At 36.3% G+C, this 288358-nt stretch overlaps 1 protein-coding gene across 2 annotated transcripts; it reads left to right on the top strand.

Moving 5' to 3' along the window:
• The first annotated feature begins 83370 nt into the window (after positions 1-83370).
• LOC121325229 (protocadherin-15-like) lies at positions 83371-253998 on the top strand. 2 transcript variants are annotated; one of them, XM_041267608.1, is made up of 37 exons: positions 83371-83479; positions 98569-98583; positions 98923-98988; positions 134364-134524; positions 135689-135844; positions 141067-141186; positions 141520-141630; positions 144930-145100; positions 151089-151197; positions 151901-152013; positions 155570-155776; positions 159679-159813; positions 164049-164198; positions 165875-166068; positions 166848-166980; positions 170947-171026; positions 173026-173119; positions 177916-178044; positions 186957-187262; positions 187451-187675; positions 191521-191637; positions 200715-200855; positions 201220-201332; positions 213889-213998; positions 214553-214693; positions 220462-220589; positions 224309-224524; positions 225039-225127; positions 226580-226756; positions 233138-233356; positions 234148-234156; positions 234905-235018; positions 244879-244900; positions 245218-245256; positions 245375-245448; positions 246684-246819; positions 253106-253998. In XM_041267608.1, exons 1-37 carry the CDS (start codon positions 83386-83388, stop codon positions 253676-253678), a joined length of 5187 nt encoding a protein of 1728 aa, XP_041123542.1. In that variant the 5' UTR covers positions 83371-83385; the 3' UTR covers positions 253679-253998. The 2 variants fall into 2 exon arrangements, with proteins under 2 accessions (XP_041123542.1, XP_041123541.1); XM_041267607.1 differs by lacking the exons at positions 244879-244900; positions 245218-245256; positions 245375-245448; positions 246684-246819; positions 253106-253998 and adding exons at positions 236400-236424; positions 238448-239785.
• Positions 253999-288358: the final 34360 nt, after the last annotated feature.

The following is a 288358-nucleotide window of genomic DNA, read 5'->3' as shown; positions in this document are numbered from 1 at the left end:
TTGTTTCAATTTGACAAATTTGTCAACACTACTCTGTTTTAAAGATCACTCCTCTCCAGTACAATTATTCAGAGAAAGTGGATTTGTAACTAAATATACTGCGGTGTTTTCTTTGTCTGGTGAAATTAAAAAAAAATACAGAGCTAGAAAATTAAATTCTACATATTGAAATGTATTATTTTTCTCAATAACAGTCGGCGAAGGAATCTGGCTTGGTTGTGGGATCGGAGGACGCCCACTGAACCTTAAGTTCTCCTGAGCTGTGTGGGGAATTGCTATGGTGAAGGGAGAAAATAATTTGATATTATAAATCGTGGGAGAAAATAATTATATATAATATATATATATATATATATATCTATATATATATATATAATATATATATATATATATATATATATATATATATATATAAATAAAAGTCAACCAACAGAAGATCTTTATTTTCTCTGTGACAGTCCAATCATATGTGACCAGAGGCGGGACATAAATATTCTAAGGTAAATGGTAAGAATAGCTGAATTTAACATAATATTAGTAATATGATAGAGCTGTATTATTGAGAATTATATTGAGAACTTCAAAGTAATATTTAGAATTACTTTTTACAAATTTAAAAAAAAAAGTCATCAGACAATGGAGACATCATAGTTGATTTGGTTACGAATCAAGTTTCTCATTGCATGCTGTGCTTTTAATCTGTAACTCCTTTGGCACTATCTTTAGAGAAAGATTACCCCAGGATAACTGGTGTACAATGAAAGCTAAACAATAGGCCCTATGTTTACTTACTGGCATATTTCATGAGTGTACTGGCCTGCTGTTTGGAGTAACCTGTTTACAGGTGTTGGAAGAGTTAAACAAGTCATTGTCTTTAATAAAATTATAAAGTCAGTTCACTAAAATAAAAAGGCCCACATCCCTGGTTAAAACAATGAATATTAATCAATAAATAACACTGTTGTGGAGGAAGACAATGTCATATTATGACACGGTGACACTGAAGTACTTTTAAATGTACCAGATCAACCGTGAGGTTAGTACAATGTTTGCTGCTAACTAGTTAAGCATTCACTCCCTACTTTGACAAGTGACCTAAGCTGGCTGTCATATTGTGGTGATGTGAATTTTAGACATCAAATGTGATACACACTTGTATTCTTAATATATTAGTGTCAATTATTAGTGCAGTAAAGATTACCCATAACAGACAGAGGGCAAGTGAATGTAAAACATTATTAAGGTAATACCTTTTGCATTAGACACAGCAGAAGCCTTGCAAAGGGAAATTAAACCAGGATAGCACTGTAATTATATCAGAGATGACAGTGCCCTTATCCCAAGTATGCTTTTTTTTGTTCTTAAAACCACCCAATGAATAACCTTAAGATATGTTTTCACTTACTCTTAACGTCTGAAATTTCAACAATGGTTTACACTACTGTCTGGTCAGAGCTGGTTGTGCATTTTGTTTCTGAATGATCTCGCTGGTTCACTAAGCTGGTTGGAACTGGTTGTTGAAACTCCAGTTCATTCTTTGTGCAGTTTTAAAATCAATTGACTAATGCAGTTAAATATGTCGGTACTTTGGTCTACAGGGGATTTACAATAATGTGTGCTTCAGCCTCTGTCATAATGAGCATAACAGCTACCAGACTCTGAAGGGCTGATAGTAGGCTGTCGGTTGGTAGTGAGCTCTGTAGAGGCAGAAATCATTGAGGATTTGTCCAAAATAATGTCTTTGCTTGTATAATCCAAACAAGCCAATCCTCTCTACTGGAGATGGGCATGTACATAATATAGACAGTGCTATGCATGGTGTTTTTTAATTCCAACCCCTGTACTGTATTTGATGTTTGTTTTATTATTATTGAGGTTTTCTGTTTGTTTTTTGTTTTTTTGTTTTTTTTAATAAACCAGCTGGAAGAATATATTGGTGTGACACATCACGTAGGTAGTTAGTGTGGGTTTCAATACCCAGGTATCGCTTGTCACCAGCAAATTCCATTTGTAATTTTATGTAGGCGTGAGTGTGTAATAAGTGGGCTTGGTTCGCTGTGTGTTCAACATAGTGCTGTAGAGTATATAGGCCTTAATCATTTTCTTTTGGTTGGTGTGTGTCCAACCGAATTATTATTGTTGACTTCCATGACATTTGTATGATAGATTCACATGCCCAAGGCCGAACTGATTAAACTGAGTCAGATTGATTTATATCTAAGAAACATGGACTGCCTCAGAATAAGGAAAGGCATTATATTAGGTATTCATCCATATGTTCAAAACACTCAGTCATGGTTATTAAGGTAAGAGTAAGTCAGACAAACATTTAATGTAGTGCATGCTGTTAGGTGTGCTTGCAGGACCCACTGGCAAGAACAGTTTATGGTCAATATAACTATTTCCACCCACGATTAACACCAATGCTTAATTTCACTTTGATTCAAAAGTGATATGAATTGAAAGTGACAGTTTTAAATTACCATTAAAATACAGAAATAGTGAAAAGTAACGTGGTAGAGTTGAAAGGCTTAATTTACTGGCAAGTCTATTCTTTCCCATGTTCGTCACTTCAATCACCACTGTACGGTAGTTTAATACAGCTGATCAACTATAAAGAGCAAAATAAAAGTTATCACATTAAGTAGTAAAGCCTCTAAAAAGGAACTAATAATTTCTTCTAAAGATTTATGACAGAATTTGGGGTACTCAAAAATAAACACTGAAAAGAGCAAGCCTATTTATTTTATTTTTTTTACTGAACAAAAAACATGAAAAAAGGGAATTGTGCCTGTAGTTACTTTATTAAACTCAAATTATCTACAGGCTGGTACACTGGCATACATTTACTGTCGCAGGGTAAAAAAAAATTATTATACTGTTTTCTGATGTATTTTGCTCGGTGTATATCAGAAATAATGTAATGCAAGGAAATGCTGTTACTTGCACAATATTTAGCATTTTATTACTGATGTGTCACAGTCCCTGTACACCATGTACTGCACAGAATAAACAGCACACGTCCAAAAGTTAAAAAACAACTTTTTTTTTTATTTTACATCGCAGTACCTTGCTTTTGTTATTTATATATTTATGTCATGGGTACGGTGTATGGCTTATAGCCAGGTTTCCTGAAACACAGGCCCTGGCAAATCTTAAACCATTCTTTATATTACCATGTCCATAAATATAAAGCCAAAAGATTAGCTGTGTAATCTTTTAAGTTTTGTTTTTCTATCTGTCTGTATATTGACTTAAAATATTGACTGAACCAACTTAACTAAACAGCAGAGAAGTGCTGATAACTTTGTTTTATTATAAAGTCTAAGCATTAACAGGGAACAACCATAATCGATTGTCTGAAAGGGAGGGAATTACCCTACGGATACATTGTACTACAATAGGCCCTTATCCTATACATTACAATATTGCCTGTAGCCTGATACTGAACTGTGTTTTCTGCCTTATAATATGAAACTCTTTGAGGTCAATGCAGAGATTATATTATTTTAGCACAGGTTTTTTTTGTTTTGTTTTTTTTTAAAGAAAAAAACAAGCTCATTTCCTACAAGCAGGTAATTTGAATGTCCATGTGTCTCAGGTCAGCAGCTTTTACAGTCAGAGTCACATGCACCTTGGTATGCATTATACATGTCATGTTTTTTCTTGCCTCCTTTATGGATACAAATGGGTGACTGAAGGAAAGTTTTATTTATGTACCTTTCACATCCTGTAGAGAGGGCTTATTTGCTATGAGTGCTAACATAACAGTGGGTGGAAAGTCTGTTGAGCTAAAAGCTAAAAGTAAAGTGCAAATCACAAGGTGAAATGTTGGTAAATGTTACTGTCAAAATTACCATGATGTGATTTGGTACACCCCACCCCTGCACCTCCTGGGGCTACTGAGCCTATATATATATATACTTTGAAGAGGCAAGATCATTTTTTGTTTTTTTATTTGTGAAACATCAGTTAATGAAAATTAAAAAAAAAAAAAACGGAAATGTCTTGGTTAGATAAGTATTCACCTCTCTGAGTCAATACTTTGTAGAACCACCTTTTGCAGCAATTACAGCTGTGAGTCTATTAGGGTAAGTCTACCAGGTTTGCACATCTGGATCGTGCAATATTCTCCCAATCTTCTTGGCAAAATTGTTCAAGCTCTGTCAAGTTGGATAGGGATTGTTGGTGGACAGCAATCTTCAAGTCTTGCCACATATTCTCAATCAGATTCAAGTCTGGGCCTTGAGTGGGCCACTCAAGGACATTCACATTCTTGTTTTTAAACCACTCCAGTGTCGCTTTGGTTGTGTACTTGGGGTCATTGTCCTGCTGAAAAGTGAATCTCCATCCCAGTCTTAGGTCTTTTGCAGACTAAAGCAGGTTTTCCTCAAGGATTTGCCTGTATTTAGCTCCATCTATTTTGCCTTCTACCCTGACAAGCTTCACAGTCCTTATCGATGAAAAGCATCCCCATAGCATGATGCTGTCACCACCATGCTTCACAGTAGGGATGGTGTTACCTGGGTGATGTGCTGTGTTTGGTTTGTGCCAGACATAACGCTTTGCATTTAGGCCAAATAGTTCAATTTTTGTTGAGTCGGACCTCAGAATCTTTTTCCACTATGTGACAGGGTCTTATTCGGGTCACGCGTGTGGGTAGCCGCTGTTCAAGCATACAGAGAGACAGATGTGGTGTTGATGTTGAAAATGCCGGCACAGACACGCAGGTTTTATTCACAAACAAACAGAAAATGAAAGTAAAATAAAGGTGGTCATGTGATGTTACCAGCGATGGTAACGCACAGAGGACTAGTACATCACGCTGTACAAAAAGTGCAAAATAAAACACAGTACAACAAACTATAAATCAAAAGGTGCCGTGACAACGGCAGGCCTTGCAGCAGCCCCGATCACAGCGATCGCCATGCTTTTATAATGATGCTCCGCTGAGACACGCCCACCTGCCTGCAGGAACAGCTGATTGCTTTCAGCTGCTGCTCCACGCAGACGGGTAATCGTCCCCAGTGGAGCGCCACAGCAGCTAAACAATTAAATAAATATTAACAATTAACACAAAAACATACAATAAACTACATATTTCCATGTGCAAGTCTTACGCTTTGCCACACACATCTTTTCAGAGTCTCCCACGTGCCTTTTTGCAAATTCCAAGTGTGATTTTACATGAGCTTTCTTCAGAAATGGCTTCCTTCTTGCCACTCTTCCATACAGGCCAGCTTTGTGGAATACCTCAGCTATTGTTGACACATGAACAGTTTCTCCCATCTCAGCCATGGAATGCTGTAGGTATTTTAGAGTTGTCATTGGCCTATTGGTGGCTTCTCTGACCAATGCCCTTCTTACCCGGCTGCTCAGTTTGGGAGGACGGCCTGCTCTAAGCTGATTCTGGGTGGTGCCGTATACCTTCCGCTTCTTAATGATCAACTTGACTGTGCTCCAAGGGATATTCAATGCCTTTGAAATCTTTTTATACCCCTCCCCTGATCTGTGCCTTTCCACAACTTTATCCCAGAGTTGTTTTGAAAGCTCTTCGGTCTTCATGGTAATATCTTTGCTTTGAATGCACTACCCAACTGTGGGACCTTACAGAGGCAGGTGTATTTAATCTGAAATCATGTGAACCACTTTTATTGCACACAGATGGACTCCCTTTAACTTATTGTGTGAATTCTGAAGGCAATTAGTTGCACCTGAGCTTATTTAGGAGTGTCATAGCAAAGGGGGTGAATACTTATCTAATGAAGACTTTTCAGGTTTTGTTTTTAATTGATTTATTTTTTCAAAATAGCCACCCTTTGCCTTAATAACAGCCTCACAAACACGCGGCATTTGGTTAACAAGTTTCAGCAGGAAATCACCCGACATGTCTTCCCAGCTCTTCTGCAGCAATTCCCAGAGATGTAGGGCACTTGTGGGTAGCTTTGTTTGACTCTTCTGTACAGTTCGTCCCATACAAGTTCTATGGGATTGAGGTCTGGAGACTGGGCAGGTCATTAGACTGAGTTGTCCTTCACTTTCCTTCTTCGCCAGATAGTTCTTGCACAACTTTGAGGTGTGTTTTGGGTCATTATCTTGCTGAAGAATGAAGGACTGCCCAACTAGCAGCCTCTGACGTAAGCTATGATAGCCATGCTAGTTGAGCTTGCCATGGACTTGGTAAAGATCACCAACTCTGTCACCAGCAAGCAACCCCAGACCATGACACTGCCTCCTCCATGCTTGACAGTGGGAACCACACATGCAGAAGTCATGCGCTCACCCTCTCTGTGTCTTACAAATACTCGGCGGTTGGACCCAAATATTTCAAATTTTGACTCATCGGTCCATAAGACCGACTTCCACTCCTAAAACATCCAGTTTCTGTGTTTTTTTTGGCCTAGGCAAGTCTCTTCCTCTTATTCTGCACTCTTGGTTTATTATTATTCACAATGGTTTCTTTGCAGCAATTCTTCCAGTTAGGCCAGCTTCATGCAATCTCCTCTGAACAGTTGATGTTGAAACATCTGTACTTCTAGTAGCATTTAGCTGAGCTTGTATTTCAGGGGCAGTTAATCGCCAGTTTCGCAGACAAGTGACTTGAATGAACTTCTTCTCTGATTCTAAGGTCACCCTTGGCCTATCTGACCTTGTTTGGTCCTCATGAGTGCCAATTTCTTCAAATTGTTTGATGGTCTTGGCCACAGCAGTTACAGACACTTGCAAAGTTCTTGCGATTTGTCTTAAAGATTGAATTTCATTTCTTAAAGTAATTAAAGACTTTTTTCTTTGCTTAACTGAGCTTATTTTGCCATTTTCTGCTCCCTTACATTCAGGAATGACAAACTTGTGCCTGTGCTACCTATACTTCCTATATTTATGGACCCTCACCTGTTAACAATAATTGGTGACAAAAGGTTAATTAGGTAACATGCTAGTTAACTCAGAGAACATCTAACAAAGACACTTAGGCCAGTGTTCTAACACCGTGTTATACACATTTCAGACTTTTAACTGACTTGGGCGTCAGACTGAAATCCCCTTGCTTTGGGTGACCATTTCATTGAAATTGACAAGATTTACATTTTCATTTAAAAATTTTATTTTTGAATGCAATTCACTTATGATTATCAGCTTGTATAAGTACACGTATCATATAATGAAATATTAAGTGTTTATAGACAAGTTTATACAGTTAAAAGCATAGATAATCATGAAAAACCTGTTTTCAAGCAGGTGTACTCAAACTTTTGACTGGTACTATATATATATATATATATATATATATATATATATATATATATATATATATATATATATATATATATATAGTTTTATCCCTATTTATTTGGTTTGAGTATTTCGTCTTTTGCTTTATTTGCTATAATTTTAAAATGTTCTTTTCTTTTGCTGTTTTTATTGTTTATATTGTTTTAATTGTACTAAATGTACTTCTGAATGTTCTTTTCTTTTTGTTAAAAGTGCCTTGGGATGGCTTGCCATGAAAGGCGAGTTATAAATAAAGTTTGATTTGATTTGATTTATTGCTTGTGACTGAGTAGCTGTCTGCCATGTGAGTGCGTGCATTCACTGCTGAGTGACAGGCAGGAGATCAAGACAGAGGTTGAAGTTGATACGGCCCGCAGGCGAACATGATGTATTTACTGAACAGCTCACATAACTCTACCAGCAATGGCAGCGCACATTAATCTTCTAACGTTGCTGAAGAGGTTGATCAAGGCGGATAAAAGGTTAGGGTGGATACGCGACAGGTGGATATGTGACAGATTACTGTACTGTGTAAGATACTGTAGTATGCATTTGAATTTACTCTCTAATGTACTCTATATATTTATAGAGTTACATGACATAACAGCGAATCCAATACCGCGCCAACATCACCACTGGGGCCATTACAGCGCCAGACATTACAGTGACTGTCCATAACAGCGCTATGACATTACTGAGCCGAACTACAGTTCCCAGAAGACTCTACGAAGTTCACAAAAGTGTCCCTTACCAGGAATTCTGACACGCGACGTAGTCAGAGCAGGGTTCACCACAGAGTCAACTCACCAGCCTTGTGAAAGGACACAGCTATCATGCATTTGTATTAGAGAACTATTCATGGTAAGCGGCGATGAGTGCAGTTGGTCGCTGCGTTCGAGTTACTCCTAAAAAGTCTGCGTGGCAGTCAGGAGTCTGATAAAACAGCTTTGGGAGGTTTCCCAGCACAGCCAACTGAGCAAACATGGAGACCGACTTGATTGATTTTCTGATAATATATATATAGATATATATATATATATATATATATATATATATATATATATATTATATATATATATATATTAATTATTTTTTTTTTTTTACTTCACTGTTTCCACAAGCATTTTTTATGTAGTTGGGCTGCATATCGATTTTTTTGTTGTTTGTTTTTCACTTGTTGCAGAAGTGCTTACTATAAGTCACTGTTGCAAAAATGATATTCAGCACATATATATATATCACTATATATTATTAGCATATATATATATATATATATATATATATATATATATATATATATATATATATATAAAAGTATTCAGACCCCTGACCAATTCTCTCATATTACTGAATTACAAATGGTACATTGAAATTTCGTTCTGTTTGATATTTTATTTTTAAACACTGAAACTCAAAATCAATTATTGTAAGGTGACATTGGTTTTATGTTGGGAAATATTTTTAAGAAAAATAAAAAACTGAAATATCTTGCTTGCATAAGTATTCAACCCCTGTGCTGTGGAAGCTCCCAGTTTGCACTGATGAAAGAAATTGCCCTAACAAGGACACAATTACCTTACCATTGGCCTCCACCTGTGAACCATTAAAGTTGCTGTCACATTTTCTGGATAAAAACCCCACTGTTGAAGGATCATTGGTAAGGCTGTGAATCTGAAGGAAAATGAAGACCAAAGAGCATTCTACAGAGGTTAGAGATAAAGTAATACAAATGCATAGATTAGGGAAAGGGTACAAAATAATATCCAAGTGTTTGGATATCCCAGTGAGCACAGTTGGATCAATAATCAGGAAGTGGAAGCTGCATCACACCACCCAGGCACTGCCAAGAAAAGGCCGTCCCTCAAAACTCAGTGCTCAAACAAGAAGGAGACTTGTGAGAGAAGCCACAGAGAGGCCAACAATCACTTTGAAGGAGCTGCAGAGTTCAATGGCTGGGAGTGGAGTAATGGTGCAACAGTCAACCATATCAAGAGCTCTGTATAACACTGGCCTGTATGGGAGGGTGGCAAGAAAGAAGCCATTACTCAAAAAGTACCATCTGAAAGCACATCTGGAGTTTGCCAAAAAGCATGAGAGTGACCCAGCTGCGATGTGGGAAAAGGTTTTGTGTTCAGATGAGACCAAGCTAGAGCTTTTTGGCCAAAACTCAAAGCGCTATGTGTGGCACAAACCTAACACTGCCCATGCCTCAAGACACACCATCCCTACAGTGAAGTATGGTGGTGGCAGCATCATGCTGTGGGGATGCGTCTCATCAGCAGGGACTGGGCATCTTGTTACAATTGAAGGAAGAATGGATGGAGCAAAATACCGGAAAATACTGCAAGAGAATCTGCTTCAGTCCGCTAAAGAACTGAAGCTTGGGAGGAAATTCACCTTTCAGCAGGACAATGATCCCAAGCACAAGGCCAAAGCAACATTGCAGTGGCTCAAGAACAAAAAGGTGAATGTCCTACAGTGGCCCAGTCAAAGTCCTGATCTCAATCCCATTGAGAATCTGTGGCACTGTTTGAAAATTGCGGTCCACAAGTGTCGTCCAACCAACCTGAACAACCTGGAGAAAATTTGCCAAGAAGAATGGGCCAAAATCACTCCGACACTGTGTGCAAAGCTGGTACATACTTACCCCAAAAGACTTAAAGCTGTTATTGCAGCGAAAGGTGGCTCTATCAAATATTAATGTGTGGAGGTTGAATACTTATGCAAGCAAGATATTTCAGTTTTTTATTTTTCTTCAAAATATTTCCCAACATAAAACCAATGTCACCTTACAATAATTGATTTTGAGTTTAAGTGTTTTAAAATAAAATATCGAACAGAACAAAATTTCAATGTACCATTTGTAATTCAGTAATATGAGAGAATTGGTCAGGGGTCTGAATACTTTTGCAAGGCACTGTATATATATATATATATATATATATATATATATATATATATATATATATATATTTACCTCCACAGGAGGTGTCCTGTAGGCCTAACCCTTGGCAATGTTCCTGACTACTTTGGAACAAACCTTTAAAAAAAAATTTTGTATAAAACATGTTTCTAAACAAGAAAAGTTTAACTTTTCAAATTGAAATATAACTACATGAAACGAAGAGACTGGAAAAATCTTATTATTTATTTATTTATTTATTTATTTATTTATTAGCAGGCGCCCTTACCCAGGACGCTTACAGTTGTATGCAGTTTTGGGGCCAAAATAGTTGTAACAACAACCATTGTTTATTTCTTCCTTGATAAATGGATGCTCTTGCAAACACCTGGAATGCACATGCTATGGGCAGTCACTCTAATGGCTGGTGCAGCAATGGCCTCTGCGGTGATATCGTGGTACGTATTTACAGTAGCAGGGCAAATCGTAACTGGCCTGTAGTAATTGACTGACAAGTGTATCTATATGCCATATGACTTAAAAGGTACATGAAATAACTTTTGAAAGGAATATATAATCATTTTACCTGAATAGAGACTGACTGTGGGACGAATAATAGGGTAATAGGTACTGTATCATAGAACTGTTCATGCACTGGCCATGCTCGGACTGATGACTGAGTTATATATAAAGTATGGTGTTAAAAATCTGTGCACACTTACAACAGAGGAACGTCCTAGCATAGAGGATTTAAGGTCACTCTGAGGATAGCTTTTGCTTTCTTCAAAATGTGTACCTGACAGTGTTCATCTGTGGGGGATCAGTTGAACTATTGGCAGAGTGACAAGCTAACCATCTAGCTTAAGTTCTCATTGACGCAGTGGAGCTGAAAGATGTGTAAGCCCGATGCCAGTCAGGTCAGACAATCTTGTGCTTGTCTGTATGCAGGTGCTGGACAAGGTCAGTGTAATGATAGCTTGGTGCACATTTGAAGGATTTTCAGGTGGCTAATTTCCTCATCTTGATCCCAATCTTTGAAATATGCCCTATTATCTACCCACATGGCTCTATAGGAACACACAGACTCACCATAACCACTAGGTTGAGCTTTTTCTTAAAAAAAGGACTGCAAGCTGCAACGCAGACCTATCTGAGACAAAACATAGCTAATGGCTGACAAATTCAGTAGCTATAACTAGTTGCATATAGCACATAACAGCAGTCCAAATTCAAGCACCTGGTATCACCACCTGTTGAATACTCCTTGCCGCAGTATCATCTCCTCAGTATTTGATACATTCAAACAGCATGGCATTATACTGCCTACCAATAACCAACTGAACCATTATTCAACTGGGCAGGGGTGGATGGTAATTTGGGGATGGGGCCAAAACTCACAGATGTTATCATTGGATTTGCTTTAGACAAAAATGTTCAGTACTTGGAAGCCACCAGTCACTGGAGACATACACAGATTTACTATGTTTTTGTACAGTGCCAGGTTAAAATGTTTGATTTTTTTTTTTTTAAAGGAAATAATAAAATAAAAAATTTCTCTCACAAATAAATTAGTTCAATTGAAGGACTATACATTAATGAGTTTCTTTGTGTGTTGTTTGCCCATTTCACTTTTTATTTCCATTCTGTGTAAAAGTGGAGCAGATTCACATTGTAAATTTGCCCTAATATTGAGTAACGAACCACCTTTGTAGGTAAAGTCTCCCAACCTTCCCACACCACACAAATTGTTCAGATTGATCGTTTTTTATTAACACAATTATAGCTGTCTAAACCAAGAGAAACAACCCTTACACGACACCACAGTTAGATCGAGTCATGTTAGAATGATAATCAGTTATGAGTGAGACAGATGCATGTGAGAGCAGTATCAGTAGAATTAAACATGCTTAGATTTTTGTCAACAGTGCTCCCTGGAATTACATTCCAGTATTTTTTAATGAGACAGTGCATTTGATTTCTCTTTCTTATTATGTTAATTTGTTACTGAAATCCTTTTATAACCAAAATAACAGGAATGGTAAAATGAATAACGGACAGTCTTATGCTATGTAAGTGCCTGAGTGGCCCACCTAGTAAAAGGTATGGCTGGGCTGTGTATAGGGTAAGTCAGACAGACAGGGAAGGTTGGTTTCTGGCAGTGCCAAGATCTTGATCGGTTTGCTCACTGACATCTGTTATTTTATTATTATTTATTTATTAGCATGCGCCCTTACCCAGGGCCACTTACAGTTGTATACAAAAAAAATACATATCAAGAATTACTGTACAATTAAGAGTAAGATACAAAATACAATGACTTGTTGTTAAGCTCCAGGGTGTAACGAGGACTTGGAGGTGGGTATCTGTGGCACCCCGATGACCTTCAGTTATCCTTAGCTGATGTGGTGATTTTGTACAATGAGGGGATTGGTCATTCTACAATTGGGGAGAAAAATGGGTAAAATAATAATAATAAAAAAAAAAAGTAATGACAGGAACTTCCCTCTTACAGTTTTGCAGCCTTCACTGAGCAAAGCACATCTTTGAGAAGAGGTTAAAGTGGTAATTCATTCTACATTCCCTCCACCATGTACTAGATGGGTCTCAATTGCACTGTTTTGAAAGAAACATGTTTTTGCAAACATGTATTTTAATTGGCTACTACACTAGGTTCAAGAAATCTTTGTTTGCAAGACATGCTTTCAGATTATCTTGCACATCCTGGGTCACTTCATTTGGAGAGTGGCCCCACCCCTTCAGGGCCTTCTTTCCTGTCAATAACCAACCAGCCTTTTCCCCTAATTGAATTACATTCTGTGTAGCCAGTAAGATAATTTGACCCCTATTAACAGTGCTGAGGTGACATGACCTACAGTTTGAAGTAAAGCAGTAGCATCCTTTTTGGAAGGCAATGCAAGCCTGAGAACGTTATTTACCAAGTGTTTTAAAACATATGTTGATTAAAAGTGCAAGGCATCTAATATTTATGACATTGTTTTGTTAGATATAATAACTTTAATTATTGTAGTAAAACCCACTGGAAGTAACAAGTTTATATATTTAAAAAACCTGTAGGATTTTAATCCCACGGCCTATATTGCATCTGTTGTTTTAAGCACTTAAACATGCTTTAACTTGATATAACCAAGTTCCTTTTCAATTTTGTCAGTGCAAATAAAATCTACTTATTTAGGAACACAGCACAATAAACACTTGGCAGGCAACAGAAGTCCTACACACAATATTCATAAGAGCTTTGGGCTATTTCTTTCCCCGTCACTTGAGTTTTATGACTTTGGGGTTTTGTTTCCCAACAAACCTAATTGGAAAACATGTCTGATTTTTCACATGCCTATTATATTTTGTAGCTGTTACCAAAGCCTTGTAATTATTAATGTCTGCTGCTTTCACTAACCCGTCAAGTGCCCGATTATCATTGAATTCAGTTCTGTTGCCTTTTGAACAGACATCTGATTACACTTTTGATTTCTTATTAATCCATCCGTTTCCTTTAGTATGGTGGAACAGATATGAAAAAAAAAAAATGTAGGTCTGATAACACAACAATACCAGAAGCTACCATATTTTATATTTAATATGTCTAGGCTTAACATTGACACTAAATCAATACACTGTTAGATAAATGTGGGCATGCCTTTGTTAGCTGTCATGAACGTGCACTGCTGGAAATACTAATGCACCACATACTTCAAGCTACCAAACGTCCCAGTTTGTCTGGGTTTGTCTCAGTTTCAGAAACGCTGTCCCGAAGCATTTGGGAAAATTGTGACTTTTGTCTCGGTTTCAAATTTTCGTCTCTGACACTGGTTGGGCTGATAGAACTATATTCTGGACTGCCTTGTGTATACCACATGCTCCTATTATCGTAAGTATATTTCGGTGGTTCAACACCAGCCAACTGGCACAGCAGCAGTCATGTAGGCTATACGTGGAATGAGCAATGAAAATTGAGATGTCGAAACACAAGTATGTATTTTCTGAAGTCCAAACAGCCGGTCATGGACAAAGTTTCAACATACACTGATAAAGAGTAAAGCAGGAGCAGGAATGAGACAGTAATAATAATGTCTTGAGAATGTGCCATTCACATAGCACAGCATATGACCTTTCCTGGAAATTACAATAGTCCCCCGCTAATACTGAACCCCCAATAATACCAGACAAGACAAAAATAAACGGAAGAACAGATAGAAGTAACCTACTAAATTGCACTCTACGGAGTTTAAATTAACTGAGATCGATTGGATTGCAGTTTATTTAAGTTTGGCCTCCCTAACCCACTGGAGCTGCAGAGCCAATGCAACCTTCGGAATCCCCAGCGAAGATCGGCTACAGCGAACCTGCGGTTTAGGACTTACCCTGCACACCACACGGCTGTGCTCTTACCAGGAGAGCCACTCAGGGACCGCATAGAGATTCCAGTTTTATCCATTCCCATCCACCAACTGACCATGTGTCCTGGTTGAGCCTCCCAGAAATTTGGTAGCCTTAGACATACTAATATTGTATATGGTGCATTTTGGTTGTGCATGACAGGAACACCTGTTTTATGTCAGCCACTACTGTAGATGTATCCTAACTAAGTACCAGTAGAAGAAGATAATTCTTTCCTTCACCATAGAGACTGTTTTTAAGGCTGAAAAAATGCCAGCTGGGATGGGAGCCAACTCAAGTTCTTGGCTGCAGAAATTAATTCAAGAAGGCGAGACATGTTCAATGTCTCTTTCCTGTATTTTAGAATACTATATTCAGGTTTATTCATTTACGTGACCCATCATTACAAAATGAGCTTTCATTTCACAATTAGAAACACATTGGTGCTTTTCTTATTTTAGGGTGTTTTGTTGTGAGTTTGTATTGTACGAAGTGGTTTACTTGCATGTTTAGATTTATTACTCCCTGTATTGATCGGGTAAATCTTGTAAATGGCGTGTTTGAGTTGTGAAGATGTTCTTTGGTATAAATCTATCATGGTATGTCAGAGATCTGTGAGTCAGATCAGTCTTTCTGAAACCTTCTCTCTGTTACAAAGAACACAGTGTTTGTAGGTCAAAGAAGTGCAGTCTTGGAGTAAATCAATCTACTTGTATGTCTTCTTATAGAATTTACGTTTAAAAGAGATATGCTTTACTGTGTTATTATATGACAATTGTATTGTTTGGTTTTTAGTTATGCCTGGTTGAGAATTCTACGTACATCTGGATGAATACTGTAAGGTCACGTTATATGTTAGCCATCAATATACTGACTTACAGAACTGCACTGTAAAAGCGCCTTTAATTTCACCATAATACAGGTAACTAATGCAGACTATAAAGCATCTCTGTGTTCTGATTTAAATCCACTCATTAGTTGTGTTGCCAGGCTGATATTTCACACCCTTGGATGGTCTTTGTTTCTATGCACTGCTGTATAATGAGGTAACCTTTTTAAGGCATGTTCTCCGGAGCTCTGGGTTCATTCTGGTAAATTGCTCACTAAGCTTTATGATCACAGAGCTAGAGCCCCTTGACAAAAAAAAACAACAACCCCCCCCCCACCCCCCCCCCCCCCCCCAAAAAAAACACCTTTGCATTTTTTTTACAGTGTAAACAAATTGAATTATTTTTGATCTATGAATTGTTTAGGACCGTTTGGCAGCATGTTCACACATAATCTGGGTTGCTAATTAATTCACATTTGGTTATCAGAACTGCCAGGTATTTTATTAAGCAAAAGGGAGGGGAGGGCTCACATTTTTGTAAAATGTAAGAAATAATTTCAGTGACCACATGTGGCAGGGTGAAACGCCATGGCAGGCAATGGTGAAAGTAGCGATGGTGAGGGTGAAAGCCCTGGCAGTGCACGGGTGTGTGTTGTGTGGGGAATATTAGGTTGGCAGGGAAGGGGTTACATTTCTCCTTGTCAAAACACATGGTAATGTGGCTGGAGCTGGCAATTGAATAAATGATTAAATGATTAACTAGGCCAGAGGTGTATAAAACAGGTGTTCATGGGTGTTAGGAGAGGATTAGAATTGATGTTGGAGATGGAGATGGAGATGGAGATGGAGATGGAGATGGAGATGGAGATGGAGGTGGAGGTGGAGGTCTGTGTTTCGTGTTCAGTTCTATGCTGTCTGTCAGTTTATTTTTGTGAGTTTTTTAAAAAAACCTTTTGTTTTGGCCCTTGTGCTTTTTGTAAATATTTTGTCAAGTTTATTTGTTTTTTCGTCAAATTAAGACCTCACATTTGCGCATTTAACTTGCAGCTTTCTGTGTCTGAGTCTCTGCAAAGACCATTTGGGCTGTGATGCTACCGCGCCACACCATGGTTTAGAGAACAAAAAAATGAGGGGCCACATTCTTAGTTCCCACATTCGACTTAGCTTATAACCAATGAAGGGCGCATATTTTTCAAACAGTCTTTTAACAAACTTGCCCATTAATAAGATAGAGTAACTTCAATTGTTTAGCTTTCCAACAGGGTGCCTTAAATAAATGCATACAGTTACAACTCAGCTCTGACATAATGTATCTGATCAAGGGAGAAACATAACCCTCTTTTTTTTTTTAACAAAGCTAAGTTAATTTCATGCTAATTTTAGTCTAGATAACATCAAAGACTACTTATGAAAGAAATAGATATGAATATAAAAAGGTAATTTTCCCACCTACTGAAACAGAAGTAGGTGTAATAAATAAGTCTAATAGGCTTTTCATTATTCAATACATTTCACATCATTTACAATTAAGGCTATGTTTTTACAGTCCCAGCTTTAACCTGTTGACAGCAAAGGCACAATCACCTTCAGAAATCAGGTCAGCTAAGTTTTCTGTATCAAAGCCTCCATCTGTGTTCTCAAAGATGTGTTAAATCACCACTTGTTAATACCAATCTGCATGAAAGTGACCAGCTTTTTTTTTTTTTTTAAACTCATGATAGGAAGCAGTTGGAATGCATTCTTTGTAATTAACTAACTGGTAGGCCTACCTTTGCTAGGGATGCATATTTTCTATTGTATATCTGACATTATGTTTATAATTTGAAAGACTGTCTGAATTGCTGATTTTTTTTTCATTGTAAATTAACATTTGTTGGTGTCACTTAATGTGCATAAGTGTTCAGATGACAAGTGGTTATGTGGTTATACAGAACTCTCTAAGCATACAATATTACTAGTCAACAGTATTAAACAGACACTTGTACCTTGTACAGCACCCTGTTCTACTAAGGTAAGGTACTCACAATCTCATCCAAAAAATTCCAAAAGCTGCTGTTATAAATTGAAGTTGTTTGAAACACCAACAGTAGGGATGTGCAGCTGAAACTTAAGAAAATGGTTTTGTGTAGAGGTATTTGTCAGCGTTCTCTGACCAGAGGTCCATTCTAAAACTAACATATAAAAATGTTATGTTATGGGAAAAAAAAAAAAAAGTTTCTTTGAGTGCAAGGCCAGTGTCTTAGATCATGATTTACAGTATTAGCAGACCCTGCTGTGAATCACTGAACAGATGCAGCTGTTATGAAAGAATGATGACAAACACCACACATTTTTACAAACACCACACATTATGTATATATATATATATATATATTATATAATATATATATATATATATATATATATATATATATATATATATATATATATATTATATATATATATCTTATATATATGTATACACAACATACTATATATATATATATATATATATATATATATATATATATATATATATATATATATATATATATATATATTACCAATAGTAAATGAGTGCACAGTTTGGGACTTGCACACATATTTTTCACAGGTATTCATTTGTACAACCAAATTATAATGAGATATTAATATGGAAATCCTCTGAAATTAATCTAGTCTTTTGTTTATTGATTTGTATTATACAAATGCAACTCACGGTCTTGATAGATGGGTAAAAGCCTTTCTCACAATGTGCTTTTAATTATAATTCAGCTCATTTCCCCATAGATTTAAGAATGTACCTTCACCAAGGTCTTGCATTATTTTGTAGACTTCAGTTTATCTCTGTACGCAAAGCATATTTAAAATATTTCACAACATGATGTATATTTGTTCTTTTTTTTTTTTTTTTTTTTTTTTTAGGTTTGTTTGTTTGTTCTTTTAGCTTATGTTCTTATGCAAGAGTGCACACACGCAAACCCAGATGACATTTATGGGTAGATGTACTGAGATGGGCCAGTCACAGTGCAAACATACCGCAATTTGCATTTTCGTTGCGACTTTTCGCAAAGTATACATTTTGTCGTATGTACTAAGAGAAAATATGTTAATGAAAAGAGCCATAATATACTAATTTAAATATCTGTTGCGTCGTCTTAGCGTGATCTCTAGCATACATTGAGAGAGTTGTGCGACACTGTTCTCATAGACTGCGGGAGTTGAGTTGTGGTTTGCTGCAGCAGAGGGTGCCCGAAGGATAAGGTCTATACATGCAATGGTGCAAGAATCAAAATAGCACTGTTTTTGTTAAATGTAAACGTCATCTGTGCAATGCAAACCCCCAAAACACTTTTCATAATCATACAGTAGCCCCTTGCTAAACCGGACATGTCTGCCCGATCAGACACAAGGAGGTGTTGGGTTTAATCACACACACATACATTTATAGTGCTCAATGCATTTTAAATGTAAATCATTGTGCTGAAATAACACCAGTGTGTTTTGGGTAGGCTATACATTACATTATGTAAAAATCAACGCGAGTAAAAGATTATTTTAAATTGAAACTAAATGATTTAAGGTTTTTTTTTTTTTTAATTGTATTAATTATTATTATTTTTAACTTGGCTTACATAGTAGTCTAGACAATTAATACATTTTAGATCATGGTCCTGTACAGATGCTCGGAATAAGCTGGAGGGGTTAGTGGCACATGTATGCAGTCTATTGCTCCCAACACGCTAGGAAAACCAGAAATGTTCTAGAAATGTGTTTTCAGTACACCATGACTAGTGAAAATTAGGTACTCAAATGCGGTGAGCACAACTGGCAGCACACATGAAAAAGCGGGCTGGGGAAAAGCAAGCAACAATTGTTTAAAATGTGCTTTCAAAAGTTCTGAACAAATTGATGCAATTGTCAGCAGCTTTAGTACATCACATTACAATATTTGTAAACCCTCACTTGCACTATCTTCACCCCCTTTTTTGTGAATTTGTGGAAGAATTCCCATAATTACATATTCATCTATGGTTGAACTGCATAGAAGAAAGGAAAGCATTTCCTAAAAAGTCGCATGTTTAGTACATTTCACCCTAGACTTCCGACTCTTTTGCAGCTGGTTTGAGAATATTGCGACAGGCACAGCACTTTAGTACATCTACCCCTTAATTTTCTCTTCAATGGACTGATCCATTTCCTTTTATGACTTATGGGTTACAGCTGTAATATTCATTTCAAGGCTCATGCTTTGGTTAAAAATAAATACAACCAGTTCTCTGACTTGAAAGTATTTATAAGAAAAAGAATATAGTTGATACACTGCTGTATTCTATGATTCTCTAGATTATGTTTTGCTGCGGGTATTGTACAAGTAAATGTCATTACACAATCAAAGCCTCAAATCTCAGAGACCATTTGAGGTACCAACTGTATTTAAATGATTATATAAACACTGCTTGCTAAATTAAGTTGGTGATCACTACATTGACCTCTGTCCTGAAATGGATGCCACTGAGGTCGTGACTTTTTAAGTTTTGGCTGTTTAGGCACTGTAGCTTGAGATATTGTCTTCATTTGATACATAGTTAAAATAAACTCAAAATAAACTATTTAACTTGCGTCATTGTTTAAAGCCACCTGAATAACACATACGACACACTTTGAGAAATACAGAGCTATATTCCATGATTCTCTGAGTCAAGTTCCAGTACAGGTGCTACCTAGTAAAATTGTTTACTGCCACGTTGTTTTACAATCAGATCACATGCTTTTTCAGTTTTTACTTCATGCTTACAAGCCATTCTATTAGTGCTTTCATTCCTCCTATGTTACATCCCTGGAAAAAAATTAATCAATTATATATCTGTGGGTTTTACTTTACACTATTTCTTAAACAAACATTTTCCTTTTACAAGATGTTCAACAGTGAACAGACCAATATGTAAATACAGTATAATCGTAAATCTCGAAAAACTACTCACTTCTAAATCTTTTGTAGTCATTTTTGTATTGCTTTAGTATAAATACATGTTAATTTGGATTCATATGATGTTTTTTTCTGACTTTATGTGAACGAAAAGACACACATTTGCCTGTTTTCCCATTGGAAATAGTGATATTTTGAAATATCACTGTCCTGGTCACAAAAGCAAAGTTTGTGGGGAATAATAGCCATTTTCTATACTTTTGAGGCATAAGCAATTAGGAAATAACACTTACTACCCAGGAACAAAAAAAATTATAATAATTTGTTACATGGTGTAATAAGCAGGTAAAATTGAAAGTGGAGCAATTTCCTTTGCTATCATGGACATCTTTGTATGTAGTAATATCATTGGCTACACAATTATAAAAAGACCACAAGACCCGTTCCATTACCTGCAATGGAAACACACATATTGCATGTGGTATTGATGTGCACTGCATTTGATTACCACTGTATATCATATCATTTGGTCTGTCACTTTTAACACATCTGTACCAATAAACCAATACATAATATCATTCTACAGTTCCTGTGCTTTGTCTCTCAGTGCAGAACCATTGATTTCCCTTTGTAGGGCCACTAAATAGCCAACTCCTTTGATTTGGTAAAGGATTTTATTGTAGTTTTTTCTAAACAGGTTACTTTTAATTTAATTTAGAAATAACAGAAAGTGCTATAAGGGGTGGTCCAGAACTCATACGAAAGAATATTAAATTGGTGGGAAATGTAACCAATCCTTTTAACTTCTCTTTTCTATTTGCTCCAGAGCATAGTGCTTTCCTAGTATCCCTTTCTTTAAAGTTTTTATTATTTTTTTTTAATCCATTAGATCTGAGTCCATTTTAAGAGGATTGTCTGTTCCTGGAATCACGCCATTAGCTTCCATATTCTCTGTATACTTTTACTCTTCAAGCACAAACATCCGAGAACAGTGAAAGTATTTTAACGTATATACACTTGTATATTGATTGACTATGAAGTTCAATTGGAAATACATTGGAAATCTATTTGGGAACAGCATACACAACCACTTGCAGTATTTCCTGAAACTTGTATTTTGGGAAGATTAATTTCCTTGCTGTAATTTAAAGATCATGGTGCAACTGTGTTTACAGTTAGGACGAGCTGTTGGTCCTTTTCGTTAGGATTAGATATTTTAATTGTTTTCAGTCAAGTAAATGAAAAAATGTCCTCCAGAGCTTTCAAAAATGCTTTCAAAGGCCTCGCATTTATAATTTAAATTTGTTGCTCTAGAAACACTATTATTTACACCACAGTCATGTCTGCTGTCAATATGTGAGATAAATAAATAGCTTAGAAAGGATATTATGTATAATATCATATTAAACAGAAAATTTCCCTTCCCAGATGATTTTCAATTACAATGCAGTGACACTACAATGGTTCCACAGTTGTAACATTTTCATTTATTTAAACACACAAGGGTTGTGCTTTGCAGTATCTTTGTACCAGTGTGTTATTCTATCAGGACCACTGTGCAATGTTGGTTTCCAAAGCTTCTAATGATATGGTTTCTTGGTAACACACTGGTACTTTTAATGATATCCCAGTTAGATTTTTCAAACTGCTCAGTAAGATTTCCTGTGTAGTACTTTTAGAAAGAACAACAATTTCAGTTTCCTGGAACAATGTTGGACCTCATATGGTTGTACAAATGTGACTTCATTTTCACATTGTTTTATGTTACCTGTTATTATTATTATTATTATTAGTTTATTTACCGGGCGCATATTATCAGAGGCGACTACAGAGACTAGGGTGTGTGAACAGTGTGTGATCAGCTGCAGAGTCACTTACAACAACGTCTCACCCGAAATATGGAGCACAAGGAGGTTAAGTGACTTGCTCTGGGTCACACAATGAGTGAGCTGGGATTTGAACCGGAGACCTCCTGATTACAAGCCCTTTTCTTTAACCACTGCACCACACAACCTCCCATTGTTATGGTCTTATGATGAGTGAGGTCACATAACATATTAGTGCTTTGCACTGAAGCCCTTATTTGAAGCAAGTTGTTGAAGCCTAAATATCCTTCCCCACCCCAACTGCCAAGTCTTCTCAGAAGCAATTTTGGAGTTTTAAAACAGCTGACTACATTTTGAGCTCAAAGACCATGATAGCACTTGGTATTAAAGTTTTAACATCTACTCTCATGTAATGGAAACCCTGTAGATTTGGACATTTCCAAGGGGAAGACCTTCTGACAGCCTGGAGAGACAGCTGACAGCAAGAAAGAGACCCCGTTGGAGCTAGCAGGGGTTAGCTACCCTTGTCGGCAGAATCCTGCTCTACGTTTTCAAGGGGAACAGGATCCTGGAGAGACCCGCCCAAGGCTTCTAAGAAATTAAAAAGAAAAATATCCCTAGTCTGTGAGAGCAAAGGCGGAAGATGACTCAATGTTAGACAACATGGTTAATGACTTAGGAAAGGATGGAGAATACTTCACAAACTTGGCAAAGCCATGGAACTCCAGGTTTGTGTCTGTGGCTGGAGCAAGATGACAATAGTCAGGTATTTGAAGATTCATCAAGGGAGGATGAAATGCTTGTGGGAGAAGGGACAAGGGCCTCTCATTGCTCAGTACTTCTTACAAAGTCAGTCAAGTCAGTCGAATGAAATCCAGTGACAGGAAGCAAACCACAGTTCACAGGACATCAGCACCCTGCCTTCATAGACATGAGGAGGACTTGCATGAATACAACTAGTGATGAACCTAATGATCCTTGTGAACCTGGTCAGACAAACCAGCCTAAGAGAGAAAAGAGAACTGTGAGCTTGTGAGAACTGTGTGGGCCACAGTAAACACAGATCTCTGTTTTGTGTTGGAAAGGTTAAGTGGAACAGTTGAAAAGAAGCTGGACACATTTAGGGAAATCATCTACGCATATCGAAGCGAGAGGTTTGCAGTTGAAAAAAGGAAGGGAAAAGTACAAACTATTCCTGGAAAGTCTAGACGGGAGCAGGAGATTGATCGCTTAGTTAGAGAAAGGAGGCAGCTGAGGAAGCAGTGGTGAAGAGCAGAACAAAGTCAGAAAGAGGCATTCATATATATATAAAATATAATATAAAAGATAAGCTAGCAACATTGCAGAGAGCTGAGCTCCTATGGAAAAGCTGCAAAAAGGAGCATGCAAAAACTAACTTTTATAAAGACCCATTCAAATTTGTAAAGATGTTATTCAGCAGTGAGAAAAAATGGTACATTGAAAGCATCTAAGGTTGAGCTGGAGAGAGATTTTGAGGAAACACACACAGATTCCAAAAAGCAGAAGCCTATGTCGACTCCTTGAGAAATCCCACATATCAATCCATCAGAATACCGAATGGAGGACCTAAGTGGAAAGAAGTAGCGCAGGCTGTGAAAAAAGCAAAGGGGTCATCATCTCCAGGACCTAATGGAGTTCCGTATAGTGTACAAGAGTGCTTCTGGAGTTCTACAATTCTTGTGGAAATTGATGAAAGTGACATGGGAAAAACAGGTTGTATCAAGAGGATGGCACTGAGCAGGTGGAGTATTTATACCAAAAGGAAAAGATTCTACAAACATCAGTCAGGTTCGCCCTATTTCCCTGTTAAATGTGGAAGGCAATATTTTCTTCAGCATTATTGCTCAGAGATTGTCAACTTGCCTATTAAAAAAACTGCTTCATTGACACTTCAGTACAAAAGGCCAGCATTCCAGGTTCCCTGGGATGCTCAGAACACATCAGTGTGATTGGGCAACAAATTCAATCAGCAAAAAAGGAGAGGAAGAAGCTCCATGTGACATTCCTGGATTTGGCTAATGCATATGGTTTAGTGCCACATTAACTTTTTGGGCAGCATTTGACTTTCAGTGTACCGAGGACATTAACATATTTAGTGAAAGCCTACTTTGGAGATTTACAATTTTATTTTTCAACTTCAGAATTCAGCATTACATGGCAATGCCTAGAAGTTGGAATAATGGCAGGATGCTCCATTTCTCCACTGGCAGTGGAAGTAATTATTAGGGCATCATAATGGGTAGAGGGAGGAGAGCGCATTGCTTCTGGAATGCGACTACCACCAATTCAAGCAAACATGGATGAGCTGACAACCATGGCTACAACAGTAGACTGCACTAATCGATTTATTGGGCAAATGAACCAATAACACTGAATGGGCATGAATGAAATTCAAGCCCGCTAAATCAAGGAGTGTCTCTATAGTTAAAAGGTAAAGTAGTGGATAAAAGGTTCTACATTAATGGTGAGGCAATACCAACAGTGTCTGAGAAGCCAGTGAAAAGTCTTGGGAGATGGTATGACAGGGACTTAAAGGACACAGCTCATGTGGGAGAAGTAAACGCAAATGGATCACATTAGTTTATTGTAAAGCTACATCTTAGTTGGTGTTTATCTTGGTGAGAGCCGAGTTCAAATCAGCATGACGTTTTAACACCTACTCTCATGTAATGGAAATCCTGATGTTAGAACCTACCACAAGAGAAATGATGAATCCTGCATGGGAGATCTCAAAACCAAATGCAAGTGTCCCAGAGTAGATGCTATCATCCTTGTCATCTGTTTTAAGGATGGACAAACATTAATATATGAACTGATACCCAGCACAGAATGATTGCTTGCACCAGATTATCAAGTCATTCATAGTAATCAGAGAACAGGGGTCCCATGAGAGATATATATCTCTCGGTAAACAGATCAATAAGATTAGCTACCAGCAAGACACTTTACGACAGCTTATCCTTTTTCAGTTGTTTTTAGTTACCGTGTTATCCTCTTTACCAGATGTATGGCAGGTTGTTGTTTTTTGGATATGTTTATCTTTGAGCACTAATCACTAACTTTAAAACTAAACTAATCAAATAGTTTCACTGTCTTCTACTAAAAAAAAAAATCACATTAAGTATTCATCTTAGTATATTAAGTTTTGTTCTGTTTTGAGTGTGGTTCCTGCAGCTGTCTGCAGTTTTGAGTGGAGTTTTCTTTCTTAGACTTGTATGCAGATTTTAAAAGTAGTTAAATACATTTTTGCTTGAATAGATAGTAGGCATGTACAATGAGCTAATCAGAAAGAACAATAGAGACTGATATAAATCCCATATACTGTTACAGGATAATAAACAGGTATAAAATTATTTAAAAAAACGTAGGTGCTACATAATATAACTTTGACAGGTGGCTGCTTATTCAGGGTGCTTCTATTACATGTGTTCAGGAGTTAACTGGCTCAAAATCAGATGACTACTTAGTTTAGCTGACATGGAAGGCAGGTTTTACTGCATATTGTAACCAGCATTTATGGAGTAGCCACATCCTGAATACTGAATTCTTGCTTTTATTTTCACATGATAGCACAATATAAATATACTGTAACAACTGAACAGCCAGAGCAACTTAGGATACTGCTGGTGGGTACTTGGTTGTTCCAGATGTTATTCACTTGCCTTATATTGTTCTCAGTTTTGAGGACCATGGTAGCCATAAAAATCATCAAGCAGTTAAGATGTGTACTTCAACAAGACTAACACCTAAACTGTTGGGGGCAATAAACAAAAAGGTTGACAGCTTTTATTGTATAGAAAACTGGCTTATAGGCTTCTACAGAGAGAGACAACAGGATTACGTGGTATGTGGTTCATGATTGAACAGATATGTTTTAAGGAATGGCCGTGTAGATGGACAGCATCGCAAACACCTAAGCGTACCTCCATGAATATCAAGTGTTTGTAGAAAAAGTTTGGGAACTAATCCACATTTAAACAAGCTTGTTTCAAACCAGGAAGTGTCCACTAATAGAAGACATGGTTGACTAAAATAATCAATGTCTATAACATTAGGATGAAGCCTGAAAGAAAAGATTTTTCAATCAACTGTATTTCTCCTTCAACAGACATCCAAATGCAAATGGAAGAGATCCAAAAGATATGTGAAATTTAGCACAAAGGAAGACAAAGTAGAAGCAAGTGGAGACAATTATGTCACCTGGATCTCAGGTAGAAACTTCTTTACTATATCACACCTTTGAAGATAGTTTTCAAAATAATCAAAAATAATGGCAAGCAACAGTGCTGGGAAAGCACAAAGAAATGATTTTGTTTAGTCAGCCTTTGACAGAACTATGTTATTTTTTTCTGACAGCTTTAACATTTGAAGAAAAAAAAACACTCCAAAATATGTGCAAGCATCAACAAGAGATTTGCCATATAAGTTGCTTTGACATTTATACTGTGCTTTTTTCTCTCTCATTTCTTAAAAGTGCTTGGTCCATTTGGCTTGTTCTGTGTCTCCCAAGAAAACGTTTAAATCTAGCAAAAAAAATACAGAAGTGACAGCCTAAAACTAAAGTACATTACAGTACTCTAGTTCTAAAGCCAAATGTGTCCGGCTGTTATCCTGACCCATTCAAAGCGTTGCATAGCCTTTCAAATGAGTTGGAATAGGTGTTAGAATAAAATATCTTTGGACACAATTAAAACAGGAAATATAATTCAAAATAGTTAATTTTCTTTTGGAGGGGCTCTGCAAAAATGATTTGGCAGAGTAGAAAATTGGGAATATAAAATTGACATACCATGGGTTATTCTTGATGCACACACAAATATAAAGATTAAACCTGTAAAGGTCACTGTGGCAGTGTGCCATGTCCATCTGCGGATTTTGTGTTGTGTTGCGTGTGGTGTGTTAATGTTGGTGTCTAGGTATTGGTGCACGGGATATAAATGGGTCTGTGTAGCACGAGTGATTTAAATATATATATATAGTTGTATTTAGGCACGGGGATTGCATAATCACTTCACGTGCAGATAAAGTATGTGAGCGCTGGACTGCACAAATTAGTTCACCTGCTGGGATTCAAGTGAATAATTAATTGGTAATTGAATGCCGGCACAACAGTATACATAAGTGAACATTTTACTCACTCGCGGTTGTGTGTTCGTGAGTGGAGAACGGGTGTGGAGAGAAGAATAAAAAGTAAGAGAAAAATAATTGCTATGTGCTGGAAGCACCAGCACTGTTCTTGTTTACTGTTAGTCCACTGTTTTGTCATTTTTGTTTGTCTATTATTTTGGCCTAAAGTGCTGTGTGCTGTTTTGTATAAGTCTTTTATTTTTCTGTGTTTATTAAGCGCACTGAGTGCCACAGCATCTCATTTTTCACCTGCCAGTACTGCCTGTCTGTGTACTCCTTTCTGGCCTGACGTCACCCCTACAGCCAGCCTGTTCAGTCACCCAGAATAGGGAAGTACAATATATTGAAATTACTCCAGCTTCTTTGTTGTACAATGTCCAGCATTGTAAAGTAAATACAACTTCAGAGTAGGGAAATGTCTACCTTTACTGAAATTGGAATGCAAATGTCCATACAGAAGACAACAGCAGAATCCAGACAAGTAGCTGTCTGTGAAACACAAGGACATGAGTGAAAAATCTGCAGGGACTGTCTCTTTCAAACACAGATCACAGATCTCTTAGACAGGATGGTGCGGTTGTAGGGAAACAACATTATGTACCAAGGGTAATGGGTATGTTCTCAGACTGGGTGGCAGACACTTCCAACAGGATTGAATGACTGGGACTAAAATATCTCAGCACATTTTCGGACAGATACAATTGTTGCTGTGGATTTTCAAATGACTGCAGGGTTGTTTGTGCACTCCTAAGCAAATGCTGTACCTTTCAAAGCAATCTGAACAAGCAATCTACTGGAAACAAAAATGTCACAGCACATAACCTCAGTGGACTACATGTCTAGCTACAAACAACAATTATGGTTAATGGAAGCAAATTATTTTACAGTGTGTTTTTTCTAACCAGTGAGCAAATACTCACCCTATTAATAGTGTAAAGGGCAGAACACTATAGACTCTTTCCACTAAGTGGGATTTTTCTATTCACTTCTGTGGAACTACATTTAGTACAATACCAACGGAAAGCATGTGGTGTTGTAGTGTCTTGTCTGGGTAGCTTGTCTTAGAAGAAGTCAATTCCACTGGCTAAGTCTGTAGAGACACATTTTTACTACACTACCTTACAAGCATGCTTCCAAAAGCCAAGGTCAGGAACTTGGGGGGCTTGGTGACACCACTGAGGCATGCCATGATGTAAAACATTGACCTTGGGGATTAAAGCCAGCAGATCTGCCACAAAAGAGATAAATAAAATAATTGATTTCCCCTCACTGATCTTGTAGAGAACATGTTTCATCTCAATTTTGTCGCCCCCCCCCCCCCCCCCCCCCCCAAGTTAATATTCTAGACAGAAAACATTTTGCTGATTATCTGTCCTAATTTTTTTGCAAAGCTTGTACATGTTTGAATAGCAGTACATATAATATATTAGTACTGTGAAAGGTGGGTGTCATTAACATATTAAAAGCCTTTTTTGAAGTATCTGAGTTTGCTTTGATCTACTCCCATAGTATCACCGTGTTGAAATCATTTGTCACCCCTTCTGTAAAAGTCATTTTGAATAGTTTCAGTAACATTTCCCCTGTTACCCACACTAGGTGAAGACCTTATACAATCATATAAGTCAACTTCAATCGGAATGAAATACAAATACACCTTTGTGTAATAGGGATATAAAAGAAACCCATTTGGTTGCAAATAATACTTTGTCTTAATGTAACATAACGGTGAAAAGCTTTTGTTCCAGTGCAGTTTTTACCACTTTTTTGTTGGGTTTTAAAATTGCAGTAGATTCTCTTAAGTATCTTAAGCTTGAATATTTTGTATGAAAGGAAGGTAGTTGCTGTTCATTGTCTTTTGAGATTAAAGTCTAAACAGGAATGGACATGCAGCACTACATGAACTCCCCCTACAGCTGTATTTCTTGTTTCCATTGCAACTGCAAAAGCCTAACTAGGTTAAAGATGCAGTTCTGTGGTGTTTAATTTTAGTGTAGCCTCATCAGTTTCTGACTTCTACCTTACAGCCCAAGTGTCGAAAACCTTGCGTCCCTTACTCTAATCGTTTGTGCTGTGCCCCCCTCTGAATTTAGCAAATTTAAACCCACAAAAACAGGAGAATGTATCAGATTGGTAATACAACCAAAATGTAACAGTAATTCAAACACGCCAGAAGAAGTACTTAAAATGCATCTATGCATCTATCTTTAGAAATACATTGCACATTTGTTTCTCAAACTAACAGCAATGTAAGACATTAAGCGAGCAATTAGTTTTGCAACCATCCCTGTAATAGCTTCATGAATTAGGATCCATGGGTTTTAAGCATGTTAGAGACAGTTAAAACCAGCAACAGCATGGTTGTATGAGAAATCTTCTATGTGAATATATCTCATGGATAAATGTTCAGCTGAAGAGGTCTCTGGTACAAAGCTCCACTAAGCGATACAGGGGTATCCACTTGGTTTCATTTAATTTAATTTTTCAATTAAATGACCCAGGGTGCAGGAATAAATATCAAAGCAATTTTTATTGTTAAAGATATTGCGGGACAGTTCCATAGTATTTTAAACTATAGTGGCCCGATTTTGAGAAAAAACTGTAAAACGTAAAAGGGCAAAGTACTTTGTTTGTGCTGGATTGTGCTTGCCCCTTCACGTTGTGATTTTGAAGGGAGTTTGAGCTGAATATCATTAGTGCTGATCAATAAAGGAAGAGTGGGAGTCAGAAGCTGCAAGCAAATCAGAAGCAACTGACATGCCCTTTAAGAAAATGATAGCCCTAGCGATTGCCTTATCAAATTCAGGGGCAAATGCATTTTGCCCTAACATTAGAGGTTTTCCCCATCATCAAAATTGAGCCCTACAAGCCAATATCAAGTTCAAACAAATGACTGATTGGGTTTATACTGTAGTTTATACTTGGCTCAGCATTCTATGATAGCAGTTTATTTCTGAGCATATGATATCTATGATGCATTCCTCTAGACAGGGGGCTCAAGCGCCTTGGTTTTTTAAATTTCTTCAAATGATCTGCACTATTCAGGGAGTTTTAAATGCATTGCTTGATTTTAAAGAAAAACACAATACTGGCACTTTGTTGAAGCAGCAGACATTTTACTGTATGATATTTTATTCAAGGCTGTAAAGTTTATCTGAAAGTGTACTGGTTTATCAGGATTTTGCACTGATTTTTTTTTTTTTTTTTTTTTTTTTTTTTTTACAATGTATGGTTTATTGATAATTTATTAACCACTACAACTGAACACACAATAGTACTGTATGTGAAAATATATATTTTTGTTTTTATTGAACATGTAAGTGGCAGTTTAAATGGTAACCAGCCATTTATACAAAAGCTTAAACATTGAATGTATTAAACAGAGATTTACAACTATCATTTTTGATTTTTTATTATTTTTATGCATTGAAGGTAAATGCACTGTGATTGAAAGTGTTGAAACACTGTACAGTAAAACCTGTCTAATCCAGCCCCTCTACAAACTGGCATTCTTTCCTGTCCTACATGATTTGATCCCAACCAAATCCCTATTGAAATGATGTGATACCCTCTGAAATCCTGAACCTATCTATCCTGGAATTTGGCATTATTTTTAAATCGCTTCTGCCTAAATTAATTGTAAATCTGACTCTGGAATCTAGCAGTCAGGTGATTTTTCTTTGTAAGTATAAAACCAGTATAAAAAGCATTCTGAATTATGCAGCTGTTGAAAAAGCAAATAAATGCTAAGCGTCCACATAATAAGCTATCTCTACAAAGGAAAAATGTGCTTATCAAAAAATCTGAACATTTGCTAGAACAAAAACAGCTGAATGAAAAATTCTAAATCGCAAGACAAACAGTTTCAGGTATTCTGAAAAGAAATTATGCCTGCTTAAAACCCGAATGCTAGCAGAAAGTGCAAAAGTGACTGATCTTTAAATCTGTGTTACATTAAAAAAAAAAAAAAAAAGTATATTCAGTTACTTTTTTTTTTTTTTAAACAAATAAAAACAGACTACCTTTAATTTTCTCTGAGAGACATCCTCCCTCTTACATGTCGAGACGAGTTATACACACACGAAGGCTTCTGGCTATCTGTATTTTCTTCTGACTTTTCGCCTCATTAACAAATTAATTTCACAATTAATGTTAATTCAGAAACCAAAACACATTAACAGTGTTCAGTTACATTATAAAAGATGAGATGCAGTTAAACATGCCGAAAACAGATGCTGGCAAGTAAATAACTCCTGAGACTAATATTATGCTAATTTAAGGTAGGGCTAAGGAAAGGTCACGTGTGCGTGATGAACTATTACCATTTTGTGAATTTGCATATGTTTTGCATCGTGTTTTGTATCATTTACGGCAGTTCGTGTGAAGATGCCAGCGCACAGAATGAAATGAAAGTTTGCTTCCAGATGTTTTTTTAAACTTCATTCCGTTTAGAAAAAAACGTCCTCGATCACACATGTACCAGCAGAGGAAGTTGAATTGATCACAACAAGCGCTCGTATCCCTTATATGCAAAAAACAAAGAAAAACTAAACAAAAACATCACTCGCTACTGCAAGCAGTTTTCAGAAATCCTGCTATCATGCTTCTAAAACAGTAACTTTGAGGCACGCAGAGAACATTTCTTGTATGAAATCCATGTGCTGACTGACTCTTATTCACGAGTGCTTTTTACTACATATAATGAATTATATATCTTAATATTTAGGTTTGTTTCAAAGAATAGATGTAAATAATTGTATATTTTTTATATTTATTATAAATACATTTTTATAAAAAATTGATAGGTTACCATATTATGCCATAGAAGGCTTAGAAAGCACACAAATTTATATATTAAAGGGTTTTCTAAGATTTTTATGCAAAAATCAATTAGGTATGTCTTTGCTAAAGTTCACAAAACAAAATTCAATGTAGTCATCTTTATATTGGTCTTGTTTAAATGCATTACCCAGAAATTTGACCTTTGACCTTTTTTTGGTCTCAGAATGCATATAAAATGGCCCAATCTTAATTAATTGTCAGTAATTTACTTTACGCAATACTCAATAAATAGTGAGAAAACAAAACAAAAAAAATCTGTGTTATTTTTAAACCTTAACTCTCACAGTTAGTGGCATGCAGTAGTACAGAGGAGTCATCTATTCGGTTAATGATGTTTTTGAACGCTATAGCGGGCTCGACACTAACGGTTAACCAGTTGCCCGGCGCAACCAAATTTCAGCCTCGGACAACTTGAAAAATGGAGCCAGAAAGAATTAGTTGCCCGAGCCCGGCAACCACAATTTAGTTAATTATCCGATTAGAACCTGTCTAAATATAAAAACAGAAAATAAACTGATTTCTACTGCTCCTCTCTCGCTCCCCACATGGACTATCTAATCTGTTTGATTAAACGTGCATGACGTTGACGGAAACACAACATTCTCATCGTTATCTGTGTAAACTGTCCAGTTCACCACAGAATAACTGCGTATGTAAAAAAAATAAATAAATAAAAAAGTCAGAAGAGGCTTTTTCAATTTAGATTCATCCCTTCCAAAAAACAGAAGGAAAGCGGCGATCAACAAGAGGACTGTTGTATGCCCTCGACATCAGTCTCTGCTGTGCCACAGTCTGCCGGCAAGAGATGCGGCGATTTCGTAGGAGGAGTAAATAAATAATACATTAAGACAATAGCAATGTTTATTTTATTTTTTTTTCGGGCAATCTAAATTTCAGTAAGGGGCAACCTGGATTTTTTTCTGGAGCCCTGCAGGGCAACTAGAAAAAAAAGGTTAATGTAGAACCCTGACTGTAGGAACGCACAAGCTTATCACAACGATAACAAGCTTGGCTGTCCAGAAATTCTTGGGCAGGTCTTTTTTTTTTTTTTTTTTTTTTCTCGCCGGCAGGAAATAACTTGTGCATTCAGTGTGCAGACTACAGAGAGAGAAAGGCAGCGCAACGTTAAAAAACACACATTCAAACAACAAGGAGCGCAAAGAAACCCCGACCGTAAGGTACCTTATTACTAATTAAATTAAATAATTTTAGTGTCTATAGATAAGGGCATTGAATTTGCATTATGACTTATGCTATCCTGCCTGAACATGTTTCAAATCACCTTTATACATAGCATTCCGTGTAACATTGCCTTGTCCGACAAATGAATGGCAAGTTTTGAGGTTCTAGAACATGTGCTTCTGGCATCTGCTGCAAATAATTTTATATAAAATTCTCTTAAGAGTGAGATATGTTAGCAGGGGCGACCAACCCTGGTCACGGAGAGCCACAATCCAGTAGGTTTTATAGCTAAACCTTAAATAATCAGTTTGTTAAGAATGCAAGCTGTTGATCAATGTAGCAAGTTAATTTGTTCAGTTAAATCAGGAGTGGTCAGCTCTGGTATATGAGAGCTGCAGGGTGTTCATGTTTGTGTTTCAAATTATCTCTAAATTACTTAATTGAACAAATTACTACTTAAATTGAAAATATTACTGGTTAAAATTAAATGGTTCCAAGTCTTCAGAAATTGATGATAAAGGGTTACCCATAACCAGGGCTGGCCACCCCCATGTTAGTGCACGAAAAACTAGTAAGAAGCATTGTCTCTGTACAGGCTATCAAAGTACAACCTCAAGCATATATTCTGTGATAAAAGTAAGCTGTAAGGATAAGTAAAACTTTATTGGCCATTCTCTGTTTTATGCATACAGTTAGGTTTAAGTTACATCCGGCTGTTTAATGTAGTTTGTAACACAGCCTTGCTTGTGGCTGGGGTTCGTTTTCGTCTTTTGCGCTAGAATTGCAGGTTTTAGTACATTTATTTTTCACTAACTATCACCAGATAGCTAAGCTGTTTACAGGTTTCACCAAGCACTAAAAACAATATCAAACCAAAAAGTTCACACAGTACCGTCTGCCACATAATGATATTCATTTTATTTGAGTGAACAGCTTATTTATATTAAGTATCCTTGGTTTATTTATTTTGTGTGTGTGTGTTCATACATTTTTAAACTGCTTTGTTATGAAGATTAATGACATACTATCTGATACAACTGAAAACTTTTATTCATGAACTTCGTGTCTAACATTTGCATCACAGAAACACTATTTAAATGGAAAATGAAACATACAAGGTTTTATTATTAAAATAAGAGCACATACAGCACGACTACAAACAGTGAAAAAATATAATAAAATACACATTTAAAAAGAACGGGATATGTACATATATCTGTGTAAATGGGTATATGTACATACTATAAAACCGAAATCATTGTTTCTAATACTACATAAAAAGGAAATATAACACTACTTCTGGAATGATGGCTGAATTGTAAACACATGTAAACTGATAATAAAAAGAGCCATTTTTGACTGTCACTGAGTGGCCACGTCACTGGAGATAATATTTAGTACTTAGAATGTGTACTGTACGCCTAGGCAACCAATCTTCATGTCATCACACTGGGTAAAGAAACTGGATGGGTGTCGGGTTGATTCCAAATGTTTTAGTACTGTCCCTTTCTTTTAGGACAGAGAACATATTAAACACTACAGCAGTTCAGATACTCAAAGTAGTTACATGTAACAGAGCTTCTTCAAATAAGCATTATTGGTATAACCTTATAATATGGTATGATAAAGAGACTTGAAAGGTGTAAACACCTTCTGTGAAGTAACTAAGACATCTTATTATAAGGCAGGGCTTCCATTGTGTCCCTGAATTGTCAGAACTGCTGAATGTACTGGGCATAAATACCAGCCATATTCTCTGCATGGTCTATTCAAGTGGAATAGAAGATGACAGGATACATGTGCATAGTTTATGTAAAGATGGTCTAAAGGAAAATACAACCCTAGTATATTTGGGTAAGGAAGGATTGCTGATCTTGCTGATCTTGAAATCTTTGCTTCTAAGCTTTGCTTTCTTTTACCACAGCGGATCAACCTTCTTTGACATATGTTTCTCAAGAGAAAGTCTGCAGTCACTGACTGTCCTCAGAAGACACACTGAAGACAATCACTGGACAGATACAATTTGTATTTTTCAGTGCTTATTTTTAGATATTTTTGAGTTTTATGTAAATCGTTTTTTTCGAGGCTTTCGTGTTTGATATACTGTATGAAATATACTGCTTTAACAAGCCTCTAACCGCTAACAAACCTCCATCCTGATTGTAACCTTGTTTTAAATCTCATAAGCGGAGTCTCCAATAGGAATGTTAGAATGCGCTGTCACTCAGTAGTTTGGGCGGGTTTAAAGTATTCAGAACAAATCAATTATATATACAAATCAGGAGGGCGGGACATTGCCCAGCAGCACTGAGAAATGTATCTATTATTATTTTTGTAGTAGGTTTTATTTTTTTAATGGGAAAAGAGTAAAGTTAATGTGAATTGATTAACCATTTCCACAGTTTTTTCTGTGTTTTCCATTGTTTATTGGCTATCCACCAATTTAATTTTTACATCAAGGGTGTTTTATCAGGTTTTATCGGTTAAAACCAAAAATCAGAAGCTATATATATATATAAAACAGTACATTGAACCCTTGTAAATGTAAAAGTTCCTTGTTGTTCCTCACTTCTTTGAGAGAAGCTGTTACAAGCACTACAACAAATAAACACACACACACTTGGACTATTCCCTATACTAAATACTCGACATGAATACACAGTATACATAACTGATCTCATCAGTTAATTCTCTGTGACAATTGGGATTTGTTCGTGACTACTCTACTATAGGTTTACAACAGATTTAAATTCTAGCAAACAAACCACTAGAAATCTGTGTATAATAATAACTAATCAAGTCAATTTTGTATCGGGTAATGATGGTAATAGGTTTATGAGACTAAATGAGATTGTATGCGGCAAAAAAAAACCCAACAACAACAACTCTGAAATGATCTGGTTTATCTACAACATGCTAGTTTATTTGCTTTGCTGTATTTACAAGATTTCCCTTTTTTTGGCTGTTTTAAATCTGAGATATTACCAAGGCAAAATTGTCGTCTTTAATAACCATGGGAGCGAGTCTAATTCCTACGCCATTAAGAATGCTGTAGGTGTTTTTTTTGTTTGTTTTTTTTATAGTTACAGCTGACATAGCCCTTGACAGATAATTAACTACAAGGCAAACAGGGGTTTCAGGTTTACATACCCCATAATTCTTCATTATCTTACCAATACAGACATTCACCCTGAAGGATGAGAGTTTTTATGTATTTTTTTTTTTTTCCTACTAAGAAGATAATAGCTGGATACCAAAGGCAACAAAATGGGAAGTCACTATGGTAATGTGATGTTTTAAAAGACAATTTACAAAAACACAACACAAGTGACTTTTATGCTTGGTACCCCTAACCAGCATACTCATTGACGAATCTGGTTGTGACAGAACAGTTTAAAAAGCTTGTGTCTAATTATTTTACAGTATCACCAGTCACATGTCTTTTGCTGCTAATGTACATCCAAATACTACAAATAAATGGTGTGATCAATCCTTAAGACCTCAGATCCAGTCAGCTTGAGGTGGTCTGTATTGGTCTAAGAGTAGGTTGTTTTTATACAGATGATAGGGGGATTCAGCTTTAAATGCGCTGATGTCTATAGAATGTTACTGATGTTTACAAGCAATAGCAGCTGGATCAGTGCCAAGACAGAAATTGTATAGGAAAAGGCTGATGCCGGTTGATGGATCATTCCCGAAATGTCAAGTTGCATTGTCATCCCCTTTACACAACTTCTGACAAAATTCAGGTCTCTTTCTAACAGTCTCCTATTAAATATCTCAGAACACTGCCAAGTGCATCCCCATGGCTGTTCCAAAAAAAAAAAAAAACAATTAAAGGTAAATGATACTGAAAAAATGATATATTGAAAACATGATCTTTGTTTATTGAATGAACAATTAAAGTTTGTCATGGAGTGTAGTACGGCAGAGCCCTAAAATGTATGGTGAATCAAACTCTTAACATGGCAGACCTGCATACAGTTCCAGGAAAATAACTCCAATCAAAACTGGAGGACACTAAAGTAATCTAATATAATAAAATGCATATCTACAGGCATTTTTGTTTTTCCAGTACTAATTCGTTGCTTTGCTAGTGCAGTGTTTCTGTGAAGTTGCAAACCATGGTAAATTACTGTAAATGCTTAGCGTACCCTCCTACATAATGGGCTGGCCCACAATGACATGGGGGTGTGGAGTTGTTCTATAAAAAGGGTTTATTTTTATTATTTAAAAAAAATTAATAAATACCAAAATCTAACCTTAAATTATAATATATATATATATAACCTTAATATATATATATATATATATATATATATATATATATATATATATACACACACACACACATATACACACACACACACACACATATATATATATATATATATATATATATATATATATATATATATATATATATATATATATATATATATATATAGATGGATAGGACTTTGAAAGGTTCCAGCTTCACGTTGTACATGTATATGTTTAGGAACTATGTCCCTTTTAATGGAATTGCATTCCCTTGTGAGATCAGAAGCATTGAGAAGCTGCTGTGATTGAAGCAAGTTCTTAAAACATCGATATCTTATAATGCAGTTCATACTCCGTTGTAATCAGAGTATTTTCTGTTTCTGTACAGAGCTCTGGGGTATTATTTTACCACAGAAGTCAATTTTGAGGCTGCTATTGTTGTAATTGTGTGATCCCACTGCATTCCATGTATTGTCTCATCTAGTAGACAGTTCAACACATGTATTATTCCCTAATTGAAAAAAAAAAAGTTTCCTAACTTCCATTTTGAAATATTTTTACTTTACTTTAACTTTCATCTATGCCTCCTGGTCCAATCCTATGTGCCGTGTTTGATGTTCGATATAGGAGGATGTCTGTCCGTCAGTCTGTCAAACTGTCTGTCAATCTGTATGTCACAGCAATTCTTTGCATATATCTGGATAACCGCTCATCAAGTTATGGTTAAACATTTAATTGCTAGTTCTTATTCTCGACTGTTCTGTACATACTGTTGATTTATGCCACAGTATGGCAAAGTGCCCTGACCCTGGGCTATTTATTTGTGTTGTTTGTTGTATGTAGTTTGTTAATGTTGGTGTATTGTAGTTGGTACACGGGATAATATGGGTTATGAACATGAGTGATTTAAAATGTATATTTGTATTTAGGCACGAGGATTGCACAGCACTTCACGTGTAGGTAAAATGTAATATGTGAGCACGGGGAATTGCACTAAGTAAATTCACGTGCAGTTGTACCGAGACTCCAACTGAATGATTGATTAGCAATCGAGTCTCGGTACAGCTGCATAAAAGCTGCATGTTTTCAGTCACTCTGGGTTGTGTGTTTGGTGAGTGGAGAAAGGGTGCGGAGAGGAGGTAAAAACTAAGATTAACGATTGCTACGTGCTGGTTTACAACCAGCAGGATACCTGTTTGTTCGTCCACCGTTTGTCTGTCTGTTCGTTTTGGCTACTGTGCCATTTTATTTTACAAAATGTTTTTCGTTTGGTCAACCTTTTATTTTCTGTTTATTGATTAAACTGCACAACAGCGCAATTCACATTTGCCCTGGCAGTACTGAATGTTTCTTCCGGGTCTGACGTCACCACACACGCCATCCTGTTACATACAGTCAACAACTTTTTCAATATACAGACAGCTCTAATTTTTTTTTTAGAGCTGTGGCGGGGGTGTATGTTACTGACATAATTGTTTTTATAGTATTGGCTCTATTCACAGAACTTTAAAGACTGTTTAAAGGAATGTTTTGTCTTTGATCTAATACTTTAATCTGTCCCTCTATAGGATTTGCAAAACAAGAATTACCTATACAAGTGTAGTTTCCTACACAGTTCTGGCTAAAGTGAAGTATTTTGACGTACAGTTCCCAGAATTGTGTATCGGAAATTGGTTTGGGGCTTTGATATCTATCAGGTAACAAACATTTGGTAAACACAATAATGAGTTTCTTGTATTTGTTAAAAAGACTAATTATTGTTGACTTAATGCCACATAAATACTTAATAAGCACTCCTTGGGCTGCAGCCCATTAATTTCAAAGGCCTTTGTTATTTTTGGGCAGACTTGTCCTCTTATATTATTTTAACTGTGTTGTTCTGAAAGTTTCTGCGTTATTAACAGAGTACTGTACAAGAGCTGACTACGATACTCTCCAGAGCTAGCATTTTTTTAAAAATTAAAAATCAGAAAAAACAAACTATTTTTCTTACCTGAAGCCATTAGTGGCATTTACTATATACAGTGCTACCCTGTTATAATGCGGTTGTCAAGGTCTATAATTAGGAGACCGCATTACTTGTGTTTCACCTTATAACGAAAATTGGCATTTTTGTTCCCGAAATGAATTACAAAGCCACAAGCTAAATTAACATTGTAGCGTACGGTGGAAAATGAAGGAAGGAGGACTAGATTACTAGATTAATCGCAATAAATTTTTTAAAATCGCTTGACAGCCCTAATATATGATTGTTTATTTTGTTCAATGAACAGATGTTAAGTAGGACGCTGAGTTTTACCCATAACCAACTTTTGTGGTAGACACATTGTATTGAAGTGACAGCAGATGAGCCAGAGAAAAAAAGTGGATGCATGTTTAAAAAAAAAAAAAAAAAAAAGTGTAAGTCAACGCAGGTGTGAGTAACATAGCAATTCTTAAACTATTCAATTCTAGGAGTTCAATAGTAGACAAAATGTTATCTACTGTATATTTATTCTCACAGGGCACACAACAGCTAAATTCGCATTCATTCCTGTTGTCTTATAAAATAATTTTGTGATGTCAATTGTAATTTAAAATTCAATCTTTTTTTGAGAAGGGGTAAACTTCAAAAAAATGTACTGTATTTTTGGGTTTATGAAGATAGTTGAGACCACTTCTAGCTATTTCTTTTGACCATCACTGGTGTTTACAGGACAGCGGGGAGAAATCAAACAAATACAGAGCTATTCAGACTGGTATTTAAGGTGGAGCTGCATAGCTCTGCCACTGTTCATGGCATTACACAGCTGTATAATCAAACTCAATATCTTGATAGTTAGTACACAGCTGGATTTATAGATTCGCTCAATAAAGACCCGTTACAAGTGTTTACCAGGTGCAAAAAGGCATACAAGTTTCTTTTTACTGTATCTATTTGGATCACATGTCATTCACCACAACCAAAAGGAATAAAGAGTTGAGCAAGTTTAACTTGTAATGTGATTTTTCAGTATCATCAAGGTGTCATTACATAAATATTTCCAGCATTGTATAGATCCTTTACTTACAGTTATTCTTCCCATGCTACATAATAAAATAGCCACAGTTATTATTAAAATGGATTAGCATTCATGTCAGTTGTTATATTCTGTTTCTGAGTTTAGTTGATTTAGCATTATAATGTTTACAATTGTAATGTAATTAAAATGAATAATACATAGAGGCGCAGGGTGCAATGTGCATTGGAGATGTGTTGTCTGGCAAGGTGGAGAGTTTTATTTAATAATTATGAATTCTTCAGTTATCCCGATGTAAACAGGACTGAATTATTGAATGTGCTTATCAAAAATGTACAGGCATGTACAAGTCTTTTTCTGAAGTCATTTTTCATCAAAAGATTACAATCATTTATTTTGTATTCAAATGCTTCCGATGTGTGTTTCTGTTGACTTAAAAATAGGTGTGTTGTCATGTTCAAAATGATAAAATATGGAACTGGTTGTAATGGATACTGAGAGGATCATTACTGGTGTCTGTTCATTTTTTGAATCCCCCAAAGAGATGCAACTGTATCCACAGCAACAGGGATATTGATTCATTATTTACTGTATGTCAAGTATGTACACCTCTCTTACATGTTCATCTATTGAGAATGATGAAACATTGAATGGACATCCCATTGCACACAATATTGAAGGTGTGTTGACCAGTTGTTACCTGATTTTTTTATGTCTTTAAAAAAGAACACCGCAGGGGAGAGGGCCCTATGCATAATTTAAACAGTAGTTGTATTTAGATCCACTACCATTTAGTTCAATTGAAGTAACCATGTAATGTTAATTACAGCAGGTTATATTGCGGACTGTTTAAAGCAAGTTTCAAGGTTCCTTTTAACTTGTAGAGGGCAGCTACACTAGGATAATGACCTTTCTACTCAGAACCAGCTTGGCTCTTGTACAAACTACACAGAAAACATCCATCCTCAACATGAAGCCTGAGGCTGCAGGTTTGATAATTCTCAATAACCTATTTTCTTTTAACATTCTTTAGATTTGGATGTTTTTATGTTAATGATTTCCTCAGAATTAAAACAACAACAATGATGGAAATAACATTTAGATATACTATAATATTATTTACATCACCATTTTATGAAACAATCCCAATTATTGCTGTTAACACCACAAGCTAATTGAGTATTTGTATGGAAGAGGAAGCAAATGTTTAAAGATGTTGATATGGGTTGACTCATTCGTAATATAAAAACCAGATTCAACAAGGCTGTGGGGATTAGCACAGTGTCTTTCTGATTTCTATCATATGTTATGGGGTAGGTTTGCTGAGACGAGTCAAAATCTGTAAAAATCTGTGAACACGTTGTCACATCTGTAAAAATCTCTTCCAGTAAGCTATTTTGGATGGGTGGTGCTAAGCTACCTTTTATGCATACATCAATGGCCAAGAAAATGGCATCACAAACATTGCCAGGTTGAGAGAGCTTCTGCTCTTTCAATGGGCAACATTCTAGTGCTCAGGCTCAATTGGGATACAACATATACACACACTGGTGGTTAAGTGTCCTGTCTGGTATTGTTTTTTTTTTTGTGTTTTTTTTGTTTTGTTTTGGTTAGTTTTGCTTTATAAAAATTATGGCCATTGTTTACCCAAAAGAGTTCATACTTGGCGTTCAAATTTCTTGTTCAGTCCCAAATTATTGAAGTAAAAAGATGTCAACTGCTTTGATTACTGTACCACCAAACATGTGTTGGCTTTTCAGTGACGTTAGTTTTTTTTTTTCTCCAACAAGCAGGTCATTAGAGTTCAGAGCATGTGATTTGCTTTCAGGCTGATTTTGATCTTTATATCAATGTGTCTGCATTTAAAAAAAAGGCTCAGGTCTCATAGTAAGAGTTTGTCATGCTAAATTTGTACAGTATTTGCTTTTCCCATGATGTTATTCAATGGCCTGGACAAACCAAGAATTCTGATTCGCTGAAAATAAATTAAATCCATTTTTTTCAGGTTTCACAAGTCCGGATCTCATGAGCCTCATCATATTGTTAGTTTTTTATTGTGTTATTATCCGTTTTACAGTAAATCTAAGCACAACACACTTCAATGCATGTACTGAGAATGCTATTTACACCCACTATGTACTGAGAACACCCACTTCTGTGGTTAACATATGCTATTTTGCCATCCTTTACCATCCTATGTCAGACGTGGGTTAACCTGTATTTTATATGAACATTATGTACTGATTCACTCTTGTAATTCATTTGCTACGGAATACTGATCATTAACACACAGGAATAGCTAGCAAGCATTATGTTACCTTAGCAATCACAAAACAAAGAAAAGATTCTCAGAATGTTTCAGTTTTGGGAAAAAGTTTCCAACATTCAGAGTAACAGTGATCACCAGCCTTTCAAAATGACCATTATTAACTAAATTAGTAGGTGCTTATAGCTAACAAATAAGGAATGGAAATGTGACATCCTGAAAAGCTATGCCTATATATATATATATATATAGAGAGAGAGAGAGAGAGAGAGAGAGAGATTTATAAGTTATGTGAAGAGTGTCTCCTATTGTTATAAGCAATGTTATCTCATGTAGTTTGTGCAAAGATTAACTATTTTATTATTTATTTAAACAGTTAGAATATTTAGACAAATATACAACCCTGTATGTTTTGGTTAACCTAAAAACAAAATCTGTGCTCTTACAAACACCATGAATTGTCAGAATATACAACTGTTTAGATTATAATTATGTTTATGTCATTATGTGCTGCATTCTGTAGATGTTAGTGGTACTTTGATAATGGAAAGTTTTTTTTAACAAAAGTAAGTATTAAAACTAAGTGGGTTTGCTTGAGGTACCCTTACATGTAACATGACTTTGAGATGGGGGCAATTTCATTAAAGGCATAAGCCTACAATATAAGCTGAAAAATATCTGAAAAAGGAAATGTGTAATTAGAGCTCTGTAAGTTTTATCTCAGAAAAATACATATATCTCAATGTAATGAATCATTGGCTGTCTTCCACCACTGAGTTTTACATTAGAATGGTAATGTATGACTTTTATAATTTCTATAGAACAGAACAGTGTTATTTTGCTTGAGTAGCACTTGAGTTGCACTTGTTCATGAAGTAATAAGTACAAAATAAATCCATCAGAATTCCTGGTTTGTGTGCCAAGGTTCTGGCCATATGTACAAGTAAAATGTTAGCTATAATTTTCCTTTCCATTCACATTTTTGCAAAACCATCTAATTTATATTGTGTGCACAATGTTTGCTAAATGTCATCTTAAATGTAGCTCTTGTCAGTACTGTAGAAGGTACAGAGGGCATGAACAATGCATGTACTTGCTCCTTTGCTCTTGACTCTACATGTCCAATTGATGTTTCTCAAACATTAAATCCTAGAAAATGGAACATTTTGTACTTTAATACTTTGAATTATGCATAACAGTTTAAAACAATAATTACATTGTTAATCTAGTTTGAGATGTTGTAATATTCTTTTACTCATTTATATAATTTCAATGCAGGAATGGAACTCCTCGAGTGCACTCCGCTTGTCTCATGTTCATCACTCTGTAGATAATTGATAGATTACCTCCAACAGAATACCATTCTTGTCTTTTAACGCCCGCTTCACAACATTCACTTGAAAGTGTCTTTGAATATGTGCCCTTTGGGTTTCCTTACAATAATTCTAGCAAATGTGGTTAAAATCTTAATGTGCAAGGTCATTGTCTTTATGTCACTTGGGTGTATTGTTTGAGTGTGATTCTGACGGCTAACTTTGACATTTATGTCCTTACAAGTGACAAAGACACAAAGTGAGTTGGGAGAGGATTTGTTAAATTACTGTACTTGGCAGCATCAAGCACTAATGGGAATTTTTTTTTTTTATTCATGGTGGCTAAAATTTCAAGCATACTTGTTTCATGAATTCATTGCTCATTAATTCACTCAATATTGACATTTGTTTGGTTATTTAAAATTTTCTACCCAATGCCCAATTTAACTGTTGCATCATTGCTAGAATCCATTAAGAAATCACAAGGTGTGAATTTCAACAGCTGTTCATTCGCGTCTTTTCACCCGACAAACTTATGCAGTGAGCACTTTACAGAGCCAGGATGCGAACCTGCACTGTATGACTCACCATGCACACCATGTGGCTGTGCTTTTATCAGGTGAGCCACTCGGGGTCTCCTGATTTTTTTTTTTTTTTTATTAAATTAATTATATAAAGTAAACTATTTAAATATACAGTATGTGTCTGACCTTTCTATAACTTAACCCCCTTTTTTATTTTTGTGATATACCATACACATGTCATTCAGTACTGTGGATAGCTGTAGATTACTGGGTATTTTATTCCCAACTTAACTTTTACTTGACAGGTATGTTTGACACAGAACTGTGAGGCTTCCACAAATGTATTTGTACTTGAATGTTTGTAACCTTATTAGAACCGGGATCTGCTGGATATACCTTTATTGACATTGTAATGCCTGTCCAACACTGATCTTTGTCAGTTTGCCATCTGGGAATACCAAACCATCTGTAGCATTCTTGCTGACTAATAAAATCACATAATTTAAAGTCACAGCAACATACACGTGTGCTTTATAGGTAGACACTTTAATTAGAAGGATATGTTGGCTATTAAAAAACACTTATATAGAGGATTTCAGATGACCCACAGCTGTAGTTGTATAATAAGAGTACTTTAATTTGGTTTCATCAGGACAAAGTACACTTGGCGCACCCTGCACACCACATGGTCAAATCTTTACCAGGTGAGCCACTCAGTACATTGAAAAAAAAAAAAAAAAAAACAAGATACCAATATCTATATTTACTTTGACATCCACTGCAGCTGTACTGGCATGGACAATAGAGGATATCCTTCTCAGCTTCCTACTATACAATTTATATTTACATTGTTTATTAGCAGCTCGCATGTGCATGACACATATGGTATTGGGGATTGAGCACTAGTAGAATAAAACTTAATAAACTGATTAGTTTATACTTGTACAGTTATCTATACAGTAAAGCTTCCCATCAACCTTTGCTTGAAATACACATGTAATGCAAATAACCCTTAAAATGTTAATTAAATATGCTTGTTAAAGGTTAGGTCTTGAGTAAGCTGTATATTAATGCTTGTTGAGCCACCAGATAATGTCAGGTGTCTGTATGGGATGGCTGATAAGGGAGTGAATGATCATTGTATTTATTTGCTTTAACAGAGAGGGTTTACATAAAAAGAACTGGAACTGGCAGCGTTTTATCTAAGCAGCACATGAGGGATATGTGAGAGATTACTTTGGCTATATTTTACAACTGAGTTTAGTGGGGGTCAGAATTGAAATTCCCAGCACTAGGGTCAGAATTGAAATTGTAAACATGAAGTCTTTACAGTGACATTCTATTCTATTGGGTGTAACCTCACACCACTAAGTAGTATTTAGTCACAGGAGCAGTTATTAATTTTGAGAAGATTAAGAGAGACACACGTGCATTGCATGGTGTTATTTTAAATCGAATCCAGTTTTAGAATGGATATTTCGTTAAAGCATGAAGTCATCCTAGATTTACATGTTGGCTTTCAAAGCTGTTTGATTTCATTACTGATTCTTTTGCATATGTAAATGAATTATTTATGAGGATTTTGTCATTGCAAGTCCTTTTTTCTTTCTAGAGATAAGTGATAACACAGTCTAAAAGTTTTGTTTAGAACAAGGAACTATAAATAAATAGGACATCAATGTGAACAGCACAACAAATAGCTCACCGTTTACATGCCGCCTAACCTAATGTGTCAACTTTGTTTAATTTACATTTCAGTTTCATGCTACAGTACATATTCAGGGTTTCAAATGAATGATCATCAGGTCTTTACAAGGGCCAGTAAAGAAGGAAAAAATGACAACATAACTTAATTGTATTACTTACACTACTTTTAAATATATACAGTAAATGTACTGTGTATATCAATCAAATGTATGGTCATCTTAGACAACAATATTATAAAAGATGGTTAGGAACCTATACTTACCCTATATTACGCCTATTTATTTATTTATTTATATGTTTGTTTATTTATTTGGCAGACACCTTTTATCGAAGGCTTTGTATGCATCACGTTAACTCAATAAATGCTTATAGAAGTATGAAAGCACTCTGTGTAGCCTTGGACTCATGTCTGTGTGAATACATGCTGCTTGGTTGCTGAAAGCTGGGAGTTTGCCCTTTTAAAGATCCAAAAGATTCTCCAGAAGGCATACTACATTTAGATCAAACCCTGTCTGAGAACTGCTTTTTTTACATTTGAACAGTTCTACAATAAATGTATTTGGATACAGAAAACAAGTGCTAGAATTGCAAGTAAAAAGGGTTTTTGTATAAGTTAGCAATATACAGTTGGCGCCACCTAATCTGGATATACTAATAATTGGGATTTCTGCTTAAATGGAATACACCTCTGGGAGACAGTTCTTCCCAATGCTATTTATGTCATTTAATTGGGACGTCACTTTGTTAAATTGGGATATATTATGACAGGTTCACATGCACAGTGTAGTGAGTTCGTGATTACCAGTACGCTGTGACTTGCATACACTGCATAAACCACGTAGAACTGCTGAAGGAGCTGGAGTCTCCTGTGGTTTCTCAGGCTGCTGTTGCAAAGAAAGTTGGCGTGTCAACATTGCAGGTGCCTTGCCTTGTGATAAGATGTGATTTCATTATTTTCATTTCAAATAGGAATAAAAAACAGTGGTTCATTTTGTTTAGAAAAAAAAAAAATTCTCATTTTAAATTAGCATTTAATCATAATGTGATGGGATTGAATTATTTTTCTTTTCATTTAAAACAAAAAAGTGTCTCTCGTTTAATTGGGACAGCTGTGTATTCAGGATATTTTTACTTCTTGATAAACATGTGCTGACTTTATTGTGCTCTAATTCCTGAAGAGATGTGACCTGGCACAGAGCACCATGAAAGTTAATGTGCTTTCTAAATGTGCTTTTAGGTAAGACAGGGGGATGAGCATCATCTCGGTACAGCCAGCTACCGAGAACACACAACAGTGCTAAATAAATTGCCAAAGATTGATGACTATGTCATAATTACAGGATAAGATCAGCAAAATACATGATGTCGTGGACAAAAAAGTTACAAACAAGAATAGAACTCTGGCACTGTAGTTACTACAATTCTTTTTTTAAACTTGTAAAGTAGGCACTTTCAAAATATTAATAGATGAAACAGGTCATTTAAAAACTGTAATGAATAAAACAATCAACAAGAATGAATGTACTGAGACATTGTTGGAAGATTTCTGAATGTTGCACAAGAAGCCTATTTATTTATTTATTTAGCAGATTTATTTTTCAAAGATTTTGGACCAAAAAAAAATCTCTAACTCAACATATTCCTATTATTTGCCGGTTCATGCATCATACTGAATGGCAACAATCACCTCAGCATATGCAATACTGAATAGTTTGGTTCCAATGCATTTGTTTGCTTTTAGGAGAAACTGATTTGTTAGTTAATAAGTATAAAATGAATAACAACATCCATTTAACATGGTTTTCTCTAGATCGTACTATGGAATGTGTAGTATTGTTTATATGCAGTATGCATTCTTATGAAAGGGGCAGCAGTCAGATGGTCATTTCAAAACTTCTTTTTAGAATTATGCTGGTTTGTAGCTTTGTATTAGTGGAATATCTGAGTTAATGTATTTTTACTTGTATTGCTTCCCCTGAAGTTAAGTTTATCAAATATGGGCATATCAGAATATCAATTCATAAGTTAATAAACCTTCCTTTTCTTTGATCTTGTAACGTAGAACAGCAGATCATTCTAATATCCACAACACGCGAGTACTGTGGCATTCCTTAACCATTGTTATTATGTCTCATTTTGAAAACTGAAGCAACATTAATGTTAGACTTAAAGGGATAAAAATGACTGTCAGTTCAGTTAAGTGGCAGAGTAAAAGACAGTTTAGACCTCACACGAAAGAGGCTCAGGTCTGACATTTATAACAGATTGTCTATATGTATAGCCAGCTCTTCCGTGGTTGCCTCCAGGGTTTTCTTGCTTCTAGAAGAGCACAATTAGCATTGTCATACCAGGACAAAAATCTTGTTTGCAAATTCCAGGACTGGTGAATTCTGTGACCTCCGAAGGGTGCTTGTTTAGCTTTGCCCTTTCAGCATCCCAAATGTATTCATGCAGGAAGAGGGTCTTGGTGTAAGATGAATAATTATCATAAACGCTAAATACATAATACATTGTTCTAGGTTCCTATAATGGTCTACCTTATAAATGATAAGCGTATTACATTATTTTGTGCCCAGACTAGTCCTCAAGGTCACACATGGCTTGGAACTGCATTGCAAGGGGATCCTGCTGTCAGTTCAGTCATCCCATTGATATTATGGTTAGCAATCTCGCTTGAATGATTTTCAGTCAGTTGTGCATCAGATGGATTTGAAACCAGAAATCCAGCTCAGGAAGACAGCCGATGCTTAACAGCTAATGGACAGTCCCGCTGGCAGTTTGTTTAATTCCTTTGATAGTACATACAAATGGAAGCTTATTTATATCAAATCAATAGAATTAAGGCAAAATGCTACTTGTTATCCTCCTAATAAAGGTTACTTGAATCCAAAGTGTGACACAGTGTAAGGGAACTTAAACTGGCTTATTGGTATATGCTTTATGTTTGCCTTACAGGTTTGTTTGTTGTACAGCTATGGCCAAAAGTTTTGCGTCACCTAGAATTTTAGGAATGAGACTTTTAAAAATGTACATACTTTTAGATATTGTATTTAACATCAAGTAATCAAAGAAACTCCAAAAAGATATTGCAACAGTCTACTGGAAACCATAATAGTTGTACAGTATTACAGTATTAGATTTCGAAATGTCACATTTTTCAATTTGTCAGTTTTTTATTAAGTACATGGAAAACTACAAAGTGGAATGTAATGCAATATGTTAATGCAACATTATTCAGCAGGTTTCATTGGAAATTATTTGTTTCTACAGGGTGATGCAAAACTTTTGACCAGAGCTGTATAGGTGTACATGTACATTTTTAATTGATTCACGTATTCTCTCCCAAATAAATGTAACTTTTTCTATAAAGATTTTACGACTCAGAAACTCATAACAATCTGATTCTGAAAGTATCCCATTCCACCAACAGGGGGCTGCTGTGGTAATAACTCGTTTGTATACACAGATTTATTAGAGTTGTATATATAATTATATAGATATATATATATAATATATTATATAGCTATATATATATATAACTATATATATATATATATATATATATATATATTTAATACCAATAGTAAATGTGTGCACAATTTGGGACTTGCACACATATTTTTCACAGGTATTCATTTGTACAATCAAATTATAATGAGATATTAATATGGAAATCCTCTGAAATTAATCTAGTCTTTTGTTTATTGATTTGTATTATACAAATGCAACTCACGGTCTTGATAGATGGGTAAAAGCCTTTCTCACAATGTGCTTTTAATTATAATTCAGCTCATTTCCCCATAGATTTAAGAATGTACCTTCACCAAGGTCTTGCATTATTTTGTAGACTTCAGTTTATCTCTGTACGCAAAGCATATTTAAAATATTTCACAACATGATGTATATCTGTTCTTCTGTTTTTGTTTTTTGTTTTTTTTTAGGTTTGTTTGTTTGTTCTTTTAGCTTATGTTCTTGTATTTCAAATGCAAGAGTTTGCACACACGCAAACCTAGATGACATTTATGGGTAGATGTACTGAGATGGGCCAGTCACAGTGCAAACATACTGCAATTTGCATTTTCGTTGCGACTTTTTGCAAAGTATACATTTTGTCGTATGTACTAAGAGAAAATATGTTAATGAAAAGAGCCATAATATACTAATTTAAATATCTGTTGCGTCGTCTTAGCGTGACCTCTAGCATACATTGAGAGAGTTGTGCGACATTGTTCTCATAGACTGCGGGAGTTGAGTTGTGGTTTGCTGCAGCAGAGGGTGCCCGAAGGATAAGGTCTATACATGCAATGGTGCAAGAATCAAAATAGCACTGTTTTTGTTAAATGTAAACATCATTCTGTGCAATGCAAACCCCCAAAAAACTTTTCATAATCATACAGTAGCCCCTTGCTAAACCGGACATGTCTGCCCGATCAGACACAAGGAGGTGTTGGGTTTAATCACACACACATACATTTATAGTGCTCAATGCGTTTTAAATGTAAATCATTGTGCTGAAATAACACCAGTGTGTTTTGGGTAGGCTATACATTACATTATGTAAAAATCAACGCGAGTAAAAGATTATTTTAAATTGAAACTAAATGATTTTAGGTTTTTATTTATTTAATATATATATATATATATATATATATATATATAATCTCAGAAAAGGCAGTTTCTCAGTAAAGTGCAGCACTAGAGAGTTCTAGGGGAACTCCCTATGACTGTATTACGCTCATATGAACCGCCATGCCACTGTGTAAAATATAGAAAGTTTGTTAATTAATAAATGTAATAAAGAATTAATACTTGATTTGAATCGCTGTTGTATGCAAAGTAAAATATAAATAAACACAAAAGAAACTACATGTCCCATAAATCTATGCAAGCACAGATTGTACCTGGTAGGAATGCTGGGAAGATAAAAGCTGGCAGTACAGAGAGAGGGGGAGGTGGTCCTATGGAGAAAGGTGATCTTATGGGGAGGAGTGGTCCTGTAGAGTGAAGAATGGTACTATAGAGGTGTATTGTAGGGATTTAAAAGTATTGCGTACGGCTTAAACAGGTTTTGGTAAATGTACCCAGTTAGTGCAAGACTGGGGAGGTATAAAGTAAATAGTAGTAACAAGTTAAGACTACTAAATACTACCAAAGAGCAAGTGTGGTTAAGCTTAAGGCTAGCAGAAAAGAAAAGGATTGCACAAGCATGTAACCGAAACGAAGGAAAGAAGATTTGGCTGTTTTCACACAAGATCACTGCAGCTGTTTAAATGCAATGTGTCTCCACCTCAAAGTAATAACGCTTATTGTATTCAAAAATGAATATCATGCAATGTAACAACGAAAACCAAACCAAGATCAGTTCTTAAATGAAGAAGCCATAGGCGGCGTGTGAGTCTTTCATTCGGGGAGGCTATTCCATACCTTTCCCCTTGCATTCATTGAACCCAATGATGTAAAGTAAGATACACACACATTATATATATATATATATATATATATATATATATATATATATATATATATATATATATATTAAGACTTGCATTTTTTTTTTATTACTCTGTTACTAGTGAATCTGAATAATGTTTCATTCGTTATGTTGAGTTTGAAAAATAGTTGGACTGACAGACACATATAAAATGGTGGTGCGTGAAAACAGACAGTATGCTACGAAAACATTTTGCCACAAGTTCTGTAAAATCAGATTCGGATCAAGCTGTTTGTATAGATAGCAGCAATTCGAATAAATGTAGAAAATGTGAAGAGGATGTTCCAGGCAAGGGAATGAGCGAAAGGATTCAGAGTTGTCGTCGGCTGCCTCCTGCAGCAGTATGGGGCGCTCAGATCAGTGAGAAGAATGGTCATGTATCCTGTATCTGTACTACAATGTTGATTTTGAAATCCAGCTTCCCTAGTGGTCTGGTGGTGGCACAGGAGGAAATGGATAAATATATAATTTTGCGGGGAAATAAAATCTATCTCCCTCACAAATACTTTTTGTGTTGGTCAGAACAAGTTCTTTGAGGGTTTGGGCATTTTATTTTGGGGAGGCTTAGCCTCTTATACACGCTGCCTATGGAAGAATACAATACTGAAAGAGTGTTTAGTGTTCAACGTGACAAGTGTAAACGTTGGAAAGAAGGTTATAGGGAACAGTGTTTGTTAAAAGTAGAATGGCAATGTATTAATGTTTGAATAACAATCCTATTGTGAATACGGGACTTTGTTACTAACTCCTGTTCAAAAGCAAACCTGCCCATTCAGCCCAATTTGAAAGCAGGCCTAAGTACAGAACTGTGTTTTTAAAGGACAAGGCCTGCTAGGGAAAGCAGGTTCAAATAAAGACACAGATACTGGACATTGTTAAAGACTGTTTGATTTAATTGCATTTATAAAGACAATTGTAACTGGTTCACTGATACGCTAGCATCAAAGGAGTTCAGCAGGTGGAGCCACAACCTGTTAAAAAGAAAAACAATATATCAGTATCATCATTGCTTTTGGTGTACTTACCTGAAGTGACCACAGTGAGACCGTGGCAATCCCATCTGCAACCACAGGACTTTGTCCACTTTATATTTACCTGCACCTAATGGGTCTCCACACAGCGACAGCTGCAGGAAAAGAGAGTGTTGCAAAACAAAAGAAAAATCTAAGTCAGCACCTGCAATAAAACAAACCGGACTCTGTATGTATGTATGTATGTATATGTATGTATGTATATGTGTATATATATATATATAATCAGTGCCTTGCAAAAGTATTCAGACACCTGACCAATTCTCTCATATTACTGAATTACAAATGGTACATTGAAATTTCGTTCTGTTTGATATTTTATTTTAAAACACTTAAACTCAAAATCAGTTATTGTAAGGTGACATTGGTTTTATGTTGGGAAATATTTTGAAGAAAAATAAAAAACTGAAATATCTTGCTTGCATAAGTATTCAACCCCCACACATTAATTTTTGATAGAGCCACCTTTCGCTGCAATAACAGCTTTAAGTCTTTTGGAGTAAGTATGTACCAGCTTTGCACACAGTGTTGCAGTGATTTTGGCCCATTCTTCTTGGCAGATTTGCTCCATGTTGTTCAGGTTGGTTGGACGACGCTTGTGGACCGCAATTTTCAAATAGTGCCACAGATTCTCAATGGGATTGAGATCAGGACTTTGACTGGGCCACTGTAGGACATTCACCTTTTTGTTCTTGAGCCACTCCAGTGTTGCTTTGGCCTTGTGCTTGGGATCATTGTCCTGCTGAAAGGTGAATTTTCCCAAGCTTCAGTTTTTTAGCGGACTGAAGCAGATTCTCTTGCAGTATTTTCCTGTATTTTGCTCCATCCATTCTTCCTTCAATTGTAACAAGATGCCCAGTCCCTGCTGATGAGAAGCATCCCCACAGCATGATGCTGCCACCACCATACGTCACTGTAGGGATGGTGTGTCTTGAGGCATGGGCAGTGTTAGGTTTACACCACACATAGCACTTTGAGTTTTGGATAAAAAGCTCTATCTTGGTCTCATTTGACCACAAAACCTTTTCCCACATCACAGCTGGGTCACTCTCATGCTTTCTGGCAAACTCCAGACGTGCTTTCAGATGGTACTTTTTGAGTAATGGCTTCTGCTCTTGATATGGCTGACTGTTGCACCATTACTCCACTCCCAGCCACTGAACTCTGTAGCTCCTTCAGAGTGATTGTTGGCCTCTCTATGGCTTCTCTCACAAGTCTCCTGCTTGTTTGAGCGCTGAGTTTTGAGGGACGGCCTTTTCTTGGCAGTGCCTGGGTGTTGTGATGCAGCTTCCACTTCCTGATTATTGATTCAACTGTGCTCACTGGACTATCCAAACACTTGGATATTATTTTGTACCCTTTCCCTAATCTATGCATTTGTATTACTTTATCTCTAACTTTTGTAGAATGCTCTGTGGTCTTCATTTTCCTTCACATTCAAAGCCTTACCATTGATCCTTCAACAGTGGGGTTTTTATTCAGAAAATGTGACTGGAATTTTAATGGTTCACAGGTGGAGGCCAATGGTAAGGTAATTGTGTCCTCGTTAGGGCAATTTCTTTCATCGGTGCAAACTGGGAGCTTCCACAGCACAGGGGTTGAATACTTATGCAAGCAAGATATTTCAGTTTTTTTATTTTTCTTAAAAATATTTCCCAACATAAAATCAGTGTCACCTTACAATAATTGATTCTGAGTTTCAGTGTTTAAAAATAAAATATCAAACAGAACGAAATTTCAATGTACCATTTGTAATTCGGTAATATGAGAGAATTGGTCAGGTGTCTGAATACTTTTGCAAGGCACTGTATATATATATAAATATATATATATATATATATATATTATATATATATATATATATATATATATATAGATATATATATATATAAATATATATATAGTTATATTTTTTATTTTGCAGGTACACTCACTCACACACACACACACACACACACACACATTATATATATATATATATATATATATATATATATATATATATATATATATATATATAATTTTGATATATAATATATTTCACAAGGGTGTACCTTCACCACTTCAGAGGTCTCCCTGCAAACACACTGTGACGTGCAGAGTTTTTGTTTATTAACTGTTTATTTGTGTAGAAAACCATAAGCCTCGATATTTCTGTTTAATAAAAAAAAAATCAAGCTGCTTTCAGTACTACTGTGTCCAGAACATTCTTCATATTGCCTGCTAATAATTAGTTTTTTTGAAATACCATTGCTGTAGCTTTAAGAGTTCTTCAGTCACATTGCCTTTATTCTTTTTTAATGGCAAGTGTCAGTAAAATAGAGAATTACAAAGATTACCTAGAAATGATCTGTATTCTATTGTTCCCTACATTTTTTAAATCTTTCTCTATAACGTCAGTCTTGAAGTGAAATAATGTGCATTTCAACATATGATTTACTGTACATTTTTTTATGAAACAGTCATGTTTTGTAAACCATATCGATTTTGCACTGCATTGGAAGTTTTGGATGTTGTGGTATACCTTACAGTACTGTCGTAAAAGATATGTACTTCAACACTTCTCTAGTAGTAGTCTGATAAGATTATACGCTGATATAAGTTTTTGCATAGGTTATAGATCAGGAAATAGAGATGTTCATCATTTTCATGAGGATGTATTTTATCCATGCCTTTAGCTTGAAGAAATGGTTAATGGTGTTTATATTACTTATACTGTGTAGAGCTCTGAATAATTCACAGGGGGTTCACATGAGCTGACTAACCTGCAATTCAGTCCTGTATAACCAAATGTGCATGGGCTTCACACATTTTAAAAATAAATAAATACATGTATAAATAATAATAATAATAATAATAATAACAATACTTAACAAATACATTTTATTTTAATTTGAGTTGACTTATATTTTACTTTCTAAATTAATAACAATAGGAATAATAAGAAAATAAAAAACAAATTAGTATAGCAATAGTATTTATTCTAATCACTATTAGGAAATGAGAGATGGAGACTATAGATAGATACCAAGTTGAATCACTCTATTAACAAATCCGAAGTTTCACATTCAGCAACAGAGCACATTTAGGGGAACACAGTAATGGCGATCTGCTTCATTTTCTCTTGCTTACACAGGAAGTTACGTGTCATTCACTCTCACTCAACAAATCACGCGAGATTAACCAGCATGTTCCTGAATTTACGTTAGCGTATTGTCTGTAGCTGAACTAGATGGGAATAATCTATTAGATGTTTTACCTTGAATATATTTACTCATGTCAGATAGCTGATGGTCAAGTGACCATAGGCCTTATAATCCTGGTACTCAGCTCAGAAGTATGCTGCCAAGCATTTATTTTCTCCATGAGGGTGAGCAATTGAGATAGTTAGGAACAGGTTTGAAGGCTGTGAGGACTAAACAATTGCTGTATAAGCAACTATAAGAAAAGGCTACATTTACTCAATGCCTTCTCTCCCAGCCGGACAAACCTTCATTGCATGCTTGTGTTTTGTATAAGATAGCATTGTCTCCTGGGATTGAGGCAGATCTACTTACAGAACCAAGAAATGTAAGGACAATTTTGCAATGTAGACTTACAAAATGGAGGTCACCCATTTATTTTCTTCTAGCTGTCTGTGGAAAACAATTACCCATTTTGTTGACAAGCCCTTGGGTACATTTTAATTATAGCGCTGCTATCCAGTGTTTCTGATAAGATATCAAATAACAAAAACTACGATAGACATTTTTTATACTATTAAACATGACAGAAAGCATAGGTTATCTTTACGACAGATGTTTGTTTTATGATCCGATTCTTTTTAAAAGCAGCATTAAAACAAGGTAACCCTGGGTATTATTTTTGTTTGTGTTATTGTTAGGCAACTTAAAAGAGAAAAAGTAGAATAGTAGCCCTATAGAGATGTTTTGTACAGAACTCTAGTTCTGATTGCAAATTTCTGATAATCCACCATAAAAAGGTTAGGGTTTTTTTATATTAGTAGTAGTAATACTGTTTTCTAAATTGATTTCAAATAGGTTTTCAATTTGCACTTGACTTGAAATGATAAGTGAGTTTTAATGAAAATAGCAGGTAACAAGTGGTAAGGGTAACAGGTAAGGTGCCCATGTTAGTGACAATTTGTTGACAATTTGTTGCGCTTATGAAATGGCCCGTTACTGATCTGTAGTAGGAAAACTGAACCGTGTCTGTGATCGTGATCTGTTCAACCAAGGAAGTGTGTTGTATTATTACATGGTCTCTAAGATACATCTGTTCTGCGGATTGTATACACCTGACTGGTCAATCACGTTATTTATCTGAACTAGAACTGGGAATGGCTCTGTAAAAATGATTGTGCACTTGTTCTTTTTCCATGTATTCAGGGTCTCATGGGGTACTCATAGAAGTGCTTTCTGAGCTTGGTGTACTGTGTCAATCCATTTGTATTGACCAATGTTTTACTTTCTGATTTAACCAGAATGTTGCTGACAGTTTCTTTAACTGTATTTCTTAATATATGCTGTGTCATTGTTTTCTGGATTTTGTGCAGTTGCCATCCTGTTACACTTCTAACCTCCAGGTTTCCTAGATGTAGTTGTGGGTCATACCTTATTATAGTTGCAGAACATCACTATTCAGGATGTGCCGCTAATGTTTCCTGTACTAAAGATTTGCCTTTTTAAGCAAAGAGCATGTTACTGCATTCTTAAACTATTATGATTAGATTAAAACTGACTTGTGTATAATGTATATACCGTTTACTATGTACAGTTTTCCTGTATCAGAGGTAGATATTCTGTGCAAGTAAGGTACATTTGGGACAGTGAATGACAGTCACGGAAGGATTTGTGATGCCAGGCAGGATTTTATTTATTTATTTATTTATTGGAATAGACAATTGCTTTTTATTTCAACCTTGCTCACCGCTGCCACCCCTGCGCTGACTCAGGAGAGATGAAGATGGACACACGCGTCCTCAAAAACGTGTGCTGTCAGCTGTCTGCTTCTTTTCAGTCTGCAGGCCGGCCATGCAGCCATCTCAGAGCTACACGTCGAAGGACCACGCAGCTCCGGACAACTTGCATGTAGGCCCACAGGCGCCAGTCTACAGTGGTCGCTGGTGCACAGTGAGCCAAGGCCATCCTGGCAGATCTATCCCGTCCACGGTCGGGAGTGGAATAGCCTGGACTCGTACTGGCTGACATTTAGCAAAAATATAAATTTGTAAAATAGTAATACTTATTACATTGTATGGCCCACATGGGCGTGTTTTGTACAAATAATAAACTCCCGTTCTTTGGCAGTTAAGCTTTCTTGTATTGTTTATATTTAAGGTACTTATGTTCACAGTTATATAAAGCATTACAAATTGTGTTTGCTATGTACTCTGATTTACATTGTCCCTTGGAGTCTGTTATAAGTGCAGTACACCTGTAATACTGTCTTAAAAGTACTATATTTGGTTTTAGTATATTCTATTTTTGGGGGGGTTAAGTCTTGGTTTGCTAATTGTATTCTACTTCATAAACAAATAGAAAAAATACAAACATAAAATGAACAAAATGAGAGACCCAGTACCAGCCTTAACATTAGATCACTGAATGTGCAAAAATGCTAATATTAGTATCTGACATTTGAAAGATAATTGAGCAATGAATAACCTCCTTATTATTGCGTTGTAGCCTGCAAACAGAATGACTGCCACTGGCACACCTCCACACATTTCTGACTGTTTCATGAATACTCATTACTGGAAATAATATTGAGGTTAATGATCTTGCATCTAACAGTGGCTTCTTAAGGATGAGCTTCTAAGTGAGAAAAAACAGTACTGGGTAATGCCAGTAGTGTGGGACGCATTGCTGTTACATCATTTTGTCATGCAACTTGGTAATTATTATTATTTTTTTTTTTACAATTTCAGATTCTGGGGTTATAGAGGGCTTATGTCTGTCTGTACATCCATCCATCTTTATTTTGCACTTACATTTTTTGCACCCTAGCTCTAATTAAAAAAAAGTATAGCTGTGACGGTGGCTGTATGCTAGAGATAGACTTGTTTTTACTTTAAAAAAGACTGTGAAAGTGAGGTTGCAAAAAATATTGTGCTGTGCACTGATCCCTTGTGAACGGAAACCTGTGCAGCTTGCACACGTCACTCACAATGTCTTTTCAAAAATATTTGTTTAGTGTGATATACTATTCTATATTGTATTACTTTCAGAGCATCGATATTACATTGGTGCCTACTATCAACTTTGCCTACTTGATTAAGAGTACTTGATTATAAGTTTTTTCAACCCATGACACTCTGGGATAAGTCACAGTGGATTTTAGAGCATTTTACAAGCCCTGGATTGCATCAGCCACAACACATTACTTTTTTTTTTTTTACCTTTTATTTTGATTGAGTATTTAAGGTTAGGAATGCATTAATATTGCAAGTGGTGACTTGGTTCAAAACAAAATGAAAGGGTAATATTATAAACTGATATTTTTTTAAGTTCATTTCATGGTACTGCTATTTTCTTAAATGCTTAAACAGGTATTGTAAGTTGGCTGATTGGGTTCTGAACTCATATCTTGAGTGTCTGTTCTACTAAGAGAACCTTGATGTGAACTGAGGAAGTACATGTGTTTGTTTAGGGCTGTAAACCACAAAAGAATTGATCATAAGCAACTTCAATCTATAATTTACATAACATTGAGGTTCTGGAAATTATTTTGGTTTTATTTAGTTTATTTCATAAATAAATATACATTGTTATTGTGTTTTATATAGTTATAAGAAATGCTTTAGGCTTTAGTGAAAGTCCTTCGGTCTACTTTAGAAATCATGATTTGTGGAACCCAATTATATTACAGCTGGCTGGAATTGCATTCTCCCCAAAAGAATAAAACACACTTAATTTTATAGTTAATGGGCTGTGATAATTTAGCATGAGTGCTATATTACAAGGATCAGTTACTTTCACGGTATTGATTTTTTTTTCTTTTATGATGCTCTATCAGCGAAGCAAAATAGAGAATTATTGGGGTCATTGCGAGGCTGCTGGGAGTCTATCTCGATCACATCTTTCTGTATGACTTGGCTTCCTTTCCCATGGGTGGAATCTTTCAAAACAGTGCTAGGATTAATTGTAATCAACGTTAGATAGGCTTGCTGGCTTTTTTAATCTGAACGTGTAGTTTTCACCATATTGTTGTCTGTTAAAATGACAAAAATAGGTATACATGCTTTATATAAGTAATTATACATGAGAAGGTAAGGTTTTACTGAGGCAACACATGCTGCAGGTGCCTTGTTTAATCTCCAAGACGTACTGTAGAGCTCTACACAGTCAAACTAATAAAACGTAAGTGAATCCTATATTGTGGTGCAGACTCAGTTTGGACAGTTTGTCTTAAGTTGTTTCTTATTAGTTCCAATTGTAGATCATAGAGCACTATAATCCTGATTTGCAGCCAGCATTCAATAAAAGAAATTCAGTTATTTGCTCAAATGTATTGAATATCCCCATCCTAATACTGAATTCAACAACTTGTCAGTGGTTACATGAGGTACATTCATTTTTATTTTATTTTTCTGTTGTGTGGTTGTTTGACATGTCTGTAAATTTGACATAGACATCATTACCCCTGTTTGTTACATTTCTGAATACAGAGGCTCAATACGGGTTTATCTCTAATCCCTTTCAGTGAATAGATAGAGAGATAGCAGTCTTTTGTGTACTTCAATACAATGATCAGCACCTCCCTGCAAGAATCACAAAAGGTCTTGTTTTCCTCCTAATTAGCCTTTTTGACATAAGAACATAAGAAAGTTTACAAACGAGAGGAGGCCATTCGGCCCATCTTGCTCGTTTGGTTGTTAATAGCTTATTGATCCCAGAATCTCATCAAGCAGCTTCTTGAAGGATCCCAGGGTGTCAGCTTCAACAACATTACTGGAGAGTTGATTCCAGACCCTCACTATTCTCTGTGTAAAAAAGTGCCTCCTATTTTCTGTTCTGAATGCCCCTTTGTCTAATCTCCATTTGTGACCCCTGGTCCTTGTTTCTTTTTTCAGGTCGAAAAAGTCCCTTGGGTCGACATTGTCAAAACCTTTTAGAATTTTGAATGCTTGAATTAGGTCGCCACGTAGTCTTCTTTGTTCAAGACTGAACAGATTCAATTCTTTTCAATCCTTTTAAGCCCGGAATAATTCTGGTCGCTCTTCTTTGCACTCTTTCTAGAGCAGCAATATCTTTTTTATAGCGAGGTGACCAGAACTGAACACAATATTCAAGATGAGGTCTTACTAGTGCACGGTACAGTTTTAACATTACTTCCCTTGATTTAAATTCAACACTTTTCACAATGTATCTGAGCATCTCGTTGGCCTTTTTTATAGCTTCCCCACATTGTCTAGATGAAGACATTTTTGAGTCAACATAAATTCCTAAGTCTTTTTCATAGATTCCTTCTCCAATTTCAGTATCTCCCATATGATATTTATAATGTACATTTTTATTTCCTGCGTGCAGTACCTTACACTTTTCTCTATTAAATGTCATTTGCCATGTGTCTGCCCAGTTCTGAATCTTGTCTAGATCATTTTGAATGACCTTTGCTGCTGCAACAATGTTTGCCACTCCTCCTTTTTTTATGTCATCTGCAAATTTAACAAGTTTGCTTACTATACCAGAATCTAAATCATTAATGTAGATTAGGAATAGCAGAGGACCTAATACTGATCCCTGTGGTACACCACTGGTTACCACACTCCATTCTGAGGTTTTTCCTCTAATCAGTACTTTCTGTTTTCTACATGTTAACCACTCCCTAATCCATGTACATGTGTTTCCTTGAATCCCAACTGCGTTCAGTTTGAGAATTAATCTTTTGTGCAGGACTTTGTCAAAAGCTTTCTGGAAATCTAAATAAACCATGTCATATGCTTTGCAATTATCCATTATCGTTCAGTTTGAGAATTAATCTTTTGTGCAGGACTTTGTCAAAAGCTTTCTGGAAATCTAAATAAACCATGTCATATGCTTTGCAATTATCCATTATCGATGTTGCATCCTCAAAAAAATCAAGCAAGTTAGTTAGACACGATCTCCCTTTCCTAAAACCATGTTGACTGTCTCCCAGGACCCTGTTACCATATAGGTAATTTTCCATTTTGGATCTTATTATAGTTTCCATAAGTTTGCATATAATAGAAGTCAGGCTTACTGGTCTGTAGTTACCTGGTTCAGTTTTGTTTCCCTTTTTGTGGATCGGTATTACGTTTGCAATTTTCCAGTCTGTCGGTACCACCCCTGTGTCAAGAGACCGTTGCATGATCTTGGTTGACGTTGATCATGGATTGGTTGAAAAAAAGAAAAAGGAAAGACAAAAAATCTATTTGGGATTTCTCATTGTTGCCTTTTCCTGAATTTCTCATAAATGCATAAGCAGAGGTTTTTTTTGCATGCAATGTTTCTTTTAGCTTTAATATCAAGGGCAGGGTTGTTATTGCACAGTGGTGCAGGGCATTTCATTTTAAAGACAACTTTACTTTGCCCCCTGGGTTTTGCATCAGTATTTTTCACAACATAGAAAAATTGCAACATTGCTGGTTTGTTTGTTTGTTTGTTTGTTTATTTCCCAGCAGTGTCAATGTGCCTTCCTTACTGATTAATTTGATGTAGGACAATACAGATTTACCCAGCTTCACCTTTTATGTTCAGTATAATAAGATTACTTCTTCATTGTCATGTATCGTAATGGGGCACATGCTTGTAGTGTATGTGCATGTGGTTTCTTAGTCAAACAGCCCCTTGGAATTATAAATACTTCGGGACATATAGTTTAATGAATGGCAGATCTGACGGGTTTTTTTTCTTTATTAATAAGTACGGCTGCATTATGGAACATTTTAATAATATTGAAAGGGAAGACTTCTTGTCAACTGGATGTTTTTATGAATATGCTGAAAGGATATATAATTAATATTACTTCAGCGCACAACGCGGTGTCAAAATAAAAAGCTGGACCTAGAGGGCAGCAGAGCTCCTGACTGGACAGATTGCCTGGGATGCTCTTGCTACTTAGAAGCAGTTTCTGTGTAAGACTATCCAGATAGGATTTACACGGCTTTGCAGCTAATGTGGTAAGACTTGCCTTTTCAATGTTATTTTATTATCCGAGAAACTGAAAGCTTGTTGCTGACGGAATTGAATTTGGAATGCGCGTGGAGGTCTTGCAAGACTAGATTGCAGTTAAATAAACTACTGCAATTACATTAGTCACTGATTAAAACACTGATATATTATTTCTTCATAAGTAATTTCAGTAAATATATCCAAACATGTGAAAAATACTATGTTTCGTATAACACATATACATTTAAAAACATTTGGAACGTCCACAACGGGTTTTTGAAAGATTGTCATTGGTTCAAAATGCATGAAGCAGTCGACACGAAAACTTAGTAAGGGCCTTGGCTATGATGAATGTTGTTTTTTTTGGGGGGGGGGGTTGTTGTTTTGTTTTTGTTTTTTTACGTTATTGACCATATTTCTATATTCAATACCACTTTTATTTAGTGCTTTATTTGTCGCACCAAAATAATTTATTTGTGCGCACCTCCACAGGTTATTAAATGGGTTTATCCAATTAATGTATGTTTCCTCTTGCAATCTGTTAACAAGGTGAGTAAACTTATATAGCCGGTGTTTCTGTAACTGCTGTTGCTTGGTCTTGAAGACAGAAAACAGATGCTACTGTATCCCTTGCATTTTAGCTGGTATCAAGTTTCTGTAAAAGGCTATGTACCAGGTAGTCTACGTCGTAAAAAGGAGAAAAACAGCTTCTCAGAATAATGACATGACCCCATGTGTGGTTTACCTGCTGTGACCGAGTGCCTCCGACGTACCCACGGCGTTTTACTACTGGATCCAGTCCAGCATGGCAAAGAGCTAATTGATGCATTTATTACCGGTTCCTTCCGCTTGGGCTTTAGAAACACAATCCAACTGACTTTCATTCTGTAGAGACCTATAAAAAATAACTGCCTTTTATTAGAAGAAGGCATCTGCGTAAATAGAACATTTTACACCATAAGTTGCAAACTCCGTCCTTGTAGTGGTCACGCCGCCAGTTCTGTAATAGCCTGCATTATCCTCGTCTTTCTTCACCGGTATAATGCAAGGTAGCCTTGAACGGTAAGCATCTGTTCTGCTAAAATGTTTTTGCAGTGCACTCTGTTACTCAGTATTGTACTGTAGTTATTCACCTGGTCTTAAATCACTGGCTAGAATAATTGTAGTCCCGCGAGGTGTCATCTTTTCGCAGGTGTGATAAACTTTCCGTATACCCAGTGATCTGTGAAATGACAATGTCATGTTTTTTATTTTTTATTTTATTTTATTCGTTTGAAGCAACGATTATTTTTTAATGACCTCCTGCTTTTCAGATTGTCCAGTTGCACAGCTGAGAACACTAGACTGCTTGAAAGGCACTTGGAGTTGAATGTTTTAATTCAGTGTGTTGGGTTTCTATGTGTACTGTACTGTAGGTAACTGTATAATACAAAATTGAATAGCCTACAGTTTTTCTTTGTGCCTTTAGTGTGCAATTGTTGTCAGTTTTGTGGCAGGTGTTTTTGTTTTAATCATTTGCAAGGGTTCCTACCAATGAACCCGATGAAAGAAATGTTTTATTGAGCATATCTGAATTCGTTTGGTATATGACACAGGCAGCACAATACTTAATGAGGTGCATCAGTCTAATGGTGAGTCTGGCTAATGAATACATTCTCTCTACTACCTAGAAGTCTTGATGATCTGTGGCTGTTACTGTGGGTCAGTGGTTTCAAATGGAAGTGTAAATATCGTGATTGTTCAATGGTCATGTATGATACAAAAAATAAAAAATACTGCTGCATTGTGGAAACATACAATTGCATGTGATAGAATACAAATAATCACATTGGAAATAATGGCAGATCTAACAGTACTCCTGTTAGATATCCTAAATATATTCAGAATATAAAAGGTTGTAAACACAACAGTGCAATCACTAGTGATATGTAGTACACACAAATGTAAGTATAATATATCCCTCAAATAACGTGGTTTCAGTCATGATAGCAAAGTCAGCAGAACTGACAGACTCGTAGCAGGTGGTGGGTGCTTTTGTGTATTTAATTGCACTAATTCCTGGATCAGGACTACATCTGAATGTGTGATGAATCTGTTCTTATACTCTGTACCATGTTGTTAGTTACATTTCAATGTCAAGTAAGCAGAACTCAAGGACACAAACATACTGCATTATTCTACTTTTTTAAAATGTATTTATTTATTTTCCATAGTTAACCTATCCAAAATGCTTATTGACCAGATACAGTATATGTGTTGGTGGTTCTATATTTGTTTAGCTTTAATTAAAGCGCACCATGATATGATTTGAATATTTTCTTTTAGATAAGAACAATATATACTAATATTGTATGTGTTATACTTTTATGTGTTTTCAAAATAACATGAATTCTGCTTTTGGTATTCAATCAATCAAAATCAGGTTTATTGCTACCAATTCAGGCTGAAGTTTTAACAGGGTAAAAATAAAGAAATAAACAAATAAATATGCTAAAAACTCATCAGCTCTATTTAACATGAAGTTGCTTTGAAACTATTTACTCTGCAAATGTGTTGACAGATTCATTGTTTGCATACAACATGGAGGTGTGGGAGTAGCAGACCGCAAAATGGTTCAGATCACACAGAGACAGATGTATCTTGATTATTGTATATTTGTGTTTTATCTAAGGATAAATAATTAAAGATTATCCATGTTTGATTTAGTAAACATTCAGCCACCATATCATTATAGTTATGGATAATGTGATGCTGATTGAACATGTACTCTGATTTTCATACTTAGATCCGAGCTATATCAAATGTGTTACTGGTGAGCAATGTATGACTGCTGTTTGTTCAGAATGTCTTATTTGGCTGTAATCTTCAAAGTGAATGACTTTTATTGACTGATGGTAGGCTATTACATTACAAGATGTTTAGCTGCTTGGAGCTCTTTCTAACTTTTTAGTTTCCATTTATCACTTTGGTTATTGGATTGAATGCATTTCATCAGAGAATGCTTACAAGCAACTTTAATTGAAATGCATAAAGACTGTGATAGGGCAAGTCGCACATCATAGGAGTCACGTGGATGAGGCTGTGTATTTGACTTCCATATTTCACACTTTGTAGGTTCCCTTATCTTTATGATGTTTGCACTAATTAGAAGTGGTTCATATTGTAATTGCTGAAATACTGTTTTTAAAATATTTTTTGTATAAGTCTTCAGTCTGCTCCTCATACATACAATAGGCTAGATAAGTGTTTTTACTGAAGTAAAAGCTGCTGCCATCTAGTGACCTGCCACTGAAGGCCTTCGCCCTCTGGATCTGTCCATCATTTATCTGTCATCCGAAAAAGTTGTGCGTCAATCCATTGCACACTAGATGCGTTAATATAGTACTTCAGAGCGCTGATGTGCACTGAAGGCTTTGTATTAAATATACCTAATTTCAGTATTTTCATAACAAATATAATTATGTTGTTAATTCTTACATAACTTTGAACACAAAAAAATGTTAAATGCAGTATAAACTTTATTCTTTAGTGCACTAAGATGGAAGTTAAAACATGTGCTAATTATTACATTTCTACTAGATCTACAATAATGTTATGCAATACATTATAAAAAAAAAACACAAAACATGATATTACAGAACTGCATACAGTTGTCATAGTATCAGAAACCATTTGACCAATATTTTATTTCAAACACTTGCTCCTGTAATAAATACACCACTCCCTTGTTTTATCGGCGGCATCAGAGTCTGGTATAAATCCTCTATGCAACCCACTTTTTTTCATTTTTCGTATAAAAAGCAACACACAATTTTAATTCATACAGCGGAGGGTAATTGCTTCACATCAACTTCATTCACTTTTCACTTAATTTCATGAGTCTTCCTCTCCTTTCTCAAATGCCCAAACCCGCATCATTGAAAGAATCAATTCCCAACATAGGAGGCTTGTTGCTAGGGAACTGATGTCACTGCCTTGTGACTTTTGCTAGTGCATTGCTGCCACACATGAACACCTCATTGGCTAAAGTAAAAACCGCTTCAGCAAGTAGATCTTTAATTTGCTTTGTGTTATTGTGCAATACGTGTGATAACAGTGCAATATTAATGCTTTGTTTTTAGTTGTTTTGTATATTGTTGTTTGTAATGTGCAGTACGAAATAAAACAAACAATAATTCTAAGTGCCTATGTATATTACAGCTAAGGCATACGCAGTTAGACAGTAAAAATGGGAAGCCAACTCCAGGACCACGATATACCCCAGTCCGTAGTTTAGCGCGGGTAATATAATGAGGGGGTGGGTGTATATCTAAATGTTGGGAAGCTATCATTGAGCTACTGAAAATGCTTTACCATAATAACCGTCTACTATGAAGCCAGAAATTCCATCAGTTTCATGTACTGCCCCTCTTTTCTGACTGTTCAGCCCTGACCGCTCTTGCCCTGTCACGCTTTGTTCTCTGATCTGTGTCTCCAGGTTAGGCCATTGTTTCTTTAATTCCTCGACTACAATTGAAATAAACTGTATATGCTTGTAATAACCAACACTGCACAAAATCCATGTGTTTATGTATGCTATCAGTTCATAATTTCATGTTTTATGGCACATATCAGTCCACGCCAATGTCTTTTCATATGTTTTCTTTTTTTCCCAAAGTCTTTGTAATCTTTGTTGGATTTAACATAAAGTAATTTTTGTTTGGCGGCACACACAATTCGTTTTTCCATTTTGTTCAGGGAACTGCAAGAAACCACGTGTCTTCTCAGTTGTTTTTCATTGGTTAGTGTATTTTTAACGCACGTCAAATTGGATCAAATTAGACTTGTTTCGATTCTGAAACTGATGCATCACCAACGTATGACAATTACGGACTCAGTGTGCAAGGTGCAATAGGGAATGCACATGATCACCTTTTTCTTTTTAGACACACGTTAAAATCAGATGCATGATTGGATCCAGTGTGCAATGGACTTGAGAGTAAAGTTTCCCTTTGTCTGTAATGTAGTACACTTGGTGTGCACTAGTTGTTGCTGGCACTTCCTAATTAAATACACTTTGTCTGATCTAGCCAACATGTCTATGGCAGATAATTGAACCTGAAGAGTAGCTCCTGAACTCAAATATAGCACATAAAAAACATAATGTTTGAATGATTCCAGTCAGACCTATGTACACTCAGTGTAAATATACAAGATAAGAAAAAGCAATTTGAAGCTACTTTATTAAGTACTGTGTATCCCAAGCTGAAGAAAAACAACACATTTTTGACATATTATTAAAACCAACCAATTAGATTTTTTTTGTTTCCAATGTAACTACAACTAGTAGAAGGAACAGAGGAAAAATCTGTAATCTGAAGTGGTCTATAAACTAAAGAAATCACCAAAATGCATACACAAACAAACAAGTTCCCACATTAAATGTTGATAATAGAGCAAAATGACAACTTGATATTGGAGTTGTTTCTTGATTGTTGGCTGACTGTTCACAATTACTGGCTGAATAGGGAGCCTGCTGTGTAAGGGACTTTAAATTGGGTGAGCTCGTTTCCCCATTGTCCTCCAGTGGAATTGTCTATGTGCTCCGTACTGTATGCCCCTTTACATCTGCTTCTTTTTAAACTACTGATTTAATTTCACAAAATGTAATTAAGAAAACAGGATGTGCGGAGCACTTCCCCAAACATCCTCTTCAAGTGCCACAGACACTCAGAGAGATGGACTGCGTGCCATAAGAGGCTATTGATTTTACATAAATAACACAGTGAATTGTTGCTATATTTAGCACTTGTAATCAGCATTGCTCCTAGCTGTCAAAATAAGTATAAAAAGGTTTTAAATAAATATATATAATATTATAGTATTAAGATACAGTTTAGCTGATCAGTATTTTCATAATTTTAATTTTCAAGGATTGAGGATTGTATGACATTTTCTATTAATGAATTATGATGTGAGGTTATTTATTTATTTATTTTTAATACTGTATAAATCAACAGATTAGTCTTTATAGTTGATCAAATTCACTTTGAGTAAAGGTTATGTTTTATTTTAAAACCTTTGTGATTCAAAGGATTATCCTGTTAATCTGTTTTAATGCTAAATTGTAATTTTTCTGGTTTTCAGGGTTTTTTTGTCCAGTACCAAAATGGCTCTCTGAACTTGTTATGTAGTACTTTGCTGTATTGATGCTTACTGGTAAGACAGACAGCATCTGGGGTGGCAAAGAGCCTCCCTATTACAGTGCACTGATAATGCCTGTGACTGTTATGTAAGCAGTATTGTGCAGCCAGCTGTGGGGTTAGTGGTTAAAGATTGTCAATACTTTCCAGCTTTCCTCCCCTCTCCTTGTAATGAAAGCACTCAAGTTCTCAGGAAGAAGAACGACCTTCCTGATGTGTATGATTGAGATCTGTAAACCTGACAGCAGGTGATAGCATGGGAATCGGAAGCTGTTAATGCACAGGGTCAACATGCTAGGGTATTGATGCACTCTACAACTGTGCTGGCCTAAGAAGTTAACTGCAAGGCTTCAGTCTTCAAAAGTGTAAGAATCTGCTTTCAAACATAACCAAAAAAAGGAAGAATTCAATTTAAACTTCAAATTTAGAATGTTTTGATTCTGGATTACTGTTTAGAACAACTGGCAGTTTTGGAAAAATACATATTTTTAACTACTTGTGTTGGTATTACTTAGGGAGGTGTAATTTAATAGGACAGCAATCTAGTTTTTTTTTTTTTTAATGTCTCCAGTGTTTTAGAACCTACTATGTCATATGGTAAACTGTTCCATGCATTTCTAACTCTTTGTAAACTTCCTTTACTCAGCTTCCATTTATCCCCTCTTGCTCTACTCTCTGTGCTATTCTCCAAATTGAAACCAATCAAAGATAATATATATATATATGCTCTGAAAGTGCCAAACTGCAATCAAAGGGATTTGGTACGCAGTATGACCAAGAGGGCGATGTTACTGGACCATCCAGGGCAGAGGATACTCCAGCCCCTCTCAATACACCAGAGCAGTGGGCCTTGAGTGCAGACTTAGTGTGGGACCAAAGCATCGACCCCACACTGCTGTACGCTTGGGAACAGGTCCGGTCTATTGAAGGTAAGAATGTTGACGGTGCTGAGGCACTAGTATTTCCACACTTCATTACCAAGGGGCAATTGTTATATGGGGTAAACCTTGCCACGGGCACAGGACAGCCTGTAACACAATTAATGGTTCCCCTGTCTTGACCCTGCCCCTTTGGTCCCACTGCAGATTATGGCTAGAGTAAGGATCCCCAAGGAAATCTTGACTGATCATGGAACTAACTTTCTGTCTTATACGTCCCCATCAGGACATCTGTTTATTATCCACTGACAAATGGTTTGGTGGAATGTTTTAATCAGACCTTAAAGCAGATGCTGGGATGATTTGTGAAGCAAGAGCAATAGCATTGGGCATCACTTCCCAGGATACTGTTACCATATAGGTAATTTTCCATTTTGGATCTTATTATAGTTTCCATAAGTTTCCTTATAATAGAAGTCAGGCTTATTGGTCTGTAGTTACCTGGTTCGGTTTTGTTTCCCTTTTTGCGGATCAGTATTACATTTGCAATTCTCTTGGTACAATCCCTCTGTAATTAACTTCTTTCATTTCTTTGAGTACTATTGGGAGGATCTCCCCCTCCCAGGGGATTTGTTTATTTAAAGTTATTTAAAACTGGATAGTAACAGGTTGACGCTAAAGGCCAACACTTACCCGGACAACACTGCACCATTGTTCACGAGTAACTGTATTTGCACCATGAGCACTGTAGCACTCACTGTGATTGTGATGTGTTACGTGTGGGTGTATAACTATCGGGACTATTATTTCAGTACCAACCCATGGATTAAACAGAGTAATACACAAATCATTGTGTATTGTCTGTTATCATAATTTGTCCACTATTTTGTCATCAGACTTTGGATTACAAAAATAAACCTCCATTTCACTAGTACTTTGTTGTCTGTCGTTGTCTTGAACACTACATCAACCCTGCACCTGCACACTGTTAACCATTTTGCCATACCTCATCACATATCACTATATTATAAAGCCATTTCAAGCACAATAATAGATCACAAGGTGTGTGGTAGTACTGAGTGGTTGAAGGCACTTCTCCATTGTGCTCTATGCTTGTGCATGCTTTACTATGACTTATTTATGTTTCACAAAACTTGACCATGCTTAACCTTGTTGATACGCCACTGTACACTACTGGCATTGTAAGCATCATTACTGCAGTTGAAAGAATGGAAAAATCAGAGTTATTGTTATATCTTTTCAAACTGGAGATGGATTTCTTCAGTCCAGTGGCACTGATATTGAAATAATAATTAAGTAGCTATGTTTCTTGTGAACCAGTAGGTTAACATAGGTCCTCAGGCAGAAAAGAGTAGATTACAACATCATTTGGTGGTCACGGACAAAACGTGATGGAAAGCTTGTATTAATTATGTCAATACTGAGGAAATAAAGCGTACTGTAGTTCCCTAATTGTGCACATGAACATTACTAGTGGTCTTTATTAGCAATTTGATGAATCAGTTCTACTGCTACCTTAATTAATGTGTACTGTTCTGCCACATTTAGCATGATGCTGATGTCCACTCAAATTATTGTACAGTGCACTCCGTTTATAAGAATCACTGATATAAGAATCCACCACATATAGTGCTCAGAACCCTTCCTATACCAACCAATGTAAAATAATCCCCTTTGTAAGAATCAAACAATCTGCTTATAAGAATCAGTTCTGGGCAAACTGTAATACGGTACTTGATCAAATGAAATGACGTGTACAGCCAATAAAGCTCTTTTTGAATTTGAATTTGTTCACATCTCGCGTGATTAGGCACGTACGTAGCATTGATCAGGAAGCACTGCATTGTTTGTAATCAAACGGTGATTGCACCACTGCATTGTGCAGGTATGTTTTTTTGTGTTATCTGTTAGTGAAAATTAGTTTCAGTAAAGTGAATACACATTAATTGAAAACATACTGAGTACAGCAGTGTTATTGTGTGATATGCATGTAGAGGGAGTGGGATTGCATGGCGATGTGGTGGAAGGGGAGGAGGAGGAGGAAGGGGAGGATTTCAGAGCTTTGCATCTCCACTTAATGAAAAACTGAGATTTGCATTGCAACAGAAAACAAGTAAGCCACTGATGTTTAAATGCAGTTGTAGTCCTTACAGTAAAATACTGTACTGTAATGTCATTTTAGTTCAAAGGCCATACACGTAACACTGAACAGCAGTTAAACTAGGCACCCTCACAAGAAGATTGCTTCTGAAGTGTACCGTAGTAAAATAGGATTCCGCGTCCTTGAGTAAACATAATCGTGATCATATAACAAGCTGCTTACCCACGAGGACTTGTTTTGATGTATTGTCCTCAGTGATTGAGCACCATTGACATTTTTATACTGTAATTAAACTGCTCACATGCAGAGGCACTTTTGCTAATTGTAATGTGACGTGTCCGAGGGCAGTGTTAATGATCAGGCTGGAGTCTTGATTTACATTTTAAAACTAGTGTTGTTTTTATTTTTGTTACAGTGCGGTGGGGAAACAACTGCTATTGAAATAAACAAAAGAACTAAACCTAGCTTTCAGTTGGTGCACTAACTAAACAATACTTTGTGTGGTCCCTGTGTATACATGTGGGAACTCATGACATTGCGTGGTCAACCCATTACACTGCAGGGAACAAAGCTTTCACTCTCAAACTAACATACTGATTCTACAGCACTTCACCACAGTAATCATATTGGTTCGCTTTTAAGAATCAACTGCTTATAAGAATACAGATATGATTCTTATAAACAGAGTGCACTATATTATCCTGTTCAGTGGTCTGTTGCAGTGGAAAATGCCATTTTGAGCCAAAGTGCAACGGTGTCACTGCAAAATATTAATAGTTATTAACTGATGTATCTTCTTGCTGTTCAAAATACTTTTTTGAGAGGTAATAATAATAATAATAATAATAATAATAATAGTTATATACAAGCTCACCGTGTTTTGTCTGTGTAGTCCGTTTTGTTTGTCTCCTTATTTTGGTCGAAAGTGCCGTGTCCTGTGTTTTGTTTGTCTTGCAACCTTTTATTTTCTGCTTGTTTAATTATTAAATGCTGAGCGGTACCAATTGCTCAGCTTCACCAAACTCCACCTTTCTGTTGTTTATTTCCTGGTTCCTGGTTTCTGGTCTGACGTCACCCACTACAGCCGTCTTTGTGACAGTTGTTTATTTCTGGTTTGGTAACTTTGATGGCTGCTTATTACTTTGTAAATATATCATGCCAATGCCGTTTGAAAAAATAGCTTTGAGAATCTAGCCCATGGTGTTAAAGCCTCAGCATAGCTCTCAGAATCATGTCTAACTTCCAGGTACACCTGGAAAACTAGTGTAACCTTGCAACACTCCCTATAGTGAATATAAATATACATCTATAAGAAATATACCCCATACAGCATAGATTTGGTTGAAAAGAGTGTGCCCTAGCTAACTTGAATCAAATAATTACCATTACTAGGTCAATGATGGAGCTCAATTAGGACATGTTCTGTAGTAGATGTGTTTTTTTTTTTCATGTTTCCTAGAATTCATGCTATATGGAGAACAGCATTAAAAGAGAGAAGATTCTAGCATATATGTTTGGTCAGTGTGTCATCACCCATGAGGACTCGATCAGATCCCATATTTCCTTGAACACAGAAGCAATCGGAGGGACTGGCACTGATGCTGTGGGATGTGCCTCGTCTCCTATATATTTGATTTTACAGTTTTTGGATCTATACTTTCTTCTGGGCATTCACACAATAAATCAGGTTTTGTCACAGCTACTTTGTAGAATTACACCGGAAGCGAAAAGGGACATCCTGACCCAATTCTTTGCTGAAAGCCTTAATAAAATTGGTGTATTCTGGTTGTTGTCTCGGTGTAATGTGGTGTTTATCAAACAGCCTGGTTGCAGCTAAGGTCGTGGTATTCTTTCAGTTATGCCATCTAGTTAATCAAGGTCCTCTCTCCCAACCCCTGAATCATGTACCATAGCAACTTTAGAAGATCCCATATAGTCACATAGTTACATTTCTGTCAGGAAGTGACTTGTTTAAGAGCAGTGGCAGGAAATGGTGTTGCGGTGACGTCAGGCCAAAAGAAGGAAGAACAACAAAGGTAACTGCAGTTGCAAAAAAGACGCGGCGTGTGCCGTTTATTAAGCAACACAAAAATAAATAAAATATTTAAACAAAAATAAACACTTGCTCATAGAGCACAAATAAAATATTTAAACAAAATCATGAACACAAACCATAACAAATATAGGTCAGGTTGGCCGATCGCCTTCACTGTTCCTATATTGCTTTAAATGACTATCTTCTCTCTTCTCTTCTCGCTCTCCCGTACTCTCCTCTGTACACCCACTCCCAACATGGAGAGCTGCAGGCTTTTTATACATGTGACCATCTTCCGATTAGCAACAGATTAATCAGTTAATTAATTGGGGAGATGGCCACCTTGTGGACAAGGTTTTAAATCATTCTTGGCAGAGGACGAGTTTACTAACCTCACCTCTGCCAGAACACGTTTCAACAAAACAAACATGGACGGTGCTTCGCCATCCTGTATGTACCTGCCACGATATATATAATATATATATATATTATATATAATATATATATTCTATATAAAAATTAATATAGATATTGCTACCATATGTTCAGAGTTGCAAATTATTTAATTTGCTTTTTATCTAGTACTTGACCATGGGGGTTTTACTATTTATAGGTATGTGTTTGGGTAAAATGAACATTTTTGTTTTATTCTATAAACTACTGACAACATTTCTCCCAAATTCCAAATAAAAATATTGTCATTTAGAGCATTTATTTGCAGAAAATGACAACTGGTCAAAATAACAAAAAAGATGCAGTGTTGTCAGACCTCGAATAATGCAAAGAAAATAAGTTCAGATTCATTTTTAAACAACACAATACTAATGTTTTTAACTTAGGAAGAGTTCAGAAATCAATATTTGGTGGAATAACCCTGATTTTCAATCACAGCTTTCATGCGTCTTGGCATGCTCTCCACCAGTCTTTCACATTGATGTTGGGTGACTTTATGCCACTCCTGGCGCAAAAATTCAAGCAGCTCGGCTTTGTTTGATGGCTTGTGACCATCCATCTTCCTCTTGATCACATTCCAGAGGTTTTCAATGGGGTTCAGGTCTGGAGATTGGGCTTGCCATGACAGGGTCTTGATCTGGTGGTCCTCCATCCACACCTTGATTGACCTGGCTGTGTGGCATGGAGCATTGTCCTGCTGGAAAAACCAATCCTCAGAGTTGGGGAACATTGTCAGAGCAGAAGGAAGCAAGTTTTCTTCCAGGACAACCTTGTACTTGGCTTGATTCATGCGTCCTTCACAAAGACAAATCTGCCTGATTCCAGCCTTGCTGAAGCACCCCCAGATCATCACCGATCCTCCACCACATTTCACAGTGGGTGCGAGACACTGTGGCTTGTAGGCCTCTCCAGGTCTCTGTCTAACCATTAGTCGACCGGATGTTGGGCAAAGCTGCAAATTGGACTCATCAGAGAAGATGACCTTACTCCAGTCCTCTACGGTCCAATCCTTATGGTCTTTTGTAAACCTCAGCCTGGCTCTTCTTTTCTTCTCATTGATGAAGGGCTTTTTTCTAGCTTTGCACGACTTCAGCCCTGCCCCTAGGAGCCTGTTTCGAACAGTTCTCGCCGTGCACTTCACCCCAGCTGCCGTCTGCCATTATTTTTGTAGGTCACGTGATGTCATCCTACGGTTGCTGAGTGACATTCGAATGAGTTGGCGTTCATCCTGGTCAGTGGAGAGTCGTTTTCGCCCTCTGCCGGTCTGTAGCTTTGTTGTCCCCAGTGTGTGCTGCTTGACCTTGTTCTTATGAACCGCCGTCTTTTGAAATTAAGGATGGAAGCAACTCGACGCTCACTGTATCCCTCTGCCAGTAAAGTCAGAATTGAACCCTTCTTTTCCTCACTCAAAACTTTCCTTTTCAACTCTTTGGGCATGGTCAATAGTTATTTTTTGATTCCAGTTACTTTTGAGGTACTACTAGCACTGTTTTGCCATCCAGCTGGTCCTATTGCAAGAGGATAGTGATGATGACAGGAGTGGTTTTTATACATTTCCTCATTAAATAAGATTTGGTTCAGGTGATCCTCTAATCAGTACCTCATTCAATAGAATGAGGTGTGCCTGTGTTGGAATTCAACAGACACTGGAATGGAATGGCTGCCATACATGTAGAGGTGCTGATTTAAGAAAAAGTTACGGTGGTCTCTTTATTTTTTCCAGAGCTATATATATATATATATATATATATAATAAATCATGAAACAAACAAATACAAAACATGACTACAAATAGGCTTTGTAGATTGGATATCTCTTTGAATAGCAGTGCCAAATTTATCAAGGTCTTTATACTCCAGTGTTATTTACACCCTTTTTGTGAAATGTTGCAATGCTACAAAATCAGTTGTAAAAATGGACCCATTTTGTTGATTATTTTACATTTACTTTTTGTGTTGTCCTGTGAGTATTTTTGTATCATTAACACTTTGGTTTTCTTACCAGTACATTCATGCCATAGTGTCTTTTATGAAGCAAAGGCTATTGTATTTACAGCAGTGTCTTTTTGGACAGGGTTTTTATTATATTGCACATTTCAACCAATTATAAATCTATAGAAACAGCTTGTTCTTTTTACAGCCACAGCACGCAAACACTCACTGAACTTCAAGTGTTCCTCCTGTAGGCTATTCAGAGATAGGAAAATCCTTAGGCGAGAGTAGTCACTACAAGACTGGAAAGTAAGGAGATGATACATGCACTTTTTCTGATTTATTCACAAGTGGCTTCAAGCAAATATTCTGGGATAGCCTGTAAATGTGGGAACTAATTTATTTGAAGCACACACAGACAACCTGCTGTCAAACTTCAGCCTTGTGTATAACTGTTCCATCTGTTTTTAAAATAATAATAATAATAATAATAATAATAAAAATTATTATCATAATAATAATAATAATAATAATAATAATAATTTTATCAAATATTGTTTTGCTGGAGACCCAGATAATAAAATATTAATAATATCTGTATTATATATATATATATATATATATATATATATATATATATATATATATATATATATATATATTTCATAGTGGACCACCACCACATAGCGCTTTACAGAGGTAGGCTATGAGCACTGTATGCAGAGTCACTTACAATAGGACATTGATTTAACATCTCATCCACAGAATGGAGCACAAGGAGGTTAAGTGAATTGCTCAGGGTCACACAGTGAATCAATCAGTGGTAGAGGTGGGATTTGAACCAGTGACCTGGTTACAAGCCCTGGTTACAAGCTAAATTTTAGCTTGCATATGCTAGTGTCTTTTGTGCTGCTGTTCATACATTGATCCACAGATGTTTAGAAAGTTCTGTGGAATGTGAGCAAATGTCAGCTTTTATTAACAGGTTGTGCAGTAAAAGTAACAATTATGCATATGTTTGAAAACATTCTGTCAAGAAAAAAATAAATCCAAATGCAGTGCCAGTCTTACTATTAATTATTATGTTATAGTCTTTTAAAATAATATATTTTAGCCTATACTGTAATAGCTGGTGTCCAGTGAACATTTACTGTTTCAGAGCCACATTTACCATATCAAATATACAGTACAGATCTTAACAAACCATTTAACCTCATATGACAGACCCCTTAGATTATAATTTGTTTTCTTTTTCTTCACATTTTGAGTTGTATGAGGTTTTGGAAATAAATATTTTTATATCAACCAACTGTTTCCTTCTAAATAGTCTACATTATTCATTTATTTGAAGGGAATTGTAACTTCACATGTTTTTTTCGGATTACATGCTTTGTAATTGTGAGCTTTATTGATCCAGAAATATAAAAATAAAAAAAAAACTGCCTTTCACTGTGATTTAGTTTAAACTTGTGATATATCTGAACTGTTCAAACTTCAGTATTACTAATCTACTTGATTTTCTTTTAAGTTTAACTTTAAAATATTAAAAAATGCCCAAATATGACTGAAATAAATGTATAATGGTTTGACATCATAGTATTCTGAAAATGTATGTTAGTGGCGCATTTCAAAAACTAATTTGGGACTTTTTGCATAAACCAGTTTGCCATGCTCAAATGAAAACTGCAATAGAATAAATGCTTTAAGAATTGGTTCAGTTGAACTACAGCAAAAGTGTGATTTATCCTTGGACGTCTTAAATCATAGGACCATCTACTGAGGGGCTTGTGGCTTCCCAATGCAGCTTACATAATTTGCAGGGAAAAAATGAATTGTGAAATGCAATGTAAATGGATCACAAGCCGATAGTGGGAAATTAACATTTGAAATATTCTATTTTTTTTTGTATTTTATTTATGAACTGTTATTATAGCTGCATAGTCTGGGGGTGGCTGTTATCATTTTTATTTGCATAATCTTTGGAAAAGCAAGTTCAAATTGGAATAATTGTATTGGTGATTAAAATTTGATATTTTGTACACTTAACAAACATTGCATGTTCAAGAGCTCAAAACAGAATAATTTTCATGTCCCTGAAACATTTTCTATGTCCCCCAAGCAAAAGCTGTTTCCTTTTAAAAGTTGCCGCACGTTTTTTCCATGCACGAAACCTTGAATATTAACAATGTAAAATCTCTCCCATGCTCTTCTATTTTAAATTGCAAAAATTGTATTTATGGCACAAGATTGCAACGCTTAATTTAAGCCATAAGAGCAAGTACATTTATCAAAGAAAAGAAGTTTTGCTTTTCATGGAATCAAACCATTCCCTACAGTATTTATGATTTGAAACAATAACCTGTTCCCGGTAACTCCTTTAACAACCCCAGACCATCAGAAACTCCAAAAAAGATGTTACCACCTTCAAAAAAATGTAACTTCTCAATGACTTGCCATTTTACACATTACTGTTATAAATAATCCCCCTTTTCAGGATTGCCTGAAACATTGTTTTCTTTGTTCAGAACAGTGTGGGCAACTGAAATTGACAGGCACCTTTGTGATGGTGAAATCTGATTTAAAATTATTAAATCACAGAAACCACACATTACTAATTTAAAAAAAAAAAAAAGTAAAGAAAGTTGTGATTGCTTTTTTTCAGTTTTAATAATGGGACAGCATTTTGATTTTACCATTGTGGTACTTCTCCAAAGTAAGGCTGAGCAGCAGAATAGAGTAGCAGGTGTCTATAGAATTGTGAAGGAGTGGAAAACCCTGCATTCTGCTCTCCACCACAGTCATGTCAACTGGAGGCTGGAAACCATTGGAAACTCACCACATTGGTGTTCTACAGAGAGAAAATAGAACATTTATTTGTAGCAAAAGATACAAACAGTTCTAAGCACAGCTTCACAGAATACACATATTTGCAGGCAAACCACAGAGGTACAAACTACACATTCTCCTTCCTCTCCCCTAGCACCACTATTTGCCACCGTTATTTTCTGTGACTCGCTGGCTTCCCGAACATCCAAGCTTTCTAAATGATTTTGTTATGTATACAGAGCATTTAGAGAGCCTTGTTATTTTGAGTACACTTCCCCTTTAAAGAAGAAATTGGCTTGATTGTATTACATGGCTCATTTTGTTTGGAGCACAGAATACAAGTGGCAGCTGTCTTTCTATTCTGCAGTCCAGTAGGTTTTGATTCCAAACAGGAATTTTAGCATGCCAAACATATTCTTGTACTTATGGAAAAGATAGACAGGCAGCTTTTTCATGATACGTTGTGGATAAACTGTTTATCTTCAGATAGCTGGCTGGGTTTTTTGACTGATAGAGCCATTCGTAGCTAATGGTCCATGGTGGTACGTTTTTTAAACTGAAAAGTCATCTATCAGATTAATGGCAAGCCCAATATTTTTTGTGGTGATTGTTCTGTTATGATTAACAGAAGTATGATCACCAGAAAATCTAGTTTTTGCCAGTTGTCTAATGTAACAAATATTTAGTTTTTCTAAATTTCACCCTCTTACCATTGCGGTTAATAGTGGTACTAGAGTATGGATAAAACAGCAGCATACAGGTTATAATAGAATACAACAGAATAAGTTATATTTCACTTTCTGTAACGTTCCAGGTCATGCTATGCTCAGCTTGACTCCTGGGTAAGCCTATGAGAGGGACACCTGCCAGTAAGCAGGAAAGCTAGTTGCATGTAGGGGACTGCATGCGTTCCAGCATTCTTATAGGTTTCCCCCCCAGCAAGCTGAAAAGCAGCAGAAAAGTGGACAAACAACCACTCTAATAGCAGATATTTATAATATTCCCACATACTATAGAATTCAGGAAAGCCATATAGTGAGGCCAAAAGTTACTTTTTGGCTTACTCTTAAAATGAGAGACAGACAAGGTTTAAAGATACATTTCCTTATAGTATTAGTAGCAGTGATTGCATTATTTTGTTGGTTCTGTTGGTTCTTTGCTTGTGTTGTATAATTCAGTTTAGAACATAATGAATAATGTTAATAAACTGGTAAAAAAAAAAATTTAAAAAAGGCGGTTGGCACTCCTCTAGCAATTTTCTTTGAAACAGAGAATTGAGGCTAATAAAACACAGTAGTATAGTTTGTCTTGACAAGAATGGCAGTGCTCCAAGAGCAGAGAAAATGATTCAGATGTTTTTGGTGTATTATTAGATCTAGCATTGTATGCCAATTATATGGGATAGACTTTGCACTACAAAGGTAGTCAATGGCAGATATTTCAGAATAGCAGTAGTGGTAGTTTGCTGAACAATGATGCTGAATCCTGTGGGATTCATTAAGATTGAGATCTATTGAATTACCTTGGGATCTACAGTGGCTAACACAGTAAAGTAAATACTTGAACACTATGGACTTTATTCAGCTCTGAACTCACCAAGGCATTAGAAAGAATAATAACTTTGCACAACTGGCTGATTCTGCAGTTTTTTTTTTTCGTTTTTTTTTACTTGAAGTACAACAACTACAAAACACTAATTTTTGGTATACGACGCCATCGATGCAGAAGAATGTGACTTCAACCACACCTGAAAGTTCAGAAAACTGTTTATCACTAAAACTTGAAATGCTTGGTTTAGTACAGAGTCTAGAGAGGCATACTAGTAAATAGTCAATACTAATGCAAGCAAACATCTGAGAATCTGTATACTGAGGTATTTTTCACAATTGCACACCAATACTACTGAGTGTTCAGCAACATGTATACAATCTAGCAACATGCTTTCATAGCTACCAAGTGAATATCTGTTTCACAGACAGAGCACCCAGTTTTCTTTATCTAACACACGCTCTGAATAAGGTGGAACTAAAAGTGTTTTTTTTTTTTTTTTTTTAATATAAAATCAGTCAAATGAGTTTCAGCTAATTAAGGGAAAACCAGAATATTATTCAGAACACATATTTCACAGGGTGCTTATAAAGTAGACACACTTAGGCATGACATAGAAACTGTATGGATTACATGAGGACAACATGCAGGATACTACTGTAAAGTAACAACACGGGAAGGGACCATAACATCATCCATAGTCGCACCTGGAACAGCTTGTTGTTTTAAATGGCAACACACAACAACTGAATGAATGTTGTAGTATTAGGCAACAGCTCTGGAACTGCACACTAATTTAGCAGTCATGGGTTTATCCTTATGCAGAGAAGTCTGATTATCTAAAAGTCTTGACTTTGTCAGTGATGATATTAAGGAGTTATTCACAACCAATGGCAAGTTTTCCATGGGCGACCCTATTGATGAGTCATGCAGACCACATTGTCATTTTATGAATTTCTGCTGCCTTTTACACTGGTGCCATGTCAACAGAATTGTCTGCATCCAATTAACCTGACATATGTACTCTATGTGTGAAAGTGTATGGGCAGTGAACTGTAGGATAGGTTGAAGATAAAATATGAAGACCAATTTAGTGTTGTATAGCAGCAAATATGTTGATAATAGGAATGTTAGTAACAGTGAAATACCTCTAATACATCCCATGCCTTTAAGCATACATTCTATTGAATGTTTATGCTGTACAGAAAACATAATTTGGTAAGGGGATGTATGTATGATTTTCAATTCATATGAAAATAATATAAGTCTCCTTTCTTTCTGATATTGTTCTAAATCTAGGTCAGTTGGATTCAGAATATAAATAATTGAACCAAAAACGTTATTCTTGTCTTGGATGTAAGTTTTTTGTGTGTTAACCCTGTATTCCTAAAACCAGTAGCTTAAAAAAACAATAAAAGTCGACATGTTCGAGATGTTCTAATGCAATGCCACACTTAGAAAAAGATAAAGTGCTGATGGAAGTTCTATTCATTTTCAAGATAGGTGCTCTTAGGTCTAAACGTTTATGCTGTTAATTAGACCCTATCTTCCTTTGTTTTATAAAATAAAATAAAAAAAAACTTAAGCAAATTGTTTTTAAAATTTACACGAAGCTGTGTGTCATTATAAATCATTAATATTTCTGCTGTCAGATGTCTGGGCAGAAGTCAAATTTGTGTGTGTGTGTGTGTGTGTGTGTGTGTGTGTGTATGTATATATATATATATATATATATATATATATATATATATATATATATATATATATATATATATATATATATATATATTAAAGGAGAATCTGACAAATGTATGACATGCTGCTTTTAATTAATATAAAGCAAAAGCCATTTTATGAAGCCTTGTAAGATATATGGATTGTGCTACCACCTCTTCATTAAGAGCTTCACAGGACTGACCTGAAGTTCGCTATTACGAGCAGAGCCTCTGACATTCTTTATAGTCTCATTAGCAGCAGAACAGCAACATGATGACGTGGAAGATTGTTAGTGATTTATTTATAATCATTATTTCAATCTTTATAATCATTATAACAAAAGAATCAGAACTCCTTTGCTGGTTGTACTGAAGAGCTTTTAGAGACTGGAATAGAAGTATTAAAGGGGGTGGTAACTAACACAATTATGTCATACATATTCCATTTTGGTTCTCAATATGTGCAGTTTTGATAGAAATACATGTTACAGACAAAACATATTTATTATTTTGAAACACAGCTGTATATTTATATGCTTCGGCAGTAGACACTACTTCTTAAGCAATACTCACTGGGTGGAATATATTATATTTGACTAATAAATGCAAAGTGTCATGCTCCGCTGTATTTCTTCCAGGTGGGCACTCAGTAAAGCTTGACGGAAAATGCGAGAGAGGTCGTGGCTCTTCAAATGGCTGGGAATAGGGATAGGCATCTTTTCTTTCATCACCAACAGCTCGTCGCAAGATAGCACAGAAGGTATGGTACTTTTCCGGATTACTTCAAGATCTATAGAAATGTAAAGATTATAAAAAATATATAATTTGTGTTGATTTTGTATGTTTTTTTGGGTTTTTTTTTTTTTGTATGTTATAGAATGCCACTTTTTCCAGCATTAGATAATGTTAACAAGGGGGACAATTCATTGACCTTGAAGGAAAACAAGTGTGGGGTTAATATAGGGTTAATTTAGACCAGCCACTACTGGGAATATTATAATTGGCATAATATAAAATGTGTGTTCACTGAATGTGTTTGCACATAATGCTATGGATAAAATGAGCTTTGAGAAAAGCAGATGTATAGAAGGCACATTTGGCCTTTACTCTAAGTATTGTCTTCTAGTGACTTAGAATTTATTATGCAAGTTGAAGTTGACAGATGTCCTTGTATTCATTGCAGCTGGTGCATTTAGCAAAACCTCACTGTAATTTTTACACATATAAATAAAACATAAGGGTACAGTGTAAATGTATACGCATAAAGCCAATTGTAGCCTAACGGTGAAGTCCATTACCATATGTAATGTACATCATAACTTTAAAAACACCCATAAGATAAAACTTTTAAGAACCATAAAAACTTTATTTTTTACCATACAAAAAAAAATTCCACAGTACTATAACTTTACGCACTGTCGCTGTGTAAAAGAAAAGAAAGTTAAGCTGGATTAAAAATTCTACAAAGTGTCTTTAGCAATAGGTCCATAATCAGACCACTCTTACAGATGCATTTTTCAAAATGGAACTGCAAATTACAGAGTTTATATGCTGGATAAATTTGGGCTTGACAGAAAATTATAGCTTTTACAATACGCAATGCGAGGCATACTGACCAGCATAGCAATATAAAAGGAGCATCCCTCTAAAAGTTAAGAAAACGAAATACTGTATACAACAAATGTACCATATTTGATAAATTCTAACCCTACTGTGAATCATGTTTTCTTTCTTTTAGATGATTTTCTTGATTCACATGGTATGTAAAAGATCAGATAACTATACGACATATTCCTTTCACCTGTTACAGTGTCATTGTTCTTATAGCATTGTGTTGCATAGCTGATATAACTAAGAGGTGGACCTTGTATGCTAGTCTTTGTGTCTGTGATAGACTGTCCTTTTTTTAGAAAAAATAATGACTTGATTTTATTCAGAATGTTTGGTTTACTAGAGCATTCTGTACTTTAGGTTAGTGTCGTCAAGAGTACAGATGCCGTTGCGCATGAATGAAGTGAAAATTAATTTACTGCAGTTCAGTTTTAGAGCACTTAACCTATATTTTTATATTTTCCGTTTAGCATCTTTTAATTAATTTTAGCTCCATGGGCACCAAGGTGAGTGCATATGGTAAACAAAATCCTATGAAAAAGGGAAAGGAGGATTGGAATGTGGAGGATGCAATAAGCTTGGCCAGTTGTCTTGAAATATGGATGCATTTTTGATAAATAGGTATGTCAGAGCAAGTAAGCACTTTGTTAGGAAAACACACAGTATATTTGCTGTAGGTACAGAAGATGAAAAGCTGTGTTGCAAAGATTTTTGACAATGATGTCTGATTAAATAACAAATTATCATTTAATCTAATTTAGATATTCTAAAAAGTCACACATAGAACAAAAGTTACAATACCATTTATAGTTCTCTGTATTGAATGTACTTTCATTTGTTTTATACATTCAGTACTGTGCCACCATGGGCAGCCAGAACTGCACTGATTTATAATCTATACAGCGTTTAAATAGTCCTGGAAGTATACATTATTATTGCTCGATGACCACTGCCTCCAAGAATGTAGGGAAGGGAAGGAAACTTGTGGGAAAAGTCTTTTCACCAGAATAGCCCCTATAGTTTCTAGAGACTGTTCCATGTGAAACATCAGCACTTGGCCAGTCTTGGATCAGCACAGAAAGCACCTTACAACCAAGCTCTTCGTCCCAGCCCTCTATTACAGTCAGTCAGATCTACGGTGTTGTCAATCCTGACTGAAACTGACTTGCAATTGTGAGATGTACTTTTTATACAGTACAGAAAATATGTTGGGCGTGCTCAGCAAATCATTATTTTGTCTAGGGAGGGAATGTGTTTTACAATTTCTTTGTTTTTTTTTTAAATTGGTAAACCTCTGCTTTTTGTCATGGTTTTCATTTCTGTATTTGGATGACTTGTTGGGCCAAACTATTACGTTTCTTTTTCATTTTGGTTTGTTTATGTCATCTGGAAACATAGATCCTTCTAATGCATGTGTCATCCTTTTGATTTTTATTGGTGATATACAGCTTCTCCATAATTGCACTGCAGCCCGGGGTACCAACATATGTCTGATGTTAACCATATGACGAATTGGTCATAGGAGGCCTGGGTGGATCAGAGTCAAGTTGTGCTGCATTCTCATCATGCTTCCTCACTGCTCAATAATTAGATTCTGTGCAGTAAACATCTTCAGGTGATACCTAGGAGCTAGAACATGCTACAAAGGTGAATAGCACCAAAAATGCTGATTTAATTAAATAAATTAATTTATATGTTTCTTGGAAAAATTCTAAAATACCTCAGGGAGAGTTAAACACTTAACTATTGTGCTTACAGAAAACAGCACACCTTGAATTTAAATGTGGAAGACTGATGCTGGCAGCCAAAATTCATCAGTGTTCCATGCCTCATGTTAATTCAGTCATTGAAGTATGCAGTGCTGATTGGAGTACGGCAGTTTGGATTGAGTTTTTTCAGGTATTAAAAAAGTGAAGACAATTTATTGCGTCTAAATTCACTTCTTGTGCAGCAGGTATTTGTCCTGGTGTTGAGTGTGAGGCTCAGATGGTGTCCAAATGTAATACTTTACCTCATAATACCCGGATTTACTGTGTTGGCAAGATTAACTAGCATAATTGAAGCTGCAGAGTACATAAACTTTGTCCTTGGTTTTAAAACATGTAAGGCGCAAGAATCTATTACAGAATGTACCGTATCTCCGATGAACTCTGCTTTAGTCTAGACAATCAACAAACAATTACACACGTAGATGTACAATTGAAGGACTGTATCTACTTAGTGATCTGTACTGTATAACTTGACATGCAGCTATCAAAGGGGTAAAGACCAGCATTCTCATCCAGGCTGCACAGTCCAGGTTCACACTAGATGTTCTTGATTGTCTTATGCCATAATTCCATCTGCACCATAAAACCAGTCTGTCAAACTCAGTCTCATTTTGTTCCCACTATTAAACTGTGGCAGCTGTTGGTTCCCTCTGTAGACTACAGTCCAATCTGCAACCTGACATTACAGAAAAGTCAAAAATCACTTGCATGTAGAATTTTGTGTGTTGTTGCTATTAATTAATGTACCAACCTAAAATGTTCAGCCAACATATTTTTTTTCTCCTGTAAGAGATTTAAAATCAGCCACTTGTGTCCAGTGCATTGGGTGCTCATTAGGTAGCTTCCACTAGAGATTGAGTTCTGCCCGTCCGTAGTCTTAACTGGGGCTTCCAGACTCACAGTTGAAGTTTGATCTTGATCTGCTCCTGATGGAAATAAACAAGTCTGACTTCAAATCACTTTCAAGTCATTCTCAGTGAGAGATAGAAATGTGACATTAAACACAAACTGATATAGTGTCTGTGGGTTTGTTAAATTGCTGTTTGACAAAACATTATACCCTAAGAAAAGACAGCAATTTGTGAACCTCCTGCAGTTTCGGTCATGGAATGTGTCTCCATCTTCACTGTATATGTTATAACTTGCTGAAGGGTTTATAACTTGGCTTTTATATCTTGCTTTTATAACTGTGGAGCGTTAGTGTAGTGAAGAGCAATTCACAGAAGCGCAATCAAGAAGAAAATGTTTTATTGACAACATGTTTTGGTGTGGTTTTGTTTTGGATTAGATCATTAGTTTAAAAGTACCTGCGGTCTTCACACTGAACCCTTAATTCTTCATTCAGAGGTATATAAACTGCCTTACTGCATTCAATTGCGTGTTCTGAAAGTCATCTGTGAGTTCTCTAGTTTATTACTTGAAAAACATTAAGCAAGTCTATGGATGATGATTGATTTTTCTCAATTAGAGCTACAATGGTTTATTGCTTTCTTCACTACATTTAGTGCCCAATTTTCTTACTTTTGCTCCAGTTCAAAGTTTTCCCCATACCAAAAATAAAAATAAATAACTCTGAATGCCTGTCACTGTATGATGTTTTCTACTGTAAACTTGACTAAGAAATTTCTTAAGCTATACTTATTTTTAGTATAATGTACTACTGGATATTTTGATGAAACAATGTTTATAGTGAATACACAAATGATTCAGACAGTTACCCAAAATAACTAAACTTTCCATCTTAAGCTCTGTTATTCCACAATAAGTGTTACTGTCTTTCGCTTTGGTACTGTGATATATAATAATTTCTTGGCCATGATAACTAATACACCTCTTAATAGTGCCTTTAAAAATAGCTTCAATTACTGCTTTCTGAATAGTGTTAGCTGGGACTGTTCTGTATATCTGATAAACCTAGAAACCTACAGGTTTTCTGTATTGGTTGGCACAGGTAGAAAATCTGGATCTGAAAAGTACATTTTAAAACACATATATAAGAACATACAGTAAAGACCATCGGGGCTTGTTCTATCACAACATGTGCCCTTATTAGTGTGATCTAATCACCCATACCCCTCAAGATCTGTTCTAAGTTTTCCTGCTTTCACAGTAACTGAAACAATTAGAAAATTAATTTTACCAGAGATACTACAGTAGATTAAAAGCTAAAAGATGGTCATTATTGTATCACTGTTTTTAAAAGATAATTGATAACCTGGCTAGAAAAAGAAATTTGCAATTAGTTTGGCTACTTTTACAATGTACATGTTTCTGGGTTTCAGGGTGCCTGTGCCAGCCTCTTGTTTTAAGTTATTTTCAGTGATCTCAAGCTACATCTGTTGCTTATATAATCAGCAGCATATTTCACAGAAATAGATAACAGCTAACACCAAGGAAATATACATTTGCAGTATTGTTTTATCAATACATTTTACTATTTATACCACATTCATAAAATATGTTTTTAGAAACAAATAACAATGCTGACATGCTGCAAGTCTATGTTGATTGTTAAGGCTGACCTACCCTGTAGGCAGTAACTGTTTTATTTATTTTTTGTTCATGTACTTTAAACCGTAACTAGAAAAACCCAAGTAATCTGAGGGAATCTACTAATTAACACAACATAGTCTGATAAACCTGTGATGAAACAAAGCTGCTTTGTAGGAGATCCACTTAACACTGCACAGAAAATAAATTTTATTTACTGCTTTATTGAAGTTGACTGAGTGTTGACTATTTTCACATACAGCTTGGGAAGCTTCTAAATATATCTATTGTTTATGAATCATAACGCTGGAACATTTTATTTATATAATTGTATTTCATTTCTTCATAAAAATGTAAAATAATAAAAAAAAAAATGGGCTCAGATAGTTAGCATTTGCATCCATTATTTCTTTAAAATAATTAGATACCATCTGACTTGCTTGGCATAATTGTCTAGCGCTGATTGGTTTTCTGCTAATAATATTTGCATCCCAATCACGTTCTATCAGGGCACCAGCATCTTGATTAAAGAGGCGGATAATCTCAATTTGGAGAATGCAATTCAACACAAATTACAGAGATACAAATTTAAATGTTTAGATTGCCCACAGAGTGACCATTGATGTGGAAAACCTGGGTTGATTTTCATAATACTTATTTAACAACTGAAAAGTTCTTATTTTTTTCCTCCAAAGACAAAGGTATTCATTACGGCTAGATTTGTGTTACACAGCACTGCAGTAGCATATGTTATTTAATGGGCTTTAGTAGAATACACTTAAGGAACGGAATTGGCCCAATTGATGAAAGTTAATTAACAAAAAACATAATCTTACCTCCACGATCTTTATATAAATATTTACTGCTTTCTGTCTAGACTTATCTTTTTGCATTATAGGTGTACACAAGTCAGTAGTTTGGGACCAGTAATCTTGAAGCTGTGTCTGCAAGGGCAGCAAGATTTTAATATATACATACAAACAGGCACCAAACAAACACCCAAATAAGTAACATGTCATGATTTATGCAAATAGCAGTGAAGTTAATGAGATGTTTTAAAAAGCTGTTAGAGTGGCATGCAATATAACCACAAGGAAGACACGCACAACCTTGTACAGCATGTGCTTCTCAACTTTTCTGAAGACAGTAGGGCATACAAAATACACAATGCTGTATAGAAATACAACATAACTGTACAACTTTAAGCTACTTTTTTATGTAAACTACCCTACACAATATATGTATTTGTGAAGAAAAGTACTTCTCTCAGTTCTCACTAGATGTCAACATCCAGCAACATGGCATCTTCTAGTGGCCACAACCCGTGTTTCTGTCCCATTAGCTGGGAAATAAGTAACTGTTGTTATTTTCTCAATAGGTTTGAATCAGAGGTTGTAATCAAACAAGTTATGTGTAATTTGTAAACCTGCTAAAAGTGCAATTAAAGGGTTCAACGTTTTCATTACTGATACATTTCTAATTTTGAAATGTCATAATGTGGCAGTTGTTAAGAATTGTTTCTAATATACCTCATCTAAAGACCTGAATAATACAGTTAAATACTCCATTACAATTTTCTCTTCTGGTTTTTACCTTTTTTAATGGAGGTTAAAGTTGTTCCTTTCTAACCAATGCTTTAAAATGTAGCTTCCTACCTTTTATTATCTTTATTAATAGCATAGCCAGGCCTTTTATTGTGCTGAGATTGTTTTGGTTCATTGCTGTTTTTTTTTTTTTTTTTTTTTTTAAATCTGACTTCATGATATGCAAATATAACTTTATAGATTTAACTTCAACATCTCATTGCCTTTGCTCCAAATCACATAGTCTGAATGCAGCTTGATAATTGTAATGAGTTTCAACTTAAGCACACAGAGTGCTTGTGTCAGCAAACAGCAATAATGTTTCATCTAAAGCGTTGTCTTTAAAATATCTCCATACTGTATTCCAAACTATAAACTCCAAGGTATAAAATACTGTACAATAAAAAAGGGGAGTGATAAAACTGGTAGTGCAAATAAATAAAATAGAGCCGGTAATTCGAGGGATTTTAAATCCTTGGTTAGTACTCATTTAACACTTATCCAAATGAGATGAAAAGAAACAGCGATAATTTGGGCCAGGATCGTGTAGTGGTAAATGAAACTTCAATAGCTGCCTGTTGTGCAGGTTGCATCAAGTTTCAGTGTAACGTTAGAGACACTTCATTATCATAAATGCTCACATGAGAATGCCTAACAAGAACCATTCGTAATACAGCTCTTCCATTTACACTGCAGGTGTGCTCCATGAGTTACACTTTGAGGAACTTTTCAGCAGGCTGTAACACATTTTCACGCCAGGATAATCTACACTAATCTCCAGGACATGGGTTACTCTTGTATTCTGTTGTTTATACTGTGCTGTACTCATGCCTGTGTATTTACAGATTTCCTGGAACACTAACACAGTGCTTGAGAGTCAAGTTTATTCTGTTATGTCATCCATAACTATTAAACACGCAGTAGTGCTACATTTAGAAATACTTAAAGGTACTTAATAGATCTTTAGGTAATGACGTTTAGAAAGACTACTTCTAAAATTATTCTATTATGTGCAGGACCTCAAACAGCAAACCACAGGGTTTGGACAAAACATTAGAAACATCGGTCAAAACAGTCTCAGTATGGGGCCACCATGGGCAACCACGAATGCATAAATGGTTACTATTATTTAAGCAGAACTGGATACTATTATTTAAACATGGGTAAAATAACATGGGAATACTGCAATAAGAAGGGTTACACAAAAACTTGACTCTCTGTGGTGTAAATACACTGTGCTATCCCTGAAATGATTAATTGCTGGGGCAAATGGCACACAGACAAGAATTCTGTCATAACAAGATGCCACAGCCCCTTGATGTAAGTTCAGTTTCAATTGCAATGCTGTAGATCTGAAAGACTGATAACAAGATATAGGTTGACAGGTGCTTCCATAGCTAAGATTCTCTTGGTAATTCTGAAAAACATATTTTCAACCCAACATCCCTGAGTCGGTAATCATTGAGGAATGGTCATAAGTCCCTCCAGAACAATTAAAATGCCTGGCAGAGTCACGTCAAAGCAGAGTTGTCTTGGCAACTCACAATGTCTTACATGCTTTTGACAGTGTTAAGTAGTCTATATATCTTTTATTTTGAAGTAGATATGAGGAATGTTGTGCAGGCTGACATTTATTATATTTCCTTATGCCGAGAGCTTTTTTTGTATTTCTCAAATGCTTTATTATATTCATTTAGTATCCTTATTTGCCAAGATGTGTTTTTAATTCAGCCAATATCAGCCAATGTAATAAAACAAATTTTAAGTCACAAGAGGTGATTTTTTTTTTCCCCATTTAGCACATTAGGAGTGATACTTCCTTAGGGAAGTAGAATGAAAGGTTCCTGATACAAAAATTCACTAGGGAGTTTTTTTTGTTAATTGAGCGTACTTATACAGTATACAGAAGGCAAATCTCCCTGCTGATTTAAAATAAACAAATAAATAAAATACAAAAGGCTAACATCTCAGTGTGAATGTGTCCACTTCAAACATGCCTTGCGCCTTAAGAAAATGTTACTCAGGTTATGCCAGGCACCCAGAGCAAACATGAACTGGGGATCATTACCCCCACCTCCCAGTGATGAATCATGAGGTCCGTTGTGCATTTTATACAATGTTGTTAATAATGTCCACTGAGATTAAAAGCTAAGGAAGCAGTCTTATTCAGGCCAGGCACTATTGTTCCTAATTACAGTTGTATTTGTTGCTCTAATTGGAAAGCATAATCTCAACATAGGTGTGAAATAAAGCAAGACTGAGCTCACAAACCCAAAGATCCCAAAGGTACTCGCAGATTCATTAATTCTTACATCATGTCCCTAACAACATAGTCATTGTCATACATCAGCTTTCAATGCAGAGTACTGAAGGACAGGCTTTTAATAAATGACAGTTTCAATTCCTAAGAAAAATAACACTATTTACTTTTCTATTGTGTTTACGATCTGTTTCTCCCGACAGAGGTTTCCACTCTGCACTATTGTTAAATACTGTATTATATTTACATTCATTGTGATATTTTGTGACTTTCCATGGCTTCTTGCACTGATTATATATACAGACATTTGGCTATGCTTTCAACAAAACACTGATGTCAAAAAGCTTCACATTAACAATTTGGGAGGTTTAATGAGTTGGTCCTTGCTTGTACTGCTACTGTAATATAAAATGTGTTTGTTTGACAATGACTATAACTAAAGATTATATAGTATCCTGCAGACATGTTTGTTGTACATCATATTTTAACCCTGGCCTCCAGAGGGAAGAAAGTTAGAATATTAACTGTGCTCAGAACAATGTTTTAGTAGTTCGGGACAAACACCAACCACAAAATGTTTTAGTACAAATATGTATTGAGGAGAATGCAGAGTATGCAATTTTACAAATAAGTACTGTATGATATATATCACATTAATTTGGCATCAAACCTAACTTGGTTTGAGGGCTTGCTGCCTGGCTGTCTGGACGAGGTAGAGACCCCTATAGACAAAACCTAAAATAGTTTTTTAAAAAGGTGGAGATGGGGAGGTGGTGGGTTGCGATGAAATCGAAACATGAATGAGAGTTAAGTGAAGATGGTATTTACATTGCTAACAATCTTAATTAGTTAATGTGTAAATTGAATGATTCAATTTAGTGATGCAGAGATTAGTGTCTGACCCTCCTCCTGAACTTTAGTTATAAACTTCATTTCAGTAGTTTGGGACAAACACCAAAAACAAAATGTTTTAGTATAAATATTTATTGAGGAGAATGCGGAGTATGCAATTTCACAGAGGTATGTTAAATATACACATTCATTTGGCATCAAACCTAACTTGGTTTGAGGGCTCGCTGCCTGGCCGAGGTGGAGACCCCCAAAAAGAACTAACTGGTCTCAATGCCGCAAGTAGTACTGGATGTAGCCCACTTGAAGGTTTATCCAACCTTTAACAAGGATCGTCAGTGTGAAGGTGCCCATTTTTGAGAAATAAACCTCTGGGAATCCATGGCTAGTCTGATTGCCCTTCCTCCGGGCAGGCTACTAACACTTAAGAGCACATTTTAGTAAAAACATTTTTAAGCTCTGTAATATTTGTTCTAATGTAAACTTGGTAAGCACTGGAGTACCAACGACCTGACTGTTTGATGAGGGAGTCTGGAACTCCATGGTGAAAAGCTGAAGAAGCTGCTCCGATTGTGAAGGAATGACCGGAGAACTGCTCGGCTGCAAATCCGGACCTGGAAAGAATCTGACAAAGGTGAAAGAGGAACCAATGGTGGGGGACGATTGTTCCGTTTTCGTTAATAAACAGCGGGTCTGAGAGTGATGCGGTCTGAGAAAGACAGAGATGGAGATAAGAGAGAAGGGAGTCGGAGGGGCTAACATGGAAGTTTAATTTAAACAGATAGATTATGGAACCCTTTCCTTCCTGGTCAGTTTTACTTCTTTTGAGCAGGAAGGAAAGGGTATCAGATGAGGTGATTGATAGATAGGAGATACAGGGGTGAATTTGGGTATTGAATTTATTTCAGTGTGATGTAAACTCTGAGCACCTAAAGAACCCAAAAAAGGCTAAAAGAAAAAGGGCTTCTAAGGTTTTATCTAAAAGCTGGGAGGAGTAGCCGGAGTGGATGAATGACATGCACTGGGAGAGTATGTTGACGGTGATAGGTAGGCGAGCAGGGAAGAAGGAGATTCTGATCGTTGAAGCCCTTTCAGGATTAGTAAAATTTGTGAGCTGCTGAATGTAGAGCTGGGGGCGCCAAAATACATTTGTGAAAAAACTGGATGCCAGAAAATGTAACTTTGATGGAGAAAACGCTTGTAGCTCTATTCTTAAGGGACATTCAAGGGAATGTTGAATGCAATGTTAACATTTTTAAAGCAATTCCAGGATGACCAGTACGTTTGCAGTGAGCGGGGAGCGATGCTGAGAAGAGTTATTTCTTGAGCCTGCAGAACCAGGGAATGCAACGGGTGGTTCACAGAAATGTCAGGTCTGAAAAGAGAGGAATCTGAGTTGGCAAGAGGTCGGCTTCGGGAGCTAATGTTCTGAACCTCTGCATTTGGAAATGAGAAAGAGAATCGGCGATTACATTCAGGTGGTCCGGGAATGTGTTGAACTCTGAGAATGAACTGATGAGTAAGAGATGACCAGGTGATCCTTCTAAATATTCTCATTATATGATGGGGGGATGAACGACCTTTGTTAATGATTTGGTCTGTAGCTGAATTTTCTGAGTGGAGAAGAATGGATTTTTGGGCAGAGGAAGACCCCCCAAAAGGAATGCATCCCGTACAATGGAGAGGACTGAACGGGTATAGGAATGATGCTGAATTCTTTGGTCCATGGAGCAGAAAACCATTTTCCCTTTTAGTATCCTCCAAAGCCGAGAGAGGGAGCTGTGAACAGTTGAATGTCTTCATGCAGCAGGAGACAGTCGTCGTAAGAGAATGTAATGCCGTTCCGTTCTTTTAGTAGGATCTCCTCGAGGCAAAAAGGATCTAGGAGTATGACATCATTAAGAGAATCAACGGAAGGGATCAGGAGAAGAAGGTAGGAGATGAAAGCTCTTCCTTGAAGAATTATCCTCATTGCATAGTTTAAATGGCCTAGGAAGGATGGAAGATTGCATTTGGTAGGAGGGGGACTGGACAGAAAAGTGAAAATAATAGATATAATATGATCTATTTTTTCCCTGGGGAGCGAGGCTGAAAAAGATTGGGAATCCAGGGTGATGCCTAGAAACTCGATGGAAGTTGGAGGACACAAGATCTTTTCTTATGCTAGGGGGATGCTGAAATTTGAAAATAATGATTTGAGGATCATTATATTCTGGGCAGGGGGTGCGTGGGGAAAGTCAATGAGAAGAAAATCATCCAGGAGACGCAGCAGAAAAGGGATGCGGTAGTTATTAAAGAGGATCCAGCACAGCACTTCCAACAGGGTATTGAATATCTTGGGGTTGCTTCTGCAGCCGAATATCAGGCAAGCAGAAAAGTAAGATTTGGAGCACCACTGTACTCCAAAGAGGTGCCAGAGCGCAGGATCAGTGGGCATGATTTTAAATGCATTTGATATATCAGCTTTAGCCAGTCATGTATTTTTCCCAGGAATTTTGATTAAGGATATGGCGTGGTCAATTGTTGCATATTGCAGAGAGTAATTATCAAGAGGGATTAAACTATTGATGTTTGCCTGAGTATTTCCTTATTGCAGCCCTGATAGGGTTAATGCAAAAGGTGGGAAAAGGAGTAGATTCAAAGGGACCTATCATAAACTTTAATAAAATATCAACAGATTCGGGATCAAAGATGGAATATTGGAGGTTTTTGCAATAAGTGGAAGAGGTAGGGGCACACAAAAAACCAATAGAAAATCCTTTAGTGAGACCGTTAATTAGGAAAGAAACAAACAAAGCGTCACGGTGCTTGGTCTGAGCTGTCATGGAGTTGGTAGATCGGGCACGGGAGGAGCTGGTTGAATTGGTTGAAGAAACGGCAAACAAATTATCGTCCGATGAACTGGAGTAATCGAAGACTTTCTCCATGGTGCGTGTGGTATGATGAAATTGAAACACGAATGAGAGATAAGTTAAGAGGGTATTTATAGTGCTGACAATCTTAATTAGTTAATGTGTAAATTGAATGATTCAGTTTGGTGACACGGAGATTGGTGTCAAACTCTCCTCCTGAACTTTAGTTATAAACGTCATATTCTCATAGAGGGAACAGCGTTCATCGGATGATGATTTGTTTGCCTGTGTCCCTGGAGACTTTGTGCAGTACATGTAAGCATAGCATTCAGAAAAGCTAAAGTTCATTGTTATTTGATAGTAAATATATCATTTCGTATTGACAAGGCAAGAGTTGTCCGACTGTGTAAGAATGCCTAAGCAGCAGACTCTCAATAAGGACCACAAGAAAAAACAATCTTAAATATCATTGGTTCTACAGCACTGCCAGCATACTGAAAAAACACATAAGGGGACACTGCCATCAGTAATGAATTACTTATTCCTGGATACAGAGCAACACAGGGCCACTTCATAAATAATCTATGCAAATTGACTGAGCTTTATTTATGTATAGATTAGCAGCAGCAACACGTTGGAATTGGGACCTAGCCCAGACTGTGATAGGTGTTGCAAACCAGAGTCAGATGACACTGCAGCTGACTGTGCATTCCTCTTTAATTAAACATTTTAGCTTGGATTAAGTGTAATTGTAAAACTGTCCATCATTCTATTGAGAAAAGGGCCAAAGCAGACTTGAGTTAAACACTGTGAATTACTCAAATGAACTAGAAGATCCAAAGGCACTTAGGGAGCTGTAAAAAATGCAACATGGATTGCACCGTCCTTAATGCTAAAATGCGACATGGATTGCAGTCCTTAATGCTAAAATGTTTTAGGTTGAGGGAGCTTTGTGTTGGTCTGGTTGCCATTTCCTCTTTGAAAAAGTGTTCAGCACAATTAATGTATAACCTTAAAAGGACAAGTGAAGATATAGTCCTATTTTTGTTATGTTTATATCCTTCTTATGCTTTGAGAAAAACACTAGAAAATGAACAACCTGGATTGTGCCGTGCTATTGTAAGTTCATATTAATGTTAAGGCTGATTTTCGAAGGTTCTACAGATGATTATAGATAGATATACATATTTACAATTAATTTACAATATTTCACAATTATGAAGCCTATTTACTGCAAAATACCAAACAATGTATTCATTTATATAAAAAATGCCATATTAATAATGCATATATTTAAATAGCATTAAAATTGTGTTCTTTCTTCTGATCATCTAACCATTAACAAGCTAGAGAGAAAACAAAAAGTCAGCAGCAATAAAGAGCTAGTAAATATTTTAACACCAAGTGTCAGCAAAAAATATATACCGTAATAACAGTGCAAGGAAAACCTGTATAAAAGCTACAGAGATTTAGGTGAGAATGTGGGGTTATATTTAACAAAAGTGTGTTCTCTTTATTTAAACCCAAGGGTATGTCTTCTTTCTTTTAGTCTGCAAGGTTTGCACAGCTGCCTACCCTCCACCTCTTCTGGTCTCTGGAGGTGGAGGGTAATGCCCCTCTCCCCCACCCCCTTGGAGGCTCAAGCCTCCACAAGGGTGGCTCAGGTGGGACAGTGGTACCACAACACTGAAACCACTCATTGTCCCGTCTAGTGAGCAGTTGCTTTTAAACAATTATTTAATACAAGCAGACAACTGGTACACTTTGCTGTACCACATTGGATGTGTTAGTTGCTCAGGTTTCTTGTTTTTTCTGTCTTAAGCCCCTTTCACACTTGCATGATCTACCCAGGCAGGACCCATGTGGGTCGGATACGTGATTTCACACTGCTTTTGATAAAGCAGGGTTGACCTAGGTAACAGCTGCAAGTGAAAGCAGCTTGTTACTGACGCTTCCATCCAAGCGTCTCTGGATTGAACCGTCAGCCCAAATGTTGATTTGAGCAAATGTTTCTTCATCTCTGCCGCGATCCAACAAAAATATGGCTAAACAGAATAAACAGAAATGTTCCTTGTGGAAGTGAAACCTTCACGTAGGCGTGGCTGTTTGTTTTTGCATCAGCTCATGAATGACCATCAAGTATTATGTCTCGCTCAAACCGGTTCAAAGCATGTCGACCCACATCCTGAGGTGGGTCACTGGGACCTGGGTTAACCCGGGTTCGACCCAGGTACGTAGTTTTACACTACACAGGATTGTGACCCAGTTAGCTGTGTAGGAGTGCCAGTGAGAAAGGGGCTTTATTCATTCAGTTTAACTCTGTAATGCTAGTTCTTTTTTACATCTTTCAAGAGTTGAGACAAACAGTGTCATCCTTTTCTTTTCTTCCATCACTCCGTTCTGCTCTCTGCTGATGACATTAACTTTGACTCCAGATTGGCAATATGAGGGTAAGATGGTAAATCTTTCTTTTTTGACAGTTCCTTGTACATTTTTACTAATTGTAGTGCTCTACTAACACAGCCATTAATCCTGTCTTATATTTTGAATCTTTCATTAACTTATGTGTATGTATAACAATAAAAAAGCAGCTGGGGACAACATAACTGTGATTCTTATTCTTTTGTGGAAACCCATGATTTTAATTCTGAGCTTCCTATGTTAGTAGTTTATCTAATATGTGTAAGAATAAAATAATTACTTCAACTTGAAAATCCTTGTTGAGAAAATGTTTTGGATATGTAAAGTACTTTGAAACAATGTAATTATTATTTTTGGTTCATCCACAGAGTGCAAATTAGCCAGGTCAGGCCCTCCAGCTACAATAGTTGCCATTGATGAAGAAAGTCGAAATGGTATGTATTAAAATGTGTTCATACATTATGTACTGTGCATTGTTTTTTCAATGGTGGTTCATACCTTTTCCCGTAAATCATCAAAACTTTCAGATTCTATAACTTATTCTCGGGTTATCTGTCTGCAATTATACTCCCTGAATCAGCAGTGTCTTCAGTGTAAAAGCATGTTACATGTTAAAAGCATGTCAGTCAATAGGGGAAGCAGCTAATTGGTTATTGACGGGAAAGACACCAGTGAAAGGATGGGGACAATTTCATCTCCCTGTGAAACGACCCAAGAATTACAAAGCAGTCAAAAAGCATGCTTTGAAATAAAAATACAAGTTTTCTACAACATGTGTTTCTTTCAACACTGCACATTTGAGACCTATAAAATGATAGAGAAATTTTATGAAACAATTTTGTTAGCTAAAATTACTTTAATAGCACCCAATTAAACAAGTACTAATCTCTACCTAGTAATATGAATACTAAATTTAGATTCATACTGTAAACAGTACCGGATATTACTATTGCTGCCCTAAAATGTATAAATCTGTTTATAACATTTTTTTTTTTTTTATATGCACTAATTTTAATATGACTGTGTCAAAAAAATTACGCTTGGGGTGGGGAACACCAGTAGGATTAAAAAGGCTGGCTGAAATTAGTTTGTGGACTGACAGTATAATCTATGCATTGCATAACCAGAAGAAAAGGGATCACACTGTTCAACATAGTGCAGTGTATTTCATAGTAAAGGGTTATAATTAAATATATTTTTGTGACATCATCATAAACTACACAATTATTATAGTTATAAATAAGACAGAGGGAAGTGCTAATTGTTTTCTCAGTAGAAGGGGATGCTGCTAGACTGTTAGACTGCTGATTTATAAACCTTCTTAAGACCCAAGTAAAAAAGTACTAAACTATCAGTACTGGGTTATATAAATTCAATGGTGGCTGGGAGGAGGGTTCTTTTGAGAAACTGCTTCTGGTTCTGCATGCTCAGAGGCAGAGTGCCAATACAGATGGTGCTGAGTATAGGCCATCAGCAAGGGAGCCCATTATGAAATAGATACTTTGCCTTTGTGGATTGAAATAGTGATTCACTCAAAAGCAATAACAGCTTGTATCAACCAAACCTGTAATTGTGGTTGAATGTCTCTGATGCATTTGACAGGTAGTGGTAGTGGTTAGCACACACTTTTTTTTTCCCTGAACAAATAAACATTCTAATTTGCATCTATGTTGAATACTGTGGTTCTCGTGGGGCTTTACTTGTCTACAAACTTTGCTAGTTATGTTTTGTGTTACACCTGTGTTCTGAAAGGTTTTGTAATTAACAGATGCATAAGCTGTCCCTGCAGACATTTATGTTATAGGTTTAGAAGCTAGGTTCATTTTTGCAGAACCCAGATTTGTGCTTTGTTTCCTTTTTTCAATACGTTATTCTTTTGGGGCTAAATGGCAATTCAGAGTTCAGAAAAGCAACATATACACAAAGCATATATTTTTCCGTATTTCCACAATCTTCCAAGAAAATGCAGACTTCTTTCATTATCCCCATGGATTAACCGGTGCCCTAGTATTTTATAAGGCCGTTTTGGAGCATTTTTTTGATAGAATACATTATCTCATCACCAGTATAAAAAGGCCAGATGGAGACCTGTTATGTCTCCGGTATATATTACCATCTAGATAAATGTATGGATTTATTGAGTTATTTATAGTCCTGTCTTTGGAGAGACATTTGTGTTTAGAGTTACAGATGCGCCTTTTTTTTAAAGCTTTGCCTCCCAGCTTCTCATATCTCATGTGTCTTGAACATGATACTGAGAGTTAAAGACCAAGTCCTTGATCTTGCTATAGCTTAAAATAATTCTATATCCACGGTTCCAAGAAACAAACAACACGATGCCCTTAATATATTTATTGAATGAAATTGCACCTAAAAGAGTGAAATGATATTGGAAATGTAAAGGATTTGCATATGTGATTAGACAGATACATCTTAACTGTATACACTTGCCAAAGTCTGTTTATCAGTGCAGTTGTTGCTGGTTTTTTTTTGGTATTGTTTTGTGGGTTCAGTATTTGATTAACATCAATTTGTAAAAACGTCTTCCTTAATAAACACTTCTTCTTGACTTCTTCTAATATGCTTATGGATGCACACTGTTTCCTGTTGTGCTAATCCACGGCGTAATCCTGTTATTTAATTGGGATACTGGTCTCTCCTGACTGGTGTTACTTTTCTTTATTCCACTGCCTCAGCTTTGAGATTGTTATTGACCACCTCAGATAGCAGGCAACCCCATCCCACATTCCAAAGAAATTATTCTGACATTTATTCAGGTATTACTAGAATTACTAATGCTTACTAACATTTTCTTTTATATATGTCTGTTTCTTTGTGGCTGCAATTCAAAAGGAGCTATAAAAAAATCACCTCGCCTTATGAGATTTTGTGTTTACCCCCTCCGTTTGTTCATTACTCAATTAAAATATGGAAACACATTTGATATTGTTATTATCATTATTCTTATTAAACAGTAAATAAAAAATAAATGCTAATCACCATACTATACTCGTACTGTTTCTTAGAGACAATTGAAACTGACATCATATTTGCATGTACAGGTTTATGTACACTGCATACGAAATGCGTTGGTGACACTGACATTGACCACAGAGCCAATATGGCTGCCATTCAAATAATTTAAATCTATCTATCTATCTATATATCTATATATATATATATATATATATATATATATATATATATATATATATATATATATATATATATAATGCGCGAGAATAGGAAGTATTTACCCCAGCATTCACACATGGGTTTACCTCGGGTAGCACATCGTTATTTTCATTCAAGTGGTGCAGACTAAAGTCTAATTGTTTCGTTGTGTTTACACACCTGTCTCTGTAAGGTCTCACAGTTGGGTAGTGCATTCAAAGCAAAGATACTACCATGAAGACCAAGGAGCTTTCAAAACAACTCTGGGATAAAGTTGTGGAAAAGCACAGATCAGGGGAGGGGTATAAAAAGATTTCAAAGGCATTGAATATCCCTTGGAGCACAGTCAAGTTGATCATTAAGAAGTGGAAGGTATACGGCACCACCCAGAATCAAGCCCAGACTTGAATCCGATTGAAAATCTGTGGGAAGACTTGAAGATTACTGTCCACCAATGATTCATATCCAACTTGACAGAGCTTTAAAAGTGTTGCCAAGAATGGTCGAATATTGCACAATCCAGATGTGCAAACCTGGTAGAGACTTACCCCAAAAGACTTACAGCTGTAATTGCTGCCAAAGGTGGTTCTACCAAGTATTGACTCAGAGGTGAATACTTATCTAACCAGGACATTTCAGTTTTTTTAAATTTTTCATTAACTGTTGTTTCATAATAAAAATTCTCTTGCCTCTTCAAAGTGTTGAGTAGCTTGTGTAAATCAAAGGGAAAAAAATGCCATTTAAATGCATCAAGATTTCAGGTTGTACACATCAAACTGTGAAAACGTCCAAGGGGGGTGAATACTTACTATTGGTACTGTATTTGAAACAATTACTGCATCCATATTTTATTATTATTATTATTATTATTATTATTATTATTATTATTATTATTATTATTATATTATCCAAAAAACAACCCAGCATAAAAAGCCTGTTTTCCTATTTCTTGATTCTGGATCCTATTTGTTGATCCCTGTGACAGGGAGCTGGATTACTGATTGCTATGCAGTGTATGTTCCTTGGAGAAATCAGCTGTGACACGCAGCAGGAGACGCGTTGCTAAGCAGACCTGTGCGGATCGGGTGGTCCAGATTGGCTTGGGGTCTTTCCGAGGATGCTGCTCAGAGCTCAAAAACCGGCTGCACCACAGCTCGGGGCGATTGCAATGCCATTGACACACAGGCAGACTTTGTTGACATCAAGGAGGGGAGCGTCCGCTCAGCAGGAGCTACTACCACAGAATCCTTTAACTGCAAGACGGGGCCTGTGAAGGGGATTACCCATCCAGGACCGTCAGAACGGCCTGGAGTCACTGGGAGGACAGGACTTCAGAAATAACAGAACAGAAGTAGGTCAGCTTAGGGGGTGTGGATCCCAAAACAGTATAGAGGGGGTTACCGTAGAGTAGTAGGTTCTGGGAGCGGGAGCTTTCTTTTACTGGGACTAGCACTCGTCATTTTGTGTGGCAACCTTTTATTTTTTATCTATGTTTTGTCTTGTTTTCTTTATTAAATGTGACGCTAGGATTACCATTTTTGGTAACCTACTGTCAGTACTGTGTTGAAATTAAATCTGCGTGCCTGAGCAGTGCATCAACATCACTCTGTGTCTGTTTCAGTATTTTACAGTGACTACCCACACACGTAACACATCCCCTGTTACAGTACCTCTTGATAGTTTTATATGTATTTACAATCCAGCATTTGTTGTTAAATTGTTTGAACCAACTGCTAAATTACAATGGAGTGAGTTTATTACTCACCTTACTGCATTTAAAAATAATAATAATAATAATAATAATAATAATAATAATAATAATAATAATAATAATAATAATAATAATTTCCATTACATGAGACTAGATGTTAAAACATCATGCTGATTTGAAGCTCTCGCCAAGATAAGCTCCAACTAAGACGTAGCTTTACAGTAAACTAATGTGATCCATCTGCAACTCCATCCATTTGTGTTTCTTTCCATCTGATGATGTAGACATCATTCTGCCTGGTGTTGATGGCTGAAGTGTAATGCTGGCTCCAGGGATCAGCTTATTTTGCCTCCCCACAGCATCAGCACACACAACGGCTGTGATGCTGGCTCCAGGGGTCAACCACAGTGCGGTCTCCCCAGCATATCAGCATGACAACCGTCTAGATTGAGCTATGTAGGGTACATCTCTGGGGTCTTCAAGTGGGAACCTTCCGTCCTCAGTGTTTCATAGACTAACCCATGATACCTCAAGAGGGCTCGACAGTGATTCTGGATTCCCAGCATCACCCCCCTCCTTACCCCACTCAACTCAGCCCAGCTTACTTACCCGTACATCAGCGTTGCTTTCTTTCTATTGTGCTTGAGATTCCCAGCCAGAATCTGTCCGTCTCAACGACAGCCAGTTGCTACTCCTTTCTGCTGCTTCAGATAAGTTCTTCACTGTGCGATGCAACTCTTGGCCACTGAACCCGACATATCTGAGAAACCGGGTTGTAGAATGTGCCACAAATCCTCGACAACCCACCTCCACTGGGTAAACTCGGACTCTCCATCCTCGCTGTTCCACTTCAGCAGCTAGTTGAGCATACCAAAGTTTTTTTCTCTCATATGCCTCACCCACAGCATCCTCCCATGGCACTAACTCTACCAGATGAACAAGGCATGCTGATCCCGACCACAAGACAATGTCTGGTCGAAAGTTACTGGTGGCAATCTCAGGTAGAAAAATAAGCCATTGACCAACATCTGCCAGCATTTTCCAGTCTCTAGCATCTTCCAGCTGTCCTGGGCAAGGCTTGGTTTTAACACCTTTTCTTGGTGGTTGCTCTCCTGGATGAAGGAATATTGTTTTTTGTGTGTAATTGTTTGATGGAGCTGGTGCAACCTATTGGTCATGTTACGCTTGTCTAACAATGCTAAGGCCAAACATTGCAGCACCTTGGCATGGTGCCAAGTGAACCGTCCTTGGCTAAGACCCACCTTATATCCTGTCAAAATGTGCCTTAATGTTGCAGATGATGAACACAAAGAACATGAGGGATCGTCACCCACCCAGAGGTTTAGGATCTGTGGTGATGGGAGAACATCATATGTTGATCTGATGAGGAAACTGATCCTGCTCTGTTCGATTGTCCATAGGCCTTGCCAGTTGATCCTGCGTTATTCCACGCTCTCCCATCTCATCCGTTCTCCCTGCTTGGCCTGGGAAACGGCCTTTCACACCTTATCCTCTCCTCCTGCTTTTGCACCTTGTTGATTACCAGCTTCCTGTGTTGAGCTGGGGTTGCCTTGTCCCATGTAGGAGAAGCTGAACTGAGACCAAGATCCCCTCTTCCATGTTGAACTTGCCCCATAATATCACCAATTCGAAGGGTAGCCTTTGCATCTTCCACAGCTTTCTTTGCCGCCCACTTTTTTCCAGTATTCAGCACAGGTGCTGCCTCCCTTACGCATTTGTCACATGAATCTACTAATGTCATTTCAAGTCAGACTTTTGCGCATTTAAACTCCTTGGTTAGAGCAGAGACTTATAGCTGCAGTATTCCTTTACCATAAAGTCCCACTCTGCTGAGGCAGTGTGGAACTCCCAACCATTTCCTGACATATGAACTGATTAAAACTTCCAGCTTCTCAACTCTTGTCAAAGAAACCTAGTACACAGTCAGTGGCCACAGCAGCCTTGGCAGTAGACCAAACTGAAAGCACCAGAGTTTCAGTTTGCCCGGTAAAGTGCTGCTGTCTGTGCTCTTCAGTCCTTTTGCTGCTTGTTGTCTAACTGCTCCCACATGAATTGTGTCCTTTAGATCCCCGTCTTTCCACTCTCCCAAGACGTTTCACTGGCTTCTCAGACACTGTTAGTATTTCCTCACCATTAATGTAGAACCTTTCATCTACTTCTTTACCTTTAATTATAGATATGCTCCTTGATTTAGTGGGCTTAAATTGCATTCGTGCCCTTTTGATGTTATTGGTTAATTTGCCCAATAACCGATTAGCGCAGGCTACTGTTGTAATCATGGTTGTTATGTCATCCATGTATGCTGAAATTGGTGGTAGTCGCATTCCAGAAGCCAAACACTCTCCTCCCACTACCATTTTGATGCCCTAATAATTACTTCCATTGCCATGGTAAAAGCCAGTGGAGAAATAGTGCATCCTGCTATTATTCCAATTTCTAGGCTTTGCCATGTAGTGCTGAATTTTTAAATTGAAAAACAAAATTACAAATCTCCAAAGTAGGCTTTCTCTAAATTTGTTATTGTCATCGTTACACTGAAAAAAATCAAATGCTGTCCAAAGAAGTTCATGTGGCACTGAACCATATGCATTAGCCAAATCCAGGAATATTACATGGAGCTTCTTCCTCTCCTTTTTAGCTGATTGAATTTGTTGCCAGATTACGCTGATGTGTTCTAAGCATCCGGGGAAACCCGGAATGCCCATTTTTTGTACTGAAGTGTCAATGAAGCAGTTCTTTAATAGGTAAGTTGACAATCTCTGAGCAATAATGCTGAAGAAAACTTTGCCTTCTACTGACTGATGCTCGTAAATATTTTTCTTTTGGTATAAAGATTCCACCTGCTCAGCGCCATGCTTTTGGTACAACCTGTTTTGCCGATGCCGCTATCATCAATTTCCACAGGATTTGTAGAACTCCAGAAACACTCTTGTACACTTTGAACAGAACTACATTAGGCCCTGGAGATGATGACACCCTTGTTTTTTTTTCACAGCTTGCTCTACTTCTTTCCACTTTGGTGCACAGTCCTTCATTTGGTATTCTGGTGGATTGATAGGTGGCATGCCTGAATGAATTGACACGGGCTCCTGCCTTTTTGAATCTGTCTGTGTTTCTTCCAAATATCTCTCCAGCTCAAACTTAGATGATTTTAGTGTGCCATTTTTCTCAGTGGTGAATAACTTCTTTACAAATTGGAATGGAGTTAGTTCTCGCACGCTCCTTTCTGTAGTGTTTCCGTAGGTGCTCAGCTCTGCGCAATGTTGCAAGCTTATCTTTTATGACCCTTTGTAACAGATTGAGTCCCTCCTGACTTTGTTCTGCTATTCACCACTGCTTCCTCAGCTTCCTCCTTTCTCTAACATAGCATTCAATCTCCTTCTGCCATCTAGACTTTCCGGGAATAGTTTGTACTTTTTCCTTCCTTTTTTCAATTCCAAACCTCTCGCTTCCATTTGCGTAGTCCCCAAATTTATCCAGCTTATATTCAACTGTCCCACTTAACCTTTCCAATGCAAAACAGAGATCTCTGTTTACTGTGTCCCACGCAGTTTTCTCACAACAATAATAATAATAATAATAATAATAATAATAATAAATAATAATAATAATAATTTGAATAACTTGAAATCGTGTAAATAAAACAGAACATTCACTGAGTAACAGTTATATACTCCATAATTGTAAATAATATTATTTAAAATAAATGTGGTTATTGAAATAAAACAAAGCTACAATATTAACAGGTCTGCAGTCAGTAGCTATCCACTTTGCAACAGCACTGGTTATGGTATCGTACTGAGCTTGACTCCTGGGTTTGTAGTGATCCTGAATTTCTAAGAGTATTCTGTCGAAACTGACAGGTTTCATTTGTTGTTGTATTGTTGTTTTCTGTAGCAGAAGAACTACTAGAAAGTGTATTTTGAGGAGCGAAAGCATGTTTAGCACGCAGGTGGTTAAGCAGACTAGATGCACTTCTGTGATACTGGAACACACTTTGACAAGTAACCCTCTTTCTATCCAATGAACCGTCAAAGGTTTTTTTTTTTAAATAAACTTCCCATTCATAAGTCCTTCAGTTTGAGTGCTTTACTACATAATGGGATTCTGTGATGAATTTTATATTCAAACGATGACTTCACTCATTCAATCCTGGCATGAGTGTATGTGAACAGGATGACAGTAGTGGTGACGTCAGACCCGGAAGAACACAGAAACCAAAACAAGCTTTTGCTGGCGGGTGAAAACTGAGCCATGGTGCTCAGTATATTTATTAAATGAATAACATAAAATAAAAGGTGTAAACAAAACCAAACACACTCAAAACAAAGGGCACGTTGGTGAAACGAATAAACAAATAATAAACAAAACTGCAGTGAACGAAACAAACAAGTCTCATGCTGGGTTTTAGCCAGCACATATAGCAATTGTTTTTAGTTTAGTTTTAAATCCCCTCACACAGACTTATGTCTCTCCTCACTCTTACACTCCACTTCGAGGGCAAACAGCTGCCACCTTTTATATTCTAGCCGAGGGGTTAACTAACTATTAATTAAATTACCTTATTACCCCTCGGCCACAGTCTGCACTCGATTACATAAGGATGCGTGAATGTCAGCTAGTTAAATAATCAGTAGCTGATCAGTCACGCATCCTCACAAGGTTTTCAAAAATAAAAATCTCGCTCGTCCGGCCAAACAACACATAATAATTATAAATAATATCGTACAGCTTTCCCCATTGCATTAAAATATAAATCAAAACAATTAGTTGAGTGGAGCAGAGCGCGATTGGAAAAGAGCGCGATTGGAGCAGAGCGTGATTGGAGCAGAGCACAAGCCAAGCAAAGCGCGAGTGGAGCAGAGCACAAGCCATGCAGAGTGCAAGCTGAGCAGAACATGAGTGGAGCAGAGCACAAGCTGAGCGAGCCAATTGTATATGGAGCGGAGCGAGGTAGTTGATGGAGTGGCGCACAGAGTGGACATTCCTTTTTTTTCTTTTATATTCAATGTGATTGGCGGTGCACTTTATATTTCATTATGGCAGGAAACATATATATTCTCCCAATTGTGGAGCTGCATTTGTGCCATATAAATATGTGAGAAACGTCATCAATGTGTCCATCTCTCTGCGGTTATTACATAACCTTTATTGTTTTTATACAGTTCTACGATTATGCCCCAATACGTTGTTGTGAACAGTTTATATTTTCTGCACATAGTTCATACACTACAGGGTGGTCCGTTTGCCCTGTTGAGATTCATATGTGTTCGTGGGTTGCTTTGAACTCCCTATGAGATAGTCAGATGCAAACCAGCCTAGTATAAAGCTAGTTTGATATGAATCATATGCAACATTTGACGTAGGTGAGTAGACCATATATGAAATCATAGGGACCTGTTAAAATCCTGTTAATTGCAAGATTATATTCATATTTCATATTTAACTTTTACTTTATTTTCAATGTACACCTTGTTTCAGTACCAATCAATAATAATCAGAAAGTGTCTTTGAAATTGAATTAGATAACTTCTCTGAGCACTTTATGTTGTTTTTTTCTTTGCTGACCATAGCTGGGGATTTGTATTTTACTTTGGTCAAGCTATGCAATTATAATAAGGACAATTAAATAGTATTCCTGTCTGAATGTATATTACCTCTTTTCATCTGAAATTGGCAAAACAGTGGGGGAAAAATGGCTAGTTTATTTATTATTATATATTCTTTGAATACTATGTGAATGGAGCGGAGTGTGCTTATTTTGTCTGGAGCTGAGGAGTAGAGCAGGAATCGCAAGCAGTGGAGCGGAAGGAAAGACACATTTCGCATTGCGAAATGACAAATAATTATTTTTTTTTAATAATGTATTGGCATTATTGTGAACGAGTGGTTTGCAGTGCACATGTGTAGTGGTGATGCAAGTGCTCCAGATAACGACAGACACAAAGTTCATCGTTCAAACAAATCTTTTATTTTCTTTTTGGTCAGCTTGACCGTTGAAATAATAATACTGGCTCTACCCAGCTATGGGTATTGCCAGCATATAAACCAAGGGGTTTCAGTCCCAAAATAATAACACAAAACACAGACACACATCACAGATACAGACACGTCTCCGGACAGGGCATGCTGTAGGTGCAGGTGCAGTGAAGTCCAGGTTTTAGAGCTGGTTTGAAGTAGCCGCTCTATGGTTTCTATTAGTCGGATGACAAAAGACAAATACAGTTACAAAACAAACAAAACACTTCACTCACAAGTACTAATAGGTTGTTTCCTTTCTCAGTCCTAGCGCTAACCACACCAAAGGAACGGATTACATTGTCACATCCCCAGTTGTACCCTTAGTCACGCCCCCTGCGATAGTTAGTCCAGTCATGTCTCCTCCAATCCATGACTGACACATCGCGTACCTCTTTAGGGTGATTACTTTGGGCATTGTGACACCTCCACCTTCCTGGCTGGCTGGCTTCTGACTGACCCTGGAATGAACTGCCAGACCAACCAGTATGAGCCACTCTGTTGCTGTTATACAGCACCCTCAACGATCAGGAAGGAGATTATTGACTAGGATTCAACAAGGACTAGGCTATTTTAGACAAACGGCCAGTAAACATTGTGTTTATGAAGCTTGCTTTGTTTAATTCAAATGTATTTACAAGCTACAACAACAAGCTGCCAATATCTGCAAGTTGTGCGCTCCATCATATAAACACACTGCACAAAAAAAAAGCTTTCTCAACGGGTGTATTGAATCATCACTATTACACGCAGCTGACTGACACACGCACACAGTCCACCTCTCCTTAAAGGGGAACGCACCAAAAGGCTGATTGCTGTAACGCTTTCTTTCTGTTTCCGTCGCGGAAGCTGCATTTGCTGCCAGTGCCGTTACTCTCATAGCCTACTTTTAATATTTATTTATTTATTTAGCAAGGCGGTTAATTGATCAGGGCGATTATGTGATGGTAGGATATGCAAATTTCCAGTGTACTTAATAAAATATTGTTTTTGAAAAAATTTAATCTTGTAAACTCATTATCGTATCAGCAGAATGCATTTGAAAAGCGATATATGTCCTGGGTAGGCGACTCTTAAAATGTCAACAGTAAAAACGAAATAAATAAAAAAGCTACTATATTCTATGTTTCCATTGCTTATATACAGGTTTCATAACTTTACACCATCTATTGAGGTGGTGAAAATTTACTTAACTGTGTTTAAGTAAGGCAAATAGATAACAACTGTTAAATGTGTTACACCCAACTTACTTTAATGTAAACCCACTCGCCAAGTTTTCAAAACACATGTCTATGTGAACATAATTCACACTGCCTGGTTTTTTAATTCTCAGTTATCAGATGTGCCATTTCTTTTACAATATGTCCATTAGGATGCTTATTTTTTGTTAACATATTCTAATATTTCTAAACATATTAAGTAGGTTTGTTGCCTTCGCACAGCTTTGTTTATAAAACACAGGCAATGAAATGGTAATGCCATTAATCTTTTCAAATAATTAGCTTTGTTTGTCTCATTGTCTGGTGGTTTTAGCATCAGTGAGCCATGGGGTTTCAATGCATTGGCTCAATTGGGAATTCTGTTTGTGGCAAGTTTTGGGACCAGATGTGCTAAAAACTTTATTTACAGACTACAGGGTAATTCCTGTGAAGATGTACTGCGCTGCGGTGCTGGAAGTTGCTTAGTGCCACCCATTTGGTTCACAGGGAAAATTACGACAGATAGCTGTGGTTGTGCTTGTTTATTACAAACAGTTGCTGAGTGACAGCATGTCTCTTCTTCATTGCACATTTTACATATCTGTGTGAGACGTGACCCATTTTGGTCTGTTCATTAGTTTAGAGATAAGCTGGGGTAATAGCCATTCTGTTTTGCACACTGGAGTGACAGAAAGAAAGATTTACAGAGTATTCACAATAGCACAGCCAAAGAACATCCAAGACCTGGATTTGCATAAAAAGCCAAGAGGGCACAAATGTTTTCAATTTAATTCACAACACATTATGTTGATTTAAATAGTTTCTAGGTTGTTTTCATCATGACTGGGGAACTGCACATTTTCAAAGAAAAGCAATGCTTTCACTATTTGTTCAATAGTAGAGTTTGCAAGCTGCTTTGTATTCTTCAGCTTGTGTGTTAGATCACTTTCCATACATGGTAAGAGTAAGATTAATTCATACTTGGAAATAAAAAATAGACTTTTGAAAAATGAAAGTGTTTAAACATTACAACAACTTGAAAAGGTATCACTAAAGGTAGTGAAAACAGCGAGCAGCATAGGTAATACTAGGTCAAGCTTTAAAGCTATAGGTTTTGTGTTAATCTCAACATAATTCGTTTTTAGCATTGATTTCACTAGGGTTGTTTCACATTCACATTATTTGCGGCTCTCCCCTATTTTGAGAACACACTGCCCGATGCGGCCATTGCATCTCAGTAGAGGAGGTCGCGTCACAAAAAAATCTTTGAGAGCGGGCATCACACGCAACCGACTTTGAAATTGCAGGAAAGGATGCACAATTTGTGATTTTTTTCTGATGTTTGACCCGCCCTGGATGCATAAAGTACAGCGGCAATAGGGCAAATCAGTGACAATAGGTGAAAACTGTGTAGATTTACCAGCTCAGCAGTCAGTGTATAAAATAACTGAGGAGATGGTAGTAAACAATCTCTTTTACTTACATCCACGATCACTGTGGCAACAACAATTCACAATACAAAATAATGTTTTTTCTAGCAAAATGACGTAGCTTACTGTATGATTCTAACTGAAATGCAAAACAAGCATGCACTTAGGTTATGCTTTTTTTCTAAATGGGTTCAGCTTAATAATACTAAAACACACTAAGAGATGTCATTAGGCCCATGCCTAATGTTTGCCCTATGGTAAGTTTTGATTTAAATAAAAAAACTGAAGTTTTTAGTCATGTCTGTATAGAAGACAAAACATTAATACATGGTCTCTGCTAAATATGTATTATTATTATTATTATTATTATTATTATTATTATTATTATTATTATTAATAATAATAATAATATAATAATAATAATAATAATAATAATAATAATAATAATAATAATAATGCTTTTTAAGGCAGTAGTGAGGATTTGCTATCTGCCTGGAAAGTAGGTAACAAAATGGTCTTACTTGGTAATGGTTTATTCAACTAATATAAAAATTATAAATAAATACATTAAAAAAAAAAAAGAATATCCCAAACTGTCACATAGTAGATCCTCTTGTCTGAGATTACAGTAACTATCAAATCATACACACCTTAATGACAGTGATTTAAAAATAAATAAATAAAAAAAAATTAAAGAAAAGAATGTGTGCCACATTATCGTTGAATGCTGCATTGTATGACCTTATCAATTATAAGGTTACAATCACAACCAAGCTGTTTTGAAAATGAAAGCTAATTCCAGCATGGTACCGCTACATTTAAATGTTTCATGCAACGTGTTACACTCAGGGACAGATTAAGGTTATGAGGGGCCTAAGGCTAATAGGAGGGAATGGGCCTAAGTATATATTAAATATTGCAAAAAAAATTATGAAGTCATCATGTATCATGTACTGAAAACTGAAATGATCTCAATTAATACTCACTCCACAGTTTATTAATAAGGAAAGCTATCTCTATTTAATGATAGTAGGTATTGCTAGCAGTTTAAATAAAGAAGTTTAAATAATCCAGTTTTATCTATAGGGTGATACGGGTATTATACACACAACTATGAAAATTTAAATCACTATTTTCTTGAAAATGGTTAGTCCTACACAAACATTGTAAATATCATAAAATATTAAACTTTACAAGATCTACAACTTTTGTTCATAGCATTTTCCAGCGATTTAGTTGTTAGAAAATCATGTTGATTTAATTTTTTTAGATCATAAAAATAAAAATGATTACATGGTTTATTTTAGTAAATATTTAACTTTTAACATAAAGATTAGAAATTCTTAAAATAAACTTAATAAAAACATGGAAATTGACCTTGCTTTCAGAAGAATCGATTTGTCTGGCAACAAGGTTCCAAAATTATGATTACAAATACAGCTAAATAAACTCTTTAGAATATAAAATGTCTGTAAATAAATAAACTGTAAATAAATAGCACTATATACAACGAAGCAAGCAAACCCGACCACTAAAATACAGGAAATAAAAATGTAGGCAGACTCAAGATTGAAACGTCTTGAAAAATGGTGTTCAACTAGTGAAGGCTGAAGACTAAATGAGTAGTTTGCTAATTGACCACAAGGGTGCTACAATTCGTGTCGCTAATGTCGTCAGTTTGTACAAAGCAATATCTAATGAGACAAAGGTGGCCGTGCTACCGTCGCTCAACTGTTACTTCAATATGGAATGGAGGGCCAAAGGAGGGCCTACAAAATATAAGGGCCTAAGGCTATAGCCTTATTAGTCTATGGGTTAATCTGATCCTGATTACACTAACTATGTTTGTTCATAAATGTGAATGCTCCCACCCTGCCTTTTCACTGGATTTTTAAGGAATATTTTCTTCACGTGTGTGCAACGCTCAGGTGAGACGATAGAGCAATATGTAACAGAATTGAAGAATAAAAGTAAGAACTGAGTTTGGTAACCTGATGGAATCTCTGATAAGAGGTACAGTGTGGTCTGTGGGATAAGTGATCCAGTGTTGAAAGAAAGACTGTTAAGAGACCCTTATCTTACAAAAGGCAGTGGAAGTTTGTAAAGCAGCAGAAGTTACCAAAAGAAGAATAAAAATGCTCACAAATATTGAAACAGAGAACAGGGTCCCTGAGATGGATGAAATAAAAGGATACAAAGAAATGAAGAGAGTAGGAGCGGGGAAAAAGGAATGACTTGTAGGTGGCAACAATAGACGGGACATCATAGTAAATGCATACGGTGCAGCAAGGAACATTCGAGAAATAGCTGTCCAGCCATGGGAAAAGACTGCATGAACTGCAAAAAGGAAAATCATTTCACAAGGAGGTGTATAATGGGCAAAACACAGTCAGTGAAGTAGACAGAGAAAGATAGCAAAAATTTATGTAGAAAGTAGACAGCCCTGGAAAAGACTGGAAAGCACAAATAGAAGTAAATGGAGAATCTGTTATTCTTAAACTAGATGCTGGAGCACAAGCCAGCATTTTGCCAAAACACACCTACCAGAAAATTAGCTCAAAGCCAGCTTTGAAAAAGACAAAAGCGAAACTGACAACATACAGTGGAGAACTAATTCCAGTCATCGGAGTGACAAAAATGGAGTGCGCCCACAAAGGTACTGTCAAAACTTTTGAATTGATAATAGTTGATGTAAAAGCACAGCCTGTGTTAGGATTAAAAGCATGTGAAGAGCTCAATTTAGTAAAGCGAGTGATGCGTTTAAATATAGAACAAGAAGGAATTCGAGATATTGGCACTCACAGAATTAAACTTGACCTGGATGTTGCTCCAGCTGTGCATCCAACAAGGATAATATTGTTTGCTTTGAGACAAAGTTAAAAGAGTTAAAAAAGAAGAGAGTTAAAAACAAGAATTGGAAAGAATGACAGAACTGGGAGTAATTGTGAAAGAAAATGAACCGACCGAGTGGGTCAGCCCCATGGTAATAGTAGAAAAGCCTGACAGGTCCTTAAGAATATGTTTGGACCCTCAACAATTGAACAAAGCAATTCAAAGAGAACACTACCAGCTACCAATGATGGAAGAAATAAGTAGTAAATTGTCAACAGCAAAGTACTTTAGCGTTTTAGACATTTCTAGTGGATTCTGGCAGATACCTCTGCATGAGCAGAGTTCAAAGTGCACCACGTTCAATACACCATTCGGGAGGTACTGTTTTCTGAGACTGCCATTTGGAATTTCAAGTGCACCCAAAGTTTTTCACAACAAAATTGCAGAAATAGTGGAAGGAATTGAAGGTGTCACAACTTAAATTGATGACTTGGGCACTAGCAAAGCAGAGCATGATTCAAGACTGAAAAGAGTCTTAATGCGAGCAAAAGAAGTTGGATTACAATTAAAAAAGAAAAAGTGCCACATTGCAATGCCACAGTTGAAGTACCTGGGAAACATCCTTGCAGCAGATGGCATGAAACCTGATGATGCAAAGATAAAGGCAGTTGTGGCATGCCTGAGCTGACAAACAAAGTGGAGCTGCAAAGACTGTTATGTATGGCTAATTTTCTTGAAAAATTTCTACCACAAATGTCTGCAATAACAGCACCACTAAGGCACTTGTTGCAGAATGACATTGAATGGCACTGGACAAAAGAACATGGAAGGGCTGTGAAAGTGCTGAAAGCATGTTTAACAAAAGCTCCAGTTTTTAAATATTTTGACCAAAACATGCCAGTAAAGTTAACAGTAGATGTCTCACAGAGTGGCTTGGGAGCAGCTTTGCTACAAGACGGTGCAGCAATTGCATATGGATCCAGAGCACTGACCACCACAGAGCAAAGGTATGCTCAAATTGAGAAGGAGATGCTGGCAGTAGTATTTGTATGTGAGCAGTTCCACCAAAATGTGTATGGCAGAAGAATTGATGTTGAATCAGATCACAAGCCACTTGAAGCAATAGTGAAGAAACCACCACCAAGAATTCAGAGATTCCTATTGAGATTGCAGAAGTACCAATAGGATCTGAATCCAATAGGATCCAGACAGACCACAGCATTGAAGAGGAAGCTGAGACACAGGTTCATATGCTAACACAACATTTTCCCATCTCGTATGACAAACGCAAAGAGTTAAGTGTCGGGATTCAAAATGACAGCACAATGCAGGCTCTGAAAAAGGGTACAGAGAAAGGACGGCCTGAAACAAGCAAAGAAATACCAAAATAACTGAAACCGTACTGGAATATGAAAGAAGAACTCAGCTGACAATCTGATCCTAAAAGGGGAGAAAATAGTCGTACATGAGAGAATGTGGGGCGAAATGCTGAAAAGAATACATGAAGGACACCTCGGCATTGCAGCATGTAAAAGAAGAGCCAGATAGACCTTGTATCAGTAATCATTAATTACTGACATGCTGTATGCCAGAAACACAAACGACAACAGCATGAGGTGCCAAACAGACCATGGCAGAAGATTTCCACCAATATCTTCTACTTTGAAAACAAAGAATATCTACTGATGGTGGACTGGATTCATTCAAGTAGACCTTTAAAGAGAATCAACAAGTGAAACTGTGATCACTCTGATGAAGTCTGCATTTGCAAGACATGGAATACCAGAGAAAATAGTCTGTAACAATGGTCCACAATATGCAAGTAAAAAATGTAAAGAATTTGGAGAAACTTGGGGGATTTCAACATGTAACGTCAATCCCTCTGTACCCTCAGTCTAACAGCCTTGCTGAGAGAACTGTGTAAACTGTCAAGAACCTGCTTAAGAAGGCTAAAGCAGCTAACCAAAATTTTTATTTAGCATTATTGGCTTACAGATATACACCCAGAGGAACTGAGTTACAGTCATCTGCTCAGATGTTAATGGGCACAAGACTGAGAACAAGACTGCCCACAACACACAATTTACTGCAACCTGAAAACGACAAGACAGTACAACACGCACTGCAAAAAGTAAAAAGAAAACCAAAGCACTACTATGACAGAAACGCAAAAGAAATGGCAACTCTGCAAATGAAAGCTGAGAGTTAGGCAAGGCAGATACTCGGAACCAGCCAGAGTAGTAAGAAAAGCAGACGCACCCAGCAGATGCACCCAGGTCATACATTGTGGAAATCCCTACAAGAAGTTTTACATTACCGTCCGTTCGCTTTGTTTTTGCTGCATTTTCATCTTGAAATTGGAGGAAATGCTGTGTAACTGCACAATAAAGACAGACTGATTTGCCATTTGAAACAAAAAGCTGTAAGATTCTATAATCGAGTAAACAAAAAGCTATAAGATATTATAATTGAACTCATCTTGCTCTGGTTGTAGATGCTATGGTATGAGGAGATCTTTAACGTGACACAAAGTAGATAGAAGTGTTGTAAACCATCTTAAAGTCACCCCATACTTGCTGATGAAGTGGTTGTGAGAGGTAATCAGGTTTTAAAAGATTGCTGATACCCATCGGGAGGTGGTTAAGTGTAGTACAGATAGAGGAAACATCTTTGTAGTGGTGATGCTGTATTTATGAATATGTGTTGCTCTAGAATTCTCTAGTTGTTAATATAAGCAGGTTTACAACAACAAATTACATTCACAAAACACTTTTCAAACAGTGCAACCTCACACATTGTTTTACACTAGCCATTAATGGAAAGCAAAAAAAAAATCAATCAGTAAATAACTACCATTAACGTTGGTGGCCAGTAATGCATTGGTAGTCATTACATTTATTTCAACTTCTATTTTGAGGGTTAAATGTTGAAACAGGAATTCCATTGATTTGTATTTACTGGATATTGAGCTATAAGACAACCAGTAGTTGAAAAACTGACATTTTAATTGTTTTCAATCCTGTTAGTACAGAAAAATGTAGGTATAACAAAAGTAAATGGAACAAACAGTCCTGATAACAAACAAATCAACAAACCTCCCATTGTGGAGTGCAAGACACAGGTTGCTTTTATTAAACATCAGCAGTAAAAGGTAGAGTCACTGGCAAGCCTAGATCAATACCCACTCTTCTGAGCGGGATGGATTACAGAGCTCCAGTCTTATAACTCATCATCGCTGATCCTCCTGTTGTGTAATGTTTTACAAGCAATACCAGATTTAAAAAAAGTAATAAAAATAGTTAGTCTTTTTATAAACCATGTGACTGGAAATAAACATCCAATTTGTGAGCGAGAAACAAATCTGTTATTAAAGCTAATAAACTATAAGCGTGGAGGCACCAAACGGTGGATAGTAATAAAGGACCATGACCATAGGCTATAAAAGACCAATGAGTTGACAAATTTGCTTGTCTCGTCGAAGGTTTTAAAAGTAGAAGGGCACTTTTTCACAGGGACACACAACACCTCTTGACAGTGGCATAAAATAGCATTTCAAAATGGCCAATTAACTTTATAACCAAGCTGTATGTATATGTAGGCTGACTTCCATCCTTTCTTCATATACTCAAAGAATAAAATAAGTCTTTACAGATAACTGAAAAACGTTTGCTGATGGATAACAGACTGAAGGAATAAGGAATCTATCCTGAGGAGGATAATCTGAATCAAGTATCTGAAATAAAAAAGACGAAGAGAAACACTTGGATATGTCTGTTCAGGGAATTGAGGCACTGAATGCAGAAATAATTAAAAATGTATTAACAGACAAACTTTTAAATAAATGTTTGCCTTGGCACCCCCATTGTTGCCTGGGTCTGTTGGGAGTGGCAGATCATATGCAAATCGCATCTGAGTAGAACCACATTAAATTGAAATGATTTAATCCACATGTTGGAACCCAAAAATGAAGCATTTTAACACTTCTGCTGAGGAAATAACTACTTATTTAAATTGTCAACTAGATTTAGTTTTATCGTAGCCCATTACTATTCTACATGTGACTCTATTGATAAGGTCCTTACACTTGAATTCAATCAATATGCTGATAGAATGTAGCAAAAACTAATTTCAATAAATGCACAGAAAATGAAGCTACCTAAATAAAAAATAAACTGACCTGTGCACAGCAGCATCTAATTTAAAACATCTTCCAAATATTTTCACTAAAGCTCCAAGTGGTAGGCTACAATGCACCTTTTGAATCTAGCTGCTTAGTAAGCATGTCTTCCTCAGATTACTCTCAAACTGCTCCATGTCTGCAAATCCCTTTCACTTGTTTTGCAGCTTCACCTTGTGTTACTGCTTATTCCAGTTTCACAATGGTTCTGCACTTCAACTGGAATGTTATTTCCCTTCAAAACTTTTGCATTTGGCGGTTTTAGTCGGTTTAGCATTATTATTCAATTTTTTATTAGGTTGAAGTCTAAATTACTTCTACACTAGAGTAATTCAACAAACCTAACAGACAACTTATTATTTATTTATTTATTTTTTTTAACTCAAAAACTTCATTTCAGTTTTTCACCTAGGATGCCTTTTTATAACACATAGCTGAGACTGCCAACACTTTTTCATTGCACAAAAATGCAGGTTTCGGTTTCAGTTTGAGAAAATCAGAACTGCTGCATCCCTGATAGGAATAAACATCAGAAACGTGTCCTGTCTTATGGTCCATTAAGTATATTGAGTCGTTTCTATTGTTGATTCAGGGTTTATGATCATAGAGGGAAGGGCACCATCTATTTATATAAAAAAGGCATAAATACACAGTTTTACTTTGCATGACCCTTCTATATATAACCTGTGCCATTGTGTGATTTGGTAACATTCAGACACTGCATTTGGTTATAATATATAGAACCAGATGAATAATGGCGGTCACCCTCAGAGCTTTCTTGAGAAGAAAGTATCTCCCAGAAGTCAATTATTTATAAAGGTACATGTTTAATTTAAACACAACACTGCTGAGGTCAGTTTGACAGATGACAGTGCCAACTTATAAATCTACCACTTTAAGAAGATTTTATTGAAAAGCGAAAACTGTTGTTTTTATAAGAAAGCTAATGCATTTTATCCGAGCTCCAAATGCACTTAATCGGATTGAGGCGATTTCAATAAGGGATAAGGGATTGCGTCTGTCTTCAGGTAGTAATAGAAAACATAAGACAGCAGCGTTGAGTGTTTCTCTTGTTTCCAAAGCAAATTAAGTCCACAGTAAACTGGGTGGCCATTTTCTTAATCCTGTCCTAGTAAATTCATGATTTGTGTAATGTGTTGTCTTAAGAGATACTTACTTGTAACTAAACACTGACTTTAAAAGGAAAGCAAAGCAACTTGCCTGAAAGCTTCTGTTAAAAAATGTACGTGGACTTTTTGCGGTACATGATCACTGAGAAGAAATGGCTGTTCTGGATGGGCTCTCTAAAACACAGAGCACCTCTCATGACATTGCGATTATTGCTACTCTCCAAGTCTACATTACCTGTTCATTACATAGTTTATTGACACTCGCGTGTTCTTGTGTATTCATGTAATCCTGACAAGTGGCTGCTGTGCGACGTGGAATTTCACACATTTATATCAGACGATGCAGGGGGCAAGCAGGCACCAGCTTGAGTGCGCTACAGATTGCATGTAGAATATCATCAAGGAAATGTGCTGTATTAATGGTGCGTGAAGGCTAGAGTAGAGCTCAGCAGGTAAAGTAAGGGTTAAACTTGGGTGAAGCCCTTGCAATCTGAAATTCCCCTTTTCTATAGGTTGTTTTTATATAGGTCTAGCCAATGAGGAGATAGATAATCCAATACATAAACCAAAGTAACAGACAGAGTTTGAGGTCAGAACTGTAAGATTATGCAAAAAGAAGCAAGAACAAAGGCCTGGAATATGACAGCTTTTAACAAGAATTTAACAACCTTCAATCACCTCTAACCTAAACTACCCATTTTGGCACCCCTTTTCTTTTTTAATATGCTACTTTGTACTGGCACCTATTTCATCTTTGATGCCTCTGTACTTCATGCTAATTACTCTGATACTCTGCACCTTCATAGCAATCACCCTTTTCATCTACTCTATAACATTGATTTTCTTGTGTTTTATAGCAGCTAACCACACTTACTCACATTTCTGTGCTTAAGAAAGCCAAAACATTGTCTTCTGATCAGTTTCTTTCTATCTTTCTGTCAGCTTGAATGCTGATTGAGCACCCCACCTTTTTTTCTTCATTTAAGAGGTCACTCTTAAAATATATGGCCACAGGAGCATTAAGGAAAACAACAAATGTTCCTTTTTTATTCCAGAATGACAATTTTTCACATTATTCAAAATGTAAAGGTCAAAAAGCCAGCATAGTGGCCCCGGTGCTTTTTAAATGGAGACTGTTGCTAAATTGGAGCTAGTCATTTCACTCCAAAAAGGTCAGACACTCACTTCTGGCATTGGGAATGGTAGTGATGTATAGTTATTGTTCTGGCAACCTCACAGATAGTCATCACTCTGCCTTTGGCAGAGGTGCATTGTGAGCCTCTACTAGAAATCATTAAAAGACTGAACAAGTGCAATTAAAGAATGGGGATAAAAGCAATGGATTATTCTAGTGCACCTGTCATTCCCCAGGATCAAAATGGACAAAGTGATGTCAGCGATGCATGAGTGTTTTTTCAGAGGTGGCTGTACAATGTGTAAGCCTCCTGGTAGATGAAAGCATAAAGGGCACTAAATGGGGTCCCTGAATGGCTCACTTCTTAAAAGCAGTGCTGCGCGGCGTGCAGAGTGAGTCATACAACCAGTGATCGCAAGTTCGAATCCTTGTTGTGCAATGCGGATGGTCTTCGCTGGGGACAGGGACGGGGGGCGCTGTATTGGCTTTGACTGTCCTGGGGTTGGGGAGGTGGGATCCAGCTTAGACTGTTTCTCTTCACCATTCTACAGGCCAGACGCTGAGTGAGCTTGGGGGCTGAGAGTTGATGGGATAGTCATTGTCCCCCAGAGGCCGGTAGCCTGCAGACATCCGCTCTTGAGTTCCAGGGTGTAAAAAGACATCGATTGACCCATGGGATCAGAGAACACCCCTAAGCGTCTGGTCCCTGAGCTGTGTGGGGAATCACCGCAGTGAAGGAAGAATAATAATAATGATAGGGCATTCCAAATTGGGAGAAAATTGGGGGTAAACTAGTTGGAGATTCTATATTTTTAAAAAAGGCACTAAATGTAGCTGTAATGTGCACGTTAAGTAGTGAGCCTAACATGAACCATAAATCTAAATTTACTGTCCCATTTACTAACAGAGAACACATTAATTTACATGCACACTATTTGTCTAATTTACATACCATCGCATGCACACTATATGTATTGTGAGCGATAAGCTTACCGATGAGCTTACCCATGACCACAGTGATATAAAAAGCCCCAGCAGCAGGCTTTTGGTCATTGGCTTATTGTGAAAGGTGGAGGTGGCTTACATTGACTGAAAATGACCGCCCAACAAACACAGCCCTTTGCAGGCAGGGCTGGATTAACCTATACGCAAACTGTGCTAAAGTGTAGGGCCCCCAGCAGAACTGGGGCCTGCGCGAGGTTGCCGTTTGTTTGAGACATTTGACAAAAACTATATGCAGGTGGACGGACCCACACACACAGGAAGAGAGGCGCACAGAAGCTTGCTTTTGGTTAATTTTGTTATTTTATGATGGCTATGCATTTCTTTCTTGATTACAGCATACGTGGTCTCTGAGTCTCTCACGCAAGCATCTTCCTGCTAATGTACAATACCAAATGTAACACAGCCTCTAGTACCTCCTGGGAAAGATCCTTCTCTAGTCCTACTACATTCCTTTTTCATTTGGGGGTTGGAATTTTAGCAAAAAAGGCAGGTAAAGGTAAAAGTGTACAAAGCAGGAGACTAAAGGAAATTCAAATGTGGATGTCTGCAGCTGGCAATAACGGTTTAAGTCCATAGCATTTGTTTCTCGCTACAAAAGAAAACCCAAAAAGAAGTAAAGGACATAAGTTATTTCCTTTTTTTTTGGTTATACTACATTGTTTTTTTGCTTTACTGCCTGGAACTTGAGTTTTTTTTTTTAAATCTGTGATCCATATTGCATCATTTTGTGTTCTATGTTCCCACGAATGTTTGAATGTTAATTAAAAGGTTCTTAACAACAGTGAGACTTCATTATTATCAATCGCAAGTCATACGGTACAAGACAATAAAGGCATGCACAGTTTAACAAGCCTCATGCCCAGCTATGATCAACAAAGAACAAAGCCTACATAACGTGTTCAGATAAGTTATCTAATTCAATTCGAAGATTTCATTATTATTGATTGGTATTGAAAAAATGTGTAAATTGAGAATAAAGTAAAAGTTAGGAAATATCATCTTGCAATTAACAGGTTCCTACGATGTTGTGTATGATGTACTCATCTATTTCAAACTTTGCATATGATTTGTATAAAATTAGCTTTATGTTGGGCTTGTTTGTATCCGAATATCTCATAGGAAGCTCAAAGCAACCCACGAATACATATGAGTGAGTCTCAACGGGGCTGACGGACCACCCCGTTGTGCATGAACTACAGTATTCTTAAGAATGCAGAAAATATAAACCGTGTTCACAGTGCTGTATTGGTGCATAACCGTAGAACTGTATAAATACAATATAGGCTATATAATAACCATAGACAGATTGACACACGGATGATCCACACCCACACCCGGGGTATGTGGGCCCTTATATAATATATATATAATATATATAGATATATTATATATATAGAAATATATATAATATATTATATCTATAGGTATATGATATATAAGATTACATAATACTTATATTCACACATTGTGGGACCTCCAACATTTCGATCAAAAATTTTTTTTTTTAAAAAAAAAATGCAAAAGTCCTAATTTTGGTTTAAAACTGTAAAATGGTTACCATGCACAGGCATGACGGAAAATACTGTACAGTCACTACATCTGTATTTGTCACCTTCTTTTTTCGATTTTTTATGCAAACTCCATGGCCGAACATGTATTTAAGGAGGCTGTGTGGTCCAATGGTTAAAGAAACAGGCTTATAACCAGGAGGTCCCCGTTCCAAATCACTGACTCGCTGTGTCACCTTGAGCAAGTCACTTAACCTCCTTGTGCTCCGTCTTTCGGGAGAGACGTTGTTGTAAGTGACTCTGCAGCTGATGCATAGTTCACACACCCTAGTCTCATATCGTGTAAAGTGCTTTGTGATGGTGGTCCACTATGAAAGGTGCTATATAAAAATAAAAATTATTATCATTGTTATTTAAGAAAAATAAAACTGTGCTCAGTTTTTCTTAGTGCTGTGAAAGAGCAGGCTGGAAATGTCTGCTCTGTACACTGCTCAAGCAGCTACCCCGCTCCATATAAAATTGGCTCGCTCCGCTCCGCTCAAACTCGCTGTCCCCAGTGCAGGGCCAGATTAACCAATATGCTAATAACATCATTCGCCATAAGCAGTGTTGTTAGGACAGCCTTTTTTCACCTCCGCAATATTACCAGTTTATGTCCTTTTTTATCATCAGTAGGTGCAGAAAGCTTAGTTCATGCACTCTTCAGCTCGAGATTGGAAGGCTTTGTTCTGCACCCTACCAAATAATACTCTTAGAAGGCTCCAATATGTCCAGAATGCTGCTGCTCATATCCTAACAAGATAAAAATCTTGTGATCATATTTCACCTGTACTATGTCAACTCCATCGGTTGCCTGTTAACTTTAGGATTGATTTTAAAATTGCAGTGCTAACCTATAAAGCTCTAAACGGCAACTCTCCTTCATATATTGCTGACCTGGTTACTCCCTGTGTTCCTCTGAGGCTGGTCTGTTGGTTGTCCCCAACTCCGGACAGCACACTTAGGGTGACAGGGCATTTTTTTCTGTTTATGCACCCAGACATTGGAACTCCTTGCCAAATTATATTAAAAGTTCATACTCTGGAGTTTTTTTTTTAAACTTCTTCAAATACTTTTAAATTGGCTTTCAGTTGTATCTAACTGTACTTTTAACTGGCTTTTAACTGTACTTAAGTGTACTTTTTCTTTTTGTTTGTTTAAATCTTGTAAAATGCCTTGGGATACTTGCTACGAAAGGCGCTATATAAATAAAATGTTGTTGTTGTTAAATTACAATACCTTGTTTGGTCCAGTGTTTTGTTCAACCACTTTATTATTTGTACCAATGTAATGAACTGTAAAATAAAATATAAGAAGTTATATTAGGTTACTTACCGTAACCCTGGTTCCCTGAAAGAGAAGACAACCAACAACATACTTATGGGATATGCCTGCCTAGTGATAGGTATTACTGAGCTGTTTATATCAGAGCTGCCGATAGGCACCTTCCTGGGGTGACCTCGTCAGTCACACCTACAGAGAGATCAAAATAGTTATGGCAGCTATTCCACTTTTTGCACTGAACCTGTGAGGGCAACCAATGCGACCTTGCAAGGTTTGTAGTCATTATTCAGAGTGTGGTGCCTGATTTAAATATATTATCATGCACGAAGGCATGAAGTTAAGGTCACGAAGGGCAAGGCAATGTTGCCTTTGTTAGGCGTGAAGATTCAAGGGCACCAAGGCACTTCCAGGGGGCAAAAAGACAAAACAAATCGAGCCCAAGGGCACCAAGGTGATTTCATACACCTTCATAAAACAACAAAAAAGAAACACAGAGAGCCTGTTATGTTGATTACATTTTAATTCAAACAAATACATATCAATGTTTTTTGGATGATTCACACAAATTGTTACAAAAATAAAATACAAGTCACTTTTCCATTGTAAAAATAAAATGGTATAAAAAAATCAAATTTACTCAAAACTTTTTTTAGGAGGGGGGAGATATTGCCTATATGCACATTGAGATTTAATGAATTTACTATGTTAACTGAGTTGTACAGTATGTGGCTGTTAATTTAAAATAGTTGAGTAGGTGCTTGGAAGTGCAGGCTCTAGTTTCTCTGTGGGCAGATAGAACTGTGGAGTTTTATGTCAAAAATGAGAATGTTTATGCCAAAATTTCTGACGATTTGAAGCAAATGGACATAAACCACAGGTATGGTACACTAACTCAAACACTCAAAAACACAAAATTCTACTAAATTTCTCATTCTTTTTTTTTTTTTTATTTTAGTTGTTGCCGATTTATTTTTATTATTCTTCTCCCAATTTGAAATGCCCAATTATTATTTAGGCTCAGCTCACCACTGCCACCCCTGCGCTGACTTGGGAGTGGCGAAGATGAACACATGCTGCCCTCTGAAGCATGTGCCGTCAGCCGACCGCTTCTTTACACACTGCGGATTCACCACGCAGCCACCCAGGAGCTACAGTGTCGGAGGACAACGCAGCTCCCAAGCAGCTAATAGGCAGGCCTGCAGGCACCCGGCCAGACTACAGGGGTCCCTGGTGCGCGGTGAGCCGAGGATACCCTGGCAGCTTCAACAAAACTAATTAAACTATAAAGAAATTCTTGAATATATTAGCAAAATACAGCAATACAAGATACAGCTGTACTGTTGGTCTATTCATTTTTGAACACCATTTGTTTGCACATCTTTTGGCAAACTGAGTTAATTAATAAAAATAAGTAATAACAACTGTCTTTCGTTGTGTGTGACGTCAGTGGCATGGCTCGGCTCTGCAGTGGAAAAACAACCCAGTCTCTCTTTAACCTGGCTCAAGTTCCACACATGAAAAGCAGAATGTAGTTATTTGTTTTGTATCTCAGATGGTTTTAAGCACTTTTAATACTGAGTAGGTCTTCTGCCACATTTCGTCATATCTGTATGGTCGATAGGGTCACAACACTAAGAAGTACATCATTCTCCTAAAATCTCTCTTTAAAAACTTAGTCTTCAGATTCTTCTCTTACTGTCATGGCAGGAGCAGCCTTGTAAAGTCCCTGTCATGTGGCACCACAGTTTTTTCTGTGCTAACTAAAGCTGCAGCACTGACAAATCCATGCTTAAATCTAATTAAAACAATTTCATAGGCAAAAATAGCTAAAATGAGTACACAGTTACAACACACTCCTTGCTCTGCGGTTTGAACAAACCAGAGAAGAGTTTTGAAACTGATTTTATTTATGCCTGAATAATTAGTAGTTAGGTATTTGCAAAATATAAAACCTGACATTGTTCTAGTGTTTATTTATTCATTTATTCATGTATTTATGTATTTGTATTTCATTTTCCAACTCGAAGCTGACTCTTGTAAACATAATTGAAATGCAAATTCATTCCGTAAAATATGTTCAGATTCAAAGCACTTGTTTTAATGTTTGGACTAGTTTTCACATTCTAATATGGATTTATTCAACAAACATTTAAGTAGTATAACATTTATACAAGTGTACATCGCCTGTCTAAATAAAACTGGAGAAGATTTGTAGTGTAATGAATTATGCCAAGTTATATTTGGTAAGCTATTTATTCACTGTATAGGAAACATGTTCCCTAAACTAAAACAGTAGTGTTGTGGCATAGCAAAGTAAAAGTCATTTTTCAGAAAGGATCTGTTCTGACTAAGGCACATCTCTGCATTCTCACTTAGAATGATTCCAAGAACCCACTGATGACCTGAGAACTTTCTAAAAAACTTAAAGGTTGCACAGGCACCTGGATTATAGAATCCAGCTTCTCTGCTGCCCATGCACACCTTGTAAAGAATAGAGGATATACAGTTTAGGATCACAGGTGTTAATCCTTTAGTCTAGTTCATTCAGATTATGGGTCCTGCATGGCATATCTTCCTTTAACAAAAAAAATAACACCTGTAACAATCCTATTCATATTATTAATCCTGCAGTGCCAGCTCAAGGTGGCTTCAATATTAAACTGTATTACACCGTATGGCTTTTTAGAACTGTCAAGGCTGCATTACCCAGAAACAATCACACACTAGATTGAGTTTCATGGCTTTTGCGACTCCACATTACACTTCAGTTCCCACCCTATATTAGCTATGAAAAAAAAAAATACATTTGTCATTGCATTTTAGAAACACACATTTACAAGAATGCCATGACCCCCTGATGCAGCCACAAGACAAGTATTTAGCTCTAAATCTTTTGTTTATCTGGATCTAAAGCTGGATTTTTTGCACAGTAACCATTTTGTTCACCCTAATTTGTTACCCCTTGTAATCTGTTTATAATGCTTGTAGCTAATGTAGACTCTGAATACACCACCTTTTGCTTTTTACTGTAGAACTACACCAACGGTGTGGAGTTGTGATTGGTTTAAAGTACAGTCAGAGATCGAGAAACCTTGATATCATTTTTAACTACTCTGGAGCTGTATATGAGAGATATGAAAACAAAAGCAACGGGGAGCAATTGTAGGAAAGGAGACGGGTGGCAGTTTCAGTGTAAAATCCAGTAGGACATACGTTATAGCCAGGAGGTAAATATGTGTGCTTCCAAGCATCATAAGAAAATACAAAATGCACTTGCTTTCAGTCATTGAAGTTTAGAGATGGATACCGCTTTTAAATGTGCAGTTTATTTTGTGTTTAGTTGTGTTGAACTGTAACTTCTTATTATTTATTGATAGATTCTATTCAACAAACATGAAAGTATTACAGGACTGCATGCTATGAACAAGCTCATTACTTACCTGATACATGATCACCATTTTGTTGCTATCTACCCTGGGACTTTAATTAACATGAATACTTTAATTAACATGAATACAGCTGAAGAGACATCTGCATGTATACAGCTGAAGTAGACATCTATTTCCTTTATTTTATATAGATATGATATATATATATATATATATATATATATATATATATATATATATATATATATATATATATATATATACACACACACACACACACACACACACACACATACAGTGGCTTGCGAAAGTATTGACTCCCCTTGGCATTTTTCCTTTTTTGTTGCCTTACAACCTGCAATTAAAATTGATTTTCTGGGGGTTTGTATCATCTGATTTACACAACATGCCTACCACTTTGAAGATGCAAAATATTTTTTATTGTGAAACAAACAAGAAATAAGACAAAAAAACAGAAAACTTGAGCGTGCATAAGTATTCACCCCCCCCCAAAGTCAATACTTTGTAGAGCCACCTTTTGCAGCAATTACAGCTGCAAGTCTCTTGGGGTATGTATCTATAAGCTTGGCACATCTAGCCACTGGGATTTTTGCCCATTCTTCAAGGCAAAACTGCTCCAGCTCCTTCAAGTTGGATGGGTTCCGCTGGTGTACAGCAATCTTTAAGTCATACCACAGATTCTCAATTGGATTGAGGTCTGGGCTTTGACTAGGCCATTCCAAGACATTTAAATGTTTCCCTTTAAACCACTCGAGTGTTGCTTTAGCAGTATGCTTAGGGTCATTGTCCTGCTGGAAGGTGAACCTCCGTCCCAGTCTCAAATCTCTGGAAGACTGAAACAGGTTTCCCTCAAGAATTTCCCTGTATTTAGCGCCATCCATCATTCCTTCAATTCTGACCAGTTTCCCAGTCCCTGCCGATGAAAAACATCCCCACAGCATGATGCTGCCACCACCATGCTTCACTGTGGGGATGGTGTTCTCGGGGTGATGAGAGGTGTTGGGTTTGCGCCAGACATAGCGTTTTCCTTGATGGCCAAAAAGCTCAATTTTAGTCTCATCTGACCAGAGTACCTTCTTCCATATGTTTGGGGAGTCTCCCACATGCCTTTTGGCGAACACCAAACGTGTTTGCTTATTTTTTTCTTTAAGCAATGGCTTTTTTCTTCCATAAAGCCCAGCTCTGTGGAGTGTATGGCTTAAAGTGGTCCTATGGACAGATACTCCATTCTCCGCTGTGGAGCTTTGCAGCTCCTTCAGGGTTATCTTTGGTATCTTTGTTGCCTCTCTGATTAATGCCCTCCTTGCCTGGTCCGTGAGTTTTGGTGGGCGGCCCTCTCTTGCCAGGTTTGTTGTGGTGCCATATTCTTTCCATTTTTTAATAATGGCTTTAATGGTGCTCCGTGGGATGTTCAAAGTTTCTGATATTTTTTTATAACCCAACCCTGATCTGTACTTCTCCACAACTTTGTCCCTGACCTGTTTGGAGAGCTCCTTGGTCTTCATGGTGCCGCTTGCTTGGTGGTGCCCCTTGCTTAGTGGTGTTGCAGACTCTGGGGCCTTTCAGAACAGGTGTATATATACTGAGATCATGTGACACTTAGATTGCACACAGGTGGACTTTATTTAACTAATTATGTGACTTCTGAAGGTAATTGGTTGCACCAGATCTTATTTAGAGGCTTAATAGCAAAGGGGGTGAATACATATGCACGCACCACTTTTCCGTTATTTATTTTTTAGAATCTTTTTAAACAAGTTATTTTTTTCATTTCACTTCACCAATTTGGACTATTTTGTGTATGTCCATTACATGAAATCCAAATAAAAATCGATTTTAATTCCAGGTTGTAAGGCAACAAAATAGGAAAAATGTCAAGGGGGGACAATACTTTCGCAAGCCACTGTATATATATATATATATATATATATATATATATATATATATATATATATATATATATATATATATATATTTATTTTTTTTTTTTACCATTTTTAAAAATGATATTTTTCCTTGTTTAGCATTATGACCATGGTTGTAGTGGTGCAGTAATTATTTCTAATCCTCTGTAGCATACTGTGTTTGCAAGCTAGCCTTTACAAGGCAACGTAGAGCATACAGCAGGTCTTACAGTTTTGTTGCCAGCTGGATTTGTTATGTTTCATTTAGCATCTGGTTTAGAAAATTCCTCATGGAAAAGTACCACTGGGCATTAATCTCTGGGTTTAGCCGCTATTTAACTGGATGCATATGTATTTAGAAACATGGATACATATATATTTAGATAACATATATATATATATATATATATATATATATATATATATATATATATATATATATTATATCAAACAGCGGTGTCTCACTTGTGTTTCTGGTTATTCATTATAGGCTTATATTGAAAATCTGTATGCAGTATACAAATATAATCCTTTTAAATAGATTTTTTTTGCTGTCAAGGACTCCTTCCTGATATCATTCATAGCAATATACGAATTGCATCCTTGAGTCGATCAAACACTACTATATTTATATTATTATTTATTTATTAGCAGACGCCCTTATCCAGGGCGACTTGTTACAAAGTATCACATTACAGATAAGAGCAGTTATAAAATACAACCAAATCAGTAGTAAGAGCAAATTCAAATGAGAGAAAATAAAAAAAAAATATATAGTAAATAATTTCATTTGAGAGCGATTACGACTAGGAGCAGTAAAAATATTTGGTTATAAGAGTAAATTCCATTAAGAGCAAGTAGTAAAGTACAATAAATTGATAAGAATGATTTCAAATGAGCAATTACAAAAAACTTGAATATACAGAAAATATAATTATGATTGAGTGCAGTAGTAGAATACAGCAAAGTTCAAATACAAGATGATGCGAGTACTGATACAAATGGGTGCCATGTAGTCCGGTACAGTATAGTTGTAAGTACCCTGAAAGCCATTCTGAAACCTTATTGGGTTATCTACCTAGTGGTGACGGTGTATTGGGATTTGTAGATACATCTGTAGAAGCCATTGAAACATTTCATTTCTGGTAAACTGGCGCATCGAGAATGCAGTAGAATAGGCACAATGTTTGCTTCCAAACCTCAATCCCAGGTGAAAATGGAGTTGCATTTATGTGAGGTTCAAACCCGGCAATTCATTTATATTTGAAACAGATGGGTAGTTAAGAAGGCTTATGCACTCAGCAGTCTCATTCAGTTTGATTCACAAAGTGTGGAGTTTCACTCGAAAGGATTTTAAGCCTGGGGAGTCATGGAGTACAGTGAGTGTTGCCCTGATAAGGAATGCACTGTGCATCAATGTCATATTTGTACTCTGTGCTGCACAGCAGATACAGTGATCCTTAACTAAAGCAATTCACAGCCTTTTACTGTCTTTTTTTTGTTTGTTTTTCATTGTCTGTCTGTCTCACTCTTTATGGGCCCTATTTACAAATCTCGATACAATAAAAAAAAGTGATATTCATTAAACCGTTCCTTGACTTTTGTTAAAGGTGCCAGTCTAGAACAATATAATTAAGATTAGTATTCCAGAATACATTTGACAAGTCAAACAGTAACTATTTTTCTCAGTCAGTATATATAGTGGTGATAAAAATAATATTTAATAATACATCTAGCAAGATGTCTTTACCAATGTCTGTTATGTCTCTTTCTATATAATATCTCTTATGTCTCTTTTCTTGACCACAGTAGAAGACAAATTTACTGTGATTCACATTGCTAGGTAATTAAATTATTTTTGGTCCATTGTTTCACAGTACAACAGACAGTTACATTTTTGCTTTTTAAAGCAGCTGTAATTGCATTTAACTTGCATTGCATGGTGTCAGGTGAGTCCCATCCCAGCTGGTGTGCTGACTGGCACCACACCTGTGAGTGTCAGAAATTAGGCTTTCAGACAAATCCATGGTAGAATGGGAACCTCCAGCATTTTACTATTCTGACTTTTCATGTAATTTTTTTTTTTTTTGTAATTAAAGAAACTGAATGAACTAAGGGTAAATTTTAATCTTACTTTGTCCAAAACAAAAATGCCTTTTTTTTTATGTTAAAAATCAATATCACAATTTCACATAATAGGTTAGCGTTGTACTGATGAAGCATTACCAGCTGTATTAAGTGAATTATGATCTAATTCTTTAAAAAGGCCATGCTTCTGTTTAACATTTGAAGCACATTGGAGAGGTGGTATGAATATCAACAACATCATTCTATTTTAATGTAACCCCCCCAAAAAAAGATTTTATGATTTATTTATTTTTTTACACATTTGTCTTTCTGCCTACTCTTGTATATATTGATGGTTTAATCCCGGTTCAGTAAAATAGTTAGTTAGTTAGGGGAAGTATATCAACCCAAGGGCTGAATTTAAAAGTCCATTCAGTTCTAATCTAGGGAAAATGTGATATCTTATCAATGTACACATTGGCACAAATGCCAGCTCCATCAATTCCAATCCTTCATTACTGACCCTCCAGGCTTGCTTCAGTTGCAGTGGTCTGTGTGAAGTTTCTACTGTGCCTTGTCAATGTAGTTCCTTGTTTCAGGCCACCCAGGCAATTTCCAGGACACCTGCACAGTGAAATTTCCACCTATTGCACTCTGTGTAGGAAAGGGCAGGTGTGCATTGCTTAGAGCAGTGGTTTTCAATCCCAGTCCACAGAGACCCCTGTGTCTTCTGGGTTTCATTCCAACTGAGCGCTCAATTACTTAGCTAAGCCCTTAATTTAACTAATAATTAGCTTAATTAGACCTTTTAAATTGTTCTCAGCTCAAAACAAGTTTTTAAGTTATTTATTACATTTTATAGTTAAGTTGAAATCTCCAACTGTTTAAGAGCTGGAAACAATTAAAAAGGCCTATATTAGCTAATTATTAGTTCAATGAAGGGTTAAGTTAAGTAATTGAGAGCTCAGCTCAAATGACAACCAGAAGACACAGGGGTCCCCGAGGACCGGGGTTGAAAACCACTGGCTTAGATTAAAATACACAGTAAGAGTTGAATTCCTAGTTTCAGTGTTATACATTTCCTGTGTCAACCCAGATTGGATACCCAAGACATATTTAATTTTATGTCTCAACAGCGCACCAAAGGTACTGTAAATCGTAGTATTTATGACAGCCACCAGATTCAGTCTTTAAATGCTGTAAGATATTTGGTTTGAAATACAAAGCATTCTCAGACAGGCTACTGTGCGTATATATCTTGTGACTGGGGAAATGAACATTCAGGAAAATAATTGTTCATCAGCCTGTGCAGCTAGGGCTATGCTAAAAAAGAAAGTTCATTAAAAATGAAACGGCATAAGTAAAACAAACAAACTGTGCACTACAGAGGTAAAGTATGTGTCACTGTGACCTAAAAAATAATCCATTAAAACTCTACATGATTATAAATATGCCTGTGGGATGTTTTTTTTATTTATTAATTTTTTTATATAAAAATGGGGAAATGATATTTGAAACCATGTACTATATAGCATCCAGGCACATTCTGGTGCAACCCTATTGGTTTTATTAATTTAAGTATTATTTAATGACATTTGTTTTGTTTTCGAATTACTAATCATGAAAGTCAAAGGTCAAACTGCAGTCATGTAGTTTTGTGGCCTTTGGTAAACAGTAGTCCACATTAAAAAGAACCTTGCATTACACAATATTGGGTTGTTGGTTTAGTTTTGACAATTGATAGATATTGTTTTTCTTTTTCTAGGTACTCTCCTGGTGGAGAATATGCAGATAAAGGGAAGAGTACAAGGCCCCAATAAGACAATTTCATTATCTCTGAGGGACAACTATGATCAATGGGTGATCCTGGATCCTGTACATCAAAGGCTTTATCTCAACAGCACTGGCCGAGTCCTGGATAGAGATGTTAGTTTTTAAGGCATTTTTGGATATTCTTTGTCTATCACCTTCACACACTTTCAAGTTACAGCTTAATAAAACAGTTATTGCTGTTTTTATGACTGTAAATAGGTCTGAAATATGATCTGTTATTTATAAGATACATTTTAGATTTCCCCAAGGACAGAATGTTACTACTAACTATATATATAATATATATGAAAGATATATATCTTACATATGATATATAACTATATATATGTATATATATATATATATATATATATATATATATATATATATATATATATTTCATGTAAACGTGATATATATCTATAGATTATATATATATATATATAATATATATATATATATATATAATATATATATATAGATATAATATATATATATATATAGATATATATATATATATATATATATATATATATATATATAATATAGCATATATATATGGCATATATATATATATATATATATATACAAAACAACACCCAAGCACAGCTAGCATGGTACCTTTCTCACTTTTCACTGTTCTATTCCTTCCAGGCTCCACCATTTCAGACACAACCCACCCAATAAGGAAGGTCCTTTGTTCCTTTAAGTATGTGTGGCAGGGGTAATTGACAAATCAAACATTTAAAAATATCTCACACCGGCCACAACTTCCACCATTTTCCAGTCAATCACCGGCCGGTGTAAACCAAAAGGTCAGTAGTATATATATATATATATTTATATAATATCTTATATATATAGATAAATATATATATATATATATATATATATAAATTGTATACACACACACACACACACACACCACCTAGTGATTATTTTCTGTTCTGAGGAACTGAACAAATATTCTTAAGATGTGCAGTGTTTGGTGAGCCTATTTTCAGCTTGAGATCAGGCCATTACTTATGAACCTCCAAGTGAGTTATTTGCATCAAGCACTTAGCTTAACCTTTAAGGTTGCTATGTGCTACCTGGTAACATAAGTTTCTCATCAGGAAATCTCTTGGCCTTGATGAGTATTTTAAAAATGTATTACAAATGTATGTATTGTTTAAAGGACTTTAAATGTGTTTTTCTCAGTTTATGAACTTGACTACGTTTTTTATGTGGAATTTGTAATGTGTGCTGATGAATCATGCTGTTTGTCATTCCTTTTAGCCTCCCTCATCTATCCACTCCATTGTGGTGCAGGTCCAATGTACCAATGAGCTGGTAGGCACCGTCATTTTCCACGAAGTGCGTATTGTGGTGAGAGATCGAAATGACAATCCCCCTACCTTCCAGCAACCACGCTACTATGTAGCAATTAATGAGGTTAGTTTGGCATTACATTATTTGCTTCATTTTAATAAATGGAACCATTGCACGTGTCAAGAATTAATGGGGTGTCAATTTAAAGACATAAACAAATGTAAATTACTAATACCATGCATACAAATTGTAAAACTACAACATACAGTATATTGTATTTTGGTATCTCTAGGTTGCAACTGGGTTTATATTGAAATTTTTCTGTATTTTTAAAGAGGCAAACCACCACACAATTCAGCACAATTGGCACCAGGCAATATTGCAGACAGCTTTGAAAAAGCCAATGAAAGGTTCAGGCATGCTCCTGCACTCATTGGGCCCTGTTCATAAAAGTACTTGTCGACTGCCATAATAAAATGAATTTTGTTTAAAACTAATAAAATGATCTGAGCAAACTGGCGGCTATTGCAGAGCACATTATGAATGGCTGTACAGTCGTTTAAAAACGAAAATCTGCTTCTTTTTAATGACATCATCAGCATTATTAATGTTCCCTGATTGCCGTCGGTAGCTGTTGCAAAAAGAAAAACGAAATCCACCGACAGCATAATACCGAAACCTGAGTTTGCAGCTGCCAGTCACTGGCTGTTTGCAAAACCTGATTCCGGTGCCCCTATCATGTGACATGTCATAATTTTGAAAAAAAAAAATTACTTCTAAGATTTCCATTCTTAACTGCAGGACCAAATAAATAAATAAATAAATAAACAAAAAGCACTGTAGGAGGATGTTTGAATAATACTGTAATTCTAGTAATAATAATAATAATAATAATAATAATAATAATAATAATAATAAATAATAGTAATAATAATCATCATCATCATTTTTAAAACTTTAAATGTTAATCTTACAAATTATTAACCATTATTATTATTATTATTATTATTATTATTATTATTATTATTAAAACCCCGCTTAAAGCAGGGAATCAGTCAGTTTATGTTTATGAATCAGTGACAGTTTCACGCCATATTGCACACTGTACACAAAATGGATCGTTTTGTGGTTCAAGAAAAAAAAAACAAAGATGTACCCGTTTTTCAACCTAATATGAATGTCTGCACCTAACTAACCAATCAGGAGGACTATAGATCAATTTGTGCCCTCTGTTCCTGTCAGTCTCTCAGACTGACTAGTCACGGCTAGTCTCGTGGCTAGTATGGGTATCTGAAGATGCAATGAGCGAACCATACCCAGAAGGCAGCCAATGCAGTGCTCCCTGTGGACCCCAGCTAAGATCGGCATCTCTGCAAACAGGATTCAAACCACACTCCAAATGGCACTGCTTTGACTAGACAAGCTACTTTGAGACCCATGTACATTTTAATGATTTCGGAATGACTGAATACTAATTTATTTTTACAAATATCAGGGAATATTGTGGAGCTAGAAGTTGCACAAACTGCAGTATATTTAGTGCCAATTTTGTAATATAATCAGTTTATGTTAGGATAAAGAATAGAACTCAAGGAACATAGTAATAACTGGGTTTGCAACTATTAAATAACACAGTGAAGATTGTCATACCATAAACATACTAATGCTGTTCTATTTCAAACAACCTGTCTATGAATTCAGTGGGTGGCTGGGATTTTTTATATTTATGAAGCTGTAATGCAAATGTTTCAAATGCATAAAAACAATCTAAGCAAGAATGCTTCTTCAGGTTGGCTGGTGCATTTATGGGGTGTAATTATAAATTCTGCCCTCGTGTGGGTTGCTTTTTCATTTTTCATTTCTGATTTTAATCACGAGATCTGAAATAAGATAATAGATCTGACAGAGGAATAGGAATGAATGCTTGGCGAAGTGGCTTGCATACTGGCTTTGAAATAGATACAAAGTGATTGGAATGGGAGTTTTCTCTATTACTCTTGCAGAGTAACATGCAGGCCTCACATAGCGCACAAGAAGCCGTTTCAAAATTGCTATAAACCAATAGTTTTAATGACATTTTGAATAATATGGCAGTTACTGTGGATACAGGCATTGCAGTGCTATGTGAAATGTTTATGTTGTCAATTCATCTGCCTAATACTATACCATTTCCTATATCGTGTTTCCTTCTTTGAAGCCTGTTTGTTTTCACAACAGTATTATCACTGTGTATCTGTTTTATTTCACACTAACGTTCCAATAACACAGTAAAATGTTTTGATTGTTAATTGTGCTAGAAGGTGGTTAATAAATGTAAGTTCGGGGTCTAAGGATGGGACCAAATTAAAACTTTGACAACCCGCTAATCTCCCTTAACAAAACTGTATTTAATAGCCTTTTCTTTTTTATTCCTTCTACTCATAAAAATAAAACGCTATTAAATACAGTTTTGTTAAGAGCGATTAGCGGGTTGTCAAAGTTTTGATTTGGTCCCTGCCTAGGTCTTTATATCATATTTCTCTCATCCTACTCATTAGCCAGCCAAGAGCCCTTCCACCATTAGTAATGGCAATTATTTTTTAAAGATTTTTTTAAAAAAGGATGACGTTTAACCTACAGCTGTGTACTGGTACATTAACTTTATACATTAACTTTATACTTTTTTGTTTCTGTTCCACAATCCAGCAAACCAATTTGTATTACTCTCTTAGAGTTCAATGTTAATGTCTACTAGATATTTCATACCCTGATGTGGATGCCTTTATGTGTATATATGTGTGACGAAGTGCCCGCCCCTGTGTATATTATCTGTTATACGTTGTGTGTGGTGTGTTAAATGTTGGTGTATAGTCATTGGTACACGGGATATAAACGGGTCTGTGTAACACGAGTGTTTAAAATGTATATTTGTATTTAGGCACGAGGATTGCACAGCACTTCACGTGAAAGTAAAAAGCAATAATATGTGAGCACGGGGAATTGCACTTTATTAATTCACGTGCAGTTGTACCGAGACTCCAATTGAATGATTGATTAGCAATCGAGTCTTGGTACAACTGCATAAAAGCAGCATGTTTTCACCCACTCGGGGTTGGGTGTTCGGTGAGTGGAGAACGGGAGAGAGAGAGGAGGAGAAATTTAATAACAATTGCTATTGCGTGCTGGTGGGACCAGCACGATACTTGTGTATTTAAAACTCACTGTGTTTGTCAGTGTGTCTGTCCATGCACCGTGTTGTTAAGTATAGTCCGTTTTTTGTTTATCTATTTATTTTGGCGAATGTGCCATGTTCTGCCTTTTGTCTGTTTAAAACCCTTTTATTTACAATAAACCGGCGCAAGCAAGCGTCTCATCATTTCACTTCATCTGTTCTGTCTTTATGTTCATTCCTTTCCTGGTTCTGACACCGCCCAATTCGTCCGTCTTTGTGACAATATGTCAGACTTTTCTTAATATATCTAGAGAACCAGGTATCCAATTGTGATTAAACTGTGTTGGAACATTCTTTAACACAAACATTGTACACAGAGGAATGTATTCATGCAAAGATTTTGAAATGGGTCTGAGGGTTATAGTTAACTTGTCTTCAGCAGTATGTCGCCAATGTGGATGAGATATAAGGAAGTTATTTTAAGGCTATATAATGCTGTAGTTAGACTCCACATAGAATGCTGAGTTCAGTTCTGGTCACCTTACTACAAAAAAAACAAATAAATAAATATTTCACTTGAGAAAGTAATGGGAAGGGAAACTAAATAATCCCATGGCCAAATGGTATTAGTTGCTGTGTGAGGATAAGTTAAAAGAACTAAACCTCTTCAGCCGGGAAAAAAAGAGGGGTAATGGGGGATTTGAGTTAACTTTTTTTAAAATTGTAAATGGTACAGATACAGTTAACACAAGTCACTGGTTCAAATTTTGAAGGACAAGAGGGCACTAATGAAAGCTGACTAAAAGTAAGTTTAGAATGGAAGGTATTTTTTGTTCTTATGTTCTACAAGATTGGGAATGTTAGACTTGACAGTTTGGTTCACTGCTCACCTCCCTCTGCTAGTGATTTTCTTAGGTTTGCTTGGCATGTCCTTGCACTGTATCACATTCCACATGATTGATTAGCTCACTGGTCTCTGACAGCTCTCATATTAGACATGGCATCCAACTGGGTTGTATCTGCTGTGGCTGTTATACCTGCTACCAATGGCATTTTGCATGGTACAGTGACTTAAACGTGTTCCATATCGAGGTTGCTCCAACACTTTTTTCAGGACGCTGCATATACAGTATAGTGCATGTAGGTTAGAGAACAACGTCACTGGATTAAAATTTGACAGTTTTCTTCAATACTGTATTATTTGATTCACTTTGTATCGCGTGTAGGTTCAGTCATCACACCCCTGTGATACATCAGTGTTTGTCTTTAAAATAAGTGTTAAAAACACCCTTGCATCCTTAGTAGAGCTATTGTAGTGAAACCAATAACCTGTCCCCCTACAACACACCCACGTGGATGAGGGAAATACAGAACTATGTTTGCCTGTGTTATTTCTTAAGGATGTATTTCTCTAAAGGCAGAGTGTTGCAGAGAGACAGGTAATGGTTACACTGGTGTACTAGATGAAAGTTGGATGTGTTTCAGAGAGCTTTATTGAAAAGTGCTTTAAAACTCACCAGGATGTGATGACTGAATCAGAAAATGATATAAAGTGAACCTAAATAACAGTAAGTATATATTAGTGAAGATAATATTTCACGCCTATACCACAGCAGGCTAATACCTTCTTCAGTATGCACCAAAGTGTCAAGTCATGAAGGTGCTGAACACTTTTGAGAAAACTTTTTATCCAAAAAAATTACTACATTATTGGTTTACAGCATCCAGAAAGCTCTTTCTTACAGATTATGTAAATTACAAGTATTATATTTTAATTGAAGAATGACTCGGAATATTATTATTTTCTTTCAAAGCATATGGAAGCATTAACTGAAATTACCCTAATGAGTATAGATTTTCTTGAGTCATGATGTCATTTAACATACAGTAATTGTCTGAGACTCTACCAAGCATAATAACCGGTAATCAGTTTTGAGGCATTCATCACCAAAAGTAAAATAACTGAAAACAGGTACATGTTAATTTCTGTGTTTCTTAAGTTACTGGGTCATCCTTTTAAATATAGTCATAGCATTGGGGTTTGCAATGCTGCCAAAAACACCAAATGGTTGGTATTGGGAACTATGCCTTTAAATTTATGCCTCTTTTTTTCTCAGTCGAATTAGGCTGTTTACGCAATACTTTCCACTATGTTGTATCATAATACTCTTGTTCCATTCTGATTGTTTTTCAGTTGACACCAGTTGGAACCACCATCTTCACAGGATTTTCTGGAAATAATGGTGCGGCTGACATAGATGATGGACCTAATGGCCAAATTGAATATATAGTTCAGTATAACCCAAATGATCCAGTAAGTGAAGCACCATTTATAAAGAATGTGTACAACATCTTTAGTAATTGTGATTTTTTTTTTTTTGTAATGTGTATTTTTTATTGCATTTTATATGCTTTGATGATGATTGTGACCTAATTGTTAGCTTGCTCAATTGAAAGAATACAAACGAAGAGTTTTCTATAGGAGTGTGTGGAAGTTGTTTAATGATTTATTCATCTAAGTGACTTCTAAAAAAAAATGCCACTGTACAGAATGTGTAGCTAAAAGTGGTTCGAGTTTAAATGAAAGTGTTTGTATGACAACCAGATGTTTAATTTTTTACCTTTTATTTCTTTTCTTTCTTCACAGACATCTAACGCGACTTTTCACATTCTACTCACTTTGTCAGGAACAGTAATTCTCAGAGAGAGACTAAATTATGAAGAAAAAACACGCTACTTTGTAATTGTTCAAGCCAGCGTAAGTCACTAACAATCAGGCACTTGTCACCTTGCCCTTTAATGGTGTCCTTTACAATACATTTTTGTGTGATTTATAAAAGATTCCTTACTCATACATAAGCCTTATTCTAAGTGCTGTTGTTAGGCTTTTGATGTAAAATTATTGCCTTCTACCATTGAAATCAATGCTGGCTTTTATCAAATCCACTTGGACATGTGCTAACCAGCAAAAACAGATGTGTATTTCAAAACAATCGAATTTTCTCCATCATTTAAAAGGCTTCATTTTATGTGTTGATCACTGAGAAGAAGGAAAAACAAATGTTATGTCAAAGAAAGCACTTAGGGGGACCTTCCTACTGACAGTAATGTGCTGTAAAACAAGTTTAATGGACACATTTCTCTATATGCCCTAGTTTTGTTTGAAACAAGATTAATTGCCTGTCAATACACTGTTGTTGAGGATTGCAGACGATGCACTTGACAACAGTAAGCCAGCAACAAAGATAGTAATAAGGTATAACTAAAGTATCATGCATTATGGAAGGGTTTTTTGTCAACCCTAAAGCAACGAGAAAAACTAGATTTTTAAATCAATCTTTATTTGATATAGCGCCTTTCATAATCTGCTCAAAAGTCCAGTAGTTACTCCTACACTTTTCCACTGCAAGGAAAATGTGTGGTACACTATCTAATTTAGATGTGTTATGCAAAGATTATAAAATGTGAAAAACATAATAGATATCCAGCTTGTGTAAGCATACACAAAATGTAGTTATTAGAAGCTTCAATGTAAAGAGTTTGCTTCAGCTGTAAAACACATCCTCCTTTTTGGAGTGTGTATTTCTCAATGCCACTGTTGTAAAGAACAGTTTATAAGCTGGGCTTCAGTCGAATTAAAACCTGATGGAGTGTACTCGGTTAACAGAATAATTTTGGTTAATTTGTTGGGGACTTTATGTCTATATAGTATTGTACTCTCTACTGTGCTCTACTGCATGGCAGAGTCCATTTGGCTGTAAAGGACTTTTAATTGAATATCACATAATAAGTGCAATTGAAGGACAAGTACATGGCAATAAACTCCTCATTGGGTGACTGTAGGTGGTATATCATTATGTTTGCAATGGTCTGTTACAGTTGTATTAGCATCAGAGCTGTAGTGTATAAAGTAAGTGAAAATATATTGTATTGTATTGCATTTAATTTAATTCAGAGTTCGTAGTGTGTACTTGTGTTGTTTTGCCTAAACACACAGATAGCAATCCCTGTCTGCAACCTTTTATTTTTGAAATCAGACATTAAGGACTTTCAGTGCACTAGTTTTGTTCAGGAGTTAATTTTAATAAGTCCCATCATCTTATGCTTTAAAAAAACTCAGCTGCTTTGCATACTAGGAGGGAACGCTTTATAATAGCATTAAAGGCCTGCCATTTATAAAAAAAAAAAAAAAAAAAAAAATTAAAAAAAGCACAAATCCCAGAGATATTCTTCTCAAGTGCTTTTTAATGTTTGCTGCAACCAATACAGAGAACTATTTGACACCTACTATAGTCTTGTAGGCAGACTAAGCAGATTCAAGAAAAAAATGAATGTTACACTGCTTAGAGCAATGTGAATTAATCATTGACAGACTGATGTTTTGATGTTCATACAAATTAAATGTATATTGAATCTGTCTGTCTGCATTAATAAGTGTTTTGTGCCTGCTGTAAACACAATCTCAATGGGGTTTAACCTTTATCCTTTTCAGGTTCTGTGTTCTGTGGGTTTTATGTGCATTCTCCTTACAATATTTTGTTGTATAATGCTCATGTATGCACTCTTAATACAACATGGGGCAATCATAAAAGTGTGATGGAGCTGACACCAGTGTTACATTTACAATAGCTTGCACATTACAGCAGAGTTCATTTAAATACATTGATCAAGGTTATTTAGAAGATAATATATTTCTGTATTGCTGCCACCCCCCCTAAAATGATCTTGACATCCCCACCCCTGTCCCTCTATTATATAGAATTTTTTTTTTTTATAGTACACCTCTGTCACCTTTTGATCTTGTCAGAATTAAGATGAAAAACAGTTTATATACTGCATGATTTTACAAGGTGGACATACAGTATTAGAAAACTGATACAATAACAAAAATTGCAGCATCCCCACAGATCTAGAGAGATTTTTTTCTTTTCTCCTATCCATCTGACACCAAGGCTGCCTTATACTGTGCCTGTGCCAGAAGGTTCTTAAAAGGGGTCTTGTTTCAAAAAACGCTTTGAGCATCTGTCAGTTTAGCATTGAATGGATTAAAGGATCTTCTAGAAGAGGGAGTTTTTTTTTTTTTTTTTTTTTTTTTTTTTCAGATCATCTTCTTGTTCATTACAAAATATTTTTTTTGTAGCGGCATCAAACCTTGTCATCTTATAACTGTCTGCCATTCCTGGTTTTGTGATGTAAATAATGGAATGTTAGCTTAAGTCAAGAATATCATAAGTAAGATAAAATTATAGTTTTGAGATGTGACCATTTAAAGTTGTTCTCATAGAAAAAACATCGATCAGCCATTAGATGTTTTTGGAATTTTGCACTAATGGTTTTTTTGCCCTCAGCCAGCTGTATGTTTTAACAGTTTAGAAATTGTCTAAATCTAAAGTAATTTTCTTTTTATTTCATTACCGTTAACATTTATTAATACATTTCATCATTTGCATAAATGTCCTTTCCAACATATATTATAAATAATGTATCTATCAGTTACATAAATGGTACCTGTCATGTTTTTCAGAACATATTGGGAACATTTCTGAGTGGTATTTAAAGGTATGGTGCATCATATACAAAGTGCACAAGATGGGATACTAGTGTCCTGTTAGTACTGTATACATGTGCAAATGATACAAGGGATGGAACCCAAGGCCACTCAGTTATGCACATTATACAGAGTTATAAATTATGAGTTGTACTAGTTACCTTCATAATACTATGTAGTATACTGTGTATTGATAACAATGTGCTGTATGCTAGATGTATTAAGACATAACATTGAAACATTATTGTCATAGTAAAACTGTCATTACAGGATAAAGTAAGCTTATTAGACGGTTAATTGTTTTGTGAAAACTTGAAAGGTAAATGCTCACAGATTTTATCATTAATATCTGGCTTATAATAGTTTCATTTTGTGATAATATACAGTAAGCTGCCATTCATACAGACAGTCAAACTAATTACAAACATATCCTTCAGGGCTTTCAACAGTATACATTTGGAAGGTTACATAACTGCAGACAGATCACTCATGAGTTTCCAATTCCACAGGACCGTGCTCCGAATCCAAATGACAGAAGGACTAGCACTACCACGCTGACAGTTGATGTGCTGGATGGGGACGATCTGGGGCCCATGTTCCTGCCATGCAGACTTGTGAACAACACAAGGGACTGTCATCCCCTGGTTTACAGAGCTAGTATCCTGGAGCTCACTGACCCAGTAAGTCTGTGCGTAAACTACTTTTCTGCAGTAGCTTGATGTAGAAGAGCGGGGCTGGACAACTGACTGCTACAGTATGAACAAAAAAAGCCATCAAAAGGGTTGTACACTGCCTGGCCACTTTAATAAGCACCTTTACATAATATCCTGTTGGTCCACCATTTGCCCTGATGACAGCCTTGACATGACTTGTCTTGAGGGATGTTAATCCATTCAGTCATTAATAGTTCACGCAGTTGCTGCAGAGAGGTTGGCAAAGGGCCGTGATGATGAATGCATCATTCGACAATTCATGGGTACATAATAGTCTCGAAAGCAGCCACTGTGATCAGGGTTGAAGTTCAGCATTTTTTAGTGGACTTGATGTACAAAGATGCTCAGGTAAACTACAGCATTCCACAGTAAATAAGGGATATGCAGTATACCAAGAGAACAGGCCCCACACCAGGTCGATGTGAAATCCAGTTGAGTAGACAGGTCCTAATTAAGTGTTCTGTGTTGTATTTTTTTTTTTTTTAATCACTGTTGTATTGCCAGTGATTCACTGAAAACTAAATAAGTGATAAATCAATTATTTCTAATTTGCTTCCTAAAACATTTCTTTTTTTAAAATTAAAGTAATTTACAATGAAAAAATGTTAGTGAGATTTAAATAATTGATTAATCATAATCAATAAGAGATGCGTAATTAATTTACTTTCAATTAGAAAACAATTTGGGGGAGTATTTATTTGTTGATAGTTTACCGTGGTGCCTTCAACAAATCCACAGTTTTCATCTCCTACTTTAATTAACTTAACAATAAAAGAAGGGTACCATAGATTTTAATTAGAAAAATTGCAGCAATGAAGTAGTCATGCAAAATTGGTGTTTTGGGAATTAACTTTAAATTTGTAATAAAACTATTGAGGTAGAACATCTATACAGTGCCACAGAAATAAAGCGTGTTGGGTTTAATGCGGATGAAGTTTAATTTTCAAGTTCAGTTGCATTTGGTCCAGTATAAAATATTAAATCAAATCACAAGGATATTTGTTTAGAAGTAGACAGTGTCAGTAATTACTTGTTTTGACCAGGGAATACATTTCTTGTAATATTAACATGTCTCGCTGGATGTTTCTCATCTCATAGGTTTTGGATTTGTTTGCTAGGTAATAAATTATCTACAGTTCATTTGTTTTATATTGTCTATTACAGTAAACCACAATTGGATGCTCTATTTAAATAATTATTCTATTTAGTATGAGTAAGACAAAACCTTGCATAATAAGCAGAAAACTAACAGAGGGCCACTGCACTTGATATGATTCTGCTTCATAATTTAAAAAGTAAATACAATAAACCCAGGCGCTTTTTTTTTCCAATTTAAAGTCCCAAGCATTAGAAGCTTGGGGGTAGTGTATGCGTCTGTTACCAAGTTTAAAGCTGTCCCATGTAGGTTTAAAATAGTACTTCCCACTATTAACCCAGAAGACTACTGTCAAGTCCACCAGCCTGTCCATTGTCACATCTTTGTCGTAGTGGTCTTTTATTCAAACTAACCGTTTCAGTGCATTTGAAATGTTTTGGTCAGCTCATTCAATAGCACCGACCACCGAAGTGAACTAACTACAAGAGCGGATGTTTGCCAAAAATGCCTTTTCTGATTCCAAAATTCAGCAACATGTACAGTGACCAGATGCTTCTTAGGCCTATTAAATATTTTAATGAGCCTCATGTGTGCGCTGCAGGATTAAAGTGAATAACACTTTATTAAAGGGAAATTGACTTATGCATTTGTTTTTTTGGTTTTATTTATAATTCTGTCTAGTCTTGTAAGCTTACATTGTGGGTGTTTCTGTTTTATTTATTTTTTTAAAGTGCAAGCATTACAAGTCTATACAGCTATGGCCAAAAGTTTTGCGCCACTTAGAATTTTAGGATTGAGATATGAACATAACTATATGAACATAATTTAGATATTTTATTTTATATCATGTAATCAAAGAAACTGCACAACGATATTGCAAAAGTTTACCGGAAGCCATACTAGCAGTACAGTATTTCATGTTAGAGTTTGAAATGTCACAGTTTTTGTCAGTTTTATAATTAAGTATATGTAAAACTGCAAAGTGGTATGTAATTAAATATGTTAACATAACATTATTCAGCAGGTTTCAATCAACTTTTAGGTGATGCAAAACTTTTGGCCATTGCTGTAATGCTGTGTTTCCATTGATTTTGAATGGTTTTATAAACTGTCTGCCTAAAATGTGCAGCCTTCTGATAAGATTACCAGAAAGGTAAATGCTAGTACAAACAAGTGAAGCATGAAAAGGCAAAAATTACATGAACGTGAATTCACAGGTAATTAGTTTTACACATTCAGCTTCGGCTAGAGTGGTGACACTGATTAATATAAATTGTTACTAATTTAAATGTAAAATGTGTCGTTGCAGAGAGGAGAACCTTGAACGTATTCAGAGGACAGTCACATAAATTAAAAAGCCAGACAAAAGTGCATGTTACAGGCCTCTCGTGATGGAGCTTGTGAAGATGCTCCCTGAAATGCTGATCTGGTCTTGATTGACATTTTCCTTTGAGGCACAGTTTTGTAATCTTTATTCTCAAATGGCATATTTATGTACACTTGCTTTTATAAGCCTTTAAATAGTGCCGCACAAACAAGGTTTTTCTACTGTGGATGCTTATCAGTGAATTTTAGCTCCACAGCACTCCACAGCGCTCAACATCTTTGTCACAATGCTACTTATCTAATAGGCTGTTCATTCATACGCAGAGCCATCTTTTTAAATGATAAAATGACTGTTCCCAGTGGGGTCACAGGAAAATGACCGAATCACATTAGAATAATTGGCTAAGTGGGTTGATTGATACCTAGCAAACAGAATTAAATACTAATCTTCAGAATTATAAATTGACCCAATATTAATTTAAAATGTCTTGAATATGACTAAGTTGAAACTGTAAAGAAATTGGCAATTAGAAAACGTATTAGTGGTTCTAGCTTTTTTTAATTTAATTAACATTTTATATTTGTGTTTTTTGCTGCTGCTGTTGTGTATTGCTTTTTAAAGAACATTTATGATAAGGGCGATGTCACAGTGGGACAATCTTTTTTATTATTATTTTTTAACACAGTAGGCTGTATGTTATCTAGTTTTCCCTCAAATTGCATTTCTTTTTGTCAGCCTTTTTCTTCGTAGTGTTTCTTTGGGACAAAACAATAACAGAAAGAGTCACGCAATGAGCTTTTTGCATGTGGGTAGAGGGGTTGAAGCTATTTATACTGGGAGTGATCACTTCCACTACTCGTGCTATGAATACATAAACAGAAGTGATTGCTGTGACGACTGGAATAGCATTGGTTTCCAGAAAACAGGACACTGAAACAAAGAGTTGTACTCTGTTAACACTACCTGAAGAATGCTGGATCATGACATTAGAAAACATTCATAAAGGGAAGGGAATGGCAAGTGAATGGTTTCAAAGCAGGTCAATTCTGTATTACTTTTGATATTTTTGTATTGTTTTCATTGTATTTGTAGTGTGGAACCAAAATGTATCTATTGAGAACTGGGGATCCATTTTAGGTATTTACATTTAAAATAGTATGATAATGGAATATTATCTATCTTTCAAAAGAAAAATAGTTAAAATAACACAACCTACTGGTGACAGTATTTCCCAAACTGATTGACTGATTGATTGATTCTCCTCTGCTCAATTGCAACCCTGACATATGGACATACAGAGGTTCCTCCCATGTGTAGCATACAAAGGGATGGAACAGCCATACATTTAAAGACATGTACCGTATTTTTTGTTAAAGTTGCCGTTCACTTTATATCACTGTCTGCAACTCAGCGCTACTGAAATACTTGTTTTCCAGAATCAAAGCCTTCTTAGTGCAGTGCTAATGAAAAAGATTAAAAAGAACACTTATGTTCATTATAATCAAATCACTGTTTTTTTTTAAAATGTGATTTTGTTTATCTGTGACAGAACCTGCTTCAGGGGACCAAGTCATGAAGAATCCTTCCATGCAGTACATCACTGGTCTCTAAAGATTTTCCTGTAATTAATTGTAACAATAAAAACCTAGCTTCACTCACTATGAATATCTCTGTCAAGAAGAGCTAGTTGTTATTTGGGATTTTAGTCTCATGAGTATTAATCAAGAAAGCTTTTTTTCCCCCCCAAACTCTCCTAATCACCTAATTATTTGTATTTTTTATTTTATTTAAACAGTTGACAGAACTATATTAGAAGGACAGCATTTTACTTCTGATAAAAAGTTAAATCAAACAATTGTGCTGCACAGAAGGGTAATCCTGTTTAAACCGAAGAATGTGTATTCTTAAAGTGCTCCACTTTCATCTTTAATAACTTAAGATATGAAATGCACAGCACATGGGCTTGGACTATTCAGTTATTCACAATAGGTTCCTACACTCCCCAGCATTACTATTAATGATTAATCAGCCATTTAGCAGACACCTTTATCCAAATGTGACTTATAGAGGGGTGAACTACGTGTAGTGTGCATGGGCAGGGCTGGTAGGTGACGTAATCACATACAGGGATTGCAAAGCTGGCTCTTTCGTACAGCACTATGCTTTAGTGCGAGAGGTCTTGGGTTCGTGCCCACCCTCCACCTGTATCATGCACCTGCCACCAAACTTCTTTAAAAAGTAGGTCAACCTTTTTATTTCACAAACAACCAATTTGCAGTGGGAAAATAATGAGAAGGTAGGAAAAAAAGAAGAAAGTCTGTGGTGATGGACATGTTACTGGAGCATGCTCAGTTATTACTGTCTATATTAGGGTTATTTATACAACAAGCACTCATGCTTGCCAGTGTCAAGACAAGTGATTGAAGATTGACAGATTTTCTGACAGATTCACAGATTTTTTGTTTTTTAAAGTGAAAACTGTGTTTGCACTGCCCTGCATGAATGTTTTTAGCTATATCTTGTATAGACCTTGTGTTTGACCAAATCTTTTTGCTTCATGCCTCTCTAAGCGCTCACTGTTAACTTGACCTCCAAATAAGATTTTCACCACAATTAAATGACAATGATGGGGATAACAGCTTCATGCAGTGTCTACTAAATGGCCTTCAGAAACAGGTAGACTTTATATGCACCTTCATTTGACATATGCTCGTTAAGTAGCAGTTAACATTGACATTTTTGGAAGCCTATAATGTAATATGATCTTTGTAAATACATTAGCTTCTAACTAAATATGTAATGTTGCTGTTTATCTTAACTTATTTAAAACGGTCAAGCATAAAACGTTAAAATAATTGTAAAATCAAATGCCCCTGTATGCATAGGAATAGGACATTTCATGATAGTGTGCATTAGAAAAAGCACAGTATTACATGTCCAATGTGCTTTGTCTGAGCTGTCTCATTGACTAAACTTGTAACAATGTATTTTTCATAACTTTATTTTGCTTTAGCCATGCTCTCCAATTAAACTGATGTCGTGTTTGACCAAAATCATCAGCACATTTAAATTCTATCACTTCCAAAGCAAATTATAGGTGAATTGAATAGTTATTTGTGAAATAATAATGAAAATTTTAAAACGTGCTGTACCTCAGGTCAACCCAATGAGGTTCAAAGATTCACATCAGAGCCTAAATCCAGCACCTAAAGTAGTATTTCGGGAACTGCTTAATATGGCCTCAAATGTTTTCTCAAAGTCTTATGGTTGAAAAGGAAATCTTAAAGAGCAGAGTGTAGTATTTCAGTATTTAGCAGTATTTCAAATGGATCAACTGACTTTGTAAACATCCTCTATCAATGAGGTGAAATATATACAAATTCATTGTGCACCAACTGTTTATGGTTACAACTGTTACTGTGGATTTCTCAACCTCAAGATTCAAATTGTTGTTTTTTTCCTGCTGTTTAAAAATGCATCAGATGTATACGTCTGTGATGTCTATAACATAATATATAAAATCTCATTTCAGACCAGAATAAACCCAGTTAGTGTCACTCCGACTATTCAAGCTGTTGATCAAGACAGAAACATCCAGCCACCTTCTGATCGACCAGGCATTCTTTACTCCATCCTTGTCGGTGGGTACCTGTCAAACACGCTGCCATTTGCAATCATTCACACTTCTCTATTCAGTCAAGCTTTGTAGAGGAACAATTTACTGTGAAAGCAACATCAGATAATCAGTCATTTACATCGGCAGCAGAATTGCTAGGTTCGAATGCATTTACATGTTCCTCTGCCACTAGAGCATAACAGACCATGTTCAGTAGTTTTCAGCTAGTGGATCCGAACGTAGTGCACACTGTATAGTATTTAGTACAGTAGTGCAGATTGAGAAACAACAGACAACAGTCTCTAGACAACAGTCTTTTTAAAGAATACCCTCAGATTCTTGTTAATGTTTTTGCCATGTCATTTTTCTAGCTTTAGTATTGTTTTACCAAGCTGATGAATACATTAAAGTCTTACTTTTAGATAGGCTGTTTAGTCTGAAAAGTTTAGGAATACCAACATGTATTTATCAAAATGTGGACAACTAAAACTAAATAATATAACTTCATGCTATTGGGGAGTTTGTAAGAAAAACACAGTTTTAAATAACAGATCAAATCAAGCATAATCAAAAGTTGTGTTTCTCAGGCATTGTCTGTTCTGTGGGAGTGTGTTTACTTGTGCCTTTGTATATGGTTTCTTGTAAACAACTAGGCAATTGATACAAAATGTGTATTTAAAATTGAAACAACCATGCATACGTTTTTATTCAAATCTGCTTCTTCCTAGGAACCCCTGAGAATTACATAAACTATTTCAGTTTAAATCAGACAACCGCAGAACTTCGCCTCCTCAAGCCAGTCAGCAGGGATTTATACCAGAAATTTGATTTGGTTATTAAGGTAATTTCAGATGCATTTGCATTTTTATCTCTTGTCTTGTAGAGTTCATTGTAATAACCTGCAAAGGGTGCTTTGGTTCTGTATGTAAGGGACTGCTTTAATGCAATGCATACAGGCAGAAATGCTAAATCTGCATTAGGATGGTTGGATGACCTGTAACATTTTGAGGCAAAATTGCTGAGGCAGTAGAAGTTCTGATCTGTAAAGAAAAGGCCACTGAAATTGTGAAATCCGCTGACCAAAAAGTGTATAGAATTGTGTTTGAAGGGTAATAAACCATCATTTCTTGGCAGCAACATGTGAAAATGGTGTTCCAGAAAGTCTGGCTTGGTTTGAAAAGGAAATAGTATAGGTGTGAATAAAGTATATTAGCAGGGACTTACTGTGAATGTACTGTGAATACCCTGATTTATACTTGTTTAATCTAAGGAGAAAGAAGCAAGAAATGCAGGCCATGTGATAACATGAAGACATTTTCATTTGAAATATCAGATTCGATTTTTGAGAGTCACATTCAGGTGTATCTCTGGGGAGACAGAACCCCCCTTTTTTTTTTACAGTGACGGGGACAGACTTAATCTTCTTCAGGTTGACTGAGGAGTCAGAAAGCAGTTTTTCTTTCTCTCATGTCCATCCTAGATTAAATCGCCAAAAGAAACGCAAATGAGGACAATGACTTAATGACCTGGTGCATGTCTTTGAATCCCATTCAGATCCTCTCTGAATCAGTGAGAGTGTGTCAAGAAATGAAATCGCCATGCCATTTGGAAATTTAAAAACATGAAACTTGAAATAGATAGATGAATGCGTTAGCTGATACTTCATATTAGTAGTATGGCACTGTGGCAAAGTGCCCCGCCCCTGTGCTATTAATTTGTGTTTTATGTTGTATGTAGTGTGTTAATATTGGTGTATAGTCATTGGTACACAGGATATAAATGGGTCTGTGTAACACAAGTGGTTTAAAATGTATATTTGTATTTAGGCACGAGGATTGCACAGCACTTCACGTGCAGGTAAAATGTAGTAATATGTGAACGCGGGAAATTCACTAGATTGATTCATGTGCAGTTGTACCGAGACTCCAACTGAATGATTGATTAGCAATCGAGTCTGGGTACAGCTACATAAAAGCAGCATGTTTTCACTCACTCAGGGTTGTGTGTTCGGTGAGTGGAGAACGGGTGTGGAGAGGAGAATAAAAAGTAAGACAATAACAATTGCTACAACATGCTGGAAGCACTAGCACTGTACTTGTTTGTCTGTTCATCCCCTGTTTGTTTACTGTTTTGTCTGTCTGTTTTAATTGCCGTCAAGTTTTTAATAATAATGTATGGATTTGTGACGACGATGGTAAATATTATAACTCAGATTGTAACTGATTGCAGTTACTGTTTCTAATTAGTTCCAAAATATCATTGGCATGCAGCATGTTTATATAAACAAATCTCGTAACACATAAGTAACCCAAAACATAGGTCAGGCTGGACAGTCGCCTTCACTGATCCTGTCTAATCCAGGTTTTCCTTTTTCCTTTAGTTTTGCTCTCTGCTTGTTCTTGTTCTCTCTTCTGAACACCCACCCCAAACACACACACACAGAAACACATACACACACACACATGTTTATATACACGTGGCCATCTAGGAATTAACACTCAATTAATTAATACGGAGACGGCCACATTCTACACAGGTTTAGTGGGAAGGGGTTTTAACCCCATCCATGTTGCCAAACAATAACAAACGAAAACACTGCGTTTTTAATAAACACAAAACCATACATTTTTAATTATGCTAATGCAACAATACCCATTACTTTTAAATCATAATACATTGTGTTTTTAACTAAACACAAAATACATTTAAATCAACAAATCATATTAAAACACACCACCCAATATATTTACTTGTAGACAGGGCTTTGTCCCGCCCCCTCTAATTATGAGCAGGGCTTTGTCCCGCCCCCTCTAATTACGTGCAGGGCTTTGTCCGGCCCCCTCTAATTATGTGCAGGGCTTTGTCCCGCCCCCTCTAATTACGTGCAGGGCTTTGTCCCGCCCCCTCTAATTACGTGCAGGGCTTTGTCCCGCCCCCTCTAATTATGTGCAGGGCTTTGTCCCGCCCCCTCTAATTATGTGCAGGGCTTTTCTTATTTCTGTCTTTTATAAAAGTGTGCCATAAGCACTATGATATATTACTTTAATACCATAATCTCATATATTATCTCAGTAACTATATTTAGCTCAGAAAAAAAATAAATAAATCCATGGAACTACAATTCAAGCACTTTATTTTGGGGGCAATGGCAGCACAAGGGGAACTGCAAAAATATGAGCCATTGGTAGTATGGTATGCCAATACAGTGTCTACTGTACTGTACCAGGAACACTGTGAAATATTTCTAATAAATTGTTTTGCTATTTATTTTTAATGTTATGGTCTGTTAATGGACACTTTCGGATAATACACTTTTTTATTGGTAACCTAATATTAAAAAATAATAATAATAATAATTTAAGTGCAGCTCCATGTCAAAAGTTCCATTTCGTTTCATGAAAACATAGATTGCATCATTCCCATAATTACAGGTTTAAACAAAGCTACAGTATATCTTTTGTTTAAGCTTTGTAATCAACTTTGAAAAAAGATACATAGACTTATTAAACCAATATAAATAAGGAAGGATTTCAGGTCTCCGATCTCAGTTTTTTGAAAAGCTCATTAATTAGCATTGAGTATGGTGTGTAGTTTCTATCATACATATAGGGCACAGCAAAGCTGTCCTTTGAAGTGAGGTTCACATTCAGTACAGCATACAAACGTGGTCATCAATTAGCTAATGATACGGCTATCAAAACCAGTGTATTTAATTAACTTTCAACCTGCTGCTTTTTATATGCAAGGTTGGTCAACTGCTCAAAGAACCATTGTCCCAGAGAATCAATCATTTTTTAAGGCTTGTGGTATAATCAGCTATCTCCTCTCTGATCAATAATGCTTACAATCACTTCCTCTCTGATCATTATGGTCTTCGGTAGGTTTTTATAGTTTTCCATGCTGAATGGGCAGGACTTGCAGAGAATACTGTTTAGGAGATTAGGTCCCTGGTGCCTGCTTTGGTAATTCAGGGGTGTTCCCTCACCTCAACGAATTGATTAACCCTTTAATGATATTTCTTTTCAGATTTTTGTATCCAGTGATGGGTGCCACCTGGGGCTAGTTATTGTGAATTTGCTATCATGTTAAGATTCATTTCACTGTTGAGGAAAGTTAAGTATATTTTTGTCTGCATAGAATTGTCTTTATCAATGGAGCTGGGATTTATCCTTTTATGTGGTGTATTCACAAGGTATTTATTTTTAAATATGAATTAATTTGGCCCAAGTAAGCCATTGCAAAGGTGGAGGAGAAAGGAAATTATGACAAACTGTAGAGGCTCAACCACATGGTTTAAACAGGAGAGCTAATTTTGTTTGACCATCGATATGTGTCCCAAATTATGTCAAAGCTTCAGCTCATTCTGTTATATGTATATATGCATTTTATTTTTCTAGGCAGAACAAGACAATGGACATCCGCTCCCAGCATTTGCTAATCTACATGTAGAGGTCCTCGATGAAAATAATCAAGCCCCATACTTTGAATTTTCGACTTATCAAGGATACATAATTGAGTCAGCCCCGGTGGGCACAACAATCTCAAACAGTGGGAATCTTACAGCACCGCTTAACATAATCGCTTTCGATAACGACATAGAAGAGGTGAGAATTATTTGACTTAATGTGCATAATAAATGTATTATAACGTTTAACATTTAATAAATGTTCCACAGGAAGATGCAAATGTATTCATATGAATGTATCCTGTGGTACAATAGATGTTGAATTATCTAAGCTGTTTTTACAGTGGAATTAATATTACTTGGCTGCTCATAAAATCAGATCTTGAACATGTGCATTTTTTTAATGAGTATTCAAGTCGAATGAAAATTGGATATAAAGCAACATCCAACTTCTTGAAACCCATTACATAAAAATGTAAAACATAGTGTTTTCTGAGAAAAGAAAACAAAAATTAAGGTGTCTTTATTGAAAATGTGACATTGAAGATTTATTTTTTTCACTCCTGTGAGGATATATATGTTTGAGGTATATTTGAACCAAGTTACCAAATAACCTAATACATTATATTCTAAATTATCTAGATGCAATCAGAGGAACCAACATAGTTAAATGTTATTATCAGCATCTGTATTTAGGAGACGTAGCTTTAATTAAGTATTATACATTTACTGTAATCCCATTTAATCAGTACATAGGACCATTTACTAAGATTTTTTTTTCTTCTTTATTATATTGAGGTGAAGTAACCTTTACTCCAAACTAATAAGGGATAAAGTTCCCAATTAAATTTCTGTTTTACAAAGACATTTTACTGGTAACAGAGCAGAGTGTTCACTGGAGCCACCCTGGTTAGCTTGAGCATGATTTATTTATTTATTGCTAAACCCAGCTTTGTAAGTTTTCCTGACATCCACATACAGTACACTTTTACTACCAATTACTAAATACAGTATACACAGTGTGTGACCTTCTTTAAATATACATTAAAAAAAAAAGTTTCACTCAATTTCTTAACAATCTGTTTAACTGAATCTAACCAGTGAAAATACCTGTTAAACGTGTTATTTTGTCATTAGAGTTTACAGTAGGGAAGTTCAATTCATTCTGTGTGATCTTGTGAAAGCCAGTTTGAAAGTGTTTACAGAATGTTCAATCATACTATGCTTGTTCCTGTCTTTTGTTTTAGCTTGCACTAGGTGCCAGGCCTGTAGGTATTAGGGAGTACAGTAGTCCTATACAAACTAGAAATGTGAATTTTTTATTTTCCTTTGTTTTTTTGTGGTGTGTGCTTGTCTATTTTGTGGGGTTTTTTCCCATTGGTCTTGAATTGTAATTGTTTGCATGAAAGCTTCTAATTTCTTGACACATTCAACAACTTACTTGTTCTTGTGCATTCTTAACACCTCCTCTTACTAATCCTGAGTACATTTTAGAGCTTCTAATAATCATATGAATAAAACCATAGCCGACTACAGTAGTGAGGTTACTTTTTATTAAGTTCATGTTAAAGTTGTCTCTAGCTAAGAGAACAGCCCTCGGCAAGCAAGTGAAGTGTTCTCTTAGCCGAACTGTTCTTTAAGGCCACCAGACACAATGTGAATCAATAAATAAATAATTATCTATTACTTGTCATGATGCACGTGCATCAACTTATGAAATGAACAGAATAAATAAGTATGTTAATGAACTATAATAATACATAACAAACAAACTTTAATAAACTCACTGTCAAACTACATTAACACAGCACCACTACGCACGTTAAAAATGCAGCAGCAGCTCTAGATTAATTATGAATACCTGTACAGGAGCACTATTCAGGACATTCACAAACTTATTTAAAAGAATGGTGAAGCAGCTCACCAGTACTGAAAACACCAAATTGCGGCACGTTTCAACATTTATTTACATGCCATTTTGTAATGCTGAGGTGCACGTGTGGAAATCAGAATGTAAAACGAGGCAATGATATGACGGCAGTTCTGGAAAGATTTAAAAAAACAATCAATGTCCCCTAAGATGCTCTCGCGGTGAAGTCACATTTGAAAAGATTGAATAAACCATTTGAATTTAAGTTTGATTATGATGAGTTATCAGGTTACAAAACAGAACTGTATTAGTTGTGAACAAATTGCTAGAGGTGCCAAAAAGGTTTTCTTTTAAGAGAAGTTCTTTTAGGTGGAGCATTTACAATGAGAAAAATTAGTTTCACCACAAGGGTGTTCTCTTAGGTGAAGTGTTCTCTTAGGAGGTGTTCCTATATGCAAGACTGCTGTATTAGACAAAATAAAATAAATAAGTTTCAAAATAAAATGCAGTAGTCAGTTTGTTTAGGTTTTAAGCTGGTATTGACTCAAAAACTTTGTATAAAATGCGAAAAACATTGAGGGATCAAACAAAATCATATCCTGAAAAAAAAAGTATACTAATTCTCTGAATGGTGAACTGTCCTCCATCGTGTTACTTAGGGGTGCCCCATACAGTACAGAACCCAATGCATTTTACAGGGGGATGTCCAGATGTTTCTATTCACCTTGTACCTCAAATTGAACCCCTAAGCAGTTGTTGACCATCTAGCAAGCCCATTATTTGAGTTACTGTATTAGCCTATCAGTAACAAACAATGAAGTTGAATTAGTGAACTGATGTTAGATGTAATCTATGCATTAAAAATATAGATTTAAGGTGGCAGAGCTATATCATCTTTTAGAAAGGGTTGTGTTTTCTGACAAGAATATTTGAAATCTGGCACCTTTGATTTGCAGAAAAGGCAACAGAGAAAGCAAATCTATTGCAGCAAAAATAACAACTTCTCATTCTGTCTGTTTCTATCAAGGTTGTCTTTAGTTTATTCTCAGTTTTAGTTTAAATTTTGTTCACCTGTCTTGTGTGAAAGAAAGAAAAACCTCTGTTTCACCCAGGCTGTTACTGTAGAGGGATGTTATTTAGCCCAGTTGGAATGAGTTCTGCATTTCGATCAGCTTAATATATATGCATACAATTCCAAGCACTGCTGAGCTTGTGGAGAATTCCCTGTAAGAATGGTTAATTCACAATGGACTTCAAAAAACTGTCAGGGCTGAACAGCATACACAGACATTTTAAACAAATCTAGTCCAAGTTTTGTTTAGGCTGCCTGCTAGCATAATTGTGCTTCCAAATAAGGGATTGTACTCTCACATATTTTTAATTGGCAAAAAATATTCCCCAATATTCTCTGTTGGTGAACCACTACTGGTCACATAATTAATGTTAAGAATCTTTTTTTTTTTTTTTTTTTTTTTTTTTTTTTCTGTGTGCAAACATGCCTTCGATTTTTAGCTTTTTTTAATTATTGCTCCCCTGTAAAAAACAGATAATGCTTTTTTTTGCAAGAAACTGTTTGTACCTCTGATTAAGTGTTAACAAATTCAAATGCATTCATTATTTCACAAAGTGTTTTCTGTTGCGTTACTTGATAAAAACATCAACCCTTTGACAACAAAACGCAATCTGGTGCTCCTTTAATTTCATCAAACTCTTTCAAGCAATGTCTGTGCTCTTAAAAAACTCAATATCTAAACTTGCATGTGCATTGTTCTTTTGTTGTCCTCATTCAGATAGGTATAAATGTGCAGTACATGATTTTACAGTATGTCTTAGTGTTCAAGCCTGTAAATATATTTAATCACTGAGGACAATTATTTTCCTGGATATTTAGTTATTAATAAATTGTTGAAAAATGACTTGCCCTAAACAAATGAAAAAACAATATAACAACATACTTTCATAGATGTATTTTGGTTAAGAGGTTAAGCTGTAGTTGATTAAATTATAATCTAGCCTTCTAAATTGTAAACCCTACACCTACTTTCAATTACCTTACGGTCTACAGGATTGCCATGTGTTTGTAAATGCTATCAAAGTTATTTACGTATTGCAGTTTATGTCATGAAAAAACAAATGTTTGAGTAAATTTATGTTATAGTTGCATGTCTGTTAACTTCATTGCAAATATTGATTATGTTTGATTAATTCATTTTTTCTATGCTACTCTAAAGACAAAAGACCCCATGGTTCAAATTTCCTTAAATGACTACAACACAGTTTTTAGCGTGACTCAGTCTGGAATAGTCCGCTACTTGACATTGCTGCAGCCTGTGGATCGAGAACGTCAGCAGACCTACACTTTAACTGTGAGTATTGAGTTCATGCTTTATTAGTTGCAAGGAAAGCGTATCTCTTCAAACAATATTTAAACAATGTGATAAGCAAAAGTATTTTATATTTATTGCTCAAATAAGAAAAAAATGTATACACTCCAAAAATGTACTTTCTCTTGCATTTGACTCACTTTGCTCACAGGCCTGACAAAGCAAAAAGTGCAAGAGAAATACACTTAACTTGATTAGAGGCAGCCACTGATGAAAAACTTGAATGCTGTGTCATTGTCATTCTGAGTGTGAGATCTACACTGTCAGTGAAATTATGTGCTAATAGGTTCCAATGGGGACTTGTAATATAAATTATTTGGAAGTCACAGATAGTCCTGAGCATTTTCTCTTTTAAGATTCTACTGCTAAACTGACAGATAATTTCTGCATGTGAATGAGGACTTGATGTGTTTTTTTTAAGCTTTAATAAGTATAGCATAGTGGTTTATTCATGAGAGCAGCAGGTTCCTTGATTCCATTGAGACTGTTTGCACTTGTTGCTACCTGATGGCTAAATATTCCAATCAAGCTATTATTTTCCTTGGCTTCATTTACATGCAAAAGTTAAACTAAGTTACCTTTTTGGCACGCTGTTTTGGTCATATCTTTTGGGCAATTTGGGTTTACATGTAGTTTTCTTGTAGGGAGAGACATTTTCCTTTAAAATTCAAATGGCCAAATATTAAAATATGTGAGGGTATGTTTAAATGTTTCTGTCAGTGTTCCAATTTGGCCTTGTGTGACTATTGATATCGTGCATCTTTCTTAAACTGGGTTTACAAGAAGTTTTTAGGTTGTGTTAAAGAATCGCAAGTACAGCCTGCCTTATTTAGCCACCAAAAAAATAAATACAATTAAAATAGGGAGCGGAACGAAACAAAAACAAACATAGCGTTGCACAAATCCAAAAAATTCAAATATTCCAACAGAGAGCGCTTCGCACTATCCATGCATTATTTGCTGAATATGTTCCGGTTGCATGTATATTTATCTACATGCAATATACAAGGTTCCCTACAGAAGGGTAGCTTCATCAATTATGATCCTTAAGGTCATCTACGAATGGAACTAAAATCCAGCACTTTAGGTTAATGATATAAAAAAAAAATATCCAGTTAAAATGTTTAGTAGAGTACATTTTCAAAATACAGGTAATAAATCTACAATAGGCTACCCTACTCACCCACATTTCCCACTACATCATCATCATCATAATAATAATAATAATAATAATAGTAATACCTGAATCTGAATTCCAGAGGGACAGTGCAAGGCTTTTGCCAGTAAAACCAACAAGTTTTTTGTTTGTTTGTTTTGGTTTTCATGTTTTTATTATTGAGAAACAAATTTTGCTCTAGGTTTATGAGATTTTACTTCAACTCTAGACATGGTTGCTAAAGCCTGGTGCCGAGGTCAGTAGCCCACAGCAATAATAAAGGAGACCACTGGCATGAATTCACAGCTATGCTAATTTAATACATTTTGGAGTACAAACTTGACTTTTTGTTTTGTTCTTTCTTCATATCCATGATAGATGCTACATACGACTATGTGATTGTTATTATTATTTTGCAAAGGGCTGCCTTTTTTTTGGCTTCGTAGTAGCTTCAGTATTTTTTTTTATAACATATAGTGTGAAAAGGAGATTTTTGCCATGCACTTCCTATTGCATGAGGAATGTGTATGATATGTGTGTGCTACATCACAATCGCCCGACAATGGAGAGAGAATTTGGAGTTTCTAGCGTATGTAAACCAAGCCATTGTTTCCCTTTAAAGGAAAGCCAAACTACTGTCTTCTGAGGACCGCTATGAATGATCTATTTTTCATGAAACAATTGTGTAATCTCATGCTGTGGTTATAAATTCAGTGTTTCTCCTGTTTACTGTATCTGTTTACTGTACCTCCCTTTCTATGTAAGGCTGTGCTCTGGAGTTGTCTCAAATTCACTTTATGTGCAGCAGATAATTAGGAGCCCAACTAAGACTTGCACTCACATTAACTTGCAGTACAGGAATTAACTTATTCTCAGACTCCATCAGCTGGTTTCACAAAGAATAGTGGTAAATGCGGCCTGTGAAACCAACTTATAGTGTTGTGGCACAGCAATGGAGCTTCACTCGTCAAAGAGAAAATGAAGTTTAGAAAACAAAATATATCCATTGTGAAATGATAAGAGGCTTATGATACCACTGTGGGGTAAGATAATAGCTACAGTGCTGCCAAGCTCTGTATTAGTTTGTTAAATAACTTTATTAGAACTATAATCTGCATACAGACTGAGTTTCAGGAGAGGCACATTGTTACTAAGCTGCATTTTGTAAAATGCCCTACAGGTTACTTGACTTGACTTTTCTATAAGATTGTATTTCTTTATAATTTTAAGGGTACAGTAAACAAAAACTCTTGTTGAGCCCTTTAATTTAAAATACATATATCCACCTATATTATCACTTAGGAAATGTGAAAACTCTTCTAAACATCTGAATCTGTAATTATGAATAAAAATAATGTTAATATAACAACTCATTCCTTTCAGTACACAGCCTTACTTACTGCACTGTAAAATGGTATTGTTCTAAACAATACAATTAATTAAGAAAAGAAGATAAAACATTTTTTTGTATTTGTTTGATGTATTTTGCTTCATAATTGATAACTAGTAAGTGTTAAGAAGGATTTTCATACACATACATTTCCTAAATGGAGATAATATCAATATGAATTAGAGCATGTTGCATTAAAAAAGCAGGAGATTGTAACAATTTTCCATGACAGGCTTCAAAAAAACAATTACAACAAAATGTTACAATACAACAAAGTTAGCACTGTCAAGTCTTTGATATCCAGCTGGGGTTCACAGTCTCAAATACGAATTGTGGATATGGGCTGACTGCCTTGTAGGAGGGTAGGGAAATCGTGCTTCATTAGTAAACGCAGAAAAATACATGGTGTAATGCTATAAGCCAATGGTATAAGTACTGCATGTTCCATATAGAGTAAATGCGAATGAAGTGCATTTTAAAGTTTAGATGACTTGTGTTTTCGGGTAATTTTAACAGCTTTCATAAAAATGTTAATTTATCTTACAATTCCGATATCTTCGTGTGTGTCTAGGTAAAGCTTAAGAGTCAATCAAATACTGTATAGCTTTTTGACTCGTGTTATTTCTCAGATCTACGCTGCTATTCAAACAGAGTTACAGACTTACAGTCTCCAAACATGTCATTTACTGCCAAACGTGTCAGTTAGTCCATGATTTAAAAAATAAATGTTGTCAACGGGTTTAATGCATCAGGGGTTTGTTTTTGTCTTTTAACTGTTTTAGTCTTTACCATAACCATTATATTATCTGTGAGTGCCACCTGTACTGTTTATAAAGAGAATGTGTTTTTTTGGAAATGCTACTTGTAAGATTTGCTATTCTGGGAGGGAAGGGTTCAAACCCTTACATCTGTGGTAGTGCTAAAGGATGGAGTCCTGTACTTAAGGGATAGTGTTTTAAGCCAAAATAAATCAAGTCATATATATGCCTAAAGTACATTGCTCAATGAAGTGATAGTTAAGATGTAATTGCCTCCATATTTGATGCAAATGTAGTCTACTGGGGATAACTGTATGGGGAAGAATCATGCTATCACAACAGATCTGTCTCAGACAGAAGTCAATGATCTACATTTTTCTTTACAAGTGAAACAGATCACTGCCATCAACCTGGGTTGATAATCACTTTGGGGAATGTGGTTGAGTGAGCATAAGTGTTAGGTTAGGTAGATCAAGGAGGACTAACTAGGACATACTGGTATGAGTTTTTTATTGAGGCAACACATCATATACACCTAGCTTTAACTTGAAAGTTATTTGAAGAACATGTTTTAAATGTTGGCACACAATTTTCTAAACTGCCATAAAAAAAAGATATTGTACAAATTATACTATTTAAAAAAAGCATTAGAAAACGCTGTACATTCTTGTTACTTAATATTTTTCATATACAGTAGTTGACTTTATTCTTCAGTTTTAGGAGCGATTCTATTGAGAGTGCCTTTTTTGGTAATCATATTAGTTTTTCAATCAGAAAAAAAGGTTTGCTGAATAAGCCTCAAGCAATTTAACTATGATACAGTATTCTGTATGTATTGCCTTTGGGGGAGTGAGAGAGAGAGGGGCGGTACGGTCTGTTTGAACTAATGGGTTTCTTCATTTTCTCCCTAAAGATGATAGCCTCTGATGGAGTCCAGGAAAGTGCTCCAGTCACAGTTAATATCCTGGTGATCGATGCCAACGATAACACTCCAACCTTCTCCAACATCTCCTACAGTGTAAATGTTTACACAGACATGCAACCAGGAGAGACTGTCTTACGGGTAATCAATACCATAGCGCTTCTTTTTGCATACAATCCACTTAAAATAATAACAACTTTCCAATCCTGTGGTGTGGTTCCCTTTTAAAGACAACATTAGCCTTTCCTAATGTGTTAATCCTTAGTTGTTTTAGCCTTGGCTATTTTAATTCACCTCTTCTCAGGATATAAAACATTGAATTGGTATGTTTGTCAGGGATGAATGTTGGTACAGCCAGTTGCTCAGGCCTGCTCAGACAAAAAAAAAAGATAAGGTAAAAGGTTAAGGTTTAATCTGACTTCAAAAATTGCCATTCTGTCTCCTAAAAATGAGGTTAGGAACAAAGATCCATTCTACCATTGCTACCGTCATAAAATCTATAGTAGGGCAAAAATTTCACTTCTAAAGGTTGAGAAAAAAGAAAAGAGATATTATTGCTCAACCAAATTATCACAAAGTCAACTAAAGGTTTTCTTTCTTTGTTTTTATAAGCATATAAGAGATTTAATTCTATATTTTTAAATCTGGTTTTTAGTCATTATTTATTATTTAGATCTTGTTACATGTAGATTGGATTTTGATCACTTTGTACTCCAGACTGTAAAAGAAAAACTCAATCTAATCCATCCATCAAAATGTTTCATGTTTAAATGTTTTACATTTTTTATTGTTATTTAAGTACAACTTGAAAAATGAAATCACAAAAGTGCTCAATCCACTGGGATATGGAAGGTGAGCTTGCTAAACAGAGGCTTTGGTCCATATTCACAAGACTCATGAGCTATTTAACTATTTAAGATGACAAGCAAGTTTGTCCCAAATTTCAGAACAAGATGTTATCATATTTAGTTAACTCTTCTCTCAGAGTGGTAAAAAAATGGAGGTGGGTATATAATATTATGATTTTAATTACCTTGAAGTTTTACCACCAAGACCATAATCACTCTGGCTTTCAGGGTCCCCCAATGTGGTACTGATTTCAATCTGCCACAGCTAAAGCAAGCATGTTGTATTTCATGTAAACCCTAATTGATTGTGTTCTGGGATGATGCTGCACATTTTGAATTTCAGAGTGACTTTATCTTGCTTGGCCATGCATACTTTATTGTTTGTTTGCTTGCTTAGACAAAATTGTTTTATGTGCATAGTTGCAATTTGCTTCAAGTATTTGCACTTTATTACACACTGAAATTCCCCAATACAGCATCTTTTTGTGTCCTATAAAATGTATTTAATGTAAAATAGTGTGAAGCAGTAACATCTATTTTAATGAGCTTAACCATGGCAGATCTTAACCCCAGTGTCCTAAAACTTGCAAGCTTGCACTGGCTAGTTTTTGCTTTGTATTTAGCGGGATTAATTAGAATTACAGGGCAGTGGTGTTACTTCAGATCCACCACCTTTGTGATAATTAAAGTACAACCCACTTTTGGCCTGAATTTATTTTTTTTTTAAACTGATTTGCTTTTGTATTTAAGCTTCAATGTTATTCTCTGTTTTTATCAGTTGTGTTGCATTCTTGAAGTACATAAAAAAGTACATAATGTGATTTTTAAATATTTATTTTTTTCAGAGTTTTATTAATTGAGATTGTGCTCAGTGTAATTCACCAAGCTTCAAAATTTAGGCTCTGTTGTTTTTAGTGAAACAAACAAAAAAAAAGAATTTAAAGATCATTTTTGTTCTCTGAATTACAGCTCACAGCTTTGGATGCTGATGAAGGTCTGAATGGGCAAATCACCTATGAAATTCTTGCTGGAGCTCAGAGAGATTTCATCATTAATAACAGGACCGGCCTGATCACTGTGGCTCCTGGTGTCAATTTGATCATCGGACGCTCTTATGCCCTTACCGTCAAAGCATCAGACAACACACCTATTTCTCAGAGGAGGTAAATAAATTAACTACATGTGGAGCATTATAGGATGTGATGGGCTTTGTATTCAAGTAAGAGCCCCTGGAAACTTTGTTACCTTTCCTTTAGAATTGATCCAGGGCAGACCTGTTTTGGGTTTGAATCAGAAATTGACCCTAACCTAGCTTACTGTCACAACATTGATATTTACAGCTCTTCTATTTTTGCATCTGCAGGTGTTTGTTAATACTTATATCAATGGCATTCAGCAGAATGAGCTGGTGTTGTGTGGCAATTTCAATGTGATTGTCACTTAACACATGATTAGTGAACTATTAATCAAATCATCAAGCACCCTCTGAGTTGAATCATCCAGAGAGTGATGCCCACATTGAAAGTTCATTTTGTGTAAAGAAAAAAAAATAAATGTTGAAATAATTAAACTTTTGAAACATCTGACTGAACAAGGTTACATTTGCACCAAAATATGCAGATCACACATGGAGCTAAACTGCAAACAAGATGTTTTGTTGTTTTTTGTTTTGTTTTGACACACCTTGATAACAGGGAGAAACAGATGACAAGCAGTAGGTAAATAATTACTTGTTATTAAACTCTGATTCTACAGATAGGGACTCAGTGGTTCAGAGGATAGTGATAAAGTGTTTTTACTACAGCTGGGTAGGTTTATGTTGGCTTTACTGTGCACTCAAACATATCTAAACCCAGATAACACTCAGTTCAAATAAAGAAGAGTGTGCAGTCTTAAATCCACTTAAATTATCTTAATTTCTTTTGCATTCTTCTAATTACAGGAGCTCCATAACTACTGTCTATGTTGAGGTACTACCACCAAATAATCAGAGCCCCCCGAGATTCCCACAGTTTATGTACAGCCTTGAAGTCAGTGAGGCCATGAGAACTGGAGCCATTTTACTGAACTTGCAGGTAAAGGGTAGTAATGAACAAACAATATCCAAGATACAGGTGTTCACCACATACTGTAAAGCCTGCTGTGGGTTTAGTCTAAAGTGGCAGTACATTGCTTCTGTTTTGAACTTATATTTATGATTTGTTTATTTATGATTACTTGCTATACGATAGTTCCCAGCTCCCCACTGCTAAAGATGTTTTCATATTGCAGTTCCCCTTCCAAAATGTAACTTTAATGTCTGACTAGCCTCATTGTAAACTGTGAGACTACTGTTTATTATTTGTGTATTTAGAAGATGCCTTTATCCAAGGCAACATGCAGAGACTAGGGTGTGTGAACTATGTATCTAGTATTTAATATTAGGAGCCCAAATTCAGCCCTCACATATTTACAAAGCAAGAACTGTCAGAAGCTCGTGGACATTTATTTTTTATTTTTTTCACAACCCTTGAGGTGCTGTATTGTAGTAGCAGTAATAGGATCAGTTGTAGGTAGGTACACATAGCTGTTGTCTCTGCCAGGCACGTGTTTAATTGGCTGAACAGACTAATGATAGTATCATATGATAAACTCTAATTAGAAGCACAATATTATGTACTTTGTGAATTTGTGAAATGTAAGTATAATTATCCAGAGATTCCTTAGCTGTGCTGAACATATAGCCTGATAATAGCTAGTAGACCATAAGTCTCCCCACGTAAACCATTCCCACTCCTGACATCACCACAGGCACACACGTCTTCTGAGAACTCGGTTCATCACAGAGAATAAATAATTGGACATTGCTGAACACAAATTAATATAAGCACAAATGTAGTAGATTAAAATTATGTATACCTCATTTAGTAAAGCACTAAAGGGGTGTACTTAGTAATCTTTCAGACCATTTGTAATAAGAACATTCTGCTCCAAGATAAAGGGTTTTAATACAAATCAAGGCCTTTCAGGTGTGTGTGTGTGTGTGTGTGTGTGTGTGTGTGTGTTTGTGTGTGTGTGTGTGTGTGTGTGTGTGTGGAGCATCATTTTTAGCCTTTTTCATTCCTCTGCTGGAACAAAGCCTCCCCAAGATTCTTCCACAAAAGCCTGTCTGCTGCGTCTCTCATCCACATTGCTCCGGCATGTTTCCTAATTTTATCTTCCTGGAGGTCGTCTTCTTGCTCGCTTTCTATCTCTTGGGATCCAATCTAGTATCTCCTTGGTCCATCGATGGTCTGTTCTTTTTGCTACATGTCCGGCCCACTGCCATTTTAGTTTTTTTGCTCTTATAATAACATTGCATTTTTGTTTAAACACTTATCCATTCTTTCTTTTTCCTCTCTCTTCTTGTTATTCTTGTTATGCATCTTTCCATACTCCGTTGAGTCATTTGCAATTTTTGAGTCATTTTTGCACTGAGGGTCCAGGTTTCGCGTCCGTAATTTAGCACTGGTAGCACGCATTGGTCAACGATTTCCTCTTGAAGCGTAAGGGTAGTTTCCCTTTCAGACCCATGCTTAATCTTCCAAAGGCACTCCAGCCCATTTTTGCTCATCTGTTGATTTTTCACATTTGGTTCTATTGCCGAAACTAACGGTCCTAAGTATAAATAGTTATTGACTTCTTCAAGCTTGATCCCATTGACTTCAATTGCCTGTGGAGTGGTATATTTATTGAACATGAACTGAGTCTTCTTTACGTTCATTTTCAAACCTGCTTTGATGCTAGCCTTATGTAGTTTGTAATTCTTCTGGGCATGTTGTAAATATGAGGATGTTGTCAGCAAGTCATGAGGTCTTTTGCCTCTTGCGTGATCTTCTGGTCGCAATTTATACTCTGTGTTCCAGCAGTGTTTTTTCCTCTTTCTGCAATTACTTGCATCACTTCCTCATAGATTTTGTTTACCTCAATCTTTTTACAGATCTTGAAGAGCGCTGAATGTGTTCTTTAGTTCCAGTTGAAACACCAGGCTTTGTTTCTGGAGCATTTCTATGTTGATTGTGCTGGATTACATCATCACGAGTTTTGCTCTCTCCAGTGCCGTGTTTAGGTGTATTTTACATCTTACAAGTCTGTGGTCAGTTCCTGTGTTAAAATTGTTTAGTACTGAGATGTCTTCTACGGTTTGTTTCTTGTTAGTTTGTATGTAGTCAAATTCATTCTTCACTACATTGGGTCTTCTCAGTGTCCATTTCCTGATGGATTTCTTCTGGAAGAAGGTGTTCATATTGAGTAAGTTCTTGTTCTCTGCAAATTCGACTAGTATCCAAATTTGCTGACTGAATTCTCGTCTTCTTGCTGGGATTCTATTTTTGCGGTGAAGTCACTGATGATAAACTACTTCAAAAACATCTTCAACTTCTTCATCCGAATAGCTTGTTGTTGGTGCATATACTTGGATTACCTGAAGTTTGTACTTCCTTGAAACTTTCACTTTCAGTCTTGAGGACCTCTCTGACGCGCATCAATCTCTACTGCGTGATTCTTGATTCTCTTGTGGACAGTGAATCCAACGCCTCCTATTCGCCCGGTAGAAGATGCCCACTCTTCAGTTCTAGTAGTCCTGTCTTTTCACCATACTTCGCTTAGTCCTACGATGTCCCACCTGATTCTTCCAAGTTCTTCTTCCAACTCTTGAAGTCTTGCTTCACCTAAGAGATCTGTAGTTGTACATGGCCAGGGTCCAGGGGATGAGGGTCCTGTTTTTGTCTGTGCTTTCATCATGGAGGGGGGGTGTTTAGCCATAAATGATCACGCTGGCCAGGTGGGTTGGTGAGTGCCACATCCACTTTGGCCGAGTATGTTACTCAAGCTTTGACAGCATGGTTGAACCTGAGTCAGGGGACCCTGCTGTACTTCGTCTTGAGAACCCATTGTCACCCTCCTGCCACTTTGAGGCAATGGAAATATATATTGTGAAAGATTTTGTCAATTTTAACATCTGTAGCCCCTTTAAAATAGACCCAGACACAAGATTTAAAGTGTTTTAAAGCACTTGCGTGCCAATTTTAATATTTACAATAATTTGTAAACTGGCAAAAATCGCTCAGTGAGAAAGAAGTATTAGTAATAATATTGAATTCAGATTCTGATTTAAATTCAAATACATACAATTCTTCCACTGAATCAAATGTCAGCGAGTGTGTCATTGAAGATAATATTAATACAGAATAAGAATAATATTAATACACTGAAGCATTCGATACTCACTCCCTCCGCCCCCACAACCTGTTTACCCGAATATGATTTTTCATTCTCTCTCTGTCTCTCGGTCAGCGTTTTTTTTTTTTTTTTTTTTTTTTTTTTTTTTTTTTTTGTTAGGACGTGTTGTTGTGGTTGTTCCACCCCACTGTTTATTGTTTATTGCCTACATGTTGTTTTTTTTGTTAAAATCTTTCCTTATGACTAAATAAAAAAAAATATTCATTTTTATTTATTTATTGTAAAAATTATGTTTCTGTATTTCGTCAGTATTCATTATAAAATGGCTACGTTAGAATTCTATGCCAAACCCAGCCTTGTTTAAAAGCCCAACGGTTGTGTCAGCAGAGAGCAGGAGAGATTTTAATTTTGTTTTAAATCTGTTTCTGAAACCTGAGGGTAGTGGTGAGATGTATCTGTTGTGTCAAATTTAAAAATTGCATACTCGCTAGTCAGTTTTATAAGATGATGTTTAGTTTAATAAGTGATGCCGCTGCTGCATATACAGTATATTACATGCTGATTGAGACTTGCGTGGTGATTTATCAGATGGCTTTTGAATAGAGTTACTGCTACTGCTTGCCTCAGAGTTTTCTTTGTTCTGTTCCCTGACTAAATAAATACCACAGTATATTTAACAATTGTTCTATAATTCTCAGTGGCAGAGATGAAAAAAAACAGATTGAGTGGTCTAAGTGCTGTTTCAGTTGTATGTTGACATTTTTACCTACTAACTACATAGCAGAATTTTTTTAATGCAGTATTCATTCATTCATTCATTGATTATCTTTTTCTTCCTCAAGGCCACAGACCGTGAAGGTGATCATATAACTTATCGTATCCAAAATGGTGATCCTCAACACGTGTTTAACCTCACACACAAGTAAGATTATTTCTGCTGTACTTTCTCAATAATGATTCGTTTGAATGCACTGCCCTTGAATAAAATAAAAGGCAGATACTGTAATAAACCAGGTGATTAATCAATTATCAAAGCTGTCACAGATTCAATCTCTAAATCATTTCTATTTTTTAAACTGTAGAAATGTTTAGGTAGTGATAGCTGACAAATGTTATTCAGATTTGCATTTTTCACTTTAACTATTCTTGTCGTAGTTCGTCGTTCAGTAAAACGTAACAGTTTTTTGTAAGTAAAAGTAATGAAAGACTGGTAAAGCAAGAAGCTGATTCGAAAAGTCCAATGCTTATCTGTCAATTGTTTTTTAGGCATATCTTTTCAGGAAAGTCAATCTTCTTGCTAAACACAAACAACCTTATTAAAATGGACAGATGTTAGGAGACAAAGAAGGGGAATTGGCATTATAAATCAAGGGGTTTGCTAATTAAAAGATGTGAAGATTTTTTAAAAAGCAGGACAATTAGGACAACTGTGTGTTTAAATTGAGCCTTTGCTTTATTTATTTATTTTTAGTTTACTCCAACAAGGCTTGCTGCCAACCAAATAGTTGCTGTATCCATTTCCAAGTTGACACATAATTGTAAATCCTCTAATGGAATGCATGCCTGTATAAGAGACATCGATATCCTCAGCTGCTAGCATGAACTTAATTCCAGCCCAGATGGTTTTGATGCTAACTGTCTTGGTGGAGCCTGTTGTTCAGAGAAACAGTTTATATTACCTCTGATCTTGGATAATAGAGGTCAGAATCCGACTAGTAATTTAAGAGAACCAGAAACATTCAATTCGCGTGAATATTTTTCCACAGTACATAAACTCTTTGGTGGTCTGCTTAAACTGTGTTAATGAAATACCCACAAGTGGTAGTTGAGATACCCTGTCTGTCAGTGCTGACACTTACTAGCTTGATGATTGAGATTAAACTCTCCTTAGTGGATGTATTGCATTAAACAAACAACATTTTCTCATTGGTTTATTTTTTCACCAAACAGTTTAAAAAAAAAAAAAAAAAAAAACTTGTTCTGAGAAATGGTCAAAGTCAGCAATTAGCAACTGCAAATCACTTTATACATGTTCTTACAAGTACTGTACTGCTAACCACGCAGAGTTTGTAACTGATGGCTTTTGTTTTATGTTTGGCTTAAAGGGGTTTCTGACTGAAAATGTTTATCAGTTTGTTTTTCTATTATTGATCTGTGAAAAACAACTAAGTAAAAATACCTTTAATGAAAGGTAGTGTTGCTCAGCCCAAAATCTATCATTAGTTTAAAAGCATAGAGAAAAGGATAATATCTTAAAATGTCTGGTAATTACTGGTGTTTCTGGGGAAAAAAAAAATCTTATTTTAAAGTCTGTGGTCCGGAGCATTTGTCAGATAAAGGCTGGAAGAGATGCCATTGGTTCATTGTTCTGCAGCTGGGAAAATCATACAGTAGAGAGGCCTCAGATGGGTTTTAATCAAACAAATAATCATGAAAAATGGCTTGAGAGAAATGGGAAGTCAAAAAGCTGGCACTAAAGAGGAGCGACAGACGATGCCGTATGCTGTTTTTTAATCAACATTTGAGTCAATGCAGTCAAAATAGGATGGAAAGAGATTTGCCAGTAGCGGAATATAGTAATCTGTTTTGTCATGGAAACACGCTTTTATTATTTCAATTTTTTAAAGATGTGTGTGTCAGTTAACAATATGTAAATACAAATAAAGGGAATAAAGCTTGATGTCTGTAAATTAATGCACGGTTTTGAAGCCTAAAGATGCCATTTATTAGCTCAAAACTGTCTGATGTATTTGATTGATACAGCACCAAACAAAGTTAACACCGTTAAGCAGATATCTGGTGTTGTGACTGTCAGATGGAAATAAAAAATAATAATTATTAGTTCCTTATCAAGTGTTAATAAAATCTTAAGTTTCAGTATTGGTCTTCATTCATTTGTTTTGTTATGCTGTTCTTCATAGTGCTGGACTTCTAGTCCTAGGAAAGACCTTGGACAGAGAGAGTACAGATCGATACATTCTGATTGTCACAGCGTCAGATGGCAGACCTGACGGGGTGAGTCAGTATGCATGTACTATGTGTGTGTGTGTGTGTGTGTGTGTGTGTGTGTGTCTTTGCAGATATATAACACTATATAAATTGATGCTACCAGGTGTTCCAATGGCTGTAATTACTGTAGAGCTGAATCCAAACTTTCTGAGAACAAAGAATCTTGGGGAAACTTCATTGGTACTGAAGAATGATGTGACACCAGAAATAGAGATCTGATGAGCACACCTGGATCTAGTCCTTATTTCATAATTGTGGGTGGCATTTTGAACAGTGTGTTCATTCTAGTCTACTGATAGACTTTTAAGTTAACTTTTGCAAAGATGCCAAGTTATTTAATTTAAAAGACAACTTTTGTGTGGCATCATCTAGCTTCAGTTTGGAGTGAAGCCAAATGAAGCCCTGTGGCTTTATGTTTAAAACAAGAGATGAACGGCCCTTAATAATCTTATAATAGATCTCCAGCAGACCTTGTATTTCACATACTATCAGTCATTGCAATTGTCATATGCAAAGTCCATGTGTTGATGAACAGTTGATTATTGAAAAACCTGAATCATTTCACCAAGTCACTCTTGGGCATTCATTTTATAATGCATGATGTATATGTGTGCTGTATCTATTAACTGAAGTATAACATAAGGTTTTGTTTTTTTTGTTCCAGTGCCTCTGACCTCTCAAATATAGACACATTTTTTTCCCCTCTAACTGCACCCATTCCTCTCTCAGAAGATATGTTCTACATATGAGCACACATGGACCTTTCCAGAAAATTAGTACAACCTTTCAAACTGCTGCCACCAGCTTATCAGAACCAATACATCTTAAAGAATACACTGGATAAGTTCAGATGGGACGGTATAAAGAGCTATGTAGTGTACAGGGGCAATTTAGTATAGATGCTATCAATTCAAAGTATTTTAACCCAGAGAGAATTCTTGAGATATTTTCTAGAGTGTCCTGACAAAAAGTGGCTGTTAGACTTAAAAATATATATAATATGAATCATTAAAAATACAATATATAAATCAGTATTTTTATACAATAATATCATCCATAACTTTAAACAATCCATCATAATATACAGAAACTAGAAGTAAAAAGAAACTTAGAATCTTAGACAAAGGTTTCTGTTAGAGGTAGGTTCAATGTCTTCATTATAAAATACCTCTCGTAAGCACCTTTGTCAAAGATTTAACTTTTTAGAACGTTTATATTATTGATTAACAGATTGTCTCACATGTCCCAAGTCCAGTTGTGTAATTTTAAATACAGCTATGTTTTCTTGTTATCCAAACTGGCTAAAACATGAATATTAATGCTGTCCAGAGATGCAGCAGGTCTCAGAGACTTCTGGCTGTCCTTTGCTTTGTGGGTAGCAGTAGCATCATGGATATTGAACTGTGGCCAGCTGAGCCTGCTTGATGTGCTGCTGACCAATTAATAGGACTCATTAGGGGTTAGCACTGGGGAATCTCACACATCAATATTCCTTATCCTTTCCCAGCAGAAGCTGCTGTAGGAGAGGCGATCATAAGTGATGCGTAAAATGTAATTAATATAAAAATATACAAGCATACTTTTTATTTACGTCTGAATCTAATATTTTAAAGGAGTGCAAACCAAGATTTCATAATCCGTTTTTTTCAAGACGTTCTGGTTCATATATTTTAAACTTCAGTTTGGGATATGCAGATACTTTAAAAACGCAAATGAAACGCTGTTGCTGTTTTCCACTCTCTAGTCATTCGAATTGTCTAACTTCAATCAGACCATGTGACCTGCAGTATAGCATCAGAACCAGGATGGAGCAGGTGATAAATAGGTGAAAATAAATTTCCATATCCTTGTAAGATAATAATAATAATAATAATAATAATAATAATAATAATAATAATAATAATAATAATAATAATTGGGTCTCCCACAGGTTGATAGGTGGCACACTATCTTTTATCCCAGATACGATTTTCTGCAGAGCAGTGATGCTAATCCATCTGGATCATGGGATTGTCAACCGCAGTAGCATCATGGATTTTCTTGTGGAGAATGTAATTTCCACATGTCTTTTTCCTTCCATGATTCTTACTACTGTATATGCTCTAATTATGTGGTAAACTGCTGTGAGAGAGGCCCCCTATTAAGAAGGTACACTGTCAGTTTGGAGACAATACGAAGCTCAAGGACATTTCACTCATTCTGTAGAAATGTAACAGTATGAAATTGTAGCAAGCAACTATTTTTACATTTCATAAAAAAAAAAAGTTACTTCAAAATGTTATGCATTGCTAGAGGTTCTGCTGTTGGTTTATAGATCTCAGCAGTAAAAAAAAATACAGACTATACATTTTTATTTCAGTGTTTTGTCTCATTATGTTTAATGTTTTGAACTGCTCATTTATATTTTGCTGTTTGTTTTTGCTGACAATTGTATTAAGCTACAATGCACAGGATATGCACAATACACAGTGTTTGTGTTATATTAAAAAAAAAATTATTGTATGCATTTTATGTTGGTTCGATAAGCAAACAGATTACTGTTTGATTTGCATATAAACTTTGCTTCTCTCAGAGGTAACAATCACATCTGAAATGTGGGAGCAATGAAATGTACAGTGGCATCCTTGGCTGTGCATATCAACTAAAGCCCTGCTTGGCATACATGACACTTGTCCTCAAGGACTTAGTCTATGGGGGGGGGGGGGGGGGGGGGGGTGTCTGGTTATATGAGAACTGAAAACTTTGTTAGAGAATAATAGTATTGCAAAACTGTACAGTATTTGTGAAAAGATAAACACAACAAAAAAACAATGATCGCAATATATAAACTTAGTGAGATATCAGCTTCTTTATATCTCTGTTGCTAAAGCTCCTTTTTTACCTTAGTAACCATGAGAATTCATGACTTTGGGTAATGCATTACAATAACTAGTGCTTCTTCAAAAACATGCTATACACCTACTGAATAGTATGATGTAAAATAAGTTTGCCTATCAAATTCTAATTAAGTATTTAAGTCAAGATAAATTCTACATGCATGTTTATGAACAGCCTAATTCATATGCTCTTGTATTTATTATAATGGTCCCCAATATTAGGTTCAATTTAATGATTTACTTTAATGAGCAACATTAATTATTAGTTGGGGTCACCCCTCATGTGACTTATTTAACCCCTGATTAACATCACGACTAAAAAGACTATGTAGAGACCTCTGCATTTCACAAGGTTACAGGTTTTAGGGTAGTGGTATTAGGACCTGGTGCTGTTTAAAATATTACATATTGAGCTAAAGATTTTGAAAACTTTGCACACTTAAAAGTCCCAAATTATTGACATTTTCTGAAAGCGTACAAATTATGCGTTATAGGGGCGCATGGGGGTTTGATGGCAGTGTGCGTCTTTTGAGAAAAAAAAAAAAAAAAAAAAAGATTAAATTATTAGATAGCTTGAAATACTCACATGCCTTCTGCAAAAGTACCATAGCCACCAGAGGTGTCTTTTTTGTACCAGTTCCTGATATTTTATGCTCTTTTGTTTGCATAATTTTTTCTTTGCAGCGCTCCAGATAGTATAGAGGGCAATGGAGCGTCAGCAAGCAGGGATACTATTCTCAGTGCATATGTTTGGAATTTCCCTTGGGGCTATCCAGTTCCTTTCTGGTGAAATGTTTTATAAATAACAGTGTATATTAAGGATGATCATTTGAAAGGCAAATTGATACAGAAATACGAATATGCCTAAAATCTGTTTGAGGTGGGCTACTGAACAAATACCAGTGCGACATCTTCAAAAAGTCAATAGAACTTCACATAATACACCAATTTTCAGAGGGGGGCCATTTTCACCGATAAGACATCAGTGCATTTTTCACATTTGTGTATTGTCGGGGGCCACACGTCAAGTCAACTAAAGTCTACCAGGGGCCGTCAGTGGCCCGCAGGCCTTGCAATGAAGAACACTGCCTTAGAAGTATATTTTTTTTAACTATGTAGGTCTACAAGAATACAATCCCGTTTGACTCAAATGTGTATTTTTCAATATAAATAGTGTGCACGTCAATAAAGTAATAACATATCATTTAAGTTAAAATGACTTGAGCTGCCTCTCTCGGAAGAAGGAATCCTACGAAAAGCATTAGTAATTGGAAAACCGTGAGTCATTTAAACTACAGAGTATGATCCTCTTGAAAGCCATAGAGAGAAAAATAGTATTAATTCATTTTAAATTGGTAGTCAAGTTCTGATTTGTGCACAATATAGGATACAGTAAACCACTCCAACTTGTCTATTTTCACATTTCTAAATATTGTTTTTAAAATCTAGGGCTTGCTTTGAATGTCAGTATTTTCATGTACACTGGGGGCGGGAGGGCGGAGCACGAAAAAGTGCACTCTGTGTATGCTTGATGTCTTTGATGATAATTTTGGACAACCTCTTAACAAATTACTTAATTAAACGTCTGAGTTATTTCTGTTTTGATATCTTTAAATTCCTTTCAGAAATCAAAATGCAAGAATGACAATTTGGAGTAAAAGCTTTCATAGTCTTCTGTAGCACAGTGGTTCTTTTGTTATTTTACAATTCAGTAACCCAGAAGTTCGGTTAATTCACTATCAGCAAATGGTACATGTACTCTACTGCATAGGGTCCGGCTTTCAATATTTCACAGTTTTTTGTCTTGCAAGTCAGATAAAAAAAATAGCCATAGCATTTATAGTTCTAGAAACTGGAGTAATATCTAACATATGTTTTGGTGATGTACATATCTAACAGACCTGTTTTGTTTATCTTTAACGCTAGACCTCCACCACTACTGTGAATATCGTTGTCACTGATGTCAATGATAACGATCCAGTTTTTGATCCATTTCTGCCCAAAAACTTTACGGTCCAGGAAGAGGAGATGAATGCATTTGTCGGACAAGTAAAGGCAAGTACATGTTTAACTTCTTTAGAAATTCACTATCTTGGTATTCTGACACTGATGTCCCAAATCCTCTTAGTATTCTTAGACTGCATACAGGATACTAAAGTAAACAAATAGCCTTCTGTTTCCTAAAGCATTCCACATGCACGCAGAACAAATAGAAATCCATATTCTATAAATCAGACTGCAATTACTTCCCTGGTGGCAGAAGACACCTAAAAGAGCAACTTGGTGTGGTAGTGAAATATCAGAGGTATCTTAAGTAAGTTATTGTTCTTGTTTTTCAGATTCATTTTGAATCATTTTCTGTTTCAATCATTACATCCTAGTTACTTAGTAAAGAAGTTTAAATCACCTATCTCTGCCTTTAATATACAGTTTACACAGTTTATGCTCTCGTGTACCACTTAGAGGTTAGACATGAATCTGAGAGTTACTGTACTATCTCGAGACTACAAAGTGAATCTAATCACCAAGAATGATTTCCACTACATGAGAGTAGATGTTGAACTTCATGCTGATTTGAACTCAGCTCTCGCCAAGATAAGCACCAGCTAAGACGTAGATTTGCAGTAAACTAATGTGATCCATCTGCTTCGCCATCCATTTGCGTTGTTTTCCATCTGATGAGATAGATATCCTTCTGTCTGGTGTTGATTGCTGAAGTGTAATGCTGGCTCTAGGGATCAGCTCATTTTGCCTCCATTCGTTAAGATAGCTTTGATTTTTCATGCCCATACTGAGTTGCTCTTAAGATATGACAATGTACTGCATAAATATTAATGTTATAAGATTTAAAGTTTTCTTTTTTTTTCAATTCTGTTTGTTTTTTTGCAAATCCTTTTTATACAAGTTAAAATGACCACCCTAAAGGTGGAGGATATATCCAATACCATTATCATTTAAATTATGAAAATGTGTCTCTCCCTGCGTTTCTTCATATTGAGAAATAAAAATGCGCTAAAGACGCAAACTTGATTTTCAGAACCTGTGAACAAACCAAAGCACAACACAATCATTTACAGACACAACACATCATTGCAAGTAATATCAACACTGTTATTTGCATATCTGGATATTGCATATTGTGTGTTCCTGATAAGATAACACAATAGTACTGACATGTTTTAATGGCAAGGCAAAATACTGTTGTTGGTGTTGTTGTTGTTGTACCGATACATTTTGTAACACAATATTTTCAACATGGACTAATAAGGTAACAATCTATAGGCATTAAACCTCTTAATATGCTATTGAAGAAAACTGTATTTACCCTGTATTTATTACAGTCTTGCTGTAAATGATTTAGGAATCAAGAGACTTTGTAAGATATGCCCCACCAGAGTCTGCATTGCTTATTTTTTGCTTCAATTAAATAAATAAAAAACACTTAAATAATGTGTCGTCTCGAGAGGCGTCCCATAATGAGTAGCTTTGTTCGGCACTGTTAAACTGCATGCTGTTTTAATTAGTATTTTAGATTAATAGGGCTTTGTTGGAATAATCAGCATGGAAATATACGTTAAACAGGTGGGTTTTTTTTTTGGTATCTCTGTCTGTTTTAAGAAGCTGAGGAGAGTTGTGATTTCCATCTGTTTTGAACTTACATTTTTGGTTCAGAGAAGGCACAGTAGCATAGGTTTCTTGACAGTGGTGAGGGATATGCCAGAATATTAAGACAAGTGGTAACATGTTGTTTTTCAGTATCTATCAGTAGCGGGCAAATCTTGAAGTTGTTTTTCTGCAGAAAATTCAGTTTGCATGCTATATATATATTGGAGAATTGGCAGTTTTGCAGTTCAAAATATTTAGCCAAATGTTAACTCTTGTTAAGAGATTTATTATTTAGTTAAATACTTAGCTAAAAGTTAAATCTTGTAATTAGATTTATAAATTATATCTGAATGTACTTATTTTAAAAAAATATGTATTTATTTTCACAACATTTATAAATCTTGGAAAAAATACAAGATTTAAGTTAAATCTAGAAAAAAGTTAAAATATTAACACTTTTTGTTTACACGTGGCAGCTCATATGCTAACACTAGACCGTTCACGTGACAATGAGACAGAATTCTAAGCACTGTTTGTTGCCTTCATCGACATGTGTTTTAATATTTTTCTGCATTCCAATAACAGCAACCCCATCGTTGTGTCTTTTAAGCGAAGATTCTTGAAAAACTGTACATCCATGCGTATATGTTTTGTTTTGTTCTTACCCAGCAGCTCTTTCACACACTGTACATCTTGCTGTCTCGATAAGCCACGGATACTTCATCTCCCATTCAAAATGTTAAGAACATATTTTTGGTTTGCATTTTTGTGCATTACTACTGCTTGCAATTGCTACGGTCACTGTAGTACTTGTCATAGTTAGAAGTAGATGGCTGAGATGCAGAGGATCATCTCATCATCCGATTGACAACTGACTTGCTGTTAGTGTGCACTAGGTATTAATTTTTATGCTTAAAAAAACTGTAAGGGCATCCCTGTTAAACCAGTGTGGAAAATAACAAAAGCACAATGTTACATTAGGTGACTGCAGAAATGAGTTAAATGTAGGATTGGGGATGAACAATTCACATAATTTGTCAGCTCTGTTTGAAATCAAATTAAAGGGACCAGAATTAAGCTGAGGCAACATATGAAGGTAAACGCAAAGATTGTTTTGCAATTAACAGCTTTTTCTGAGTTTAATTATGAAACGGAATCAGCTAAATTTGTCACCTGATTAAAAACAAAACCTGAAAACTTCAAGCCCTACTTGTGTGTGTGTGTGTGTGTGTGTGTGTTTCTTTGCATTTACTTTTTCCAAAATATTTGTTTTATTTCTTAGCACTGTGGATCTCCTGTTAATATGGGGCATATCACATTATTTTAAAAGAAAATACAGTGCATGGTGGGATACTGTCGTATTCATTTCCAATGTTCATTGCACTCATAGGAACTGTAACCGAATTATTCTAATAGCATTAGTGTGTGTATGCTTTACGCCCAACTAAACATGAAACAGTACTTCTTTGTGGACGCTAAAGTTTGAGCTGGATTAATTAAAACATTTTTGAGTGTGGACAGGGCCTAAAAGTAAATATCCTTAATATTGCTGGAAAAGCCAAATATGAGGCTTATTGCTGCCACCTACAGGACTGGAGTGTACCTTAATCAATGCTGTTGTACTGCTGAACAAGCAAGTATTTTACCGTCATTGCTGCAGAGTAAAAGAGTACCATGAATATGTATATATGTCTTTCCCTTCTGTGTGTCCAGTGAATGCAAGACAAAATATTTTTTTCTTTTTTTATTTATTTTGCATCTAGGATGCAAAATGTTGCGTTAACACGACCGCTGAGTAAGTCACATATTTAAAGAATGTTGAAATCTGTGGTTTAGATTTGAATGTATAAACAGAACTCATTCTGCTCCTAAAGGAGTTTATATTTAACCAGATTTTCAAGAGCTTCTTCAGTGTTGTCAGCTTCAACTGACAACACTGACTTGCAGTTGTTACAAAATATCACATTACCGATAAGAGCAGTTATAAAATATGATAAAATCAGCAAACAAATAAGAGCAAATTCAAATAAGAGCAAAACAAAGAGTACAGTAAATAAGTTTAGGAGCGATTTCGACTAAGAGAAGTTAAGCTTATAGTAAAGGTATTTCCTTGTAAGAGTATAGTCCATTAAGAGCAAGTAGAAAATTCAATAAATGGATAAGAAGGATTTCAAATAAGAACAATTACAAAAAATGTGAATATGGTTACCTTTAAGAGTAAAGGTATCAAGTACAGGTTACAGAAAATATAGTTATAATTATATTCATGTGGGGCTTGTCATTGTGTTTTATACAGAGTCCAAATAAAAGTATACCTGGATTGTTGTCTGAAAGAAAAAAAAAAAAGCTTGGGATAAAATAAATGTAAAAGAAGCGAAGTGCAGTTAGTTTGCTAATTAGAGTTCGAACCTTGTAGTGCACTTTAAGGCTGCAGTGACAGAGATCATTTCAGTCTAAAGATTGTATTGTGCCTATACTGTAAGTGAATAGAAGAAAAGTACAGAACCTTGAGTTGACCATACTACTAAGCCACTTGTCTCCTATGATGTCCTTCACTTGTTGAAGGTTGTCTGGCAAATAATATCATTACTAAGCCCTGTAGCTCTTCATAAAGAAAACAATTAGTTTGTTACGGGCAACGGGAGCATTCCGTTTGTGACTTTGTCAAAATGTATTGTTATAAAATCATCATTAACCAATAACTTTAACCACAAAATCATACAATATAGTGATATTAAATTGAGACAAACAAAGCCTCCAGTGTGTTGTGTGTGGCACAGCTTCATATGAATTAGTCATATCGGTTTTCAGCACAATGACGATCGTACAGCTGAAGGCATAGCAGGCATACAATAAATCTCTTTATGGTCATGTCAGCAAAATAAAAATAATAATTATGGTAAACTCTATACAATCCATTGTCACCAGGGACTGGAGAAATATGCTGGATTAGACGGTGTGCTGGATTACAGAGTTACTGTAAAAAATCTAATACTGTATCTAAAAAAAATAAAGTAAAATGACAAAATTATTTGAATGCTTAAAAAAAAAAGAACCCATTGCCATATTGCACAGTCAGATTTACTTTGATTTTAGGCAGAAGAGATCTAGATCAAGCTGGATTCTAGAATAGACAGGTTTCAGATTGTAGAGGGTATCTCATTATTCATTTCAATAGCGGACTGTGGCAGGCTGGCGAGTGGATAGAGGCCCAGAGACAGACTGCAGTTCAAAAAAAATAACTATTTTATTATAAATAAACACAAAATGAAAGGGCACAAGGGCCAAAACAAAGCAATTTAAACACAAAAAAGATAAAAAGCAAAACTTACAAAAATAACAGTTTCCAGGCTGGGCGATGCCTTCACTGGATTCAAACTTTCTAAACAACCCAAAAAACCCCCAACCTGCTTCCTCAGCTCCCTCTCCCCAAATGAGAAGCAGAGGCCTCCTTTTATATCAGGTGGCTGGGCGCTGATTGATCGTTAATCAACCTAATCAACTAATCAACCCCAGCCACCTGAACATAATAAACCCAGGCAGGTAGGGGAAGTTAACCCCATCTCTGCCAATTTAAAGGGCAGAGCTTTGCTCTGCCACACGGACCCAAAACCAAACCTAATTATATAGTATGCCGGTTTGTAATTAATTCTAATTGTAAAATACCACATGCTTTTATTGTTTCTCAGATAAGTTAATCACAGCATCAAAAGTAGGCATTGTCTCTGAATCAGTGTTTCATTTGGTTTGTCACCTCGGAAATGCATAGTACTACTGTAAGACAGAAGCCACAAATCAGGGTCTGCTGATTGCGTAAGAGTGCCCTTCCAACACAAGATCATTATCTATCCAGAGACAGATATGTTTATTATTCATGTGTTTTCAGCACAATGATAATTGTACATAAGAAATGTGTGGCTTCCTTCGTAACAGTTTTAATTAACTTTTAATTGATTTCAGAAGATAAATGCCTTCATTACAATGTCTCCTGCTGCACACCTGCTCTGTTATTAAACACCCCCTGAAAACTCTCACGACAGGAATGCTGATAATCACAGTATTCTGTTTATTATTTTTACTTCATTCATATATCTTTATGATCCACTTAATGTTACTGAAACAGCATCAATAAATTTAAACTAATGAAGTAGTCTTTTCTTGCAGCTCATTTAAAAGAAGGTGTAGGTCTCCCTTATGTCTTTCCACATTTACTGAGTTCTACTTTAAGTGGTTTAGTTTATGAAATTTCACCCAAAAGACAACTCATTATCACCAAAAAAAATGGTTATGGTGGTGTAATTTCTTTCAGGTTAATATATAAAACAACGTCCTTTCATTCAGCATTAAAGTAATACTTTTAAATTACTTTTTACTAATGCAATACAATACAATTTGCTTTTATATAATGCTCTTCATGCAAAGTATCCCAGGGCGCTTTAAAACAAGACCCAAAATACAAATGGCTAACAACCCAGCCTAACAGTAAGCATGTGAAAACAAGTACGTCTTTAAACCTGACTTAAAAGATTCAGTTGTAGCTGCACCTCTGATAACACTTGGAATAGAGTTCCAGAGACAAGGTGTGCAACAACTAAAATCTCTTCCTCCTCCTGATTTTAAGTGTCCACGAGGGATGACAAAAAGATCAGCACTTGCTGACCGTAGATTGTGACTGGGAGTATAAGGTACAATCAGATACAAAGGCCCAGAATCATGAAGGGCTTTATAAGTAAGAAGCAGGATCTTAACATCAATCCTAAATTTAATTGGAAGCCAGTGCAGAGTCTTAAGAACAGGAGTGATGTGCTGTGAGTGACGTGTGCTAGCTCAGTAGTGGTTTAACTACAGCCAGTTTTAAAGCAGAAGGAACTCTTCCAGATGTCAGTGAGGAATTTCTAATGGAAGTTAAGGCTGGAACCAGAACAGGAATGCATTCCCTGCTAAGCCAAGTAGGCCAGGGATCTAAACTGCAGTTTGTGGAATTCATTTTCAACACCACAGGCTTAAGCTCCGCCTCAGTCACCGATGTAAATTATATAAAACTAACAGCTACACTGCTCATTATGCAGGACTCTAAAGGAGGAATTTTTCACATTTCTCAGTTTGATCATCCTTCCCTGAGCCTGTTGCTTTATATTAATTGTATTAATATAATATATAGTAGTTTTGCACAGGCTTCGGTTAACAATGCTTCATCTATGGACTTCAGTGCACAGTGTAAGCCCCACCTTACTTCTCCACAGTCATTCGGAAGGGGTCTTTCCCAGAAGGTCTTCAAGAAAATATATATATATATATATATATATATATATATATATATATATATATATATATATATATATATATAAAATGTACTCATTCATGTACCGCTCTCCAGCCCTTCGGTAAACAAACTGCCTTCTGCTACAGCATCAGTCCAGAGCACCTGCTGCCATTTTTCTGCACCCCAGTTCCTGTGTTTTCGTGCATAGTTGAGTTGCTTGGCCTTGTTTCCACGTCGGAGGTATGGCTATTTGGCTGCAAGTCTTCCATGAAGGCACTTCTGACCAGACTTCTCCAGACAGCAGATGGGTGTACCAGGGTCCCACTGTTTTCTGCCAATTCTGAGCTGATGGCATTGCTGGACATCTTCCGATTGCGAAGGGAAGTAAGCATGATGTGTCTTTCATCTGCTGCAGTAAGTTTCCTTGGTCAACCACTGCGTCTACGGTCCTTAACGTAGCCTGTTTCTTTGTGCTTCTTCAAAAGAGCTTGGACAGCACATCTGGAAACCCCTGTCTGTCTTGAAATTTCTGCCTGGGAGAGACCTTGCTGATGCAGTATAATTACCTTGTGTCTTGTTGCTGTGCTAAGTCTTGCCATGGTGTATGACTTTTGACAGTAAACTGTCTTCAGCAGCCTCTCCTTGTTAGCTGAGTTTGGCTGTTCCTCACCCAGTTTTATTCCTCCTACACATCTGTTTCTGTTTCAGTTAATGATTTTGTTTCAACCTACAAGTATACCTAGAAGAATTGATGCTGTTTTGAAGGCAAAGGGTGGTCACACCAAATATGGATTTGATATAGATTTTTCTTCTGTTCACTCACTTTGCATTTTGTTAATTGATAAATATAATCTATTAACATGTCTATTTTTGAAAGTATTCTTACTTTACCGCATTTTTTCACACCTGCCTAAAACTTTTTCACAGTACTGTGTGTGTGTGTGTGTGTGTGTGTGTGTGTGTGTGTGTGTGTGTGTGTGTGTGTATATATATATTATATATATATATATATATATATATATATATAGTTGCTAAACGGAAACAAACAACAGAATTTTCAGAACAAAAATTAATAGGATGTTAAGTAGGTAAGAAATTAAATTAGTAAACTGTACATGGGATATAAAACTATGCTTTTAGAGGGGAAACCAAATAATGAAAACAAAATCAAACCCAGTGCCTGGTGTAAGAGTTAATTGTACTCGCACGATCTAAACCATGAACTACCAACTTACTAAACTGTGATTTAGCTACCATTGGCCATGATTAACCATTGTCAGGCCATGTTTGACATGGCAACACAGCCGAACCATATATCCATGGTTTACCAAAAGTGTTTATTCATTTATTTATTTATTTATGCTGATGTACAATGAACATGTCTACTTAGTGCCAGGATGTTGAAGGATGTTACAAATATAATGCAATAAAGAAGATCGTACTTAGTTAAATACCAAATTTGCTGGAGTAATGAGGCTAACTCTATTTTTCAATTTTCTCTCCTTCTCAACCTGTAAATGACTTTGACTGCACAGTTCAAAAACTATTATATGGCAGCATTGATGTACTCAACTTGCATGCTAATAAGGTATCTTTTTCTAGAGTTATTATTTACAGTATTAAGGGATTAAGGTAGACTGAATGATTATATAGCCCTGTTTTTGTAGTTTTTACCCCCTCTTGGGGGGGGGGGGGGGGGGGGGTGTTCTGTTCAGTTATTTTAAATGTTGGCAATTCTACAAAATACATTGAAGAGACTAAGGTGCACTATTTGATGTTGGTTAATATGGTACACAAAGGGTCATACTGAAATGTAACACACATAATACAATCCAAAAAAAAAGTTCAAATATTAGGAAAATGTAGATAATGTGTACCTCATGCAATGCTTTCTCACAGTGAACCTGCGTATCATTAAATCAAAGGCAACAGTATGACTACAAAGTTGTGGGTAGTGTCGACTATTTATGACAGCTTGGGAAATCCAGGCAACCATTAAAATCCAACATTTTCAGGGACGTTTGTACGTGCGTTTATTATGATATAATGTTATAGTTTCTTTGCTTTCCTAAAGTCAGTCAATTTCTTCTTGTTCTAGGCATCTGATCCAGATGCGGGTGTGAATGGGCAGGTGCGGTACAGCTTGGTGAATTTCAATGGCGTTTTTAGAATCAGTTCAAACGGCAGCATTTACACAGCTGTGGCGCTGGACCGAGAAACAAGAAGTCAGTATGATCTGATCGTGGAGGCCTCTGATGGAGCACTAGACCCTCGCCGGTCCACAATTACATTATCGGTTAGAGTGCTGGACATTGATGACAACAGCCCAGTGTTCTCGCAGGCCTCATACATAGTCAATTTACCAGAAAACAGTCCTGTGGGAACAATCATTCTAAACTTGAAGGTATTGTGTGGAGTTTGCTTCATTTGTTTATTCTACAGAATTGGATAATGATTTCTCCTAGTTCTGTATTTATGAAAATATATTAGTTATATCCATACAATGGTTTGTCATTTCTGTTGGCTGCTGTAGCTTGTATAGAGCTAAAGCATTTACATCCTAACCACAAGATTTTTTTTTTTCTTTTCAAGGCAAAGGATGCTGACCTTGAATCCAATGTCACTTACCGCATACAAACACAAGAGGCAAGACAGCTGTTTTCAGTGAACTCTGTGACAGGAGATTTGTCCATGTTACAAACTTTAGATTTTGAAACCCTTTCTGCAGCAGGGGCAACTTACACCTTTATAGTGGAGGCCTTGGACAGCAGTGGCAGCATGCCACCAGGCCTTGCTACTGTAACAGTGAAGATAATGGTAAGAGTAAAACACTAGTATGCTTGTTTTGTAGCTTTAACTCGTGCACATGTAGACGCATCTGTGTAATCGCAAGAATCTAGCATTGAATATTGTTTATTTTGCTTTTTCTCAGTGTAATAATTAGTACAGTCGACAGCATCCCAAAAAGCTAATGCAAATTGGAGTTTCCCATGCAATCTGTCGATGTATGCAAAACACACATACAGTGATTGATAAAGTATTCTGGCACTGCAGTGCAATGCTGTTTTATATATGGATGAGTCATTTGTTTTGTTATTGCTCTGCTACGTCAGTACTCTACAGTGATGCCTGATTAAGCAGCATCATCAACAAGATTAATAAGGCCAATGCAGTGGAGGCAAAATGAATCACTTCTCTTAAACAGAGTTACTGTATCTATAAATAAATTCTACCTTGTCTGCATACTTCGCTTTTTTTTTTTTCAACAAAATATTTCGGTTTTATTTATTTGTTTTGTTTTGTATTTTTTATTATGTGTTCTGCTTAGAGATACATGTATAAAAACACGTTATTTAATGACCCAAGAAATCTTACAATACTTCCTGAAAGTTTTGTTGAAAATATTGATGTTTGGGCAAATTACAAGACATTGTTTCACCTGAATGATTGCAATGGCAAAAATACACAGTTATTCTCAGGGTCTTTATATGCAATAATGGACACTTGATTTATTTTCTCAAAATAAATAATTATAAATAAAATAATAGTTACTCATTTCATTATTATCAGTAATAAGGAAAAAAAACATACCTGATATATTTAGTTCATGAAATAGTATCTGCTTATATCCACTATTTTCTTGATATTTATAAATGTTGTAAAAATATTATATATTTTTAATTAAAACACGAGACAGAATACATGTTCTAATATATCTATTATATTCTAATAAGGTAAAATACATCAGATTTATGAGTTTCCCCTTTTTTATTCGCGCTAAACAAGTTCCTGTGATGATTTGTTTCTGCTTTTGTCTCTACGGGCTGCTGTAAACTGTCTCCGCCCTTTAGGCACCAAATGCCCCTCTCAATGACGTCACAAAAAAAAAAAAACTATCAGGAAGTGAACGTCAGTCCCTCCCCAGGTTTCAAACCTGTAGTGCAAAGTACGGTGGCTCTGTAAGTCTAAAAAACGAAGTGCTTTTTTTATTGTGTTTAGACGATGGCAGTTCTACAAGTCCACTTCAGTATGATCGTTTTAACATGATCCCAGTCCTTAAAGGGTTAAGTCATCAGTACTCTTATCCTCTGTTGTCAACAAGTTGATTCAAATGGCTTCCCAGTCAGCCAGATGGAAGATTTGCTAGTGGCGTCTGACTTGCATACCAGTCAGTCCACAACATCAATGCTGCTTTGAATCAATCTTTTAGTAGGACAGGGAAACTGAGAAGACTGATGTCTTAAACATGTCTTTCAACCAGTTCTGAGGCAGTTTCAGAACATTAAAATAAAAATACAATTTGAAACAACAATTTTACCTTAAGACGAAACCGTAGAAATTAGTGGTGGGCTCATCATTCTTAACCCTATCCTAATTAAATAATTCATTTTCCAGATTTCCAGGGTTGCCAAAGTGTGTCAGCAGTTGTAACATATGCATAGGTTTCAATTAGAACATTTCAGCCAATTCATTTCAAATTAAAAGCCTGATTTAAATTGTCACAAGCACTTGATGGATTGCCAATGGTCTGGTTTAAATCTGACAATGAACTTGTACTTATCCTTATTATTAAAGCAAGCTCTGCTAAGTTTCTGATGCTGTTTAAATGAAATGAAAAAAGTTTGGAAAAACAAGCCTAACTTGTGACATTCTAATGTAGGGGTAACATTAATCATTAATTATATACTGTCCCTTGTGGTTGATAATGATTTGCCAATTAATAACCAATTTAAATGAAATGCTCAAGTGGCAAATTACTGTAGGGAGGTTAGAGGGATTAATTAGTGGTGTGTGTATCTCACAGAAATGCGATGATACTATGTCAAGAAATGTTTTTTTTTTTTTTTTTTCCATAATCATACAGTGGTATCCTTTTGGCAGATTTTATTCTTTTGAACATGGATAGCATTAATTTCCAAGCTACCTTTTCTTCCTAACTACTGTAAATGGCATTTAATTGACCTAAATTATTGTTGTCTTCAACTATTTTTTAAATAACATAATGAAACTGCTGATTTGTATCCTGCTTTAACAAAACAAAATGACTATAACCCTGTCATCAGGAGCAAGTGGTGTGGGGAACAAAGTGAATGTCCAAACAGTATTTCTCCCAAAACGATCTGTATTTATTTTTAATTAACAAAAGAGTCTGCCCCTCTACCAGCAATGGTATTGGGGGATCAAACCCATAATAATAATAATAATCCAAAGGACTATGTCCATCCAGCATCCTTCATGCACGAAAGTGTGTGTGCTCAACTGTCAGTGGATTGTGCCATGAGTGTATGTATGCCATGCAAGGAAGTGCTAAGGGTGGACTGCTGGCTTTGTAACGACAGCTCCTTGGTGCTCACTCTTCTTCTGTAACACAAAACACAAACGTAACAAAACAACAAACAATACAGGCTCTGGCCGTCTAATTACGTTTGTCAGCACAAGGCGGCGTTCTGACATAGCTGCTTCCCCTTTGTACCCACAAACTCCTCCCTGAAATCAACCCGTCGCCATGGTTTCTCCAATAGAGGGCTGTCCCACAGCTGATTTGCAATGGAGTCGTTCTGTGTATGTGCAACTACGCGTTCTCCCTAATGTGGTCATCTTACGGTTTCCACCTACCATCAAGGTGGCCCATCTTGGAGGCGGCATACCACCATCGTTCCACAGCGCCCTTTCTGGTCGGGAGGGAGATTAACAACATTGATCCTTTCTCTCTTTATCACAGACCCTGAGCCTGTGTTTGTAAAAAATCTGCATGTATGTACAGTATGTTTGTACTGTATGTACTGCAGGCTGTGTGTGTGTGTGTGTGTATATATATATATATATATATATATATATATATATATATATATATATATATATATATATATATATATATATATATATGTAAGTGCATTAACCTTGAAGCTTTCAGACATACATAATAATGAACCAGAGAAAAAAACAAACAAAAAAAATAGTATTCGATTGGATGAAGAAAGAGATGAATCAAATCTTAATCCTAGTTTTATTTGTATTTCATTATTTGAAGACATACAGGATATTTTAATGCCACATTCCTGTAGACTTTGTGTCTGTCCCTCTTGACAGTGATTAACGAAATAGAAGACTTTTGAATTAAATAGTGCAGTACGGATGAGCCAAAATCAAACTAAAGTTATCCATACTGAGGATATTTTGAACAATGAAGAAGTTCTTACATATCTTAATCACCTTTGCCCTGTGTTAATGTACAGTAGAATTTGTGTGAATACTATTCATCTTCCAGTGATGAATGGCCACATGCAAGAATAAGATGGTAAAATGTATTTCTATTGAATCGTAGACTAAAGCTGTTTGGGATTTCTTTGTAGAACCCACAAAGGCTGGATCTGTTGAAATTAACTGCAGTACAAAAAGATAGCAGGTGATAGAAAATCCATTCCTTAAGAATGATGCTTTTGCAGGTAATACACAGAGTGCACTATCTATGGTAACCCAGATCAACATAACTTTTGTTACCCGCAACGCATTGGCATTTGCCGGATTTCTAATGCCTTGTATAGTCAGCACCACAAGAGGCTGGCAATTGTAAGTGTGTTGAACAATTCAAGGAGCAGTTTTCATGAATATGTCTAATCTAGTTTTAACTTCAGCACTTATCTCCAAATTGTGTTTTGCAGGATATGAATGATTATTCCCCTGTATTTAGGCAAGCTCTCTATAGGGGAATGGTAGCACCAAATGCAGTCAAGGGCACTGTCATCACAACTGTATCAGCAGAAGATCTAGATCCTCCGGTAAGTATAAATTAAAACCCTTTATTTACTGGAGAGCTTTTGCTTAAATATTCAGGGAACATCAGTATACAATCTGAAAGCCCGCTAGTGACTGTAGATTGATGTTGTATCTATAAAGTTTATTGAACTAAGTATTGAATCTTGACATTCTTATTCTTGAATAATCAGAACATAGATAACATTAAGGAAGATTGGCATTACATTTTTCATATAAATTTTTCTTTGTTGCTTTAAAAATGTTTATACCGATATGGCACGCTGCTCATGAAATATGATCTAAATACAGTAGTCCGTTGCGCAGCCACCTGTCACATATCTGCCCTAGCCGTTTATCCGCCATGATTAATCTCTTCAGCACCGTTAGTTTATTATTGAACAGAGAAGATTAGTTCAGATATTGTAGAGCTACCAAAGTTTTTGTACACTGTGTTGTATGTGATCTGTGCACTGCTATTGCTGGTAGTGTTTGTGAGCTATTCAGTTGATATGTAAATAAATCCTGTTTGCCTACGGGGCATATCAACTTCAACCTCCTTCTCACTCTCTTACCTGTCACTCAGCAGTGAGTGCATGCACCTACATGGCAGGCGCCTACTCTGTCAGGTGCATTAGTACCCTGTATCTTTCTAAACAAGGGATTTATGGGAGCTCCCTAATAAAAGCTGAATCTCAAAACAATAATTGTGTGAATATAATAATTGTTACAGCTGTGTATAATGGTTTTTAAAATAGGATTCATTTATCTGCCTTTTTACATATCCACCCTTAACTTTGGTCCCACCACAGTCGGATATGCGATGGATTACTATATCTAAATCTTATAAATATTTATTTTTTGCCTGATTTCCAAAAAATGTAGCTGTTCTTGTCTTCTCTAATATTTTTAACAATGTATAGGCCTGAAATGTGCAAGTTTGAAAGAAACACATGTTATGGCAGACATGTTCATTTTCTAATGATGTTTGGTACCATACTAGGTTCAAGAAAGCTCTCAGTGTTTTTGCTGTTTTTGCTGCACTTCATTTAAAACTGCACCTGTAAGACTTTCATACCAAAGGGACGTGCATGATAGCACAGTTCTATGGAATTATTTCATTAGTATAAACAGTATAAACGCTTTAGTGGTATATTAATCTCAGTCTTAATACAGCTGTATTTGTGTTGGCCAAATTCCATCTTCCCTGTACAGTTCACGTCATTATACTAACTCAATAACTCATGTTCTTTATTTAGAATAATAAAAAAAGCCACTTGTAATAATGTGTATCAGGAACAGAAGAGCTGTTTTCTGCCCTTGAGAGTCCATTCTGAAGCATCATTACCCCCTGCTGTGCATGGTGGTGCTTGAGAAACCACTGTTTAATGACAAAAATCTCGTGGCTGCATTTATTGCCATTGATTACATTACCAGTAAATAAGTTAGTTGACTGCATGTATTTTGCATAATGATCCATGGGGTACAGATGACCTATTTGAAGGCATATGTGTAATTATAAGTTGTAATGTTCAGCTTATTTACCTGTGTTTGAGTTTATAAAAACAAGCTTCTTTTTAGTTTCAAAGTTTGCTTCTTTTTTTTCATTTTACCCCAGGGAAGTATTTTTTTACTTTAATCTACAAAGTGGAAGTTTTGTAATCCTATTACAAATATAGTGTTCAATACTACTTGTACCTGTTTAGTAAATCCCCCTTTTTCACTGACATGCTACCACAGTCATTTTACTGAAACAAAGAGGTCTCTGCTGTATTGAGTGGAAAGGTTGAAATGAAACCGCTAATGCAGCTGGCAGAAAATACAGATACAGCTGAACCATGTATGTGAGACATGGTTATACAATATGTGCTTGAAAAAAAACAAACACAGATTCTGCCCAATCAATCCTTTTGTACAGTGGTTAGGGCACTCACTTGAGACCCAAAATGTCAAACCCACCTGTAACACAAGGAACACAACAGAAACAAACAATAAAAGGAATGTGACAGCTACACTGAGTGGCCAACAAGAAAGCAAGAACACATGATTCACTTGACAACCAATTCACTTTGGCACAGTAACATACTCAAGGAGTGTTGTTAAACGGCTTATGCATTCAGATTTTGGACCATATTTGAAAACCCTGGGGTGTGTTATTGCGTCTATAAAATGGCATACCCCCCCCCCCCCCCCAACCCTAACCCACCCCTTCCAAAGTGAATTATGAATCAGGCAGACTGTTTCTAAAAGTCCCAAGCTGTGTTGGTATGGTGACATTTCCACACAGGTTGGAACAGTTGTTATCTAGTAGTATTTCTCCCTATCTTATTTTATTAAATTATATATAAAATTACAATGGCACTGTATCTCCATTTTTAATTGAAATAACTGAAGTTTTTGTGCATCATCTCAGTGCTAACAATAATGTATGGGTCAGAATCTATTATCCAACAATAATGTATGGGTCAGAATCTATTATCCCACAGTAATGTATGGGTCAGAATCTATCATCACATAATAATAGGTCTCGATTTGGCTTTGGGCAGTAATGCATGACATTTAGTCTTTATTCATAAATTTGCTATATCCAAAGTGGAAAAAGCTGTAACTCCCATGAAAGACGGGCTACAAGGCAGGCATGTTGTACTTGGACCACTCGACTATACTTGGTGCGATATTGCTGGCAAAACCATACTGGCTGAAATTATCATATGGGACATTTGTGATGGTAAAAGAAAAGGGAGAATTTTATTAAAACTCTCAAATAAACATATATAGTGGAAAGTGTGCGTTGTGTTGTTTTATTTTGTTTCTTTTATTTCTCCCATTTTAAGTAAATACGACATTGTGAGGTTTATATCAGTGTGTTATTGTTTTTTTCTTGTATTTTCATTGTCTTGTTCTTTTAAAAACGTATCTATAAATTATTATGTTATTAGTCTGAATCTCATAGTTTCCAGGTTACCAACCAAGAAGCTTTATGACGTAGGAACATGAACAATACAAGGATATCTTTTTTGCAATCTACAGTTGTTGTTTATGTTATTTTAAAATAACTTCATCAGGTTAAATTGCTGTCTAATCCTCCTACATTTGCTGTAAGCCTGAAACAACCTGTTTCATCTTCTTGACAGATTTTTATTTCACTGCCAAATCTGACATTTACTGCAGCGTGAAGTGCCACATGAGACTCCAGTCGTGAAAGTTAGGAGCGTTTTATAAATTAAAAATAGCTAGCCTTTGGTCTTTACTCATCAGGGAAACTAATTTCAGAGGATACGATGTGTTGTCTAACTATTGTAAAAAGTACTGACAAGTCTACCTATTTACAGTACAACATTGCTTTCAAACCTTTTTTATATATTGACATTGCTTGAATAGGTCAATATCAGACACTTATCCCTTGCTGTTAAATGCATTGCATTATGATAATGTTCTCCTAATGCATTATATACTTAACACCCCTTTTGTTCTGTAATCATCCCTTATAATTATGCCATTTTTAAGAAAAAAAGATTTATTTTGTGTTAAGAACTAGGCAACCTAAGAATAATGGCTCTCTGTTTAAATTGGTTGTATTGGCTTTCTGATTTATACTTACAGTAATACTTTCTTTAATTACTTTTGGTCCATTATTAAAAACTGAAGTTTCAAAAGTGACTCTTTAGTGAGGGGAAGAGAAAGACATTGTTGGAGTTGCTGTTTAAGGAGCGCCCCCCAGGGGAACACGCATTACATGCCAGATATCCAAAAGAGTTGCGAGGTTTGCAAGGGCAGTTGCAGGGATGTTATTTTTTTTTTTTTTTCCTCAATTCAGGAGGAGGAGTGAATAATTATGCAAGTCCACCTTTATTGAAGTGGAAATTAAAAAAATATGTTTTCTGCAAATAACAATGTTTGGGGAAAAAAATTGTTGCATAGTTTGACTTAACTGATTTGCAAACAAGCTAAATTTGCTATTGAAATACTACTTACTCCTATCAGGGGGAGATTAGAGCTCACTCAGCCTTGTTTAAATTAACTTTAGTTCTAGTTGTTCAGTGCGGTGCGACAACTAAAAAAGAAAACACAAATATTATAGATACTGTGACATAGTAATATATATATATAATATATATATATATATATATATATATATATATATATATATTTCATAAGAAAATAAGGTTTTATACATATCTTTTTGATTTATGGACACCGAGCTGGTAAGGGATACTTTACAGACGTCGAGGTTGTTGTGGTCGTCATTCAAACCGTAAAGTCGAAGTCAGCTTCAGATAGTGGCACAGTAAAAACAGATATCGGTGGCACTGATGGTTTAGCTGTGCCCAGAGCACTATGAACCTCTATGGGAATTGTTTGGGACACCCTTTCTCTGCTGATGTGATCGACTCTGAGGCTGGTGCTCCACCAGTAGACTTGACAGACCTCCAAATCCGACACCTATATATATATATATATAATATATATATATATATATATATATATATATAAACTGTACCACACAATTACTCAGCCTCTATATATTAAAAAGCATTATCTTTATGTGAGTTGGTAATTCTGTAACCTAAATACACTATAATTTCAGTAATGCATATCCACATTGGTAAAAGGAACATCAGCTAGAATGAAACTTCTTCCCGGGTTATTCCCCAGTGTTGTAAAAGGCTCTAAAAATCCAGTACAGGTTGATCCAATCAGGCTGTAAGAAACAAGGATTCTAGAACTCAAAAATAAAGAACTGAGTTATAACCAATTGTTTGCAAGGTTTAAAAAACATAATTTTCCAAACTGTTTACCTTTTCATCATTCCATCCACATATGTGGATATGAGTTCCTGAACTTACACCATATTTAGATTACAAAATGATTTGAGGGGTTTATAGAGTAAGTATCAGTATCTTAAAATAAAAAAAAAAAAAAATACAACAATTTTAATAATTGCAATAAGTATCACTCAGGGTGATTTGTAACAGGGTAACTACAGTTAAAAACTAAAGAGTATATTAGTCAACATTATTTCTGCAATTATAAAGGAAACAAACAAAGTAATGCAATACCTCTAAACATTTTACACCAGCAACACAGTATCTCACAGAATGCACATGCACATAATCTACAGGATGTCATTTGAAAGGTTGTTCTTGAAGGTTGCCAGATAATAAGCATTGCCATCTTTTTGAAAACCTCAAACCATGTAATAGCTATTTAACTACAGTAAATTATCAGGGGTATAATTGATTTGTTCAAAATAAGACTATCAACCCTTTAGAGATGTCCATAGATTATATTAATATTCAAATAGAAGACATGCAGAACAACAAATACTTAACCCTAACCCGTAAGGGGACCTTTAATTTAGAATGATCGCTCATTCATATATACCTTCAAACTACAGTAGTTCTGGTCTCACTTCATTCTGGCATAGTAAACTGTATAATCTGATGTAGTGTTGCAAATGTTCACTCTGGCCTGGATTACATTTCCTTTTTGGTGACACTACATTTTTAGTCCTACCAAATAACATAAGTGTTCATGAGAAACAATTGGCAACCCACTGATCAGCATGTTTTTTTTTTTATTTTATTTTTTTTATATTGCAAACAATTGCTTCTGAAGTCATTATTTTTATAAATTATAGAATATTCATTGATTCTCATGGCCTCATACTGGGATAAGCCACAGCTGAATTTTATTTAGCATTTACCAGCACTCTGGAATAACCTTGGATTGCACCAACCACCTATCCGTGGTTATCCTATGATTACCCCTAATAATATGATGTTGATTCATACACTCAGATCTCTGGTTTAAACATTGCATGAAGGTCAGATGCCTCCCTACAGTAAATATCATTAGTTGCTGTGCATCGTCTGCAGTGGTCTTTAGAGTTAGAAACATAAAATAAGGTGGAAAAACATTCTTGAAAATGTGACTAGCACCCTATAAATGGTATTTAGATGAAACAGTGAATATACTCCTAGAGCTATAGCACAATCCCCACCTTCAAGAAATAAAATATACTGTAACCATTCCCTGCCAAACAAAGCAATGTGAAATAGGTGGAAAAAAGAAACTTCATTTTGTTGAGAAGGAAGTATCACTAAATGAAATGCACATCATCAGAGTTAAATAGCCACAATGCATGCAGTCAGAATGTGAGCCTCATAGTATATAGCTGTGGCCAAACGTTTTGCATCACCTAGAATTTTAGGTTTGAGACATAATAATAAAAACTATGCGAACATAATTTTGATCTTTTATTTAACATCATGTAATCAAAGAAACTACAAAATGATATCGCTACCAGAAGCCATAATAATAGTACAGTATTTACAGTATATGGAAAACTACAAAGCGATATGTAATTCAATATGTTAACCTAATATTATTCAGCTGGTTTCATTCGATTTTATGAAGCACAATTAGTTAATTCTATAGGGTGATGCAAAGTGTAGATAAAAAAATAAATAATTCACTTTCTTGCAGGAAATTTCATTGCATGCTTTATTTTTTCAACATCTTCTGCCTCTGCATTTTCTTTTGTAGTTAGCCTGATACACTAACTGAAAATAAAAAGACATTAAAATGTATTTTACCAATACTGACAAGAAAGCAACAATTGTGTTAAGGGAGGGGGGGGGGGGGGGGGGGGGGGTTGCATTTATATGTTATTGAGCGATAAGCATAAAAAGATAAACTGTCTTTTAATTTATTTGAAAAAAAAAGTCATTTATATGGGAATTAAACATTAATTAAGAGAACCAATGGGCTGTAATAAATTTTTGTAAGATCTAAGTAACGTTGTTTAAATATTTTACATACTGTACATATAATGACAGAAGTGCACTGTTTTAGATGTTCGGTTATGTAACATTTGTACCCAAAGGGTCATATTTTATTGAGCACGCCCCAATGACTACCATAAAAAAAATATACGGTACAGTAATTCAGCTATGTAGATCTCAGGGTTTCTGGTGATTTATAATTCAAACAGCTTTTATTTTAATAATTAGATGCATTTTCTTTAATGGCAATACAGTGGCAGTACAACGGCACTGTGCAAACAAGTGATTTTATTTGTTAAATGTAGTAATGATTTGCAAAATGCAGCCCTATCATTATCTGTTTTGCAATGTTTCCTATAGTACATATTGGTTACTTTGAGTGCAATGCTGTGTAGGAGTAATAGTATTTTAAGAAGAATTCCCCCCAGTGCTTATTTATGAAACCGTTCAAATCAATAATGTATAGGTAAGAAAACAGAAGATTGTAATTTGTGAGCAGCTTTCCCAGTGCAGAACATGGGAAGGTTCAGGTTTCAAAGAATAGAACTGTCAAAGTAATCATACATTTAGTGACCTGCTTTGCCCTCCTCAGACGGGCTGCGTTCTTTTGGCTGTTTTAATACTTTGGTTTCCCTCCAGATCATTCCAAGGCTGGACTGACCAAAATGAGTTTTAATAAAGAAAAATGAAATAAATAATGAATAATGTATTATGCCATTGACAGAGCATAGGATTTTGCAAGTTAGGCAACAATATTCTTTACTAATAAAAGATTTATATTTTCTGTAAACCACCTTTTATTTGTGTACTGTCCATTTTTGCAAATTTTAGCTAATGTATGTTTAATTGCAATTTAAATGGCTGTTTGTCCTTAATTGATAACATTGATGATATCTGCAAGTTAGCATTTTTTTTTTTTATAAAACGGGATGGACATCATTTCAACTATTGAAAGCATTCAGTACACTCAAGAAACTACAGTTGTGTTACCGGTAGTGGTTTTGTTCTTTTATTGATTTTCTCCAGTTTTTATTTGTTTATTCCCTTGGTGTACTATATTCTGCCCTGTTTTCTATTAGTCTAGTGGCTGTAGAGGCAGAGACATGTTTTATTTTTTAGCTACGGGACCCTCGGGCTCCCATTTCGCAGCCACTGTAAATCGAGCGGCGGGCATGCAGTGAGTGCAGGCCACTTGACACGCTTGTTCGCTACCATTGACTTGTTAAATTGTTGAGGTTTTTTTTTACTTTGTTTAATTTGTTTGTCATGCCTGTCGGTTTGACTTGCGGTGTGTGTGTGTGTTATTGAGCCTGCTTGTTTTTATTATTTTGCCGGTTCCTGTGTTTGCTCTCAATCCATGCTCAGCTGAGCTCCTAGTTTTAAATTAGAGGTGATTGTTTACCTACATTAAGAGCTTTCAGTTTTTTCGTTGTTTTTTTTTTTTTTAATCGGTGCAGTTTGAATGCCATTTCATGGTCGAGGGAATCTCATTATCTGTCCCAGCATTCCCCTCTGGGCACCATCAGACAGAGGGAAGTAGTGAGCATTGGCACTGCAACAACAGGTTGGGGAGAAGTATGGAATCACCAGAGTGTGAGACGACTTTTGTCCCCAGTGGAGAGCAAGCTTCACATAAATATTTTTTAACTGCTTGCGGTTCATCTTACGCTAAGACCCTTCCTTCAGCCTCTGCAAGGGAAGTAGGTCCTATTGAGGTCGGACAATGTTTTGACAGTGACATACGTAAACTATCAGGGAAGCTCAAGGTCTGTACGACTTTTAGGGAGGCTTGTGACTGGATTCCTCACAGGATTCCCATCCCCACCTCACTGTCTTTGGACTGGCTGTTTTGTAAGCTAGCACTGGTTCCCAGTTGTGAAGGTAATTCCTCTCAAGTTGTCAGTGAGCTTGCTCCTGCTTGATGTAGGATACTCATTGGTAATGGCTATCAGTTCCATATCTGACAGGGAACGAAAGGTTACTTAAGCAACCACTGTTCACTTAAAGGAAATAATAGCTTATCCTGCATGTTGCAGTTTATTACATCTGAGGAGGCGCGAGTGGGTAACATGGTTAAGTACAGAGTCAAACACGCTCAAGCTGCAGTCACCCATGCGTGCACCATCTTAAAGATGAAGTGCTGTTAAAAAATATTTTCCAATCAAAGGGTAACAAAACCCATTGGTAATAGCTATAAGTTTACTTTTGGGAACTGTGGTTACACAAGTAACCTTTCATTTCTGGCCCATAGATTAGGCCAGCGAAGGAGTAAAGTGTGCAGGACATCTCTCTGAATGTTAAAATACTTTTCATAGGGCACAGCAGCCAGCAGGATCAGATACAGAGTGGAACTGGACAAGTTTCCCTACAGTGGCAGTATCTTTGATGTGGAGGTAGATACTGGAAGAGTACTAACCCGGGTCAATCTCAATGAAGAACCCAATACGACATTTAAGGTAAGGTAATATTTTACTATGTTTACTAGTCTTTTTCTTGGCATTGTATAAAAGATGTATCTTAATCAAAACAATATACATGCAGTAACTTCTAAATAGTCAATCAATTCTCTACCTTAACCACTAATACAGATCAAAGAAATGGATAGGGACCAGGCATCATGTTGTATGAATAAGTAATGTATCTGTCATTTTGTTTTGTCCTTCAGTGGGTTGCATACACTCAGTGGCGAGTTCAGGGTGAGGTTCCTATAGCACATTGGTCATTTCTGTGTATCTTCCACGTTAAATTGGAAGACTGGCTTCTTTTAAATATCATTTAAAAAGTGAAGTGTTGTATTGAAACAGCTTTTGTTTTTTAAAGCTGGTGGTTATTGCCTATGATGCTGGCGAGCCTGTGAAGTTCAACATTACTCTGGTTGAAATAACAGTTCTGCAACCTTCAGTGATTCCAATCTTCACACAAGAAGAATATAGGTAAAGTTTATGTGAATGTGCATGTATGTTAATCTAGATCATGTAATGAGATTGTGATTATGTTTGCCATCTATTTCTCAGAACAAATGATTTAATTTAGTTCATTTTATAAACTGAAAACATGCAGTTTGGATGGATTTAATCTTTTAGGAGTTCATTTCAAGTTACATTCAGAAAATGTCAAAATTAGTTTAGAACTAATCTCATGTAAACCTTCACTTATATCGGTATGGTATATTGCAATTTTTTTTATTTATTTTTTTATGTAGGCATGATAGTAATACAAGCGATGTTTAAGAACAAAATGCAATCATAAAATCCTCTAAAGGAATGTTAAGGAATGTTTTTCAATATGTATTATAGCTGAAAGCAAAGCATCACATGTGCATAGATAACAGAAATGAGACAATAACCAATTCAGACTGAGCAAGACCATATGTGTTTTTTTATAGAATTAAATCAAATATTGAATATGTTTGGCTGATTATTGTCACATGCAGTCCTTGGAAATAATGTCAAAGATCAGCATACTTTCAGTAGCACTAGATTGTCAAAGGGCAACCATTTAATTCCTACAAATCGGTAAGTTTATGTGGGGCAGTGTTTTAGAAAATCTGTAATTGCAGCTTTAACAATAAGCAGAAAATTCTAGATTGATACGGTTTCCACAAAACTTTAAATGATTATTATTATTATTATTATTATTATTATTATTATTATTATTATTATTATTATTGGCATCTTTCTGTTGATGCTAAAAATGAGGTTGCCAAGTTCCTAGTATATGAAATGATGAATGCAGTCGTTATGTGTAAAAACCTGCACTCTATCCTAAATAATTGTGTTACATACAGTAAATTGTCCTAAAATTGCAATCATGAAAACAAGCAGACTGTGGTTTGGATCAATTTACACTGAACAAAAATATAAACGCAACATGTAAAGTGTTGGTCCCATGTTTCATGAGCTGAAATAAAAGATCCCAGAAATTTTCCATACACACAAAAAGCTTATTTCTCTCATATTTTGTGCACAAATTTGTTTACATCCCTGTTAGTGAGCATTTCTCCTTTGCTAAGATAATCCATCCACCTGACAGGTATGGCATATCAAGAAGCTGATTAAACAGCATGATCATTACACAGGTGCACCTTGTGCTGGGGACAATAAAAGGCCACTCTAAAATGTGCATTTTTCTAACACAACACAATGCCACAGATACCTCAAGTTTTGAGAGAGCGTGCAATTGGCATGCTGACTGCAGGAATGTCCATCAGAGCTGTTGCCAGAGAATTGAATGTTCATTTCTCTACCATAAGCTGCCTCCAACGTCATTTTAGAGAATTTGGCAGTATGTCCAATCGGCCTCACAACCGCAGACCACGTGTAACCACGCCATCCCAGGACCTACACATCCGGCTTCTTCACCTGCGGGATCGTCTGAGACCAGCCACTCGGACAGCTGATGAAACTGTGGGTTTGCACAACTGAAGAATTTCTGCACAAATGGTCAGAATCCATCGCAGGGAAGCTCATCTGCATCCTCTTGTCGTCCTCACCAGGGTCTTGACCTGACTGCAGTTTGGCATCGTAACGGACTTCAGTGGGCAAATGCTTACCTTCGATGGCCACTGGCACGCTGGAGAAGTGTGCTTTTCACGGATGAATCCCGGTTTCAACTGTACCAGGCAGATGGCAGACAGTGTGTTTGGCGTCGTGTGGGCGAGCGGTTTGCTGATGTCAGCGTTGTGAACAGAGTGCCCCATGGTGGCGGTGGGGTTATGGTATAGGTAGGCATAAGCTACGGACAGAACACAATTGCATTTTATCGATGGCAATTTGAATGCACAGAGATACCGTGACGAGATCCTGAGGCTCATTGTCGTGCCATTCATCCGCCGCCATCACCTCATGTTTCAGCATGATAATACACGGACCCATGTCGCAAGGATCTGTACACAATTCCTGGAAGCTGAAAATGTCCCAGTTCTTCCATGGCCTGCATACTCACCAGACATGTCACCCAGAGCATGTTTGGGATGCTCTGGATCAAGGTGTACGACAGCGTGTTCCAGTTCCCACCAATATCCAGCAAATTTGCATAACCATTGAAGAGGAGTGGGACAACATTCCACAGGCCACAATCAACAGCCTGATCAACTATATGCGAAGGAGATATGTCGCTCTGCATGAAGTAAATGGTGGTCACACCAGATACTAATTGGTTTTCTGATCCACGTCCCTACCTTTTTTGTTTTTTTAAGGTATCTGTGACCAATAGATGCATATCTGTATTCCCAGTCATGTGAAATACATAGATTAGAGCCTAATGAATTTATTTCAATTGACCGATTTCCTTATATGAACTGTAACTCAGTAAAATCTTTGAAATTGTTGCATGTTGCATTTATATTTTTGTTCAGTGTAAAACCACTGTTCAGTTATTTCTTCATTTTGCCTTTTGCCTCACTTTATGATCTACTTGGTATTCAGGTTATTTTTTAATGAAAACATGTATTGGCTGTTGTTTTCACCAGAAATAGTTAACTGTGATTTACTCTGTATAGAAATATAGGTTTGTGATTCCTAGAACAAACCAGGCATATCCGTAAATTGATCACACCAATGGAAACTGCAACACTGGAGATGAAAGGTCTTAGATTAGAGTTTGAATTAATGCCATGTCCTACACACTAGTGGAAGGTCATCGTTGATAGCGATACACTGGCATAGCAGGAATTACAATGCCTGTTGACCACAGAAGTGAGTCAACTGATAATTATTGCCTGTGGACACATTAGGCAGGTGTTCCCACTTCCTTCGTATGAGAGATGGGATTGTGAGGCTCTTCAGTCTGCTTTATTATCAAAGTACAAAGCACATCCCTTGCTCTCTGTGCGAACAAGAACTATTTGACAAGTGTGTGTGTGTGTGTGTGTGTGTGTGTGTGTATATATACACACACACACACACACTATATATGTATATTATTATACACATGTATTAATTAGGATCACTTTGCTTTCTGGTGTGACTCTAATATTGTCTAAATTAATATGATAGTTTGAAATTCAAACTGGAAATGAATATCTAAAAATAGTAAATTAACTTTACACATGTCATCAAGAAAATATAAGCAATGACAATAAATATTTATTCTAAAATTATTGCGTCTGTTCCAGTACAGACAATGTGTCTCCTTTTTAGTGTCAGTTTCCATTATTTTCAGAAGAAGCCCTTGGCCTTTTTTTTATAAAATAATTTCTCTACTCTCTAGTTTAATGCAATGAAATTGATTACAGTCTGATTCACAATTACCCAGCTGTAAAAAGAAAAAATAATTTGCTTCAGTGCATGACATTGGGCTTCAGCATGTACCACCTTACACTGTAGAGGCATCCTGATTGTTATCCCAAATACAAATGACAGCTAGGCTGCAAACATGATTTCTGCTGTTTCAGTGGAAACATTAAGCACTGAAAGAGCCAATGCAAACAAAACCAATGATACAGGTGCAATACATTTCTGTTTCTGTTGGGATTCTGTTTAATAAACTGGAGCTTTCACTGGCCAGTTAGTTTGTATATGGGGCTCACGAGTGGCACCCTATAGTCTGGATGTTGCCGGTTCGAGTCCAGGCTATTCCTTTGCCGACCGAGTACGGGAACTCCCAGGGGGCGGTGCACAATTGGCCGAAAGCCGCCCAGGGGGAGGGAGGCTTAGATCGGCCCGGGTGTTCTCGCCTCACCGCGCACCTGCAACCCCTGCAGTCTGGCTGGGCACCTGCGGGCTTGCCTATAAAGCTGCCCAGGGCTGCGTTGTCCACTGATGCTGTATCTCTGGATGGCTGTATGGTGAGTCTGCAGATGGCTAACAGCACACACTTCGCAGGACAGCGTATGTCCGTTTTTGCCCCTCCCGAGTCAGCGCAGGGGTGGTAGCGGTGAGCTGAGCTAAATAAATAAATAAATAAATAATTGGTCACTACTAAATTGGTGAGAAAATAACAAAAAATCAATTGGTGACTACTACATTTTTTAAAAAATTGTAAAAAAAAAAATTTAAAAAATTTGTATATTTGACCTAAATAATCCAGCATGCACTGTATTGCTATGAAGGAATAAAAATCAAGGCTTTAAAAGCCTCTTACTGTACCCAAAATTTAGAGTCTTGCATGTATCTAGAAAACTTGATAAGAACCTTCTCTGGCACAAGCTTTTTTGTGTGTGTATCATAATCTGGAGTCTGGAGACTGTCTACCCAACCACATGTCTATCCAATGCCTGGGGGTATTTGAAGGCACTCAGTCTGTGCCTGTCTGTATTCCAACATTTTTGTATACAGACAGAGAAGTGTTTATTCAACTATGATTACATTTGTCTTGGATATTCTCTTGTACAATGTATTGAGAGTGTCATTATCCGAGAGCATATGGAAGCATCTGTTTGTACGCGAGTCAAAGTGGATTGCTAAATTAGCTTTATGGCAGAGTCCCAAAACAGGATTACTTATATGTGTCGGCTTATTCAGATTCACTGCACTTTTATAGAACACCAAACATAAGGAGGGATTTTCGCCGCTCAGTTTGCTCAGTAGGACATTGAAGCTTATTTTAGGTATGCACTTGCAGCTCTAGTACATGCATAATATAACTGGAGGCTTACAAAACAGATTGCAGATCGAAAGATGAATATGGCTTGCCTGTTTGTATGATTTTTCCCCATGCAGAGAACAGTAAACAATTATTTATTCCGTGTCAAATCCACATTCTTTACACAACGACCCAAAATGTTGATTTGACATGGAATGACTCAGGTACTGTATTCGTTGTTACGAATTAAAAACTAAATAAGTTAATATTGGTGTGAGCAAAGAATTCACTGCCCTGGGACAGATGAGATAGTACACATTGTCTTTAAAACATAGACTGTGCTGTCAGTTAAGTGAATCAGTGGCAATTAGAATCCTAACTGATAATCATATTTAAGATATTGCGTAATAATTGATTATTATATTTTAGCATTGTCAAATTGTCAGGGATTATAGGGTTGGGTTAGGTGTGGTGGGTTAGCTCAACCATCAGTCATTACGACCTTGGACAGCACTAAAATCACAGTGCACTGTAAGGCAGAATAATCTTTACAGAACATACATTATTGATGACAAACTAAAGAAAGCACAAGGTGGCAGTGAGTAGAAATTGATAGTACTTGATTGAAACTGTTTACAATGTATTTTGATATGCTTTAATGAATAAAAGGTATATTTCAAAATAGTTTGACATTTGGCAGGATGCTAAGAAATGTTGTAGACGATTTCATTGACCTTCCAGCAGTGTCCTGTTTGAGACCTTGAGAGCGACAGATGTGTCAGCGCCCTATCTGAATTGTACATACTAAATTTTTGCGACTTAATTTGCAGTGTGGAACTGCCATAAAGTAAAGGTCTACTTTTAATCAACTCCATATGTACAGTAGTTTCTCAACAATGATTTTACTAAATATTATAAATATTAAAAATAAGCTTCACATAAATTACAAATATTTGTTTTCTTTTTGAAAGATTGTTCTGGTGATTAAGCCATTAAGTCTGTACATTCTGAATGCATGATTGGGTTATAAACATTTCAATGCCAATGCTTCTGGTAATCTTTAAAATGTGGCACCCATATAAAATTTAAATGCGTTATTAATTTGCAAACTGAAGTTAGCAGAGCAGAGTGGGTAACAGATGATCATTTTAGATGATTCCCATTTCATAGCTCCAAGCCTCAGGCATTTTCACTTGTGGGACAAAGGCATCCCAATAAATCTGCTACATTACCTAGAGGAAAAATCTTTTTATCCATTCTTACTTGAACAACACATGCTAGTCTTATTATTCAATATGCATTTAGGTATAATTCAGCATGTATTTCTCAATAAATGCACACTAATGAAACGTGAAAACCTGTTTTGAGATCTGGGTTGAAGGCTCAAATCATTCCCACTTACATACTGAACACGCCAAAGCTAGGCTTAAGTTGTCAAACTACATTATTTCTGCTTCTAAGATATAAAAGACAACAATATGTTGGTAACTTTTTTTTTTCCCCCCAGAGTATCAAATATCTTGTTCAATTACTGTTTTTAAAAGTAGAGAAAAGAATAATGTAATTGCAGGTGAGACCTATTATAAAATATCAAGCCTTAAATGTAATTTTCCTGGCACTGATGTTAAATTTACTGAAGTACAAAAGGCTCTAAACATGAGTCTCACATTGCATTCATAAAGAACTATTTGTACCCTAACCCATGCTTATAGCTGTTTGTATCTAAATATCAAGTGAAATGCTTTCCTTTGAATACCTTTGTCTAAGAGCAGCTGGGGCTGAAGTCAACAAAAGCCACTAATACAGTATACTGTATACATGCTTAGAGTCACACTTTTAAGGTTTTATATGTGTTACCTTTCTTAATCTGACTGGAACTCCTGTGTGTAGTTTTTCTTTTAAATGTATTGCCACATTATGATGATAATACTTCAGGATAGCTAACTATTGCTTGTTTCCATTATTGGACCTAGGCATGTGCACGCCAAGTTGAGAGCCATGGTTACTTTATGTTCTTGGATGTGGTTGCCGAAGCTGTGTGTCCTTTTTTGATAACAATATTGTTGTGGCAACTCTGCATAGGATTTGCAGATGTTCCATAGTCACATTGAATGCCAAGGATTTTTTTTTTTTTGCGGCAAATGTAATATTGTGTATACTACTGATGAATGATATGCAATACAATACAACTTGGTTTTTGTATAGTTAAGGTCTTTTTGACTTACAATTTCAAAATAAATTCTCTGTCATAAGGCTGCTACCCACCAGGTGTGATGCGCCAAGCGAAACTGTACAGCGATGTGACAAAATGAATAGAATCTATACTTTTGATAAGTATCTTTCACACCACAGACGACTTGACAGGTGACACAGTAGTGACACTAGGGTGACACTGGAGAGAAATAAATAGGATTGAATCCTGTTTTTTACAATTTGTCGTGTGACAACTAGGGAATGAACCAATTGGAGAACAGCTTCAATGCACAGGGTCCAGCAGAGTGAAGTAGTATCCAGGAAAAATAATTCTTACCGTTGAAAAAATACCCAGAGCTTTATGACGAAGGTCTTCGCAATTATAAAGATACAGATTTGAAAGACGATTTGAGGGTCCATTCCGAAGGAGCTGGATAAGCCTGGTGTGTATGATGTATTGCCATATATGTTGAAATATCGTCAGAGAAGACACTCAATTTCCACATCATGTTGATGAAAATGTACCAGTCTTGATCATTTTTTACTAGGTGTATAGATCTGGCAGTTTTCAAACCTGTGTCGCTTCTGGTGTGTGTGGTCATGTCGCTGCTATTTCGTCACCCAGTGAAATGTCTGCATATTGTTGGGTCAGTATACGTCAGTGTTTCTCCAGTATTTAAGATTTCTACTGACTGATCATCATAACAGATAGCAGTGTTCATTGAAATCAACATAGTAAATATTACCATAAATAAAAGCGTAGCAGAGAAAATTGTAAATAATTGTGTGCATTAGACGCAAAACAGTTAACAGGGAACTCCTAAGTCTTGACTTCAGTCACAGTCTATTTTGTGTTATTGTAACATACAGCTTTCTTGTAATTTGGAAATTGTTGGCTTTTTGAAACAGTACCCAAAGTATCAGTTGAGTCTAAAATTTGACTGAACTGTGATGACCACACCCTTATTTCACTATAGACTTCTGACTTTCATGTTTGGCCTCTTCATATCAATCTTTTAAGCCAGCAACTGCTGAGCATTCCAGAAGTGGTGCAGGACTTTAAGCACACCACAGCAGACTTGTGAGAAATCCCACAGATGTGCAAAATAATTAATGTGAACAGGGTCACACTAATTTACCCAACTGGAGTTTATAGGGTCAGGCCCTACTGTCCAAGTACATATCCCAGAGCTGTTATAAATGCATGAGTCCTGTAAAGAACATACTCAAAAAGTATTGTTTGACACGCTTAAGTGTTCAATTTTTGCATACCAAATTACCATGTTGAAATACAAGCTCATGTGAGACTGACCTTCATCTTTACAGTTCTTACAGTATGACACGGTTACAAAAAATGTTTATAGCCTTATATAAACTGGATGTGTTGTAAGATATTGACAAGTGATATTCATCTAGCATTAATCTAGCAAATCTAATCTAGTGAGGTGTGGTTAATAAAATAAAACTGATTGATTTATCAAGGTTTCATGGCCAAGCTAATTGCTGAGATAGGTATACTTCTTTGGGAACAGTAATCCAATCCATTTACACTTTAATGCAACATATGAAGCCTTGAAAATGCGAAGAAAGAATTACTAACATTTATTCAAACAACAATATACAGTGCCGTGAAAAAGTATTTTCCCCCTGTCTGATTTTCTGCATTTTTGCACATTTTTCACATTGAATTTGGTCAGATCTATTTGTGGGTTGTAGTAGTATATAGACGGAGTTTGGGAGAAAAAAATGACACCAAAGGTGTGCAAGGTAATCAAACATCCAGTCTTCAGGTGTGAAAAAGTTATTGCCCCCCTAGTTAACTCAACCCAATTAAAGAGATAATTAGGGTCTGCTGTTTGAATACTTTGGTTAACAATCAGGCCTGATTTGGGCCAGCCCTGCCCAATATAAATCTGACAAACTTTGGCTTTTACTATCAAAGTGAAGTTGTCAGCACACGGGTTCTAGAGGCACATCATGCCACGATTAAAAGAAATTCCTGAAGACCTCCAGAAAAAAAAAGTTGTTGATGCCTATCAGTCTGGAAAAGGTTACAAAGCCATTTCTAAGGCTCAGGGGCTCTACCAAACCACAGTCAGAGCCATATCTTCCAAATGGAGAAAGCTTGGGACAGTAGAGAATCTTCCCAGAAGTGGCCATCCTGCCAAAATCTCTCCAAGAGCAAGGTGTAAAATCGTCCAGGAAGTCACAAAGAATCCTAGAACAACATCCTGGGATCTGCAGGCCTTTCTCGCCTTGGATAAAGAATCAGTGTTCATGACTCCACCATCAGAAAGACACTGGGAAAAAATGGGATTCATGGCAGAGTAGCAAGGCGGACACCACTGCTCACTAAGAAGAAAATGAATGCTTGTTTCAAGTTTGCCAAAAAGCATCTGGATTCCTCAAGAATTCTGGAACAATGTTCTATGGCCAGATGAGTCAATGTGGAACTTTTTGGCCAACATGGGCCCCATTATGTCTGGCAAAAACCAAACACTGCATTCCACAGTAAGAGCCTTAAACCAATGGTCAAGCATGGTGGTGGGAGTGTCATGATTTGGGGATGCTTTACTGCATCAGTACCTGGACAACTTGCCATCATTGAAGGAACCATGAATTCTGCTCTGTATCAGAGAATTATACAGGAGAATGTCAGGCCATCCTTCCGTGAGCTGAAGCACAGCTGGGTCATGCAGCAAAACAATGAACCAAAACAAACAAGCAAGTCTACATCAGAATGGTTGAAGAACAAAAAATGTAAAGTTTTGGGATGGCCTAGTCAAAGTCCAGACCTAAACCCCATTGAGATGTTGTGGTAAGACCTGAAACGAGCAGTTTATGCTTGAAAACCCACAAATGTCACTGAGGTGAAGCAGTTCTGCCAAAATTCCTCCACGGCGCTGTGAGAGACTGATCAATAACTACAGGAAGCGTTTGTTTGCAGTTATTGCTGCTAAAAGCGGCGTAACCAATTATTGAGTCTAAGGGGGCGATTACTTTTTCACACGGGGGCATTGGGTGTTGCATAACTTTCTTTAATAAATAAGTGAAATAAGTATCAATATTTTTATCTAATCCCTTTTATCTACTATTAGATTTTGGTTGAAGATCTGATAACATTCAGTGTCAATATGCAGAAATGCAGAAAATCAGACAGGGAGCAAATACTTTTTCATGGTACTATTTACTGTAGCTATCTGGTACTGTATGACGAAAGAAAAAGAAGTCTATACTTTTGTCTCCTTATTGGTTGTTAACACATAAGTGGAGACACCAAGAAAAAATACAGTTTAAAGCTTTCAATCCACTAGACCACTTTTATTTCAGATCCTTGTTCACTGGAACGGTCAGCCTTGGTCATTATCCGTCACTTATTTGGACAGTTGTGCAATTCAGATGCATTTATTTGGAATAGATGCTTCTTGGGTATACTTTACAGTATAATACATTTCCTTTCAGTATTGAGATTGGTGAATACATGCTGAACGACAAAGTAGGCCCAAACTAGAAAAGCTTGCGAACCACTGGAATTGGGAATAAAATAGGTGCTAACCCTAACCTAAATATGTATACAACAAAATAATTGTACCAAACAGCTTACTTGTGGTGTAGACCACATTTATAATTAAAACAAGTGATTGTTTGATTCTTTTAAGGTACAAAAGATTGATGATAAAGACTTTTTAGTCATTGTGATGGTTCACGCCCCATCCCTTATAAAATAAACAATACATTTTAACAAGCTTACTTGTTTGAAAGGAATCTTGGAATAAAGCGGGACTGTTTCTTATTAACAACTGCAATGAAAACAATAATATTGTATACTGTGTTTATTTAAATGTATATAAGCTGTTTTAAGTTTAACAAATTGCACAAAGTAGATACATAACAGAGTATTACACTTTACCTGTGGGATTGGAGGAGGCCGCGGGTGGATAACAGGACATTAAAAAAATGAAGACAAGCAGAAAAATCAGTGAAGGGGCACATTCGCAGGGAAGTACGTAGTTTGTTATTCAGTAACCTTAATTGTCCATACAAGTAAAACTAAATTAAAATAGAGATTAGAAGCAAATATTTACTGGTTTGTTTGTTTGTTGGCCATGATTGTGCTAGCGGAGCAATGCAATGAGGTGCCATGTTTGTGAGGGGCAGATATTACCTCTGTTGTACCGTAAAGCCTGTTTGCAATGCGCAAGCCAAATTAATTGTTACCGGTGTGTAACTGAAGGGCAGCCCATGCCGTTATTAAAGTCAAGGGTTGTTGTGATTTGTAAAAAATGAAAATGCACATTTATTGAAAATGATTCTAGGTAGAATTGTAATATAAAACCTAGTGATTTTATGTAACTTTGATATATGTATATAATAGTTGCCAACTGTATGTAAATAGATTTTAAAGTTAATTGTTTGATTTTTGGTTTCTCCCAAGGGGAGGAGTGATTTCAGCTTGGGTATAAAAGGGAGGCTGTGAGAGAGCAAAAAGGAGGAGGGTTTGAAGAGATGGGTGCTGCATGAGTGTCCTGGCTAGACAGAGCAAAGTATAGATATGCTTTTTACTGTTTCCCTGCCAAAAAAAACAGTTTAATCATCCTGCACTTACGATTTTTTTGTTTTGTAAAAAGTTTTTGTTTTTCTTAAAATTGTTTTATTATGATTTTGTTCTGTTCAGTTCCTGGAACTTAGAAAAATAAAAAGGGGGGAAAAAAAGAGAATTTGCAAAAAAAACTTCTGTTGTCCGTGTACTTCCCTGCAATACCATCTTTGTCTACTTGGCACATCCTAACAGTCATGCTTTACGCAACTCGACATTATTTTTGTACAGTACTCATTTATGTGAAATAAAGTTGTGATCTCTGAGGTTCAGTTCAAAATAGTTATGATCTGTGAGGTTCAGTTCAAAATAATTTTCCTCTTTCTAAGCTGCCTGCTAAATATGGTCAAATGTATTTAGCATATTCTGCTGCTATAAGTTTGAATGCATTTCCACATCACATTTGTCACATTCCTCACTTGCCAAGTTTTACGTAAGCAATTCTGTCTCTAAATCTGACTGTTTGCACATGTAAATGGAAAATTAGTAGTACTTTTTCTTATTTGGTTTTAGATTTAGATTTTCTGATTGAAATGGGAAGATGGGCTGTAGCTTGATGCTGCTTTCGACAGAATATAAAATATGTTATTTTAAATACTGTTTATATGCAGTGCTATATGATTGCAATAAAGTTAACACACTGTTTAACATTTTGTGCATGAAAACATCAAAAAGGGTCACAGTTTGTTCAAACCTGACAGAACTAGGAGTGTCTTGTATACTAGAGAAAAAACATGAATTACTTGCGTGTGGAAAGATTAACTTACATGGTGATAAACATGAAAATGATTCAAGTGCATCTTATTAGAAATGTTTGAAAAACCTGATCAAAAAATGTGCTTGCTCATCTGCCTGCAGTACTTTTCAAAGGGTGCAGCATACAACATTAACAACACATCTTTTATTGCACATTGAAAATCAATAATAGCAAGCAAATACACAATAAAAGAGAACTGGATTGCTTTTCATGTCTGTCGCTGCAGTATTAATGTTTAGATGTAATACTGCATTCCTGAATCATTCTTCAAAAACAATTGGTAAAATATTTCAATCAAAGCCACTTTTTGAGAAATGTGCACCACTGTGTTTAAGAATGTGTATGGAAGTGTTTAAGAACTGTACACGTTGATACATGCATATTATCAATGTAAAATTACCCTTTTTTTCACATACAGGCCTCCTCCAGTTAGTGAAAATGCTCCCATAGGAACAAGGGTGGGTGTTATACTTGCAGCCGCAATCAATCAAACCATTCTGTATTCCATTGTTGCTGGAAATGAAGACGGTGAGTAAAAAAAGAATCAACAGGCCATGTAAAAACTATAGGTTACATTATTACAAATTCAACAAGAAGTGTTAGTCAGTCCTTTTAATGTTTTTAATATATGGTAACAAAAAATGATATGGATAAATTATATAACTAGTTGTCAAACTGAATGTTTACATTATTATTAACTACTGTTCTGATCTGATGTCAAATGTAATAGTCTGTATTAACCCGCAGTTTATGGGATGAAAATCTATTGGGTTATGCTCACATACAGTTCTAATTAAACATGCTTTGAGATACAAGTATATAGTATTGAAAAAAAGTCACACACTATTAGACCTTAAAATAGGAACACAAATGGCACTCAAATTATGCCCCATTAGCCCCATTCTGTAATTTATACTTGAAGACTGAGGGTGTTATGTCCACACTATTATTTTAGTTTTTAATTACTTGGGTGGGGATAAAGAAACATCATCTCTGTGGCATTAAATGACACCAAGAGTGGTCCAATTTCTCAAGAATGATTACATTCTGCCCCCTTTCACATTTTTTTTTTTCTTTTTCAGATACATTTTTCCTTGATAATAGCACAGGAGTCATCTCTACTAAGAAGCTTTTAGACTATGAGACCACTGTGATCTACGTACTTCGAGTCCAAGCAGACTCCATGCATGTAGTAAGATCTAATCTACGAGTTCCTTCAAAAAGTAAGTATTTATACAGTTGTGTATTCTTCCACTGGCCAAAATAAGTAGTTCCTTATCAAAAAAAAAATATCCACTTTGTTTTTCTTGGTGTGTAGGAATGTTATAATTACTCATGGTGATGAGGTCTTAGGTCGGTCCTAAAGGATCGTTGACCATTTTTTAGCTAAACAGTTTAGCAGCCATTAGCAAATCATTTCTTATTATAACCATTGAGTCATGAAGTTATTAATATGGCAATAAAGGTAGCATATGTTTTAAGTCATCTAAAAAAGAAATGTTTCGTATTGGAAAGTAGTTGTATTTAGCACTCAAGAATGTCACAAATGCTTCTTTTGAATTTTAAATGCATCCAGTCATAAAAACATTTGTTTGTATTTATTTATTTATTTATTTATTGTAATATTTTTTGCTTTAATGTGCACATTATTAAATACCAGCAGAGCAATTAGTTACTAGTATTTGTACATCGCTTTTAAACAAAATGTAGCATTTTCAGTTTTTATTTTTAAAACCTGGCTAAGGGCACCATGCAGAGTTTTTATGCATTTATTTATTAAATATTAATAAACAGATAAGGGTTACAAACATAATTTCACTGATTAGCCCCTTTGTAGCCCTATTTGCCAAATTAGACTTATTTCTTCTTAATTATGTAGAATTAATGGGTAGAGTCAATTTAACACTATTATAGATGTTTTATATTGGCTGCTTTAATAAGTTTTTCAGCAGTTTAAGCTAAACCTGTAAAAATAAATTACAGATTAAGAGAATTGCTTTTCTGCATTTGTCATCAATAATGAAAGCAGCTTCCTTGATGCATTTTAATGTTAATGGAAATTGTAATCAAACTGTGCATAAAGAAATTAGTTTATGGGTTATGGTTAAGGCCACTAAGGTAGACGCATTAGCAGACATGTGTCAAGATTAATAGCTGCATGTGTTAAAAATGTAATTTGGATAATAAATGTGTAGGCAGTATTACAGTCACATACTGCATTTACTAGATGAAAGAGGTCAGCTTTATTTCAGGTGTGTGTTTATCATTGTGTCTGCTTCCTTCGTCTCTATCACAGCCAGGGGTAGGCACCACCAAGTTGCACGACGGACACTTAACAAAATTACCGGACTCAGTGACGGACATGGGGGGGTGTATAGCAAACAGCAGAGCACAGTCCGATTTAAAGCACATTCTCCCATATATATAGAGGAGCTAAGCACACTAATATCAATGAAGAGCAGCACAACTGTATATAGCTACAGTAGTTATCTAGGAATAAAAATAATAATAATAATAATAATAATAAATAATAATAATAATAATAATAATAATAAATTCAACTCACTTAGTGTTTGTGAATGTACCTTGCTGCCACAGCTACATCGAAGTCCTTTGTGCTTGTTGTTGCAGTTGCAATTCGTAGACATGCATCAACACGACAGTTCTCAAGGCGATTCCTTGTGGATGTTTTAATTGAGTTCATGTGGCTGAAGCCTTTTTTGCAGCAACAGGTGTCAGGGCTCAGTGTCAGTAAAAGAAGTGACAGCCTTGCTAGTTCACTGTATTCATCCTCACTACTTGACTTAAACAAAATACACCATAATTTGGTAACGTCACTGCCACAGCAGTCTGGTTGAAAAGTGTCTTCAGAGCCTCATCCTCGCAGTACAATGTATATTGCATTTCAACTTTGCTGGAGTTAATGTGCTTTATAAATCTTGCAGCAAGTTTTTGAATTTCTGAGACTGGTGGCTTTTGGTTGCAGGGGTCCAAATAAAGCATGCATTTCACCAGTTATTTTTCAGGAAACCTGGACTTGAAAGCCTGTTCAAGTTTTTTTGCATATTCAATGAATGTTGCTTTTACCTTAGCAGTCTCCATTTCTGGAAAGTAGTGCTGCTCCTCACACTCCCTCAGTATCTCTGTGACCTTGGCACTAGGGATAGACAGGTTGCTTGGAGTTATGAAAGATTCCCGTGTAGAATCCTCATTTGAGGCTGTTTAAACGGCTTCAAAATTACCTTGCAGTACTTCTCCAGAGAACACAGTATGCGTTGCATAGATTTGAGTTCTCCTTCTGCAATGCTAGATTCATTGATGCGAGAATGGCAAAACCAGATTCAAGAAACTTAGATATAGAATGAATTTAGGAGATTGTAGCATGTCATGGATATTCTGGCAATTTGTTCTATAACTCGGTGACCCATTCTCAAATGCCTCTCTCTCAAAGTATTGCACTAGAGAATCCCGCAGTAACTCAAACCTCTCAACGCAGGCAGCCAAACTTAACCAACAAATTTTTTTGTCGTTAACCCGGTTTGAGTATTCCTCTTCATTCAGCTCACAGATCTGTCTAAACTCCTTTTTTCTTGCAGCCACACTGAAATGTCTCAGTGTCACTTTCATCATGTCTTGCACAAAGTCAGGTATGACTGATTCAGCATCTTTCGCCATTAAGACTTGGCGATGAGTCATACGGTGCTGGACAAATAAATCGCCATAGCAATCTTTCAATCACCTGAAACACTTTCACGTTGGGCTAGCATTACAGATGTAAATCCCACAATTTTCTCTACAGGGTACTTGTTTCAATCATTTTCCAAACAAACAACGATGGCTTCACTCAGATTTTGTGGATTACAACACTCGGTTATTTCAATTAAGCTCAAAAACTCAGAGTGAATTTCACCTGCGTCAACATTCACAAAACGATGATAAATTATTATTTGACTCTTGTCACTGTGGTCAGTGCTCTCGTCACACATTAAGTTTACAAACGGTGCATCTACTGCTGCTTGAACAGTTTCACTGTAAAGATAGCCACCTAAATCCTCTGTGTTTCTTGACACAGTTTTTGCACTGTAATGTAGTCTTTGAAAAGGAGCAGAGTTTGGGTCAATTTATTCAGCCATTTCTTTGAAAATGACGCCTGCTGTAAATGGCAGTTTGGCTTTTGCTAAACTGTAGGCAAGGCAAAGATCATTCTGTGCATCTTTGAGATTGCGGTTAACAAAGTCGGTCATTGACTTTATCTGGCTTCTTCTGTTGGCTTTGGCCTCCTTGATGAATCTGTCCTTCTCTACACGCGACATGTTTGAAGTCTTAGATATTTTTTTGCACCATTTTTCAGCATGGTCACGAGCTACTGACCACATGTTGCGCACTCCATAAAATAATCTGTGGGTCTTCCAAAAATGAAATATTCTCTTTCCCAAGCTGGGTTGAACGATCTTTTTTTAATTTCGACGACATGTTTTTTTCAATGTTAAGAAAAAGAAAACAGTGCACAACGTGAACGTAACTAACGCTTAATTGGATTGTATAACAAGTCTTCAGTAGGTGGTTCAGTGTCATCAAGATTCTGCAGTAACCATAGTTACGGTCGAATATTGTCATTGTCAGTTTACGGGGAGAAGCAGAGGCCAAATCTAGTCTGTTCACATCGCAATTGCAATATGTACATAGATAAATCACGTCTTTTTTCAACAGAGATTATAAATCGTACTTTTTTTAAATAAATTACCACGAACCTCAAACTTTTTACAACGGACACGTTGCCGATCCCTGATCACCGCGCAAATTAACATTCAGTATAAAATTATTTTAGAAACATAAGTCAATGAATTCCAGTTAAATAAAAAAAAATAAATGTGTATTACAGTATTTGCTTCATAATATCAAAACTTGCTTTCTAAGATGTGTGGCTTGATGGCCAAGCAACTATTCAGGTGGAATCAGATTTTGACACTTCACCAGAGTTTTCATAAATACAGTTAATATATTGGACATATGCAATAACACTTATAGATGCTTGCAACATAAACTCTTTATTGATGTCCAAGAATATTGTTACCTGTCATGCAATGCCTCCATCTGCTAATTTAGTTTTCTCTGTGGTGACTCAGGGCCGTATAAACGTTAAGTAATGTACCTTATGAAAAAATAAGATTTTGTGGATTGAGTTCTGCACAAATTATTTCATAGTTAGGCAGCAAGTTAACTACCTGTTGTTCCCCTGTTGCCTTTTTACTGACTTTATTTCTGTTCTGTGTCTTGCTTATATTTATTGTTTTGTTTCCACAGTTGAATGTTTTCTTCCATTGGATATCAATATCATATTTATACATTTTACGGATATATGGCTTTTTATTGGTATACAATAAACTTTGTAGAAATACTTAATTCGATTTTAAACTTAATTGATATGTCAATGACTTTAGTGCTCTTCTGCAGTACTTAACATACAAGTAAATGTTTACTTAATGTACAAGTCTATAACTCAACGCAGCGGATTTATGGAATGAATAGTCAATAAAATATATTATTGACAGATTTAAGGTTATCGACCATATTGATCTTCACGGTAAAAAATGCTACCCATATAATGTTATTAAGCCCCTTTCACACTGGCACTCTGTGGCAAAGTGGTGTGTAGTGCACAGGTGTAGAGGTGATGCAGTGCGTAGAAACAACAGTCCAACAACTGTTCAATGGTTAATAACGGAGCTTTATTAAGGGGTTTTAAATAATAACACCTACTATACACAACAATGTATATAGTCAGCAAAAACGCAGGGTTCAGTCCCGAAAACATAACAATAAACACACACTTAACACCTACACGATCACCAGTCCAACAGTGAGTGCTCCGGGTGCAAGTGGTGTTGTGAATACGTGAAATAGTGCTAACAGTGGTGAAGTGCAGTCCAGGTTTGATGCTGGATGAATAGTGACAGCTCCCAGATATTTAGCTGTCTACAGTGACAAATGACAACAGTTAATGAGACAGACAATGCAACACTTAACACTCACGGTTTCCTTTCACTCCTTACAGACATTCCGTAACCATAACAGAGGAACAGATTGATCGGCCACACACCCTGATATACCTTCAGTCACACCCCTTTTGGTAGCGAGTGCAATCACGTCTCCTCCAATCTATGACTGACACATCGCCTACCGCAGTAAGGCACTGATTTCTAGTATTGTGGCTTCACCCCCATTTTGGATGGCCGACTTCCGACTGACCCTGGAATGAACTGTCAAACCATACAGTCCAGGGCACACTGTTCCTGTTATACTGCACCTTCACAGGTCGGGAGGAAGATTGTTGACTCGGATTCATTCACTCTCTATCACACACTCCCACCCGGATCACAATCCTACCTAGTGTGAAATTAAAATACCTGGGTTGTATTCGGGTTGACCCGGATCGCAGCGACCCACCTCAGGATGTGATTCGACTCACTTTGACTCGGTTTGAGCCAGACAAAATGCATGACGGCCGTTCGTAAGCCGACCTAAATAACAAGTGTTTTACTTCCACAAGGAACATTTCTGTTTATTCTGTTTAGCCATATTGATGTTGATTAAGACACACTATGAGCCAGATAGCAGCAGGGATGAAAAAAACATTTGCTCTAATCAACATTTGGGCCGACGGTTCAATCCAAAGAAGTTTGGATGGAAGTGTCCCTAACAAGCTGCTTCTGGGGCATTGATGCACACATTGTTTATTTGTTTCTGTCATCCAGGTCAACTCTGCTTTATCAAAAGCAGTGTGAAATCACGTAGCCGACCTGTATGACACTGAGTCCTGATCCGGGTAGGTTCTGACCCGTGTAGAGCATGCCAGTGTGAAAGGGGCTTTAGTTGTCATTAAAATACTTTATTGAAGCACTCTGTTAAAAGGTCCCAAGCAGTGTCATGGTTAGTAATGTTTTCTGTGAAGCTTACTTATTCATTTTTGTTTGATTATTTTATTGCCCAGCAAACACAGCAAAGGTGTTCATCGAGGTTCAAGATGAGAATGACCACCCTCCTGTTTTTACGAAAACATTTTACCTGGGCGGTGTGGCAGAAGATGCCAAAACATTTACTTCAGTATTGACAGTAAAGGTAAGAAAATAGCTGAAATTGATTCAATAATCTGGCCAGTAACACCTAGATGGACCTTGGAATTACAAATCTGTGTATTTTGTTTTCACCTGAGAAGTTAAGATAATTTACTTAATGGGAAACTTCATGAGCTACCCAGCTAACCTTCAAATAATATCCTTACATTTATTGGCAAAATTGCTGAACTAAATTTGGCAGTATCTTGTATTTCATTTTTCTGTTTTATCTCTTTCCTGATTACCTGGTGCAAACATGATTCCATAACCATAACAAGCCTCACTTGAATCGTGGAGAAGCATCTTTTGAAAACATAACATAGAAGCAGCTCTAACCTGCCAAACAGAAACATGCAGAAATGATCAATTAGGCTTGAATACTATATAACTTGGGAGCTTTAATAATCTTGTCTCTTGGCAAAGCTTCCAAAATCCTAATGGTATCTCCAAATAGGGAATACTAGCATTGTGAGTATTTACAATGAAAAACAAACCTTTTTTGCTTTCTGTCTGCTGACTTTTTGTGACTTCAGGGATGCCAAAATACCAATAATGTTGGTGAAAGAAAACAGATATGGCCGTAATACAGTAGTGGCTAGACCATACACTGTTGTGGAGAATTGGAATTTCACGTACTTGAAAAGTTTGCTGACCCCAAAGTAAAATCAGCATTGATTTTTTTTTCCTTTAGTAATAGCAAATCAACAAATGAAGTCCACCTGTGGAGCTGATGGTAAAATCTAAATCCAATCTTTTGTATTGTAGTTGCAAATCTCATAAATTTAGCAATGTAACGAAGAGCTATTAGCCGTGTGTAAGTGCTGAGGATAATGCGTTACTCTTCTGCAGTTCAGGTTAAGGTAGGGTAAAGTTGTCTGGTAAGAAAAGGGGTACCCTGTTTTCTGTTTTTGGCGGCCAACAAACAAATAATAGTGGTACTGAATATTTTAAAAGTTAGAGCGTTATTTTAAAAAATACGATCCGCTCACTAAACAGTAATTACTAATTTGTTAAAGCGTTTTTTTGTGTTGTTTTGTTTTTTTTTTTTAAATAGACGAATCCCCCGATACATTTTACTGCAGGTCAATTTAAATAGTTTACATTCATTCTCTCAATGTACTTAATAAGTTAGAAGAAGAACAAATAAAACTGTTAAAAAAGTTGATTAAACATTTCTAGTTGCCATTTTACCCGTTCAGACGTTACTGTGAGTCATCAGTCACTCTTTTCAAAGTACACTTTTTAATTTCGTCATACTGGACCTTAAAGAAAACCATATGAAAATAATAGTAATTACTTCCTGGCTGGTCACTGGGGATTTGTTTATTGTGATTTCACCTGGTAATTCTGAATGCACAAAAGTATTTTGGTTTGATTTTAACAAAGTAGCAGATGTAAAGAGACTTGTTTTACTTTGTGTTAGGATTTTAGGTTCACACTGAATGAGTACATTGTAATGTAAAGTGTTTCAGACAGTCTGTGAATTGATGAAAATGCATTGCAGGCTTTAATATGGATTTAAGAAAAGCAGCTCAGCAGCTCACAGATTAGGCTAATCTGTTCTAAATCCTTCTTTAAATAGAGTCAGAAAAAAATCTATTGCAAGCATACAGTATGGCAAGACGTAATATTTACGACCAAAGAAAGTAATAGTGTTCAATAAATTATTCTTTTGATTACAATACATGCTACAATTCAAAATCTGCTTTCATGTGTATGATGTCTCCTTGTTTCCTCTTAAATAAATAATACAATCCATGTATGTCACATTTGATGAAGAAAATATGAGCTTAAAAGTTTTGATAAATAAAGACATCTTCCCGATATCATTGATAAAGCTTTTATAGGTTAATAAGAGAGGTCTGTCACTCGAGCACTTTTCACACAGGATAGCTTTCAGAGTTAGGAATAGCTTTTAGTCACAGCAAGTTTAAGTACTGTAAGGAGTGTGTAAGAGTTGTTCCTTTTGGAGATCCCTTATTTTGGTTTGTTCACGTTAGAAAAGAAATACGTTACCACACCTCAGGACACCATTGGGCATGGTATTGAAGATAACAGGAAGCAGCTTTGATTAGATAGATAAATAGATAGATAGATAGATAGATAGATAGATGGATAGATAGATAGATAGATAGATAGATAGATAGATAGATAGATAGATAGATATCAAACTCTACCCCTTTTAGAGCATTTAACAGCACTGGGGAATCACCTTGGACTGCGTTAACACCCTTTCCATGGTTATCCTCAAATCATTGAATTTAAAGTATGTGGCTAATGAAAACGTTTCCCTGTAGTATGTAGATTGATGAAACCAACCACTTAGCACTGGCAGGCAGAGTGAATATTTAAAAGTGAATATATAATATAATATATATATATATATATATATATATATATATATATATATATATATATATATATGTGTGTGTATATATATATATATATATATATATATATATATATATATATATATATATATATATATATATATATGCACCTGATATTCCTTGCAGGACCCCAATCCAAGTGCTGACCAGGCTTACCTATGCTTAGCTTTGTCAAATATATAGATGGAGAGGATACTGGGTAAAGCACTGTTGAAATGACTGGTACATTGTAGTGTGTCTGCAGAAAGAGCATCTCAACACTGGGACAGGCTTAAGCAGCGTTTCCTCTTTCGCAGGCTAACATTAAATCAGGTGCTTTACAGCCTATCCCGTCCTCCTTACTATGTGAAGACACAATTCCAATTCTGTCCAGTATAAAACTGCACCTCATAAAGATGCAGCTTTTACTTAGTTATTACCTCACTGCTGTCTGATCAAGGTTGCTGGCCCTTTGAAACCGGTCACTCCTTTTCCACTCCTTAGTGCAATTAACTTGGTTCTAACCCTTACAGCTCAGCAGTGGGGTGATTTTCTTTAGAAGCCAAACTAATTTGTCACTGCTAAAAGACTTTTGTCAGTCATTGCTTCATAGAGGTTCCTATACTGAGTATGCATGCCGACTGATTTACTGGGATAAAAGGTATCTTCAGGCGAGGAAGAAAATAACCATGTCTGACTTTGTTCTTTTTAATTCAATTTAAAAAAAAAAAAAACCAAAAATTAGCACTCCTTTGGGGTGGTATTGGCGAAGCATAATTATTAGCATACTCATAGTTCATTACATTCTTATGCAGTAAGCAGGCTGGTTCGCCAAATCCCCATTCAGATCACTCCACTGTTTAGATTTACAGCTCTTGAACATCAATGCACATTACTTGTTCCTTCTGTTTAAACCTAGCTATCATTACCTCTATCAACTAAAGTACTATAACCTGCAGAGCTTGGTTTTCTTTTTTTTATGTCCCAGTAGCATTTGAAAATGTCTCCCTACATGATGACACAAGCCACTGGAAATTGTCAGCCTATATTCCCATATACAGTAGCTTAATATAAGAATGAACAGTAACATTACTTAATATTTTATGTGAATGACACTGCTATCATTTTTACACCCTTCTAGTCATAAAACTAGTGTAAATATATGTCACTGCAAGGCAATATGTAGCATATAGAAGTAGGGAATTGTTTTAACACTTGACTGTCTCAAAGACTCCCCCTGCTGCCAAAACCTGATAAGTGCATGAGAAGAATGTGGTTGATTTACCTTATAAATATGATTGGTTGGTTGTTTTAAATTATTCATTGTTTTCTGCTGGTTTGTTCTGTCTTCCAGGCCTTGGATAAGGACACTGGGAATTACAGTGCAATGCAGTACCGGTTGATTATACCACCTACAAACGATGGAAAAGATGGGTTTGTGATTGAGGCATACACAGGAATCATCAAATCTGCAATCAGATTCCGAAACCTCCGGCGGTCCTATTTTAAGTTTGAAGTAATTGCAACCGATAATTATGGAGCGGGACTGAGCAGTAGTGCCCAAGTTGTTGTAAGGATCAAAACTCTACAAATTTTGTTTTTAAATAATGTAAATAAATATTTATTTTTAACTTTGGTGTAGGATAGGACTTGTTGAACACCATTGCCAGTGCTGCGACAATTTCATCAAAGTTTCATTCTTAAAAAATATTTTGTTGTTGATATGTTAATCCAAAGAAATTGCACGACTTTAGTAAAAGGCATTTAAGGACAACAGGAATCACTGAATCACTAACAGACAGAAACCTTTTACTATTATGAATTCTGACAACCTGCACATCAAGCCCTACAGACTCAACTTCTCACATCTCAACTTAGAAGAACCTGTTTCCGATTGTTTTTTGCTAATGCAGTTAACAACAAACTATCAGAGAAGAGATGTTCATACTGTACATAGGAGAAGTTTTAAAAAGAGGTTTAACATGTAGGCAATGTCACAGTGAACTAAAAAGTCATGACAGGAGAAAAATGCATGCTCTACGAGGCATGACAGGACCAAATTGTAGTTGTTTTATATTTTTTAGATCTCTGTGGTCAATCAGCTGGATATGCAAGTGGTTGTTTCCAATGTTCCTCCTACTCTTGTGGAACAGAACAAAGAGCAGCTTATCAGGTAGGAATCACTTTGATCTCTTAATGTCTATATTTATCTGAAGTGGCAAAATGTCAAGCATTCTTTTGATATTGTGTACATAGCTTTGTGGGAAACACTTTGATACAAGTTTTTACTTTTGACGTACGCAGACTGTTTGGCAAAACAGGTGTTTTATTCTGCATAGTCAAATCATACTATGTTCCATCCTTGCTTTTAATAAACAAAATCAATTAACTCCCTACTTGATTTCTATGAAGATGAGGCAATGTACAATGCCTTGAATTCAGATTCCATCAATAATTCAGTGAGCATGGGAGGTTCTTGGATCTTACAGAGCAGGTCCACGAACAATGTGTCTTTTCTCTGTATTGCAATAGGACAGATAATTTTCAAATATATGTTTTTCAGTATTGCTCTTGTGAATATATTTGAAAATGAATTCACAAGGCCAAAACTTTGATATCTATTAATGCCTTTATTTGTACCCTTCATAAGTAGGGACTTAAAAACAGATTTTCCTCTTATCCAGCCCTACTTATATGATATGTTATTATACTCTTTCAAACTGACAGAGCTGATATGCAGTATCTGGCAAAACATTACCAAAGCACTGCCTTGTAATTTTCAATACCAATGTAGCTCCCTAAATTAACTGCAGGTACTGCCGTCTCAGCTGCCAAGAGGCAGTTTATCTGAGATTCTCTTCTCAAGGGTAAGGCCATCAATCTTGGCTCAGTTTCTTTTTTTTCATCATGGCAAAAACATTCCTTTGCAGGTCAGGTAATTGGCCGAAGATGCCTGCCTCCTGTGAGATGAGAGCTCGAGTTATCATAGATGCTGGCTGTGAGGCTGGAACATTAACTTTATAAAGTGATTTTATTGTACAGTCCGTGCATCATTTTAAAATTTGGTATTGCACCATGATTGGCTTCATTTGTATATTTTATATAATGTACATTTACTTGTTATTTCTGTATTTAGTGCTTTATTCATGACATCAATACCTTATACTTTTGTTTAATGAAGACAATATAAACATCTACCCTTTCCACATATTGATTAGATTTAATACATAATTCTTGTCAAAGGGCAGGCTTTTATTCCAAAATGGGAATTTGTTATCCTAAACTACCTTTTACTTGAAATTTCTTGAAACATGCAAGAAGTTGGCTCAAAACAGAAACCCCTTTTACACTCTGAAATCAACCAAATACATTTGATTAATTGCAACCACTGATCATTGTCAAGAACCATTACTTTGATTTTTTTTAGTGAGGCTCAAATAATTTGAAAAGTGTTATTTTATTGATTGCTAAATGAGGTGCCAGTTGTTCAAGGCTGCATCTCCTTTAATTCATGGTGCTACAGTGCTGAGCGGAGAACCTGAAAGCAGATTTCAGTCCAACAGCACTGGTGTTTTGTTGTTGTTGTTGTTGTAAAACTAAATGCCATTCTAAATTGTCCCTGCAGGATTTTGGAGCGTTATGTACAGGATCAGGTTCCAGGGGCTAAAGTCATTGTGGAGTCCATCGGAGCTCGGAGATTTGGGGACGGATTTTCAGAAGAGGATTATTCCAAATCAGATCTGATGGTCTATGCAATCGACCCTTTAACCAACCGGGCCATATCAAGACAAGAACTTTTTAAGTAAGCTTGTATGCTTGAAATTGTCTGTGATGGAAAAACGACCAGTATTAACCATGTGGTACCTGTCATCACCTAATAATTACACAAAGGAATCATCCTTAATTTGAAGTGGGTGGGAATCCATGGTACAGTAGTACATACACATGGATGCACATCTAGTTAAAACACACCTGAGAAAATGCAGCGTGAATGTAAGGGCAAAGTCGTCTTCATGTTGTGATTTTGAGCTGGGCGCTGGCAGAATTCCGTTAGCGCTGAAAAAGTTTTAGTCAGAAGCTGTTAGCAAATCAGGAGAACTGATTCCTTTTATGATTTTGATTAGCAAAAAGCTGCTCTGTTGCCATAGCGCCATTTGTTAATGTAGTATTTACATTAATTGAACAATTTTGGCATATATGACTCCAGTGTAAAATAAGCTGATCCCTGGAGCCAGCATTACACTTCAGCCATACATACCAGGCAGAAGAATATCTACATCAACAGATGGAAAGAAATGCAAATGGATGGAGATGCAGATGGATCACATTAGTTTACTGTAAAGCTACATCTTAGTTGGTGCTTATCTTGGCGAGAGCTGAGTTCAAATCAGCATGAAGTTTTTAACATCTACTCTCATGTAATGGAAATCAGTTTTTATAGTCATTTTTTATACTTTCAGCCTTGACAATATGGAGCTTATTTGTGATTTATATGGGAGCTGTGATTTGGTGCATGGCTTCTTTAACTTTAGAGCTGCTGTGAAATAGGGTTACCATATAAAAGATCCTCAAAATTAGGACACTACCCAAGGTGGTTGCTGACAGTGACCAATTTTTATTTAAGATTAACCTTTCATTGTGCAAAATGAACATGGAATACTACAAAATGAACACAGAATATACTAAATAATTTAAATATTTGAAAATGATTAAAAAAGAAGAAGAATGGCCTACATCAAACATACACATAACTTTTTACAGTCAGTACTTTATTGATTGGCAATCAAAAAAGTCTTTGCAAGATAACTGACAAATCTGTTCACCAAACATCTGTTTCATACTGTGCTTCTTTTTGTGCCCATGCATATTTCTCTGCAGAGTGTATCTTTCTCACCAGTGGTTGAAGTAGCTCTAAAAGTCTTTGCAAGATGTGTGTCTGAAGTTTTGCTATGCGAGCAGGATCCCTTTCAGAGACTCAACAGTCAAGTTGTTCCTTTCCTTTGTCCACTGGCTTTGCATCAGTGAAAAAACTTGCTCTGCATTTGCATTGTGAGAGGGAACAGCAAAAAACTGTGCAATACAGTATGTAACAGTGCTGAATGGCATTCAGTGTTTTTGGACCGGTTGAAATATTTCACCTAATTTTGCTAGCAAGTTCTTGATGCAAAGCACTTACCTAAACAACAAGAAAACATTTTAAATTTGGACCTCACTATAGCTCGGTGTTGTTTACATTATCGTCTGTGCCTTACTGCAGTTTGACGTTCAAGCAACATCTATGCATTTTAAGTGATGGAAACTGAAACTTTCAAAGTATTTTTAAATCCAGTTTTCTTAAATACTAATACAGTACTGGTAGCATTTTAATAGCAAACTGTGTTTATCTTACGTTCCGGTATTTAAATCTCAGTGTTTCCAGAAATATACATCTACATTATGCCACACTCGCTTTAGCATTCAGGGATAATAAAGAGCACATTCTAACATGAAAATTGGAAGGTGTCATACCTCCGCTGGTAAAAGTGCAGTTTGTCAACACAATACGTACCAGTAATGATTTTGTTATGCAAATCTCTTTGATTTATTTGTGTAGGGCAACTGAGTAAACGAATTCTTGTTTATTTATTTATTTTAGCAGACACCTTTATCCAAGGCGACTTACAAGTGTTACATGGCAATACAAGGCTAAAGAATATGTATATAATATATAAACCTTTATAATGTGTATTTATTTATTTTTTTCTAGTACTGGCCAAAAATCAGAAAGATAAAACAACATGAAGTCAGATCTTTTTTAATGTTTTGACACATTCATATTTGGCACGTTTAATAAGGTGTGTTATATTATATTATAGTTGTACCAAACAAGTGTTTTATGTTTGTTGCTATTTGGTGGCTGTGATGCAAATGTATTTATTCAGTGCATACAAAAAAGGGCTGTTTTATCCTGTTTCTTTTTACTATATTTTGTATTGCACAGTGCATTTATTTGAAGCAAAACTAAAGTATTGCAAAGCATGCTATTACATAATAAACCCGAAGAGGCTTTTTTTGCTGTTCATGCACTCCCTTCAGTCTATGAATGAGTGGCTGTAGTTCCTCCATTTAAATACGTTCGATCAAGCTCTGAGCCAAATGTGATTCTGCTCCTGAAGCAAGATTGAGTTAGGATCAGATTTTGGGCTCAAACTGAGCTCAGGATCAACCCTGATTCTTTTAGTATAACACAGTACGTCACAGGAGCAAGATCAAATCTGGGATCCAGTACAACTGGTCCCTGTGAACAATACAGGCGTGGTGCTATCGGGACACACCAGGAATTGCAGCGCTGCAAGCATTAGCAGCAGCAAAGGGGCGAGCAGGCGAAATCCCGGACATTCGTTCATTTTTCGAAAATCCGCCCGGGCAGAGATCAGAAGGCCAAATAAGAGGAAATGTCCGGGAAAAAACTGACCTATGGTAACCCTATGTGAAAAATAAAAAATATTTTAAAAATACACAGGACCACACGTTATACTTCATAATTTCTGGAAGTATTTTAGTTCAACGTGCTTTAAATTTGAATATCCACTGTGACATGGTCTTCCTCGAGTCACGCGTGTGGGTAGCTGCTGTTCAAGCATACAGAGAGACAGAGGTGGTGTTGAAACGCCGGCACAGGCGCGCAGGATTTATTAACAAAAACATAAAACGAAAGTAAAATAAAGGCGGTCATGTGACGTTACCAGCGATGGTAACGCACAGAGGACAAATACAGCAAACTGTACAAAAAGTGCAAAATAAAACACAATACCCCAAACTATAACTCAAAAGGTGCCGTGAAAACGGCAGGCCTACAGCAGCCCCGAGCAAGCTCCCGCGGATGTTTTTAAACTGACGGACACTCTGTCGAGACCCGCCCACGTGCTGATTGAGGACCAGCACAGCCAATCACTTGCTGCCCTTCCCTCAACCAAGCATAGCAGGCAGTAAGTCTCAATCGAGCGCCCGTCTGTAAACAATAATACAATCAAACTAATCAAGTCCCAAAACGACACAAAATAAGCCCATTCCCACATATAAACTACACCAACACTAATTTACCACTGTGCAGGGCAATCGCACTGCCACATGCACTTATTTTTCTGAATGTCCATGTATATGGCAAGCCAAATTGTCATTTAGAGCTATCTCAAATTCATTTATAGATATCTCTAAATATTTGAAGATGTCTCTAAATCATTTCTAGTTATCTCTAAATATTTGAAGATATCTCTAAATCATTTTAAGATATCTGAAATACATGTAGAGATATCTCAAACTGATTTACAAATATCTTTAAATGGATCTTTAAATTAGATATCTAATGCATTTTAGATATCTTTAAATACTTTTCAGATATCTCTAAATCATTTGAAGATCTGTTCATTTAAAGATATATGTAAATCATTTGAAGATATCTTCAAATAACTTCCTGTTCATTTAGAGATATCTCTAAATCATTTAGACATATCTCAAAATAACTTCCTGTTCATTTAGAGATATCTCTAATTAATTTGAAGATAAACAGGAAGCCATTTCAAGATATCTCAAAATGACTTCCTGTGAAAATGCTCTCTGTTTTCAATGGACTTCCTGTCCATTTAAATTTATCTTCGAATGAACAGGAAGTTATTAAGAGATATCTCTAAATGATTTAGAGATATCTCTAAATGGGCAGGAAGTTATTTGAAGATATCTTCAAATGATTTAAAGATATCTTTAAATGAACAGGAAGTTATTTAGAGATATCTTTAAATAATTTAGAGATATCTTTAAAACCCTCATTTTAAGATGTCTTTAAATGACAGTTTGGTGTGCCATGCTAGCACAATGTATATGGTTTCCATAATATTTAAAGATATCTGTGATTCAATTTGAGATATCTTTATTTAATTTTTAGATATCTTAAATTGATTTACAGATATCTTTAAATGAATTGTAGATATTTTAAAAACTGCACAATTAAAGATATCTGGAATTCAATTTGAAATATCTTGAAATTTTTACAGATATCTCTAAATATTTGAAGATATCTTAAAATACAATTAATTAATTAATTAATGATAATCTGGTTTGCCATACATGTATGTGTTTCAAACCCAACACACAAAGAAAAGGTGCACTTCAAAATATTAAGTGATCTGGAATAAATTACTAAACACAGATATGAAATATGGGTTTTATATTATATTTAAAAAAAAAAAAAAAAAAAAAGTTTAAATTTTTTAGAAACCTTTGTTTTAAATCACCACTAAAGTTTATGAAACCGGTGTATAGTGGCAGAACAATAGTGGTACATTGTAAACAGTTAACATTTAAATTAAATTTAATTCCAAAATGCACATGTTTCCTGGTACTTGAAGTATTAAAAATGTAGTCTTTACTCAGATGGCACAGTTAAATCAGTTACTTGGATAATAATAATAATAACAATAATAATAATACTATTTCCTGCTGTTTTGCACTTAACTTTATCCTCACAAGAACTCCAAACGTTATAATCCAACGTGTGTCCAAAAGCAAAAAGTAGCCACTTTTTAAAGACTTCTTCCCACTGTATACTACAAATGCCCTCATTGAAGCGTAACCCGAACAGCGTTTTTTTTTTTTTTTTTTTATTTATGTATGTTAAATAATGCTTTATGTACACCTGTGTTTGCGAAAGTCAGTGTTAAAAGTGCATACCATTAATAATGGGTCACAATCAATGATAGGCTGCAGTATAAATAAGAAGGTAAAAACTGAAAGGTTGAACACATTTTGCCCTTGTGTTAGAGGTTTGCCCAGCCATCAAAATTGGTGTCCAGAGAGTACTACCTTGGCCAAGTGGTAGACATGTGAACTGCAGCCCAAACTGCGTACAGAACAAATTAAATGTAATGTTAATAAATGTAAAATGTTTGAGACGTTTTCTTAACAGCATAGGCTATTGCAGCCAGACAGACCCTGATGTTGATGCTCATTTATAACCAAGTAGCATGTATCTGACTGTTCTGAGAAAATATCTATATCATTCGAAAATTCCTTTTAGGAGAGAGCTGTGGATCGGTGGCTTTTTACCAAGACTTACATTAAACCGTTCACTATGCTGATAGTAATCACCTGTATCCTCAGGTCTGCTGCTTCAGCTGAAACGTGGTCACGTGTCATTGCATATCTTTGTGACTTGCTTAGAAATGTATCCTCATCATTAAAGTCAAATAGTTGACTACTGGTACATTGCTGCATGACAGTACTGCCCTGTTTCTGTGCAAAGTTGATGTATGTAGCCCAGGGGTACAATTCAAGTAAAAGGGCCATTTTCTGTTTGGCCTGAATAGTGAAAACTAGAGCCAAACCCCCCCCCCCCAAAAAACAAGCTTGCAACCTGGCATTTATGGCAGATTTCTATAATTTTGTAGATAAAATAATTCCATTCCAGAACTGTGTTGTGTGATAACAAGAGAAAATATTTAGCATTGTTTGTTTCATTAAGCTGCAATACTGTCAACACTGTTTGATTTCCAAGATAGAACTGAAGGATTGTCATTCACCTAAACTGTACTTTTTAATAGCATTCACTTTTGATAGCTAAAATATAACGAGTAGGTACCTTCTCTGAGCTTTCCCAAAGTGCTGCATTTAGGGTAACTATAGGGTGTGAGTACTAGTGTTATTGTCTTTTTCACTGCTTACTTTAAAAATACTATTTACTGGGGCACGTGTGGCTATTTCAGTGTGTGGTTACTTTATTTGGAACTGTTCATGAATTCAATTGGCACATCACAATGCAATGTTATTACAAATGAGCCCTAACATGGTTAGCTGTTGGTTAGTTGTCCTGAAAAATGGGAAGAGGGGTATGGAGTCTCACAGTCTCTTTCCGTATGTCAGAATATGTGTTTACATTTGTCTAGAGGTTCAATTCTGATGAAACTCGCCCTGGACAGACTTTAGCACAAGCTATTATAAAAGTATCATAATTTGGGGGTATGTCTATATCTGTTTTGATGCAGACAGTGGATAAAAGCCATGGTTATCTACGTTTATCAAATTACTGATTGCTCTAAATTTCACTTTACATCCTTGGTGGAGGGTCAATGTTACAAACGTGCTTGTTTAACAGACGTCGTGAAGTAAAGATGAAGGTAGCTGTTCTTGTATTTTTGTATCTGTGTTTTAGATTCCTAGATGGAAAGCTGCTGGATATCAATAAAGAATTCCAGCCCTTCCTCGGCCAGGGAGGTCGTATTCTGGAAATCCGAACCCCCGATATTGTGGCGAGTGTTAAGAAAGCAGCTCAGGCCATAGGCTACACAGAGGGTGCTTTACTGGCCCTGGCAGTGATCATCATTCTGTGCTGCATCCCTGCTATTTTAATAGTGATGGTAACCTACAAACAGTGAGTGCATTCTTTCATCTGTTTTTAGATTCCTAGATGGAAAGCTGCTTACAATAAAGAATTCCAGCCCTTCCTCGGCCAGGGAGGTCGTATTATATATATATATATAAGATATAGGCTACACAGAGGGTGCTTTATATATATCATATATTTTATATATATAACCTACAAACAGTGAGTGCATTCTTTCAGTTATAATATGTTTACAGGCTTTTTTTACCTTGTCATTTTTACCTTGCAGATATGAGCCAGTTTACAGTACTATAATCCAATCGCCTTCCAGATGCAATATGCATTTGGTATAATCTGACAGACATGTAGGAATGGGGAAAGGACACCATTAGAATAACATACTGTAGTTGTATATTTGTCAAATATCTAAATACACATTCAGACTTTGCTTTCTCGTTCCTCAATTAGCCCAAGATATTTGTCTTAACCAATTTGGCTGGGGAGGGATAGTGCCCTTGATCAATTAAACAACTGCTGTTTGAGTGAATGTATGCAATACAGATGGGACTTTAATGTGATACCTATTCCATAGGAAATTTGCTACCAGAAGTAAAGCAGTCACATAGTCTAAGACATGAAATGCTGAGTACGTTCAATCATTGGTATTCGAGTAAGGTAATTATAATAGCTTGCATCCCCAAGCCTTGAAAACAGAGTGCATCTTTAAAACTGAACCACATGTAACATTCAATCACTGCAATCATGTAATATGTTTTAAAAAATAATATATGATATGAAAAGTTAACTATTTAATTTCCTTTTCTGCCCTGCCCTGCCAGGTTTAAGGAGTAAGTATTTATTTTTTTAAATTTTGATTCAAAATTGATTAAGTGCTCCACCATAAATAAAAATGTTGTTGGTTGATCACATGAAATGATAGGCAGGTAATTGTGACAGCATTATATGTGCTTTTAACTCAGTAACAAAATTAGTCCTAAATTAGTTAATTGCCTCTTAGCAGCTTTAATTAATTACCTTAGAACCGTCTTGGAGTAAAAACCTGGACTGGATTCGATCTCGAGGGCCAGAGTTGAGTACCACTGGCCTACAGAATACCTTACGGGAAGTTGAGGGTGGAAATATGCAGTCATTAAAATAATTTCCAGTCCCTTTACATAACAAGCACATTTAACTTTTAATTAGTTATAGTTATATTCGAATGTCAAATATATCATGTTAGTTCAGAGTTGAGGAATGATTAATGTATTAAATTGACTTAAATGATGTCCAAACTTAATTTATGAGCTTAATTTAGACCTTTCAAGCATTTGTAAACATTCTCAGAGGTTAGAGAGTGTTTTGAAACCTGAGAATAAGCCCCAAACCTTCTACAAGAAACAGCAGAGAAAAGATTGATGAATTTCAAAGCTTATTAATTAATCAAACCGTTTTTTTTTTGTTTTTTTTGTAAACAGAGAACATTTTGACATGTCCCTTATGATATAGCCCGAGAATGTTTTGAAAAATGCGCTGACATTATTATTTTCTGTATTGGAGGTTTAATATATCTTTTTTTTTTTTTTCAATTTACTAAAGACGACAGGCAGAGTGTGCAAAGACAGCAAGAATCCAAATGGCTTTGCCAACAGGAAGCAAACCGGCCATGGGTGCTGCCAATAATCTGTATGAAGAACTTGGTGACAGTACCATGTGAGTACTTTATAGAATATATACATTCCAGAATATATGAATATACAATCTCAAATCTATTTACGGGTAGAGATTAAAGATCAAATGGTTGTTAGTGACTTCTGTTTGTGCAGCAAATTTTTCCTTGAAGTGTATCCAAAAGGCAAAGTAGTCAAGCTACTCAATGACAATCTTTAATGTAATCGTGTTCCCAGGAAATTAGTTTATCTGACTTCTCTGGCTCAGCAGTTTTGCCAGCCAAGATATAGTACGGTTTAAGCACTATGAATTCCCCCTTTGAGTAAAACAGGAATTTTAAAATATTAAATACAATTTGAATGTACAAGATTTCAATAAAAATTAACCGAGTCCAGCAAATAAATCTCAGTAGAATATGTGAAGTCAGTTTGAGAATAATTGCAATATACAGTGTGTGCCTGCTAATTAGAAAAAGAGTTTGCACAATAAGATGTCATTAAATGCATTGATGAGCAGTAGAGCTCTGCATTACACTGTCTGCTCCTCAGAGTACTGGACAGATATCGAATGCTAGTGCACATTTAAAATACATCTTAACACTTGGTAGAATAATATAAGAGCATGAAATTACACCATGGAGAACATTTTCACAAAAAGCTGAATAAAATAAAAAGACTAAATGTTGTTAATTTCTGAAACCTTTCACCTAAGGTTACTTTGGCTAGATTGCATTCAAACCTACTTTCATGTTTCACTTAACCTGTTTTGCAAATACTGTTGGGTGTTAAGTTTGCTGTTCTTTGCATACATTTTCTTCACCTTTCTTTATCTGTCTCCTGTCATGTTCATTCATTACCTATTTATGGATTCAGGCAGCAGTAAGTAGACTTTTGTCATACTGTCTTCAGCATTTTTAGTTTCATGAGCTAAGTAAACCAACTAGCTAACCAGCATATTTTAATTCTGCTAGGTGTTGTACATTTGTCTGTTCTGGTTAATAACATTGATCCTAATAATTAGAAGGAAAAAAAAAAGATTGGGGTGTAAGGCAGCTCCTGTGAGTGTTTCAATTATTCTAATCAAAATAAGTGCAAGGAGTATTATAGTGACAACACCTTGCAGGTGAAAGATTCTATAGAAAGCACTTGATACCATAATATTTCAATAGCCCTTTAATAAAGTGTATAAGAGTCAAGTAATATAATTAAAGGGGAAGTCTCAATTAGATTGTTTATATCCTACCTGAATTTAGCTTCATTGGTTAACTATGTACTGTTTTTTTTTTTTTTTTTTCTATCTTGGTATCCCCCTTTATGTTTTTAGTTTTTGTAAACTTGTGTAGAGAAGCCCAAATGAGACTTCCTCTTTAAAACACTGACTACCTTGTAATGCAATACTCCCAATAGTAGCTTGAACAGTACAGTCCTAGGCTGCAAAGGTGTGAACATGTGGTTAATCCTGCTTATAAACAAAACAGAACTTACATTGCTGTATTTCTAGTCTAAAGTTTGATTAAGTTAAACAAAAGATGTGAACGTGTGGTTAATTCTGCTTATAAACAAGACTGATCTTACTTCTTTACATTGCTGTATTTCTAGTATATATATATATATATATATATATATATATATATATATATATATATATATATATATATATATATATATATATATATATATATATATATTTGATATATATATAGTATAAAAATATGTTTATTTAAATTGCATTAAAGTTTGATTAAGTTAAAGAATTACACAACTATTCATTTAAAACAAATAATATACCTACAGTATTGATTATGTTCATGCATGGAGCCAATGATTTTACGTTTAAAAAATTACTGTTTTCTGTTTCACAAAAGTGAAAAATACTAAATGCACAAAAAATAATACTGAACAAGACTAATCATCAACATTTAAATGCTCAATACTAAAGTTTAACTTCAACTGGTAATTCAAACAAGCTGTAATGATTTAGCAGCTGTTTTCTCAATAGTCTCACATCTTTAGACTTAACCCTGAGACAGCACGCTGTACCTGTCGTTTATTTTATGACATGATAATATTCCTCGTGGCTCCCGCATAACTGATCAAAACAAAAATTATTGGGAAAAATAATCGTAGAATGTATAAGTAATATAACACGCCAGACATGTCAAGAAAAAAATAGAAAAGGCACAGCAAAGAGCAGAAGAAAAGTCAAGATATTAATAATGGTTTTCGAGTGTCAATCTATTGTTTTAATTTATTAATAGCAATACATGGCAGAAACAAGACTGCAGTGGGAGAGCCTACTTATTCTTAAAGTGGTTATGTTTAAACAAAATATAGTTTTCAAACATTAAGTGAATACTTTTTTTTTTGGTACAAACTCTACAAGCTTACTTGTGCAATGCCATGGGAACTGCAGACATAACTGCAATAACATATGTGTTAGTGTTAAAATAATTTAATGGTTTTGCTATTGGGCCCGATGCCAAACTTAAATATGTTGATAAAGATGCCGAATTAGCACAGGTTACAGTTTATATTTTTTATAGCTGCTGCTAGAGCAGGGGTGTCCAATCACAGTCCTGGAAGGCCATTTCACTCCAGGTTTAACAGGTCAAATTATATCATTAACTACTTCAAGGTCTGGATGGAGGTTTAATTGGTTCAATTAAACAATTTAGAACGGGTTGGAACAAAGACCAGGAATAGAAGAGCCAACTTTGGCCACCCCTGGACAAAATGCAATATAAAGCACAGGCAATACTGGAAAAAAGGGTTAAATAAGTAAAGTATGATTTTTTTTTTTTTTTTTCAAACATTTAATTCCATTTCAGCATGCTAATTCCATTACATTATCATGGAAAATCATTGGCCCTGCATGCAACCCCTTTACTTGAATACTGAATTCTGCAAGCTAAAATTGAACAGAGCTGTTCCATTACTGTGTAGCACAGCTGTCTGGGAAATTTGTTCAAGGCAATCCATTGAATGTGTAGGGCATAGATAAAATCTAAGCCCAGCACATTACATTTGCAAGGATAGAGTTCACCCCTTCCCTTTTGTCTCTAAGTTTAGTAAATTCCTTTTGCACAAGAAGCTGTTTGGTAGATTTGTAATCCCTGGAACAAAGATCACTCTCACTAAAGGGCCTTTCAAAACATAACAGGAGAAAAATCCAAAATAATGTTGCAAAATGAGGAATCAACAATTTGATAATGCTTAAGAGACCTTAGATTGTATTCCTAATTGTTTAGCAAGTTGTTGATCCAGTTGCAAAAATTCAAATTTTCTGAATAGACCAACAATGTTTTAAGGGAGATCCTTGAAATGAGGATGGAGTGTATTACTTTAGGAAATAGACACATCTTAGAACTTGAATGGAAATCTGTGTCCTTGCATGTTTCCTTACACCTCATTATCTTCTTTTCTTTTAAGACTTTTTCTTCTCTACCATTTTCAACAAAGCAGGGGAAAAAAGTCTGTTTTAGAAGAGGGAGATCGGCAAAGACTTATAAGCACGTGTGCAACACGTGCCATTTCAGCTCACAAGAAATCCAGTGTCAATGGATCATTGTACAACAAACTCCCAAAGTCTGCTAGTAACATTACATTTTTGTCAGATGAAAACCCATTGACTACCAATAACCCTCTGTATGACGAAAGCATTCTCAACAACCGAGAGAGTGGTGGCCTCTCCCGAAAAAGAAAAGCCTTATTTGGCAGACCTTCTTCCCAGAGACTGGGCTTGAAAGATTCCCTTCTAAAGTTTCCTTCTGGAGGTCCTTCCCATGCATGGACATTGCCATCACGCATGCACAGGTCAATGTATGATGCTTTAAGTAGGCAAGTTGTTATGGATCCAGTTCAGTGGGATCTGGAGCTGCTTAGAGCAGAGCTAAGAGAAAATAAAGATCAGTGGAGCCGGGTTTGTAGCCCAAGGTGTAAAAATGTTGAAACAAAGTTAACAGTTAAAGAACAGGCAAGGCAATTTGAGCAACAAGCCTTACAGGAAATTAAGCACCTTCAAGCTTGCAATTTGAAAGGACAGCAGTCCCCTTTGCCATTGAAATGCAACCATACTGAAATGCAGGGAAGCATGCTAGATTTAGCTCCCGATCACTTGCTTTCTGTACCAGATCTCCATTCCTGTCCTACATTATCTCCTGTTCCACAATTGGACTTTCCTGCTCCTTCTATTGTCATTACTCTTTCTGATGGTTCTCCACCCCCAGCTCACAAACCAGCTCCCCCTATATCCCGGAAGTCCAGCTTTGCAAACTCCACTTATCTCGCAGTGGGACCAAATAAGGTGGAAGCTGAGATCATACCAGAACCTCCTAATGTCCCCCCACCTCCCCCTCCACCTCCTTATTTCTATCCACCACTTCCCCATTCTCTGCCTCCTCCACCTCCTCCCCCACCACTCCCACCATCTTTATCAACTTCTACTCGACCTGTCTCTCCATTTCTCTTGCCTCTTTTTCCCTCTGTGTCCTCTCTACGGCCAGTGTCCTTATCTCAGAAGGGACGCACACCCTCTCCCCCTCAGGCAACCCAACCTCCAGCCCCCAGAAAGGAACTGAAAGGGATTCTCAAAAGTATCCAGAACTTAGCAGAAATAGAAAAATCTGTTGCCAATATGTACAGTCAAATAGACCAAAAGGTACTGAAGAATGTCCCCAGGCCAAAAGTAACAACCGAGCCTGAGGCACAAAAGACTGAAACTTCTGAGGATCAAAGCCAGTCAAATGGCAGCTTGAACTGTATAATTAAGGAGCTTGAAAAACGCTTTCCATCTCAGTCAACAGCCTTGTAGTTCTATCCTGTTCTCTTTCTTCTCAGCTTCATTTGTGTCATTTCTTCTTTTACTTTTCATGTTTGCCATTGGTTGTAAATATTGTTTGCATATCTCTAATTTAACTAACACATTACATTAACTGTTTTATATATTAGATATGTCATGTATCATTTTATGTCCTGTTCAAACTGTTTTATATATTAGCTATATCGTGTGTCATTTTATGTCCTTGCTTAAGATATAGCTGTCAGAAAATGCTTCAAAAAGTATGGGCAGAGGACCACATATACTATAACAAAAATATAGATTTGTTTTTGTAAAGATTGATAAATTGTGTTGAAACTAATGCAATAATAGTCAAGTAACGACATATAATTTACTTAATGTCTCAAATGTATCACTATAGCTAGGGTAAAACTGATATTCATATCCCCCAACAATATATACAAATATGTTATAGTAGTGTTGCATGGCATTACAATCTGGTACTATGTCACTGTCATTAACTTCTGAGAGTCATATAAAGTTTTGATAACTGGTGCACGTTTCTGCTTCTTTTCATTGTAATTTTCTGTGCCTTTATGTAGTACTAGTCCATGATGTTCTCACTGTTCAGTTGTCTGTACGGTATTTACAGTTTCTATCTAGTTCTTCACCTGTGTATCACTGATAAGTTCAACACATTCACGTAACTCTATTTACATGAAACAGACTTACAGTATATAACGCATTTGATTGTCTCTGCTAAAAAGATTCATTGTCATCAGTTTTTATAACCATCTGGGGGGAGGATGCATCCAAAACATACAGCTACACTTCATGTCATGTGTCATTTCCCTGTTTGGTGGTGCTCCTCAATCAAGGAACGCACCACTGAATGTTCCATTTTTATGGATGAAAGTGACATTTAAAATTACGCACTATCCCTGGCTTTTCTTTCCTAGTGCTCCTCTCCTAAATATTTATTTCTGCTCTGTCTTAAAATCTTTTTACTTGACAGGAAAAAATAAATAAATAAATAATAAGTCAGTCTTTAGCCCTGCGTGCTGCTGTGCTACCCTTGATTAGTTGACTAATCAGTCATGAAGCTGGTTGGCAGCAACTGTTTCCCAGTAAGCTCAAATGTCATCACACCAAAAGTAACTGTTGTTAATTAATAGTGTATGCTGTGTAGTTATATGTAATGATCGCTGGCTTGCATCAAAGAGTGTACCGATTCCAAAATGTTTTTCCAATATTACAACAGCAAGCGAACATTCAAAGAGGAGATTAAATGTTTAAGAGATACAAATGGCAAAATCGTAAATGAAGAAAAAAAAATAGCAAATATATTAAATGATTACTTTTCACAAGTTTTTACAAAGGAAGATACTGACAACATGCCCCACATGTCATCCAGTTCCTATCCAGTTTTAAATAACTTTAGCATAACTGAGGCAGAAGTGTTAAAGGGACTAGGAGCTCTTAAAATAAACAAATCCCCTGGGCTGGATGAGATCCTCCCAATAGTACTCAAATAAATGAAAGAAGTTATTTACAAACCGCTAACCAAGATCATGCAGCAGTCTCTTGACACAGGGGTGGTACCGACAGACTGGAAAATTGCAAACGCAATACCGATCCACAAAAAGTGAAACAAAACTGAACCAGGTAACTACAGACCAGTAAGCCTGACTTCTATTATATGCAAACTTATGGAAACTATAATAAGATCCAAAATGGAAAATTACCTATATGGTAACAGGGTCCTGGGAGACAGTCAACATGGTTTTAGGAAAGGGAGATCGTGTCTAACTAACTTGCTTGATTTTTTTGAGGATGCAACATCAATAATGGATAATTGTAAAGCATATGACATGGTTTATTTAGATTTCCAGAAAGCTTTTGACAAAGTCCCGCACAAAAGATTAATTCTCAAACTGAACGCAGTTGGGATTCAAGGAAACACATGTACATGGATTAGGGAGTGGTTAACATGTAGGAAACAGAAAGTACTGATTAGAGGAAAAACCTCAGAATGGAGTGTGGTAACCAGCGGTGTACCACAGGGATCAGTATTAGGTCCTCTGCTATTCCTAATCTACATTAATGATTTAGATTCTGGTATAGTAAGCAAACTTGTTAAATTTGCAGACGACACAAAAGTAGGAGGAGTTGCAAACACTGTTGCAGCAGCAAAGGTCATTCAAAATGATCTAGACAAGATTCAGAACTGGGCAGACACATGGCAAATGACATTTAATAGAGAAAAGTGTAAGGTACTGCACGCAGGAAATAAAAATGTACATTATAAATATCATATGGGAGATACTGAAATTGGAGAAGGAATCTATGAAAAAGACCTAGGAGTTTATGTTGACTCAAAAATGTCTTCATCTAGACAATGTGGGGAAGCTATAAAAAAGGCTAACAAGATGCTCGGATACATTGTGAAAAGTGTTGAATTTAAATCAAGGGAAGTAATGTTAAAACTGTACAATGCACTAGTAAGACCTCATCTTGAATATTGTGTTCAGTTCTGGTCACCTCGCTATAAAAAAGATATTGCTGCTCTAGAAAGAGTGCAAAGAGCAGCGACCAGAATTATTCCGGGCTTAAAAGGCATGTCATGTGCAGACAGGCTAAAAGAATTGAATCTGTTCAGTCTTGAACAAAGAAGACTACGTGGCGACCTAATTCAAGCATTCAAAATTCTAAAAGGTATTGACAGTGTCGACCCAAGGGACTTTTTCAGCCTGAAAAAAGAAACAAGGACCAGGAGTCACAAATGGAGTTTAGACAAAGGGGCATTCAGAACAGAAAATAGGAGGCACTTTTTTACACAGAGAATTGTGAGGGTCTGGAATCAACTCTCCAGTAATGTTGTTGAAGCTGACACCCTGGGATCATTCAAGAAGCTGCTTGATGAGATTTTGGGATCAATAAGCTACTAACAACCAAACGAGCAAGATGGGCCGAATGGCCTCCTCTCGTTTGTAAACTTTCTTATGTTCTTACAGCTTCATTGTCTTTTTTATTAAGCAACACACATTTGTTTCGATATTGACTTTCCTTCCCTTGATTCATGTGTACATATTTCTGACAAAAAAACAGACATCCTCAAGGCCCTGTATACAGTATTTTTATGAATAAACTAGTCTAGTGTGTTTTTAATTATGTGCACATATATATTGGATTTTGACGAATGCACCGTAGGGTATATCTAGTAGTAATATATAATCTGCATTATTACAGGACTTGTAAGACCATGAAATTAAAAAAAAGTCAGCTAGCAATAGTCTTTTGGACAACAGATTATAACAAAATGTAATGAAGCATAGTCAAAGCTTGTTGCATAAGGTAGGTGTGGCAAAATACAAACAAACTGTAAAGCATGGTGTGACAGGCTGGAGAGTGGATAGAGGCCCAGAGACAGACTGCAGTTCAAAAAAAAAAATACTTTTGTTATAAATAAGCACAAAATAAAAGGCACAAGGGCAAAAACAAAGATATTTAAACACCAATAGCAAAACACAAATCAAAACTTACAAAAATAAAGCTTTCCAGGCTGGGCGATGCCTTCACTGGATTAGAAAATTCACAAAACCAAAAACAGCCAACGCCAACGCCAACGCCAACGCCAACGCCAACGCCAGCTTGCTTCCTCGGCTCCCTCCTCTCCTAATGGGAAGCTGAGGCCTCCTTTTATGTCAGGTGGTTGAGTGCTGATTGATCGTTAATTACTCCAATCAACCCCAGCCACCTGAACACAATAAACCCAGGCAGGTATGGGAAAATTTAACCCCATCCCTGGCAATCTATATAGGGCAGAGCTCTGATCTGCCACACATGGTAAAGAATAAAATAAACAATATGGTAAAGCACAGATTATGAATAGTATGAGAAAAGCATGGCCATGCAGATTTAGCACATTCAACTTCTCTAAGGTTAATACAGATTTATAACTGTTGCAGTTGAAATGTTAGTGAAGTACAGTTGAGGTATGCATCACTTGCTATCTGTGAAATAGAACTTACATAATGGCAGCCCAGCAGGACCTATTTGTCTTTCAGTTTCATGCTTCCTGTCTGTAAGTGTGGTGCTTAGAACTTTATAGTTTTGCCTTACAAACCTATTAAGTATGTAAGAAAAAAGAAATTCAAAAGGTCTTATGAAAGTCACAAATTATTTTTTAGTGATCAATCTTTATTTGAATTACTCATTACTTTCACATCAAAGGACAGTTGCAGTAATTTGTGTGTGTTGGATTGGAATTCAAAGACATTACGCATGGTGATATTAAAAATAAAAAATTGCTTGCTTGTCTTTGTCTTTCATTTTTCCCTCCAATGTAATTTAATGCTTTCCCTAGTTTGCTTTCTTTGAACTTGCTTGGTCTCATCATAATGTTAGTCTTCTCTTTTTCCTTGCAACATTGTTATGTACAATGAGCATCAGTCATGAAATGAAAATTAACTGTGTTTACATACATTGGGTACTTTAGAAACTAGAGTTTGTTAAACTATGTTCTGTATTTCTCACCAGCCTTTATTAAATGTGTTGAAATGCCCCTTCCTTTGAATTCAATAACCCAATCTAAACAACATCTAATATAAATGCAACAAAGTTATTTAAGAGTAAGGGGAAATTGTGTAGCAGGTGACATGAATTGTGATTATAAATAACAGCACAGTGGAAAATAGGACCCTGTATTAATTACCATTTAACATTCACACTTATAAAACTTATGAGGTTTGTTTTTTTAATATGGTATTCACTTTATGCATACAATGAACATGAATACACAATGGCTTTGTGACCTACCTTTCATGTAGAAGTGGACAAGAACAGAAAATATGTTACCCCCTGATGTGCTTAAGTGCATAGGTTACAATTACAATGTGAAATATTGATCACTGACACCAAAAGATCAAATTTTCAATGAGGTCCCTGAGGAAGAGGCCAAACAATACTTGCTCATTAGACCTGCATGTGATCGGAAACTCACAATTACAAGGTAATTTATGGTCAGCGAAAAACTGTTTGCTGTATCACTGAATGAAGTCTGCTTTTTATTAGGTTTGCTGATCTATTGATTTATTTATTTTGTGTTTTGTTTTGTTTTTCTAAAGGCAAAGATATGGGCAACAAGAGGTAAGTTCTTGCTATTGTTTTCTTTGCAAGCATTAGAATAATTGAGTGTAGTGCTTGAGTCAGATCTAGATCAATACATTCAAATATTGACAGAATTATCACAGGCCCAGCTTCCTGGTCAGTTGTAAACCTTTTTCTTTGATTGATGGGAGGGGAGTTAGAGGGTTGATTACCACTGTCTACGCCTGCAATGTTTCACTTACGGCTGGCAAAGCTCCAGTAACCACTTTACATCTACTGTAATATCAGCCTGATAAATCTTTCAATATATTCTTTCTGTTTTCACTTTCTCCTGTCTTTCACCTAATCTGTGGCAGCAACAGCAATTGCTAAGACCATCTCTTCTAAGACCAGAGGTACAGAATTATTACTTTTGCAAAACCATACAGATATCTTTTACTCGTTTTTCTTTTGCTACTGTTTCTCTAAACAACAACCACAGGCCTTAGACTGATGACTTTGCTTTTATGACAGGAACTCTCCATGGAATCTGGTATTGACCCTGGACAGGAATACTATGGACAAGATTATTATAATTATGATCATGGGTAAGTTTGTACTCTTTGAAACAGGATTTTCATTGCTGTGATCAGTTATTTCAGTCTAGATATTAGCATTCATTAGCATTGGCTAATTTTATTCATAAGCTATTTGGAGCTAATTATGAAACAAAATTTTAATGTAATCTCGCTGTAATTGATATCCATATTGAAAGGTTTGAATGTTGCAACCCTACATCTGCTAGAAGTTTCTTAAATTCCATAAATGTATAATGTTATACAGTCTAAGCAAGATTAATTAATGTTCTTTTTACATCACAGTATGTTTGACCATTCCCCATATGGTCCACAATACAAATGTAACATGGTCGCATATATGAACAGCTGAGCTCAGCTTTTAAGATTTCCTTCCAGCACTAAGGTGAGATTGATATGTTACACTAATAAAGCTTGTAATCAGAGCTGCCAGACACAGCCCTTATCAATAGCATTATAATTTCAGGTGACATTGACACCTTCATGCAGATTCACTCACTCAGATATTGCTAAGTCTTGAAAAATGCAACACTGTTCATACCAGCACCAAACACTAGGTATTCCTCTTGTGTGACAAATTCATTGGAGTTTCCACCATTCCCCCATATATTTAAGTGGAGCACTTTACAATATTAAGCATTCATATTATTTAGCATTTAGGGTGATTTATTGTGGTTATTTACTGTTTCCTGATAATTCAATATTCTAATCTTCAAAGAGAGCCATTTGACTAAAAAACAAGGAAACTATGTAAAACTCATAATTATTTTTATATCAGGATTTATTTTTGTAATGCTTTAATTGAAATCAAAGATGTAATAACATGATACACATTTGGAAAATTGTAAATCACATCATGCTGCTTCAATTTATGAACCGAAATAGCTTTCTTCATATGTTAGTTATTTTTGCCTTTGTTATAAATCCATTTGACACGGGCTTATTTTGTCCCTCGGTGTCCAAAGTTTATAAATTGGCACTCGTAGAACCACCAGCTCAGATTGTAATGAATAGTATGGTTATCCAGCATAATGAATTCCTCAGGAAGGAGAATTGCCTTTAGAAGAATAAAAGGAGACTCATTGCTGACTGATTCACCACTGGCACAAGGGCTCCTAAACCTATTAATGGCCGAATGATCCAATTTAAGCTCAATAATGCAGACGTAAAGATTGCCTTAAGTGGACCTTTATAGTAGAGAACATCCCATGTCCTCTCCACAAAAGCCTGTCTCTCTTCTGTTGCAGGTATGAATTGCCACAGTATGGAAGTCGAAGGAAGTTAATATCACCAGCAGGAATGTATGACGAGTCTGGAGAGGTGATTATGGAGGATGATGGGAGCTACTACTATAGTCCTCATGGGTCATCTGCTGAGGGAGAGGTACCTGTGAAATATAAGCTTTCCATACTGATTGTACAGATTGCACATTCTGGACAGAACTGTAGTGCCCCTTTCAGGCTATCAAGGACAGTTTTCTGTACAGGATGTGCATCATAGCCATGGTTTAGTACTTTCTATAAAAAGCCACTTTAAACATAAAACATAGGAAAAAATGTGTTCTGATTTAGTTTAGATGGGAGGTGGATGGGACTTGCCAATCACAGATTCAAGGTTGATGGTTTGATTTTTAACTCTGTTCTTGAAAACAGAGTTTAAAATGTTGTTTCATAAAAGCTTGTTTATGAAAGATTTGATTCTCAACTGCAATAAATGCAATAAAGAGTAAGTAGCTTCAAATGTTATTATAATTGTTTTCTTTTTTTTTTTTTTTTTTTTTTTTTTTTTTTTACATGTCTCTTGTGTAGAATACAAACTTCCAATTTGTATTTGGAATGGAGAACATGAAATGCAATATCTATGTTTTGTTTTTGTTTTTCAATCACTTTTGATTCTGTAGTGATCCATCAGGGAAAATATTCCTAAAAGCGATGTTTCTAGGTTTTAGCACTAACAATTCTGATTTTCAGCACATACTTGCAAGTGTCTACGTAGATTTTTCTTTTTGTTTTGTCTTTTCATATTGATACTTTGATAAGATTTTGACTCATGCCATTGGAAAGCAGTTGATTAAATTCAACATTTAAAAACAACTTGTTTTTTATTGAATATGGAGCCATGTAGATTAACTGTTTTTATCCTGCAGGTGTAGATGGACGTTTGGAACTTTTGGAATTTTTATTTTTATTTTTTTTGGTGCAGTTGAGTCTCCCATGTAGTTTCACTTGAAAGATACAGTTTTACTATGAATAGCCTAGATATACAACACAAGGCAGCCAGAATGAAAATACATAGTTAAAATATACAAATACAGTACAAACAATGCATCCTCCGCCACTGCTTTAAATCCAGAATTTGAGCCATCAGTATCATGAAAAAGTAGTGATCTCGATGAAACCACTGCTGTCTTTTTTTGGTATAACCTGATTGACCTTTTCCCAGTTGGTAGGATCTTGCATGACATTGGTTTTTTGTTTTTGTTTTTGTTTCTCTGACCCGTATATTTATTTTTTACTTTCTTGCATATCGATCTCTGATTTCTGAATTTGGTTTTGATACTTATGACTGATAACAAACGGGTTTGGTGTTAAAAAAAAAAATAGATGTTACCATGGTGCAGGAGTCTAACCTTAAACAACAAGACATTCCTAGATTTGCTTTTACATGGCCGCTTCCTCTTCTGCAGATAATAAAATCGAGGGATCGCTGATTTTATTGTGCTGTAGTTTTCAGATCTCTATTCTCGGTACCGGTTAAGCAAAATTAAAGGTTTCCCCTGAATTTTGTCTTACTTTCTGGAACCAATTGGGACCTTTGCTGCTGCAGATGGTGCACGTTCTTTTCGCAGAGATGTTAATACTGCTATTATATCTGTGTTGCTGTAGAAAGAATAGGACCCCTCTCTTTGTGCTAGTTATCACCCTCTGTAATTGATAGACGCAGATGTTAAATTGTACACCAAGGTGCTCTCTTGTTGACTTGAAACATACATGACTAAATTAATCCATCATGACCAAAGGGGATTTATTAAGACTTTATTGGAGACAGATAATGTTCGCTGCCTCCTTCATGTTATACATACCATTATGGACATCGAAGCCCTGTGTTCAGTCCTTTCATTAGACGCTGAAAAATCTTTCCCTTGAGCCGCTCATACAAGCAGTTCGCCAATCTACTGCTGTTACTCCTATCATTATCAAGAATACCCTGCATCACATATCGGTTTATGCTGATGATGTATTATTATTTATTAAAAATATCTCCTAAATGCTCCTTCACATATTTAATGATTCCAGTGCTCTCTCAGGATATCAAATCAATTGGTCAAAGTCTGCCCTGTTGACGCTGAATACTGCAATGACTGATATAGTTTTGTCTGCAAACATACAGGTAGTTAAGCATTTTAAATATCTTGGTGTTGAAATTCACCCGTCTTTACACTCGACTGTACTCACTAACTTTAGTATGATTTTCAGACAGGTCGAGGCAGATTTAAACAGGTGGATGCAACTGCCTAACTCGATCCTATCAAATTTCTAATTTTGGTGATTTGGGTTGCGACCGATCATAGTGTGGTTTTATGCTGGAGCTCCTATTTCATAGAGACAACTAGAAGAAAATGTAGTATCTCCACACAGACTTCAAGATTTGGTTTATTCTGGTATTTCCCTTAAACAATGCAAATTACATTTTGGTCCTATAATCTCTTATTTGATCACAGTATGGCAATTTGGTAGAAAAACACACTAAACTTCGAACTAAATGGTATTATCAGTCGTCTGTTTTTCACAACACTGCACTCTTGTCAGGCGGCCGCCCTTTTGTTTTCCCTCAGTGGAGTGGAGTGAGGTGTTCACACTTTGGCAGATGTTACTAAAAACAACTACCTTCGCACATTCCAAAGACCTGCAATTGCAATATAATTTACCAGGTATTTCTTTCTTTTTTATTTATGTCTTCACTCCACAATGCGTGCCTGTGGTGTTCCCTGGGGGACAGAGTTACCATCTCTTGTTTTACATGATATGCTGAACACGGGGTTAAAACAAAGGGTTTGGTCTCCACACTTTATACTCACCTATTAAGAGCCTCTTATAAACCATGCTATTTAGAATAGGGACATAACCTCTGCAAATGTAGACAATTGCTGGGATACTGTCTGGGATAATCTATGCTTCCAAAAACCCTAATCACCAGCTGATCCATTTTATTCACAGAATATATCTAAACCCTCAGAGAGTATTCCAAATGAAACTCACTGATACCCTATTGTGTGCGCTTTGTCCTAAGGGTGCAATGGGCACTTTTTTCATATGATTTGGGAATGTCCCGATGTGGCTAGGATAGAGTTCATTCAACCTTATCCACTATACTCAGAAAATCTATTCCTTGTGCCCCTGTAGTCCTTTTGCTGAATGATGATTCATCACTGGATCTTTCTGTATGGCAAAAACAGATTTTGCTCGCTGGCCTTACTGGATTCCCTGCCCTGGCATCAATGGACTCTTGCATTCCTTGACATTATTTATATGGAGCGTTCTATCTCTCGGGTTCAAGGAGCCAAGGAGGGGACTGTACATGCCTGGGAAGCAGCCGCAGATACTATTAAATTGCTGATAAACTAGTCCTCAGGTCTCAATGTCTGATGTGGATTCTCAGGGTCCTGTGTAAGAGAGAGCGGGTGTGTGTGTAAGAGAGAGCGGGTGTGTGGTCACCCCCACCCCCACCCCCCAAAATGGGGGGTTGGATATGGGGGGAAAATGGAAATGTTTTGTTTTATTGTATTTCCCATTTCCAAAAAAAAAAAAAAAAAAAAAAAAAACAATTAATACTTAACTACTTATATGAACAGATTTCAACAGCTGCTGGAGTTGTAGTCTTAACTTGAATACATTTATAGCACCTTCCTAATAGCACTGATTCAGGTTCAGTGGATTTTGCATATAACAGTGCTAACCTTTATTCATTTCATTATCATAGTTCCATGGACCACCAAAGAGATCTCCAAGAGAGGGATTAGGGGATCAGGCAGTAAGAACCTGAAGAAGTACAGCCTGCAGATGGTAGTGGCGTTAGAGGTGGACAGGCTGTAAAGAGGCTTAAATCAGTACTGAAAATTAGTATATTAGCAGCAGCCAGTAAATTAGCAGCCATTAGAGTAGCAGATCAACCTGCTGGTGCCATAACATCCCATTATTCTCCATGGAAGAAAGCTAAAATATTCCCAATGATACTTCAGAATGTAAAAGGTGGATGCAAGGATTATGCAAAATTTGTGTCTGCTCACCGCATGAATAGTCAAGACAGCATAACAAGTGGATCATCTGGAGGCATGGTTATCAATGGTAGTTACTTTCAGAAATCAGCTGAAGATAAACCTTCGGCAAAATCAAGACTAAGTAAAATGCTAAAACGCATCACCATTTCCATGTAATTGCAATTGCAATGTAAATCTTAAGGCTCTTTTAGTCAAAGTTCTATAGCTGGAAGTGAGAAAGAAGAATCAGGATCTCAGACAGTTAGCGATTCTGAAAAAGATGAGGGAAAGTCAGGCATTTCCATCAGTGTCACAGCTGAAAGTGAACAGGAGGGCAGTGCTTCTGAGGCAGAAAGTGAAGGAGGTCAAAAGTCTGGGGATGAGTCTTTATTCAGAGGTAGTGCGGCACCATCCCAGGTGGAAATTAAAGATTATCTTAAAGTTACACTGGACTAATATGAAACCAATGAAAGTACTGTATATTCTGGTGAAGAACAGGAAGATCTAGAAGGTGCAGAGGGTGAAAGCAAGTCTGAGTCGGATACTGGGCAGGAAGGATCTGATGCAGAGGAGGATAGCATGAAAGGGGATAAAGATGACGATGAAGAAGGAAAAACTGAAGGATCCTGGGACATTGAAGAATCGGGATCCAAGATGTCTTCAGTGTGTAGTACAGGGAGATCTTGAAGTTACTCAAGAAAGTGTTACTGGTGCATCAGGAACTGAGGTGAGTGGAGGTTCAGGACATAGTAGGGTTAGCAGAGTGCCTCTGCAGGAACAGACATAAGTGGAGCAGAAGCAAGTGAGCCTCAAGAAGGTAGGTCAACTGGTGATAGCATGAGTAGTAGAGGGACTACAGATAGAAACTGACAAAAAAACCTATTCTGATAGTGAAGGTAGCTCTAGAACTTCAAGAATTTCAGGAAGCAGCTACTGATCAAGAAGGTCCACAGTTACTGGAGGATCAGAGGATATTATTGAATAAACTGAGGAAGAGGAATCTGGTTCAGAGGATGAGGAATGAGATGAAGAGGATTCTGAAAGCAAACAGTCAACAGATGACATAAGTGAGGGAACAATGTCAAAGAAATCCACCATGAGTCAGAGAACTACCTCCACTGAAAGAAGCAAAAATATAAGCACATTTAGCCAAATGACAGATAGAACAGGCATAGAGAGCAGTATGATGCAGAGCACAGATGAGGGCGAAGCTCAGTCAGGTGTTGTTGGTAGTGATGAAGATGGAACGCTGTCTCAAAAAACTACCAGAAGTAGTTACGTTAGTAGGAGCAGGTCGAAAACCTCGAGAAACAGTGTTACATCTGATGTTAGTGGCAAAAGCAGTACAGGAAAATCATAAGTTAGTGCTACAGATTCCAGTGCAACAGAGTCAACACAGGACTCAGGTTCCAAGAGTAGAACATTTTCTGAAAATAGTAGTAAGTCAGCCATTAGAACAGCTTCAGAACATAGTGAGCAGCAGTCTGAGAGCAGAACAACCAAGGACACAGAGGAGGATGAGGATGAACTAGATTCAGAGACTGGTGGTGATTCCACATTACTTTAAGACAAACTTACAGGTGCTGTTGCGTAAACTGTGTGCTTTTAGTTTCATACATTACCTGAGTGGATTGTTTTTCTGGGTGCGGTTTGTGTTTACATCTGTTCTACTATTCAATTTTCTTTCTCCAGCTATGACTTTTTGGATGTGGACAACTGGACTGTCTTGTCTTTATCCAGACCTGTCTTTCTCTTCATGCTAGACATGTCGCACATTATGCTGTCGCAAGTTACAATCTATTAGGCCTGTTCTTGCAACAGAATTTACTATAGACTTTAGTTTTTCTATGGTTTAGGTTCACAGCTTTCTTGGAGAATAATCTCAAGTAATCCATAGTTTGATACACAGTTGCTAGTATGAATGTACTCTGATACCCTAAACCCTAAAGCTTTTGCATGTGACTTTCATGATGAGAATGTAGGTTGGTTAGAATCAATGCATTAATTAAGCAATATATCCATGATCCAAGGGCTTTGCCATCTGGTAACTGGAGCTCTAGCTGGTCCTGAATGGTCATGTATCTCTATATTGCTATTATAAACTATTTAAAATATTTCAGTAACCCTTTCAATGTTTTGTATTTTGCTTGTTTATTTATTTTTTAAATCCAGACTTTCTATTTCAATGGTCCACTGCCATTTTACCATGAGGTAGTACCTGCTAATAATTGACTTCTGATTAGAAGTTGAAAGGTTTCTATTAAGGTATATTATCATCTACCTGGATGACAAACATATTGTTCTCACCCATTCTGTAGTGAACATTCTAGGGGTGGCAGTAATCATTTTTACCATAGGCTAAAATAAACAGACATTTTTTTCTTACATTTTCATCTTTATTTATGTCTACAGTGGGGCAAAAAGAAAAGAATCAAGCTGGTTGTCGACCGGGAATATGAAACCAGCTCAACTGGCGATGACAGTGCACCTGAATCACAGAGGAACCGTCTGTCCAATATTAATAGTCATAGCAACATTAATGGAAATATATATCTTGCTCAGAACGGTTCAATCATTAGGACAAGACGAGCTGGCCATTCAAACAACCTAAAAGTAAACTCTCCTGCAAGGCTAGGAAAGCAGTTTAAGAAACTTGACAAACTTGCAGTGACTCATGAAGAAAAAGTTCCACTCAAGAGTCCATTGCCAGTTTCCTCAAGTGCTGATGACAATCTAAATACTAGACCGTCTAGTGGTTCATTAGCGTCAAGCACCACAGGACCAGACAGTATCACATCAAAACTGAATACAGCTAAAGCAAGGAATGACAATGGAATAAGGAGCACTGATGAACAGGAGTCAACGGTTGACAATGAGGATGTCAAAGAGCCTTTGGAATCACACAGTGATCAGACTCAGTCTGATGAAGAGGAGCTCTGGATGGGGCCATGGAATAATCTGCACATACCAATGACAAAACTGTGATTTTGTATTATCTTTTTTTTTTCCTTTGTAAGAAAAATGGTTTTATTGTCTTCATCCAAAAGTCAGAAATATGTACTGTGCACATAGGTTGTATTATGGGACACGATTCACTGTATAAGAAAAACAATGGAATTGTATTTACATGTATACCGTGATATTGATTCCTGCAGTTACTGTCTTAATAATATTGCAGAACAGGAGAGAACTGACGATAGTAATATTTTTGCCAATGCTTGATGACATATGGTGTATAAGTTACTCCTACTACCCATACATTATTATAGAATGTTATTATATTTAATTTTAATATATATATAATAGACAAAACAATGCACAGGTTATATAAACTTTTTTGTTGTTTTTTCACATTAATTACCCAGCAGAGTTTAACATTACATTATAAACATAATCAAAGCAAATCAGTATTTTTATCTTTTTTTTTTAACATGTTTGTCTTTTTTTTTTTTTTTTTTTGCTAATCTGAAAAGTATAAGTCTTACCGATGCTAATAAATGTATTTTTCACAAATATTTTAGTAATTTGAAAATAAGTGTTCAAAATATCGTATGACTCATACTGTATATGCTTATCAACATTTCCTGCCATTCCATGTCTGCATTCTTGGAAAATGTAAATGAGTCTCACTTTCTGGCATGTAACTGTTAAAGAGAAAGGTGAGAGTGCCCCACGGTTAATAAAATACTGCGATACACACATTACATGATATACACTGTGGTTCAAAAAACCCTGACAAGCTGATAATATTTAATCAAAAACGCATACTTCTAAAATTACTCTCCATTGTTTGTCTATAACAATGCTGTAATTGCACACGTAGTTACATAGTAATTACATAGTAAATGCACATCCACATGAGTAAATACAGCATAATAACAAGATGCTAGCAAATGCCAACATTTTTTATTTAGTAATGAAGCATGCTGTGTCATTGTAACTACAACACAGTATGTGTTACTACAGTGTAATTACTGTGCCATTTTTTAAAGTATGTCAGTAGCATACATCCTCCTCCATGGCTGTAAATACATCATTTGAGCCATGAGTAAAATGAAGTAAATCCCCATGGTCACTGGAGATGGACAGGTGTCTCAATATACCCCCATATTCTGAACACTGTCAATAGCTAAAGAATGTCCTCTCACAAGTTGTCCTCGCAATTCTATAAGCAGCTTTATGGATCTACCGGTATGCTAAATTATTAATCATAATATTGAGTTATCTGTTCAACAGAATAAAAAACTTTTAGCTGGTGTGCCTGGAAAACATTTACAGACAGATAAATAAATGCAACAACAGTGGGAAATGTGTTGTCTGTTTTATCTCAATCACACACGATTGCTAAATAACAGACTCAGAATAGAATTAGCTGTTACTTGTAATCACATTGTAAAATATTAAAATACCAGTGGACCCAGGCTACTGCTGTATTTGTAAGAAATTCAGTTTTATGGGAATTATTTTTCATTACCTCAATGCTTTTAAAAGCATAAAAAGCATGCCTAAATGTGATTTCAGTCGCAACATGTCTGTGATTTCAGTGGTTATTAAAGCAAAGTCTATGTCAGGATTGATGACTTGTCAGCCACTAGTCAAATAAAGTTGAGTGAGAGCTTTTTTTTCACAATTGATGTAACTGAGGGGGATTGATTTGGTCTAGAATGGTTGGAGTCTGCCGTCTAGGTTCAGCTTTGAAGAAACATCCTGTCCTGTTTTCAACAAAATGAATGATTCAAGGATCGGTCAAGAGGTCAGTTCCCAATGAAAGCAATTTGGTATGCATCTGATTAAGGCTTGTTAGCAGTAATTGAGTTACAACATACAGCTGCTTATGTGATACTCATGTGATAACTCAACAGGATCATAACTGCCTGCTGTGCCTTCCACTGAAGTCAATGAAGAAGGTACTACAGCCGTGTTCTGACTTCTAATCTAGCAAATCTACTGTAGTTAAAACACAAACTGGATAGTTGCCTTTTATTGAGGTAAGTTAAATATTTGCTCTTCTACATTGAACACATATGTAGACCTAGCAACTTAGATTTCTTGCTTTTCTATGTCAAAGGGGCTGCCTTTTGTCAGTGTATTATTAAAAGAACACAATGTAACTTACTGTCATAATCTTGTAGACAAGTATCTTTAAATTAAACCTGTACTTGTTACAACTAAAAAAAGTTGTCTCCTTTGCAGTTGAACAGTTCAATGTATTTACCCAGTATATAAATCTATTTTGATCACAAATCACATTTACAAGTTTTTGTAGGCAAAAAAGTGCATCTTATTTGAACAGGTGCCTGAACGTCACATTGTTCAACACAATAAGACCACAGATTGAATACAATTGTCTTCTCAGACTTCTGTGATAACTTCATCTTCATATTATGGTACAGCTGCTTTGATCACCAACCTTAACTTGAAAAATAAGACAAGACTATAACAGATCCTCCATGCTTAAGGTGTCGACATAAATTCACCTCTCAGAGAATTACCTTAGCCTAAGTTATGCATGTAACCTGTTGTGCATGTTTTTGTTGAACTTGTTGGATACCAGTAAGCAAGCAATAACACAAAATGGTGATTTATCTCCATTCATGACCTAAAATACCGTAGGCTACACATAATGGGACATCACTTTCTAGTTGCATTGATTTATTATAGGTCTAAATGGTTGCCACAGGGGGTAAAGGCAGCAATTGAGTCTGCTGCTCAGAAAAAGTAGCCTAATCTGTGGTAGAATTTATTGACACCAATGAATTGTATTTTATTTTATTTTACTTTTTGGCTAATGCCTTCATTTAGCTTAAGCTTGTTTTAAATTGTTAACACCATGGATGTTCAGTCTTCAAATAGTGCTACAGAAGTTGTTTAGCGTAAGCACTTGCTGTGGTGGGTCCCTCAGACACATTACATATTCACCCAGAGGGACACTGATTTCCCAGAAGTACAGTACATTGTTGAGATCTGCAATCCAGTGCCCTTAGGATACAACAGGATAGCCCATATAAAAGTTTACCATTGTATTTCTGCAAAGTATTTTTGCAGTTTTACCATGCTTTTACCATACTGTAGTTTATCCTGGTTTGCCACGTTCATCAATATGCTGTACCATAACTTGCTATTCTTTACAGTGCTTACCTGTACTTTACCATGCTTCCACTATGCTTTATTACACTTTGTTATGCTTTTCCTGTGGGAAACTGTTCCAAGGGAGTGCACAGAAACGCAGTTTGAATCATTCAGGACTCCTACCTTGTGCATGTTTATCACAGCTAGTCCAACTTCTGGAGTCTGCAAGCACCTTCAACTCCCAGCCACCCATGAGGAGCTGGCCAAGAATTTGTGCAAGAGAAGGATTATCTCATGTGTTTAGTTGACTAATTGCATTGTGTGATATTAGCCAACGGACCCTTTTCGTACTCTAGTTTGTTTACATTCCCCAGGTACTTTTAGTTTTATAGAAACACGCTGCCACCTTTAAAGCCCACTTGTAATCAAATATCAATGTTTTTGACCAGTTACAGCTTTACATAATTCAGTTTTAAACTTTAGTTGTTCCAAACATACAGCAGTCTTATCAAATATAATAAAGTGATGAAATGTCATTCACTGGTTGATGCAAACCATGTAATCAATGCAAAATGTTGCAGGAGTAGTTCTGATTGAAAATATATTCTATTTTATCCTCATTTTTATGTCACATAATAATGAAAAATGAAAAATTCCCTGTGTGTGTAGCAGCGTCTATTTCTAAACTTGTATAATGCAATCATAACCAATAAACAAACAGATTAAAAGAAAATCCGAATTATGTACAACCAGTTTAACAAAATAGGAGTAACAAAATATTTGAAGCAACAAAACGACATCATTGATCTTTTGAGAAGAGAACTCTTAATGACATCATCAATACTGTTTTATCATGAATGTATTTTCTGAATTTGTTAGTGAACGACTGTCGAACTGCACTGACTTCAAATTGAGTTATTCAGTGATGTGTATGTGCAAAATGTATATTTTGATTGAGACTTCACGAAATATGTTTCACTCACACAGTTTATGTCCAGTATGTATGACTTCAAACCTTTTTATTTACAAGTGGTAAGCGTTGTACAGACCTTTAATGTATTGTGTTGTGTACTTTGTGTGTTTTGTTGCATTTATGGTCATAACTTTTAGTATGTATTTATTTATTTGTTTGTCTGTTTTATTTATGTTTACAATAGAAATTCCAAGGCTATAAAGTAGCTTTTCCTGTTTATGCAGTTTCTATTTTAGTAGTTGGTTTGAAAATTGCATTTCTCTAAATGTCTATCATTCATTAAGTGTATCATTGAATACACTACAATGCATTGTACTACAGCCAAAACATACTGCCACTGCCAAATAGTGTCACCATTGAAAACGTAAATTTAGACAGTATTCTGCTACGCTATAAATATAATGGTTATATAATCTATTGCACATTGTTGCTTTAGTCGTAATCTTCAATGAGGCACAATTGTGCTGGTGACACTATTTAGCAGGGAGATCGTATTTCGCACTAATAATGCCAAATGTCAGGTGACACTATTTGGCATAACACTGGGGCGGAATAAAGCCAACCTTTTCTAAACACACTTCGTATCACACAACAGCTTCAGGTTTGTTTTTGAAAAATGAAAAGGTTGAAATGCTTCCAGAAGGAAGGCTGAGACCACAGGAACTTCTTTCATATATCAGTCTGGTAAGAATCAAACAAGGGTCGGATACTCTGACTTATGATTTAAGATAAAAAAAATTTGAATGTGCGTAACTGCCGACCTAAATATATTTTCTAGGGTAGGGGATGATGATAATAATAATAACTTGCAATTCGTTTTTAGTTTTCAGTAAGCTACTGGAATTTCCCTTGAGTTTAAATAAACGTCCGCAATGCTTAGAAAGATTATTATTTACCCATTCCCAAAATACACCACTTTATTTGATGTGGATCTGGGTCTTCGTGTGTTTTCCTTTTTCGCTGTTGGGAAAGCACTTTCGTTTATTAACTTTAGGCAATCAAAACACAAAGATGCTAATCACAGATAAATAAAACATGAGTCTAAAGATTAAAGAAATGTGTTGCGAGTAAAGTAGACTTGCTTATTAAATTTGTATCTCGTGGATTCAAATGAAAAAGCCTTGATCATTAAATGGGCTTCTTGTGTGTGTGTGTACATGTGTAGTCCGAGAGGTGTAGTACATGACTGCATCCCCCAGAATGTCCTGGGGTTAACATTAGAGCCAGAATGAGAAGCACCTGGCTCTAATGAAATAAGGGACACCTGCCTGTGATTAAGCAAGCAGGTATAAAAGCAGGTCACAAATGTTTGTAGGGAGTCTGAGTGAACTCTGTGTAAATGTAACCTCTTCTATATGTTGGCATCACATGTGTCCACTGCCCTGAGTTCTTCTTTACTCTTCCGAACTTCCAGAGTTCCAGAGTCTGTAACTTCTCCAGTTCAAAGGAATGCATCCGCATCTTTCTTCTCTGTTTCCTTTTATGTTGTTCTTCTACTATAAAATGCTCATGTTTCTCATTTTTTTTCAAGCTGTCTTTCCAGCTCCTTTGTCTTGAACATGTAGCTCAACAGTTCTCACCTATTCCTCTCTTTCTTGTCCAGCATCTTGTCCCTCTCAGACTTGCTTCTGGGCTGTTTAGCAATAGCACTTATGAGCTTGCTTAACTGTTCATCTTTCTCATGAACTTGCTTTTCCAACTCTTTCAGCTTGCCTTGCAGTGACTTCACAGTTCTGCATGGACTTGGTTTCTGCCTTCTGACAGCTTGTTCTCCCATTGTTCTGCCTGGTCATGGGCAGTTGACTTGTCCTGGTTGAGAACCTCCATGCTTTTCTTTACCTGTTGCACTTGGTTCATGAGCTTCTGGTGCTCCTCCTATTGAGCTTTTAGCCACTCCTTCCCCTTATCCTGGGTCTGTATGTGTCTGCTGCAGGGCCTCCTTTAACTTCCTCAGCAGCACCTTCTGTGGCTGCTAACAATCACTCGCAGAGTGCCTTTCTTCCCCACAGGTAATATCAGGCTTTTGGATGCTCCTTCTTTACTTCCCTCAGCAGTGCCTCCGGTGGCTGCTGATGGTCACGCACGGCTTGCTCTTCTCAGCTGACTCTTCTATCCCATCCGGCATCTCGGGCTCCCCCAGTCGTGCTTCATTTTGACTCCTCATGCCTGTACTCTAGGCATTAGAAGCACTTTTGATGCACCCTTCAGGCCAGCCGGGACTGCTCTGCCCCCAATTGACCCCACAGTATCTGTCTGACTACCTCCGTATGGCATCAAGAGCCTTTTCCAGCGCAGGAATCTGGCATCACTTATCCACCAGCTGTGCTTCTGGAGTCTTGCCAACAAATTCCAGGAACGTCTTCTGGTGGTTGGTCACAAGTGTCCGAAATACATCTCGATGAGATCTTAATTAAATATTCAGTATGTATATAGGTATGTGTGTGTGTGTGTGTGTATATATATATATATATATATATATATATATATATATATATATATATATATATATATATATATTATAATAACATATATTTGTCTTTGGTCACTAGATGGTGCTATCCTACTTCTACTACCGCCATATGTAGCAAAGCCCCAGGTCAAGGCTGGTTTGCACACTTTAAACAGTAGACCCAAACACAGAACTGAAACTAAACACTTTTGCGCACTTTTATTATTTACACAGGAACAAACAAAAGTTTCAAACAAAACACTTAAACACATGATTTTGATTTGTAAGAATTCTGATAAAACCTAAAGCAATTGTACGCTGACCTGCAAAAGACATCTGATAGAACTGCCTCACTAAAGCAGTTTGATAACTGGGTGTTAGCTGTAAAGAAAACTGTGTTGTGATCATTCTCATCTTTTAAAAGGTTCCAGTGGTGTACAATGATCTTTACATTTACAATAATCCCATAGAAAAATTTTACATAAAACCTAGGTTTTGGATATTGACGACTCTCAGTAAAATGTCGGCAGCATGTGCCTCCCTGTGTAGTCTGGATTAACAAGATTGAAGGGTTATGATAACTGAATAAATAGAGATGCAATTAAAATTTGAAAAATCCAAGAACAAGGTTGAATTAAAAAAAATCAAAAAACAGAGGTTAAAAACTTTGGGGCTCTCAGAAGCTTCCCATTGAAATAATAATATCTTTATTTTTATATAGCGCCTTTCATAGTGGACCACCATCACAAAGCGCTTTACAGAGGTAGGCTGTGAAAGTCACCCTGCTGGCACCGTCTGCTGTTGAGTTTATCTTTTCTGACATCCAGTCAGATCAATTTTCAAGTAACTGAATGGCTCAGTTACAGAAGTTAGACAAATCTTGTAAGGATGCACAGTTCTTTAATACTCTCTGACCTCCAAAGTAGGCAATCCTAAAATACCCTTTTCCTCTGTTCCAGAATGTTGTAAAATGTGTTAATTTGTCTGTGCTCTGATTTGGAGAGGATTTGCTTGAGGTGAGGTTGCTGTTGGTTTAGGATCGGGGACCCCACAGCTATAAAGAGCCATGTTAATGAGCTGCCTAGCAACTGTATACTTGGGCCATGTAAAAATAACACTGCTCTTGTTATTGTGCCTGGCTTCTTTAATCTAGTTGGAGTTTAGCACTTGTGTCTGCTTTACTTGCCGCAATATCTTAGTTCTTTAAAGAGGTGGCAGTATTTAATACAGAAAACGAAAGATGTAAAAATGTGTATCATTTTAGCAATGTCTTTCATGGATATTTTTTTTTTTCTATTGGCAAAACACACACACACTTTTAACATACAGTATTGTAACTATGAACTGCAGTGAAATATAGACCTATATTGGTGACTCCAATGGTGTTCTTGTGTACAGAATTATCAGGTACCAGTTTCAATTTTAACAGCCATTATCAAATGGATCAGTAGTTGAAATCCCTTTAAAAAATACAGCCAACACAGCAGAATGCTCTGGAAAATCAATGAATGATAAGAGCCTATCGCTAAACAATAATGGATAGCTAAAACCAACTCAATTTCTAGGTAAAGACAGAACACAACCTTGCAATTTACAGCTTTTCAGCAGTACCCTTTCATTGTATTGCTGCCTTCCATTATGTTGTCATTCTTTCTAGATTCTGCAAGAAATGTGTTATCTGACTACATCGTTTTACCTTTGTCCAAGAAAAATGAACAGCATCTGGGCCAAATATAAAAATCGGAAGTTTTATTTTTTCTGAAATAATAATAATAATAATCTTTATTTTTTTTTATAGCCAATTCATACAGCACATCTCAAGGCGTTTTACAGTTTAAAACCATAGACCGTGATATTAAAAATAGTCACGAAGCAGGTTGCACATTAAAACAAGGACACACAACAAGTTTAGCCCAGAAACTGACGACACACAGCACCAGTACTGTACAACACATAAACAGCCAGCCCTACACAGACTCAAATGCCATTTAAAAAAAAAAAAAAAAAAAAAAAAAAAAAGTGTTTTTAGTTGCTTTTTGAAAATATCAACAGTATTTGAATCTTTTATTTTCTATGGGAGAGCATTCCAGAGCTTGGTTGCATAGCAACTGAAGGCCCTCTCTCCCATAGACCGAAGCCTAGATTTTGGCACCTGGTTTCGCACCTGAGAATACACAGTTAAAAAATCAGAGATATAGCTAGAAGCTAGACCATTCAAGGCCTTATATGTTAACAATAGTAATTTAAACTCAATCCTAAACTTAACAGGAAGCCAGTGCAGAGATGCCAGGACAGGTGTAATATGTACAAAAGAATTAGACCTAGTTATGACTCGAGCAGCCGAGTTTTGAACATATTGTAGCCTATTAAGAACACGTTTAGAGGCTCCAGCAAACAATGCATTACAGTAGTCGAGTCGGAGGGGACAAAGGCATGCACAAGTCTCTCTGCATCAGGTAAAGAGAGAACATGTCTTAAGCGGGCTATGTTACGCAAATGGAAAAAAGACACCTTTGTAATATTCTGAGAATGAGCTTCGAAAGTTAGACGAGGATCAAAAATAACATGAGATTTCTCATTTCGGAACTCGCTCTAATTTCAAGCTCATCAATAGCCAAGCTGATGTTCCCCACATTACTCGACTGATGCGGAGAACCCAGCAGCATAACCTCTGTCTTATTGCAATTTAATTGCAGAAAATTTTCTTGCATCCATAATTTTTCCACCAGTCAGTGTGAGAGTACAGAAACAGCTATTGAGGTATTAGGTTTAGTTTGAAGATAAATTTGAGTGTCATCTGCATAAGAATAAAAACTAACTCCATGGCGCTGGATTATCTGGCCAAGTGGCAGCATATAGATATTAAATAACATAAAGGCCCTAAAATAAAGCCCTGTGGAAACCGGACTGGAATAGGACGAGTACGCCCCCATCAAGACAGATTACTTTCTGTCCCGACAGATAAGACTTCAGCCAGCACAGTGCAGTAGCAGAGATAATAGCCTAATAAGAATATCATGGTTGACTGTGTCAAATGCGGCACCAAGTTCAAAGAGTACAAAGATAGATAAGGCTCCAGAATCTGCAGCAATGAACAGATCATTTACCACCTTTACAAAAGCTATTTCTGTACTGTGTAGTGATCTAAATCTAGATTGAAGGGGGTCATACAGATTATATTGCAATAGGTGATTAGCTAATTGCTTAGCCACTGCATGTTCCAGAATTTTTGCCAAAAATGGCAGATTAGATATAGGACTATAATTACATAATAACTCTGGGACTAAGGTAGGCTTTTTTTAGCAATGGTGTGACTGATGCACATTTAAACGAGGACGGAACAGTGCCAGTGCTTAGAGACGCATTGACGATCTTAGCCACAACGGAAGTAATGACTGGAAAATTAGCAACAATAATAGTTGTTGTAATAGAATCCAGAGAGCTGGTTGTAGGATTCATTTTAGTCATGATTTTCATCAGGCATGATTGCGTAACCTCAGTGAAGTCTGAGAAAAGAGGCCCCATAAATTCTGTTGTTACAGGTGACAACACACCAGGCATGGAAGAAGATACAAGCTCTTGTCTAATGTTGTCTCTTTTAGTTTGGAAAAATTCCAGGAACTTGTTAAATTGCTGTATGGAGCTAGAGGGAGTGGACTGACAGCATTTGATTTATTGTTGAAAAAAGACACCTAGGATTATCAGAGCCATCCTTGATAAGGCTGGAACAAAAGGATGATCGTGCTGAATTTAAAGCAGCCTTATAACTGTGTTTATGCTGCCTCCAAGCCTGCAAGTGGACAGTTAAGCCAGTATCACTCCATCTGCATTCAAGTTTGCATCCTGCTGTTTTCATGGATTGTAACTGATCATTATACCAGGGGGAGCAGTGAGTATATGAGACAATACATGTTTTCTCTGGTGCTAAAGTGTCAATAATGTTATGCATAGCAGTATTGTAAGAGTTTACGATGTCTTCCAATACGTCAGGTTGTTCAGTAAGCAGGGGTGTAGTTAATACAGCCTCAGTAAAGGCAGGTTAAGTGATTGACTTAATGTTACGATACTTGACCGTATGCTTAGGTTTAATCAAAGGTATTAGTAGCTCAAGTTCAAATAGTATAGCCATATGATCAGAAATAGCCAAATCAACAGCCTGAAGGTTATCAACTAGCAGGCCAGAGATAATGACCACATCCAAGATATGACCCCGATTATGAGTTGGGACATTTACATGCTGAGTTAACCCAAAAAAATCCAAGAGAGACAATAACTCACTGAACAAAGAACAGCTCTGGGAATCAACATGGATGTTGAAATCACCTAATATCAAAAGCCATTTGTACTTTGAACACAGAAATGATAGTAAATCAGATCAGCTAATTCATAAATAATGAGTTGTGCTTTGGAGAGCGATAGATGACCACCACCACCACCAACAGTAATGTAGCACTTAACTGAAATGCTAAACACTCAAATGAATTAAAAGCTGAGAAGGATATGGAATTAACAGTAATATCGAATCGACAATGGCCAGTCCACCACCACGACCCGACAAACGAGCCTTGTCTAAAAAGCCGTAGCCAGAAGGGATTACCTAGTTTAACTAAAACTAATCATTCTGCTGCTGCCAAGTTTCCGTTGTCGAAGACAAGCGGTTGGGGGAGACCTGGGACCCCGAAGCCGAGGGCATTGCTTCCAGGCTGGCCGCAGAGGTCCCATCTGTGAACTTTGCCATCCTACTCTGCAGGGCCTTTTCTTTGGAGCTGGCGCAGATAGTGCAGAAGGTCCTATTTGCCAATTTAGCTGAGGCATGCTGTATGTCCAGGCACTTAACGCACAATGTGTGCGTCGAAGCTATAAGCACCGAGGCACCGAAACCTCGAAGGAATCAAGTGCGCTGCTGCAAGAAATGATTTAGGACTGAGGGCATTGATACACCGAGGCTGTCGAAGCACCGAGGATGTGAGGCACTGGGGGTCGAGGGTACTGAGAGCACTGAGGACATCACTGCAGGGGGGCCTGTGAAGTGCCGTAGGAGTCGAGTCCTCGAAGCATTGAAGGTGTCGAAGCACCGAGGTACCGAGGTTATGGAGCACCAGGAACCTGAGGGTCTTGAGGGTACTGGAGCGCAAAGCTTAAAAGCTTCAAAGCGTCGAAGCGCCGAGGCATGGTGTCCTCAAAGCACCGAGGTATCAAGGCTCTGGCACCCAGGCACTGAGTGCGCCGATGCACAGGGCTCAAAAAGCCTTTGAGGCTTAGAAGTGCTGAGGCATATTGTCCTCAGGCACTGTCGCACGAAGCCACCGATGTTTGGGAGCACTTGAACACCGAGGCATCAAGGCTTTAGTGCACCGAGGGTGCCAAGGCTCTGAGGCACCGAGGACATCGAAGCCTAGACACTGGGGCGCCGAAGCACCAACTACCAAGGGCAAAGTACCAAGGTACTGAGCTTGTGAGTCTTTGTCTGGGCTGCTTGCAGTCACACAACCAGGAACAGCACGTAGCTTGCAACGGTGTGGAGCGTAGCCTTCAGACAGTTGCAGTGCAGTCACACAATCAGTGCAGCATTTACAGTGAAGTGGCACTGCCTACAGATGGGAAAAAAAAGACAGAATTGCACGAGAGAGAAAGAGAGAGATTATTATTATTATTATTATTATTATTGGATCTACACACCTGTTTATGGGCGAGTGGTTTGAATGCTGCTCAACAGTAGGACAGGCCTAATGGATGAAGCACACATTTATTGTTTTTAAACTGCAAGGCAGTAGAACACACAGACACTCAACAGCAAGCTGGAGTGCAAGAGTTTTTTTTTGTTTTTTTTACTGTACGCAGTGATATAAAAACAATAATAACTCACAACCTGTAGGGGCAGTAGGCCGCGCACAGTGAGTTGGCATACCGAGGTCGCCCAGAGTCCTCGATTCAACAGCGGAGCTGGGTTTCGTTGGAGAATCACGTCTACCCTCTCTCAATGTTTACTTTTCAAGCAGCTGCAAAGCAGAGGAAAGGGGAGGGGGGGGGGGGTGATTAGGAAACTGGTGCCTCCAGAGCAGAAACAAACTGACTGATTGGAAAATCAAATGTTTCTAAAGTAAACAGTGTAAGAAATGGTAATCAAACTATGACATTGAAAAACAGCTCCGGATGGATGAAGTACCTGTGGGATTGTGACAGACCACTACTGGTGCAAGGACTTCGTCCACATCTGGCCATAAGCATTCCACATTTACCAACAAGTGAATGAAGTTTATGGGGGGGGGGGGAGACTCCAGAATTAAAGTGAAGGTTTGAAATGCTCAGTTGAAAGCATGTTCTCTCTTTAATTTTTTTTATTTATGAGAACATAATGTTGTCAAGCAAACATAAATAGGTAAGAAATCTAATTATAAATGTCACCTGCTTCTGAATTTTGGGTACAGTAAGTAGATTTGGCCAGCAGATGGTGTACATTGCACTGTACTTTTTAAATGTCAAAACAATTCTGAGCATGCTTGAAATGAGAGGTTCTTACCAGAAGAGGGACCAATACTACAAGAGCTTTTATGTACTTGGAAGTATAGGTTTAAAAAGACCTGTGTATAGAATGCTTGGAATATGCAGCTGATGCAAATTCTGGTATCAATTGATAGAATTAATATTTCAGAGCTGAATTTTTTGTGAGATTGGAGCTGCTTTGTGGGGGAGGAGATTTTAAATAAAAATATACTTGTAAGTGTGTGTGTATGTATGTTTTTGAAGATGAAATGTGTAAATGTTCAAATTAGAGATTTAAACATAAGAAAACAAGTGTTAAGGTCAGTTATACTGAATTATCCAAGATGTTTTGTGCCAGAATAGGTCCCTTTGTCATCTACATTAACTTTCAAATGAGTTCAGTATTAGAGGGAGCTTACTTCCCATGACGAGCAAATGATAATTAACACTCTAATATTAGCATATAAAATTACAGTGTGTGCCATTCATTTTCAGAGAATTCTGAAAACCTGTGAAATTCTGAAGCATGCAAGTGAGCCTACTGTCATGGTAAATGTGTAAGTTTACAATGGACTCTTGAATTTGCTGGCAAAAGGGTAACATCCATGGTTGTCAGAGAACTACACATTTTTTTGTCTAGATAATCTAGGTGTTTGTTAAACCACTGACTGTCAAAAGCTAAAATCCAAGATGTACTATACATAAAACACCCAGAACAGAAAAAAACAGTATATGCTGCATGTTGTGAAAGACAATACTTCATCATTTGAGTGCAGGAAATGTTCTGTGCCACTAGGTGGAGAAAAAAATCAAAGAACCCATTTGTGCGCAGAATAAATAGGGAGCAGTGAAGAAAGAGTCAAAATCTTAGATAAGATATGGACACTTACAGAAGGCCTTTTGTGTCGAGGCGTAAAGGAATACTTATTTACTCATTGCTTCTTTTTTGTAAAGGTTCCTCTTCTCCTTTTAAATAAATTAGTCATTCTATGTGATTTAAATTGTGTTTTAAAACATATTTAAACATGCTAGGCTGATAAAAAATATTGAATGTATTACAAGGCTAAGGAGTGTGTTTTGTGTGATGGAGCAAAAGTCAGACTGCAGTTACTTAAAAAAATTAAATGCAAGCATATGACAAATCTATATGTGTTTATTTACCTCTGTGACAGGGCAGTGTCACAGCCCAGGCTGGCTACAAGCAGGAATTAGACAAGATAGAAAGCTGCAGTTTAAAAACAGGAACAAAATAAACATTTTAAACAAAAGAATAACTGTGTAGGCTGGGTATTAGCCTTCACTTCCACATTGCTAAACCATACCAAAATCACAGCACAAACACTTCACTTATTTTCTCCCCCCCAAAAGAAAAAAAAAAAAAAACCTTGTCTACAAGCGAAGGCTTTTGCTTCTTTTTTTATACATTTGGCCACTCCCCAATTAACACTCAATTACCTAATTAGGGAATGGCCACATCTGTGATTGCTGGAAGGGACAGATTTAACCTCATCCCTGCCAACCTTACACACTATTACACCCTGCCACAATCTCCCATTTCATTCTGCAATATATGTATGTTTTATATTCTGAAACTAACAAATTGTAGCAAAACAAATATTTTTGTATGTGTTGTGGTCTGTTCATTTTATTTTGCTTAAGATATATTAAGGCTAGCATAAACTAAATTATGAATTGTAATATTTTCTGCAAGCAAAACGAAAAACAGGATTCTTTAAAAATCCTGCATTTTGCTACATTTTTGGGCCTGTAGCACTTGCAGTAAAGATGCTGGACCATGCTCTGTAAAAAGCCTGTCTCCCCCCCACCACAGTTACAAGTGTATTTAAGATGAGCTTGTGGTTTCCCATGACAGTGTGATGTTACATGGGTCAGATACACATCATGAAGAAAGAGTTAACTAATACAATCTCTTTCATAACTATGGTATCTGTGGGTGGTCAACATGCATTATGCATTGTCCATTGTTTCTTGATCTGTCATGTCCTGTTTTAAAGTTGCCTCAACAACAGTTTAAAACCTGCAAAAAGTTTATTTGGGTCTAGTTAACAAAAGTGTCCAGTTGATTGAACTATCCATATATTTATTTTACATGATGAAAATACATGGTGCACCATATATTTTCATTAGTCTGTAATCCATATACAATAAATATATGGATTACAGAGGCCAATTTCTATATATGAAAAGTATAAGAATCATACTCTTCTAACATATATTAAAAATGTATGTTTGTTTCATAAGGGATACTTTCTTTTTTTCCAGAAATAAGAGTGTGCAGAAGAGCATAAGCCCCACAAGTCTAGCACCTGTAATGAAGGGGTACATAATAAATGTCTTTATACTAAACCTTATAAGAAATGTACTTGATACAGTGCCATTTCAAACTACTGGTCGAAGGTGTGGGGGGGTTCTCTAAATGAAGCAGAGATTTTGCTTAGCATTAACCACAACCAATGGTGTAGTGCTATGTTTAGAAGTTAGGGGTCGCTATTATCTACACCCCCCCCTCAAACCTATCATGCCACCTGCAGACCCTGTTTCCCCATACACTCAAAAGAGCCACAGTTTATCACTAGTAGTTACGGTATTTAAATGGCTATCAAGTGTACCAATTGATTACAAATGCAGACAATCAGATATTGAGGTATTCTTGTAAAGCAACTAGACTTACATATATTTATATTAAAGATAAATAAATACTGTACATATTTTCACAACCAGTTTCATACACTAATACACATATGATTAAAATGTCGTCATTATTATTAATCTTATGTGTAACACTCCCTCACTCCCCCTTCTCATGTATTGAATGGTTTGGTCCAGAATCAGTCGTCTCACTTTCTTATTGCAGCTGCTTAAGAGCAAATGAGGTTTTGAAACAGAAGTGCATCCATTTGCAAGACAAGAGGTGTAAGGCCACACGTACCCTTTATTTGTTTGTTGCGATTTGAGTTTTTTCTTTTAAATAAATGTTTTGCTTATTTGATGTACATTATGTCTTATATATGGGTCTAAAAATAAGTATCTACACGGTAAGTATGAAGGCCATGCTCTCACTGCCCAAGAGAAGTGGGGGGGCAGCGCTCCCCCACGACCCCCTAACACTACACCACTACCACAACTCTCTTTTTTTCACTCTTATAATTATAATACACCAGTATTAATCATTCCTTTAATTTTAATTTAACCTCTGAATTGAATAAAATCCCCCTTACACATTAAACTTCAGGGAGTGGTCTAAATTGAGGGGGCATTATGAAATTAGGAGACTGCATCAAACCACAATGACATCTTTGCTAGTTTTGGCTGTGGGATTCTTTACAGTGTAATATAATGCATTACAGATTGCTGACAGTGTAAAGCACTGTTTTATAGAAAGCATTTGTGGCCAAAAATGAAATGTTGGGAAAGTAGAAAGTAAAGATTTCTTTGTTATATTGATGAAGGGCAGACATTCTGTTGCCTGGATAACTGTGTTTGTGGTTGTGTAAATGGTTTGCCCAGATTCCTCTTTGCTCAGACTTCTAACTAAAAAAAAAAAAGAGACAAGTTTCCATTTCAGGGAAACAATATGAAGCCTATGACTAATCGTTCAGCCTGTGAAAATGAGTCGGTAGTTTTGACACTGGGCCAGGTGCCACAATACTGGACTTACAAATGCTTAGTGTTTTAGCAGTTTGGTCTACTTGTTTATTTTTGAGGTGTCTGGAGAGTTTGAATTGGTCATTGTAATAAAATTGTACTTCTCTTACTTCACTGGAAATGTACATGTCATAAGAATAGTCTATTGTATTGGTAGTACAGTAGAAGTAAGAAGAGCGGGGGGGGTGCTGGAGAAATTCTAGATTTATGTGCTATATAAAGTGCTTAGTTCATGATGTGTTTTAAAAATCTTTTCAGATACATGTCATACAGGTTTATGTTGAATACACTGTCACCTAGCAATATGCAGTTAGTAATTTTGTACACATCAGGAAGTTCTCTGGATGGCAAAATGTTGGTCCATTCTGCATATGAAACCTGTGCTTTGTGGTTGTAATTTGCTACATTTGTTTATTTATTTATGAATGTATTAAGCTTTGCCTTTCCAGGGATTTTATTTGTCCAGTGGCAAGCTTACATATTTAGGATTACATACAGAGGATTTTGACTGCCAACCTAAAAAGCTAAAAGTGAAGGCAGCACTTGAAGTGTTACCATATAGGTAATATGTGGGTTTAAGTATTTGCTGCATTTGAGGTAAACACAGCTGTTTAAATCAAATAAGGACCTAACCACACTATTTCACACCCTCTAACGACTCCCTTGAAGCACTTTCCAGTGTGGATGTTGATTCATTCAAATGTTTTGGAACAGCAGAATATATTTTAGTTGGCAAGGAAGTAAATATGAAGGCAAGTAAAATTTTAGAAAGTCATGGTGGTATTTGTTTGGTTTGTTCCAGATATACATTGTAGTAATCATTATAAAGATGTTTCTGACGGCATTGGCCAAAGCCTTTGTCTAATAATATCAGTTTTTGTTTTTGAGGTTTAGTGTTGGTGCAGCTGACTGAACTGCACATATAAACCACACCATGCAGGTGAGAGCAGAAGAATCATATAAACTACAATAACTGTGTTTATATCCATAACTGGTGTGTGGCCACCTTCTATACTTATGACTGCTGATAATCTTGGTCCAAGTTTAGTGATGGCTTCCTGAAGTTGGTTCCTTGTAATAACCTGAAGGCTCTATTCCGTCAATGCTGGTAACTGGCCACTTAACCTGAATGCTAGTATTTTATTTATTTTTTCACTCCTTCTATATTTTTTATGGAGGTATACAACATTTATGTCACTGATCTCTACATTTAAAGAAAGGTTGGAGTCCACAATAATTGAATAAGTCTGTAAAAGCATATATTACCAAGTGGTAGTCATACATGATAGTTGTGCATCTATTCATCCTTATTGTAAATGTCTGGTTGCTGCATTGCTACAATACCTTAATCCACTGCAGTACTTGCTCTATTATACATACATTCCCAATGTCTTCATGAAAATGTATCTTATTAAAATGTATTTTTAAAAATGACACACATTCCTAGCTTCTTAATTTTCAAACTGAGAGCCAGCATTTAATTTACAGTAAGTCCCAGTGGATCATTTATAAAACATCAATGGAACAGTGATAGGGTGGTAGCAGTGCCACACCCGTATAAGATGTTTGCCAACCATATTCCTGCAACTATAATTGTATGTATCAAACATGGCTTCTTGGCATATCAACAGTTTTGTTGCAATTATATTCAGCGGGCCTGCAGCACTTGTTGTTCCAAGCAAACCTATTAGTCTTGATGGATTTTAGGAGGGCCAACTTATTTGTCTGAATTTGCTCATTGTTCTCCCAAATCCAAAAGCTAACAGACGACAGGTCATTTTGAAACTTGTTACTTAGACGCTGTGTATTAGGTTTTTTTTTTTGACTGTGCCCTTACAAAAGTCCCTCAGTCCAGTGCCAGAAAAATGTTAACAATGGTCTGATTGGGATGTAGTCATATGACCTGTAGTTGAACTGGTGGTTTTGCTTGCTTGGCTTTAATTGGAGGACATGTGAAGGCTGGAGCCGTGGTCCAATCTGTGGCATACCAACCCCATGTGGTGTTTATTTATGACACTATTTAAATAATCTGTGGTCAGCCTGCAGTGAGATGATGTTACACCAACGGGCATATTTCGCTATTAAATTCATATGTCATCCAACGGAAGAGACTCTGTGTCTGGTGTACAATGTAATATGAATGACATCCTTGTAGATTTACACTTTTTATTTATTTTTTTTGCATCTATTTCTTTCAATTACAGGCTGTCAAAATACCAGTATTCTTGGTTTAGAAAGGTATATTAAAGACTGGTATTTCAAGTGGAAACAGTGACAGTCATGATATATATATATATATATATATATATATATATATATATATATTATATATATATTTTTTTTTTTTTTTTTTTTTTTTTTTTGAAAATAGGAGAGCCATTAAACAGTCCTTTTCAATTGGATGAACCAGACGCTTAATGACAGCTTTAGAGCCAGCAGTGTGCATTTAATGTTTTCCCTCAATAAGGGTTTTGTGTTAGTGTTTTGAAAGGCGGTTGGATTTTTTTCTTTTTCTACTTCAGATTGCCATAATTGGATCTACTGCCGTTGAGATTGTAAGAACGTAACCACCCCACTCTCATTATGCATACTGGTGGTCCTAAAAGATAGAATTTTAAATAGTAAGGTGAATAGCTCTTTTACACTCATGTATATGATAAACAGGGGCACAGGAACAGAATCTGGATTAAAATAAACCAGGCTCTGTGTGCAGTCTTCATTCAAATCTAATCTACATGAAGCAACTATTGCAACTTAAGCAGAAGAAATGTAATTTACCATATTTTCTTTTGGAGATTTTTTTCTTTCAGTTACCAGGAACCAATTGCTCTTTTCTTAGCAATTTATATTGTCCATTGTTACACACAGTCAGTTGCAGAAAGAAAGTATGTACAACAACAATACAAAAACACCAGCATGTGAAATCAGTTTAAAAGTACAATACAGAAAGTGTAAATTTGTATTCTTTAACATGAACTATATTTGGTAAGTTAATTATTCAATGGCATTGTTCACACAAAGATAAAAGTATTTGCACATTACCTTTGTGCATAAACATACTTGGTTGTTTCATGCACAATACATGTAAATGCTGAATCTTTGTCGTTTGAACAATAGACAATGTATCTTGCACACATAAATTGCCTACAGGTTTGTTTTTTGACGTGACCTACTGCAGTTGTGGTATCAAAAAAATGAAAACTGATATGGACAGCGAAGACAGAGCTGTCATTGTAAATGTAATCTTTCCAGGTGTAACTATGCAAGGAAATGTTGCTTCATGGAAATAATATGGGCTGTTATATGTACAAAAAAAAACCTTTTCAATTCCAAGTAAATTGAATAAATGAGTACAGTGCAATGACTGCAGTGGCTCTTGCCAATCTGATTTTTATTTTAAAGATGTATATTTTGTTTTTCTAATTGCTTTCTGGAAATTTGACAACTTATAATTCTGCCTTTGATTACACGTAGATCATATTTAAAATGCATGTAGTTTGAAGGACTGAAATGTTGTTCAAGTGGATAAAAGTCTGTGTCCAAGTACAATCATAACAAAAGGAAAGCTAGCAGCATTGACTATTTCAATTGACAGTGAAGTGAGGTGTTGGCCAATCTTGGCTTTTTCAATGTTGCAGAATAAAAAACACACACACAAAATATATAATTACAGAGCGTCCCATAAGTCTGGCATCATAAGCATAATTGTTAATATTGGTTGTCTCCATTTCAGGTGTGTAATGTCTTTAAGCAGAGTAACCAGTTAAGATCATTTTGATGTGTGGTACATATAGTCAACAGGTTGTGGCCACCTGATTTAACAGAACATTCTGACTAGCTAGTTAAGCCATGGGTTAGCCGTTTCATATGTTTCTGAATTAGTGGATGTACCAAACAAACAGCACATGCACTATATGTTTATGACTTTAGTATGTTTTTGCTTGTCCAGTAGCCTAAGTTAATGAAGATTGTGTACTGCTGTGGGATGATAATGAGTTGGTAAGCCTTAGTGTTATTGTATCCATACCATTTATCATTATTATAGGTCAACTACAACAATTAACTGAATCCAGAGTGATGGAATGTTCTCTGTCCATTTATTTTTACATAAGGGATGTTGACCCAGGCTTTCAAGTCTACCATCTACTGAACATCTTTTTAGACAATGTGGACATTTTTGCCAGATGTTATCCCATATTAATGCTTGTTGCAGAATCTTTCCAGTTACTGCATGTATTAGGAAGAAGGATATTTGTTTTGCTGTATGAAATGCGAATGTGGTTGAGAAGGAGCGGAAATACGCCTCTGTCTATGTTGCCTCTGCAATTTGTGCAGTTCAAAAGCGTGCTGCTCTTTTATTGATATAGGGACAACCTGCTAATGCACATAATTGCAGATGTACTGTTCATCTTGTATGGTTTCCCAGTTGAATGGTTGCGGCCATCAGACCTAGTAGTATTTGGCACAACACCAATTGTACTATGGAACCCTGTTGAAACAGGGCCAGACAGTTGCGTGTGGCAGCTACTCTGTTGTCCAACAGTTAGGCTTGTATCGTAAGGGAATCCAGCCAGAGACCCAAGTAAACTGTACTTCGCACCAGTATTACAAGGCTTTTGCCACTGTTGAGGGTGAGACCCAGTCTCGTCAGTTGCTCTGTCACTATCACTGTGTGGGCTCTCGCTTGTACCTGCGACTGGGAACAAATCAACCAGTCATCCAGGTACTTCAACACCCTGATCCCCTGCAGCTGCAAGGGAGCTAGGATGGCATCCATGCATTTTGAAAACATGCAAGGAGCTAAAGAGAGGCCGAATGTCAACACAGAAAACTCAAAGACACTCCCCGGAAAGACGAAGCGGAGATATCTCCTGTGTGCTGGACAGATAGGAACAAAAATACACATCCATCAGGTCCACTGTTGTAAACCAGTCACCCGAGTGGACAGACTGGAAGATGTAACGATGCATGACCATCTGGAACCTCCTTTTCTTCAAGATCTAGGATGGAGCGAAGACAACCGTCCTTTTTGGCACAAGAAAATATCTCAAGTAGAACCCCTCTTTTTGAGAGGTGTGTTCTACAAGACAGATAGCTTGTTTGTGAAGTAGTGTTTCTACTTCTTCCCTGAGAGCCAAGACCTGGAGAGGGGGGTTCACGGATGTGACCGTGATCCCTCAAAAGGAAGGAGGTCCCATGCAGAACTGCAGTGCGTAACCGGTGTGTATGTTGGCGAGCACCCAAGAGTCTGAGGTGCAATTGCTCCAGTATTGCTTCTGATGTTGTCAAAAGGAGTCCTGCTGGGGTGGAGCCTGCTTTGGGGCTGCCTGAGTCGGTTCCGCTGGAACTGTCTCTCTATGCATTAATGCACTGAGGCCCCACGTCCGGCATTTCCCCGGCTTTGCAGACGACCTCAGGTATTAGCCGCTGCGGAGGCCTGAAGGTGATGCCCCAGGTCACTGACACTGTGTCTGGGTTACCTTGGTAACCGTCAGACACCACTGCTTTCCCCTGTCTTGTGCCGTGGCATGGGAGGGGAGCATTGCAGTCACTTGCCGAGACGCCTTTCTCTCCTTATGAGAGCGTTGCAGTAATTCCTCAACCACTGGCCCGAAAGTATGGCCAGGGGAGATAAGTGTGTCCAGTATGGAGAATCCAATATGGCACATCTAGGACCCATGCCTGAGACAGCCACAGCACCGAGGTAGCAATGTACTGAGGGGTCTGAGGCTGCCTATGCAAAGGGTGTATGTGCATCCAGACACCGAAGTGTTGAAGCTCTGTAGCGCCAACGGCACTGAGGCGTCGATGGCACTAGGGTAGTGAGAGCACCAAGTTATCGATGATACCAATGCCAGGGACGCTTAAGCACCAAGAGCATCGATGCACTGAGGCGTCGAGGCTCAGGGGCACTGGGGGTGTCAAGGCACCCGAGATGTAAGCAAAGGGGCCGAAAGGCACTGAGGCCACTGATGCACTGTGCTCTGGAGACACTAAGGCACTGAGGTGTTAAGCCTTGGGAATAGGGGTGCAAAAGCACCGATGTATTGAGGCCCTGTAGCACCAGGGCACTTAAGGCAATGATGCACAGGGCTTAAAAGAGCCAAGGGCATCGAAGCGTGGCACAGTCAGATGTAGAAAAAAGAAGACAGAAAGACAAAGAGAAAGAAAAAACTACTTTTTTTAGTATATATATACCTACGCACCTGTTTTATGGGTGAGTGGTTCTACTCAACAGTAAGACCAGGTAATACCAGGCCTAATGGAGGAAGCACATGTTTTTTTTTTTTTTAAACTGTAATGCAGCAACACACACAGACACTCAACAGCAAGCTGGAGTTTAAGGTTTCTCTCTCTCTCTCTCTCTCTCTCTCTCTCTCTCTCTCTGATTCTATTTTTTTTTTTTTCAAAAGGTGCTTAAGGCAGAGAAAAAAGAAAACACATTCAGCAAGGTTAGTGAAAACAGACTACAATCACCAGGCGATGTAGGTTGTTGGAGACAAGGAATTATATTTAATTAATGTCTTGGACAGAATGTGTTGGTCAGTGTAACCTCTGACCTGATATTGCTGCCATATTGTGTATTGCAATGTGTGACTTCCCTTTTTAGACAATGGAACTGATCTAGTAAAATAGTGTTGCCTCATTTGTTTTAACCTCCTCCCTTTATTTTAGAATCTGTTAACTGGGCATTATTGTACAGTTCAGTAATCCAAATTATGCATCATAACAGCATCATTCCATTAAGTTTGCTTTAACAGCATTAGCGCTTTGATATTGAGAATGTTATTGTAGCTCTCATTAACATCATGTTTTTTTTTTTTTTTTTTTTTTTGTTAAACAAGATTTAAAATGAACAGTAAAACAGTTCCTAAAAAATAAAAGCTCAGAACTATTTCCCAATAATGATTAAAAAGAAAGGGATGTGAAAGTGAAACAACAGTATGGCAAGCTTAAAAGAAAATGTAGCATTTATGTAGCAAAATGTAGCAAAAAAGGGCATTTACATAATTTTAGTTAACCACACATTACTTTTAGAGGAAGAGCAAATATTACTTTTATTACAGTAAACTGAAGACATGGTAAATACACTTATGTTTCACTTCCTGAAGTCCAGTCTATTTGAAGTGAGCTACCTCTTAATTAAGAAGTACTCTCAAGTTCTATTCATCAGCAATATTTTGTTCTTAGCTGGTCCTATGTCTTTTGCTATAGTTATTTGTATTCTGTTGCGTCTTGCTGTGGAACATTTCTGAAAAAAATAATATATAACAGATGATGTTGTTCCACAAGAAGTAAGTGGTATTGATGTTTTTATGCTATATATACCAATTATAGCAGGACAAATCTTTACTTGAAAACTGCAAAGCACAGGCATGGGAAGATGGATAGACAACCCAGGAAGGTCCCAGATAAGGTCTTTCGGCTGTGACAACTGATTAAGAAGAAATGGGACTTCACATATCTGTTTTATTGACTTCAAATAAAAAATGTTTGTTAGTAGAGAAAAGAGGAAAGAATGTGGGTAACAGGGTAGACTTAAGAATGATAGGAAGCTTTTACTGGTTTAAAATTACTATGGCTGCCCAACATCATCATTTGACTTCATGCTGTGCAAGAAAATGTCTTTATATAGACAGGTGAAGATGTTGACCAAGGGAAAATACTAAATGACCTACATCATATCTCTAGCCTTATTAGAATGTTTCATCACTGTACTTAAATCAAAGCAGTAACTACATGTTCAAGTAGGAAGGTCTTTGTATGTAGGCAGAGAGTTTGGGGAAGTGAAGACTATCTGTTCCTAGAGATGCATTCCTGGGGTAGATTTGAGTAAATAGACAAGACAAGGGTCTGCACAACAGCGTTGAAAAAATACCAGAGACAGGGATACAAGATATTTGATATTTCTTACCAAGTATATTTTTGTATATACAATGGCAGCTTGTAGTGCAGAATGTAGATGTGTAGAAAATGACAAGTCAAAGCAAGCTGTGATAGCAGATAAATCAGAGATTATATGTCTTCTAGATGCTATTACTATTCTCCCTTACAGAAACAAAATATTGAGTGATTTATTATTTTGCTTCTCAAGCTACAGTATATGACTAATAAGAAAAGGTACATAATGCTAAAGGGCTATTCCATGAAAATTGTGTTTGTTACACTGATAAGTAATCAATATCACATTAATGACTTTTTCCATTGATGTAGCTATAATACATAGATGTTAGATCACCAAGAAGTATTAGGCTTGCCTGTAGCTTGGTACTGATAACGTATCCAGAATAACAAATGAAGGGCTCCCAACAAGATAATGGTAATCTGTATTTTCAATAACATGTTGTCCTGCAGTACTTTGTGCCCATTGTCTGCTTTGTGTCAGGAACTGTTAATATAGCACAGTCATTCTTTTGCTTTTCAGTTTAAGCCAACTGCCCTAAAGCAGTATGAACTTCAAGTTGACCCATTTTGCGTGCATTTTGGGTTTCAGTGACTGGTGAAATGTTAGTAAAGTGTCTGTTCATTTTAATTTGCTGTTTTTAATGCAAGATAGATGGTATGAAAGTGACCTTTCAATGAAACGATTAAGGCTGGTATTTCAGTTGCTGCATTTTTCCCTTAATTTGGAGGACCAGTTTTTAGGGTGGTTTAGAACCATGGTGGTCCTGGAACTGGAAATGCATTCATCAGGTTTTGGTTCCTGGTTGGCCATCTGGATTGTATTGTTTGGTGAGAAAACATTCTGTTTTAAATAGTAAGGAGATTTACATTCTTTTTGAGGAGGAAGTCTTAAAACATCATCTAGACCGCTTAGGACACGCCTCGGATGAGTGATCTCACTGCGGTAGTCAGCCATGGAGACAGTGGGAAGGATGTAAGGAAATAATAGGGAGTAATAAGTTAAAATAATGAATAACAATTGTGTTGAGAAGAAAGGAAGGGTGTGTACCATTGTTACCATCCCAGTTCTGTTTGCCTCAAACTTTTAACACATTAAGTACATTTAATATGGATTATAAGTAAATGAAATGAAATACAGTATTTGGCTCCTGCTGTAAGTGTTACAAAGAGATTAAAAGATAACGTTTACAGACTGTGGTTAATCTGAAGCATGAATGGAATTTATTTTAATAGTGTAATCTTTTTTCTCATAACTTGCTGTCCAAAATGATAAAATAAACCATTTTGTTGGCCAATTCCTTTTGTTGAAAAGAGGCTGGAGATCAAAAACTCCCGTGAACTTCCAATGTATTCTCCAAGCCTTGACACTGATCTGCACCTTTTCAGAATTTGGAGTTAGTTTGGGGTTTTCTACAGTGTTATATAATTATAATGTATCTATATAATTGTTCTATGTAATCACAGTTTAATATAGCATCATGGCAAAAGCAGAATTTCTCACATATTATTAATATTTTATACCACTGTTATCTGTAGTAAAATGCATTATCCCACTGCTATAACCAAAAGGAAACAAGCTGTTTTGAAATGTTCGTAATGCAGGCCTAATAGCTTATCACTTTGTGTAATTCATTTCTAAAACACATTAAAAGGTTAGATTTAGAACATGTGGTGATTTTTATTATTTTAATAGATTTCATCAAAGGAAGTAAGATATTTAGTTAGATTTATGTTGCTTTTTTATAGCCTTTTTTAATATTAATAAAATACCCCCACAATGCCTTTTAGGCTGGGGTGATGCACTGATCCATTCGTCATCATCAATGGTCAAGCATGTGCATTGTTTTGTTTTTTGTGTTACTTTTGACACCGCTTACTCTGCCTGCTTGAGTTTTTACTATGCATATTCGCTACCCCTTTTAACTAATGTAAGATAATTGTATTTTGGTCTCTTTCATTAATTTTATTGCTTTCTAAAAGTGGCCAGCTTGGCCAGAAGCCTTTTCAGTGTCCCAGCAACATTAGTCCCCATCGAACAGGTTTTTAGCATGGCTGAGCAGATTGTAAACAAGCTCTGTTCCTGTTTTAAAGACAAAGAATATGGGTGCTATCTTGGTTCTAAGAAATACAAGAAATGGACACCAAGATACAGGACTATTTTTTGTGAATAAGTTGTGTTGTTGCTGATGGTGAACTATTCGTTATATAGATTTACTTCTTTAACTATTTACGGACTGTTTTAATGCTTTTACCACCAATTAGCACCAATCAAGTTGAAAATTAGGTAAGCCATTTTTTAAAGAGATATCCTCAATCTAATGACTTTAATAGATATAATAGTTTCAATAATTTAATAGCTATTCAGTATATTGTGTAAACAGTATATTATCAGTAGCTCTAAATTAATTACTTCTCTTGGTTTCTGTGACTTTTTATGGAGATCGATGGTAAAAATAAAGGAGCCATTATTCCAGCCTTACTGCCTGTCAGATTTTTTCTTTATGAAATGCTATAATTAGGGGGCATAATCATTCAACAACATTCACCCGTGATTGATTTGAAGCACAACAGAAATGTGTCATCTTTTTTTGGCCAGCGCAATCCCCATGATTTCAATCCAATTGTGAATTTGTGCGGGTGAAATTAAATGGTTCATTTATGTTTTCTGCACTGAACCAGAAGTCCTTTCTCCTAACATGTGACTTTTTGGTTTCTTAGTTCATTAAGATATTGCATACTCGGTATGCAACTGTATTCTATGATTCTCTAGTTCAAGTTTGATCATGGGTGTCATGCAAGAAAAATAAACCTTTTTGCGGCAGTAATTTGACAAAGCTGCCGCTGCTTCACTGTCAAAGTGTCAAATCCCCAAGATCATTTGAGGTCAAGACTTTGTTGTGTAAGCACTGTATGCTAAATGTGTCAACAGTGGGCAGCCGGTTTACAGCGTTCGCTTGCTCGCTGAACCCCCAATCTCTTATTAGTGAATTGTGCTTCCCTTTTTCTGGGTGATATGCATTTAATTTCCCCCCTCTCTCATGACACCAGCACATCAACAATGCCGTTCATCACATCTGTTTAAAGGGCTGAAGCTGGGCTGTGCTCCCAAATCCGTCAGGCACATGCACAGTAGCAGCCAGCCGTTAGCCAGGACTGGCTTAAAAATGTCTGGAATGGAGCAGCCAATTAGCAAACACAGTGATCAGGCAATCAGCGCGCATGAACCAAGACAACAAAGCTAAAAATATGAGCAGCACGGCTTCGTCTCTTCTCAGTCTTGCATGGTGAGTTACTTTGTGGAAAGACAGAAAACGTTTAAGCTGTTTAAATATTTAAATAATAACTTAAAATGAATGTTTATGAATATTCTTATTTGTTCAACTTTGTTCTTTTCACAGTTTTAATCTGCCTTGATTTAGTGCCTTCTGCCCCTTTTTTTCCAGAGGCTGCTGCTGCTCTCCATCTGTGCTTTAACTCAGTTCAGTAATATTTTGATTTGTTTGGCAATTTTTTCCTTTTTGTTTGTTTTTTTTGTTTGTTTTTTGTTAATTTACCTACCACTACTGCCTGTTTGGAGTAATCAGTTATTAAATATACCATATAATATATTTGTATTATTTTAATATTATTTATATAATATTTTTTAATAAGAACGTACGGGAGGAGGCTCTAGTACTACATTTTTGAAAAATAACCATCCTTTCTCTGTGGATGTTTTCTCTCTTTTACTCCAGTCTTCTTCTGGAGTCTCTGTTTCATTCCTTCATAGTTTGCCTTTTTAAAATTGCAAACCTTAGCTTTAGTCATTACTTTTTGGGTTTTAAAAAGCACTTCAAATGAGACCATATAGTGTTCTGAGTTTGCCAATGGTTCTCTGACCTTGTGAAAAATCTGTTCCATATATATGCTCTGATAAAGACAATATGTCGAAACGTGTGTAAGCTTATTTAATTTTTATTTTTTACCTTGTTCTTAATAAAATATAAATAATTGAGAGAGTTTAGGATCTAAGTTTTTAATTAAGCGAGAGTTCCCATCTTCACTCTTCAGTGGTGGAAACATCATACGAAGTATTTTTTTTTTTACATCTGTTGATGCAAGTAAAGTGGTAACACAGTTTGTTCAAAGGATTCAGGACATCCAAGCATCTGTTAGAACACTGGAATACAGCCTCCCTGAGAACCTGCCACCAATGCCAAAAAGATGAAGGGGCCCAAATACCAATGAAGATTATGACACAGCTGCCTTGCAAATTTATGACATCATCATCATCTCTCACTCAAAGGAACGGTTTGCCCTCAGAAAGCACCTCGACTCTGCAAAATTTCTGCAGACTGACCGGTTTGATGAATAGCAGATAGCTTTCCCAGATGGTGTATTAGCTTTCCCATTTCAAGCATATCCAATGCTTAGTAATACTTCCTTATACATTGACTTACAAACAGTGTATGAAACAGAAGATATAAAAAATGCTGAAAATGCATTAAGTATGCTTGAACTGATGATATATAACAACTTGAACAAAACATTTCCTGAGATTACAAAACTGCTGAAGATAGTTATTACCGCTCCGATGACTACAGCACAGGCAGAAAGGTGTTTCTCAACACGGAAGCAGATAAAAACCTTGTTGAGAGAATTAAATGTTTAGCCATGTTAGCAATTGAAAAAGACAAGATGGCTGACATTCCTGACTTTAATAATAAAGTCATTGAAACATTTGCCACGATAAGACATCGTAGTGCAAACTTTGAGTCGCTTCCAAAGAGGAACAGATGTACTGGACAGTGCTTCTACCACTGAGTTTGGCCTCTTGGATCGAGACTGTTCAAGTTTCTTCTACTCTATAGAGATACACTTTTGAGTTGCTGTATTCTATAATTCTCTGTCAAGTTCTGTTACCAGTAGGGTTCAGAAAAAATTACAGCGATTAAAAGATGCCCATGTTTTTATTAAACATATTGAGTTCCATCTGGTATTAGGAGAATGTTACAGTAATTTCCAGTAAAATTATATGAGGCATGTCATAATATAGTTAAGTTTTTATATTGCTAATTGTAAATATTTGTGGTGACCAGAAATAAAGACTATGAGCCTGTTTATTATTATTGTACAAGGCACTTAGGTTCATGATATGGTTTAATGGAATGATAAATGTGCTGTCACAATTAAACATAGTTAAATTTAATTAAATAATCAAAATGTGTCTAAATTGCAGAGTAACTGCTAGTAAATAATATGATAAGTACACTGTACATGATTATTGTAGATAAATATTTGTGTCTGGACCAGACTGTTACTTCTTCTTGATTAACTTTCAATAAACTGCAGTGCATTCCAATGCAATTGCAGCATGTTTACTTTTCAACCACAAGAGGGAGGAAGTGGCATATTTTCAGTCTGAGCTGTTAAGTTCCACTGAAACAGATTTTTTGTGTGCACATGCTCACTTGTATTATTACAGGAGCCTGCCATTTAACATTAGATTTATTACCCATGTATTGCATAGTTATTTGGGCCAAAAAAATAGAGAATGGCCACTCTCTTTTTCAGTTTAAGGTGAAGGGATGCCTGAGGCAGATAGTTTGTGTTCATTTCATGATATGCCTTACTGGCAAAGAATGCTGAACAGGTTTTTGGCATTAAAAAAAACAAATAAAAAGAAAAAAAATTGTAAAAAGTTGTGGTTCTTATGGACGAAGAGAGACCACTCAATACAAAAAATTTCTGGTTTAAAAGAAGCTCCTAACCTATTGTTTTTAATGGGCAGGTATACCCTTCTGTACACTTTGATATAAATAAGAGTTACTAGTAAGTTTAGGGTGACAGGTACAACTTGGAGTACTTCTTTTTTTGTGTGCTGACTACAATGCTAAATAGACTTTAGAGAGCCTCAGGACTTGATTTGTAGTCTTTCAGCTGAAACACAAATACTTGTTAGATTGTTCTTATTGAAATTAATTGTTTACAACAACACACTTTGTTTGCCATATATTATGGATATATATATATATAATATATATTCTATATATATCTATATATATTATATATAATATATATATATATATATATACACACACACACACACACACACACACACACACACACATTAAATATATATTAGTGCCAATTTAAAAAAAAATTGGCTATAGGTTTAATAAAAAGCATAATATTAAAAAACATTTTCAGATAACCTCTTACAAGGTTAAGAGGTCATCTGTTGGTTTCTAGGTACTGTTTGGCTCTAGTTGGATAAGTACACATTTCAGATGGAAAAATTGGCAGTTTTAGTCTAGAGACTTCATGGGTGACAAGTAGGCAAACACTAATAATAATTTCGTTTTTATGATTTATGATATGGTGATTGAAGTTATGGATGACTCATTGATGTTTACTCATTTGGGGCTTGATAAATTTTGTTAAGTAAATCTTTGGTTCTGGAACTATACTAAAATGACACTCTTTACTGCCCTAGGTATGTTCCAATACCTATTTAATGCCTATTTTCTCAATGTCAGATATAGTTCACTGGGGTTGAAATGCATTAGGAAAGCAGTTTAATGCTTGTTTTTTTTTATTAATTAATCAGCTAAACAAAAAAATCCATAAAACAGTCCTTAAGGTTTTGTGAGTAGGGCCCAATATGATGTGCCCAGTGTCAATATCTGACATAATATTAATTATGCAAGTAAAAGTACATAATATCAGAAACAATGGGCAATGTTTAAGTTTGGACAACTTATTATTCTACTTTATTGTCCATTTTTTATGTATTATTTGTGGTACTTTTTGAAAGACAGCTATGACTGATATTCCAACACTACTTCCTCTTATCCCTCAAGTTCCTTGTACATTTCCTGTCCAAGTTCTGTGAAGGAATGTGTTGTTGAAGACTTGAGTCTTTATATATTGTCTGTCAACATTTCTTGGATTAGAACACTGCTGGCCACCAGATGAAAAATTATATAAATATTAATTTCAGACTTTTTTTTTTGTTATATAAATGATAAATTCTCTTGCTGCTTGCTTCTGTTTCTTATCAAAAGAAATAGATGTGTGCAGTGTTTTTGAAGTATGTCTACTGGCTGTGGATGATAGCATCTATCTGCAGTCAAAATTGTATGTTGTCCAGATACATCAGATAGGTTGCAGTAAAATGATAATACAAAATAGCTTTGATTTGTTCAACAAAGTCTGCTTTTTTGTTGTGATGTAGACTCATTTTATTAAATCTTATGAGCGATTTAGTGAATGGATTACTGGTGCTCTAATTCCCTTTAATTCTACATTGATAAATTGTTATAGAACTAGTGGCCAGACAGTTGTTCAACTACAATGTCCAACAGTAGTATGGCTCCTATTAATGTTATGGAGCCACTTAACTATTAAACAGCGTGAAGCCAATTTTTGTATTCACCATGACTAAAGTTATTAGGTGACTCACATACATGACAGGTTAAATGGATGTTGCTGTGAAATTAAGTTCAGGTTGTTTGGTTTTTGGATGGTGCATATAAATTGTTTGAACTGTCTGAAACTGTGTTTGTAATTTAATTAGATGCTTGGTATTATGCTAAGTATTTGTTCATTATATTATAAATTAAATTATATTTTAAAAGGAAAGCCCTTGTTGTAGAGTTTTATTTTTGTATTTGTTATTTTAGTATGTTATTCAGCAAAAAAACATGTGAATTGATTTAGATTTTCTGGATCCTGTATTAGGGTGATGATATGTGCACACAGGTCATTGATTACGTATGATATTATTGGCACAGGACAGCTGGATTTTAACAGTATTTTAGCACTCCATTTGTATGTTGTAGTAGACTTTGAGACCACTGCAAGCTCACCTGAGAAATAACCATTTCTTTCCTTTCAGAACTTCTCATTTCACCACACCAATCAACCTATCCTTATTCATTCTCTGGAATCTATCCATCAATATCTTTGGTCAACCAGGTAATCCTGTTGCTTTTTTTGAACTTCACAGTTGGCTCAATGCTGTCTTATTGGCAGGTTTTTGAAGGACTCTTTCTATGTGGAAAATTTCTAACCATATTCCATACTTACCTGGCAGTTGAGGCGTGGTAGTGTGGACTGCATGTGAACTTGCCTACTCTGTACCAGAAGTCTAATACATGAACGCATTTAAAACAGTTCATAACAGTCCTTTTGCCAGTACCCTATTACTACTTCACAAACTATAAAAGAAAAAGGCAGAAGCAATATAAGTATGCTTTCCACGTGGATTCATGTTATTCCTTGTTTCTTCAGGCAAAAATGCTCTTTGTTGAACTGTTCTGAACTATTGTGATTCCACAAAGGGTTCTTAAGTAATAAATAAATAAATAAATAAATAGATAAATAAAATTCAAACTATAGCAGGAAAAGGGTATCTGTATACATCCAATATATTTGAAACAAGCAGTAAGTATTGTTTTAGTTTCCTACTCAATCAGTCTCCTAGCCAGGCTGACTTAATTTACTGAAAGTGTGGCAAATGGTAGTGAAGATCGATTTGTATTCCATTTTTAAACCACAGTGAAAAAAGACTAGCAGTATCTGTTGTGTTAATTTGAACCAGGCCTACACACACTCAGCTCCATACTTCCTGCATGTGCAGTGCCAGGCGGCATGCTGGCCCACTCTTCACCAAACTGTTTGTCTATGGTAATACTCATGGAGACAACAGCACGCTTAAATAATAGGTCACATCTGTCTGCATATGACTTTTGTTTCCAGCCAAGTAAAAAAAAAAAAAAAAGACATTGAAGGCAATTTTTCCTCAGGAAGCTCAATGACTAATGGCTTATAAGAGGTGTTTTAAAGATCAAAAACCTATCTCTGACAGTGATATGTAGCTGTCAAAATTAGGAGTGACAGCATCAAATCTGTTACAAAATTTTTTAAGCTATAAGTGGACGAACGGCATGACTTTGGTTTAGTGTTAGTTGTCGGTACCTTGAACAAGACTTTTGATAATGATATACACCGAATTTAAGATAAATGTGCATGTGCACATTTCTGTATTGAGTTTACAACACATGATTTGTGTTTTAGATAATTTCAGAAAATCTGGCATACTGTATTCAGTTGTGTAATAAATATATTAAGATTTTAACTAGGTAAAAATAACTGGTATTCTAGCAAATGCTTTTGCTCAGAAGAGACTTAAAATCTGTCACACCAAATTCTCCAAGTACTATTTTATTTTTTTTGGCAGGGAAAATTATTGCTTCTTAATGTTGTGTCTTGGTGGCTCCACTAATGAAACAGTAATTTAACATCACTTTGATGTTTCATTAATTACCTGTGTAGCAGTCAGCTAAGGACTATATCCGAGGCCATCACTTTTTGCTGCCTAATTAAACATAATTGCTTTATTTTGTACCAGGGCTCATACTTGCAGTATAGCCTTGTAATAATATAAATTGCATGGATGGTCAGAGGACTCCCTGACGCCAGAGTGGAGACACTCCTGCTGTCACTCCCTGCCATAGCATTCAAGTCAAAAGAATAGTTGGCAGCCTTCTGTTACCTTGTTATTAGCTCTTCACTGCTGGAGAAATTTGCTACTTGGGTTCTCCAACTCAGTGAGATGCTGAATTCCTCTCTCTCTAATGGCAAAGAATGTGTTCAACATAATCGTCAGCACTACATTTTTCAGTAGATAATGTGCATGTACAATTAATGAATCATGAATATATGTATTAGCATTTTAGATATACAAAATGTACTTGAATATGTCCAGACCTTTTGATATTTGCTAGACAACAAGTCTGATATATAAATATTGTTTTTTTGTAATGAATGTTTTGCCTCAGGAGCTTCAATTCTTAAAACAAATTATACATCTTTATCAAGGTTGATTGAGTTTGGCTGGGATACATTGTCCTTCTGGGCACAGCAGCTTCTGCATGTTAAGCAATCTTCTTCACAATTTATTCCGCCTGTATGAAAATATTTCAACAATGATGTTGCCACAGAAAATTAAACTTCCCTTTTATTAGTCATAAGATTATCTGAAACAAGAATACTTCGAATAGCATGGACACCCTGTACTTTTGTTTGTCACTCCTTCAGAGAAAAAAAAATCATCTTGTCAGGAATAGAGGGTAAA

Source organism: Polyodon spathula, chromosome 13 (genome assembly GCF_017654505.1).
Source record: "Polyodon spathula isolate WHYD16114869_AA chromosome 13, ASM1765450v1, whole genome shotgun sequence".
Taxonomy (NCBI): Eukaryota; Metazoa; Chordata; class Actinopteri; order Acipenseriformes; family Polyodontidae; genus Polyodon; species Polyodon spathula.
The sequence above is the reverse complement of the archived record's forward strand: the minus strand, read 5'-3'. Positions and strand labels throughout refer to the sequence as shown.

What these genes read in the sequence shown, in the direction of transcription:
- LOC121325229 (XM_041267607.1), top strand. Translation starts at nt 83,386, where the DNA reads ATGCGAGAGAGGTCGTGGCTCTTCAAATGGCTGGGAATAGGGATAGGC. An exon ending in CCATTTTACTGAACTTGCAG is followed by an intron (nt 166,981 to 170,946) that starts GTAAAGGGTAGT and finishes TTCTTCCTCAAG; the next exon opens with GCCACAGACCGTGAAGGTGA. An exon ending in CTGTAACAGTGAAGATAATG is followed by an intron (nt 187,676 to 191,520) that starts GTAAGAGTAAAA and finishes TGTGTTTTGCAG; the next exon opens with GATATGAATGATTATTCCCC.